Raw genomic sequence first — 250,550 nt, forward strand, 5'->3', positions numbered from 1 at the left:
GTTTTGCCAAATACAGCTAAGGTAATCTATTCCTGATGTAGAAAACCCTTAGTATTTCAAGAGATTGTTGCAAGGAAACAACACAACTACATAAAAAAAAGAAATAGAAATCTACCACATAAATCAAACGCAGACGAGTTACACTTTTCCCGATTGACAGAAATCGACAAAAATATGGTCAAGGATTTATATAGGAAGATATTCCAATGCTTCTTACAATATAACTTTTTGATTTATCTGATGAATTGATCGGTAAAATTGGAATGGACCAACTTCTCTGGTTTATTAGGCATCTGGAAGGATACAACTATTTTTTCAGCAAGAATAGTAGCAGGGTACATACTATTTCATGTGAACAAAATCATGATGTGATCTGAAGTTTGTGAACATTTTTAAGATTATATAGTGCATTGCACAACATGTAAGTCTGACCACTATAGTATTACCTGGGTTCAGTTGAACAGTTTAAGACCAATGTCACATAGAACACAACTAACACTAGCGGATATTGCACGTTCGAATCTCCACTGTTCGAAGTAAAAAAAACGTCTCACTTTTGATAAAAACAACAATTACAATTTATTCTTTTTTTATGTTTGTAGGAAAAACTCAAATTATAAAAAAACAGAACTGAATAACAAGAAGAAACCAACCACAATCCTCTTTTTAGTGTTAATTTAAAAAGAACAGACACAGATATGTTATATGATAGATGATTCAAGAATACAGTTTAGGTAAAGAAAATCTGTAAATGTGTATTCAGCTTACCTTATATTTGGTTTCTAGTATCTCCCATTGTAACAGACATCTTAAGTATAGTCTTTAGCTGCATACCAATGATATATATAAACGAAAAAAAATTCAAATCACTTATTTAGAAACACTGCCGATTTGAATTTACTCGGAAGTTCAGATAGTAGCTTAGCGTTCTGGCCAAACCTTCTCTTCCCATCAGTACTATCGAGCAGCGAGCCAGGATACCATGCAGGCTACAGAGATCACTGTTTTGGCAACATTCTTTCTTTGTCAGCAGGGTTTGTACTTTTTGCTTGCCTTCAGTAAGGACGATTATTTTTTTAAACGAAAATTTCTATACTAAAGTTCAACTCGTGTATTATTTGTGATGCTGATACGGAATATTTATCAACAAGGTCTGGGTACCGTCCGATCAACTTTTTTTTATATAAAAAAAGACGAGACGTTTTTTGACATACCCCTGGTTCAACAACTTTCTACTCAGACACTGGTGACGTTTTACAAAGTCTAAGTAGTAACTGCAAGCTCTTGTATACCGAATAAGTTGGGAAATGATATCCCATATGCAGGTGTAGTTGGTAAATTGCTACTAAGATGGGGGAAATTAATAATTTCAAAATTAAATTCGTCTCGTTTATTCAAATACCGTAAGGATTTTCTTATCCCATGCATATATTATCTTAGCCGTATTTGGCACAACTTTTAGAATTTTGGTTCTCAATGCTCTTCCACTTTGTACTTGTTTTGGCTTTCTAACTATTTTAATATGAGCCTCACTGATGAATCTTAGTAGACGAAACGCGCGTCTGGCGTATCAAATTATAAGCCTGGTACCTCTGATAATCATTAACACTACTGGGTCGATGCTACTGCTGAGGGACGTTTCGTCCCCGCGGGTATCACCAGCCCAGTAGTCTGTACTTCGGTATTGACATGAATAGCAATTATAAGGTATTTTTTTTTTTTATAAATTTACTGTGTGCCAATGTTTGAATTATTCAAATACTAAGGATTTTCTTATCCCATGCATATATTACCTTAGCCGTATTTGGCACAGATTTTTGGAATTTTGGGTCCTCAATGCTCTTCCACTTTGTACTTGTTTTGGCTTTCTTACTATTTTGAATTTGAGCGTCACTGATGGATCTTAATAGACGAAACGCGAGTATCGAATCATATGCCTGGCACCTTTGATAATCATTGCCATAGATTCTGGTACTGGTATGACCGTGTATGTTAAATTCAAAGTTTAAAAATGAGACGGATGAAGCCGGGTCTGTTTATTATCTAATTTCTAGATCCATGGGACATATTAATGGAAAATTTTGGATTGTTAATGGAAAGAGCATCATCAATATTTCTGAATGTGAAATTAAACGACCTTGCTTCTTTGGTCTTCTTGTTTTTGAAAACTGTCTGAAGGGACTCCAATCATATGAAAATAAAGAGAGGTCAGCAAGGAGAGGCACACAGTTTTTCCCCTAGGAATTAATGCCAACAATTTATTGAAAAAGTCCATCTCCAAATCCAACAATGTTGTGAATAAGAAACTCCAACATACTGATCACTTGTTGCTCTGTGTAGCATGTTTCGTATCATTAGTTCATCGATACAAACTGTTGCTTATAACGCCAAAGCTGCTATTGAACCAAACATTGAAGGTTTAACAGACGCCACCAAACATGCTTTGGTTGATCATTATGGAATATTTGTGTCACAAGTGATCATATGTTAAAACTAGTCATTGCCACACTCCCGTCTTATTGTCCTTCACTTTGCCATCTGTCAGCGAACGAGACTTATCACCGCATATATTCATACTTGTCACGAGTAACACGTCGAATGATGAGTTCATCCCAGGGTTTGTGCCGGGGTATAATGATGAGTTCATCACGGGGTTTGTGCCGGGGTAGAATGATGAGTTCATCCCAGGGTTTGTGCCGGGGTAGAACGATGAGTTCATCCCAGGGTTTGTGCCGGGGTAGAATGATGACTTCATCCCAGGGTTTGTGCCGGGGTAGAATGATGAGTTCATCACAGGATTTGTGCCGGGGTAGAATGAGGAGTTCATCCCAGGGTTTGTGCCGGGGTAGAATGATGAGTTCATCCCAGGGTTTGTGCCGGGGTAGAATGATGAGTTCATCCCAGGGTTTGTGCCAGGCTCAATCTTTAGTTTTTAGAGTTATTCATGTTTGCTTTTCTTTTGGTCACGATGTTGCGTTTTTCTTCGATTTGTGTTAGATATTGCCCCCTTATTATTGTGATGTTTATTTAAGTTTGGACAGGTGAAATTAGTTCTTATTTAGAAAGCACTACCTTTACCATTCAGAGGACAGCAGGTTTGAATTAGAACTATATAAGGCATGAATATTTACAAGCATGGGTGTTATTACGTGGACATATTCTTCTTATATTTTCTCTTGAATACTTTTTAATTATCTGTGGCCCTCTGTTTTCCGTCTTCATCCTTTATTTTTATAAGCCAGAATTCATTTACGAAGACACTTCTCAAAATAAAAGAACGCCCTTTCACTGCACGAATAATTCGCAGATGAATGCATGCCTATTTTAATTGTATCAATAAAAAAAGACCGGATAAAGACTATATCATAAAATTTGCGTCATATATCTTGACTTGCATTTAGAAAATGACCATATTGACAGGCCGAGACTTAACTTTACTATACTAAAGGTCTATAGAGGCGATCTCAATTTTCTTTTGAAAACTTTCCATTTCTGTGTAGCAACAATCCAGTAGCTCCTGTATGTGTGGTATACTTCTACCAGTAGGTATACAATATTCCAGAGCTTGCTTGCGCATGCTAATTTCATATATCGCGAGATCTATCTCTCTCTCTGTTCGTTTGCGTTTGTTTTTGTTGCACTTCAGTATTCCTATTGTTCCTTTGTTTTCCTCTTATATAATTGATGTGTTTCCCATGGGTTTATCTTGTCACCCGGATTTGTTTTCTCTCAATCGATTTATGACTTTTGAACACCGGTATACTACTGTTGCCTTTATATATATATTTGTCATCCTGGCAAGTGACATTTAACTTTATTTATATACATTGTGACATGTTAAAAATCCAATTCTTTGAACAAGACAAGAGGTAGTGCAAAAGATAAAAAAGTATCAAAGGCAGAATTTGCCCCTTCCATCATTCGATTATTAAATTTAATCTTTGAAAAATACAGAATCTGTATATGTTAATGGGGTTTATAACTTAAATACACCCTAGAATTAAAACCATGTGCGCACAGGGCATGCAAAGGCGAATTAACACCTGTGCATGTACACTCTATGAACGAGACCTCATAAATTTTTAAGGCCCCGTTCAAATGCACTTATAAGCACATGATTTCAATACATATGCAGAAATACATTTAGATGTATACACTTTGCATGTGAACGCATATATAGATGCATGCAAAGTTACAATGAGTGTTTGTAACTGTGTCGTCTAGGTTTCCGCACCATAATTTACATTCTACATCGAAATGCATGTACATTACTTAATTCGATGTTATCAACTTACTAGTCTAGAACCTTGTAGGAAATAAAACATAAATACAACCTAATTTTGAGATAAATGTGTCCTAGGACAACATACTATCAAATTTAGACTAAAACGCTGATATTAAATAGAACTTATGTAACAACTCCATGCCCATATACTGAAATTGAATTGCAGCAAAACATGCACATACCAAACTGCTGAGTGGATTCACTTTGCATAATTAATATTAACAATTGCTGTATTTAGTTATATGACAGTTGTTTTTTCACATGTTCTTTTATTTGATTGATTGATAGCGTTTGATATTGCCAGTTTTTATGGACTTGCTTCTTTTTGAATTTGTCTTGGAGTTCGATATTTTTGTTACACGTTTTTATCTAATATAGAAAAATAAAGACTGGAACCCACCAAAACCAAAGATATCTAAGGTGCTCCGGAAAAATCAACAGACCCTAGCTCTAAATCGGTAATGGCACAATCAAGAAAAGATGCGACGGGGTTATGGTTATTACAATATGAACAAATCAATTATCTGGGAAACAGATATTCCATAATGATCAACCAAGTCGCGCAGGCGTTGATAAAATCTACGAAGGGATGGCTTCAACTTCACCTCTTGGAAACCATGGTTAAATAGATTCCTTGTAAACAGAAACGCTCTATCAAGGAACCATGATAGGAAACTCATGTTATGCATATCGTATCAATTAGGAAATATATACTTCATTAGCAGGCGCTGCTTGAATGTTGCTTTTTAGAATTGAAAGTTTACAATAGGGAAGCGCTGAAGTAATTTCTTTTGCTGTGAAGTTTAGTTCTCAACCGAACCTCATTGAAATCAATGTATGAGGCAGATGTCAAGGATCTGATATATCCGTCATTCCAAGTTGGATGGAATAGATTTGTTCAACATATAGTCACCAACTTTTAGTTATTCAATGAGAGCATATCATCTATATAGCGGAACGTGAATGCTAGCTTCTTTTCATTCTCAATGTATGAAGTCTGTCTTATATGAATAAAGGAACAAGTCGTCAAGAGGAGCACAGTTGGCATCTTTGGGAAAGTGTACAACATTTTCAACTATGTTTATGAACTACTAGAACTATGTAGGTTTTCATTAATCAAAAGTGTTGGTACCTATTTTAATTTTTTTTCTATCTGGTATACTACTGTATAGTTCCTACATATTTGAATCAATCAAAACATATGAATAACAATTAGATATCATTGATTATTATAATGAAATACGTTTGATTTACATAATATTGATAGTTCTAACTTTTTTAGATTTTTGTCGCCGCGTGAAACCGCGGGATAAATCACTGACTCTTATAGTTCTTAAGAGAACAAACTGTGAAAATAAGTGGGAAAGGGCTTTATACTCAACAGAGAAAAAAAGAACAAAACCTGACATCCTTAATGAAATGAACAGTATACATATAATGATTTGTAGACTAAAATGAACAATATACCAAATGATTTGTAGACTTATTTTTCTACTTCATATGACAAGCAAATTTTTTTTTTGAATCTGCGATTCTCAGTTAACTTTCTAGGATTTATGGTGAAATGTCGGTAGAATCTAAATCGGGATATTTATACTTTTTTTTCAAGCAAAGACCGGGGTTGTAAAGATATAACGCCGAAGTGGATATCTGACAGCAGAATGGATCAATGAACGTCCAAGATATAAAAAAAAACTGTCACGAAAACTGCTACACTTCTAACATTTCAATAGAACATGATCGACTTTGTAATAGAGCTCCGCTTTTTTTTTTTTATTTTAGACACTGTATGGACCAAAGTCGATGAAAACGTCCTGCTGTGATAAATACAATTTAATGCAACCTTTTCCATTTTGGTTCGTTACTCATCTCTGGGCGTGCATGGTTGAGGGATGTAATCGTTTGATACGGAAAAGACTGAGGGAAAAGGTCATGTGACATTATAATAATCTGTTTAACATAAACCTCAGATATTAGGTTTCAGGTAAGTATAATTTTTAATGTGAAAACCCTGTCACATATGGCCGTTAATCTAGGCTGGTTTAATTTTTGTTCAAATTTTTTATTAATCCTGACAAAATATCAACACACATTTCATTTAAAGGATTTTAAACCAAAACCAACTTGACACTCAACAGTATTTTCAATTATCTACAATGAAAGCATCAAACAACTGGAACAAATGTCAACTGTTTCAATTATTCAATTCAACAAATTTAATCATTGTTTATCAACAATGTCAATCATCGTCCAGCACCTGCATTTCCGTACATATTTATATATATATGTGTTGTTCATGGTGTTCAAACTGCGTGTTTTCTTTTCTTTGTATGTATACTGCTATTGCTGCTTGTAAGCCCATTTAATGGAAATAAATTCTTCTATTTATAGCAACATTTCGAGTAATTCAATCGGAATAAACAGCCCATATTAGTATATTCGGACAGATAAAAGAGGAACGAAAGATACTACCAGAGCGACAGTCAAACTCATAAATCGAAAATAAACTGACAACGCCATGGCTAAAAATGAAAATGACTAGCAGACAAACAATAGTACACATAACACAACATATAAAACTTAAGAATAAGCAACACGAACCCAACCAAAAACTGGGGGTGATCTTAGGTGCTCCGGAAGGGTAAGCAGATCCTGCTCCACATGTGGCACCCGTCGTGTTACTCATGTTATAACAAATCCGGTAAATAGTCTAATTTGGTAGGTCACATTCATGAAAGGGAAGGGGATTGTAGTTACGACGTTAGGAACATATCCGATATATCTGTGAAACGGTTATTCAATAAAGGTCAACCAACTCGTGATGGCGTTCGTAAAATTTACGAAGGTATGATTTCAACTTCACCATTTGGAACTCTTGGTTTAATAGCTTCCATGTGAGCAGCAACCCTCTATCTAGAAAATCATGATAGGAAATACAAGCACGGGAATATCGTATCAATTGCTGGTGCTGCTGGAATGTTGCTACTTATAAATGGAAAGTTCACAATTGGAAAGCTGAAATCGTCTCATTTGTCGTAAAGTTTTGTTTTCAACCGACCCTCATTATCGATTTCTAGATGTAAGTCAAGATATGAAGCCGACTTAACTGTATCTGTTGTATCCTTTATCTCTAGTTCGATTGGATAGATGCATTCAACATAGTCACCAAATGTTGAATTATTTAGTGAGAGAACATCATCTATATAGCGGAAAGTAAAATTAAAGGATGTTGCTAACTTCTTATCTTTCTTCCTAGGAATTTCCCGTATGAAGTCAGCCTCATAATAATAAAGAAACAAGTCGGCAAGAAGATAGACACAATTGTTTCCCATTAGAATGCCGACAGTCTGTTGAAAAACACGTCCCCAGAACGTAACAAATATGTTGTCAATCAAGAAATAAATCATCTTGATAATGTCAGATTCAGAGATCTTTTTGTTATAATCAGAAGTAGGATTTATCCCTCCCTAAGACAAGATACTTGTATCTACGTTGGCCATTCTTTTTTATGAAACAAAGCAATAACAACTCTTTTAATTTGTCTTTTAGTTTGGAATGTGGAATATTGTGTAAAGTGTAGAAAAAAATTCAAATGTTTTAATACTATTGCAAGATGAAAGAGAGTTAGATTGTATGTACTCTAAGCTGAGACTCTAAAAGATCTTTTGAATTTTTTAGTATCCACATCTGATTCACGCCACCTCTAGAATAGGCAGTTTCACAATAACTTTGAAGCCCTACTTTGATTACTGATAAAATAGATGTTAATAATTTAGAAAGAGGTTTCGTAGAGCACTTGGAAGACCCAGCAATATACCGTTGTTTGTAATTGGTTTCAGCCCATCCATGGGAACTATACGGCAGGAGACTGCAGATGTAGCATATTTAACATTCGTGACAATTCCTGTCAAAATTAGAGATTCCTTCGTTTTTGGATTGAACAGATTTTAAAATATATTCGACGTGAATATTTGATACAAAATGTAACACATTCAGTTTAATATTGGGAGCTCTTTCTTTTACTGTCATTCATTTCCCTTAAGTGATTAAAAAAGATGATAAACAGAAATTAACATAACTTTTTTCACTGTCATTTGAAACAAATATAAGCTTCATACAACGTTTTGTCTATACAATACGAATACCAACAGCCCGTCAGTTAAACTAGATCAACGGTTCTTCAAAGAAAGTTTTAGCAAACAGAATTAAGTTTTGTTTATAAAAACTGTATTTTACTGGTTCTCCATTTTGATTTACAACAATCGCTTCAACATACTCAATTTCTCAGTGAAATTATATCTTCTCAAATCAAGAAACTAATCAAAGTGAATTGTAAATTATTCAATACGAAAACACAGGTTTGTGAAACTTTAATGATAGGTACGACAGCTAACTGTTGTCTGTGTTACACTGATGACTTATCCGTCATCATTATATGATCAGCTTGATAAAAATCACAGTTGTCATCATACAAAAGACATTTTCTGGCTTCGTTGATTCTTCTTTAATGTACGATCTGACTCATATTTGATCTAATCAAGAAAAGGAGAAAATCAAAGATATGGGAAAATGTTTAAAGCACGCCACAGTAATCACCCAGCTTGATTGATAGATATTTTCTCAGTCTGTATGAAACTAGCTTTACGAAAGACCAATCAGAAAATCCATTGCTCCACCCTTATGTTGCTGGCTACGTTCATAAACTTAAGCGTCTGTACTGATGAACAATCCACCTAAAGACAGAAGTTTTATTGTCTTGCTTGCAGAGAGCTTTGACTACAATCAGAAATATCCATCGACAAACATATTTATTTGATGGTTATCATACATGTGTGATTGTTTTCAGTGCATATGATACGTGTTTCTGGTTTAACCGTGTTGCGACCATATGCTGTGGAAGCCGAATTAACTAACTATTACAAGAGCTGCAATCTCATAAGTGCTGAGAGGTTAAAAAAATAAAAATAATTAAGATCAGCTACTATATGAAACTGAAAATTTGATACATAGACCTATCGATTCGATTTCAATCATGCCAGTGAAGAGATAATCAAAGGGTTAACGGCACCGTAGGGAACTCGTAGTCAACAACCACTGCATTCGATCCAGTAGTAATAATTATCTTTAGAATAACCTTTACAAGATTCTAATATTTGAAGAAAAAAATTGGAAATCTGTATTAAGAGAAAGTAAATTTCCTGTGTAACGTGAACAAAATTTATATGTTTAGCCCAGTTACAGAAACCTGGTCCTTATATGACCGCGTGTAATTACAGAAATCGATGAGAGTTCAACTCTAGAGTTCGTCTACAAGTCTCTAAGCAATAGAAAAGGAAAATTAATTTATTGCCAAGAGTTTTATGAGAAGTAATGCAAATCTCTCATTTCATTGTCAATTAAGGATACCATCTAATATAACAGAGAATAATCTCTCAGCTAATCAATCGCCATACCTTCGACACCAATTTATCTAACAATCAGATAGCGTTCAGACCAATTAACTTCACAGTGAACAACAAAAGGCATGTTCAGTCCAATGTCATACCACTGGGTACAAGTCTGACGCCGGATGAATTTCACTGGCGCTCAATTTTAATGCCAACTTAAATAAAGTCGTACATTCAATTTCTTCGTAGATTGCACTGCAGTCTGACACTTACACAATAAACAATACAGTTAAGAATGTATTACATGTCCTATTAGATCTAAAGCTAGAAAATGTCCATGCATGTACTTGCGTAAAGAAAACTCGTAATAATATTGGAGAAAATATATAACTAAAGTCAATCAAACTAGAAAGTATTTTAATCGAAATGATCACTAATAAAACTGACAGGTTGTTAAATGAAATATACTGAGAAATATCAGACTGATGGCTGAGAAGATAACCAACATTTGTGTATGCTTTAGCCAATCTACCGTCATTCGAATGTGACTAGAAACTAGGGAAATTTCAAATAATAGTTGTCAATTAAAGCCTTCTACTATGACATGAAACGTTTGGACACGCCAGAAATACGCGGTGCTTTTATATAATTTAAAATACTTATCATAGCATATAATTTTCTACCGTCAACTAGAAGTAATTTAAATCTATTTGGATTCGGGTGGTTACGCATGAAGTACTACGCAGACTCTGTTATCTTTTTAAGAGCTGTTTGAATCCATCTTTGCAATTAATAAGTTGTATTTAAGTACCCATGACGTACCATTAAGTCGGATCAAATAACCCCAATAAAATCTTTAAGGTAAACCAATTGTTACCTGGAGCAAATTTGTTCAAACACCTGTGCTTTGCCTGGATGGTTTTTCTCGCACCACAAAATGAAATAATTCAAATGTTCTGATTGGTTTATACATTTTCTTTACTGGCGTCTAAGGAAAAATGAATGACAAGTTAGTTTCTTTGTACAAAATTAATCTATTATCTATTTGGGCGTGTTTAATCATTTCATATTTCTGAATCCTTGGTCAACAATTACGTGGCGTATGATATATCATCGCCAGTTTCGTCCAACTGTTTTAAGTAACTCTTAAACCTTTATGCATTTAATATGCATATTTATTGTAATGACAAGCTTTGCTAAATCAATAAAAGAAGATCGCAAACTATCATATAGCCCTAATATCACCGATGACCTTACAGATCTCAAGCACACCATCAACGCCAGTGCAGTAATAGCAAATCTTTAAGTTTAGTCTCATTGTATTCACCCGACATCCAATTTTCAATTGAAGTATTTAGTCTTCCGGTAATTATCTTGTCGAGGGCCATTGATGATTCAAAAGTCAACATAACAATCCACTTTCACTCTCCAACGCTGGAGGTGAAAATGGTCATAAGAGGATTGGATAACCCGCCATCAACATCTAATTCAATATTGCCGTAAATCTTTCATGTTGGAAAGCCCTTAAGTGCTAGAAATATATTACATCTGCTAAAATCGATTCATGCAATAGAAGAAACACACTTCAGCTACAAATTTGAACTGTGAATTGTACTTCATCCTTTGGAATTGCCTCATCGATTTTCCCTGTCGGCTGCCAAACACTGAATTTTGAATTAGCGGCAAATGCAAGGTTATAATTTGATTTTCATGTCTGCATATAATAGGATTCTCTTCTTTCTCGACAATTTCCGCTCATGTTCTGACAAAACAATTGCTTTCCACAAAAGGATCAGAATGACTTCATTGAATGAAATAAGCGCGTTAATACGAAGTCATGTGACTTTCATACAAATCACTTCCTTTTATAGAGATATATAAACCAATATAGACGAATATATAATATAGAGACGAGAAAAAAGCAAACATGCTCGTTCTAAGCTCATTTGAAAGCAACCTACTCAAGGACTTAGAATCTAGATTGATAAACCATTACAGGTTAACCTCAGGATCAATCGATGTATGTAAATACAATATAACAAAGGAACTTACAGAAGAATATTCTATCAATCATTTTAAGCAAAACATACTACAGAAGTAACATATGTTTAAATAAGTTGAGTTAGGAAATATTTCTTGAATCTCAAAATCAACACGGCTAACAGAGCAACCAGACAATAAACAAATGTACACGAAACCTTTGCTCTGAACCTACAGTCCACTAGGGAAAAATGATGCCTTAACGCCAGGTTTTACACATGAATAATCAAATAGTAATGTCAATAAAGGATACAGGGTATCAAAAGCATAGTAATCGGCGTCCCTGAAATAACAATGTTTCGGTTAAAACAGTAACACTTAGGTTTTCTACCACCGTGCAGGCGTAGATAGCCAGATTAGTTTTTGGAGTTTTTTGTTTTTATAAGCCTGTTTTTTATGCGACTGTCATACAAGTGAGAGGTATAGCTAGCTTTATATAAAACCAGGTTTACTCGATCATTTTCTACTTAAGAAATGTACCAAGTGAGGAATATAACAGTTGTTGCATAGGCGGATACAGGCCCCCCTTAGGTCAGTCAGCGCCGCCCCCCCCCCCCCCCCCTGGGAAAGTTCTGGATCCGCCACTGTGTTGTCCACTCGTTTGATGTGTTTGAGATATTGATTTTGTCATTTAATAAGGAAAATTCTGTTTTGAATTTTCCTTGGTGTTCAGTATATTTGTGATTTTACTTTTTGTACAAATTCGAGTGTTCATTTCATACATCACCTTCATCAAATGACTACTGCATTTTTGTTTCACTGATAAATAAAATCAATATACATTGAATTGCAGACTAGATAGTTCTCAGCAGTTAAAAGATGTTTGAAATGTCACTTCCGACGATTTTTCTTTGAACAAAATCATTTGCTGGGAAATTGTAAAGGTAAATGTATTCTTTTAAAACTGTATTTGTAAATCAAGTCCCTGATTTATTGCCGTGCACGGGAAAGAGAGAGTGAGAGAGATTGTGGAAGGTGTATGAGTGCATGTTATATATTGTACTTAATGTTGTATTACTTTGAACAGTATACAAATATTTTTAAAGCATTTTTGAATATTTAGTTTCAAAAACGATTCGCCTACTTATTTCCATGAGAATGCCACTCATGGTTGTAATCTCCAGGCAGCACAATGACAACCATACGTAAACATAAAATTATCGACTCAAATTCACACTAATTTAAATTCATATCCGCGTTTAAGCACAAAAGAGGCTTTGAGATCATTAAAAATATCAAATTCCACATTCATTGTATAAAGCCCTCAAAATCACAAGGGCAAATTTAAAGCAACTGTCAGCTTATACAGTGAATATGGGTTTTTCACTGCTGAGTAACTATTGTTCGACAAAATTATTCAAAAGCAACACGCCCCAATTTCTGATTGTAACCATTTGGGGATTGATGATTTTTAGAAGCATTGCAGAATACAATTGGTCAAAATAAGCATCCAATCAGGTTGAGATCAAGTCTGTATCGGAAACTATCCATTGTAGAATCGAGAAAAGGCGTCTTCGTATATCGCTTCGATGGATTTATTATGTCTAAAACAGGCGTTGACATGTATTAGAATTACCCTTAATATAGAAACAAGTCATGCTAAGAAAGCGAAGTCTGGCCTGCTAATCCATTGAAGTTAGTGTCAATGAGTGACTTTCCAGGTCGATGGAGCGCTTTATGAAACTCAATTTGTTCATTATAATAGAAGCCATCAATTTACGGCGACACGTTTAAGTTTGAAAGTGCTACGATCATTAGGTGTGAAACATCTGTACCAGAATTTTAAATTATTTCCTTTCAACTAAAAACTATTTTATAGAATAGTCAGTGAAGTAGAGAATCATTGATTGAAGGTGGTAGTAAATCCTTGTTTAAGGCGAAAAAATGCAAGCATATTGGTGATTTTTCAATAGTCTTAAAATTATCTTTTCAGGCACGTCCCAAACTTTTTGCGAGTATGAAAGAATAATAAAATCTCCCTGGATACTGAAAAACCTTTCAGACGAATAAAAGCATGTTCCGATAAACATTTTAAATCAAAGTTTATTCGATGGTTGCATGCACCTCGTTTTTCCTAATATTTTCAAGATAATTTTTTTTTATCAACTTTTATCTGGAAAACAAGAACCTTTTTCGTTTACTGACGAACTCAATGCTTTTGAGAACATATTCGACCGACATCTGGAGATGTTTATTTTACCATTTTAATCATATTGAGGTAGATGGTAAACAACACTTCCAAATTAAATGTTGTTCGAAAGGAAACCTTCAGTTTGTTTTAGCAAAAGAACTTTAAGGCTGATCTGACGGCAGAATCTTTTTGATCCCTGGTTATTTCAATCCAAACAACTAACATATACAAACACACTCATCATAAATACCAGTATTCCTATTTTGTACGCCATACGCGCGTTTTGACTACAAAGACTCACTAGTGACGCTTGAATCAAAACAGTAAATAGGATTAAATAAAGTGCGAATTTGAAGAACATTGAGGACCAACAATTTTGACTTTTCCTCGGGTACAAAATCCTAAGTATTTCGAAAAGTAAAAATTTAGATAATTCTTATAGTAGTCCTACTTTATAGGGTGTCGGAGAGGAATTCAAGAATGACAATCAGTCATTCTGCTGCTAGAACCCCTGAGCATCAAACAAGAGGGATAAAATAAAAATAACAACACTTATGGTCAGATGCACATCATAATATATATACTAATATATATAACTTGTCTAAACATCAACCCAACAATGTTAGATCTGTAAATTTGCTTTCGCAAATTTTTTGTTCTTTCCTATATATATACTTGTTATTCAATTTTCAACAGTTGAATGGATATTAGCTGGCTATCAAGAAATTTGCTTAGGCCAATAATACTTTTTATTTTAAGTATTAGAATTCTCAAACTTACGACATACATATGAATTTATAATGTTACCATTGTGCTTATTTTTTTGTGAAAACTGTATATGGTTGTGGCATTTTTCTTGGACATAACAGACATTCTATATACGTATGGCAAGCATCATTACAACACTCTGGCTATTTTGTCATACATTTGTGAGGATAAATTGCCCAAGGTAATGCAAACAAAATATTTTAAATCGACAGCATTTGGTATCTATGACATAATCGTACTTTCATTAAACCGAACTTTCCCTTTATTCATTTATTTGTATCTTCTTGGTCGATTTATGAGATTCGAAAATCGTTAAACTTCTGTTGCTTCTCACTGTCATGCAAGTGAGAGATTTAGCTAGCTGTGAAACCAGGTTCAATCCACCATGTTGAAAATAACTATACCAAGTCAGTAATATGACAGTTGTTATTCATTCGTGTTTTGGCTTTTGATTTTGCCATTTGATTAGGCACTTTCTGTTTTGAATTTTCCTTGGAGTTCAGTATTTTTGTGATTTTACTTTTTGCCTTCACTTTAAGATAATCAGATACTTGACGATAAGGATTGTTAAACGACATACACATTAACCCGATCCTCTAAGTCGGACAGTTATCAATTTCATTTTGATAATTAAAAAAAGGCAAATGATCACAGAGGGACATTCAAACTCATAAATGTAAACAACGCTACGGCTTAAAAAGAAAAAGACCAACATACAAACATTAGTACAAAAAAACTCAGCAACATTGAAAACTAAGGACTGACTGAGCAACACAAACGCCATCAGTTGTATTTGGCACTACTTGTCTATATCTTTGGATTGCAAGGTTCTTCAACTTCATGTTTGATACGACATTTAAACTCTTTTTGATTCGAGCTCCACTGATGAATATCATGAAGACGAAATACGCATCTCGCGCTACAAATCAAAAGCACGGTATCTTCGACCCCCTCCTTGTCGATGTTTTAAAACGGCTATTTTAGGGGTCACGGTAATAAGCCCGGCAGTCACTAACCACGTTGAAGCAAACTGGTAGAATCAATGAGTCAATGACAGACTTCAGGAATCTTGGAAAAAATGTTTTGTACAACATCTCGGATATATGGGCCTCGAACGTCTTTGGACCCATAATCGCATACACAAACCAGTGTTGAACAGTAGCACCCACGTACAAGGAAACACACTACATGGGTAATGTATTGACTTGAATCGTTGATGGAGTAATTTAAAAGTTAAATCACTAAAATACTTAACTCCGAGGACATTTCAAACATCTGTAATCAAATGTCAAATTCAAAAGCTCAAACACATCAAACGATTACATAACAACTGTCATATTCCCGACTTGGTACTGGCATGTTTTTGTGTAGAAAATGGTAGATTAAACCTGGTTGTATTGTATAGCTAGCTGAACCTCTCACTTGTATAACAGTCACATAAAATTCCATTATATTGACAAAAAAGTTGGAAAAATTCAAAGAAAAGTTTTAAATCAAATTTGAAAAACACTTTATGAAAATTTACAGAATTTATAAATAAACTCATCATAGTTAATTTATACTTCTAAATCGGCACGTGAATAAATATATAACTGACATACAAATATCCGATCATATTTACCTTTATTGTGTTTTAAATGTTTTAAGCACTCAATGAAAAGTAAAAAGATAATTGAAAAGAAATCATAAGTTTGTACAGATCGAATATTTCATTTGCACTTGACAATATAAAGCAAATATTAAAAAAACGATTCTTGAGAGAACTTTGAAACTTATCGGCCATGGGTATAGGTCATGAAATAAACACTTCTCTCTTCAAATCTGTATCATAGATAATGAAAAAACGTGACACAATACAACACACCAAAGAACACTTACTAAAAGCAAAATAATGGCATTTTTCATATCGCATGTATTATCAGCCCTAGGTTCAATATCAGCCCAAGAGCCGCATTGTTCGAGGGCTGATAACACATGCGATATGAAAAATGAAATGTTATGATATTTTTATCATATGCTTCAACAATGGAGAAAAATAACAGATTCGTATATTGATCCTTTTACGAGGTTCCCACATAAAAGTCAGTCAAAGAGTGAAAAGTTCACGGACGTCGGACCCCAAATTTAGTACATTCAATATGAAATCTTTCTATCATATGCCTCAAAAGAGAAGAAAAACATTTTAATATGGACGAATCGACAAAAAGAAAATTAATTTCATCAATATATATAATGAACACTGTTTGGATAAGTCAACTTTGTTTTAAAGTAACTTTGTAAATTATGTTTGAAAGTTTTAAAAAAAATCATTTATTTAATAAATTAAAAAAAAAAAATTAAATTATTTTACCCACTATACTTTCCAGTATTTAAATAATTGTTTTGTACAATACTTTGTAATGCTTTTCACTGAAAATGTAGCATTGAGGTGATTTTTTCGGAATTTGCCGAGTATTACCATGCCATTAACGTTACGGAAAGGCATGTGATAAACTTTTCATATCAGCCCGCTAAGCACCAATTCGAAAAATATTGAATTTACGTTAATTCAATGCTATTATCATACAGTAAAAATCATGTTATTTAGATAATATTAAATATTTTTAAAACAACAGCACGCAAACTTTAAGGTAACCCAGGTGCTTTGGATCAGTAATTGAGCCCTTGGGCTGATATCGGTGTCTCGGGATGATACGACATATGATACGGATTTTGCCATGTATTATTCTATATATATCAGCAGTAGCACTTCTAAAAAGATTTAATTCCTACAGTATACCATCATGCAAAATACTGACTAATAAGAAACTCTGTAATGACCAACATGAACACACTAAATGTCATAGCATATTTTTGACATCATATCAAATGTTTACATCGGAAAAAAACTAAATAACAAAGAAATCTGACAGAAATAGCTTACTACGTTCCTGGAAACTATCGATACCAGATCTATATCAACCACAAGGATGAAAACATATTACTATTTACAAATTTATAGATATATTACAACAGATCCCTTAAAAGTTTCTAATATAAATATGTTTTAAACTAAAAATAGAAAAAAAAGCAATTGCAATGCGTAATTTGTATTTGTATATAATTTGGATGAAGAACATGAGATGTAAATGTGATATTGGAATTGTATTTGATTGCTAAGTTTTCAGAGTGTAATCAAGCAAATAATTTATTTACCTGCAATAAGATCGTTATTTGTAAGATTTGATCAAGGCACCCAAACAAAACCAAAATAAATCTAACACTTTTTGATATGTCAATATAATTATAATTTTCACCAAAGTGTTATTTAGGGATCATTTTAACGCCCTTACATTAATATGGTTTTTATTTGTACTGCCATTCCCCCTTTTGTGAATTTAACATTTAATGATAATAATCGTTACTTGACTGGGTAAATATATATATAAGTATAGTTGTACAATGTACTGACTTAGTGCAGTATTGTATATTTTCATTTATATCATCAAAATCATGCAGAAAACTGTGCATCAGTCATAGAGTCTTATAGGTAGACGAAACGCGCGTCTGGGGTATCAAATCATAAGCCTGGTACCTTTGGTAACTATTATAGACAGAAGTACAGTTGGGTTTCAAATGCAAATCAAAACACACAAGACTTTCGAGTTACTGAATATATTTTAACCAACTTAAAATTCAAATAAGAAGTCATTTCACGTTGAGTTTGCTTTCAGTAACTGTAAGTTTTCATTATACAGCAATATAAGATTGGAACTCTGAAAACGCATCACACAGTATAGCAGACTTGTATAAATTCTGAAACCAAATTTCAGAAATCCTTGTATTGTAGTTCCTGAGCAAAATGTGACCAAAATTTTCAATTTGGCCATCATGTGTTAAATCGTACAAGTGTTCGGTAAACAGGAAGTTGTCGAGTGTTGAATCTGAAAACGCATCACACAGTATATCAGACTTATATAAACCTTGAAACCAAAGTTCCTGAGAAAAATGTAACTAAAAATATTCATGGGACGGACGGACTGACGGATAGATGGATGGATGGACAGACAGAGATAAAACAGTATATCCCCCCTTTTCAAAGCAGGGGTATAATAACATTAAAAGTTGCAAGGAAATATTTGGTAATAATTGTGGTATTTCTAGCATGTTCTGGTTAGCAATAAGATTATGTGATTTACAAAAAAAAGTTTGTACATCAAAACATTTACTATAGTATGTTAGGTAATGATATTACTGCTGATTAATTGGGTATACAATGTTTAGAGGTGGAGGAGCAGAAGCTGATTACCTTTCTGAAGGACTTCAAGTCATCACTGCTCTTCAGAGGGGTTGGTTTTGGTTAAATCTTTTAATTGTCTTCTTTTATCAGAGTATATGGAAAAAATAAAATCACAAAAATACTGAACTCCAAGGAAAATTCAAAACGGAAAGGGCCTAATTAAATGGCAAAATCAAAAGCTAAAAAACACCAAATAGATAAAGGCAGATGTGGTGTGAGTGCCAATGAGACAACTCTCCATCCAAATAACAATTTAAAAAAGTAAACCATTATAGGTTAAAGTACGGCCTTCAACACGGAGCCTTGGCTCACACCGAACAACAAGCTATAAAGGGCCCTAAAATTACTAGTATAAAACCATTCAAACGGGAAAACCAACGGTCTAATCTATATAAACAAAACGAGAAACGAGAAACACGTATATATTACATAAACAAACGACAACTACTGTACATCAGATTCCTGACTTAGGACAGGTGCAAACATTTGCAGCGGGATTAAATGTTTTAATGGATCCAAACCTTCTCCCTTTTTCCGAAACAATAGCATAACATCACAACATAGAAAAACATACGATAAAATATCAATTGGCAGACTTAACTCAATCAAAAAACGTATGATTACACAATGAACGAATAAATTTGATCTGCGATATCTGAATACAAATGCACAGTTAAATAAATATTAGAGACAAACATTCATGACCAAAAAGCTGACATGGATAACAACTTCATATTCCTGACTTGTGGTAAGTAATAATTATCCAGAAATTTTCATGATCAGAGCGATAGAACATATGTTCTATGTTGATATGCTCAACAATGATAACGATATATGATTTTAATGCCACTTGACCTATCAAAGCCTAAATAAGACAGAACTTTACCTACATATCCCTGAACTTTCTATGAATTGGTTCAACAATCATTTTTATCAATTCTGTTACTATATATACTCTTAAGCACAAAAATATACTAATGCAGTTTTCTGAACTGTTTATAATCATATGATACTTGATTAAGAATTGAACACAAAAACTACTAGCCATAGTAGGTAAATAAGACATTGTTTAATTTCACATTGCGTTAAGACGTGTCGCGGTACTTGTCTATCCCAAATTCATGTATTTGGTTTTGATGTTATATTTTGTTATTCTCGTGGGATTTTGTCTGATGCTTGGTCCGTTTCTGTGGGTGTTACATTTTAGTGTTGTGTCGTTGTTCTCTTCTTATATTTAATGCGTTTCCCTCGGTTTTAGTTTGTTACCCCGATTTCGTTTTTTGTCCATCGATTTATGAGTTTTGAACAGCGGTATACTACTGTTGCCTTTATTCAAAATCGATGTCATCATGACAAAGGAAACAAAAATATTATTTTTCTTACAATAATAACTTAATATTCCTTTCAATATCAAAATGTCTTTATCTTAATAATCTGGTTCACTTACATCAAACCGATAACTGTTTACTTGTATCTCATTGACACAAAAAGACTGGGTCATCAAAAGTGTGTTCCTAAAGTTGTATATGGGCAAACCACTTTCTATTACACAATTTATAGAGATTTTTCCAGCCAAGGAGAAACATAGCATTCATCCTTTTACTTACAAGGTTTTTTTTTGCTTTTTCACTGACTATAAGCAAATGGTTCCAGGTATAGGCAAGCAGTTACTTGCTCCAGTAATTACCTGATAGTTCTGTGTTAACATGCATGATCATTGATATGGTCATAATTATAAATTTACTGTTTACAAAACTTATAATTTTTGAAATACTTTAGGCTTTTCTACCTCAGGAATAGATTACCTTAGCTGTATTTGGCAAAACTTTAAGAAGCTTTTGGTTCTTAATGCTTTCCACTTTGTACATGTTTGGATTTTTTATAACATTTTTTTTTATTCGAGCGTCAACGATGAGTCTTTTGAAGATGAAACTGGATTATGGTACAAATACAAATTTTTAATCCTGGTATCCATGATGAGTTTATTTATGCTGAGCGTCACCATAACATGGATATGTATAGATTATCTTACCAAAATTAAGTTCAATAACAGTGTTTAACAACTCAATCTTAAATATTATAAATATAAGTTAACAAATTTTGGGACAATTGTCACAAGATCATAGGTTTCATAAAACAAACTTGCATTTTAGATTTTTATAGTATCTTCAATTCCTTGAAATTGCAATTTTTCCTTCTCTTTTCTTTCAATTGTTCAACAACAACAGTAACGAATGCACACAAACAATCCTAACTATTCCATATTTTTGCTTTTTCCTTTTGATATTAAGCATTGATCTTTATACAAAAATGTGCAAATGTTAGTTGTTAATGAAATTTCTAATAAAAACAAAAATGACTTGAAAATAAATAGTTAGTTAAATATGTATTTTATTGGTCCTAAATGTGGATATAATTATGTATAATAACACTTTTTTGTAACAAAACTTGCATCCAAATACCTGATTTTTAATTTCATAAGGAAAACCTTTTAACATTTGTCTGTTTTTATAACACATAAATGAATACACATTTTGTCAATAATTGTAATAATAAATGCACACATATCCTGAATTTATAGTATATTTTGCTGTTAATGTTGACGTTTAGCTGAGATATGTATAGATAAATGTGAAAAAGCTAGTTAATGTTTTTTTTATTTATTGAAAACAAATACAATTCAAAAACTAATAAACTATGTTGTATATATACTTTATTGACTATGAATTCATTTATAATTATGTATAATAACACTTGTTTGTTACAAAATTTGCATCCAAATACCTGATTTTTAATTTCATAACAGAAAATCCTTTTTTAATATTTGTCCTTTTTAATAATCATATAAATATATTAAAATAAAAATATTCTTTAAAACAAAAAACAAAAAAACAGAAATTTATTTCAACATTGCAAATATTTGTTTAGTTTTCTTTCAGATTAAAAACACATTTTTACAGAGTATATTGATGCCACCATTATAATCAAAACAGCAGATGAATTATGTCCGATAGAACAATATTAAGAAGTTTTGTTGAATATGGTCAAACCAGTTCAAGGAGTTGCAGAGTAACATGACATGGTCACTACAGCTTCACTTTAATGGAACACAAGTACATATTGTGTACTTTTCATTATGCGTTTACCAAAATGAAATGAACAACAAAAAATCATCAAGACTTTTTTTTTCTGACCTTTTTTTTATATATATATCAAATTTGGGTTCCTTATTTTTCTTCTTCAAATATTTTCCAGACCCCCCCCCCTTTCTCACCCAACCCCACTCCCTTATTTTTTACACCAATAAAAGGTCAATGAATGTAAAATTTGAATTTTTGATCAATCAAATTTTTTTTGATAAAATCTATCCATAAGTGTCATTATAATCCATATATAGCATGAGAGTGAAAAGCAGGATAGGATAAATACATTACATATTGTGATTGGTTCAATGTTTACTATTTTTCTTCTTTTTTAAAATATACATGAACCTCAAAATGGTTTTTTAGCAAAATGAAAAATATAATTACTATACTTCTTACTTGCTTCATATTTTCATTACCAAATTTTGGGTACTATTTGTTTTTCACAAAATCAATTTTCAATACACCAAAGAGTATGCACCCAGGAGACAGATCTCTACAAGGAAGGAGGAATCATTGGTATTTGAATTCACCTTTCTGATTATGATTCAAAATGACATTAATTACTTTAAGATAACTGAGAATTGTTGCTAAGGCTATTAACAGCTTTATTTGGTAGTAAAAACTCCACAACTTCTCTCTAGAATGAGATTGTAGCCTGTTAATTAGCTATCTTTTAACAAGCAAAGATTGAAAAGATAATGTTACCATTAATGTTTGTGTGAGTAGATAAAAGCAAGGCACACACTAAAATGACAGATGTTCCATCTTTTGTCAAACATAGAAGTTTCGTGTACCATCAGTAACTCCTTTCTGTCCATCTTTTTTCTTTTAATTTTGATTTGATCTTATTTTACATTTCTACTGATTTGCAATTTTATTTCATTTTTCTAGTTGTTGTTTATACTTTCTTGTGGTTGGTATTGGTCTACAGTTGGTTTGTTGGTGTTTAGCTGTACTGCTATGATTCTTGTCATTTGGCTTTTATCTATATTCAGCCTTTGTTCTTTAAGACTTCTTTCCATTTGTTGGCAAAGTTAGAAATGTTTTCAATTCCAATACCTGAAAATATTAAATATGCTTCATAATTTGAAAGTGAAAGACTAAAGATTTTTCATTTTAATATTTTTCACTCATACATATTTGTCAAAATATTGAAGGGCAATTATTAAGGGGGAAGGATTCATGGATCAATTTAGGTCACTAAGGGCCAATGGCAAAGTCTTGATGGTGAGGGCATAGATGTATTACAGCTATGGTGGGGGTAAAGCTATTAAGCAGAAAATGATTTTAAGCTATTCAAACAGTTATTTTAATGTGTTTAAAAAAAGAATTATAAAATAACAAGAATGTGTCCATAGAACACGGATGCCCCACTCGCACTATCATTTTCTATGTTTAGTAGACCCTGAAATTGGGGTAAAAACTATAATTTTGCATTTAAATTCGAAAGATCATATCATAGGGAACATGTATACTAGGTTTCAAGTTGATTGGACTTCAACTTCATCAAAAACTACCTTGACCAAAAACTTTAACCTGAAATTTGCACTATCATTTTCTATGTTCAGTGAACCGTGAAATTGGGGTTAAAACTCTAATTTGGCATTTAAATTAGAAAGATCATATCATAGGGAACATGTATACTAAGTTTCAAGTTGATTGAACTTCAACTTCATCAAAAACTACCTTGACCAAAAACTTTAACCTAAATTTGCACTATCATTTTTCTATGTTCAGTGAACCGTGAAATTTGGGTTAAAACTCTAATTTGGCATTTAAATTCGAAAGATCATATCATAGGGAACATGTATACTAAGTTTCAAGTTGATTGGATTTCAACTTCATCAAAAACTACCTTGACCAAAAACTTTAACCTGAAATTTGCACTATCATTTTCTATGTTCAGTGAACCGTGAAATTGGGGTTAAAACTCTAATTTGGCATTTAAATTAGAAAGATCATATCATAGGGAACATGTATACTAAGTTTCAAGTTGATTGGATTTCAACTTCATCAAAAACTACCTTGACCAAAAACTTAAACCTGAACGAACGAACGGAAGGACAGACGAACGGAAGGAAGGACGGACGGACAGACGCACAGACCAGAAAACATAATGCCCCTCTACTATCGTAGGTGGGGCATAAACAGGCTGGTTATTTCTCTACAGAAATTGCCAAAATATCAAACACTTTCTATCATCTAAGACCACAACTAAGTCCAGATAATTAAAATCCAAAACGAATCCAGTGATGGGGTCCTAAAGGCTGGGGCATTCAAATACTCCAATCTTAATTGACTAGGATTATCAGTTTCCCTATCGATGGTCGTCGGTTTTCTCAGGGCACTCCCGTTCCCTCCACCAAAAAATAGTGGTTGCCACAAAATAGCCCATAACACGGTGCTTTAAAAGGGCGTTAAAATACAAAAAATCAAATCAAATGATTAACGATAATATTTGTCCACTTTCGATTAATATAATACTCAGTAACCCTGGCATTCATCTCCAGGGAATAAACATCATAGTCAATGGGGGTATTGTGGTATGTAATCTATTTTGGCGCCTAATTCATAACAAAGAACTATGATAAAGAACGGAAAAGGAAATGTCTGCAGAAATTTTAATAGTTGATGTTATTATAACTCCAGAAGAAAGCTAGGCCATTTTTATGCCTAAATGAATTTATCCAAGTTCATTTGGCCTCAATATATAAAAAACATGGCTGTGTCATTGCATTCCAATTATTTCCTTTTAATTCAAATAGTACAAAACCTAAAAGCGACAACACATTTGCTAGACTAACTATCTCAATAATGAAGATATCTATATCATAAATTGAGCATTAGAATATCATAATAAGTAAATCAATATTTCTAGGGTAAATCTATTGACAAGTTTTACCTGTTTAATTATCACTTTTGATACAAGGATGGCAAGTTACATTATAATGATAACAAACAGCCTGGTTTCTAATGACTTATAGTTCTCATCTAACAGATTTATTTGTTCATCAGCAAATAATTACAGTTTTTAATGATCAGAAGACTAATCATTTCAGGAACTGTTATACATTATGTCAAACATTGTGTTAAAAAAAACCACTTTAATTTTTAAAAGCTGAGTACTAGATAAAAGATTGATTAATAAGTGTTTAACGCCACTTTCAACACTAATGCTATTTTGTGGAAGTCAGATTTTATTGACGGAGCAAGCTATAGTGCCCACAGAATAACACAAACCTTTGTTAGGACTAGACAAAGGAAATTTAAGTTATACCTTAATTGAAAAGGGAATTAAAAAGTCCAGAAAGAGAACCTACTGTTCAAACCAAACTTCTTATTCTATATTCTACTCAAAGTGTTTCCTTTGTTTACAGGCAACAGTGAAACATATGCCAACCTGATCAAATGCTGTTATGAAATATTTTCAACATTTGATTTAATACTAGTGTTCAAGCAAATCAGACATATTCTTACCTTCCTTGGTACATTTATTGATCAGCTGTTTGACAATATCAGGCAAAGAAGTGGCCTTCAAATCCTGCTTAGTCATCACAGCCACCATGTTGCCACTGGCTATGTCACCTTGTCCAGCTAAATATCTCGCACAACTAAATATCTCATATAAACACCTGTAAAACAAAAATAATAATATCCCTGAACCCTCATACTTAACTTTAAAAAAAAAATAAAGGCTCATAGAAGTTAGGGGAAGTCACCTGGTACATAATTATATGCATATTATTGACCTATAATCCTGCAAGATTTTTAAAAGAGCATGCTTCTTAGCCAGTTAAAATGCTTTACAACAGAAAAAATCTTCTTTGAACTTTTTTAAATGAACTAAAAATAAACAAAGGTATGAAATACCCAAGGGCTAGGATGGGTATCCTTGATTTCTTAATTTATTTTTTGTCACCTCATTTTTCTCTATTCATTATATTCTAGCACCCCACTATCATTGATTCTTTTTATTACAGCACCCCATTATTTTCTATTATTTGAACTATTTTGATCTTTCCATTTATGTCTAATTAATGTTCAGGAAATATAAAACTGAAAATCTAAATTAGTTGTGATATCGTAGAAAACCACTTCTATGTGTTTTTGTGGAAATACACAGATTTTTTTCAATTTTCAAATAGTTCTTTGATCTGCAAATATGGAGGGCTTGTAAGTACCAACTTCTGTTTTTACCATATGTCTGATTTAATGAAAAAATCTTTAATATAAATATTTATATCATACTTTTAAGTGCTCTAAACTTTCAACAAATAGGTGTTAAAATATGCAATTTTTCATATTTTTGTGAAAAAATCAAATATTTGCAATCTTTCGACCATAAAATCACATTAAATATTTATAAATTCGACATTGCAGTCTAAAAATTGCACACACCTAACAATTATTTTTCACAAAAATCATGTTATTTTGTAATAATTGTATTTCTAGCCCAGATATATAGGACCTTAAGCACATCTCTTTTCATCTTTTTTGAGATAATTAATAAACAGAATCTTTAATCATATAAAAAAAGAAACATACATTCTTGATTGTTTACTTTATTAAGACAACATTTTAAATACCATGAAAGTTAAATATCAAAATAGTCTATTTGTTAATATTGTTCATATTATTTTGCTTTATAAAACTATAATAATTCCAAAAGGTCAAATATTTTTATCAAATAGCCTAAAGTCTGGGCTTGGGATAAATACTAAAATGTCAACCGTTGAATATCAATTTTTATTATCATACACCAAAGAGAAATTTAATCAGTAAAACTGAATCTAAATTGTTTCCAAGGTTTATAATGTGTGTTTGCCAAAATCTAAATTGTTTCTGAGGTTTGTCCAAATTCTAAATATTCCTACAGGGCTCTGCATAAAATAATAAAAAAAAAAATTGAATTAGCATATCTATAACCACAAATTTTTTTAGAATCAGCAACCAGCAATCCTTCTATATGAAGTATAATATACTGAAAGGAATAAAAACATAAATATGTTGCACACTATCTTTATGTTGCAAAATATTTTAAGTCCTCAACCTGATTTCTAATCTAAATTCTTATTCAGATGGTAAATGCAGCATATTTCAAGTTGAATAGATTTATGATAAAAGCAGGATCTGACTTATTATAACAGCACAGTCATTGTGTGTCAGGAAAATAATTATATCTAAAATAACTAAATTGTTTCAACACATTTTATAACTGATAAACTATTTAGAGAACATTCATTTATATCTAACTGGAGGCTCCTAGAAGCCTGAACTAAGAAGTAAAACTTCATTTTAGTCAATCAAGTGTAATTTATAGGTCAAAGCGACTGATTTATTTCTGGGAAGTAGCTATACCAGGCCCGTAGCCAGGAATTTCCAAGGGGGGGGGGGGGGGGGGGGGGGGGGGGGGGGGGGGGGAGGGGGGGGCGTTTGTTGGACTCATGAACTTGACTTTAACAGTCACAATTTGAACAAAACGTTGACTTTAACAGTGCTTATTTGATTTCCGAACTCCCATAGCTTTGGGTATGTATACTACCCATGTTGAATCATTCTATCAATTTATAAGACTGTAGGTCACTTGGTGTCTAATCTAGGAATTCATACATACATACTTAAAGTCTATTTCAATTAAAATTTAGAAAAAGGATTAAAGTGAAGTTATGTTTAGCAGACTCTGCTCCACTCTCATTAGCGCATTCAAATACCAAGTTATAACTTATCAAATTTATTGTAGTGTAAAAGAAAGGTCAAGATGCCTACTTTATATGTGTAAGGCTGCTAATCTCCTTTCAAATATTAATGTAAGTACAAGTAATGATGCTCAGAACTTGAAAGACAATGAACCATGAAATATAGGTCATGTGACCTTCAAATTATATCTCAGAGAAGCATCTGCACATTAATTCATATGGCTATATTTTTTATGAGTTTCTGATAACAAGCCTTTTAGACATTTAATGTATGCACATTAATTCATATGGCTATATTTTTATGAGTTTCTGATAACAAGCCTTTTAGACACTTAATGTAGCCAATATCCCTCAACTCTGTTGTAAAAAAATAAAAAAGAATTAAAACTTTTTTTCAGGCTAACACATGAAAAAGCTGTTTAATTGTTATCAATCTTTATTGTCTGTTTGTAGAATATGTTACACATGTTAAATAAATATTGCTACACAAACACAGACTATGAACAAATATTATATACATACATGGATGTACAGAGAAGGATACATTATATTAAAACTTGGCAGCCATAAATTGGCATTTTGACAAAGTAAAAATGTCAATTAACAGTTGTAACTGGTGATATTTTTAGCATTGAAATTATTTTGATCTACTTATAAGATGGTGTTTTCAGTAACATTTATTATTTTGATCTACTTATAAGATGGTGTTTTCAGTAACATTTATTATTTTAATCTATTTATAAGATGGTGTTTTCAGTAACATTATAGATAGTAACATGTTCTTTTCAGTATAGGCCTAGATTACATCCTAAAACCCCTCTACTAGCCTAAGCCAAAAGTTATAGGGTCGTTTAAATTGAGGAACCATACCAAGCCCATGATTTAAAGAGTTGAAACATTTAAATGAGTCTTTGGTAAGATACTCACATGTTTATTTTGAAGTGACAAATTATGATAATGCCATTTTCAGTTTTTCACTTTACTATTAGTGATCATTGTTTGTTTAACAAATACTGCTGTGTCATTTTGCTCGACTTGGACAAAACAAGCATTTTCTGGGTCAACCATTTTTGTTAGAAAAACTTCTGATGTCATTGAGAACAGTGCAAAATAACATGCTTTTTTTGCCATGGGCAGAAATAATCATATTTTTTTGTGGGTTGAAGAATGAGTAGAGCAATTTAGCTGTTATTGCATATTTTGACCAATTTTTTTGTAACAGAAATATGATAATTCATTTTTCACACAATTCTTGCCCTTCTGCAATTTTATTTTTCAATTACAGGCAGCAAATATATTTCAACATCTGCTTGTCAGTTATCACATTATAAAGGTCATGCTAATATAACCTTAACTGAGTTGTGGAACCAACATTTTTATAATGTACAAATATGACTACAACACCACAGGAAACTGATATTTTAGGCGCGTAGCTACGTTTACGTCAAAACGCCCAGGCGTACACTTGAATTTTGATAAAAAAAAATTATCTCCATTAGAAAGATCTGGTTTAAAGCACATCAGTGTTGTAGATCAATCTTCAATAGCTTGTTATTGCTTATAAAAGTGACAAAATCTACTTCCAATCAAATAGTACCGTATTATATATTTGTTTATTTTCTTTCGGTCAAAGTCTGAATCTCCTGGTAATTCTTCTTACTTTCCATTTGTTCAAAGAAATTCATAATCAGCTGAGATTCGATATGTGCTTTCAATTTTAGCCTAGCCTGCAACATTTATGAGTTTATGACGCGAAAAAAAAGAAATAGCGAACCTAGATTTCTTCAGCGGCGTCAACATTTAGGTTCAATATGTGGTTACTTTAATATCAATAATTTTGTCAAACCTTCATGAAGTTTTACGAAAGTTGGACAGCAGTTTTTTATTCTTAATAGAGTATCCAAAGCATAATGATGAATTTATATCTTTAATTTTACCGTATTTTACTGATAAAGGGAATTTTTTTTGCAGTTAAAGAGTAGATACAGTCTGTGTTACACTTCAATTACTTAGTCAAACCTTCATCGAATTTTATGAAACTTTGATAGAAGCTTTTTTTGTTATTAATGTCTGAAGAAACTTTTAGCAATTAACAGACGGTCTGTGGTTAATATTGTTTTTTACTAGACAATTTTGAAAACCTTCAGATATTGTATTGAAACTTTGGCAGAAGTTAATATTCCAGATCAAGAAAAAAACCATCTTAATAAATTTAATGTTTGATTGTTTTAAATCTTGTAATGAAATGAACTGATTGATGGATTCAATTTTTGAAGGGGTAATCTCAGACGAGAATCACGGTAATCCACGGACCCCTTTATCAATTTTAATAATGTACCTAAAAATCTATGCAAATTTATCATTTCATATCCATTTGCACAAATACAGGGGTTTTAGTCAAGTAATTGCTTTAGCCCACGGTTCCTTTAAAACATATTTTAAAGTAACTGGTCTGGATATTTTCTCTAACACCAATGACCATCAAATTCCAAATCAACAAAATGGGTTCATTAACATAAAAGATTAAAAACAATAGTCTCTAAAGTATGTTCAACTTGCTACATGCAGTTCGTTTTAATGATAGAAATTGGACTCTCCCTCCTCCTACCCACTACTATGAATAGGTTTTATAACCTGGATCTGTTTGGAGCTCTCAAACTCCTCGCTGAGGTTGGGGCGTACACTTAAAAATAGCCTAGCTACGCCACTGTATTTTATCAAAGAGCTTATCCACATATTTTGGCTGCCATGAACATTGTTTTTTTATTGTTTTGTAAAAATCTCTGTGATAACCCTTTCAGATCATGCTAATATAACCTAAACTTAATTGTGGAATCAACATTTTTATAATGTACCAAAAAGACAAACACCAAATGAGATTGTATTTTATTAAAGAGCTTATCCACATATTTTGGCTGCCATGAACATTTTTTTTTTTTATTGTTTTGTAAAAATCTCATGTGATAACCCTTTCAGATCATGCTAATATAACCTTAACTGAATTGTGGCATCAACATTTTTATAATGTACCAAATATACAGACACCACATGAGATCTTATTTTAGTAAAGAGCTTATCCACATATTTTAGCTGCCATGAACATTTATTTTATTGTTTTGTAAAAGTCTCTGATATTTTCTTCTCTGACCCTTACTTATCCTTACCATATTTCCTGGTTTTTCTTCTTTAGATTTTTAGGTGTATTTTCCTGAAGTTTCTCGTTACTTTTCTGTGCTCTGATGTATCTGTGGAAGATAATAAATTCACTTCACATTATTTTAAGAACAATTTCTTTGGAAGTGTGGGAAAAAAAAGAAACAACTAGACTTTTCATCACCAGTTTAAAAATATTCACTCAAATACTTCATGTCATTCTGTTCTTTTGACTAAACTTTGGTTTAAAAAATATTTTTCTAGTGGTATCTTTTTTAATTTCTCTCACTAAAATCTGCATAAAATTATGTAAATAGTCAGAATCATGAGTAAACCTTTTTAAAATTTAAATTCTTTAATCAATAAATCTTAATTAAATAAAACAATATTTAACATTAATATTAGATAGGTTTTTCTTCACTAGATGTTATTTTAATAACATATGTAAGAAAACTAAATATTTTTATACTTTTAATTTGTTTCAGGTTAAGAGGTACAGTATTATGACCCAAATGGTTGACAGGGTATAGAAATATATTCACTTTAATATCTCCCATCTGGCAGTAAAACCCAAGTCTAGAGGGCATATATTTTGGCTTTAAAGGATGTATGTATAATTATGTTGACTGGATATTTCTTTGAATTGAAAAGTAATAGCATAGCACACAACTCATTGTACTAATAGTAGAATATGAAATGTCAAAAAATGTATTGATAGGAAATAAAAATTTGAGAAACCAGTTAATTATGACCATCAAATCCAGAATTGATAGCAGCAACAGTGTGTTCTTTTTATGCAGTACATGTAACAGTTGTAAAAACATTTTTTGGGTTGCTTGGCTATGAAATCAGGCAAAGGGAAACTCTATTTCCACGTTTGTTAACCGGTATTTTAAAATCATTTTAACCTGACAAAATTTAAATCATTTAGGATACTTTCAGTTACTTTGTCTTGACCTTAAAACAATTATGGCTATTTTGTGCATTTTTCCTTTGATCTTTTTTTGTGATAATTTTTCATATCATGCTACTCGCTTGGGAAGGAAAATTTTCGCTTGGGAAGGAAAATTATCACTAGAAACTAAGGAGGCATGTGCCGTTGCTAATGAAATTGACATGAAATTGACAACATAGTCATAGGTAAAATAGTGATAAACAGATTATCATTGGTCATCTCAACTCAATTGCTTTTCTCTCACTGTACCAGCTCAAGCGAGAAAACCAATCTCATTGAAATGATCAACGATAATCTATAAATATAGCACATCCAATATTTGACCAAAACATGACTATGGCTTACCTGTTTCCCTTCCTGAATTCTGTTTCCAGCCATCTAATGGCCTCTCTTGCTCTAACAGACTCTTTCTTCATATAATCTAAAGTATCAATAACTGAAGAAGAAAATCAGTTCTTTTAGTTTTAACATTTTTTTTTGTCTGATTATGAACATAATGGATTGTCTAAGGAGAGTAAACTACTCCTTGGATGTATAACAACAATATTTTGTTTTAATTTATAATTGGATTCTGTCTATACTATAAGTCTATCAAGAACCATTTTTGTTTAATGTATACTCAACATTAGTGAAATTAGCATATCAAAAGCAGTAAAAAAGGCTTCAATTGATTAAACGATCTGAAAATTTTCAAATGCTTAATGGTAGGAAACTTAATTAGTATAAAGCAGGTGCTTGCTACCTGATGCGCTTCCATTGTTATTATAGGTGCATGCTCGTTTTATTCAAAACCATACTTTTTTTGTTAACCAGATATATTAATTCAAATTTGCCAGGAAATCATATGCTTCTTTATGATAATTTATAAAACAAAATCCTGAAAAGATTCAAGATTATATAGAAATGGTTTGATCATTTGCCATGATGTTGAAGGTCTTACAGCATTTGTGAAATGACAAAAGTGTTCTTCAACCATTAATGCTACCTTTGAGAACATATCAATTTATCATATCATTTCCCCAAAATATAGTATAAACTGGAATAAAGATTAGTCTGAAACTGATTACAGGTACTACAGGGACACTCACCTGCTAATGGTATTATAACTATTCCTTTATTAGTATGAGTCAGTTGTTTAACAAGTTGTAGAGAGTCACATAGTGAGGTAGTGTCAGGTATCAAGTAGGGAGGGAAATGTCCCTGGTCACTGTTGTCTAATGATCCCTCTAACTGTGTCACCTCAGCCTGAAACAAAACAAACAAGTTGTAGAGAGTCACATAGTGAGGTAGTGTCAGGTATCAAGTAGGGAGGGAAATGTCCCTGGTCACTGTTGTCTAATGATCCCTCTAACTGTGTCACCTCAGCCTGAAACAAAACAAACAAGTTGTAGAGAGTCACATAGTGAGGTAGTGTCCGGTATCAAGTAGGGAGGGAAATGTCCCTGGTCACTGTTGTCTAATGATCCCTCTAACTGTGTCACCTCAGCCTGAAACAAAACAAACAAGTTGTAGAGAGTCACATAGTGAGGTAGTGTCAGGTATCAAGTAGGGAGGGAAATGTCCCTGGTCACTGTTGTCTAATGATCCCTCTAACTGTGTCACCTCAGCCTGAAACAAAACAAACAAGTTGTAGAGAGTCACATAGTGAGGTAGTGTCCGGTATCAAGTAGGGAGGGAAATGTCCCTGGTCACTGTTGTCTAATGATCCCTCTAACTGTGTCACCTCAGCCTGAAACAAAACAAACAAGTTGTAGAGAGTCACATAGTGAGGTAGTGTCCGGTATCAAGTAGGGAGGGAAATGTCCCTGGTCACTGTTGTCTAATGATCCCTCTAACTGTGTCACCTCAGCCTGAAACAAAACAAACAAGTTGTAGAGAGTCACATAGTGAGGTAGTGTCAGGTATCAAGTAGGGAGGGAAATGTCCCTGGTCACTGTTGTCTAATGATCCCTCTAACTGTGTCACCTCAGCCTGAAACAAAACAAACAAGTTGTAGAGAGTCACATAGTGAGGTAGTGTCCGGTATCAAGTAGGGAGGGAAATGTCCCTGGTCACTGTTGTCTAATGATCCCTCTAACTGTGTCACCTCAGCCTGAAACAAAACAAACAAGTTTACTAAACTAGTATACGTTTTAGGTAAGAGGTCGGTTGTAGCCCACCTGGGTACATTATTTCTTGCTGTGTTGAAGAACAATAAGTGGCCTTGGGCGGTTTCCATTTTCAATTTTACTACATGATCTTGTTGTGAGGTTGCTGCATTAAACGATTACTTATAAAATATTATATGCTAGACCTGTTTATAAACAAGTCAAAATATGCTAAACAAGTGTTCCTTAAACAAGTAGAGTGGATTTTTTTCTAATTTTTAGACAAACATTGAATAACTGGCATTGGATAGTAAGAATAATTCTCTTCACTCTGCAATCAATTTGAAGCAATTGGATAAAACTTTTAAGCAATTGGCATTGTCAAAGAACAAAGATATTCAAATATGCAGAGTAAATAATTCAGAGCTTTGTCAATTCTAACAGTTTTCTGGTATGATTTTTTTTAACATTTGTCATTAAGAGACCTTTTACAGCTGACTATGATACAGGTTATGCTTATTTTTGAAGGCTGAACAGTGACCTATAGTTAGTTACTTCTACCGGGTATGTCATTTGGTCTCTGGTAGAGAGTTGTCTCATTGACAATCAAACCACATCTTAGTTTTATATCATACCTGTAGTTTTATATCATACCTGTAGTTTTATATCATACCTGTAGTCTTATATCATACCTGTAGTTTTATATCATACCTGTAGTTTTATGTCATACCTGTAGTTTTATATCATACCTGTAGTTTTATATCATACCTGTAGTTAGTTTTATATCATACCTGTAGTCTTATATCATACCTGTAGTTTTATATCATACCTGTAGTTTTATATCATACCTGTAGTTTTATGTCATACCTGTAGTTTTATGTCATACCTGTAGTCTTATATCATACCTGTAGTTTTATATCATACCTGTAGTTTTATATCATACCTGTAGTCTTAGCTGTGCCATATCTTTCATTAGCTGGTTTCTCCTACTCTCCGCCACAGCCTGCAATGACAAAATATAGTGGCATCATAATATCTTACTGGCATTTAAGAGAAAAAGTAGTGTACTAATTTATGACACAAAATTCATAATAGCAATTTGAAAACAGAAAATAAGCAAAGCATGTAAGACTCTGCATATGTTTAAAGCTAGTTTCTGTCACATGGTGTAAAAGATTTTGTTTCTTTGCTGACACCACAGTAAAACACTAAGTAACATTATGCTACTTGAATAAATGTAATTTAGTCTTATGTAAGGGGAGAACAACCTTTCTGATGTTGTAGAATATGTTTGTTTCTAATTATTATAGCATTCTGGTTTTTTTCCCATTCCCAGAGTAATTGTATTAACCAAGTGTTTCAATATTTGATAAGTCACACTATAGAAATCTTTTTATATTCAATGACAAACTATAATTAAATATCTTCTTAGATAACACACTGATGTCATTGTTAATTGGTACAAAGAGTTTTGTAAAAGTACGTCAGTATGCTCTCATTAATAGTCACAGGAAGAATGACACAAGTAAAAACATTGGCGATCAACACTATGAAAAAACCTGACAGGATATTTATAGCTCTACTACATTAAATCGACATTTTCATCTGATCAGCTGCTTCACTTGGTTAATCGACCATTGATACTATATTGATACATTCTGGTTTCCTGTTAAGTGTATTAGTATTGTACTGGTTGTCTGTTAAGTGTATTAGAATTGTACTAGATCTTCACCAACCAAAAATCTTTAGCTTTCTCTGTTTTTCAATTTAATGAAATAACACAAGGCTAATCGTTTTGTCAGCAAGATTAATATCTTAATGCAACTTGACCTATATGCATCATTATCTTTATAATTATTTTTTAATGAATTTTCTGGTTTTATCCTTAGTCACAGTCTTAACAACTGCCAAATTATGTGATCATGTAAGTGCTGGATGTGGGGTTTGAAGACTCTGAACGTAAAATGTATAGTTATGTTTGTTTATTGGTGTTTTACTGAACTGTCAGACAAATGACAAACAGTTTTTATTGGTGGAAGGACTGCTGGAGAACCTGGGGATACCAATCATTTGATTTTTTTGATTTTTGGTGTTTTAACACCACTTTTAAGCACTGCATTTAGGCTATTACATGGCAGCCAGTTTTTATTCGTGGAGGAAGCTGGAGTGCCTGGAGAAAACCACTGACACTCCTAGTCAATTAAGATTGGAGTAAAGTGCACCCGCAACCAAACTCACAATCTCAGTGTTGACTGGCTAGTGATTACAGTAGTAACAACTTAGACCACTGCCAAATCCATGAAAATAAAAGTTTTTTTTCAATTCACAAAAATTTGTATCCTTGAAAAATAAATGAATCCATGGTATAAGTTAACCTTATTATTAAACATAGAAAGATAACAATCCATGAAACCATTTCTTCTACAATCCTGTTATGTATTTTTAAATATCGAATAATTCAGTTTCCTAAGTTAACTTAATGTATTTAACTTAAATTAATGTATCTAGAAATAAGATGTATGCAGTAAATTCAGATTTCTGTGAAAATACTCCTAATCACAGAGAGGAACTAGTCGCCTACTATATTTGGGTGCAAAATACAAGTATTGTCAAGTACTTGATGTGAAAATTGTGCCCGCCTCATCCAATTTAGTATAACTTAACAACAGGAATTATTTCAATGAGGTCTGAATTGACTTCAAATTTCTAGTACATAAAACACTTAGGAGGAAATATTTAAAGACCAACATCAAACAAAAATATCATTATCTTAATGTTAAACTTATATTTTCATAAGTATCCCTGCAAATCAATTAGATGCAATAATTCTACATCGAAGACAGGTATCACACTATTTTAAATGGAAAGATTTTTAATTAAGTGGAAGTAAATCTTCAATTAATAGATAAAAAATCTGAAGGACATCACAAGCAGCTTTCAGACTTGGAAGATGAGAATCAAAACCACTACTTTGACATTCATTAATATATTTCATTTGTGAAAATTGAGTATAGATATTTCTTGGTTAAATTTACAAAAACAAAATGTGTCTTAACAACATGGCTGCTCCAACCTGCAGTCTTATTGTTAAACATACATTTGTGGGAATTTATATGGAAGACGTCAGGTGTACTAGAGATATACAAGTATGTTCTTGGGTTTTTAGTGGCAAAAGAAAATGAAACTATTCAATAGTTACATCAAGTACAGAGCAATGAGCTTGGTAGATAAAATAAACCCCATAAAAAATCCAACTATGTAACTTTTGCAACAAAACAAAACCTAGCACCTTCTGTACTAAATATACATTATAAGTAACACTTAGTGCTCATTCTTTCTACTTTCTAAAATCCTCTGCACACATCTTGGGAGGGCATAGAATCAAATTGTCAAATTGTTGATTGCAGCAAATCAATCAAACAGTAAACATAGAATAATGATAGCACATTCATACAGATAACTCTTGCACTTAAGGCATTGGTTTTACAGCACAATAAAGGTATACTTTAAATAATAGAATGGTTTATGGAATGGCCTATCCCATGTCAGGAACCTGTAAGTCAGTTTGTCATTGGTTGCTGTCTGTCACATTTGTTTTGGGCATAAAACAGGTCTTTGGTTTTCTCTTCAGAAATATTTCATATTTTGTCAAAAAAGAGTAATATAGCATGCTACATGTATATGATATAAGTTTTGCTCACTGTGAAGACTAGAGTGACCAATAGTTGTTGAAAACCTTGTCTTTTGGTCTATGATGGATAGCTGTGTCTTTGATAGTTATATCTCCATATCTTATTTTTAGATAAAAATGTGATATTGATAAAACTGACACAAATTACTTACAATGGGAAGATGTTCTAAACCAATTTGAAAAAAAATACCTTTATTTAAATGATTAAAATGCATCAAAGGAGCAGGAATTTTAATCCAATAAAAATTAAAGGTACGATGGTGTGATGAAAAATTCATAATAATGTATTGTCATCGTATCTGTTACTTAAATAACAATAAGAAACAAATATTCTGGGGATTCTAAAAATATATTTGCAATACTGGCCACCAACATGGCTCATAATAACAGAACCTTTTCGCATTTATGCAGTAAGCTGACAAGGGAGATAATACAGCAATAAAAATAAAACATAAGGATAGCATGGGAAAGTCCACAATCTCTTGGGTCCTATGTATTGTTAAAACTTAATCAAAATCAGATTTAATACTGTTTTTCTTTTCCATAAACGTAAAGAATATGCTATAATAGAGATAGCAAGACTTGGTTCCAGTTTAAATATCTATCCCTTGTTTTTTATAATGCCTATTATAACTCAGAAGAGTATCATTTGTCTGTGGTGCATCATTCTCAATGTCGAAATTAAATGTGTTTCTAACATAAACAAAGTACAACCATTTGTTACTTCCTTACATTCTGGTTTCAAGATGATTATGAAAGTTAATGCATGCTGAAACAATTGAGTACCTAATTGCACAGCTTTTTGCCAAGTATAATTGTTGGAATTTGCATCTGTGAATGATCATAATGTTTGTTCAACATTCAAACAGCCTTCAATTTAGAAGTAGTCTAAATGGCAGTCATATATAACACGTGCTTACATACTTTAAATACAGAATATATGGATGGTACTAATTCGCAGTCGTAAATACTCTACTTATAGCACTGATCTCAACTCTCAAGTACTCGCAAGACGTTCAATGTCTCCTCACAACATATGAGAACTGTATAAACAAACATTTGTTTTGCTCCATTTTTTTTTAACAATCATAGATGTAATTGGTATTACATCTATGGAACAATATTACCTTCCCTCTTTATTTAAGAAAATCGACCATAAAATTTATTGATTTAGAACATAAAGTTCATATTAGGAAAAGCATGGTATTCTCATTGTAGTGAGATCTAAATTTGAGAGATGTTTTATGTTACATGAAGGTGGTGTTAAACACCAACTTACAATCAATCAATAATATCAAAGGCTTTATTGTGTAATAGCATGACCTTTTAAAAATTTTTGTAGCACACAAAAACATATTAACAAAGAACAACGAAAATCTAATTAAAATGTGGTTTGGGAATAAAAACTAACAGCTCTAAATCTTTGTTAATGTAAATTCTTTATTTATCTATACTTTCATGATACATATATATTATAATTAGTGGTAACTTAATTTATCTATATGTAAATCATTAAATTATCCAAAAATTTATTCAATTATTGCACAATCTAACTAAGAAAAGTTTGTGTAAATTCAGAGAGGGTACTTGGACTGCCATCAAACTAAACAGTTGTTTTAAATGATGCATATAATATTTATGTATGGCTGTCTTTGATCTAAGAAGATGAAGTATATATTAGTCAATTAAGATAATGGATTCAACCATTGAATTATCAAAGAAATTTACTTATAATAATTAAGTGAAAACATTTGGCGAAAATTGACGATTTAACAATCACCTATGAAGCATTTAACATCCTGTAATTCAGGAACATGAGTTTCCCTGATTTAATTAAACCATTTTAAAGTGCTCCACATGTGCAAAGTTAACTAATTTTTATTTACATAATAGTGAAAGTGTGAGCAGGGAAAATAATTAGTGGAAAACCAAAATAACAAGGACATAGTTTCTGAATTAGCGAAACAAAAGTAGTATCTAACAGCTGAACCTTCATTAAAGGTGTAAAAGTCATTTCTACAGGAACTAATGATTTCAATGTATCACAATTCCTACAGCTTTTTCACATGTTGTTTCCTTCTTAATAATGAATTCATGAATTGAGGAAACACAATGTTCTAAGTTTAACTTATATTAATATTGGGATAGTTTTTATTTTTGCAAATGAAAAATTCTCTTGTGTTACTTTATCACTTAATATCTTTTTTACTTGAAAATTTGGTATTTTAAGGGGTTCTCATTGGGGGGTTCTAATCCCGGATCCAGCTTACTGTTTTGTCAGATTCCCGTATCCCAATTACACTATGTACGTAAGCAATTCTCATTTTTTTTGTAATTTCCCGTGTCCCGCTGGACTTCATTTCCCGTTTTCACGGCACAATAATTGGACTTTCACGTGTCAAGCTTACAAAAAATCGACAATCCCGCATCACGCTTAGACCCCAATGAGACCCACTTTTAATGCTGTATAATTTGAGGTAAAATTAAAACCAACAGAAAAAGTGACCCTCCTATTACATTTACTAAACAAAGACATATCTATAGTCTACATGTACTTATTCTATTTCTGACCATACACTGATTTTTTTTTATTACAAATCTGGACAATAACACAATTTACCTATCAACAAAGCTATATAAAGTTATTTTAGGTTACAATCTTGATGAATACACTGATTAACTTGACACAATATACCTCCTTAATTATGAATAATTACACATGTCTCCTGGTGAAGTTCTTTGTACTTTTACATGTCCTTACATTATATTACCAGTCAGACCTATCAAGGTCTCTACACCTATTAGACTGTAATAATACAACAAAGATTTACTTATTTTCCACTTGAGTTGTTATGGTGCCCTCCAGTCATACAGAGCTATGATGTTTACACTAATAACTCACACATTTACCACAATGTTCTATCATTAAATAAAAGTAAATACCATTTTTTTGTTATTGATCTGTTTGAACTGTTTATATACAATTAGTGGAACATTCCCTCTGGAAAAAATCTTTATAGCCTTTCTTTTTTTACCATGAAAATTATACCCTTAGAGCATATTGTAGTTCGAAATAAGACTATCTACTTGGCCTAACTAAATAACTGATATGCATACCAAATAATTCCAGCACTTTGTTTTATTTTTTAATAAAGTAAATAGATGTTCACACCAATTTTTATTTATTGTCTTTTCTGACTCCCCCTACCCCACTATCTACAGTATAGTGAAGCGTTTAAACCTGAAGTTAATGATATTTAAAAGTCCGCCCCATGGCTTCTTCTATTTGTTTAATTACTACAGCATTTACTGCACTACTTGGTGTTTCTTTTACCTAGCAATGCTATGCATTCTGATTTATGATTATGGCAACACCCTTGATATCTATTTAATTCCATTTCTATGTGGAATTTATCATGTAGGATCTTCTATTCCCCTTTATCTAGGATCTGTAAACCCAAAGCAGTTTAGAAATCAATTTAACTTCATATCATAAAGTTTAAAATATTTTGATGTGAATCACACATGGCATACAGCTCACAAACCTATAAACAACCCATCATTTTACCACAAAACCCAGCTGCCTTTTTATAAGCAATTATTACAAAAACCACTTCTATGATGAGTTCATAAAAATTATCAAAAAATTTCATTACTGACAGTTTATGTTTCAATTTCGATAGTTATCTCCCCTTTAATCAGACAAAGATAAGGGGAGACAACACAGTACACACAATTTGATAAGCAGGCCATCTGCAAAATATATCTGTTTGGTGTAATATTAAAAGTCATGATCCAAACTGTCAGAAAAATGGATGGTATCTGTTTAATTTTCAAATTACATTTAACATGTTTAAAAATAACTCAAACATGTACTGCATAAAAATTCTGAATCCTGCAGTGGGCATAAATGAAATACTCAAAGATGAATCACATACTTGAGTGATCTTTATACACAAGTTACACAAGTTAAAGGTGGTGGATCTAGAAATTTTTATAAGGGGGGCCCAACCAACCCTGAATACCAAATCATGTTCTGTTCTTTTTATTTACCTTTTCAAGGTTTTCTAAAATTTAGTTTTACCACACATAGTCTTGATATGCAAAAGTGGAGATTTATGCATGTACATATAAAACTTTTAACCCAACCCCATCTTGTTCCATGCAGTTTCAAGTTAAGCTATTGAATTCATGTGTTGTTCATTATCTTTTTTTGTTTGTTTATCGGGGAAGACAGCGGTTGGTTAAAATTCACATGAAAATGTCTTGGTAGTCTTGACTATATTAAAACACTTGTGTCTCTTCTTCACAATAGTTCACTCTACTTGTATATTTGCTTATTCAGATCCATGTCTGGTCTTAAACATGCAGAGGACATGGTGACACCCAGGTCAAACTGTGTAAAGATTGTTGGACATATTCTTTTTTCATGTCTGTTAACTCTGAATAAATTGTCATACACGTCCTTCACCTGGACACTTTGTAGCACTATTGTACTTCACATGTAAAGCTGTGTTTTTTCTGATTAAATTTTCATGTTTACTAATTGTTTACTTGAGAATTATGTGGTTTGATTTTTGTCATAAAGCAAATAATGTGTATGTTGAACATCACTCAGTAATAAAATGTTTGTATGTAGTACATCATCCAGATCCTTTAAACTTCTTGGTGGTCAGGAAAACTCAAAAAGTCAGATCTCTGAATAGTAAACTGATTAGTATTTCATCATGAACAAAAATCTCAACATTTACATGTTAAACAAACACATGAAACTGCCATGATAAGTGACAGACTGTAGTATATTTCTTAATTTTTAGCTTAAAAAAAAGCCAAATGTTGGTGCTTCCCTAGTAGTACTATAAATAAAAGGTCAGGAGTTGACCTAAATAAAAGGAGATGTGGATATATGTCAATGAGACAGCAATCCAACAAGATATGTTTTGTTGACATGACCCCTTTGCGCTGAGATCATAACATTGCAGCCCTTGACTGATACATAGTAGCCTGAATAATCCAATTTTTATAATCATTAAATCACTTCATTAGTGAAAGACAAACAATAGTAGATAGAGGGTGCTGAATTATTGAGATAAATACATAGTGGCATCATAAAAAATTATTATCAGAGATCACTGTAGATCCAAATTAATTCTTTACAACTCTCTAACTTTAATGGAATTTTTATATTCAAATAAATCAACTTTGAACATCAAAAGCTAATATAAAAATATCTAATATTAATTTCATATTCATAACTTCTCCCTATAGAGTTTTGAAATCCCTTGTGGTACATTCATAGCTCATTAATTTATCTCCCATCAATTATTATCTGACCAATCATCAGGTCTGTTATAATGTTTTATCAATCTTCCAATCAGCTGTTTGGTATTATAATCACTCCTGATACACAATCAGATAATACAGATTTGTGAAGATCTTGCCAGAACTGTGTAACAAACCATATCATTCTAATTAATTACCGCCTGGGGTTCAAACAAAACTAGTCAGGTAAAACAACTCTTGTGTGCTCTACATGTACTTTTGTAGGGTATTCATACATTAGTAAATAGAGCAAAAATAAATATTGTTTTCCCAATATCATTCCATTCCAAAAAAAAATTAGGACACATGCAAACATGTCCCTATTCAGCTTTGAAAAAAACATCTGTGGATGAGTTTTTAAGTCCTCTCATTTCAAAATCAAGGTATTTTGTTGCATGTGCAGATATGGCTATCTAAATTATCTGTGAAAAATTTCAGAAAACTTGTATCCAGTATCCTTTTCAGAATAAAAGAGGACTTTCAGAATAAAAGAGGACAACGGAAAATGAGGGACCCCCTCTGGAGAATCAAAGACTGAAAAAATCAGAAAAACAAAAAAATATAAGATTTTATTAGAGAGAGAAAATGAATACAAAACACTTCCCCTTACAACTCCTCACATATGTGTAAATGGTAAACAGAACAGGCTTGTTACAGTTTGCTATTCCAATAATCACAGAATGCCAGCAAACAAAAGCTAATTGTAAAAATCTACCTCACTACTGATTACATTCTAAGCCTATTAAACTGATATAGTCTGATCTGTTAATAACATTCCATTTTGGATCAGATAGTTTTTGCTAATGTTTTTGACACCTTGATACTTCTCTGTTGGCTGAGGCAATGTATACGAATTCCACATGGTTAACTTTATAACTATATCTTGTCTGTACAATGTAAAGAGACATTTTTTGTTTATCATTCCCAGTACATTAATTAAAAGAAAGTACTATTATATATCAGTAGCTGATATGAGTGACTACCAAGCAGAGTGATAGGTACTTCTGTTATAAGTGTACTTTCCTGTAAACAGCTGAGTCATCAATGTCCTCACTATATCATATAAATATATATCTCACAATCCATGGTATGCTTGTCAATCTTTCTCACTATCCACAGTATATGTCATGTGGTGCAAAAAGTTTAACTCTATTTGTATACTATATGAGATCTAGGAATAAGTTTGGTGGCATTACAGAATGAATTTTGACAAAAATGAGGTTTTGGTTCATAGATTGGTCCTATTAAAAGTTGAAGTAACTTAACTAATAACAAATTGGACGCTAGCTAAGTAACGCCTATGAGCTACAAGTAACACGGAAAAAAAAGAAATTGTGAAATGGGTTTAATCATCAAAGGTCAGTGGTAGAACAACCAAATCATTAAATATGCTCAATCTTAACAGATATAAGACGAAAATTGCTATACATTCTTTGTACAATAGTCTCTGCCAAGGATACAATTGTGTTCTGAGCTTTTTCGTAGAAAAAACACCAATGTGGAATAAACAAACTAACTAATGAACTGTATTGTACAGCAATGCCTGGCATTAAAAATTGGCTTCACCAAATTATCTTCAGAATTATCTTTAATTGTAATAGGGTAAAAGGTTGACTTATAATTATGTCAAATTAACAGTTTATTTTTAACTCATTGTAGATGACACTTAGCCAGACAGGATTATATAGCACATGTCTGTCCCCATGAGGTCAGCTATGAATATTTCAACAGATATCATTTCAGTCCTGCAGGGATATAATGTGGTGAAATAATTCCTTCCTTCATAGTCTGATTATATTTTTACTTGTATTTATTATTACATGACAAATATTTATGTATCACACGATGACAACTACAAATAAATAATGGTGGGTTGGTTTTAAGATCGTACTTATCTTCATTATTCCTGGTTCAGATACATTGCTTATCTCTATCATCACTCATTAAACACCCATCTAATTATCAAACAACCTGCCAAAATTCTCTTAATGACCTCCAGGGGCACCCACAGGGACACCCACAGGGCGCTGACAGACGTCTAATTACTGACCCTGGATGAATGATGACAAATTATTTATTAATTATCTGACCAATAACCTTCATTGATTAGTAACTGAAGAGAGATTCTCCCTGATGAGAGAGAGATTAGATATTTTGGCGGGGAAAACAATGAAACTATGACCAATGCAACTGTCATCATATATCCCTCTAGTGCACAATATTAAGTATATTATATTTAGGCAAAGGTGTCACATTGTACATTCTATGATTTAACAATTTAAATCTCTTTTTCATAATGGTCTGCAAAAAATGTGTTTGCTTTAGGTCATTGCACATACTGCTGCATAGTTTCCTTTTTTCATAATGTCACAGTACCAATTCAGATGAAAGCAAGACAATTTGACCTCATGATCGAAATTTTGACCTATAAAGAACTGACATCAAACAAATCACACAATGATTACAAAAAAATAATCAACCAGTTAGGGAAAGTAAATATCGGTTAAGAATTATAGAAAATTTATACATCCACAGGACAAATCAGGATACTGGTTAGATAACTTGGCCAGAAACATTGAATCTGAATGGACTGCAGTAACACAGGGCACATTAAAGCAGAATATTGCAGGATAATAAAACAGATTGAAATTTTGTGTGATAAGTACACTGAAATCTACGATAAAACAAAATCTCAATATTTCTTATTAACATTACAGAGGTTTTATATTTCAATCAGCATGAGGTCTCTCTCTGGGGAGTCAAATGATGCTAGCTCCTACAGTGTCAATTCCCATAGGATAAACAAATAACTATTCCTGTCAGAAAAATAAATGGAAGGCAAACAATTATTTACAGAAAGCAATCAAGTGATTATCTCAATAAATTATCTTGGAAAAATACTGCCCCAATAGGGACCTCAGTCAAGGGAAACTAATTACTTCTCCCTTAACTGATAACATAACAGATGTGGCTCCCTGGGGGCTCAGTTGGGATTTTGATTACATAAGAATATAGTATCACTCCTTGGGGAGGTTCAATTGACACTGTGTCCTAATCAGAAACTCAGAGTGGGTGGAGTCTATAGACAAGAGTGACAGGATAGATGAGACAATACTACAGAGAAAACTTTTATTGATCCTGGATTCTTTGGACAGTGAGCTAAAACAACCCCTGATCTTCCATCACTATAAAAAAACCCAATAAAAATGTAGTGGCCGTTCAAATATATAAACATGACATACAGACACATTACTGTTACTTGGACAAAACAGACCATTTTGGCCAATTTTTATTTAGTTTGCCTTGATTGCTCATTCAACACTGTATTCTATAAACACATTAAAATGTACTATTCTCACCATTGATCTGACCTTTTCAGCCCTTAAACAATATATAAACCATTACCATGCCAGGCTTTAATATACTGCTATTGTGTGTTTTTATTTGTTGTATGCCTGTACATAATTTATGCTAATGCCCCAAAACTAAACATCAAATGCAGTCAGTACACAAACCAATTAACTTAAATATCCTTGGTAATAGCTTTAAAACAGCAATGAAAATCTTAAAAACATTTTTCAATAGATAAAGAATGCAGCGACCTGGATAACAGATAAGATGGTTGGGTTGCCTTGGGGTGTTAAAATCCCTATACAACAAACAAACAAAAAAAGCTCAAGTAATTCTACTGCCTAAATAAAAAGCCACAGGTCACGCATGGATGGCTGTCTGATATTTCATATCATCTGGCAGATACATCTTGTAATACAAACACTGTTAGAAAAATCTTTAATCAGATAGTATCTTCTAACATTTCATTGGTCAACTAAGGTGGGAAATGGGTGTTACCTTTAAAACTTTGAAGGAGGAGACTAGAACTTTACTATTAACCAATGAAAACGAAGAACCCAGTAGTTAGCTGTGATTTGCCTATGCCTTTCAGCCAATAAGACAAGTTAAGGCTACAATGAGAAAAGCTGTGTACAGTATAAAAGTTCAAATGAGTATATTAGCAGTGTCTGTTTCTTATCAAATTGTGGCTTTATTGAAAAATGATAAATGTCTACATACACTTCATGGATATTAGTTTCAGTTCTAATCTGAACAAAGATAGAAAATAATTCTACACAATTTTACCAGCTGCTGAGTGTTTATATCTTTTGCATTACTACATGTAGACCACCAGGAACAAATAAACTATGCCAACAATCCTCAAGTATCATATTCACAAATCACAAATTCTCCAAATATGCTTTTAATCAATTTGATTATATGATAAAAAAGTAAAATGTTTTATATTTACAACTTGCAAAGAATTATATGCAAAGCTGTATAATGCAGTCAAGATACTGTGCTATATAACATCAGAATTACATACAAAGATGAACCAACTAATTCAAGATAGTGATAAGATTTGTGAATTATTATTTTTTAAGGGTCATATCTAAAAGTTATAAGGGGGAGGGTTCTAGTTGATTCCAAAGGGCAGTCTGTTTTCTATGTGTATATGGGTTTTAAAATATCCATTCACTTGGCGTCCGTCGTCCGTCGTCGTCCGTCGTCGTCGTTAACTTTTACAAAAATCTTCTCCTCTGAAACTACTGGGCCAAATCAAACCAAACTTGGCCACAATCATCATTGGGGTATCTAGTTTAAAAAATGTGTGGCGTGACCCGGTCAACCAACCAAGATGGCCGCCACGGCTAAAAATAGAACATAGGGGTAAAATGCAGTTTTTGGCTTATAACTCAAAAACCAAAGCATTTAGAGCAAATCTGACATGGGGTAAAAATGTTTATCAGGTCAAGATCTATCTGCCCTAAAATTTTCAGATGAATCGGTCAATCGGTTGTTGGGTTGCTGCCCCTGAATTGGTAATTTTGAAGAAATTTTGCTGTTTTTGGTTATTATCTTGAATATTATTATAGTTAGAGATAAACTGTAAACAGCAATAATGTTCAGCAAAGTAAGATCTACAAATAAGTCAACATGACCAAAATGGTCAGTTGACCCGTTTAGGAGTTATTGCCCTTTATAGTCAATTTTTAACCATTTTTCGTTAATTAAAGTAATCTTTTACAAAAATCTTCTCCTCTGAAACTACTTGGCCAAATTAATCCAAACTTGGCCACAATCATCTTTGGGGTATCTAGTTTAAAAAATGTGTGGCGTGACCTGGTCAACCAACCAAGATGGCCGCCACGGCTAAAAATAGAACAAAGGGGTAAAATGCAGTTTTTGGCTTATAACTCAAAAACCAAAGCATTTTGAGGAAATCTAACATGGGATAAAAATGTTTATCAGGTCAAGATCTATCTGCCCTAAAATTTTCAGATGAATCGGTCAATCGGTTGTTGGGTTGCTGCCCCTGAATTGGTAATTTTGAGGAAATTTTGCTGTTTTTGGTTATTATCTTGAATATTATTATAGTTAGAGATAAACTGTAAACAGCAATAATGTTCAGCAAAGTAAGGTCTACAAATAAGTCAACATGACCAAAATTGTCAGTTGACCCGTTTAGGAGTTATTGCCCTTTATAGTCAATTTTTAACCATTTTTCGTAAATTAAAGTAATCTTTTACAAAAATCTTCTCCTCTGAAACTACTTGGCCAAATTAATCCAAACTTGGCCACAATCATCTTTGGGGTATCTAGTTTAAAAAATGTGTGGCGTGACCTGGTCAACCAACCAAGATGGCCGCCACCGCTAAAAATAGAACATAGGGGTAAAATGCAGTTTTTGGCTTATAACTCAAAAACCAAAGCATTTTGAGGAAATCTGACAAGGGATAAAAATGTTTATCAGGTCAAGAACTATCTGCCCTGAAATTTTCAGATGAATTGGTCAATCGATTGTTGGGTTGCTGCCCCTGAATTGGTAATTTTGAGGAAATTTTGCTGTTTTTGGTTATTATCTTGAATATTATTATAGATAGAGATAAATTGTAAACAGCAATAATGTTCAGCAAAGTAAGATCTACAAATAAGTCAACATGACCAAAATGGTCAGTTGACCCCTTTAGGAGTTATTGCCCTTTATAGTCAATCTTTAACCATTTTTCATAAATCTAAGTAATCTTTTACAAAATCTCCACTGAAACTACTAGGCCACCATCATCTTTGGGGTATCTAGTTTGAAAAATGTGTCCGATGACCTGGCCATTCAACCAAGATGGCCGCCACGGCTAAAAATAGAACATAGGGGTAAAATGCAGTTTTTTGCTTATAACTATGAAACCAAAGCATCTAGAGCAAATCTGACAAGAAGTTAAATTGTTAATCATGTCAATATCTATCTGCCCTGAATTTTTCAGATGAATTGGACAACTGGTTGTTGGGTTGCTGCCCTCCAATTGGTAATTTTTAAAGAAATTTTGCCGTTTTTGGTTATCTTGAATACTATTATAGATAGCGATAAACTGTAAACAGCAAAAATGTTCAGCAAAGTAAGATCTACAAATAAGTCAACATGACCTAAATGGTCAATTGACCCCTTAAGGAGTTATTGCCCTTTATAGTCAATTTTTAACAATTTTCATTAATTTGGTAAATTTATGTAAATTTTTACCAAATATAGTTCTCTGTTACTAATGGGCAAAGTTCATGATAGATATAATTGTAAGAAGCAAAATCGTTCAGTAAAGTAAGAACTTCAAACACATCACCATCACCAAAATACAATTTTGTCATGAATCCATTTGTGTCCTTTGTTTAATATGCACATAGACCAAGGTGAGCGACACAGGCTCTTTAGAGCCTCTAGTTAATTATTGTCACAAATGCTATTAAAACAAATTCAGCACTGATTCAGCAGGCGACCACATTCTAGTACAGCGTAATCAACAATTTGTCAATCTACAAGAAAATCTATACTAAAAGTACAGTGTAAGTGGAATATAATATCTTTATTTGAATCAAAATGTATTGGTTTTATCAGTCAAGGGAACCTCATATATGTTGTAAAAGGTGCTGTGGCCTTAGTCAGACAACAGACAAAACCTACTTGTTCATACCTATATCTAAAATCTCTTGGCAGAGAACAGTAGGAGTGAAAACAGTATTTCAGGAACACAAAACACAGCTGTAAGAATACTGCACTATATACAGGTAGGTAAAAAATAATCAAAGAATTCCTCCATGTTTATCATACATGGTTGTAATGGAAATTAAAGAAACAAAGGACCAGACATTTGAAAGTCCTTAATCCCAATTACCATTTAGGGCCATTTCAATAAACATTTTTAAACTACCTTGGTGCTCTGCTCCTTAATATGTTATAATCGAGATGAACAAATCAAGAAAAAGGCGCAAGTCGTGCTGACCTTTTTAGGGCTGTATAGCCAGTCAAGGTCGTTAAAAACTTCCATTGTTTACCTCAACACTCAACTAATGGGACAACAGCAGTCAGTGGTAATTTCATTAGAATTTGGCAGTAAAATATTACATTTCTATCCCCTTATGTAAATATGACCCTCAAGTAATACCACAAATATGTCAGAAATTTTAATTTAATCTATTGCTAAATAAACCTGATAACCTGTTTCCAAAGATTGCTATGGACATTAAAATTTATAAAGAGCACCCTCAATTTCACAACTGATTATATTCTATTTCATTAACTGTCATGATAAGAATATGATTATCTACTTTTTATTTTAAAAGGAGGAGTTGTGTAGGCGGAGCTTATTCCTCTTTCTTAAAGGGTGCAACTACAGACATTTAACTATAAGTATTAATATAGGTACATGTACTACAAAAATATTCTCTCAAAATACTGATTGAGTCACCAACCCGATCATATAACAATTATTTATAACTTATTATTGAATATTCCATAAAAAATATCCTCAAAGTTTCCTGGTATTAGGATCATCTTCTCTTTACCTGTCTTCATGATTTGTTGGCAAATATACTGGTTACATTAATAGCTACCAGATACCAGAAAAAAACGGGAGAATTGAGATAATAAAGACATCAACATGATAAACAAGATGGTTCTCAATCTGTAGAAATGATTATTAACCTTATGATCAATCATGTGGAATACCTTCATTTCCCATACTCAATATTTATTTCATAACATTTATAATTATCAGGTTCGACATCAGAATGAGGTTCAATGGGTGGAACAGAGACAAAACTTGACAAATGACCTGTCACATGGTATAACATGTAACAAAAGTCCATCCAGGGGACATAACTGCTGTAAATGGGTATGTTTCCGATCTCCATAGTACCAGTTAGGCAGTAGGTAAACTAAAGGGAGCTAATTACTATAATAAGAATGATTTTATCTCTAACCGTAACTATTTGATGTAAAATTGCATTCTTATCAAGGTAATTTGATCTAATAGATTGTGACAGACTGATATTAAATGCATATAATTAGACTGTGTACTTTTCATGCTAAATGCATCAGAAATTACAAAGTAATTACTGGGTAATTCATTTCATCAAAGTAATTAATTATCAAACACTTTGTATAAGTTTGAAAGCATTCCAAATATTATCACCTACCCCTGCTAAAATTAATGTTGTAGAAAGGAAAAGATTTTTACATACATACAATATAAATCATAAGAGTTAGACATATTTCTTTAGCAGCATTTGGTTTTTTAAGTACTAGCCAGACCATCAAATTAAATCTATTGTAATGGATATTGATTGATGGATCGGAGTTCTTTATGCTACATGAGCACACATGGCTATATCATGATGACCATATTAACAAAGAAATCGGAGAAGATAATATTAATGGGGCTTGTATCAGTGATGACATTAACAAAAAGTCAGAAACCCATTACATTTGGTGGCAGAACATGTTATAACTAGGTTTGATTTCTTAAACCCATTGCATAGTGGTTTACAAATAAATATGTTCAATATAAAAAAATAAAATATGTTCAAACGATCTGTTGACTTTATATCTATAATCTACACATACAAATTGACAAATTCATACACATAAGTTTATCTGCCAATAAAATATCATACCAAAGACCATAAAACAACAAAACTTTAAAATATTGACACAATAGATTTGTTCAGATCAATACAGTGGTTTAAAGGGAGATAAGTAAGTGAATATTGTTTACCTGTGCTATATTTACTTACCTTCACACAATCACCTGTGTCAACATATCGTCAGGTAAATTGATAAGGTCATTTCAGTCTAATACTTAACACTATACTGTACAATAAAAGTCACAAAGCAGGGATTAAAACTCAGGTCAAAATGTCTGCAGGACTGGCCATTATTACTTTTTTTTTTATTATTAAGTCCTGACATATGCTACTCAATGGCATTCTTTATGTATTAAAAACAGGGTACTTTTCATTGACATATCCAGGAAAGGGTTCTGGAGTCTCCCCATTCTCCTTTGACTTTTTTGTAAATCACAGAAAATGAGGGGGGAACCAAACTCCTTCTAAATGTTGATCATCAAATATAAAAATCTAAAAGTAGTAATAGCTTAAAGTCTAAAAAGATAGCATTTAGCATTTTAGAAGTTATAGAAAGTTAATTCTTGGTCCTCTAAAATTCATTTTTTTTTTACCTTAACAGTCTTAACATATTCCATCTGGATCAAAACTGATTATTTGTTACATTTGAGGAAATCTTTATCACACAATTGACACCATACAAAATGCTTAAGTAACTAAGATACCATGCATTTATAAAAAGTTGAGAAAATTTGAGTGTTTGAAAAGCATTCTTTACTTCATAATTACATGACAAGACATGTGTCAGTATGACATGAATGCACCATCCTGAAGAATATAAGTTGAAGACAGGTCTGATTTGCATAAAATGATTCAATTAAAGGTGCTCTAACTCAATCAATTATGTCAGCTGAAACATGACAAAATTGATTTGATATGTCAATGAACTGCAAAATCTAGGCCAAAACCGAAATTTGGCATATATTTTTAAACATTAACACCATAATGAACATGCATACCAAGTTTCATGAAGATGTGACCAAAAATTTCAGGGTAAACTTCCTTAAACCAGTGCTTCAACCATGTACATAACACCAAACATGATTTGGTGAACTGCAACCCTAAATTGGAACATATTTTTTTCAAAAGTTCACATCATAATGAACATTTGATTTACATTTAAAGTTGATGTGACAACAACTTCACAGTAAATTATCTTAGAACTAATGCCAGACCTGATACAGAACCGCTGGACAAATGGACTGATGAAAGAACCAACAGAAGCACAGACCAGAAAACATAATGCCCCTCTAATATCGGGGGACAAATGGACTGATGAAAGAACCAACAGAAGCACAGACCAGAAAACATAATGCCCCTCTAATATCGGAGGTGGGAGATACAAAGAGAGAGTGGAAAACTCCACTAGATGGTAAACGAAGTTGCTGTATAACTCATTTATAACCCATTGTTGGACATCTTATTTAATACCAAAACTCTGGACAATACCTGTAGATGCATAACCCGAATAATTCGGTTGTTATATTTCTTTGATCTACGATTGCTGCATTAGTTGTAGGAGAGATAGAAAACAGGGAGGGACTGAATTATTTGGGATAGTAGATGAAATGAAAAAAGATCAGACCTTGGTTGTATTTTCAAAATGTCAGATACAGATAAATTTAAATGATCTTTTGACACCTTGGAATGCATTTTTTCCATTAATCTCGCAAGCTGTTATTATTTCCAATAATTGTTTGATTAAATACTTTTAAACGTTTTTATAAATAAATTATCAGGAAGTTAGAGCACTATGATAAATACTATTGATGCCAATAGGAAGAATTGTTCAAATCTTATTAAATAACTACCCTGCAGGTGAACTTTTTAACATATTTTTTAAATCTGAAGACTGATCTAAAGCATTTACTCTGCATAAAAGATTGATCTTGGTACGACCTTGCATGGATTTTCCCTGACAACCGTCAACCTTGTAATTTCTGATGATTAAACAAGTGTATTTCAGTTGTCAGGTTTATTTGGTTAATTAAGTGCTTCTTCAGAAATACACAACACAGTATGAAAAAATACCCTAGATCAAAAAAAGTAATAACCATAAAAAGACATGTTTTAACACATCTTTTACAGTAAATAATACTAACCTTTATACTTTAGGTTAGCTACATAACGATCTCCTCAAATAAAAATTTGGTTTGAATGTGTGAAACTAATGCTGAGTGTTTGATGTCCAGTATACATAAACACACTACCTGAGTGTTTCTAAAGAAAAATGCCTTTAAGTCAGTTGTTTATAATCAGCTTTTGATCTTCCCCTGTATTATCTGACCAAAATAACAAAAATAAAATAGGAATACCACTGAATCTCAGAAATGTGAAGGGATAAATCTTCTCAACTGATAAAATAATGTACTCTGTTTTCTCTGATGCTTAAGATGATCTTTTATAAGAATATTGTAACACCATAGGGGTCCTAAGTTAAAAGTGTAATTGCTTTCAGACATGGATGATCTTAGAAAAGTAAATAAAGCAAAATTAGAAAACAGTTAAAATATGTACCTATCTTAGTCTTGGAAAAGCAACATTTTTTTGTACAATTCTATATTTGCTGGGTATGTTAGGAATTTTCTAAAGAGAAAATCAACCTCTTGGCATTTATTTTGAGAAATAACTCTGCATAGAATAAAAATATCATCAAAAGTAAACAAAAACTTGTAGGTACTGATCTGTTGGCAAATATTATATCTTCTGAAATTATCAATCAAATATAAACATATGGCTGATTACAAGACACTAATCAGTAGTAAGTTCATAAATATAACGCCCTCTGTAAATTGTATTATCATCTGACATCTAATTACAGGTAATTTAATTAGGACAAATAACTTCATTAACTAATTATTAAGCTCCACCTTTTAGTGGGCCTGGCTTACATTCACAAGTAACCAATGAAGTTTGAGCAAACATACCTTGATAATTCAACTCTTATCAAAGTTCAATTTTGAAGAGATAAGTATAAACTGGAGAATATTGAATATGTTGTGTCAACTTCAACCTAGAATAAATATTGACCAAGTAAATATTGGAGGTTTAGTCTGTATTTTGTGTTGATAACTGTTCTGTGTATACAAGGACAGCCATTATTAAACAAAACAAACCTCCAAGGAAGGAAAATGACTCAAATCATTTAAATTACAATGTGTCTATTGTATCACTTCAGTTTTTATTGATCTAAATTTAAAGGTTGTCATATTAAAAATAAATATTGGTTCTGCATTATATTGGCTTTGAGAAAATATAGATTTATGGTAAAATAACATTATTAAAGACAAGAATGACTTGCAAAGCAAACATTGATTAAAATGCAGAATTTCACAAAATAACATGAAAATCTGAGGTGCCATATCGGAACACAGGGAAGTTCTCTTGAGAATTTTTAAAAACGTCACTTGTAATTTATTACTCTTCATAGCACAAAGGACAGATAACGTATGAGAAATCCATAGCACACAAATTATACAGACTTAAATATCTCATTTAATTCATATTCTACATAAAAGTCCTATATGTTCAATAAATAAGAATCATTTCAAATCAATTTTCTGAAAAAAATCCATCCTTGCATTACTAAGTAGAACCTAATGTTATAACCTATGACAAAAAGACACACACAAATCACAGTTGTGTCATAAACCATATCTAGTAACAAAACAATTCCCCAGACGTTTTTTTCTACCCACCTACATTAGTAGGTATTTCTCTATATATCATGACAGACAATAAAGAGAAATTAGCTGTTCTACAAGGACTAATAGAGCAAGGTTTACACATGAGACTATAACCACATTCTCACATAACCCAAGGTATCAAAGTCTGAACAACACATCACTAATAATGTCATGACAACTCCTACTTCTTAATGCTTTCTGACAGGGTAGATTATTCTTTTGGGAATCTGAAATAAACCTCAAGGACGATCCAATAGAACCAGAAACAAGGTGAACTTTCAATATTAATAGGTTAACACTCAGTACTGCTACTACCCCATATTTGTGCTAGATTTTTAATGTAGTGTCAATCTAACTTATAAAATGTCCGAAATCTGTGAGAAAAAGAGGTATGTGCTTTTCCTCAACCAGGAGACTGATTGAGATAAATGTTTCTCAGTATGCTTGAGCTTCTATTTTCATTGCTTCATTCTCATCTTTGCAATGTTTTATCATTTCATGATCATGTTTTTTTAAAAACATATAACCTTTTACAGCCACCTATTTTGAACCACATCTATTGGATTAAAAAGACAAAATAGTTCATAATCTGTTTGATGACTTATTCAAATATAGTACTTAGGATTATAAATATAGACGAACCACAGAATTATGTATAAGTACAATTTTGTAATAGACAAAACTTTGATATTAATAACATCTCCATAAATCTTGGTCAACAATATTGTAAAATATAGGGAATTGTGTCAATCTTGTAGAAGTCAAATTGACACCAAGTTCAAAAAGAACAGCTCTAGATATTTTAATCCTTAGACAGAGAATCCAAACTTATCTGCAGCCTTACTTAAAACTTATAAAAGACAGTTTCTTATGCAAGTGTGTGATGTTGCATGCTGTGGACGGCTTCCTTTGTTAGATTGTGATACCTCACGCCATCAACGGCTTCAACAAATCAGTTAATGATTAATGCATACCACATTACACATTTGACAAATAAAGACCAAAAATCAATACTTAAATTGTCATCGTTGTCAAATCAACATTTTTTAATCTAGTCTGATGTTTGAGCATCGACCGTTGGACAACACTTTGTATGATTCTTCCCTGATCCTGACTTCCTTTCCAATACTAATCAATGATGTGCCAGCTGCTCCCCACTGTATATCACTCTTGTCATTTCTCGTTAGATAATTATGTACAAGTAAGAGGATTAGATAGGCAAAGTTCAATTCAAATGTATCTTTTTTCGATACATCTCTATTCTATGGTTTTTTGTGTTAGAAAAAAATTTGATAAATATAAGCAGCTTAAAATGAATAGAGAAGGCAACATGCTAATCTAAAAGTCTGAACTTTTTTAATCATGAAACTTGATTGCTATGTCGTGTAAGCTACTTAAAGATCATATTGTTTTTGTTGAGTAAGTCAAAACCTCTTATATAAGACTATATTATATATGTCACATGTTCAAACAATGTTTTACGAAGTAAAAAAAATTAACTCTTAAAAATTTGATTACATTCTCTGCTTTCATCTGATGTCATTGTATTACAGTATGCAATTCCTCAAAAATCCTCTGATGTGAATTGCAAATTAAAACTGGATTATAAATAAAATATTCTTCAAGCAGATGAAAACTTATATGAAAACAAAAGTTAAATTAGTTCAGACATGCAAAACTACAGCTAATTATCCAGCAGTTATACAAGTGAACGAAACAAGACACCAAATAGGGAAACAATAAACCACAACTGATATCTCACTAAACATCATCCGGCAAAAAAATTGGAATAAAATTTCCCAAGACATTTGGCCAATATTATCAACTATATTATATGAGAAATTTCCCCCAAGGCATGTTGCCAATACTATTAGTTGTATTCTGATAAAAATGGTATCATGATCCCCCACGACAATTTCCTAATATTACTGTTATTGTTGTAAATCCTTGGAGATTCAAGTTTCATTTTCTGAATCTGTACACTTCAAAACAGGAGCCACTTTGATTAAATCTATTGACAAGCGATCTCTTCACTCTTTTCCCGTCAATCTTCAATCTAGCGGGGGTTTATCAAATTGCAGTAATTTATGGTCTACATTGGGCACTAGTGTTGACCCACACATTCTTCAGACAAAGTGTTCCATATATGGAGTATTTAAGTGAACAAAAGACCAAATGTTGACTTAATGTCTCAGTCAACATAGTTAACCATAACATAAATAGATAAAATTTGTTGAGTAAATAGCCTTGAATAACGTTAAACTTGAGAGATTAGCATACGGATCATATTGCTACGAAGGTCTCAAGAGTTTGGTCCCCTGCTTTGATTCATTTTTCATTTGTGTTTGTATGGTACAATTGAAAATAACTTGGCTGCTAGCATGACAAAAATGATTTACTCAGTGTAAAAGCCTGCCATGATTTGATGGTTAAGACTCTTATGTCTTGTGTAAATAGCCTAGGTTCCGTTACATTCCAGTACATAGTAAATCTGCTTAGCACTACGGACAAGTGTTTACTAGAGAAAAGAAAATAGCTTACAAATTGACGATGGCGTATTGAGAGAAAATCCGACTATCTGTGCTTTATCTCTACAACCTCCATAGCTATACTGTATATCAATATTAGTACAGTTGTTTGAACTAAAAGATGTCATCTTGAGAACCAAAATATCTCCCTGAAGAGTTGAGATATCGATCAAAATATTGACGAATTCCCTTCGTACAAATATAAATTATGAATTGAATATAAAAGATTACGTTGAAACTAAGGCTAGTGCTCTTGAAGCTTCAGTAATACCACTTGATAATTTAAACACTCCAACAGTATAGGAATATTGTGTGATATGTTTGTCTCTTAAGTAAATATTTGCAGGAAGATTTTTATTAAGACCTAAATCGATAAGATCTTGAAATTCTTTAGTTATCAATATGCAAACAGATTTAGGAACAATCCAATATTTTGACAAGAATTTAACATTTAGAAGATTATACAAGTGGGTTTCGTAACCATTCATTGTCTTCGGTAATATTCAATTGCAATTAAATAGGAAACCAAATTAACAGTGCGAGTCGTTCACGTTAATGGAAACTTTAGTCTATAATTATGTCTACTGCTACAAGAACTCAATTATCTTCAAAGTTTTTTTGTTTCCTTGCACAGTCTAATTTTCAGGAAATTTAAAGTTCTGTCTATTTGAGGAAACATTGTTAAAAACAAATTGCTCTTAACAATTCTCTTGAAATATGCTATTATAAATTATTTCCTTTATCAGGGAATATGACCAAATACCAAGAGACTTGATAATAATTCATCCTCTTTGTTTCCAAATAAAATTTGTATTTCTTCAATATCATCAAAAATTGTTAAAGATAACCAAATTATAAAAGAGCTAGTGAGGAATCCACTTGACAATTAGGCTACAGTAGAACTTGTGTGGATTCTGAAAATTTCATGTAACAATCAAATTAAAGGAGTTTGTGAGTAAAGTTTAAGTTCAAAACTGATAAAACAAAAACATGTTTTGAATAAAAAAAAGGAATAGTGGGAGCTAAGAACAAATAAAACAAAAAATACAGCCTTCAGTTTAGAATAAAGAAAATATTGGAAATACTATGCCTAACACAAACCAGTTGTTCTAACCTGACATTCTAATAAACCATAAGACTTGCATTTACTGCTGATCAAAAAGTAACAAAAAATCAGGAAAAAGTTTGATAAACTGATACACATAATCAACTGTGGATACAGAGATATGTCTCACTTTTTTGTTACTCTACTAGTAAAATGCAAAAGATGACATTAACATTGCAATACTTTGACGTGTAATTAAACTATGCAAAATATTCAAAGTCAATTAACCATAACTGAAGGTACAGGGCCAAACAATCTCTATAGAACTGAAGGTACAGGGCCAAACAATCTCTATAGAACTGAAGGTACAGGGCCAAACAATCTCTATAGAACTGAAGGTACAGGGCCAAACAATCTCTATAGAACTGAAGGTACAGGGCCAAACAATCTCTATAGAACTGAAGGTACAGGGTCAAACAATCTCTATGGAACTGAAGGTACAGGGCCAAACAATCTCTATGGAACTGAAGGTACAGGGCCAAACAATCTCTATAGAACTGAAGGTACAGGGCCAAACAATCTCTAACAAACAATCTATATGGAACTGAAGGTACAGGGCCAAACAATCTCTATAGAACTGAAGGTACAGGGCCAAACAATCTCTAACAAACAATCTCTATGGAACTGAAGGTACAGGGCCAAACAATCTCTATGGAACTGAAGGTACAGGGCCAAACAATCTCTATGGAACTGAAGGTACAGGGTCAAACAATCTATATGGAACTGAAGGTACAGGGCCAAACAATCTCTATAGAACTGAAGGTACAGGGCCAAACAATCTCTATGGAACTGAAGGTACAGGGCCAAACAATCTCTATAGAACTGAAGGTACAGGGCCAAACAATCTCTATAGAACTGAAGGTACAGGGCCAAACAATCTCTATAGAACTGAAGGTACAGGGTCAAACAATCTCTATGGAACTGAAGGTACAGGGCCAAACAATCTCTATAGAACTGAAGGTACAGGGCCAAACAATCTCTATGGAACTGAAGGTACAGGGCCAAACAATCTCTATGGAACTGAAGGTACAGGGCCAAACAATCTCTATAGAACTGAAGGTACAGGGCCAAACAATCTCTAACAAACAATCTCTATGGAACTGAAGGTACAGGGCCAAACAATCTCTAACAAACAATCTCTATGGAACTGAAGGTACAGGGTCAAACAATCTCTATGGAACTAAAGGTACAGGGCCAAACAATCTCCATAGAACTGAAGGTACAGGGCCAAACACTCTCTATGGAATTGAGATGTGCCAATGCTAATACAACTGCATACCAAATATCATAAACCTATCGCTAGTGGTTCCTCATAAACTGACCTAAACTAAAAATTGTTGACAACACTTCTGCCGATGCAGGAATCAGCATACCTATGTCTCTCTTTCAGCTTGGTCAGGGCAAGACATAAAAGCATTTAAAAAATGAAAGGACAAGCCACTATCATTGGAAATGATACTGCAAATGTTTTGAATGTTAATTTGAATACAATGACCACTTACCAATTATTATGTTCTAAAATAGATAACATACTTGAAATTGAAGTCTTTCATCATTCAACAATCAAACATTTTACCAAGTTTGATAAACTTGGTTGTCATCTCAAGCTCTATGTGCAATCATTTCCTTTTATTCTTCTTTAAATGACCTTGACCTTTGACCTTGAAATGAACAATCTTCATCATTTGAAAAATAAAGTTTTAAACTCTGATAAAGCCTTGGAGTGCTTTCAATTATATCTTATCCAAATATTCTGACTGCAAACACCAAGCAACCATTTGGTCCGAGTACACAGTTATCGTCCCTTGATTTTCGTTGTCCACGAATATAGTCCCTAGTGTGAACAGCGTGTTACTTGTCAATTTTTTGTATACCCCTTCCAAATTTTTTTCTTTATGTTTTATGCCTCAAGTAGCAAGAAGGGGGATAAAATTACACTGTAAACAAATTTGATTCATGAATTATAATGTAAAGTAGTGATTTGGTCCAGTTGAAAAAGGTCAAAAATTAGCATTTCGGAAGCTGTCAAAAGATTTCGAGACCCCCTTTACATAAAATTGTCCATATTCTAAGTTAGAGCTGATGAAGTTTTCTATAATTTTGATATAATTTGTCCCAAAAGTAGTACAACACACTGTAAAAATATTATTGAGAAAGCGCAGGTGGGATTTTTTTTATTTCCATTTATTGTCTAAAAGAAATGCACTACGAAATAACTGTGTACTCGGACCATTTAAAATAAAACTAAACAGTATGCTTTATGTCATAGAGACCTTTACCAGAAAGTTAGCTCATGTCATCTAAGACCAAAAAGTATGTAAGTTGGTCTATAGATAACATCGATACAGGAAGAACATTTAGGGATGCTGTTCACTTAAACTCCTTAAAAACAAATGGTATTTCTGATCCCACTCAACCTTAATCCCGTTCACATAATTTTCATCTAAAGATAACTATTTTCACAACGTCATACAGTGACAAACACTTTTATTATTTCCTGTAAAAAGGAAGGAAGATGAGAGATCTTTTTTATCTATCTTAAACACATGTATTGATTATTAAGTATGTAAAGTTCCGCTGTCAATTCGCTCTCATTTTAATCCGCATTTAAGTGTACTGTTTATATAAAGTGTTCTTAGAATCAAACAATTTCTGTCCAAACATGCAAATATAAGTTACAACACACTATATTTGATTGTGTGAAATATCTCATTAAAAGGAGTTACTGGCTAAACAGGGTCACTCTATTGCTTAATATTTTTAATGAAGAACATAGGCCAACATTTTTAAAATTATCTACCACATTATCATTCAGTATTGAAGAATTGAACTGATGAAGGTAAAATATAGAATATTGTTGATACAGAACATAAACCCTGTGAACACAGTCAATATATGGCTCTCTGCCAGTCTCTGGCTCCATTTAAAGTGAATATGATTCCCTCATTTAAAAAAAAAAAAAATTCATGGTTTGAGTTTTAACAGAGAATATGTGCTGATTTATACAGGGAAGCCTCCTCCACTCCAAAATAAAAAGAAAAGAAAAATATTGTAATAAATAGGTCAAATTACAATTTTTTCAAAATATGGTCCTCAAACTTCCAATCCAACCTCCCTCCCCCATATTAATTCTTTGGTCCTCGCCAGTAAATATGGAAACATGATTTCTGCCTTGATGGTGGATGCTATTCCTTGTTACAGTGGTAGATATATCAAAATCAATAACAATTACAACTTAAATATACATGCATAAAAGTTTATATATCGAATTTGATATGAATGCACAATTTACAAAATATAATTTTTTCCCAATTATACTCATGAATTAACAGTTTTTAAAGATTTATAATTACTAAGAAATGCTTAGAATATATGAAAAAGAATATTTCACATCATTAAATCCATTTGAATTTTTCAAGTATCTCATTTCCAGCTAATCAAGTGTGCGTTATCATACAGAAACAAATACACTTCAAATTGTACAGGTTTTACCCTGCAAAAAATAGCATACGGATATGGAAACTAAAATATATGTAATTTCCAACAAATCTTATTGTCATTGTAAAAAACTAGTTTTAAAGGCACCTGACATGAAGTGTTTAATGAGTACGGCTTGTTTCAATATTTATATTACGATACTCATGTGACACTCGAGCACAAAAATAGATTTGCCGATTATCAATAACTACTTGACCAGAAATGTGTTATAAAGATATCTTCAGTCAATATTGTCTATTGATAAATTACTTGAGACTATCGTTGTGTCAATAACAGGGTATGACTGTAAGGTATACATCAAATCCAAGTGTTTGTCACGATTTCTCCGGCCTCGGACTTCAGAGTACAGGACAAAGTAAAGTAGTCACATGCAAGCTAAATGTAAATAAGATCTGCATCACTGTGTAAAGTCCTCATTAGTTGGCTTAATTGTAGATAATCTCTAAACAAAACAAATAATCTCTAAACAAAACAAATATCTTGTTTATTGATTGGAAATTTTGATGCTTGAATATTCAGGAAGTGAAGAAAATAACACATATTTACAAAAATTTAAATGATGTGTTTTTAAAGTGTTTTTTGTTGGTTCCTATAGCCTAATGCCCTAACTACAAATGGACAAATAAATGGCATCTGTTTGACAAGGTCTTCATTGGTTCAATAATTCATTGTTTGCCATATTAATCAAAACATGCTATAACAAGATATACTCAATACAAAGCAGGTAAAACTTCTTTTACAAGGAAACTATCGATGTTATCATGAGACGTATTGTGAAGACCTATTTTGCTTTCTTATATTTGATCTTTATAGTTTGCTTGTTGTACTATAAAGTATGACAATATCGGATAACATGATGATATAATCCTTTGACAGCAACAAATTTAAACATAAAGTTTGGCAAAATTACTGAAGCTTGAAATGTAGGTCATAGTTAATAAGCAGCATTGCACTATTCAAAAAGCAAATATCAAATACGAGAACAAAAATGTATCATAAATGAATTATGATAAATTGACTTAATAATTTAATACCAAGGGGGTATGCAAAGATAGAAAATGGTGACATCTATTTTCCATGCTCTTTGGCCCATGGGCAGGAAGGGTTCTGATGGGGGAGGGGGGAGGGGGCAATAGACAATAATATAGAATACTGAGATGCAGTATCAGATACTAATAGCGGTTTCTAGGTTTCACAAAATGGCAAACCTCATTTACATAGTTTTCCAATTATCTGATCATCAAAGTAAAGTGGATATATTTAAACCACAAAAACCAATTTGTTTTAGATTGCATATATGTTAGTTTTTATTAATTTGTGTGAACCAATAAATTAAACCTGTAAATAATCAATATGTACAATTGTTAGCGCTATATCATCCATGGATTTATATTATTGGGAGTTTTAACAATGCTGTTTGATATTTAACTAGCTGTCTTCATTTAATAATATTTGATTAACAATATTATATTTAATGATAATTTGTTTTTCGTTGTGGATCAGACAGACAGACTGGTTTATTGATACCAATTAATTGATTACTGGTCTCTCTTTAAAATATTTGGATAAATGCAGTTGAAATTAGAATATAGATCTAAGTGATCCAATGATAAATAATATCTTCTACCAATCCTACGAACGATCCAATGATAAATAATAACTTCCACCAATCCTATGAACGATCCAATGGTAAATAATATCTTCTACCAATCCTACGAACGATCCAATGATAAATAATAACTTCTACCAATCCTACGAAAGATCCTATGATAAATAATATCTTCTACCAATCCTACGAACAATCCAATGATAAATAATATTCTCTACCAATCCTACGAACAATCCAATGAAAATAATAACTTCTACCAATCCTACGAACGATCCAATGATAAATAATAACTTCTACCAACCCTACGAACAATCCTATGATAAATAATATCTTCTATCAATAATCTGAACGATCCAATGATAAATAATAACTTCTACCAATCCTACGAACGATCCTATGATAAATAATAACTTCTACCAGCCCTATGAACGATCCAATGATAAATAATAACTTCTACCAATCCTACGAACAATCCTATGATAAATATTAACTTCTACCAATCCTATTAACGATACAATGATAAATAATAACTTCTACCAATCCTACGAACGATCCTATGATAAATAATAACTTCTACCAACCCTACGAACGACTCCATGATAAATAATATGTTCTACCAATCCTATTAATATACAATGATAAATATTAACTTCTACCAATCCTATTAACGATACAATGATAAATATTAACTTCTACCAATCCTACGAACGATCCAATGATAAATAATAACTTCTACCAACCCTACAAATGATCCAATGATAAATAATATCTTCTACCAATCCTACGAACGATCCAATGATAAATAATAAATTCTACCAACCTGACAAACAGACCTCTATTTAAAACTGTAGAGTTCCAAATCTTACCAAATACATTGGAACTTTTGCAGAAAACATATCACAACTTTAATATTTTGCACATCAGCAAAATAAAAAAATCTCTATGCTGAATTTTAGGCACAAAAAATGTTTTAATCTAATTCTTTCATTTATATGTGACATATACATTTATAGTTTGTTATCATTGTTTGAAAAAGCTGGGACACTATATGTCTCTTTAAAAAGGCATTCATTATTTTTTTTTTATCATTGTGTTACAGCAAAAACTTCCTTCTTTTAGAAGTTCAAGGTCAAACAAGTCATTATGTTTGATTGTTTGGTTTCTTGGTAGTTCACAGTTTTTGCATACAGTTTGACAATGTAAACATATTCAACATTAACAACCAACCCTTGTTTGATTCTTATCTAGAGAGTTGGAAAATAAACTTAATGCTACTCAATTTTTTTGAAATTTGTATGCCATATTTATTGATAGTTGCACAGACTTTTAAAAGTTTGTTTAAAACAATCTTCTCATTTAATGTTTAAAAATGTATATCAATCATACAAAACACTTGAAAATGTTTATACATGTACATGTAGAAATGAAAATTCTAATTATCTTTTTAAATGAGTCTTATATTCATCTCTTGAGCTCTTTTCATTTTCAAAAAATATCCTGTAGTTAAATATTTACTCTCATAGGCATTATTATTGGATGGAAACTTATTTTTTCAAAAATTTCAGTCAATATACAGGCACTGTGTTAATAGGCATTTGGTCCCTTATGAGTGACATTTTTAAGCTAAATTTGATGTAGGTTGAATATTTGGCTAAACAAAATATCATCTGGAATTCACAATTTTCGTCTACAGGTTTCGGCAGTGACCTCTACCTTCATCCTGTAATCATTTGATAGCCTTGATCATCCAAGCACTTCATAGCTATAATAATTGTACACATAATGCTTTAGTAATTCTGAAAACCATCTAAACAAAATTTTTTCAGAACTAGCAATAAGAGTTCTTAACTGAAGGTTTATTGTAAAAATCAAACATCTGCTCTGTAACTTATCAAATTTTAAATTGTTTGCATCAATTTATAAGATACACAAAGAGATCATACTATGGAAGAAATGTCTTCACAACTTTTACTATGTCATAATGAATCTGATCAACGTCAAGTTATCAATCAATCAATAATAACAGTTAAACTATAAAATTCTTGGGATCAGTATAAAAAGGTCATTAAATGTTTTTCAACAATAAACTTTACAATAATCTGACTAATTAAAATAGAGGTGAGAATGAGTTTTTCCACTTTAAACAACAACTGTGAGTTGATCTTGACATTTGTGTAATTATTAAAAAGGTTCAACTGTTAATAACACGTCCATATAAAAAGGTGTTAGTTAGTATCTCATGGTTAACATTTAAATTTAAAAAAACAACTGCTACCTCCACAGGTTAACATGTTATTGTTAGTGAAAATGTCACACTTTATTTTCAAAATACTTTTAGAACGAGGTTCACTTGTACTAGTACTATGATGTAAAAAGTAGATTAATTTTTAAGTCCAGCACACCAGTCTTCAGCTTATCTTCAATATAACCCAGCAGGCAACCAGTCTACTATTTCATCTGTTGTATTATCCAGCACTGAGCAGGAAAAAAGCAAAAGTTATAAGCCCTCCTTACTAGAACATATCAAGATATATCTGAAAACCTTCAGAACAGTAAATCTCTCAGAAGGCAGTACAGACATTTATAACCATCATTTTGCACATTACAAGTGAGATTTTTCTATCTATTCTTACCACTCTCTGCATGACAACTTTTTCATTTCCCGAGCTATGATTGGTTTGTGATGGTCCCACAAATACACCCTGAGCTTCTTCATAAGTAAACTGTATTGTGTCCAACTCAGACAGAAAATAACCAAATTGTCTGATACAACCAATCCTCAGAAAAGTCTAAAATGTTAAAGTAAAATAATCAAACATGTTAGTGAAACTCAATTTATTACTTCTTCAAAACCAATAAAAGAGAATTTGACATAAAGCATGCATGGTACAACAGAAAAAAATTTGTATTTGTCAGTAAAAAAAAAAAAGATATATTTCGGATGTATTTCCTTTTTATAGTTTAAACCTTTTCTTCTAGCTAAAAAACCTGAAATTCCTGGTCAAGAAAGATAAAAGCGATTTTGTATATTGTAAGTTATAGAAATACAAAAATGACATAACTTTTCTTTAGAAGTAATTCCGTTAGGTTATTTGTCTTTTCACAGCTATTGGACAAAGAGAAGTCACTCTAACAAATATTTCCTAATGTCCTAAAATTATCATTACCTTTACATTGATTACCACTTTTTCTAAGATTACAAAAACAGGGTATTATAACATGTAATAATCTCACAGTATATGACTACTCCTAGATAAGTAATAATTATCAGGTTTTCTGCATATCAATGTCACTAATTATTACATTGGTTGCAATGAATTACATTGATTTCCCAGTTAAATAAAAACTGATAATTTCACATGTGAAATAAACGTGGTTATTTCACTCTGACGTCATACAACAATAGGCATTGACAAGAGGTCGATAACGGCGGATAAAAACAAATTGTGAATGCGTAGAAAAAAGATAGTTCCTTACATGTTTTACATTAATTTCTTTAAAAAAAGCCATTTTCCAATGTAATAAAAAGAAAAACTATTTTAAGAATTCAAATATTGAAAATTTTTCAACTTGTGACCTAACAACACTGATAATTAACTCATGCGCTACACACATTTGTGAATTAATGTGTTGTTCGGTCACTCGTTGAATATTTTTATCTATTTGAATTCTTCCATTAGTTATTCTATAAATATCAACTCATGTAAGGAGTAGCTATTTGTTAATAATATCTATACACGGAAAACCAGAAATCTGATCATCTTATTTCTGTGATGTATTTGAAATTAAAACAAAAGCTTTTATTACAAACATCATACTAAATGCAGTGTTAGCCATTGATGAAATTGAATTACAGAAATCTGATTGGTTAGTATACCTCCTGAACTTCATTCAGCTGTCCTCTCCTTTTCACAGAGAATTCGATGTTGTTATGAACCTCTGCCAAGGGAGAAAACTGACACAGACTAACATCCTCCATTAGAGGTATCACTTGTTTCCAGTCACAATCTTGTACCACTTTGAGAACTTCTTTTAAGTCATCAATCCAACAATTATCTAAAATTACACATTAAACAAATAATATATGTTTTATCATTTACTCAAATCATTTTAATATGAATTATAAAATTGAATGTGAACTTGGTAAGATTCAAGAAAATCATACATGAATTAGAATCAACATTAAGTAAGAATTCTTTGTAGAGGGTCTACAAATCATAAGTCAGCAATCCATTGAAGGTTGCACTTTGTTACTACAGATGTTTTACAAACCACTCCTCTTTTTTGGAGAAATTTAATATTCTTAGATGTTTTGATTTGTTTAACTACTGGTTCCCAGAAATTATCTCTATGCTTCATCTTGTAGAGACACAACTGGAGAATGTTACTCTTAAAAATACACATGGACACAGATTTTCTGTAAAATCAGGACAATCAGAATCATTATTTATCCAATCCCATAAGAAAGAAGATTTAAAAACTGTCTGTAAAGTTTTGATGAAATTTTTGCCATGTAGTTTTAGAGTGAAAAAGTGATTTTCCAAAGGGTTTCAAAGAATTATGTACCATTACAATCATTAAATGTACATTTTTCTATAGACAGTTATTTGATCATCCATCTAACAATGTTTTAAAACAGTCAAATTTGTGGTTTCATCAGAGAAGATTATTACAATGGCCAATCAAAGGTTACTTCTGGCAGTCATGTTTTTTCACCAAATCAAAACAAAATGAGCATTTTTTATGAAGGATATTGAAGTAATAATGTAGAAAACTCCAAATATACTGCTGCAGGATATTTTTACCATATATATAGTTTTTAAAATTTATTCTTAATATGCAACTGTCAACAGGAAGAAGTTTATTATCCACTCGTACATGAAAATGCTCATTCTGCCCTGAAATAGGATCATTCTACACTAACACTTACCATTATCCACCAAGAGGTTTTCCTTTGGTAAAATATTCAGTAAAATTGACAATCTGTGCCACAGTGATTGGGAACTCTACAAAACAAAGATTTAAAATAAACTGTAACAGAATATTTTTAAATGTTTACATATAAAAACTGTGGACACATGCATTTTTCAGGACTGCATCTAATACAGACAATTTAGGATACGGTATGTTTAAAGTTTGAACAGATTTAAAATCCAAATAACATTTCCAATATTTCTTGATCTTGAGATCAATATCAGGTTCCAATTGAATTTCAAACATGTTATCCTTAAACTAAAATGAACCTACTTAATATGACTGACAAATCTCTGGTAAGACATCAATGTTTTTTATATTACCGTATGTTTTTATTATTCTTTATATCATTTTCCCGATAAAGATTATCTGTAAGAAACTATCTGTCTTTCTTTTTCTTTATATTATTTTGCCAATAAAGATTATCTATTAGAAACTATCTGCAACATGACACATAATAGACTAGATAACACTATGTTGACAGATTAAATCAATATGTAAATTACAAAACAATAGCTGTACATGATTCAAATACAAATATTTCAAATATTAACATTATATAACACAGCTATCAATGAATGATAAGAATTGTTAAACATCATTATACTGAGAGAGTGGTGTGCATTGTTTGTCAGATCAATACGTACTGACATCTAGGAATCTAGACATACGGACCACGAGAATGGGGACAGAATAGCCATAGGATGAGACATGGATCATGAGAATAGGGACAAAATAGCCAAAGTAGATACAATATTTAAGTAAAATGAAAGTAACATACCAATCAATATTTTTTACTGATTGAAATTAAATGTTATCAATCTAATAATGTAGTATGAGCTTTGAACAATGTCTTCATCAGAACTTATATTACTAAGAATTAGTACATTTTTGTAGTTTGATACATAAATAACAAGTATCTCTTTCCGATTTTGAACAGTTATGGTCTTACAGAATTTTGTTACTTGAATTTTGGATTGTACAAGCCATGTATTTCTCAGACTACCTTTTACATTGTTACACTAAATTTATTGGAGGTGTACTGATTGCTATTTTAGTGTTTATCTTTAATCTGAAATTGAGCTTTGAGATAGCTTTCCCATTAAACTGTGATTAATCTTAGAGTACTTTGTGTATATTGTCTTTCTGTTAGTTGTTCTTTTGCTTAGAACTGATCTAACGAGTCTAGCTCTTACTAATTAATTTTGACAGTTTGATATTAAGTTACAACACTATCCTAGTTTGTTGTTGGATGCTACATTAGAAAATTTGATCGTAAGCCAGTGACCATGTTCTAAAGCTTTATGGAAAAATTGTACCTTACAAATACTGCTAATGAAGGTGTTATAACAATTAAATAACTGTAAATTTTGAATTAATATGTGAATTTGTCATCATGAATTGTCAACAACAGACAAGCATGCAACACTAATTAATGCATTTGCAGATTTTGTAGAAAAATATCATGAACAAAAATTAATTTGCAAGTATGGATTACTGCAGCTTTCCCCATATACAGCATTTTTTGCCTAAAAAACACAAAAAAAATAATAATAATTCTTTGTGAATACCCAACATTACAATAATTCTTTCTGAATACTCAATAAATCAAATGGGGTCAGGATATTAAGTATAAATATTGATGATATCGTAAGAAAATAAATTGAAGGATTATGATTACATCAGTCAGAGGATCACTGTTAAAGCATTAAGACATTTTTATTTTGGTTTTATGTAGATTTGAGAAAGTTTATATTCTTTCTTTAAGATTAAACAAATCAAATCTATGGAATATTTATCTCTTTTGGGAAAATAAACTTATTGGTTTATGTGATCATGAAATCGATTGTCAAAGAAAAAAATAACATTTTTTCAACAATCTTCTTTCAAGCTCTAAAATAACACAGAAAAAAAACAATGAATATGTGGACTTCCTTGTCTTTTCTACTAGAACAGCTGTCGTAAATATACAAATACATTTGTACAAAGAAATAACAACTTTTGCCTCAGCATGACTAGATAACTATTGTTCATATAGATTATTTATTTGAAGTTTTTATCCATAAAAGACATCAATTCATTTCCTGCATAGGTCACCTGAAAATTTTAACCTGTTTTTTTTTATCAATAAAGAAATTAAGCTTCTGGATGATTTGTCTCTACCTTTTTGTCACACCGATCGCAGCACTCAGAAGATGATAATTATGAAATAATAACTGCTTCTTATTTCAAATTATGTTTGATCACATTGATGTTTTTACGCTACATTATGCCATGCAACCTTCATCCAAGGGTATATAAATACAAGAAAAATATTTATGAACGTTGAAATTTGAATACATATATTTTAATGTTAAAAGAAAGCCGTCCTCATTTCCTTTAAAAAAAATTATCAATGATCTTCCAAGAAATAAAACTTCCTGAGTAACAGTTTGAAAAGTTTAGTTATGAAAATTTATACAGGAAGACAGGAAGAATAGCTAATATACTTTAAGCCTGTCACTAAGTTTTAGAAGATATAATAAAAGTATTGAATTTGGAATCTAACAAGACGTTATAAAAATTAGAAGATGTGGTATGATTGCCAATGAAACAACTCTCCACAAGTGACCAAATGACACAGAAATTAACAACTAAAGGTCACCGTACAGCCTTCAACAATGAGTAAAACCAATAGCTTTATAGTCAGCTATACAAAGCACCAAAATGACAAATGTAAAACAATTCTAACAAGAAAACTAATGAAATGATTTAAATACAAAATAATGATTAAATTTAACAAAGGAACCACAGAATTAAAGGCTCCTGACTTGGGACAGCCATATACAGAATGTGGTGGGGTTAAACTAGATTGAAGGCACCCCAAGCCTCCCCTTAACCCTTGACAGTGGTGTAACAGTACAACATAAGAACAAACTATAAAAATATGTTTGTTTTTTTTATTGACAATTAAGAATTAACATAGGATCTTCATTCATTCAATTCTAATCTTGTTTCAAAATGCTCAAAAATTGATGATATTTCAAAGATGGATCAATATTGAATAAACACAAAACTAAATAATATCACTTTTTAATTTCAAATGTATTTTATCCTTACTACCTGTGTTTACCTGTGGTTATACCTGCCCAAATCAAATGATTTTATAGGCAAATGTAATGTTTGCCTTAAATTCATGTATAACTAACTTCTGAGAATTGTACTAATTTTGTACTATTTTACATTTTGATATCCATACATTGTTTAAATGATTAGTAAATTTTTTATAAAGCAATATTTATATTCAATATGAATACAAGAAGACAACAGTCTGCACTAATTGTCTGCAGTCCACAGTAAATGCCAACAACCTTAGATATTGGATTATCAACAATATCCATTTTCCCCAGTATTTGAATTCTAAAGTTAGGAACTTAATTGTTCTTTTTAAGTATATATGTTGTTCTCATCAATAATGATATAGGCAGAGATTTTGGTCATATCATAGGAAATATGTCTACTAAGTTTCAAGTTGATTGGACTTCAACTTCATCAAAAACTACCTTGACCAAAAACTTAAACCAAAAACTTTATCCTGAAGAGGGACAGTTGGACTGATGGACAAACAAACTGACAAAAGAACAGACACACAGATTGAAAAACATAATGCCCCCAGATAGAGCATAAAAAGGTAAACTTTTGATACTAAGTATTACTTAGAATTCCATTCACCTGATGGATACCACCACTGATGATGTTTCACTCCTAAGAGTATAAAGTGCCCTGTTTCTCATGAAAATTAACAATTCAGAAATAAATCTGATATTTTATTTGAATATCACTGGGGTCAATACTGCTGCAGTTCTGACAGTTAGTTCCTCAGGCTATCATATCTCTAGAAGTCAATGTTAGTAAATCAATGTTTCTAGTAGTCAATGTTTCTAGTAGCTAAAGAGAAGTAACTCCTTATATATTGAGTTAACATTGTACTTTAATGATTGCAGTGTATTTTTTTCAGTAGCCAGTTTAGAGATTTTTCTTCATATTTCAAACCAGAGACTAAAACTTTCAAATGTCATATATGAAGAAGCAATTTTGTAGTATATAGCACCAGCATGATGTAAAATGTAAATATAGATGGCCCAACTTTTTCAAGAAAGTTCAAAATGCATGACTATGAATGTAATCAACCTTCAATAAAAAAACAAACTTGTATCATATTTAACATAAGTTGTTTAACTCCAACTTCATTGCAATCAATTGTATATTTCAAGATGTGGATTTATTGTACAACATTAAAAGGCTTATCACCTTATAATAAATAAAACGCTTTGATGAGCGCAGCCTAATACGACTGCATCGGTTGAACCCTAAGAATTGGGCAAATTTGGACACAAAATTCAAGTTTGATACTGTCTAAAGTTGGATAATGATAAATTTTTTGACATAATATAGGTTTCTGACACATAATAAATGTGGTCAAAGATCTTACAAATCTATTGTACAATACTGTGCAATTGAAGATTTCTTCTTGAAACTTTTCAAAATTTCAAATTTTGGAGAAAAAAAAATTCCCCTTAAAAATTTGACACCTCCCTGCCCAATTTTTTGAAAATCCCCTTGAAGCAATAACCCCAAAACTCATTCCCAGCCTTTCCTTTGAAGTATGAAACCGTGAAGTACAATTTCAGAGTGATCCATTACTGAAACACAAGTTATTGTCTGGAAACTAGATAAAAGCTAGTTTTTGGCCCCTAATTCCTACATGTTTTCGGAAATAAACCCCAAACTCTATCCCAGGCTTCCTTTTGTGAAATGGAACCTTAAGTATAATGTCAGAAAGATTCATACACTAACACACAAGTTATTGTCTGGAAACTAGAAAATGCTTGTTTTTGAACCCTTTTTGGCCCTTAATTCCTAACCTGTTGGGCCCATAACCCCTAAAATTAATCACAATCTTTTACTTGTGGTATTAAACATTGTGGTACAATTTCAGAGCAATCGAAATACTAATACACAAGTTATTATCCTGAAACTAGAAAAAACGCTTCCTTTGGGTACCTTATTCCTAAACAATTTGCACCATCATCCCTTAAATCTATTCCAACCTTCCTTTTGTGGTAGTGTACCTTCTCAAAAAATTTCATAGAAATCCATTCACTTAAACTAAAGTTATTGTCTGGAAACTAATGTGTCTTCGGACGACAATATCACACCATTATACATTCCCAAAAAAATTTTTGCGGTCATTTAAAAACTGTGAATCATACAACATCAATACATTTATGTTAATATGTTTCTTTTTAACATATATAATAGTCAGGAATAGTGTGTATAAAATCAAGTATGGATATCACACACAATCTTCTTCTTTTACAAGAACTTTGTGTCTTTCTAAACTAGAGGCTCTCAAGAGCCTGTGTCGCTCACCTTGGTCTATGTGCATATTAAACAATGGACACAGATAAATTCATGACATAATTGTGTTTTGGTGATGGTGATGTTTATAGAATTTACTTTACTGAACATTCTTGTTGCTAACATTATCTCTATCTATAATGAACTTGGCCCAGTAATTACAGAGGAAAATATTTTCTAAAAATTTATGAAAAATGCTAAAAATTAACTATAAAGGGCAATAACTCCTTAAGGGGTCAATTGACTAATTTGGTTATGAAAAACTTATTTGTAGATCTTGTTTTGCTGAACATTATTGCTGTTTACAGTTTATCACTATCTATAATAATATTCAAGACAATAACAAAAAATGATGATTGTGGCCAAGTTTGTATTAATTTAACCCAGTAGTTTCCGAGGAGAAGATTTTTGTAAAAGATTACTAAAATTTACGAAAAATGGTTAAAATTTGACTATAAAGGTCAATAACTCCTAAAGGGGTCAACTGACCATTTCGTTCATGTTGACGTATTTGTAAATCTTACTTTGCTGAACATTATTGCTGTTTACAGTTTATCTCTATGTATAATAATATTCAAGATAATAACCAAAAACAGCAAAATTTCCTTAAAAATACCAATTCAGGGGCAGCAACCCAACAACAGGTTGTCCGATTCATCTGAAAATTTCAGGACAGATAGATCTTGACCTGATAAACACATTTATCCCGTGTCAGATTTGCTCTAAATGCTTTGGTTTTTGAGTTATAAGCCAAAAACTGCATTTTACCCCCATGTTCTATTTTAAGCCATGGTGGCCATCTTGGTTGGTTGGCCGGGTCACGCCACACATTTTTTAAACTAGATACCCCAATGATGATTGTGGCCAAGTTTGGTTTAATTTGGCCCAGTAGTTTCAGAGGAGAAGATTTTTGTAAAAGTTAACGACGACGGACGACGGACGCCGGACGCCAAGTGATGGGAAAAGCTCACTTGGCCCTTCGGGCCAGGTGAGCTAAAAATACATCTATATTTTTTTAGTCAAGGGTTTGGAAAAATTTGAAATCTTTTCTTCTGATGCCTTACAATACTACATGTAATACATGGTATACATATAATTTCATGCAATATCTATGGAACTCTTTATATTAAACAGATGATAAATATGTGTTGAATAAATAATTGGGTAAAAAAATTATTCATCAGTATTGTCAAGCAAGGTGGGACTGCCCAGCATTTATAATACTTGCTTACATGATACAACTCGACATAATAAAGAGTCTAGACCAAATAGCAATAATTTTTTATATAAAATATACTATGAAAGTCATCGATGAACAAACAAGTGGAAAAAACAGACAAAGGAAGGGACTTGCAGGTTGACAAGTCAAAGCAGTATACTATTCTACTTCCTACATGAGGTTATAAAAATTCAAAGGGGACTGTATCTAGTAGCTTACCTGAGCACAAGTAGAGATGACACCAGTATTACATCTCATCCAATCACTCATCACCTTGACAACAGGCAACAGTCCTTCCTGTTGTATAATATCTAGAGTGTACTGTAACTGACGGTGTTCATCCTCAGACCTGTTAATAGTTTTTTTTTATAGAATAACATCTTGTTAAACCTTTGGTATCTGAACAACAAATAAAAAGTAAAATATCTCTTACAACAAAAGAAGGAATTAAATTGTCATATTATAAATAGAATTTATCTTTTGACCTGACCTTTAAGATATGACCTCAAGTGATTTGTATTTGACCTAAAAACAAATGTTTGCTGGGGGTTGAGTAGGAATAATAAGGACTTAAAGGCCTTGATATATAAGCATACATTAGGCACTCACATCCATGATGTACATATATAAGCAACCAGCATATCAGTTTGAATGTGCAAATTATACATTATTCTCAATTATTTCCACTAATCCTGTTCCATATATTTTACCGAGACATTGTTAAAAACTAACCTTTCTACTGACTCTGTTTCACTGCTTTGTTCCTCTGTCTCTGTAGCAGACTGTTCTGTAAAGTAAACTTTGGACATGTAAAACAGACCAATCTCTACCATATTTACATAATTATGGTCTTATCAACATTGTTCAATACTGTAAAGTCAGAACATAAACATGCATTTATTATTACAAATCATTAATTATTGTAAAAATAAGAGATCAAATTGCAAAAATTTGTCAAGGAAAATCACTACTGAAATTATGAATGTGAGTTCGTATTATTGGGACTCTGATACTGTTGCTTTTTTTATGTATGAATAAAAACATGGCAATAAATTTTGAAGTTACAGTACTGTGAAAAGCAGTGTTTAATTCATAGCAATATGCACACATATTTCTGCAGTACGCTTAGACTTTTGGATTTCTATTTTTTTCTACTACAAGTAGCTATAAGATGTATTCACTAAATAGCAAGCTCTAATTAACCTTTAGAACATAAAGCTTGTTTCCACATATCAGAAAGCCTTGATTCCTAATCATTGAGAAAAATGGGAAATGTAACAAACATTTTATGGGATGGTACGAAGGGACAGATGGCAACAAAAACACATATTGATCAATTGAAATGCAGACAGTGGAAGGACAACATAGCATGAGTACAACAAGTTGAGCTAATACTACAACACAAACCTGCATCTGTAGGCATAATACTAGCTTCAGTGTCTGTTTCTATCACAAAGTTAGCCATCTTGCTGGTTATCTCTGCTACATGGTGGGCTTCAGATGTAGAGGCAAATCCTAAAATAATATATCTGACATGTTATTCCAAGAATATAGTGCATCTCTACTAGGACTGTTAAGTGCTCTTCTCAGGGCATTTTAGCATCATGGTGCATTATTTCTTAAATGTAATGCTATCTGAATTGATTTTCTTACACATTATGTAATGGATTTGATGCTATGATTTTTAGAAACAAGATAGTTTTTCAAATTTTCCTGTTTATCAGGATGCTAAATAAAATGTTTTGGGAGTACACTGTTAACTCGATAACTGTATTGAACTTTTAAGTAAACCTATGTAAAGGATAAAATCTTGAGTTTAAATCATGAACATGAACAATTATTGACCCTATGCAACTGAAACTATTACTTCTGTAAATAAATGGGAAATAACTCTGTAATTGTTTCTAATCCTTGAGAAGATAACTCTGTAATTGTTTATATGCCTTAAATGCATATCCTATTAATTACAAGCCTGATACCTTTGATAACTAATTACCCATTTACAATCAATCATTTTTTATATAACTATAATTGATATCTACTAATGGTTGAAGCCTACGTAACATACAGATGATCCATTTGTTAATCTGCAGGCTCTTGGTTATATGTATATCATTGTTACTTAACTTCATCACGACAGAAAGTGGGGATTTACAGAAATGGTGGTATTCCGATCCATCAACTGACTACTGGACTTAATGTAATTATGTTTATACAAACCTGGAGGTACAGAAACTTGTTTCCTGCCTTGTATCACATCTTTGCATGTTTCGTATTCCTCTATATCTTTCTCAAATGACGAATCAGCTAGGGAAGAAAATTTAAAATTCTGTCCAAGAAAACTCATTGAAGATGAAAACAATTCTGAAGAAAAATGAGCCAGGTTGTCACGGTCTACTGATTTTAGCCATGGGTTGACCTTGGAGCTAGCATCAGTTTTAGATGAAGGACGAGGAGATTTGCTGTCAGTATTCTGTGAGCTATCACTGGCATTACTTCTCTCCTCAATTGTCTGGAGTTTATTTTTTACCAAGATTTTCCCTTCATTAGAAATGCCAGGTTCTAGTTCTTGACTGTCCATGAGGTGATCAGACATGTCAGAGTCTGAATCGTTGGTAAAAAATCCCACAAATTCTTCTTCCTCTTCTGATTCTTCTGACATGAAATCTTCAGGTAAGTCATCACCACCTGAAATAGTAACAATAAAAACCCTGATCAATCATTTCAGCAAACCATGACTTGTCCATATTCAATTATTTTAAGCACAGAAAATACAGTAATTAGGTGAAAATATTTTTTTTCTAAATCACTTCAATTGTAAGTTCTGTGTGAAGACTATTGCTTTCGTGGGTACCAATTTCTGTGGAATTAGGAAACCTTAAACATTAGCAGATATTCTGTGGTTTTGCCGAAATCTGCATACAAGCCTAAGGGAATTTGTTATTGTTCGAACATTTGATATTGAGGTTCACCTGTATCCATGAAATTCATGAAAGTTGGTATCCATAGAATAATAATGAAGTAGTACATTTATCTTTTCGTATCAGCACTGAGGTTGCGAGTTTTAACCCGATGTTTTGGACTCCAATCTTAGTTGACAAAACATCTGTTTTCCTGACAAAGGTTTGTGATTCTCTCCAGGCACTCCATCAACAAAACCTTACTGCCACAATATAGTTAATTGTGCTGAAAGTGGTGTAAAAAAACCAACAATCAATCAATAGTAAAATCTAGTCAAAATTGTCATCGAAAGATATATGACATATCTGTTTGTACATTGTTTATCATATAACTTCACTGAGATCAGACATATCAGAAAGATCATAGTTATCACTACTATCATATACCTTCACTGAGGTCAGACATATCAGAAAGATCATAGCTATCACTACTATCCTATACCTTCACTGAGGTCAGACATATCAGAAAGATCATAGCTATCGCTACTATCCTATACCTTCACTGAGATCAGACATATCAGAAAGATCATAGCTATCACTACTATCCTATACCTTCACTGAGATCAGACATATCAGAAAGATCATAGCTATCGCTACTATCCTATACCTTCACTGAGATCAGACATATCAGAAAGATCATAGCTATCACTACTATCCTATACCTTCACTGAGATCAGACATATCAGAAAGATCATAGCTATCACTACTATCCTATACCTTCACTGAGGTCAGACATATCAGAAAGATCATAGATATCACTACTATCCTATACCTTCACTGAGGTCAGACATATCAGAAAGATCATAGCTATCACTACTATCCTATACCTTCACTGAGGTCAGACATATCAGAAAGATCATAGCTATCACTACTATCCTATACCTTCACTGAGGTCAGACATATCAGAAAGATCATAGTTATCACTACTATCATATACCTTCACTGAGATCAGACATATCAGAAAGATCATAGCTATCACTACTATCCTATACCTTCACTGAGGTCAGACATATCAGAAAGATCATAGTTATCACTACTATCCTATACCTTCACTGAGATCAGACATATCAGAAAGATCATAGCTATCACTACTATCCTATACCTTCACTGAGGTCAGACATATCAGAAAGATCATAGTTATCACTACTATCATATACCTTCACTGAGGTCAGACATATCAGAAAGATCATAGATATCACTACTATCCTATACCTTCACTGAGGTCAGACATATCAGAAAGATCATAGCTATCACTACTATCATATACCTTCACTGAGGTCAGACATATCAGAAAGATCATAGCTATCACTACTATCATATACCTTCACTGAGATCAGACATATCAGAAAGATTATAGCTATCACTACTATCATATACCTTCACTGAGATCAGACATATCAGAAAGATCATAGCTATCACTACTATCCTATACCTTCACTGAGATCAGACATATCAGAAAGATCATAGCTATCACTACTATCCTATACCTTCACTGAGATCAGACATATCAGAAAGATCATAGCTATCACTACTATCCTATACCTTCACTGAGGTCAGACATATCAGAAAGATCATAGCTATCACTACTATCCTATACCTTCACTGAGGTCAGACATATCAGAAAGATCATAGCTATCACTACTATCCTATACCTTCACTGAGATCAGACATATCAGAAAGATTATAGCTATCACTACTATCATATACCTGCACTGAGGTCAGACATATCAGAAAGATCATAGCTATCACTACTATCATATACCTTCACTGAGATCAGACATATCAGAAAGATCATAGCTATCACTACTATCCTATACCTTCACTGAGATCAGACATATCAGAAAGATCATAGCTATCACTACTATCCTATACCTTCACTGAGGTCAGACATATCAGAAAGATCATAGCTATCACTACTATCCTATACCTTCACTGAGGTCAGACATATCAGAAAGATCATAGCTATCACTACTATCCTATACCTTCACTGAGATCAGACATATCAGAAAGATCATAGCTATCACTACTATCCTATACCTTCACTGAGGTCAGACATATCAGAAAGATCATAGCTATCACTACTATCATATACCTTCACTGAGATCAGACATATCAGAAAGATCATAGTTATCACTACTATCCTATACCTTCACTGAGATCAGACATATCAGAAAGATCATAGTTATCACTACTATCCTATACCTTCACTGAGGTCAGACATATCAGAAAGATCATAGCTATCACTACTATCCTATACCTTCACTGAGGTCAGACATATCAGAAAGATCATAGCTATCACTACTATCATATACCTTCACTGAGGTCAGACATATCAGAAAGATTATAGCTATCACTACTATCATATACCTTCACTGAGGTCAGACATATCAGAAAGATCATAGCTATCGCTACTATCATGTACCTTCACTGAGGTCAGACATATCAGAAAGATCATAGCTATCACTACTATCCTATACCTTCACTGAGGTCAGACATATCAGAAAGATCATAGCTATCACTACTATCCTATACCTTCACTGAGATCAGACATATCAGAAAGATCATAGCTATCACTACTATCCTATACCTTCACTGAGATCAGACATATCAGAAAGATCATAGCTATCACTACTATCCTATACCTTCACTGAGGTCAGACATATCAGAAAGATCATAGCTATCACTACTATCCTATACCTTCACTGAGGTCAGACATATCAGAAAGATCATAGCTATCACTACTATCCTATACCTTCACTGAGGTCAGACATATCAGAAAGATCATAGCTATCACTACTATCCTATACCTTCACTGAGATCAGACATATCAGAAAGATCATAGCTATCACTACTATCCTATACCTTCACTGAGGTCAGACATATCAGAAAGATCATAGCTATCACTACTATCCTATACCTTCACTGAGATCAGACATATCAGAAAGATCATAGTTATCACTACTTTCCTATACCTTCACTGAGATCAGACATATCAGAAAGATCATAGCTATCACTACTATCCTATACCTTCACTGAGGTCAGACATATCAGAAAGATCATAGCTATCACTACTATCCTATACCTTCACTGAGGTCAGACATATCAGAAAGATCATAGCTATCACTACTATCATATACCTTCACTGAGATCAGACATATCAGAAAGATCATAGTTATCACTACTATCCTATACCTTCACTGAGATCAGACATATCAGAAAGATCATAGCTATCGCTACTATCATATACCTTCACTGAGGTCAGACATATCAGAAAGATCATAGCTATCACTACTATCATATAACTTCACTGAGATCAGACATATCAGAAAGATCATAGTTATCACTACTATCATATACCTTCACTGAGGTCAGACATATCAGAAAGATCATAGTTATCACTACTATCCTATACCTGCACTGAGATCAGACATATCAGAAAGATTATAGCTATCGCTACTATCATGTACCTGCACTGAGATCAGACATATAAAAAAGATCAGAACTATAACTACTATCATGTATAGTGCAGTCCGGTGTATCCGTGCACCTAAGACTTATGACATCACTTCATTCCAACAGATAAAACCAATAATTGGATAATATTGTATGAACACATTCATAACATACTTTTATTTCATAAAATTATCTGTTTGTATGGTTTTCACCCTCAAGATTTCGTGTTATTTGTGTCCAAAATTAGGGAAACCCTTGTTCTGAGAGTTCCTCCAATGTCCGGTGATTTGCTCATGCCTTCCAAAAATAGCTTATTTTGAATAAAGGGTAGATTTTATGCTACGAAATAGAGCTAAATTTGAACCAAGCACACTGCTAAGGATGCAGAGCAAAAAATATTTCAATCTGATATAAATTTGACTTAAATTAAACAAATTTTATCTGATGATGTATATTTTTTAATGGACATTGGCCAAATATTGTAAATCTCCGGATTGCAATTATTACTTAACTCTTGAACTTATCAATGTTATTCTTTTTTATTCCTTCCAAATGCTAAAACAATAACAAGAACAAATTTATTTGTGTTACGGTATTGGTATGACAAAATCAGCTAATGTGCAGTATCCCCGGCCGCGCAGACACCGGGAACTTCACTGTACCTTCACTGAGATCAGACATATCAGAAAGATCAGAGCTATCACTACTATCATTTCTAGCACGTCTACGTCTTCTTTTATAACTTTTTGGTCTTGACTGTCGAGATTTCTGAAAATATATTTAAAAGAATGTATAAATCAACAATTTGCTTTGTTAAAATGCTGTTAAGTAGCAGTCATAAAATACAATTGATATATTTGTGTCGATCTAAACTGATTGTTATGCAAAGGTTAAACAAATAAAATATTGCGCAAAATATGTTAATTTCAGACTTATTTTTGCATTTTATATAATATAGCTATACTGTAGATTCCTTTATGTCGATCTAAACTGATTGTTATGCAAAGGTTAAACAAATAAAATATTGCGCAAAATATGTTAATTTCAGACTTATTTTTGCATTTTATATAATATAGCTATACTGTAGATTCCTTTATTTTCTAGGATCCTAATTTTTTAAGGATAGAGGAAAACTTACATGTTCATAGATATTTAATTTCGTGGTTATGGATACAAGCCTATGGAAAAATTGGTTTTCATTGCACATTTAATTTTGTGGTTTACCTGTTCCCTTGAAATCCACGAAAAAATTGGTATCCAACGAATAATAATGAATCCACAGTATATTTTTTTCTTCTGATCAGTTCATTGAAAGTAATATTTGTTTATCCAAATCCAAAATGGTAACAGCCTTGTATTATGGGAAGAAGGATCTTGGGGGTTTTTTTTGGAATTCTCTGCCTAGCATGTGGCATTTTAACCCGAATAATTCAGTTGTTATATTCCGCTGATCTTCGAAGGCTACATTAATGCCTGAACGTCTTCCTCAATAAAGACCGTCAACTGGAAAATTCACACCGCTATGCAATATGGGAATTTTGATTTAAGTTGGTAGCTAAAGAAGAAGGAGTTCCGGATGTTAATTGATGTTAAATGATGTAAACTGATGTTAATTGATGTTAATTAATTATTATCGGATTTGTGTTAATTGAATACACGTGTTTGGTAAGACAACTACAAGACAGTTGCGCAGACTCATCATCCTGATCGCCGCTGATTGGCTCTCTCTCTCAGAGAGCAGGCGACGCGGCCAATGATCATAAGGAGTTCAAGCCCTCGTGTGGGAGAAAATCGGACACAGAAAGGGCTTGAATTATTCGAGTTAGTGGCATTTAGGATTAAAAGCAGAGACTGGTTGGCTTGCAGCCAGAAAAATGTGTGCATGTACTGGGGTGACATGTCTTTAATGGAACTTTTTAGTGAGAAAAGGCAACAGATCCGTCTAGTCTTAAGCAGCAGGGTATATTCATATCACATTATCGTGTAAAGGTTTTCAATTTTCATGTATAAAATTGAGAATGTAAATGGGGAATGTGTCAAAGAGTCAACAAGCGACCAAAAGTGCCACAAGTGGGATTTCAACACAGCTAGAAAATCCCAAACATGGAGGTCATTGAAGGTTAGGTATCAATCAATCCAAATACAACACATGTTGGGTTAATAAATCATAAACAAACCTTTTCTGATAGATCTTTATTGTCCTCTGTATCTTGTTGACTCAATTCTACTTTGTTTTCTCCATTTTTGTTAATGTGTTGATCTGGTTCTGGGTCAGAGGTCAAACCATTACAAAGGTTATCGTCAGACACATCATCATCTTAAAGAAAAGGATCAAGTATTAAATAAAAGGATCAAGTATTAAATAAAAGGATCAAGTATTAAATAAAAGGATCAAGTGTTAAATAAAAGGATCAAGATCAAGTATAAAATAAAAGGATCAAGTATTAAATTAAAGATTGAACTTTCTCCTCTAAAACTAAATAGGAAACTTTCACAGTTAGTATAATCATCTCTTATACTGTGAAAGTACTTTTATTCGTGGGGTACCAATTTTCGCGGTTTTCCTGAATTTATCCACAAATTTAAATGTCCAACGCAATAAAACAACCATTGTCCAAATCAAGATATCATGATATCATCGGTAGGTTTGACTATTGGCATGATCTAGAGAATATATTGTATAATGCCAAATCTGAGAATACTTTAAAAGCAGTCACTGAACTACAACCAAATGGAGGATTATACCCATTTAATCTTTAATAACCTAAACTGTGCAACTTTTGATCTTTTAATTCTCTTAAAAAATATTTTTGATCGATGAAAGTCAGATTTCCGTTGTTGATATGCTAGTATGATAAAGTGTTCATTTTATATCCTCATAGTTCTTGTACATATGGGAAATTATAATTTTATGCTGGGCTTGATTTTGATAAGAACTATTTGACAATTCAAGATACGTTTATAGCATTTGTTTATGTTACTGTTTTCTTTAGGTGACATGTTTATTGCCTAATTAGCACCTTTGATGGTCTTTAATCTGTTGATTACTTTATCATGGGTGAATTAGTGTTATCACTACGATTTACACGGGTCAGTGTTTACTTTGCAATTTCCTCAATCCAGACTATTTGTAACCTTCGTTTCTAAAGGCTTTAATTTTTCATTTCATTTTTTTGGTGGAAAACTAAAATCCACGAATTTAAAAACCCACAACATGTAAATTTTGCTCAAACCACGAAAATTGATACCCAGGAAATAAAGTAGTTTCACAGTATTCCAGAATAATTGCTAATCATTTCTAATATACAAATGCTTTTTTCACCAACAGATGTTGGTCTCCATGTGCCTTAGGGAAAAGGTTACAATACTGCCAGGGTTATTATTTTGTATTTGATTATTTTGATGCACCTTTATCTATGATAGCCTTCTTTTGTGTTACATTGCCATTTCTTTTGAAGGCTATAGAGAGAATACTTCATCCTAAAGTGTATGATCTTACAATTATACATTTAAAGCATTTTATCCTTGACATGATACCTTTTATGTACTCTTATTCTTGCACAATGTAAAAAGCCTCATTATAGTTTTGAAATGAGGAATATGGTATTTGACAACTATAAGCATTGACATAATCCCATGAATCAATACATTATTTTTTCATCCATAATTTTGTTTACATTTCAATCAATTATTTTAAGAGGATATCTATCATACACACGTGACCTTGAATGGGTAAACATTTTTGACACATGTTTTTATTTTAACTAGTACCATCCTAATGAAACTTCATCAAACATTGGTGTAGCATAAAACATCGTAGCATAAAACATTGTCCTCCAGTTTATAAACTAAAACAGTACTTTGACCTATAATGGTTTACTTCTACAATTGTGACTTGGATGGAGAGTTATCTCATTGGCACTTATACCATATCTTTTAATATTTATTATAAGGAATTGTTTTAACAAAACATTGAGTACCTTCCTGCTCTACTATGTGACCAAGTATTTTATTTGGGTTTTCCTTGTCATATAATGATGCCTGAAGTCTGATCACCACATGGTTAAGGATGTGTGAGAATAAGGCTAATAGGAAAGCTGTGGCTGCAGTTGTCTGTCCTGATCCTACAATGGAAAGAAAAATTAAATCAGTTATTATCTAAATGAAATTAAAAAACAAAAAACAAGAATGTGTCCAAAGTACACGATGCCCCACTAGCACTATCATTTTTCATGTTCAATGGACCGTGAAATTGGGTAAAAAACCTAATTTGGCATTAAAATTATAAAGGTCATACCATAGGGAACATGTGTACTAAGTTTCAAGTTGATTGGACTTCAACTTCATCAAAAACTACCTTAACCAAAAACTTTATCCTGAAGCGGGACAGACGGACTATGGACGAACAGACGGACGCACAGACCAGAAAACATAATGCCCCTCTACTATCATGGGTGGGGCATAAGTGGGGCATAAAAATCTTATCTTGAACAATTTATTTTTTCTTCAATATTTAAAACACTACTTTGATGTTCAGTTTAAAAACATATATAGTTAAAATATTCTAAAACTAAGTTAATGTCGAAGACTAAAATATCAAAGGACCATCATAATTAGTCTAAAAGATGTTTTATTGAATATAAAAGTTTTATCCAATCAAAAGGTTACAGTCAAAGCAATTTCCTTTCATGAGTAACTACTCTTATTCAAGTTAATTTCTACAGTTCTAAAGTAGATCTCAGTAACAAACCTTTTAGCTGAAGAAGATATACAGTAGACATACAAATAATAACTATTTTAAATACAATGTCATCATCCAGGAAATATGTATTCTCCTCTCTCTTGTCGTCTTCCGTATTCACCTCATAAAACATACATAGATTAAATTTCTGTAGAGTAGACTGGCACTTTTCTTGTAAATCAGCTGGTTTCATTCTAAAATATAAAACATACATAAATTAAACTTCTGTAGAGTAGATTGGCATTTTTCTTGTGAATCAGCTGGTTTCATTCTAAAATATAAAACATGCATAGACTAAATTTCTGTAAAGTAGATTGGCACTGTTCTTGTAAATCAGCTGGTTTCATTTTAAAGTATAAAACATGCATAAATTTCAATATAAAAATAATTCCACTATTCATGTACGTTTACTGGTTTCATTGTTAAATATAAAAGAGAGTAAATAGTACTAAGTCAGGGGTTTATTTCTTTTTTTTCGAAATATACTTAAGAAACATTAATTTTCGTTGGATTAATTTTGTGGTTTTGTCACTTTTCTTATAGTAAAGTTGACCATTCTTTTGTGTTTAGCATCTAGCTATATATATATAAAATACAAGAAAATACACACTGACACTATTTCAAAGTTAATAAACTTACTCTTTGCCAGTGGCATGAAATGCACCAATCAGCTGTAGAAACTGGATTAGAAACATCTTAGTGTCATGTACTCTGTAATGAAGAAAATTATAGAAGTTTTAAATTAAAAGGCATGAACTATTAAAGATATAAATCAAGAAGATTAATATGTTCTTATATATGTCATTGGCACTCAAGTTGTTCATGAGTTTCATAATATTTGCATGAGACAAACTATAGTGTGGACACGAAAAAATGAATGGACAGAAAGACATAATCAGAGATCTAAAAAAAAAAACATAGTAAATTATGTTTCCTTTACAGCAGAACAAGGACAAAAGAAGTATTTTTCTTCTTTCTGTGGAATATATTTGTAGGACTCTAAAGTGTGATGGTACTCTAAAGTGCGATGGTCCACACTAAAGTACGAAGGTGTCTCATGCTAAAGTCCCATGGTTGTTTGCTAAAGTACGATGATATAGCACACTAAAGTGCAATGCACCAATAGGGTAAGGTTCGAGGGATTTAAACCTTAAAGTACATGGATTTTTTAAAAATAGTCTTTTTGCAAATTAAAGTTAGTATGCTAGGGTATAACATATGTGATACATGTAGGCTTAATGATATACTGGACTGTAGGATAAAGTGATTGTTAATAGAATACAAACCACGAAATAATTGCTAACAAGAGGCTGTCACAACGACAGCAAACCGGATTTATTAATATTTATTTGTGTCCTGGCAATATCACAAGAACCATTACTGATGAATGGTGAAAGTGAAAATCGTCAATATCAAATTTGACCTCCATTTTGTCATCAGTATCAACATCTTAAAATTTGAAAAGCTTAGATTGAATGGTTCATGAGTAAATGCAACAACGTGAATGGAAACACCATTTCACAATCTTTCAAGAACCACAACTCCTGAACGGTAAAAGTCAAAATCATCATTATTGAACTTGACCTCTAATTTGCCATCAGTAACAACATATAAAAATTTCAAAAGCTTTGGTTGAATGGTTCATGAGAAAATGCACGGACACGACTGGAAACACCATTTTTCAATCTTTCAAGAACGATAACTCCTGAACGGTAAAAGTCAAAATCGTCATTATTGAACTTGACTTCTATTTTGTCATCAGTAACAACATATTAAAATTTGGGAAGCTTTGGTAAAACAGTTCATGCGTAAATGCATGGACACGGCTGGAAACACCATTTTTCAATCTTTCAAGAACCATAACTCCTGAACGGTTAAAGTCAAAATCGTCATTATTGAACTTGACCTCCATTTTGTCATCAGTAACAACATATTAAAATTTGGGAAGCTTAGGTAGAACAGTTCATGTGTAAATGCACGGACACGACTGGAAACTCCATTTTTCAATCTTTCAAGAACCATAACTCCTGAACGGTAAAAGTCAAAATCGCCATTATTGAACTTGACCTCCATTTTGTCATCAGTAACAACATATTAAAATTTGTGAAGCTTAGGTAGAACAGTTCATGCGTAAATGCACGAAAACGACTGGAAACTCCATTTTTCAATCTTTCAAGAACCATAACTCCTGAACGGTAAAAGTCAAAATCGCCATTATTGAACTTGACCTTCATTTAGTTGTCAGTAACAACATATTAAAATTTTAAAAGCTTTGGTTGAACGGTTCATGAGTTAATGCACGGACAACATTTGATTGCCGCCCGCCCGCCCGCCCGCCCGACCGACCGCCCGCCCGCCGTACATCCCCAAATCAATAACCGACATTTTTGTCACAAAAATCCGGTTAAAAAGATAATTAAGGTGTGACAAAATACTGTATTTCCTGTTAAATCATTTTTCAACAATTTCGTTCGTATTTAGAAAGATTTTGATAATTGGCGTAACTTGCCATCACACAGTTCATCAATATTCTACACACATGGTTTAAAAAAGATGTTGATCAAATATTCTTAATTTATCTGTAGCGGCATGTACATTTTTGGTTTGAAACATCATGATCCAACTGCATTTCTAACGTCGACATTTTCGCGGACCATCAGACTTTAGCGTATGGAAGCATTGCACTTTAGCATGACCATTGTTCTTTAGCGTCCCCATCACACTTTAGAATCCTACATATTCATTAATTCAATCCCCAAATTTCAAACATAGAAGCACATATGTCTTTCCTGATAATCCAGTTTTCTACAAGTAGGACTGCTGGTATAGTAAATTTACAATAAGTCATCTATTACAATGTTTGATGGGACTCCAGTTACAGTTTGTTTCACTCATTTGATAAGGCAATTAATGGAATAAAAAATAAAAACAACAATTTGTAGAAGAATAGATTCTTATTTATCTAATATTAAGACAGCTACTCATACATAATTAGAACTACATATAGACCCCTCCATGTTAATATGCTATAACAGATAAAGAAATGCAGTGTACCCTTAAAAATATTGATGTTGATTTCGTTTACACAAGAAATACAGTGGAAGTTTCGGAATATGACTGCAGATTGTTATAATAATGTCAGAAATTAGAAAAACAAAGACTTAAACCTACCTTTGAACTTCAGGTGGAAGTGATAAATTAGGTTGTAATTCTACTAATCGTTTATTGTTTTTTTCAAATAGTCTCTGTAAGTTTCCATCGGCTCCCTCAAATGGTTTTTCACACACCAAACTAAAACAAAAGGTAGAAAAGTAAAACATACGTTTATAAATATTTCATCATCTCAACTAAAACACATTTCATACTGCTAAACTCAGAATGTAATATGAAATTTTTGAAATATACAATAAAGTCTTTTTATATATAAAAACAAGAGGCTGTCACAACGACAGCAAACCGGATTTATTAACATTTATTTGTGTCCTGGCAATATCATAAGAACCATTACTGATGAATGTGAAAGTGAAAATCGTCATTATTTAACTTGACCTCCATTTTGGCATCAGTAACAACATATTAAAATTTGGGAAGCATTGGTAGAACAGCTCATGCGTAAATGCACGGAAAAGACTGGAAACTCCATTTTTCAATCTTTCAAGAACCATAACTCCTGAACGGCAAAAGTCAAAATCGCCATTATTGAACTTGACCTTCATTTAGTTGTCAGTAACAACATATTAAAATTTGAAAAGCTTTGGTTGAACAGTTCGGTTCCTGAGTTAATGCACTGACATGACTGGAAACTCCATTTTTCAATCTTTCAAGAACCATAACTCCTGAACGGTAAAAGTCAAACTCGCCATTATTGAACTTGACCTTCATTTAGTTGTCAGTAACAACATATTAAAATTTTTAAAGCTTTGGTTGAACAGTTCATGAGTTCATGCACGGACAACATTTGATTGCTGCCCGCCCGACCGCCCGCCCGCCGTACATCCCCAAATCAATAACCGACATTTTTGTCACAAAAATCCGGTTAATAACAAGTAGAAATGATGGATATTTCTATTTATAGTCCTCTCTTTAGTTTATATCACAATTCTGTTGCTATTTTATTCTTGTATCACACCTATGAGACGTGAGGCAATCTTATCAGCGCTGTCACAATGTCTGAGTGAAATTTTTCAACAAAATCAAAACAAGTGAGGGGACATTATCAAGCTTATTTTTGTCAAGTAATTCATAGTCTACATGGTCTATGGGAGGAGAAAAGACAGAAAATTGCATGATAACCAGATATTTGCATTTTTTGCATATATCATAAAATATCAGTCACTCCACACGATGTGAAGTTTTTTGCTTGTTCACTGCCCTCACTTGCCAAAAAGGTTCACATTGTGGCTCACTTTAAGTTTTTGTGTAAACAGGAAGCTGAAGAGCAATACATATGAAAAAGCCCATACTGTATAGCAAGCTAAAAACGATCCAAAAAAAAAGGGGAGAAAAAAAAAGTGAAACAATTCAAGAGAATACTACTGTATTTGCACTAAACATAGTAACAATTTTGTTTAGTGGTCAGCTGAAGCCTGCCTGTGGATGCAGGATTTTCACGCTGTGTTGAAGACCCATTGGTGACCTTTAATAGTTTTTTTTGCCTTTTAGTTGGGGGTGTTGTCTCTATGACACATTCCACATTTCCATTCACAATTTACTATAAATTCATTTGATATTCTTTTAATAAATCAAGCTAATTTAAAGAATTGAGTATTGTATCCAGAGACTGAAGTTCTTTCAATCAATTTTTGGTACATGTAATTCAAATTGACTTCAAATTCAAATATCAACTTATATGTAGTTGTCATAAGCCGAACATAAATTTACCACTGCACATAGTAATAATTACCATCGTATATAGTAATAAGATGCTTCCACATTGTAATATCTGGATCCACTAAGTGTTCCTAACTGGTTATGAGGTGTTCCTATAAAACAAAAATGATCACAATGTATTGCATCATAAACACAAAATAGTTATGTGACTTATTATAAAACAACAATGTGTCCACAGTACACGGATGCCCCACTCGCACTATCATTTTCTATGTTTAGTGGACCGTGAAATTGGAATAAATTCTCTAATTTGGCATTAAAATTAGAATGATCTTATCAAAGGGAACATGTATACTAAGTTTCAAGTTGATTTGACTTTTACTTTATCAAAAACTACCTTGACCAAAAACTTTAACCTGAAATTTGCACTCTCATTTTCTATGTTCAGTGAACCGTAAAATTGGGGTCAAAACTATAATTTGGCATTTAAATTAGAAAGATCATATCATAGGGCACATGTATACTAAGTTTCAAGTTGATTGGACTTCAACTTCGTCAAAAACTACCTTAACCAAAAACTTTAACCTGAAATTTGCACTATCATTTTCTATGTTCAGTGAACCGTAAAATTGGGGTCAAAACTATAATTTGGCATTTAAATTAGAAAGATCATATTATAGGGCACATGTATACTAAGTTTCAAGTTGATTGGACTTCAACTTCGTCAAAAACTACCTTGACCAAAAACTTTAACCTGAAATTTGCACTATCATTTTCTATGTTCAGTGAACCGTAAAATTGGGGTCAAAACTATAATTTGGCATTTAAATTAGAAAGATCATATCATAGGGCACATGTATACTAAGTTTCAATTTAATTGGACTTCAACTTCATCAAAAACTACCTTGACCAAAAACTTTAACCTGAAGCGGGACAGACGGACGAACGAACGGACGAACGAACGGACGAACGAACAGACGGAAGGACGCACAGACCAGAAAACATAATGCCCCTATACTATCGTAGGTGGGGCATAAAAATGTTAAATATGGATCACATCAAAAACGCATCTTATGATTCTAATCGTTTTTTTAATTTCGACTGGACAAAATAATTATACACTATGTTTTAAAGTATGGTTACTGGTACTTCAATTAGACAACTTAACTTCATGAATGGGACCCATCCTTTTAGTTGATTTAATAAATGAGAACTTAACTTAATGGATGGGACCCATCATTTTAGATGATTTAATAAATGTGAACTTAACTTAATGGATGGGACCCATCCTTTTATGTGATTTAATAAATGTGAACTGAACTTAATGGATGGTACCCATTCTTTTATGTGATTTAATAAATGTGAACTTAACTTAATGGATGGGACCCATCCTTTTGGGTGATTTAATAAATGTGATCATTCTTTTTACAAATTGTCACTTTGATAGACAATTAAATGAGTGGTCTCATTGGCACTCATACTACATCTTCTTTTTTCTATTCAAATAACAATACTCATTCTGAAATAAAGCATCATTTCTGTATCAATCCAAATCATTAGATATTTATTAGTTGATATAAAAATTCTTTGCTTACTGTATTCTTTCAAAGGAGTAGGTCCGGTAAGGACTCATTTTGGCCTCAAATTTCAGTTTCATCTGAAGAAAGATTTTGACCACTTTTTAAACACTTAAGTGTCTAATTCACTTGATTCAATTAGTTAACGTGAAAGATTTTAACTGATTAAGTCATTAAAAACGATCCGATTGAAGCTCAAATATGAAAAATCTCTCAAATATGCCAAAAAACGTCACTTTTCAGATTGTTTTTGTCAAAAATGAAAGTGGCCGCATCCGTGTTCATCCACAACCTTTATATATGTTATGTATTATCATAAAATACAACTTACATTGCAATATTAAGGATGAACACGAATGCGGCCACTTTCTTTTTACACGGAAACCGTCTAAAATTTAACTAAAGTGATAGAATTTTGAAGATTTCAGTAATTTAACACGACTTAATGGTGCTACAACCCGATATATGTGCATTGTATTGTCAAAAACAGCCCATATTTATGTAGCAGAAGCATTCAACTGTCCAATAAATAACTAAAAGTTTACATTTTAACAATTTTGTAAAACTGTTATATTTTTGGGCCAAAAATGGGCCTTACCGGACCTACTCCTTTAGGAATCCAAAAATAGATTTTTAAAATCACTATTTTCCATATAAAAATGCCTGTAAAACTGTTACTAGATGTCATTAAGTACATTTATAAATAAAATAAAAAAATAAAATAAATGGGGATTGTGACCATGGGACACAGATGATGCCCCCGCTTGCATATAAAGTTATCAAGGGACATAACTCAAGAAAGGTAAAAGTGACGCAACCAAAATTCAAATTGATCTGTGTTTTGTGGTAATAAGCATTGTGTATAAGTTTCATAACATTTTGTTGAGGCAAACTTAAGAAAAAGAAATGGAAATGAATAAATTTAGAAGTTTTACATTTGTAATGGGCATAACTCTAAAAGAATAAGAGTGACATCTCCAAAAGTCAATAAAAAGTATTGAATTAATACATTTTTCATATAGCATACTGTAAGGTAACATTTTAAGACTTTTTTAAAAGTAAATGTAAAATCAGTTTACAAAAGATCACAAGTGACATAAAAATATATTAAAATCGCTAAATAAAAATATGAAAAAAAAAAATAATTTATTTACAATTTCAATGTACTCATCTTAAAAGTTTGCATATTTTAACCAGATGCTCCGCAGGGCGTAGCTTTATACGACCGCAGAGGTTGAACCCTGAACGGTTGGGGCAAGTATGGACACAACATTCAAGCTGGATTCAGCTCTAAATTTGGATTGTGATTAAATAGTTGACACAGCATAGGTTTCTGACACAGAATGAATGTGTTCTAATGAACTTAAAATTTTTGTTTTCTCTTAGAGCAATTCACTATGCTGTTGAATATTAATCCTCTCAAAACAAGAATGTGTCCTCAGTACAAGAATGCCCCACTCGCACTATCATTTTCCATGTTCAGTGGACCGTGAAATTGGGGTAAAAACTCTAATTTGGCATTAAAATTAGAAAGATCATATCATAGGGGACATGTGTACTAAGTTTGAAGTCGATTGGACTTAAACTTCATCAAAAACTACCTTGACCAAAAACTTTAACCTGAAGCGGGACAGACGGACGGACGAACGGACGGACGAACGAACGGACAGACGGACGGACGGACGGATGCACAGACCAGAAAACATAATGCCCCTCTACTATCGTAGGTGGGGCATAAAAATGTTTGAAGAAATTTTCGTTTTTATTTATGAAATTTCAAATGAGAAAAATTGAACCCAATTTTTTTAATCACATCCCCCTTTCCCTTATTCCAAAACTAATCTCAATTAAAATTTCAAATGGAGTTTGCAACAATAACTACTCATTTAAATACATCATAAAATATTAAGATGTAAAAAAAACTGCTTGTTATCACTGAATGTTATTTATTATAATTTATCAGTTGGTAGTAAAAAGTGAATATACATTGTATATTGTATATAACAAAGATTTAAGTTGATTCTGGACAAAGAAAGATAATTCCAATTAAAAAAAAATCTTGCTATTGCACAATATTTTGCAATTAGATATTTCTTGCTTACTATTCTGGACAAAGAAAGATAACTCTAATTAAAAAAAAATTTGCTATTTCACAATATTGTGCAATTAGATATTTCTTGCCATTGCGCAATACTGTGCAATTGAAAAGACTTGCTATTGCACAACACTTAATATAATAATTTTAGATCCTGATTTGGACCAACTTGAAAACTGGGCCCATAATAAAAAATCTAAGTACATTTTTGGATTCAGCATATCAAAGAACCCCAAGATTTCAATTTTTGTTGAAATCAGACTAAGTTTAATTTTGGACCCTTTGGACTTTAGTGTAGACCAATTTGAAAACAGGACCAAAAATGAAGAATCTACATACACAGTTAGATTTGGTATATCAAAGAACCCCATTTATTCAATTTTTGATGAAATCAAACAAAGTTTAATTTTGGACCCCGATTTGGACCAACTTGAAAACTGGGCCAATAATCAAGAATCTAAGTACATTTTTAGATTCAGCATATCAAAGAACCTAACTGATTCATTTTTTGTCAAAATCAAACTAAGTTTAATTTTGGACCCTTTGGACCTTAATGTAGACCAATTTGAAAACGGGACCAAAAGTTAAGAATCTACATACACAGTCATGACAGTTAGATTCGGCATATCAAAGAACCCCAATTATTCAATTTTGATGAAATCAAACAAAGTTTAATTTTGGACCCTTTGGGCCCCTTATTCTGTTGGGACCAAAACTCCCAAAATCAATACCAACCTTCCTTTTATGGTCATAAACCTTGTGTTTAAATTTCATAGATTTCTATTTACTTATACTAACGTTATGGTGCGAAAACCAAGAAAAATGCTTATTTGGGTCCCTTTTTGGCCCCTAATTCCTAAACTGTTGGGACCTAAACTCCCAAAATCAATACCAACCTTCCTTTTGTAGTCATTAACATTGTGTTTAAATTTCATTGATTTCTATTTACTTAAACTAAAGTTATTGTGCGAAAACTAAGAATAATGCTTATTTGGGCCCTTTTTTGGCCCCTTATTCCTAAACTGTTGAAACCTAAACTCCCAAAATCAATCCCAACCGTTCTTTTGTGGTCATAAACCTTGTGTCAAAATTTCATAGATTTCTATTATCTTAAACTAAAGTTATAGTGCGAAAACCAAGAAAATGCTTATTTGGGCCCTTTTTGGCCCCTAATTCCTAAAATGTTGGGACCAAAACTCCCAAAATCAATACCAACCTTCCTTTTGTGGTCATAAACCTTGTGTTAAAATTTCATAGATTTCCATTCACTTTTACTAAAGTTAGAGTGCGAAAACTAAAAGTATTCGGACGCCGGACGACGACGACGACGACGACGACAACGCCAACGTGATAGCAATATACGACGAAAAATTTTTCAAATTTTGCGGTTGTATAAAAATGTAAAACAAAATAAATATCTATATGACATACCATTTTCTGGACAAAGGGCTATAGCCTGGTAGTAAAATCTTTCTGCTGACGACTTACTAAATCCTTTGTCAAAATCCTGTTGGTATCGTGCTGCAAAAATAAAGTAGGTAGATCATTATCAAACTAGTTTTATTCTTTAATAATAAACTATATGATGTATGTTTCATAAAATTCTGGCAAAAATTATACATTATATATTCTGTGAGTATTGCATGGCATATACATAGTCCCTTACCGGTTAAAAATTCATTGTGATAACTTGATTTTTAACTAGCCATGGTTTAAACTACATAAAAATATCAAGTTAAAATCTTTACGCATGACGAAAAAAACTTGAAAACTGATTTTTAAGTGAATTTTCTATGTCCAAAGACCACAACTCTCTACATAAGAATCAGAACAGAACAAAATTCCAACTTGATCTGTAACTTGTCATGATAAAACTGTATACTAATTATCAAATCAACATCTTCAAGAATGACAAACAAAACTACCACTAAATTCTTCCAACAATTTACAAAAGAAAAGGAAAAAAAAATGTCATTTGGACTTTTAATTTTGTTTTTAAATGAGTTATTTCCCTTTGAACAGAAATAAAGTATTTCATCCAAAATTTAATTCTAGGGAAAGGGCTCTAATTGAACAAAGAGAAAAGCTTAAAATCGTGAAAATGAACTTGACCTGTAACTTGTCATGATAAAGCAATAAACCAAATATCAAACCAATATCTTCAAGCACAAAGAAAAAAAGTCTGGAAAACTGATTTGCCGGACTAACAGATGCTATGATCAATTCACTCTATTTTGTGTTTCAAATAACAGTGATAAGCCTTGGAAGATTTAGTTATCAAGTCAATCCCATAAGGTTTTGATTGCAATTTTTACCTAAAAACTTACCAATATCACCAAGACAGACCAAACACCTATGACAAGCCATTATGGCCCAAGCTTGAACTGCTGGACCAAAGTCACGCTTTTTTACACTGTTAGAAAGTCCCATTTTTCTCATTACTGAAACAAACAAAATTTAAGAATTGTATAAGAATAATTGTTATAAAATCTAACATAATTTAATTCCTCATAGTAACAGTACAGGAAAGAGATTCTCAATTATAAATCACAGTGATCTATACAAACTCTCAATGATAATAAATTTGGTCTTTGATAGTCTTGTATGTTTTTTATTTTGAGTTCATTTATATGTTTTTTTAGTTTAGTTTTAAAGTCCATTTTCACTAAACTAGTACACATTTTTGAATATTGTTCTCTATTACTGACCATGCAAGACCCTGAATGAGTGGTCAAGGGCGTTAAACACCCCCTTGTGTAGAATATTGATCTATGTAGTTGTATATGGAAGGCCTTTCATTCATGGGATGAAATCTTTTGAGACAAATCAGAATCACAAACGACAAGGTTCATTAATGCTACAATATGATTTTTTCTGTATGACAGACATCATCGGATCAAATTCTTGTCAGTTTGGTTAATCAATGAATGTTATAAGTATTTGTTTTCATGTTGGTTCACAGTTTAAAATTTATTTTTAAAAATCTGTTATCATAATGCATTTCTTTTAAAGGTAGTTTGTTTACTTGAATTTATAGTTATTTTGAATAAAACAAATGGTGAAAATTCAGTATATCACAAAAATCATTTCTTCAACATTATTCTAAGTTGACAAACCTGTTTTCTGTTCTGGTACAAGATTAAAATCTAATATACCATTAAATTTGAGACCAAATTCTTGTTGCAATCTAAACAACAGATGGTAGTAGTACCCTGTTGCTGATGACAGATGTGTGCGGAATGCTGCTTCTAATGAACTACCCATTCTGATGTGCTGAAATGTATATAGGACAAACATATGTTATAGGGGAGCAACCATTTAACATCAAGGGGGGGTTGGATTATGGTTTTCTTGTCTGCAAGGTTTTTTTCACGTCCTGGACATGCCATTGCATGAACCATGCATCCAATAGACGGATCCTGTTAACACTTACTGAGTCATGTCATCATCAGAGTTATCCACAAGATATAGAAAGTTACTGAAGACTTGCAATAGTTACTGGAAATTTACTTTTGTTTACTTTCATAGCTATGTTTAATGTTAAGTCCTGAGAAGTACAAAATAGTTATGATCACATGACTTATGATTATTGGATAAACACAGAGACAATTGAAATCTGCTTACACCAGCATCTTTACCTTTTACCAGCAATAAAATGGTCATTCAAACATATGGTTTTCAATGCCTTTAACTGCATAATTGATTTTGAAGCCCAGGTTACCATGCCAGGACCAAAAGATTTTCAATTTTGACAGCCCCAAACAGTAACAAGAGGCTGTCACAACGACAGCAAACCGGATTTATTAATATTTATTTGTGTCCTGGCAATATCACAAGAACCATTACTGATGAATGGTGAAAGTGAAAATCGTCAATATCAAATTTGACCTCCATTTTGTCATCAGTATCAACATATTAAAATTTGAAAAGCTTAGATTGAATGGTTCATGAGTAAATGCAACAACTTGAATGGAAACGCCATTTTACAATCTTTCAAGAACCATAACTCCTGAACAGTAAAAGTCAAAATCGTCATTATTGAACTTGACCTCTATTTTGCCATCAGTAACAACATATAAAAATTTCAAAAGCTTTGGTTGAATGGTTCATGAGAAAATGCACGGACACGACTGGAAACACCATTTTTCAATCTTTCAAGAACCATAACTCCTGAACGGTAAAAGTCAAAATCGTCTTTATTGAAGTTGACCTCTATTTTGTCATCAGTAACAACATATTAAAATTTGGGAAGCTTTGGTAGAACAGTTCATGCGTAAATGCACGAGCACGACTGGAAACTCCTTTTTTAATCTTTCAAGAACCATAACTCCTGAACGGTAAAAGTCAAAATCGTCATTATTAAACTTGACCTCCATTTTGTCATCAGTAACAACAAATTAAAATTTGGGAAGCTTTGGTAGAACAGTTCATGCGTAAATGCACGGACACGACTGGAAACTTCATTTTTCAATCTTTCAAGAACCATAACTCCTGAACGGTACAAGTCAAAATCGCCATTATTGAACTTGACCTTCATTTAGTTGTCAGTAACAACATATTAAAATTTTAAAAGCTTTGGTTGAACGGTTCATGAGTTAATGCACGGACAACATTTGATTGCCGCCCGCCCGCCCGCCCGCCGTACATCCCCAAATCAATAACCGACATTTTTGTCACAAAAATCCAGTTAAAAATGTTTCCAGGTCAATGGGTTGACACAAAGAAGTCAAATGAAGACCCTCTAAAAGTCTGCCCCTTTGGTCTCATGCAACCAAAGATTAGCTGCATCACTGTACATGTACTTCTCAAATCATAAATATTAAAAGAAGACATAGTTTCTCTAGATTTTTTTTGAAGGTGTAAAACTTATATATAAAGTTTAATTAAATTAATTTTATAAAATTAACAAAACACATGATGTGCTTTTCTTTATTTGGCAAAGAATGGCATTTGTACAGAATTGATGCTGAAAATGGACAGTAATATATGCCAAACAGGTAAATTATCAGAGTAAAATTTAACATTTTGTATACATACTTTTCTGTTATGTTTCATCAGTTGTATTATTTCATAGAAGACCTTCCTCCATAAAACTTCCTCTGCCTTTCTCCCATAATCAGATGGGTTATAAAACATAAGTCTTTCACAATATTCTTTAAGTCTACAAAGAAATGCATTTCAGTATACAAAGGAACAATGATTAATTTAACACAGAGTTCTTTAATTTAAGCACCATGGTAATGTGAAGCTATATTGCTTGTATGTTGTGCTATCTTAAAAAAATTGTTTTGGATGTGGTATTATAATTTTCAAAAAAAAGTAGCTTAACATTTCTTAAAACTGACTCAAGTCTTATTTGCCTTGAAGTACAACTTTGAAATGAATAATACATATAAAAATATTTCCCGCCTCTAAACTGAAAAGTATTAGGGTACTGGGTAGGTAGATATTTCTTTATTCATTATTTCCTTTATTTAAGGAAGTTTGCTTGTCATTTTATGGGATTTTTTTTTAAATTTCACAATCCTCTGGTTTTATCCATTTGAAATCCTTAAAAAAATTGCCCATTGACCCCCATTTTTCTTTTCATAAATCTTTTACATGTATAATGATAAGCCATCTTTAAAAGTCTTATAAAATTTTAATTATTTTTTAATAGTTTTTGAGAAGTTAAACTTGTCAATGATAAAGCTATGAAAATGCGAGAGAGAATATTTTTCGGCCAAAATTTCAATGGCTAATATTTCGAAAAAACAAGCACATTGACCTATATATTTTTTTTGCTCTTTTGATTCCTTGATTAATCCCCAACCAATATAAACTAATGTTTTGAAAAGCTAATTATATTGAAACTAAAAAGTGAACTCCCTTAAATGAGATACAGGTAAATTGCAGAACCAGGATATACTCATAACCAATACCAAATGAGCATTACTGAACATTTTATAAGAGAAGAAAGTTAGATACATTATTCTTATCTGGTAATAGTCTGATTGACATTTGTTTATATTTAACAACATGAATAGGAATAGAAAACCTATTCAAACAACTTTCCTGTAAATACATGTAAAAAATAAGAGTATGAGATTGGGACAGTCGGGAGGCAAGACATTTTATTTTTTTGTAGCTTTATTACAAAGTATAACAGCATCAAGTGTATCTCATACTTATTAATTTTAAATGAGGATGAAAGGCAACTATATATAGATTACTTAAATAAGGTTAACAAAAACTTTAAAAGCCTCCCAAATAAATCAAAATTAATATGGTTAATGTCATCTGAGGATAATGTTATAATAAAAAAGTAAGTTTATTATTGTGTACTTTATTCAAAGAGAGAAAATTAATTCTAGATACAGTTTAGTCACCAGTAGTTTGCCCATCTATATTATATTGTAAAACTATAGATATTAATATCTTTTCTGCAGAAATTATTTGGTTGAAAAAGACTTGACTTTGTTTAATTGTTAAAAAATCAATGTAATCAATATGTAATCACTTGTATGAAATTGAACTTAATTGTACTGCTCAAAATATTGGGAGTCATAATTGACAATAAAAAAACTTTGTATTTGTATTGCATACTTATTGCGAAGTCCTACAGCATCTTGGTGGAACACTTCTCTGTATGCTTTCTTTTGTTTAGAAATTTCATCTAATCTTCTGATGGCCTCAAGTGCTGCTCTATTAAAATATAGAATAAGAAATTATTGATTTATTCTTGCATCCTTTTACATGCATACATTACAAGATGCTAATTTATAAAGCATAATTTACAATGCAGAGTCATCCCAAAATAATTTTCTGACTGGCCTACCCTCTTTGAAAGTCTCATGAAATGGGGGGTCCTGTCCCAGATTCTGCTTTTTTGAGTCTTAACCCTCTTGCTGCCGGAGGGACACATATGTCCACACTGGCAGTGCTGGAGGGACACATATGTCCATGGTTAAATTTATGAAAACTTCTCCTCAATATTGTTTCTCTCTACGGTAAAAAGACCGAAGATTAAACAGTGTTAAGCTTTTCTCCTATGGGTCTCAAATGTAATGGTCATTATGTTGCGACGTCATATAATGAATAACGTTGGTGTTTGGCATATTACGCCACAGACATCGAGCTGCCTTATTTTCCGACATATGAAATGCAACCTTGAAAAACGGTTGACAGCAAGAGGGTTAATCGCCTATCCTGCTTATCATTGTAATGAAAATGCTTGTAATTGGATGTTTCACCCGACTTCTTTTCCGTTTACAGACAAAATAATACCAATTTATACAACAGCAGAGAGAGGATCTATGTACTTATTTCATAAATATTGCACAATGTATTCAAATGAAGTCTCCATCCTATCAAAATTGAAATATTTTAATGAAAAAGAACCTAAACAAATTCTCAAATTAAAACAACTTAACAAGCAATGAAAAGTGGGCTTTCTGTGGGTTTATTAGGTATGTATGTTCTGTATCTTCCTCCTTTAGTAGGAGCACCACCATGGGTCATGGTGTAAAAAGGAAGACATTTAACACACTGTATAGGTACAGATTTAATGTGAGCATTTGCCTATCCAGTTTCCCAGCCTGGCCGTGATGAGTCTTACTACCAGAAAGTTAACCTTCCCCAAAACAATAAGTACAATGTAATAAAGCATACAAACATACCCACTCACCTGATTCGCTCATCCTCAAAAATATAAAATATGCATAATATAAAAAAACATTATATTCAAAATAATGGATAAGGTCACCCCGGATGCCGGACAAATGCCTAGACAACAAACAGGAAACCGCAGAGGACATTCTTGGAATCCAAACCGATACAGCTAAAGGTAGAGGAAAGCCGAAAATTCTACGATAAAGGATCTCGGAAAGAAACTACAGATCCATTAAGGGAACAACTAAAACCCTCAGATATCAAATAGATTGGTCTGATAGTTTCCCACATGGAAACTACTAATGGATCCCATCTGACTACATGTCCCCTGAGATTAATATAACACAGAGATTGGTCACTCTCCGTACTGGCCAGTCAAATTGTATTAAAACTTTGTCCACGGAGATGCGCGCGCATGCAGACTGATTAGACAAGAAGGATGATCTGCCATTGTTACAAATGAAGTGCAAAATAATTACAATTTTTTAACCTATGTGGCTTATTTAGGAGTTTTATATATCGGTAAGTATTACAATAAGATTAAAAAGTTAATTATTGTTTGTTTAAGTACACAATAGCTTTGTTTAGTGAATTTATAAGCGTAAATTTACAAATGAAAGCTGAAAATTACCGACATTGAGTTAAAATTCCGTTGGACTGACTCAATTTATTTTGCGCATTGGTTAAATTCAGATGAACAGTTGGTTTTCCATATAACATTAAAACTTTCTTTTGTATTTTTTCTTTGTACTGATGTATACTTTGTCATAATTTGATATACAATGTACCAGCATACTGCCAACTGTCCCCAATTGTGGGGGATTTACCTCATGAAGGTTCCAAAATGGCCGATGTAAATTTTGAGTCAATTTATGTTGTGCTTGGGTTTAATTCAGATAAATAGTTTGTTTTACAGATAGCATTAAAACTTTCTTTTGTATATTTTCTTTGTACAGTTGGCAGTATGCTGGTATACTTTGTAATAATATGATATACCAGCATACTGCCAACTGTCCCCATTTGTTGTGGATTTACCTCATGAAGGCTCCCAAATGAAAATTTTGAAAAAGGCAAGTTTGTCCACAATTTAAAACAAAACAATCAATTTACCATGCTTTAAATGCTTTAATCTTACCAACGTTGTAATAGACGCACAGCTCATTTTAGATCGGAGTCACTTAATATGTGCTTGTGGTTGCAGATGCAAATGCACTGACAATTGTTTTATGGTAGAATACATATCCAGAAAATTATGCTATGCTTTACATGCCAAGAGAAACGAACTCTTAAAGACCTTACCGTCTAGCAAGAGCAAGAGTCAAAGACTGTAGCCAACGTACACCCCACGGGGCGTACATTTATATTTTTATTTTTTATATTTTCAAACTTAAAGTGTGTATAGACATATATATTCATTGTGAAGTGCTCCTTTGAAGGAGGGATTTCCTAATACAGATACACATACATGGCTATTGGTTTGTAAAGAAGCCATAAAACAACATTAAAATAAGAGTTGAAGACCCTATTCATTTATAGTTTAGAAGCATAAATTAATAAGTTTTCCATGTTACTCATTATAATTTCCTTTATTGTAGGAATGCCTCCCCGAAAGAAATCCCGTTTGGGACGAAAGCATTCTAGCTGACAAGGAATTAATTTTGCAGTATTGATGATATTGTCAGATCCTATCAAATTGAATGTTCTTATTTTGAACAGGACACTGCTACCTATTTATACATTATACATGGCTAAATCAACGCCTCGTTGAGGCAGGGTGCTTTTGCTTTTCAGATTTCTCGCATGATAAATTGTCAACGAAAAAATGTTGTAGGGAAAATAAAGGGCATCGTTTTTAAACAATAAACATGTTTTGTCCTCCGACATTAATATTGTCCTTGGTGAAATAAGCAAAATCTTATAATTACTCGGATTGTTTTGCTTACAAAAGTTACACTAGCCGGAGCACCAATCTCAGATGTCTCATACAAACCTGAAAATATCTGCAGAAACCTTTCTCAACAACAAAATATAATCCAAATCATAAAATATACGATGTAAGGATAATAATATGAAAACAATTTGACATAACAATTTCAATGATGTTGAAGGATTCTCTCTGCACAAATTTGCACGTCCGCTCTCATCGGCATGCTCAACTATTACATCTACATAATACTTCTCAACTTCAATATGTTGAAGATTACAAGAAGGCACATACTAGGGAAACAAATTAAAAACTAAACATACATGTATTTACAATAATTGCAAAAATAGGTAAAAACTATGTTTGATAAATCTACTTGTTACCACTTAGATGGCGGATTCTGAAATTTAATGAAAACCCAGTTAATTGTAGGTATATGTACTTGAAACTATGTTTTATTTTCAACGTATTTCTTTTTTATTTGAGATCATTTGAGGTGCACCTGTAAACACGTTTCGCTTTATCAACATCTGGTTTTGTTTCCCCCGATTTTTCGCTCCCTTTCTTCATCTTTTCGGCAAAATTGTCCACCAAATCAGCATGTCATTACATTCTCGCATTTCTAATGCTAACTTTCAAGAGTTGGTGAAAGATCTTCCTGGTGGCACCGTTCGTTCGTTGCCATATTTTTTTCTATGGACCTCTTCGGACTTTTCTTTCAACCCTGTGTAAAGTCAAGAAAATTACAAAAGTTATCACCAATAAGAAAAATCTCACACAAAATCAACTAAAATATAGATGAATCCCAATTTATATTTTGAATGTAACAACGCACCAAAATGTTCGTAAAGAACATTAATTTTGTAACAGGGGGATTTTTTTTCACAGGAACTTGTTTAGCATATCAAAAAAATAACAACACATTTTGACATGTAAAACATCATTTGTATAAATACTTTTGATAAAAAGTGATACCAAGTATTGTTTTGGGTCATAAATAAAGGTTTTTAGAAATGATGAAGGGGAAGGTTTGAAATTTTTATATGTTTGGATGGGGCCCGTCTTGAATTTATTTTGTTAAGAATGGGAAAAATCAATAAAATCACATATTTACCTCACCAAAAGACAGTAATCGTATAATATTACTTCCCTTGACAATAAACTGTTTTACATGCATACAAATTTTTATAATTATTTAAAATGTACTGGATCAGTAGCAAACCAAGGTTTAAAGCGGGATTTTGTCACCTCACTCATCTTTTTCTGGATATATAATATACAGTTAAGACTGAGATGTAGTATCCAATGAGACAGTTCTCTACAAGAGACCAAATGACATGAAAATTAACTATTGGTCACCATATGTCTATCAACAATGAGCAAACCACAAACCGCACCGGTGCATTACGTTTGGGCGCATTACCATTACATTTGCTCGCAAAAATTATAACGTTTCCACGCAGCCTTTTCTTACATTTGCGCGTATTTATTTGACAGGTAAACTCGGGTAAACTCTTGAGTAATAATACTTTTAAATAATTTATAAATTTATTCAATCAAAAGTACACTCTCTCCGTTAGTCTAAGTCGACAAATTTTTTTATGTTGCAGCTGTTTTATGGACACACTCAGGACCAGATCTAAACGGTTTAGTTGAATCTTTGGAAAAGGAAAGTACAGTCACTGTTCTAATAGATTGGTTTGCTAATAACAAAATGAAAGCTAATCCGGATAAATTTCAGGCTATTGCCATTGGCAATAAATCTTTAAAAAAAGGGGGATATCTATTTCAATTTGGATGAGAATGAAATTTCATGTCACACTGAGGACAATAGATTATCAACTCAAGTTTAAAATACATATTTCTGAAATTTGTAAAAAAAAGAAGAGAAAGCATCAAAGCAGTTAAATGTACCAAAAAGAATTTGGAAACATCTATCTAAATTGGGAAGGTTAACTATTTATCATTCATATGTTATGTCTAATTTCAACTATTGTCCTGTGGTTTGGCTTTTTGTGGGGAGGGTAACACTAAAAAAATGAAAAATACAAGAACTTGCCTTGAGGTTCATCTTTGAAGACGTTTGTAGTGACCTATGAAACTCTTTTTTTTAAATCTGGTTTTCCTTCTTTAAGAATAAAACGTCTTTGTATGATGGCAATAGAAGCTTTTAGAATAGTACTCGAAAGAGTAACCAGTTTATCTCTATGATATTATTAATTTTTAAAATGTACATTACATTTTTAGAAAGCAACAGACGGTGAACGTACCTACACTCTCCAATGAGCTGCCTGACGCGATACGTGCGCAGTCGAACCTGAACCAGTTTAAAAAGTATGATCTGAAATGGCAATTCATGCAGATGTGGCTTCTGCAGATCTTAAAGCTTTTGATTTTTTTATGTTTTTCATGCAACTTTTAGAACTAGTGCATGTGCTTATAATCTACTAGTAGTTTAGTGCTTTACTGGTTCATGCAACTTTTAGTGCTTTACTGGTTCATGCAACTTTTAGAACTAGTGCATGTGCTTATAATCTACTAGTAGTTTAGTGCTTTACTGGTTTGTTTGCTTTTATGTATATATGAGCTTTTTTGCTTATGCAAATATAGAGAATAATACATGGCAAAATCCGTATCATATGCCGTATCTACCCGAGATACCAATATCAGCCAGAGGGCCTTTAGGCCCGAGGGATGATATTGATCGATGGTGATACGGCATGTGATACGGATTTTGCCATGTTTTATACGCTTTATCATACATTTCAACAGGAGAGGTGAGAGGTGAGAGGTTTGATTTTAATCAGACTGTATGTCGACAAAAAGCTCTACATATCTTATGTTTGTAATATTTCATGTAACCCAACTGAAAATTTACCTGTAAAATAAATACGCGCAAATGATATTAAAAGGTTTAAGCTGCGCCCAAACATAAAAAAATAATCTCAAAAGCGCAAACGTAATGCGCTCTACCGCATAGTCAGCTATAAAAGACCCCGAAATGACAAAGGTAAATAAAGGCAACAGTAGTATACCGCTGTTCAATAGTCATACATCGATTAAGTGAAAACAAACCCGGTAACATTTTTAACTAAAACCGAGGTAAGCACATCAACTAAAAGAGAAAACCAACGCAAACGAGAAAACTAATGGCTTAATTTATGCACAAACTAATGAATGAAAAACAAATAATATATATAATATATAAATATAAATAAGTACGTCTGAGTCAGTTATATATAGCAACAAACGACAACAACTAAATAATTATTATTATTTGTTTTTATGGTGATTTATTTGAAGACACTTTTACCTTTTCTGTCTGTATATTATTGTTGTCAATATAATGTGATTTTATGCGACTGTCATACAAGTGAGAGGTTTGGGTAGCTATAAAACCGGGTAGAATCCACCATTTTTTCAGAAATTCAAAATGTCTGTACCAATAGATATAAGAAAATATGATATGAGTGTCAATGAGCGGTCAGAATTTAAATATGAGTTGTTTGATGTGTTTGATTTTGACATTTGATTAGGGAATTCAGTTTTCAATTTTCCTCGTATTTCTTTTTTTTTGTGTATTTTACTTTCTGCAGGCTTGTAAATTGCATGAGATATGCCCATACAAAATGCGACGGGGTTGAATTGGTTATATGGCGCTAAACCACCCCTATAACTTGGGACAGTGGTGCAATAACACAAGAGGCGCTAAACCACCCCTATAACCTGGGACAGTGGTGCAATAACACAAGAGGCGCTAAACCACCCCTATAACCTGGGACAGTGGTGCAATAACACAAGAGGCGCTAAACCACCCCTATAATCTGGGACAGTGGTGCAATAACACAAGAGGCGCTAAACCACCCCTATAACCTGGGACAATGGTGCAATAACACAAGAACACTCATACAAACCTGATTAAGTGGCTGTAAAATTGGTTATAAATTTTTCATGCATTTATTAAATACAGAATTGGTCAATTGATTCAAGGTGATCCGGAAGGATAAGCATATCCGTAAATTCTGGCGAGTTTATCGATGACAAGTAAAATTTGTGGTTATTGCAGAGGAAGAAAAAGGAACGAGAAACGAGATGATGTCTCCTAGTGGAACAAATCCTTGGCCATCAGTGACACAGACTACTCCGTAACGGTTAACCAAATCATGATTACGTCCCTAAAGATGAGATTCAAATCTTATAAGTCGAAAACTTGGCCCAAAAAAACCCAACGAAAATGACGAAAAAAACGAACAAGTCCACAAAATACTACATATTAGAAAGATAACATTGCAAATCACTTTAAAATTATTTGGTAAAAAATTGAAGGAAAAAAATCGTCAATGAGATATATATCTCGCCTTTATGTAATTTTGATTGTGTTATGCAAATGTCAAAATTCAAATGAAAATACCTCAACATGTAAAGATAGTCCAATCTAAAACTCGCATAATCGTATATTGTAATACTTATAAGTTTCTTTTTTTTTGCGCAATCTAGCCAATACTTTTTTTCTTTTTTTCTTTCATTCTTGTATTTGTTATAGTGGTGCTTCTTGTTCATGACAGCAGACAATTAACATTGTGGTTAACTGATGTCGTATTCCAGTTTTGAGTTACCATGGTCATATAGTTTGCAAAAGATGTTTCCACAAATAGTGTTCGTATAATATAAAAAAAGAAGATTTTGTATGATTGCCAATGAGACAACTCTCCACAAGAGACCATATGACACAGAAAATTATCAACTATAGGTCACCGTCAACAATGAGCAAAGTCCATACCGAATAGTCAGCTATAAAGGCACCGAAATGACAAATGTAAAACAATTCAAACGAGAAAAATAACGGCCTAATATTAATATGTACAAAAAATGAACTAAAAACAAATATGTAACACATCAACAACCACTGAATAAGGGACGACATCAAAAGATCAATGTAAGATAAAAAACTTAATTCAAATAGTTTGGGGGTGGGGGGGGGGTTGAACTGCTGCAAGATTTGGTTATCCGACATTGATTTTTACATATATCTATATGGGTCAATCGATTTTTCCCAAATTAAGTTAAGAGGGGGGTGGGGGGGGGGGGGGGGGGTCAGTGAAAAAACTATGTGAATTAAGTTTTTTATCCTTCATTGAACTTTTGATGTTGTCCCTAATAGGCTCCTGACTTTGGACACGCACGTGCATTCATAGCATTGTACAAGTGACTTCTGGAAACATAAGCACGGTTGTGTTGAAGGTGACATCCCATTAGTCCGACAACCATTATGCCGACAGCCCACTATTCCGACAGCCCATTAATCCGGCAAAGCATCTGTTTTGTGTTTATGGGTTAATTTTCTCTAAAAAGACCAACTCCGTTCTCTTTAATATTTGTGGTTGTCCGTTTTGATTCCAATTATTCTTTCCATGCGGAATATTTGTCTCAGTATATTAGAGTTGATACACACGCTTATTGCAACTGCTCAGTCCTTTCCCTCGTCCCTCTATCGTTTTACGTGTCTGGGTATTTTATTTGTCTTTATATTTCATCGTTTGTGTGTCCACTGTCAGTCTGTGCTGTTCTAGTTCGTTGTTTGTTGGTGTCTTGATCTACCTTCTTTCACTTTGATTTTTTGGTTTTCTACAAAATAAGATGACAAATAGGACGAAATATGTGCTCTTACGAAAATAATATGACGGACATGAACATTTCGGCAACTTCTATTTAAATATTCATGAGGAAAAGTGATATCGGGCCAGTGACTGCATGTATATGTCATAGAAATATAGTCAACGCATTTTAATTTAAAGATTGTTTTAAAGAAGAAAAATATTTAGATATCATTAATTTTAAGAAAAGTAGTTCATATGTTAATAAAGAATCGGTGCTCACCCTTTACATTATGAATTGAAAATGCCAGATACTCCAAAAAATCGTATTGTACAGCTCATAAAGTTGAGGAAGAGCGTCATTTTTCAATCAAATGCTTACTACATAATAATTTGAGGGATGAACTCTTTCAGCATATTTCTAGCATTTGGCAGAACTTTAAAAAGTTAGATAAACATGACAAATTTTCGATGTCAACACAAGAAAACTTTACTATTATGGGAAAACTGATGATTTTATTGTTAGTTCTTTTCAATTGTGTATAATACACGTCTTGGTACTGACTGTGCTTTTGATATCAATCAACGAGTTAGTTTTATTTTCTATTTTGTTTTGGCTCCATTTGTAACTGAGGCTCATGGTGAAATAAAGATAATTATATCATTTTAGTATTGTAATGTCTTAATGTTGACCCAATCATTATACCATCGCTTTGAAAAAGGGGGGATACTGTTTTACCTCTGTCTGTACGTCCGTACATCCGTCAGTCGGTCCGTCAGTTCGTCCGTCCATCCCATAAGTATTTTCGTTGCATCTTTTTCATGAACTACATTACAAGGATTTCTGACTGAATTTGGTTTCAGGGTTTATTGAAGTCGGCTATAGTATATCGTGTGATGCGTTTTCGGATTCAGTACTCAAAAACTTCCTGTTTACCGAAATATTTGGGCGAGGGTAATATCATCAGTAGCTCACACCATCACTGGTTGTTCTTGCTCTTTATAGACCCTGTAATTTGGAAAATGAAATATTCTTTTCTATTCCGTCTATATACAGATTTCGAATTGAGTATATTATAGAAAGTATTCGAACTACTTTAGCCGTATGTAATATATACGGAGTTATTTCTTAAAAAGGTTATTACATAAACATAATGATTCAGACAGTGAGACAAATTTCATTTTACCCTGATACCTGACTAAATAAGTGTCGGACTTATGGGTTGTCGGAGCAATGGGTTGTCGGACTATTGGGTTGTCGGACAAATGGGCTGTCGGACTAATGGGCTGTAGGATTAATGGCGTGTAACCGTGTTGAACATGGATCGTATTGTATAAGAAAACCAGAAAGATAGCAAGTATCTGGTGCAAGTTGTATTTAAAAAAATTTTTAAATCAGGACAATTTTATGGGACTCATGGTTCTTCTCTGTTGGCAAGTATTAAAAAAAATTGACTAGGCTACCTGAGTTTTATTCAAAAGATGAAAAATAAATTTTCAAATCAAAGACTATGTTCAAAAGTTTAAAGATCAGGTTAATTGTTTATGTTATTCCAAAATGTATTTTTGCCAGATCTGATCCGTTCAAGCTGATACTTCAGGTGGTCTCGATTGTGAATAATTTCCATGATTTCGGGCAATGAAAAAAATCCTTTCCCGCCAAATAAACACGTGCAGTAACAACAGGGTATTTAAGTTGTTGACCATTACAGCCAAACGGATTTCGTACACAGGACAAGTCACAGGTAGGACCTAAAGGTAAAATAAATTCATATATATGAAAAAGATTCGCACACTATAAGCTATTAACAAAAGGGGTTTTCTACAGAACAGTCTTGCTACATGTTTAACCCCGCCACATTATTTATGTATGTGCCTGTCCCAAGTCAGGAGCCTGTAATTCAGTGGTTGTCGTTTGTTTATATGTGTTGCATATTTGTTTTTCGTTCATTTTTTTACATAAATAAGGCCGTTAGTTTTCTCGTTTGAATTGTTTTACATTGTCTTATCGGGGCCTTTTATAGCTGACTTTGCGGTATGGGTTTTGCACCGGTTGTTGAAGGCCATACGGTGACCTATAGTTGTTAATGTCTGTGTCATTTTGGTCTTTTGTGGATAGTTGTCTCATTGGCAATCATACCACATCTTCTTTTTTATATTGTATCATTTGAAAAATTTATTTAATTGTTTTTCCCCTTATGATTCAACTTTTTGAGCTTTCCAATTATCGTTTTAAAATAAAATGATCTAATGTATTAGAATATTTTGAGTACTGAAGATTAACTCACACCAAATTGTGTTGTCACTATTAGCAAGAATGTACCACCTTTAGTATTAAGGTTCATGTGGACCCTATGGCTAAAATGGCCGTATTTTCACCTCAAAATTTACTCTGAGTACAGACAAACCTGCGCATCTGTAAAACAATTCAGGCATAGCATGCCCTAGATAAATGAATTTTAAGTATGTTTTATGTTTTAGAAAAATTAAAACTTACTAGGATTTTGCCGTGCACTTTTTTTCATTCCTCCAGAAGGTGCCAAAATAAACTAAGTTGGGAAACAGGTTTGAGAACTTCCCCATAGGTAAAAATTAAAGTGAGCATTTTTAATTGACATGGACATTCGATGGACAATAGATACCTGACAATAGTTGGTTATTTAAACTGTGTACCTGAGTGGACCATATCAAGGTAAACTCAACTGTTTGTTAATTTTATCATCTTCTGCAGAGACGAAAAAAAGTGTACGGCAAAATCCAGTTAAGTTATGAATTTTCTAAATCATACAATGCATTTGAATTCTATTTATCTAGGGCATGCTATGCCTTAAACCTTTTCCAGATGCACAGGTTTGTCTGTACTCGGAGAAAATTTTGAGGTGAAAATACGGCCATTTTAGCCATAGGGTCCACATGAACCTTAAGTGCCCAAATGCCCTCTATGTTGATTTCATCAACGTTTTTGTTTATAAAACTGGTACTAGGTTCGTTTTGCATTTGTTGTACATGGAAATCTTGCAAGATGGGTAGTTTTCTTTTATCATCCATCATCAATTTATGAGTTCAGATGGACAATTTTTTAAAGTTTACAAATTCAAGCTTACATTACTTCTGTTTATCAGACTAATTCTTTATTCTAAGGTAATCCTTTGATGAAGAAAACGCATCTTACAAATGAAGTGATTTAAAAAAAAAAAAAAAAATAATATACTTAAAGAAATGTTTTCTTTCAAAAATACAGGTAAATCTTGTGTGAATTTTTAATTAACCTTGATTGTTATAAAAACAAATTAATTATCAAAACATCTATAGTACTTCGCATGTGGGAATAGAATGAATAGTGATTTTTAAAAAGTGGGAATAGGAGGAAGACACCCGCCTATGGTATTTGCATGACAAAACGGCTTTAGTTTTACTGTTTTTATGTTAACGAAACAAAGATTTATTGTCACATGCTTTATCATGCTGGTAGAAGTTGAAATGGCACAATTGGCAAAATGGCTAATTCAAGGAAGCCGCCATACTATTTCATTATGTGGCCGGTATTTTTTTGGCAGTGGCTTAAGTTATTTGATTCTTTTAGTTGACCGTGTACATTTTAGTAGTACTTTTCACAAGTAATTATGACCTATAGTCAATCGCATACATGTAGCTTCAAAATCAAAAATAGTTTTTAAATAATGCTTCCGCTTACATAATGCCAATAATAGAACAATTTCACTAGTTTATTGCTAGTACTGATAAAATAGCCATTCAAATTCATTCAAAGCTTTATTTATAGTCGGCATGTCATATAACAAATAAACATAAGCTCTCTGAGCTTTTATAACCGACAAACGCATACATTTACATAACAATAATACACAATACAAATATTAAAACATAAAAGACATAGAACATACATTTCATGCACATTTAGGTTGCACTATTAAATACTATATTATACACATGCATAAGCACTAAAAGCAAACATAAAAACTAAAGCACAGCATTCACAAATTATAAAAAGCTTAGCAAACATTCACAAGAAGCAGCACTATTATATTTCAAGCTATAACATAAAATATATAAAACTATGCACATGCATTGCAATGGCATGAGTTGCCATTCCATGAGTTTATTAGACTCTTGAATTGGGTAAAAGATGTTTCAGTTCTAAAGTGGTTTGGCAACTCATTCCATAGTTTGGCAGCAGAATATCTGAAAGATTTCAAGCCATACCTTGTTGTTCTTACGTCTGGTATTTCAGCTAAATTTTGGTATCTGAAAGAATATTTTGTTTTTTTAATATTTATAAGGTCATGGAGGTATACTGGATTTTCATGATTGAGTGTTCTAAAGACCTCTATTGCCATGGTTCTTAGGCGTCTTACTTTAAGTGATGGCATTTTTGATTTTAAAAGTAAGTCTTCATATGTGCTGTTGTGATCCTGGTAAATGAAGCGAAGTGCTCTTGTACTTTTTCAATTTTTTTAGTGTTGGCCTCGCTGCAGAAATGCCAGGACAATGAACAGAAATTAAAGTTTGACATGATAAAGGAGTGATATATTGTTAATTTTCCAAGTTTGTTTAAGTATTTGCCAAGTCTTTTTAATACATTTAGTTGTCTGGATGCTTTTTTGCAGATGTTTGATATATGCGTGTTGAAATTTAGTTCAAAGTCAATGGTGATGCCTAATAGTTTGACCTCTTTTTCACATTTTATTTTGTTACCTGCTAGATCAAATGTAATGTTTTTGCCCATTGTTTTTTTGCCAATTGCCAAAGCTTGAAATTTTTCAGGGTTTGCCTTCATTTGAATGGAAGAAAACCATTCTATTAGAGCCAAACTGTCTTTTTCAAGTGTGGAGATAACGGTGTCTATATCTCTATTTGCATAAGATAATGTGTTGTCATCAGCATAATTGTAGAGTGAACTGTTTGTGGTGAAGTGAAATATGTCATTAATGAAGATGTTAAACAGTATAGGACCTAGAATAGAACCTTGTGGTACTCCTTTGTATATGTTTTGCCAATTGCTCAGACTAGAGCCAACTCGAACACATTGTTTCCTGTTAGATAAGTAATTTTTAATGAGTTTTAATGAGGAAGTTGAAAGACCATATGCTTCAAGCTTAAGCAGTAGAAGATCGTGAGGGAGACAATCGAAAGCCTTAGATAGATCCATTAGAATTGAGCCAATAAACTTATTTTGATCAAGTGCCATTTTCCAGTCCTCTATAATCCTGAGTAGAGTAGTTTGACATCCATATTTTGGTCGAAATGCAGATAAGTATGGATGAAAGTGTGTATTGAAGTATTCAACTAGCTGGTTGTAAATTGCTCGTTCAAAAAATTTTGAAATTGCTGGAAGTATACTTACTGGTCTATAGTTGCCCACATCAAGTACATTGTTCTTTTTATGCAATGGTACAACTTGTGCCTCTTTTAATTTGTCTGGAAAAGTGGCTGATTTAATAGTCTTGTTTATCAATTCAGTTATTGGTTTTGTGATAACTGGTTGTGCTAGTTTTAGAACCTTAACTGATATGCCATCTATTCCTGTTGCCTTTTTTATGTTTAATTTTTTAAGTTGTTTATCTACAAATTCATTTGAGATGGCACTAAATTCTAGTTGTTGTGTGGCAGTTTTGTTTTCGTGTATTTTTTTAACACTTGGATGGTTATTATTAGCAGGTGTGTTGTTGCCAATATCTTTAGCCACATTTATAAAGAAGTCATTGAAGTGTTCTGCTACTTTCTTTTGATCACTTATTATGTTTTCTTCATCACATAGAATGATATTTTTTGTGAAGTTGCTACCTTTGTTTGTAATAAAAGGTTTAATAGTAGGCCAGAAATCAGATGTTTTTGGTCCGCCTATGCAGCGTTCGTAAAAATATGTTTTAATGGATTTTTTCTTTATTTTATTGACTAGATTTCTCTGTTGTCTATAGAGTTCCCAGGTATTACCTGATTTTTGTTTGTTATACCTGTTGTACAGTTGTCTTTTTTTGTATACTGCTTTTCGTAGCTCCTGGTTCATAAATGGTGCTGGTTGTTTACATTGTTTTCTTTTTTTCAATGGAGCATGTTGGTCTAAAACATTTACCACAGCCTTTTCAAAATCTGAATATGCTTGATTTATATCATCTTGATCTATTATTTTAGAAAATTCAATTTTTTCTAAGTCTGAAATAAAATTATCTTGATCTAAATTTTTAAAGCTTCTATAAGTTTTATATTCTGTGGTCTTATTTGAAATTTGACCCTTTATCTGTACACTGATCATATTGTGAACATCACTAATACCAGTATTAAAATTTCTTATATTCATACATAAACTAGATTTATTTGTCAGTACAACATCTATCAGACTTGGATTATTCCCCTTTGTATGACATGTAGGTTCATGGACCAGATTTGTTAAATCACAAACATCACAAGCATCTTTTAAAGTATTACTTTTCTCATTTACTAGCATATCATAATTGAGATCACCTAACATTAAAATATTATCATATTTTGTTGAAGCTTTGTCAAAGGTATCTATAAAGTCTTTGCTAAATTCTGAATTTGACATAGATGGTGGTCTATATAAGCCACCAATATATTCTATAGAAGTAGGCTATCTTGAAGTAGGCTAGCTTGAAGTAAGATAATTCAATCAGAGCCTGCAAAATAGCCACTGCCAATTATTAAATTTCTCTCTATACAAAGAACCGGCCAAAAAAAAATCACTATATTGCCGGTGCAACAAAATAGCCATTTCTACAAAAATTCATTTCATTTCTAGTACCATTTCTATCAATTTCTTCAATTATAAAACAGTGCCTGCTATTTGCAAAAAAAAATAACAAATCTCGAGGCGAAAATGCCTCACAAAGCGACACAGGAAATTCTGAATTTGTCTCGACGTATTCTTATCACAAATAACCCTCCAGAATATGTTGTAAATCTGTTTAACTATGCCGTTTTTAAAAATAAACATAGTTCAATTTAGTTGACAAATATTATGCAAGTTTATACAAACTTGAATCTATCACTGTTTTTTTTATTTCTTTTTTTTCCAGAACGTTATGCATTCTTTTGCTGTAGTAATCTTCTGCCTGTTTGCGGTAAGTGGTTATACACGATGAATACCATATTGATATCTGTCTCGGCCCATACGACGAAAGTAGCGGAAGGCGAAACATAGGTGTTGCTTTTAAGGCGGCGGCAATGTTTAAAAGCAGCGTCAACAATTGTTGACTTTTCTAAAATATCTACTACATATAACTTTTATAATATATCTAGGTCCAGCCATACCTTAAAATTTTTCTAGATGCATCGGTTTGTTTGGTGTAAACACGGCCGTAATTTTCACAAAGGTGATCGCAAACGTAACGTAAACGATTATAGATGAACCGCAATGAGCACTGTTGATGTCGTCATATTGTCTTTTTTCGAATGTTTGTTAAGAGAGTACAGCAAAACAAAGTGTATGTTCCTAGTTATCATTTACTGGTAGACTACTTTGGAGAAATTATTATAATTCAATTTGCTCCCATTCTGAATTTGCTTGAAATATTTTCCAACGAATATTAAGTGAACAGCCAGCAATAAATGAACATGAGGTGCATGAATGATCCAAATATCAATTATCATGTTAACACCTAGTGGTCAAGTACATAATGATTTGTGCAAGCTATTACTAGTCATAGAGGCTACTCCTCCGGTTGTACATACGACACCAACGGTCTTCTTATGTAGATACATACGACAGGAAAATAGAGGGGGGAGTAATTGGTTTTTTATATGTACATGTACGTGTCAAAATAAGACTAGATCTAATGTATTCATTTAAATGCATAGATTCGGGGTTCCAATTGCAGAATTTATAAATGCTCCCATTTCATATAAATGAGTGAAGAGCAAACAAATAAATTTATAGTTTATATATATATATATGTTCTATATTTAAGGTGTACTGCCATGCTATTCCACCCGGATACTTGTTAGAAGGTAAGTTTCAGTAAGACTGGTTTAGCGTGACAACGTTTACCCGAATACTAGTTCGAAGGTAAGTAGCAATGGAACTGGTATATCGTAACAACGTTTAGCATATATATAGAGTTTTGGTCATGTCTCCCAGTTTGACGATACTCCATGTATTGCGTTTCCTATCTCGATTCCTTTCATAGATGGTTGCTGTTTACAAAGAAGCTATTGGACCAAGGGTCCAAATGGTCAGTTAATTAAGTCTTCCCTTCGAAAAATTAACGGACGCAAGATTTGGTTAAACGTGCGGAGCATGAATTAATTGCCCACCCCTCCCACGATTGTTTGTGGTATTCGTGATGCTCAATCTTGAGTTTTATGTGATTCATGGACTTGTAGGTCTTTTCGTCGGTTGTTATTTTTAACATGGTATTGTATATTTTCTTCTTGTTATCTTTATTTGACATTCATATTTTCTCTCTGTTTACTCTTTGACTACACCCTGCAATTGTTTGTAGATGGATACTGATCATTATTTTAACAACAATTAATCTTTATAATCAAATACAAAACGTGACCATCTGTAACTAAAGTAGTTGTAGGAATATTCTACTTGCCGCTTCGATCAGGTTGATGATCCAAACGATAATTGATGCAGTTTTACTGTTTTAGTAACACACAGCTGTGGAAAGCTTAACGCAGACGGTTCATCAGACGGAGCAGGGGCTAACGTTACTGTTAAGACTGATTTGCATGCATTTGCAAAACTGACATGCAGTAATAACGGCAGTCCACTCACAGTAAAGATGGCGGAGATAAATGACTCTAATACTGCAGTAACGACAAACCTGTACTATGACGATGATTCCTCTGCAACCCTTGGTACAGATTGCTTCTTTTTCGTAAGTTGATTGAAATATTATGTTACAACATCCGCGATAGTTTCATAAGTGTGCTGTAGATATTAGTTTCGAGACTCAATGCAATAATGATAATGTTTATAATGCTTTTAATGGTTTAGCATCAATCATTGAAATGCTACTTTCTAAAGTGAGTTTCTCTCTTGTACCTAGAATCAATATGTTGGTATCTATGATGAGTTTATTTAATAGAATTTTAGATATTGTCCCTTAAAGACTTTTTTGGTTTAATGAGATTTCTTGTGAAGATTGTGATATATCAATTCTCATTGTTGACATTATAAGTGAAATGAGAAACTAGAATATCAATGTCCCAGACCTTATGAGTATTTAGACCATACGCATATACTCGCATGTTTGATCAAATATATATATACATGAACTCTTCCAGTGTCCAACTTGATGGTCAATTAAATTACTGTACAGAAATGCAATTTAACATGTTTTCAGATACACAAAATATTATACTCTACAGGCATTCTGATTCAGAACTTAATAGCAGATAAAATATGACAAATACAAGATATGGGTGCAGTTTCTTCATTTTTGTAATTTGAGTGGAGGAGCATTGATGTTACCCATGACCATCCGTCCGTAGGGTATCTGTAGTCCATCCGTAGTCCATGGGCTTATTCTCCATTCATTTAACGGTCGTTTTTATGCCAGTTCCTTTTATTCTTCATTTAAATTGCCCATTTTCTCTAAACTGTAACCCTCAAGTTAACAACATTGTTTATACCACGTTTATGTAAAAACAAAAAATGATGAATGGTTTGAAGTATATCAAATTGGAGACAAATTATACCAACAAATGATAATTGATTTATACTCTCCGTTTAATAATTTCCAACTTCAGATTTTGAGTGGCCATGCTTGTTTTCAGAAATATTAAATATTGTATAAGATTCAATAACAACTAGAACACACCCGCGAAATCGCGGTCATTCAGAGCGTAGTTTAAAGTATGTAAAGTGTTGTTGGAAGAATTTTGTAAAATATTGAATGACTGGAGAATTTCAGTAAAAGTATCATAAGTCATAGGTCATTATTTCCTGAAAATTACCAATTTTTGGTTTTCTATCAATTTCAATATGAATATACATTTAGTATGTTATGAACATTTAAGTAAGGAGCCTGTAAATCAGTGGTTGTCGTTTGTTTATGTGTTACATATTCGTTTTTCGTTCATTTTTTGTGCATAAATAAGGCCACTAGTTTTCTGGTTTGAATTGTTTTACATTGTCAGTTCGGGGCCTTTTAAAGCTGAGTATGGGCTTCGCTCGTTGTTGAAGGTCGTTTGGTGACCTATAGTTGTTAATTTCTGTGTCATATTGGTCTCTTGTGGAGAGTTGTCTCAACATGGCAATCATACCACATCTTCTTTTTTTTGTAATCAACGAATTTTGTAAAAGATTTAATGACTGGAGAATTTTAGAAAAGGTATCAAAAGTTCACATGAATATTTTTAGCGCTTATCTGTATATTATGAACATTCATTACAGTAACTATATAAATATAGTGTATTTACTTTCAATTCTAAGTTTACTAATCGATTCATGGTGGTCACTGGTATAGTATACACACGTGAGTATACAGACTCTTTCTATTTAATAAACTCTGTGACCGCCGTAGATAGTAAATTATAAGCTTACGAATCGATCCATGGTGGTCATTGATATAAATTCTAAGTTTACTAATCGATCCATGGTGGTCATTGATATGGTATACAGACTCTCTCTATTTAATAAACTCTGTGACCGCCGTAGATAGTAAACTTGAAAATGATAACAGATAGATATATGTATTGTATATTTTCTTCTTGTTATCTTTATTTGACATTCATATTTTCTCTCTGTTTACTCTTTGACTACACCCTGCAATTGTTTGTAGATGGATACTGATCATTATTTTAACAACAATTAATCTTTATAATCAAATACAAAACGTGGGTGCAGTTTCTTCATTTTTGTAATTTGAGTGGAGGAGCATTGATGTTACCCATGACCATCCGTCCGTAGGGTATCTGTAGTCCATCCGTAGTCCATGGGCTTATTCTCCATTCATTTAACGGTCGTTTTTATGCCAGTTCCTTTTATTCTTCATTTAAATTGCCCATTTTCTCTAAACTGTAACCCTCAAGTTAACAACATTGTTTATACCACGTTTATGTAAAAACAAAAAATGATGAATGGTTTGAAGTATATCAAATTGGAGACAAATTATACCAACAAATGATAATTGATTTATACTCTCCGTTTAATAATTTCCAACTTCAGATTTTGAGTGGCCATGCTTGTTTTCAGAAATATTAAATATTGTATAAGATTCAATAACAACTAGAACACACCCGCGAAATCGCGGTCATTCAGAGCGTAGTTTAAAGTATGTAAAGTGTTGTTGGAAGAATTTTGTAAAATATTGAATGACTGGAGAATTTCAGTAAAAGTATCATAAGTCATAGGTCATTATTTCCTGAAAATTACCAATTTTTGGTTTTCTATCAATTTCAATATGAATATACATTTAGTATGTTATGAACATTTAAGTAAGGAGCCTGTAAATCAGTGGTTGTCGTTTGTTTATGTGTTACATATTCGTTTTTCGTTCATTTTTTGTGCATAAATAAGGCCACTAGTTTTCTGGTTTGAATTGTTTTACATTGTCAGTTCGGGGCCTTTTAAAGCTGAGTATGGGCTTCGCTCGTTGTTGAAGGTCGTTTGGTGACCTATAGTTGTTAATTTCTGTGTCATATTGGTCTCTTGTGGAGAGTTGTCTCAACATGGCAATCATACCACATCTTCTTTTTTTTGTAATCAACGAATTTTGTAAAAGATTTAATGACTGGAGAATTTTAGAAAAGGTATCAGAAGTTCACATGAATATTTTTAGCGCTTATCTGTATATTATGAACATTCATTACAGTAACTATATAAATATAGTGTATTTACTTTCAATTCTAAGTTTACTAATCGATTCATGGTGGTCACTGGTATAGTATACACACGTGAGTATACAGACTCTTTCTATTTAATAAACTCTGTGACCGCCGTAGATAGTAAATTATAAGCTTACGAATCGATCCATGGTGGTCATTGATATAAATTCTAAGTTTACTAATCGATCCATGGTGGTCATTGATATGGTATACAGACTCTCTCTATTTAATAAACTCTGTGACCGCCGTAGATAGTAAACTTGAAAATGATAACAGATAGAATTCTGAAAATACACTTTATTCTTTGTATGTGTGTTCAAAGTATACAGAAAAACGCAAACCGGAAGTCTAATCTGACTTACAATTTCGTCCAAAGACGGGACAATATTCGGATGTCTTTTTTCTCTATTTTCTCCCAAAATAACTCAATCTGAATAATCATATGAATGGATGACAAATGCGACTATGCACTGTACCTATAGGACACAGAGGCGTGTTGAGTAATTTATTGTGGAAAGAAGAGAAGCGACACCCAAAATGAGGTCTTCTCGTTTAATAGTATAGATTATCAGTCCATATGATCAAAATAAGTGTAAGAGGAAATTAGGAAGCAAAACATTGTAGACTTTCTAAACTACAATTTTATCTCGCTACTTGCTCATCACCCAAACATTTTGTTAGAAGTTCAAAAATCTCGGCTTTATGTCGGTATCGGTAGGGTTTTAGATCTCTCATTGCATATTTAAGCAATAAAAACTTCGGACTTCAAATGTAAAAAAAACTTCGAACTTTTACAGAAACTTCAAAAGTCTGATTGTCTAACATGGGTAGATCCAGGGGCGGCGACTGGGGGCCCGGGCCCCCTTTCGTGGGAAAAAAATTGTTGATTATATTGGGAATCACTGATGCATGACTGGAGCGCCTCCCCCTTATGTCAGTAATCGCCCCCCGCCTTTATGACCTTATGAAAAATTCTGGATCCGCCACTGTCTAAAAGTGGTTTAAGTAAAGCCGGTATAGCTAACATCAAATTCCCTCGAAAAATCCTGTCACAAACAGTGGCTATAATCAGATGTCTTTTTTTTTTTATTTCACACATCCTTGAAACTGTTCTAACGTTGCCATGGAAATTAAGCTCGTGCAGTTATTGATGTTTCGTCAATTTTGGATGGTTTGTTTTTAAACACCACATGACTGTTTTCTGCATGCCAATCGATCAAAATGATGGATTTCTAATACAATATCTTTTTGTAATAAGATTATATAGTTGTAAAAATTTCAATTGCATGAACGATTTTCGATTGTTCAAATCAATTAACCAAGATCGGCATTGGAATGCATACGGGAGTGCTCAACATCGTTGCCGCTACTAATCTAAGATCATCTAAACGTACCTTGAAATATTAGAGCTAGACTTGCCGCTAAAAAGATTTAGATCGCCCCTAAAAACAGTATGCTATCCGGATATTCAGTTTAATCAACGATATTTTCTTATATGGGTCATTATAAAAAAAAGTGCAAATTTTGACGAGGTAATATTTTGAAAAATGATGTCATTGTTTAAATCATTTAAATGTGTCCGCTATTCTATAGTATGGTAGCAACGATATTCAGAAATATGCAATGGGAAAAATAAAGAGTTCCTTCAATTTTAACAATTTTAGGTCATCCTTTGATAGAATCGGGTCAATGGTGTTACCCGAATTTAAAGCATACATTTAGGTACTAAATATTATTGTTTAACACCAAACAACTGTTCCAATTTGTTGTTTGAATTTAAATTACGACTTATTGACATTATTCATATAGCTGTGCATTCTATTCAAACATAAATTTCAGAGACTCTTCAATATACATTGTCGTAAAAAAGTTGGCTGTCCTAATTGAATGCGAGTTCATGGTCTAGTGGCTAAGACCGATGGCTACAGTGCTGAAGGTCCCGATTTCGATTCTCACTCGGGTGCTAAAAATATCAGTACATCAAAAGGGTGATTTTCAACCTCTCGCACACATCTCTGGTACCCAGACCGGAGTTAAAACTAGAATGGGTACTTTGGGGGCCTCGGTTGGTCAAAGTTGTCCCCTACTTTGACCTGGAGATCAATCTTCTGATATCTCTCTGGTTTGTCTGTTTCCACCGAGTGGCCCGGTGGTTCTCTCCGAGTACTTCGGCTTCCTCCACCATAATAACAGACTTCCCGATGTCCTAGCACTCCCTTTGTGTTGGGTGGGGATTTATTGTCCTTGTAAATACACAGGTACAGTATTCGACAATCGATTGATTCGACATATTTTATTTTGTAGTATAATTATCTTGTCAACTGTACTCGATCGTATCAGTTTGTCGATTCAATCAATTGTTGTACCAAATTAACATACTTTATTCATGTCAGGATATATCAACTCAGTCAACTGTGCTTTTATTATGATAAATTTTATTCTTTTTCTAACTCTGCACGATCGTATCTATCGTATTCAATCGTTACGATTGTGCCACAGTTGATCAATATAATCAACTAAGTCAACTCTATTCTTTTTCAAACCCTACACGATCGTATCGATCGTATTTAATCGTTACGATTGTGCCACCTGTCCACAGTTGATCAATATAATCAACTCAGTCAACTCTATTCTTTTTCAAACCCTACACAATCGTATCGATCGTATCCAATCGTTACGATTGTGCCATAGTTGATCAATTTAATCAACTCTGTCAACTCTATTTTTTTTATATTTAAAACGTTGCCCGATCGTATCGATCGTATTCAATCGTTACGATTGTGCCACAGTTGATCAGTATAATCAACTCAGTCAACTCTATTTTTTTTTACATTTTGAACCTTGCACGATCGTATCGATAGTATTCTATCGTTACGATTGTGCCACAGTTGATCAATATAATCAACTCAGTCAACTCTATTTTTTTTTTACATTTTAAATGTTGCACAATCGTATCGATCGTATCCAATCGTTACGATTGTGCCATAGTTGATCAATTTAATCAACTCTGTCAACTCTATTTTTTTGACATTTTAAACGTTGCCCGATCGTATCGATCGTATTCAATCGTTACGATTGTGCCACAGTTGATCAGTATAATCAACTCAGTCAACTCTATTTTTTTTTACATTTTAAACCTTACACGATCGTATCGATAGTATTCTATCGTTACGATTGTGCCACAGTTGATCAATATAATCAACTCAGTCAACTCTATTTTTTTTTTACATTTTAAATGTTGCACAATCGTATCGATCGTGTTCAATCGTTACGATTGTGCAACAGTTAATCAATTCAATTAACTCAGTGAACTCTTTTTTCAAATTTTAAACATTGCACGATCGTATCGATCGTATTCAATCGTTACGATTGTGCCACAGTTGATCAATTTAATCAACTCTGTCAACTCTATTTTTTTTATATTTTAAACGTTGCACGATCGTATCGATCGTATCCAATCGTTACGATTGTGCCACAGTTGATCAATTTAATTAACTCTATATCTTTTTACATTTTAAACGTTGCACGATCGTATTCAATCGTTACGATTGTGCCACAGTTGACCAATTTAATCAACTCAGTCAACTTTCTTTTGTTAACGTTTAAAACGTTGCACGATCGTATCGATCGTATTCAATCGTTACGATTGTGCCACAGTTGATCAATGTAATCAACTCCGTCAACTCTATTTTCATATTTTAAACATGGCACGATCCTATCTATCGTATTCAATCATTACGATTGTTCCACAGTTGATCAATTTAATCAACTCAGTCATCTCTTTATTAAAATTATAAACTGATCACGAAAGTATAAATCGTATTCATTTAATACCATTATGCCACAGTTGATAAATATGGTCAACTCAGTCAACTCTGTATTTTAATAGATGTTCTTATAACCTTAGTCTAATACAATAACATACGCATGCGGCGCTAGCCGGCGTATTGACACAGCCTACGGTGATATAAGGCATATTGACACAGCCTACGGCGCAAGAAGGCATTTTTAATACAGTTTTACTTTAACTCTAATCTAAACCTTAACCTAAGTCTCATACAATAACATAGCCTACGGTGCCGCTCGGCGACATATATACATAGCCTACGGCACAAAAAAGCATATAACCCAAACCTAAGTATGACACAATAAAATAGCCTACGGCACTAGGTGTTATATTGTGTAATTTTCAATTCTCAGTACATGTGTTTTCCATTTTTGTAATCTCAGTGCGTCTTTAGGAAATCTCAGTGTGTAATTTTTTATTCTCTGTGTAATTTTTAATTCTCAGTGTGTAATATTTAATTCTCATTGTGTTTTTTCAAGTTTTTAAATCTCAGTGTGCTTTGTAGTAATTCTCAGTATGTGAATTGTTCAAAAATAGTTTAAACATAGTTTTGACGAGAACGGCTTGCCATAAACATACGCATACGGCGCTGGCGGCGTATTGACACAGCCTACGGCGTTAGAATGCATATTTAAGACAGTCTTACTATTACTCAACTTCAACCCTAACCTAAGTCTGATACAATAACATAGCCTACGGCGCTAGGCGGCATATTGGCACAATCTACGGCTCTAGAAGCCGTATGTATTACAGTTTTACTGTCACCCTTATTCTAACCCTAACCTTATTCTGACACAATAACATAGACTTCGGTGCAGGGCGATTTATTGACACAGCCTACGGACATCAACACAGTCTACGACGCTATAGATGGTTTATATTTGATACATTCTTACTATAACCCCAACTCTAACCCCAACCTGAGTATGACACAATAAAATAGTATACGCCCCTAAGTGTCATATTTACACAGTTTACGGCGCTAGAAGGCATTTTTATTACAGTCTTACTATAACCCTAAATCTAACCCTAACCTAGGTCTAACACAATAGCATAGCCTACGGTACCGCTCGGTGACATAAACAGTCTATGGCGGTAGAAGGCATATTTAATACAGTCTTACTATAATCTTACTTTAACCATAACCTACGCCTGATACAATAACATAGCCTACGGCGCTAGGCGGCATATTGACACAGCCTACGGCGCTAAAAGTCGTATGTATTAGTCTTACTGTCACCCAAACTCCAACCTGGGAACAGTATACAATAATACAATGTATATATGTTCCTACTCCAACCCTAACCTGAGTCTGACACAACAACATAGACTTCGGTGCTAATCGATAAATTGACACGGCCTACGGCGATAGAAGGCACATAAACAAAGTCTACGACGCTAGATGGCTTATATTTAATACAGCTATAAAAAAATGTATATGCGCAATTAAGCCAGCATATATTTACATACTACAGCACAAGCAGGAACATTGAAGTCTCTTTCCTCTAATATTCATTTAATAATAATTTAAAAAAAAAATCATGTTTGTTTACTCACTTCAGTTTCTTCATTTTAATGATCTATATATACTACTGTCATAAACTGGCTACTACAATACACATTTTTGTCACATTCATATTTTTATATCCTAAAACTGTTGCTATAAAACTTCTTCAAACTTGAATTAATGTTAAAAATGTTTTATCAGTGTTAAAAGTCTTTGAAACAGCAAATTCCTATGCTTCAACTTTTGTATATTTTTCAATTGTGTGTACAATTTATGTTCACTATATTAATATCTCCGTACCCATTCTTACATATATTATTTTCATAGAGTTTATCTCCATCAGTGCTGAAGTGGGAAATACAGTAATACAAATTATTTTGTTAAATCTTTATTAATAAAATTTATTAAGTTGTTACCATTAACAAATTGAGTTAATTGATTCCGCGTTCAATCGAGTCTTCCGGCATGAAAACACATTGAGTTGATTGATTCAACATTTGACGTTCAATCGTTATCGATCGTTACGATCGAGTCTTCATCAAAACACATTGAGTTGATTGATTCGACATTTGACGTTCAATCGTTATTGATCGTATCGATCGTTACGATCGAGTCTTCATCAAAACACATTGAGTTGATTGATTCGATATTTGACGTTCAATCGTTATCGATCGTTACGATCGAGTCTTCATCAAAATACATTGAGTTGATTGGTTCGACATATGACGTTCAATCGTTATCGATCGTATCGATCGTTACGATCGAGTCTTCATCAAAATACATTGAGTTGATTGATTCGACATATGACGTTCAATCGTTATCGATCGTTATGATCGAGTCTTTGTCATAACACGTATGTATTGATTTGAGTTGATTGAATCGACAAACAATGTTCAATCGTTATCGATCGTATCAATCGTTACGATCGAGTATCCATCATTAATAAATTGAGTTGATTGAATCTACAAACAAGGTTCAATCGTTATCGATCGTATCTATCATTAAAGATTTGTTGAATAAATCGATCGTTAATGTGTCTATTCAATTTATTCTTTTTAATTGAATTGAACTAAAACCTGAAGGAAAAATCAACTCTTGTCGAATCAATCGATTGTCGAATACTGTACCTTAATGGTAAAAATAATTGTCGTTTAAATGTACGTTAGTCCCATTAATCCCAATATGGAGTGTACATGAATGCCACTGTACCCTCGCTGCTTTCGAGGAGCTCTTCGGATATCGGAGGCATTTACTAGTACATACATACCTAATTATGGCCGTTGTGCGGGGCGTAACAAAATCATTTTTGTCTTACAAAACTATGTGATACAGGCTTGTTTTATGAGAACTTCAATGTTGTAATGACAAAATATATTTTTGTAGACAAAACTCATTTTTGTCATGTATGTATAATACTAAAATTACGAGGTCCAATTTGTTAGCCGTCATCACGTAAAAACGACGAATCAAAAAATTCAACTTTATATATAACTAATATAGCACAAAGGTGTAGATTAAAAATTACACCACTCCAGGCCCTTTTGTTTTCCACGTAATTAATATTGCCAATAATTAAGAAGTTCCGGGTCGAGTCCGATACCGATACCAATAGTATATTCACCTGTTTCCGATTACCTTATCTGTACGTTCATCATCTGACAGGCGCACCACCAAACGGTGTATTCAGGATTAATATGCTATATAGTATTACACGTGTCATAATTACAGGGTTGACACTACTTAATTGTCAAATTGTTACCTATTGTAGTATTTAAATCAGTTAGACTTTCTAAGATAACAATACGAATACTAAAAATCTGGACTAAAGTAAGGCGTATAGGTACAAATATACAATGCTGTTGATTAAAAAATACTCCATTCCAGGACCTTTTGTTTTCCAAATAATTAATATTATCAATAATTGATAAGTTCCAGTTCGACGGGTTCAAACAGAAAGATTTGAAAGCAGAGAAAACTGTGTCACATGATCTTATAATCAGCATGACTTTATCAGATGACAATACTAATACTAAAATAAAGCTTGCGCATAGTTATATACTTTAATTCAGTCACGGACCCGCGATATACGGGTGTGTTCTAGTGTAAATATAAACTTATTTGCATACAAAATTGACTTTGTTACCTGATATGGAAATTAAACAACAAAAGTCAATTTTGTGAGACGAAATTTAATGTGTACGCAATTAACATGTTGATTAAATAAACATCCTGTGATTTTGTAATTAAATTTTTTTGTGTAGACAAAATTGTTTTGTTACAGTGAAAATTTAACACAAAATTGACTTTTATGACAGAAGTCAATTTTGTGTCACTAAAGTCAATTTTGTGTCACTAAAGTCAATTTTGTGTCACTAAAGTCAATTTTGTCTACACAAAAATAAACACAAAATTCATTTTTGTAATTTTGTGTCACAAAGGTCAATTTTATCTACACAAAAATAAACAAAAAAATGAATTTTGTCATAACAGCATCCCTCTGACTCTGAACTTTATGTGGTTGAGATAGAAGTATTCTGGGGATTCGGGAACGCCACATTGATGGAAGATTACGAAACCTACACTATAACATGTACTACCAATGGAGCGGCTTCAATGAATCTAGCAAGCAAAAAGATTGATGACAAGTAAGATATTAACCATTTGATTTTATAGGGGCAAGGATTTTGGAAATGAACAGTCAGTGCCCATGACCGTTTGAGATGGAAATGAAATTCTTCACAACTAAATGCAGGACAATACGGAAAACTGAAGTTTTAAACAAATCCTCGCATGAATGATTTGCTAAACTGTACTTAACATCAGTGGAATACTTTGTCCTAATAAAATCTGAAAATAAAAATCCTACCAACCCCTAAGAATATCAAATGATTGTCCAATTAAGGTTTAACATGCAATAGACGAGAAATGTTTGTTACCTATTGCAATACATTTTGATAGGTAAAACTGCATGGATAAACTTGAGATGTATCCTTTTCATTATTCAAAACTGTTTTATTAATTCTGACGTAAAGAGTTATACAAGGTTTTGACAGTTATTTCTATGATTTAATTTTGGATGTCTTCTGCTGGACTTAATATTTTTAAAGGGAAACTAGTCAAATTCATGTTCACCGATTTGACTCTTATTCTCATTTGTTTTATAACCATGTAAAACATTTTCCCAAATTATTAGAAGTCTAAGATAAAATAAACAGGGCATAAGCTCGATAATATGAAGCTTCGTTTCGTGTCTAGTTCAGTTTGACTCCATCTAATTAACTATCGAGTTGACCACCCGAAAACAAATGATGCCCATATAAGCGATCTAAACATAAATTTTGGTATCAATAGATAGCCAAACTTATGAAATTGGAATCTTCTAGGTCCATTTAATTTCATTTCTAGATTAAAAATATATGTTCATCTTTTTAACCTGCATAAGAATGATATTTTTACGATCGAATCTGACAGTTAATCAAAATGAATGATTTACCTTTGTTTCGCTTTCAATAATGACAAGTCCTTTCTTTTAAATAAACTTGCATATAACATGTATACCGGTTGTTTTATATCTATGTCTGACTACATACCATCCTTCCATCTAAACTTTTATGTAATTCATTTTTCTTCTAGTCGAATTGTGTTAACTGATGGATTAGTGCATACACTTGGTAATAGGTATGTTGGTAGCTCAACCTTGAAACTAAAAAATGTTTTGGGACGAGATATAAATGCAACTAAAGTATCTATGGGAAAGAAAATTTACTTGGAGTTGTCAATTAGCGGTGGTAAGTTGAGCAATGTAATACAATTAAGGAAACTGATTGATTCGTCATATGTCTGTGTTTGGTTGTCTCCATTTTGATGCCCCACCTAGGTGCATTAAAAAATATTGAGAATGGAAATGAGGAATGTGTCGGAGACATCAATCCGATCACAGAGCAAATAACAGTTTAAGGCCACCAATGGGTCTCCAATGCAGCGAGAAAAACCCGCATCAGGGGGCGTGCTTCATCTGACCCCTAAACAAAATCTATACTGGTTCAGTGAAAATGGACGTCAAACTAAACTCCCAAATATAGAAAACGGAAACTAAAATTAAGAATCATACGACTAACAAAGGCCAGAGGCTTCTGTTTTGGGACAGGCGCAAAAATGCGGCGGGGTTATGTTTTTTAAGTCTGTTCGTCCGTCCGCTATCGGCTTTAAGTTAATATTTTTGGTCAAGAGTGTTTTTTTATGAAATTGATTGACCAATCAACTTGAAATTGTGAGTGGAGCATCTGTTTATTATGGACTAATTCTTGTTAATTTAAAAGTGCATGCTCTTTATTTTCTAATTATTAATATATTTTGTAAATTACTACTACAGCAGAGGCCGAACCCTGAACAGTTGGGGCAAGTATGGACACAACATTAAAGCCTGATACAGCTCTGAATTTGGATTGTGATCAAATAGTCAAAACAGAATAAGTTTCTGACACAGAATGAATGTAGTCTAAGAACTTAAAACATTTAATATTAAATTGGACTTTTACCTATTGTGGTCCTTTATCCAAAAATCTTAATACATGGTTTGAGGCACTTGTCGCAGAAAAAAATCCTATATATAGACTTAGGGGTCGACCATTTGATATTCTGGGGGAGGGGGCAGGAGGATTTGTTTTTGATCGGTTATTTATTTTTGTAATCTAAGAGGACAAATTATTCATTTTCTGCACTAGTGAAGCAAGATTTTTCATTTTCATTAAAGCAAGGGACTGATTATTCATTTTCACAACTGTATTTATGATATTCGAAAAACATACAATTTTCAAATGATTTTTTTATTATAAACAACATATTTGTGTTTCCTTTAAATTTTTATTTTGACATTATTTTTTTTTGCATGCCGAATGCTATAAATTTTTATTTTGACATATTTTTTTGCATGTTGAATTGATATGCACGCAGTTGCGTGTTGGCATATAGGGAGCTATGCGCCTAAATACAATTTAATTAAATATATTACATAACTTGGAATCCTCCCCCTTTATAAGTAGAGACAATCCATAACCTCAGAAATATTAATCTTAAATTTATATAAATGAAAAGTAAGCTTGCATAAATAAAATTCAACAATGTTTCTTAAAATTGGTAAAAGTGGTATAGTCATACCCCAACATGTTGACCATAGATAGACAAACAATTCACTTGCATTCGATTCGCATTTGAACTATGTGTTTGTTATAAATGTAAACCGTTTCAAATGTGAATTATACTAATTCAAATTAGTTAATGTCAATCCAATTCAAATTAGGTGTGAACTCCGTATGATTGTCAGGTAGTTTCAAACTGAAAGATACTTTTAAGGGAAGGGAAAGAAACGGATAAAACCATGTGTGTTACAAACACTGTTTATTCAAGTCAGAATCCTGGATCTCAATAGTACTTTCATAATGTCAAATAAAAACATGAATATGGTAGTTACATACAATGCTTCATGTATTTAATACGTATTAAATAACATTTATTTTAGTGATTGGTAATTCGGAAAAATCTGAAATTCAGGCGTAAATTGAGACAAACAATATCACTGAATGCAGTTTCTAGTCAAGTGACCAGCAAACATGGAAATTTACCTTTTGAATGAAAGGAGAACTCTTACATTGAAAATGAATGATGTAAATCTAGATTCTAATAATAGCCGAAGGGAGCTCACATTCACAACAGTTAAAGCATTGCTGAATTAGTGAACAAAGCATTTTTCTCATTAACTTGAAAATCCACCTATTTTTATAATGGAAAAAACCCGAATTTTAAGACATAAATTATAAAATTCCTGATAAAAAGCGGTGCTGAGCATGCATGTAATATGCTTGAAACATATTCAAAGAATAAAGTTTTATAACTTCCTAATGTCATTTCCAAAATTTATCAAAACCTAAATCTTACTGTGGATGTCAATTCTCCTGGATTGTTGAAAACTTGCATATTCATCAATATTTGATTTTGTGGTTTTAACAATCCAGACAGACAAATAGCAATAAGGTGTTTAGGAAAACATGACCTAAAACCTCCTTCATATAAGACAAAAATACATGGGAACTCATACTGAATGGTCGAATGTGTTCAATATGAAAATTGCAGTTAAAATGGTAAAATCACAAATCAGCCGTTACTGTAAATGGACTATGACTTTTGAGCAAATTTAAAAGTAGTCCGAGATTACTCTGACGTCCAACAGCTGTTTTGCCAGACAAGCTGGGGCCGTGGGACGTCAGAGCTCGTCCCATATCAAAAAGTGGATATTTGCCCACCCAAAATAGATGCGCTGCTTCGCCGCTTCTGATGCCGACTGACGGCCATGGCGTTATATAAATCGGGCACCAATCTGTTCATTTTTCATTTATCTCTTCATTTATGTAAGTTTCACCTACCTGCCAACCTTTATTTTTCCATATTTTAACAGTTTTCACAGTGACCCATCGATTTCGTCATTTTGCCTTTCATTTTCAAAGATAATCACGTGACCACGAGAAAACAGTGTTGATTTATGCAAATGACCATAATGTAACACCTCGTTCATTTACGACGCAAGTTATCTAAATGTCCGAGAGCTTCCGATTGTAACGTGGTCGGAACTAAATGCTTCATACCGATCTCCTGTAAAGGAAGTGAAAAATCGTGGTCGGCTACTAAATGTTAAACCTCGATCTCCTATAAAGGAGGTGAAAAAATATAAATATTTGCATATTTTGAGTCTCGAGACCACTTGACATTTGAAAAGTGAAAGTCAAAATGCCGAGATCGATGGGTCACTGTGAAAACTGTTAAAATATGGAAAAATAAAGGTTGGCAGGTGAAACTTACATAAATGAAGAGATAAATGAAAAATGAACAGATTGGTGCCCGATTTATATAATTCCATGGCCGTCAGTCGGCATCAGAAGCGATGAAGCAGCGAATCTATTTTGGTTGGGCAAATATCCACTTTTTGAACGGCCCCAGCTCGTCTGGCAAAACAGCCGTTGGACGTCAGAGTAATCTCGAACTAATTTAAAGGGAAATGACAGGGAAGGGGCCAAATAGTGTTCAAGGGGAGCAAATGCCCTTTCATTTGGTATGCAGGTTTCAAAAATAGAGGGAGAATAAGAGGGAAAGTTGAGTCATCTTATTAGACTTCAGTTAAATAATGACTTATGAAGTTATGTAGACTTACCCACTAATTTAAAAAAAAAATACTCAGAACTATGTCTAATTCACTTTGACTACTGATATGCAAAACTAAAAACAGAAAAATATATCATAAAATAGTGATTGAAAGATTCATAACACTTTGAAAGGATAATTCAGACACGTGTTACACGGGGAGCATGTTTGTTTACAAATAATAATGTCACGTGATCGCGCAGACCTCACATGTTGCATCGCCCTTACAATCCACTAATACATAACCCAATATCATGCAAACATGCAACGTGAATGTGATTGGTTATCAAATAATACAGAAATAATGCATGCACAGTTTATGAAGAAATTAGTTCATCAAATAGATCGATTTTCACTTTTGACACGAATAGGTCGGGTTGACATTTCTGTCATCGGGGATAACATTGAGATAAATGGGATAAAACTGACCGTCAAAAAGGTCTAGAGAAGCACATCAGTAGAACCTTAACCATAATAAGTAATACTTACCAAAATTTCTCTAATTAATAAACTATATAACTGAAATTTCACAAAGATAACGGTAAATAATTTTGATGGTGGTGGTGATGCTGGTTAAATTGGCGCGAAATAATATTCTTACTCCTATTGCTTTACGTAAAAAAAAATGTATAGAATTGAATTTGACTAAAGTTGAACATAAAAAAACGTGAATATGCAAAAGCCTGGTAATATATTAATGATAAAAGTGTGTATAAATTTCTGTAAACGAATTTACCCGTATACTTCACTAAGAATTACATTTGAGCGCAAGGAGATCTTTATTGTGAATCGGTTTATTTGTTTCCACATCTTTAAATCGGAATTATAGAACAAATGGAATGTTGTTAGCAGAATCAAAACAGAAATGATGAACACTGCAACATTTTCAGCAAAACATAAATAGGATGGAGAATCTGTGTATTCACATTATTTGTAAAACTCTCCCTATTCCTGTGAAGCGTGTGCTTTACATCGAGGCTTGTGCTTTAAATCGAGGCTTTCTATGCTTATCATCGACGCCACAGTACTTCAACCAATCAGACAACGTTTATTTGGGGCATTCGACCTGTTTTAACTCAAATTTTGGAATTTTTTAATCGAAATTATAGAAAAATGGAATGTTGTTAGTACATATAAAATAGAAAAAGATGAATACTATTAGTTAAAGCAAGTTTGGATGGGGTTCTGTGTATTTACATTGTTTGTACAACTCTCCTTACTGATGCCATATTTTGGAATTTCCGTGACCTAAATGGTTCGCGAAAATTAATATTTTTATATATAGTATAGTAACTACGTCAAGGTTGTGAACAGCAAAATTACAATGGGATATAAACCCCTTTTTATCCACTTGTAGGTAGTGAACAGGGATTAACACCTTACGACTGTTATGCAAGAAACAGCGATAGTTCAAAATCATACAAGATATTTAATGCAGGGTAAGTGATTTTTAATAAACCAGTTTTGTAATTGGAAGATTATTCCTGCTTATGTTAGATGTCATTCGAAATATATCTCTCAAAACAGCCTCTAATTTCATGAAAGGGCATGAAATTCATTTGATTTAAAACTTAAATTACACTTATAATTCTCAACAAGCATTTGCCTTTGTTTATTATTTTCAAAACTTTACGAAACAATAGTATTAAAAATAGGTGGGGGAAGGGGGCGGTATTGACTGAAAACTATTATATATTGATAAGAAATGCATGAAATATTTGTTTCTATAGGTGTGGGGATGGCATTGTATTTAAGAAATCGGCAGGTTTTACAGTTTCTGGAACAACAGCTAGAAGTCCATACTTCAAAGTGTTCAAGCTTATTGAAACTGACTCCGACGATACTGCTGTGAAGTACAGCTGTTCATTTACCACATGTAATAATACCTGTGATGGGGTGAGTAACTTTTATCAGACTTATCATCTCCTAAAAATACGTATATTCTAATTAAAGGAGCATAGGTTTACTTTTAGAAATTGTTATTTGGATGGAGAGTTGTCTCATTGGCACTCATACCTCATCTTCATATATCTATAAGCTATAATTTTGAACAAAAACAAATAACATATCAGTTTAGAGTAATTTGATATCGTGTCGTCATTGCCAATATCAACAATATCGACATCTGGGTACATTTTGGACATGATTGGCCCTTTTGACCTATAGCTCACTTTAAACATATACATATAAAAATAATACGTCATTTATTGATTGATCCATACAAAAAAGTGTTGTTTTTTTTTAAATTCCTCTAAATCTTATATTTTATCTTTAAAAGAGTTGTAGAGGATACATACACCAATCAACAGGGTTGTGAGATATTCTTCGTATACTTGTTTTCACTGATTACATTACAATTCTTCATCTCAATTCCATTTGAATCAAAACTTTGCAGTTCACCATTAGTATATATAAACCGATTTTTAAAATACATGGTTAAGAAGTTGATATTTATTTTCCAGACAAGCTGCAGTCTTACTTTTAGAAGTAAAAGATCTATAGACCAAGGTAAATTTTAGAAATAAGGTTTTTTTATTCATTGTTCAAACATGAAAAATGTGTGTGTTGCTTCCTTTAGAAAATAAGGGTAGATAGGTTTTTTTGACAGAAGTAATGCTGAATGCCATTTAAAACTGAGAATGAGATCTCTGAGGAATATAAAAAAAATGTGGACAGAAATTTATTACATTATTTTGTAAATTAAAAACGCTGAAGTCAATTAGTTTTTCGAATGATATAATTCAAATATCCGCTATAATGTTTTGCAGAATTAGATTTTGACAATTCCTTCATCAATATATTAAGTAAATAACTTTTATAACCTTCATACTGTCATTATTTTAGATCAAGACATGATGATGGCGGATTCAGAAAAATATCGCATTGAGCTACCAACTAAAAGTGATGAGAGTAAACCAGGGAAAGAGGGAAAAGATGCTGACACTAAGGAGCACGATCTCTCATCAGTGGCCTTATTCTGTGTGGCATTATTGGCAATATTATCACTCATTTTCTCTTTATATTCATGTATACGACAAGAACGATCTCGATCACAACGGGAATGTGTTCCAGGGTGCAAGTGTCCAAACAGTGAGATTTGTCCTTGTCCAGAATGTCCTAGACGGGTTTAGGACATTGTTAAATCAGTAATTAAACGGTTCTTGTGTATAATCTGTTTTGTTTTTATTTTTTGTCTTTACAAAATTAATCATGGATAGTTAGAGTATACTTTATAGGAAATTGAATGCAACATTCTATGTTGCTGTGAGATCTGACTTTGGTAAAACATTTCTTCTTAACAACAAAAACCGAAAACAATACAAATACACCTGTACATTTTATGACATCATGATTAAAGTTAACAGCAAAGAAAAACGGTCTTTTGAAAAATATTTTACTGTGATACTTCCATGTGAAATGTGATTGCTATAAATGTATATTATAATTATGAAATACAGATAAAAAAGGTAGAAATTACAAAAAGATTTGAAACAAAAACGAAAATTAAATACCCTACTGTATCATGGCTCAACGAACGGACTACAGTACTCAAAGCACAATAAAACAAAGAGCAACATAAACATCACTAAATACCGTTTGTGAAATTGGCATCAGTTCCTGTTCTATCATTAATGCACGATCGTGTCTCATTTTATGTGCAACCCAATGCATGAAGAAGATTTAACTGTGATGTCCTTTATTTAAAGTATAGCTCAATATATGCGGTCAGTCATTGAACCATGAATTATTTCACAAAATAGCAGAATGTGAAGTAAAAGGATCATACTGTGTTTGCATACTCTTTAAATTTGAGAAGACACTTTATTACTTCTACATCATGCAAATGGATGATTGTGTTTTTTAAATTACAGTTTGATCAAATCTGGGACATAATATTTCTACTAGAAATACTATTCCAAGATCAATTGGTGAATATTTTTATTTAGCCTCTTGTTTAATTAAAAGGTTAATTTGGTTTAAAAAAAAACCAACCTAGATGGGTCTATGAATACACACATTACATCAATCTTTAAAGACTTATATGTTGCAAACACCTGTCCTACCTCCACAATGAATATGTTCTTGTCCCCGCAGATAAAACCCCAAATAACATCGTTTTTGTGCGTAAATCACATTACATGAACTTAGTTGATAAATGAATAAGGTATTGACATTCACTTTGAACCTTAAACATTCAGCCCTAGCTACTTACACTAAGGAAGGAGTCCTGGATAATCATAGGTCTGTTCTATGTTCTTTTGGTATTTCAACCAATAATGAAGAACTGGATATCCCTTCACTGTATTGGATACACAAGTTACATAAGTGTCCTTACAAACAACGTCATGGTAAAATTGATGTCTTCCAAGTGCTGCACGAAACTTTTCTTAACTGATAAGAATAATTTTAACAGCATTCCAAGCCGGGCTTCAAAGTGAAACTTCATATTCTAGAGGTGGCGTTTATCAGATGTGGATATTTAAACTTTCCAAAGATCTGTACATTCAGTCGATCATATTTTAATAGTATTAAAGATTTGACCTTTCAATTCTATACAAATAAACAAATAGATAGCAGGATTGAAATTTTATATTTGCGTCAGACGTGCGTTTCGTTTACAAAAGACTCGTCAGTGACATTCGAATCAAAAAATGTTTTAAAAGCTAAATAAAGTACGAAGTTGAAGAGCAATTAGGACCAAAAGGTTTGCCAAATACAGCTAAGGTAATCTATCACTGATGGTTACTGTCTGAGGTAGTATTCCTCATTCAAAACTGAAAGACAAATTGAATGGGTCCTGCATTGTTTCATTAAAAGGATGGCCAATGTAGATTCAAATATCTTGTTTTGGGGAGGGATGAATTCTACTTGGTAAAAGATCGTTCTGATTCAAACAAAATAAAATCAGAATATTACACTATCAAAATGCTTCATTTCTTCATTGACAATATATTTGTTATGTTTAGAAGTGTTTTTTTCTCTCTCATAAAACAAGTTTGATGACTAGATTGAACGCATATATCCCATCGAACTTTAGAAAAAAGGATATACCCGACACAGTTAAGCCAGTCTCGTATGGAACGCCACAGCTGTCTTATGTGGAACTCTGTTATTACTTTATGTCGTAATATTATTTAATGGTATTCTCTATACTACAGACGACAGACACACAAATGACACCCTTTTCTGCCATTGACAGCACACCAACAACACCTTCTTTGTACACATGGCAGTAAAAGAAATAAAACTCGAACACAAATTCAAATTTGTCGACAGCCCGTCATACGTGATGGACGCCAGATATAATTGTATAATACATTTATAATCGTGACATATAAATCAGTAATCAATTTGCATTTTCATTTACCAATCATTTCATTATGTACAACCACAGGAAAATATTGTATACTGTACGTTTAATAAAATTACCCCTCATTGATGGCCAAGGCCGACCAGGAAAAACCGTATTACGGAAACCTGTGCCCGAATCAATGCTCGAGCCTATCTCAGGATAATGACGTAGGATCTCGTCATTTCATAAACAGTTTTCGAAAATCAAGATTTTTGTTATAATGTAATATGATGACTTGTGGTGGGGGAATAGTGTTGCAGGGTTGCTTCCCCTCAGTACAGATAGAACATATAAAGCCAGTCTTAATCAACTGAGCTAGAGAATCGATTCTTTGGCTCAGTGGGTTAACGCAGACGACCGAGGTTCGAATCCCGGTGGTGACGATATTAATTTGTAGAGTAGAAACATGCTCTCCGGTTACACAACAATCACTTTTCCATTATGCAGATATTTTGTTTTATGACGTCAAAATTTTACGGGAACCTGTGTGATATCCAGTAATGGCCGACAAATAGCTATAAGGTGTATATGAAAATTGCAGTTAAGATGGTAAAATCACAAATCAGTCGTTACTGTAAATGGACTAAAAGTATGACTTTTGAGCAAATTTAAAGGGAAATGACAGGAAAGGGGCCAAATAGTTTCCAAGGGGAGCAAATGCCCTTTAATTTGGTATGGAGGTTTCAAAAATAGAGGGAGAATTGGAGGGAAAGTTGAGTCATCTTTTTAGACTTCAGTTAAATAATGACTTATGAAGTTATGTAGACTTACCTTCTAATAAAGTGTGGGAAATCCTATGTGTGTTTCCAAACAACAGCTCTGTTTTAATGATGTTTTCCCGTATTTTTCACACCATTTTTACCTCTATTATGAAAATCTGCCCCCTATCCAATATGGCCGAACTAACCGTGAAGAGCCCTATTCTAAAAAAACACACACTTCTCAGAACTATGTCTAATTCACTTTGACTTACTGATATGCAAACCTAAAATTAAACAGAAAAATATATCATAAAATAGTGATTGAAAGATTCATGACACTTTGAAAGGATAATTCACACGTGTTACACGGGGAGCATGTTTGTTTACAAATAATAATGTCACGTGATCGCGCAGACCTCACATGTTGCATCGCCCTTACAATCCACTAATACATAACCCATTATCATGCAAACATGCAACGTGAATGTGATTGGTTATCAAATAATACAGAAATAATGCATGTTCAGTTTATGAAGAAATTAGTTCATCGATTTTCACTTTTGACACGAACAGGTCGGGTTGACATTTCTGTCATCGGGGATAATATTGAGGTAAATTGGATAAAACTGACCGTCAAAAAGGTCTAGAGAAGCACATCAGTAGAACCTTAACATTAATAAGTAAAACTTACCAAAATTTCTCTAATTAATAAACTATATAACTGAAATTTCACAAAGATAACGGTAAATAATTTTGATGATGGTGATCATGATGATGGTTAAATTGGCGCGAATTAATATTCTTACTCCTATTGCTTTAAGTAAAAAAAAATGTATAGAATTGAATTTGACTAAAGTTGAGCATAAAAAAACGTGAATATGCAAAAGCCTGGTAATATATTAATGATAAAGTGTGTATAAATTTCCGTAAACGAATTTACCCGTATACTTCACTAAGAATTACATTTGAGCGCAAGGAGATCTTTATCATGTTTATTTGTGAATTGGTTTATATAACGGAATTTTTTGCGTTGCTTTTTTAAATCATTGAGGCCATCTATTTTTATTACGGGTTTCCACATCTTTAAATCGGAATTATAGAAAAAATGGAATGTTGTTAGCAGAATCAAAACAGAAATGATGAACACTGCAACATTTTCAGCAAAACATAAATAGGATGGAAGATCTGTGTATTCACATTATTTGTAAAACTCTCCTTATTCCTGTGAAGCGTGTGCTTTACATCGAGGCTTTCTATGCTTATCATCGACGCCACAGTACTTCAACCAATCAGGCAACGTTTATTTGGGGCATTCGACCTATTTTAACTCAGATTTTGGAATTTTTTAATCGAAATTATAGAAAAATGGAATGTTGTTAGTACATATAAAATAGAAAAAGATGAATACTATAAGCTAAAGCAAGTTTAGATGGGGTTCTGTGTATTTACATTGTTTGTACAACTCTCCTTACTGATGCCATATTTTGGAATTTCCGTGACCTAAATGGTTCGCGAAAATTAATATTTTTATATATAGTATAGTAACAACAGATAAATATCATCATTTAGAAAAGTGTAGTTTACACGGTCAATACGACGGCTAGAAGTGAAGCTATCACAGAAAAAACACCTTATATATGACCACAACTCAGTCCTCTGAATGGGATAGATTTTCTTCGGCCTACCGAAAATTGACGATTCCCATATCGAGAATACAACATTTTCCCGCTATACTGATCGAAACGCGGGAAAATATTAGTATTCTCTATACTACAAACGACAGACACACAAATGACACCCTTTTCTGCCATTGACAGCACACCAACAATACCTTCTTTGTACACATGGCAGTAAAAGAAATAAAACTCCAACACAAATTCAAATTTGCCGACAGCCCGTCATACGTGATAGAAAACCAAAGAAAGGGGTAATCTATAGGCCTAATACCTTAGATATCTTCAAACGTTTCTCAGTGGAATCTACTATGTAACCGTCTTTACTAGAGTCAGACTTCCATCTACCGTGCTTCTTTAAGCATCTGTCACTAACATCGGCGTTCGCCGCCATCGTGGCCCCACCGGATCTGAATGAATGAAGACCTATGTTTCCCTCTTGACAAATTGTTCGAATTCTCTTAAGAATTGACTCTCTAGCCGCCGTGTAACTTAGCTTTTTATCTTTAGTAAAAGCGCTTGGACAATTCCAGTGCACCGTTACGATTCAAATATGATGTAATGGTATATAAAAACCTTGTAGCTGAGTACTATTGACAAAAACATGCTACATTTGAGAAAAATGACTAAAGATTTTCCCTATATCTGCCGTCGCCGTATTGGGATAGTCGTAATTCCAGTTACGATTATTTCTTTAATACCAGTGAATGAGGATCGGTTGAAAATAAAACCGTTTACGACAAAAGAGATGTTTTCATCTCCAACATTGTTAACTTTTTCATTTTTATGAAGCAAAATTTAAGTAGCGACCGCATATGTAGTATACATCTCCTTGTTGATATGATAATCCAGGGCTTGTTTTTACTATTATGATTCCTTGATAAACAGTTGCTGCTCGCAAGGAAGCTATTCAACTAAGAGTTCTGAGTGGTGTAGTTAATCTTCCCTTCGTAAATTTTACGGACGCTATGTAAAAGTTATCCCACGAGGACGCGGTGTGTCCGTGTAAGATCACCCCGATGGCCGGAGGCCAGAGGGTGATCTAACACTGACACACCAAGTCCGAATGGGATAACTATTTTACATCCCAGCTGTTTTAGATTAGACGAAAAATCATTTATAATTCATAAAATCTAGTTTGGAACGCAACACAACCATTATAATATACATTATATATTACTATATGATGTATACCCTTTATGACCTCCGAACACGATGAGTAGATATCAAACAATGTCAACTCGCCCCACTGCCCAATCGACCCACACTATATCGCCACTTTATAAATAAATCGCCCAACTCTTATTTACCGACTCGCCCCACTTTAAAAAAAGTGTAAAATCAAATTGAACAGTCAGTCTGACAACTCACTTATTAACGAAAAGGGTTTAAACCCAACTGAATAAAGGTCTGAAAACTCGCCCCACAAATAAAAATATCTTGCTTCCTTTAAGTATGTTAAATTACTGATGGTTCTTATCCAGTCGTCCTGGTGTCGTGGCTTGATATGCTAAAGGTTTTGAGTTCAAATCCCATCATATACACTGGAGTTTTTCTACGTGAATTTTGATAGTCTTTTCCGTATAATTAATTATAAGTCTTATAGTGGATTTGACATTCCCTCCATAATGTTACAGAACAAAGGAAAGCATGCATAACAAAGAAACTCAAACTAGGGTCACTGTGTATCATCGCCACCGGAAATTGGGTACTAACGAAGCGGAGAGAAATGGAAAAAAAAGTAAACAAGTTAAGAATTCATTCAATGTAAAGCATTTCTACTCATTTGATGAGGGTGCCGCTTAAGAAATGATTTTCTGATATATAATTCTTTAAATTATTAGGCCGATAAGTACAAAATTAATACAAGATTTTGTGTGATACTCCAAAACTTGCCACTTAGTACCGGAAAATTTCGAGGTCTATCGTCCTCTGTCGCCCCATTCTCAAGATATTGAACTGTTTTTCATTATTTTTCCAGACACGTTTTTAGATTATTATAGTGTGGCATCATATTTACTGAAATTTGTTGTCAAAAAGATGTATTTTAAAGAATATAGACCATAAAAAAATACAGTCTAGGGTACGGCAACTTGCTCGTGTTGACAAATTTACTGTATGGCAACTTGTTTTCAACTGTATGGCAACTTGCTGATTTTAGAATAGTTATTTACCGTCCTTTCAAAGAAAATAAAGTATTAAGTACAAATATCTAAGGTGGGAAAGGGGGGGTATCTTTTTATGTTAAACTGTTTTTGTCCCTTTCAAGGTTTAAATTTGTTTAAAACTGTTATTTGACTGATAAATTTTAAAAACTGTTAACTGTTTTCAACCCACTGTCTGTAATCTGTTTTGTTAAAATTTGCAATGTTGCCAGTTAAATGTTTATTTGAAATTGAGATTCCTGTTATCTGTTACTAAATACTTAAAGTGTTCACTGTTTTTGACATTATTTTCTCTGTTAACTGATCTTAGCTGTTATTTACAAGAATCACATTAAAATTTGCTGTCCATCTCTGTCTTTACATTGCTTCCGCAAAGTAGTGACACAAACAGCATATATGTAATTGTACATGTCTTTAAAAAATCTTTGAGTATGGTATAAATCCTTGATAAAATTGAGAATGGAAATGAGGAAAATGTCAAAGAAACAGAAGCCCGACAAAATAGAAGAAACAACCCAACGCAGCGAGAAAATTATGCACTAGGGTGGGTTGTCAATTCACAGATAGGAAAAAAGCTAAGAATTGACACTCATAATTTTTAAACACCCTCTTTCCCTTCCTTCCTAATAAATAAGGCTTAATATTTGAGTTATGCGAGTGTATATTTATGGAAAGAGAATCGTCCATAGATTTGATTTCCAATAGTAATAATGGTGAAATATAATCCCTTTTTTGTGTAACCATGGCAACAATCAGCATTTATTTGATACCAAATATTGCAAAATAGGGGGTTGAACATGTCACAAAAATCTCAAAAATTCAATTCCAATGAACAAATCCAATGCTATGCCCCTACAAATGGTGCAGAGGACAATATCAAGGTAGAATTCTATCAATTGCTGGAAGAAACCACCAGGAAATGTAGCTCCAAAGACACCACAATCTTAATGGGAGACCTAAATGCTAAGGTAGGAAGCGACAACACCGGTTATGAACAAGTGATGGGAAGACATGGGCTAGGAGAAATGAATGAGAATGGAGAGCTCTTTGCCAACCACTGTGCAAATTACAATATGGTCATCGGTGGAACAGTTTTCCCACACAAAAAATGTCATCTAGCAACATGGGTATCTCCAGACATGAACACTGAAAACCAAATAGATCATGTCTGCATCTCCAAGAAGTTTAGGAGAAGTTTACAAGATGTCCGAGTTAAAAGAGGAGCTGACACTGCCACTGACCACCACCTTATTGTAGCTAATGTCAAATTGAAGCTGAAGAAACATCAAAATGTTGAATCAACAGGAAAACGATTTAACGTATCAATGTTGGAAAACAAAACAAAGAAATCAGAATTCCAGATAGAGCTAAAAAATCGCTTCTCAATATTTCAGAATGCAGCAGAGGAAATAATTTCAATAGAAGATCACTGGCAAGAGATTAAAAATGCTTTCACGACAGCTTGCGAAACATCAGTTGGTTTAAAAAATAGGAAACATCAGGAATGGATAACGCCAGAAACACTTGTAAAAGTAGAAAAAAAGGAAAAATATAAAAAATATCCTGAACAACAGCAAAACAAGATCAGCAAAGCAATCAGCCTCAAGAGAGTATACTATAGCTAACAAGGATGTCAGGAACAGTGCAAGGAGAGATAAGAGGGCATTTGTAGACAAACTGACAGCAGAAGCAGAAGAAGCAGCCAGAGCAAACAACATCAAAGCTCTGTATGACAACATTAAACTGCTAACAGGGAAATACCAGAAAGGAAGTAGACCAGTCAAAAGCAAAGAAGGGAAAACACTCAACACACATGAAGAGCAAATGAAAAGATGGGTTGAGCATTTCAAGGATGTGCTAAACCAGGACCCACCTGTAAGAAAAGCTGACATCCCACCCTCGGAAGAGCTTTTGGCAGTAGACGGTAAAAGACCATCAACAGGAGAAATAAAGAAAGCCATAAAAATGCTAAAGAATAACAAAGCTCCAGGTCCTGACAACATACCTGCAGAAGCACTGAAAGCAGACATTGAAACATCAACTCAAATGCTATATGAGCTATTTGGAAAGATCAGGGAAGAAGAAGAGGTCCCGCTAGAATGGAAAGAAGGACACATGGTAAAGCTTCCAAAGAAGGGTAATTTAAGCATTTGTGACAACTATAGAGGAATAATGCTACTATCAGTTCCAGGGAAAGTTTTAAATAGAGTTATGTTAGACCGACTCAAAAATGCAATAGATGAAAAGCTTCGTGACAACCAAGCTGGATTTAGACAAAACCGATCATGTGCAGACCAAATAGCAACCTTACGTATCATCCTCGAACAATCACAAGAGTTCAATTCATCACTCTATTCTGTTTTTGTCGACTTTGCCAAAGCCTTTGACAGCTTAGATAGAGATGTGTTGTGGCAGTTGATGAGACACTATGGCATTCCTGAAAAATTTATTACCATCATCAGAAACACCTATACAGGAATGCAGAGTAAGGTTATACATGAAGGTCAATTAACAGAGGCCTTTGATATAACAACTGGGGTAAGACAAGGCTGTCTCCTTTCACCTATGCTATTCCTCCTGGCAGTTGATTGGATCATGAAGCAAGCCACAGATGGCAGACGAAATGGCATCCAATGGACCATGTTCACTCAGCTGGATGACCTAGACTTTGCCGATGACATTGCATTGCTATCCCACAACCACCAACAAATGCAGGACAAACTAGAGCAGGTTGAAAAGAGAGCAGCAGAAACGGGCCTTTCCATCAATCAAAACAAGACCAAAGTGTTAAAGTCAAACACAAATTCCCAAGCCAGTCTGATGGTTAACACCCAAGCATTAGAAGAAGTGGAATCCTTTACATACCTTGGAAGCGTAGTGGATAATCTTGGCGGCTCAGATAAAGATCAGAATTGGCAAAGCCAGAACTGCATTTAACATGATGGGATCAATCTGGAAAGCACGAAATATCACACTTAAGACCAAAATACGCTTGTTCAATTCAAACGTAAAAACCATTCTCTTATATGGAGCTGAGACTTGGAAAACAACAAAAATCCTGCTTCATAAACTTCAAGTCTTCATTAACAACTGCCTCAGGCGCATCCTTAACATCAGATGGCCTGAGAAGATATCAAACAAAGATCTTTGGGAAAAGACCAACCAATCCCCAGTTGATGAAGAGTTAAAAAAGAGAAAATGGCGATGGATAGGACACACACTGAGGAAGCCAAAAACTAACATTACAAGGCAAGCCTTACAGTGGAACCCACAAGGAAAGCGTAGCAGGGGCAGACCAAGATACACCTGGAGAAGGAATGTTGCAGCCGAGATGGAGAAAGAAGGGTAAAAGTGGCACGATCTGGAGAGGCTAGCAAAGAACAGAACAAGGTGGAGAAATATCGTTAGTGGCCTATGCTCCACCAAGGGGCAACAGGATTAAGCAAGTAAGCATGGCGGTACGGATAGGAACGTACGGACGGTCAAACTGAAAAATGGCTTATTATAAAACATGCTAAAAACAATCTAAATGTTCATATAAACCCACTAGGAAGGCTATATTATTATTCAACTAGCTAAAAATCAATTCAATTGTACAAAAACTTTCATATTTAGAAAATTCACCATGGCTATAATGCGATACTAAACTTGTAACTGTGTATTGGTATACCTGAAGCTGTCTCTTAAGTGAGCAATCATTTAACTAACTTATCCAGCTTATTATGGAATGTTTGATAAGTTATATTGACCCAGAGTACCTGGACGGAATTGTGAAAAATTAAGTACCTTTTCAATTTGAAATTCGTAAAATAACTGAACAGTGTGGCCTGGTAGAAGAGGCCGAAAAATGAGGACTTGGTTCTCAAATTGATGTAAAAATTTGCTAGTCTAAGACTTCAGAAATGTAAAGATGGACCAAGGCTTTTTTTTATATCAGCTCAGAGTTCTTAATTGGGACTTGGAGATGAAAGAGTGCTTCAACTCGTGACACCTTACATGTTACTTTTTGATTTATACACTGGTTTTGATGATTTAAAATAAAAATCAGTAAACCTTCGTAATACTTTTTAATAAAACCATGTAAGCAATGAGTCGTATGAATACCCTGACTGAGATGTAACCATAACTTATAAGAGCCCCCGCCATTAAAAAAATGATCACGCCCTATAGTATTCACTCATTCTATCTGTTTGTTACACTTTCCTACGTCATGACGATAACCCAAGTTTGCTACAACTGATTTACATAAAACATTTACTCAACAATATACATAACCAGAAGAAGCCTCCCTTTTGCTGTTTGAAGCATTTACAATTATTCATGACATAGTCCTTTTTCTTGGAGTCAATCACTCCGTCTGCTTTTCCATCCGTTCAAGTGTCTGTCCATGTGTCAATAAGGAAATATGGTACTTCAATGCGTGTGTATTCTGAAAATTAGTCAGCTTTATAAAAGATTCCTTATGGAGCTTGGCATTTCTGCGACTTTGTACAGTGGTTTTCAAACTTTTGAATACTTTGAAGATATGTACTTCCTCTTTTCATTGCTTTTGGGTTCGTTTGGAAAAAAGGGTAAATTAAAGTTGCTGTTAACTCTTATCAGCATTTAAAATTTGTTGTTAACTGTTTTTGCCTAAATCGAGGTGTTGTTAACATGTCAGTTAACGGACCCCCTTACCCCCCCCCCCTTACCCCCCCCCCCCCCATCTAATAATGCATTATATAAAATGCATTAGATCGAAATACCATTTGCTTGACAGCATTTAAGATGTATACAAATTATATATTTTCAAAAAGAAACTGACAAGAAAATTAATTCGAAATGCAATTCACGATTTGTTTCTCCTTACTTCGGTGGTTGTCGTTGCTTCATCTCTATCTTATTTGTTGTTTTCATAAATTGTTTTGTTATGAGTTAGCCCGTTACTTTTCTTGTTGAGTCCTTCCACATTTTTCGGTCAGTGCTTTTTATAGCAGACTATAAGGTACGAGTTTTCGTTGTTGAAGGCCATACGATAACATAAAATTGCTTACATACACTTTATTTTATCCTGATGGATAGTTATCTTATTTGCTATCATACCACATCTCCACTGTTTTTATCTAAAAAGAAAGCTAGCACCAACAAAAGATGAATGGATGGTTTATTTTATTGAACTTACAAAATTTCACCCTAACAACAATTAAGACAACAGTCGTTAGTAGTATAACGATATATGAATGTATTTAGGATAAAATGGTTGAAGAAAACTTTTTGTAAAAGCGGTTCGCAACGAGGCCTTCTGAACTGAATTAATGGCATATATTTAATAATATTTGATAAGTAAGACATTTTGTATATATGTAAGCCTGTAAAGCTTTGATATCAACAAAATATCGTCACTTGATCTTATCTAAACAGTGATTAATTTCCTCTTAAAATTATAATATACTACAAGACGCTGTACAGACAAAAGTTGTTATTTTGCAATTCGCCGTACAACAAACAAACAATGTTTTTGTCTATATTCTTTAAAAAACATGTTTTTGACAACAAATTTCAGAAAATATGATGCCACACTATAATAATCTAAAAACGTGTCTGGAAAAATAATGAAAAACAGTTAAATATCTTGAGAATGGGGCGACAGAGGACGATCGTCCTCGAAAATTTCCGGTACTAAGTGGCAAGTTTTGGAGTATTACACAAAATCTTGTATTAATTTTGTAATTATCGGCCTAATAATTTAAAGAATTATATATCAGAAAATCATTTCTTAAGCGGCACCCTCATCAAATGAGTAGAAATGCTTTAAATTGAATGAATTCTTAACTTGCTTACTTTTTTTTCTATTTCTCTCCGCTTCGTTAGTACCCAATTTCCGGTGGCGATGATACACAGTGAGGGTGATCTGGTAGGGATGATCCGGCTCAGATCACAGGGTTAGAACAAAGGAGCTGGGATGTACATGTAACACAAGTTGATTAACTGTTTATACAGTATCTGTTTAACAGATGACAGATACTTTTTATTTTTTGTAACTACAATCCCGAGCTTTTCCGCCCGAATGTGAACCACAGAATAAAACTTTTCACCGGGTTTGTACTTGCATGAACAACACGACGGGTGCCACATACAGTGCAGCATCTGCTTACCCTTCCTGGACACCTAAGATCGCCCCCTTTTTTTTTGGTAGGTCTCCTGTTGTTCAGTCTTCAGCTAACTATTTACAGACTTTGTCTTCAGGTCTTTTACTTTTTTTGCCATGGCGTTGTTAGTTTATTTTCGACTTATGAGTGAATGTCCCTTTGGTATCTTTCGCCTCTTTTTTGCAAGTATGAAGTAATTGCAACTTGTCATTAACAAAATGACCATCATTTGCATTAGTTTGCCTCTTTCATTGAGGTTGGAACAAATTCAAATGAACACGGTCATCTGGAACATGGAAAATGCGTCGTAGTGCAAAGTAGCAATGTTTGTTTTTAAATTGCAGTTTAAACTCATCCCTTGAAAAACGGACATTTAATTGAGATTTAGAAATAAAAATAGATTTTTTTCAAGAAGTAAAACCGAGCCAAGATTGAATATCTCGTTTGATTACATGCATAGCCATTAGGTTTGTATTGTCGTAGTTTATAATTTTTCATGTTGCAGCTATTTATAAAAATAAATATAGTAGTGAGCTTAAAGATATGTAATGCATATTTTTTTTCAAAACTGTTGCATAAGGGAAAATCATTTTGAATTGAAGACGAATTGACAGAAAATTACCGAAAAGGTGATAAATACTTTTATCTCTGCAACGTTATTTTGAGAAGAAACATACTGGACATGGAAAAGTTTGTTATAGTGAAATAGGGTCCACATTTTACCAACGACGTACTAAGGTTCACTGCCTGAGAAAAGGAAATACAAAAACAAAAAACCATATTTTTTTTTTGTCATTGGGGAATCAATTTTGAATATTATATCAGAACTTCAATGTCATTATTAGCTCGCCTTGCTCGATATGACCAAGTGAGCTTTTCTCATCACTTTGCGTGCGTCGTCATCTGTTAACTATTGCAAAATTCTTCTATGAAACTACTGGGCTTAAAGGAACCAAACTTGACCTAAATCATCCTTACGGTATCTAGTTTAAAAGATGTATGCGATGACCCTTCCTTTCAACCAAGATGGCCGCCATGGCTAAAAATAGAACTTTGGGGTAAAATGCAGTTTTTGCCTTATATCTATGAAACTAAAGCATTTAGAGCAAATCTGTCTTGAGGTAAAAATGTTCATCACTCAGCATACCGGTAATGGATCCATAACTTTAAATTTGACAGTGTCCGTGAAAAATAAGCGCCACATGATTTTAACCCCCATAACAATTACCAAAAATAGCAAGTAAACTACATGGGAACCTTCATGACAACTTTTCGTCATTCTCGACTAAGGGGGAACCATGAAGGCTTGGCCTTTGAATGGTTACAAACGGCAATTAATTAAAATATCGATACTTTTTTAATGAAAATTCAAATAAATATAATTTAAATAACTAATGTATCAGCCTTACATGGAGGGATGAAATACTTTCGACTTCGCTACACTGTATATATACAGCGTAGACACGGTTTGTCATTGACTCACCACGAGGTGTTTTGGAATTTTAAGGTTGTTTGGGACTTTCTGTTAACAATAAACGGTAGCACGTCATAGAAAATTAAGTGAGTAATCTATGTTTCAAATCTTATTACAAAAATGTCTGTGTTAAAGTCTGTGGATTTTCTACAAAATTCTTGGTTTTATTTTCACCAAATTATCTTTTTCTACTAAATGCAATTAAGCTATAAATAAAAGTGCTTTGCACAAAGTTACCCCTTGGTTCATGTACAAAATGGCCCATCTCTATTATTCATTATCTTTATCGTTTTGATGATACTAGTATTGCAGTTTGAAAATTTCGTAATTCACAGGCCACAGAAGGGGTGATAAATCTTCCGCCTCGTATAAATATAGGAACACGTCGACAGATGGGAATCAAGCGCTTAAAAGATGACTAGTTACTGTATAATTCTGTAAGAAGTTTGGATTTGTAGCAAATAGAAGATAGTGATGAACACAAGCAATCCTTTTGCCTGGCTACAGTCAAGACAACTACAGTTACAGAGAGCATGGCACTCATCCTACAACACATTCCTTGCATTAAATTTATTTATACTTTGTTGGAAAATCACAGATATATTCTTCTCTCAAGTTACAGCATTTGAAGGGATTATTCCTGCCATTAACGAGAAGATATACGATTATGTTTCATATATTACTACAGGACATTGTGCATTAATTATTTTCTTTACAATATGTCATAGCGGTTGGCTTAAAATGAACGTTGGTCAGAAGAACTAAATAGAACTACACGAACAATTGGGATTCTGTTACAAATGTTTTATTGTCTATAGTAGCAAGAATCATATCATAAACAATTTTATGTTCAAGCTTTTACTTTTTCTAGCTCCATTTTTTCTGTTCTTGACTGTTCTAGACATAACTGCTGATTGCCTTTGCGTTTAAGTTTTATACATCTACATAAAGATACAATAAGTAATACTACAGCTATTCCACCAATGACGCCTGCAGCTGTAGCGGTAATCTTCACGACCATATCTATCCCAACAAGTTCAGACTCATCTACCGTTGTTTGGTCCAACAAATTTCTCAAGCGTTCCAACTTATACTTAACCGTTCGAACTAAAAACAGGTTTTTGTTCTCTGCAAGAAAAGGGTAATTATATGTTTATATATACTGACTGGCTTTAAAAACGCAACACTCATTTTGTAGATTTTTTTCACCAAATAATGTTTGATCCTCATGCAACTACTATTCATGCTCATCATATGTCTTTTCCTTTCGAAAAATAAACATCTGACTTACCTGTGGTTATTGAACATACCAAATTTTTTAGATCGCACGAAATTTCAGAAAGAGAAATTTCGATTCAATAAAAGATTTTTTCCGTTTTTTTTCTTTGAGAAACAGTTCGTTCAATCTGTGGACACACTTTAATCATTTAAAAAATGTTGCATCTCCATATTGCCAAAACTCAGGAATGAAAAGCTGAATTAACTCATTAGAATTCTGCAAACAGGAAAACGTGAACGTGCTGCAACACAAAAAATTGACGTCAGAAACTCGTCTTACTGTCTTTCCGACAATGATACCGGTAGACTGGATTTGTTGAAGACCATCAAAGACTAGATCAACATGTAGTGACAATGCAACGTCAATAGAATTTGATTAGACAACGTCATTTGTGAGACAGATCTACGGCCGGAACGTCAACTGCTAACCAAATTGATGAATGAAATTTTGCACAGATTAATGCCATAAATAATTCCCATTAACTGAACTGGCAAAGAATCTACTGCAGAAAAACATTTAGAGCCTTAAAGTTTAAACCGCATAATTGACAAAACACATTGTAATGGGTGGATCAACGGCAAAATCAGAAGGTGCAAAACAGAAACCAAAACGTGCCGAACAGAAATGGTTGACCTTTCTGACTATCATTTTGGCGTTTGTTACAGGCAGTCATTGCTTTTGACGGTGACACGTTCATTGGTAAGGGGAAAACCAGGGTTTCAGTGTATACCAAAATATTTGAACATCGAAAATGACGTAATCAATTCAACTTTCGAACTGCATTTTTTTTTCAAACATTTAAGTAATGACAGAACTTTCTATTCATAAGTTTGTTTACAAAAAAATGCATAATTAAAAATGAAAATTGAAAAGAATAATCTAGTGTTGCGTTTCTAAAGCCGGTCAGTATACTTTGTCTTTCAGCTAAGAGCTTTCTTGTATGCTAGTCATCTTATCACAAGTAAATCATTGAAATTATAATTGTAAAGTCAAAAATGATGGATAAAGTTCAAGATTAACATTTAAAAATAAAACAAATACATTCCTTCCATCCATGCGAATAAAGGTCTACACAAAATATTTTTGGTAAATTGTGCATAAAACTTTGGCTTGTTGGCTTGTTGCTTCAGCCTTTCATTCAGTAATATTTTAGAAAATATAAAAAATATACAACTCAGACGGAACAAAAAAAATACATGTAATTTCATCACAGTTCGAATAGGAGTATGTATGTGACAAACAAGTTAAAGTAGCAAATACTATTTTCACTCAATGATATCATACACTTACTAATAGATCTCTTGTTTCTTATAGATATCATACACTTACTAATAGATCTCTTGTTTCTTATAGCACATGAAGACTGAAAAAGAAGCGAGTAAATATTTAAAATTGAGAATGGAAATGGGGAATGTGTCAAAGAGACAACAACCCGACCAAATAAAAAACAACAGCAGAGGGTCACCAGCAGGTCTTCAATGTAGCGAGAAATTCCCGCACCCGGAGGCGTCCTTCATTTCGTTTGCAATGCAAATAGAACTATGTGAGGAATGTTTATAAATCTCTATAGACAAGTTCGATTTTGTTATGTTGTCAAATTATATAAGTATTTAAAAAATTTCATATAAATACACGGATATTGCTCGTGATTTTAGTATGAACCTTCACGAGATATCCAGTACGGTTGCTTATATCAAAATACATAAAAGTCATTTGAACATATTTGTCTTATTGGCAATCATACCACATCTTCTTATTTTTTTTTAATTTAAAATAAGTACAGAATAAGTATTGACAAGATATCAAAGCAATAATTTTTAATTTACCCCAAAAATGTCTCTGAACAAGCAGAGAAATACAGAAATCAGTAATAGATATTGCATTAACATTTTGTAGTTTGTTATAACCACATCAATTGCCTTTAAAACAGTAGATACTGCAGAAAGAAAAACCTTAGCTGCCTACGTTACAAAATCGCATGCCTTTGAGAAAGAGTAAAAGTAATTAATCCATGTAACAGAACCAGTAAATTATGAAAACCATCAGTGTGTTTCAGTAGTTATTAAGAAGGTTTTTTGTGAGCCCTCAATATATTCCAACTGATGTAAGACACTTATAAAACAGCAATACTTTCACCATTACAAGTTGCTGTACAAGTAGAAAATGCACATTGCTAAGATACAGTAGCAGTATTAAGACTTACCCCATCACAAGCAGCTGTACAAGTAGAAAATGCACACTGATAAGATACACTAGCAGTATTAAGACTTACCCCATCACAAGCAGCTGTACAAGTAGAAAATGCACACTGATAAGATACACTAGCAGTATTAAGACTTACCCCATCACAAGTTGCTGTACAAGTAGAAAATGCACACTGATAAGATACACTAGCAGTATTAAGACTTACCCCATCACAAGTTGCTGTACAAGTAGAAAATGCACATTGGTAAGATACACTAGCAGTATTAAGAATTACCCCATCACAAGTTGCTGTACAAGTAGAAAATGCACACTGATAAGATACACTAGCAGTATTAAGACTTAACCCCATCACAAGCAGCTGTACAAGTAGAAAATGCACACTGATAAGATACACTATCAGTATTAAGACTTACCCCATCACAAGTTGCTGTACAAGTAGAAAATGCACACTGATAAGATACACTAACAGTATTAAGACTTACCCCATCACAAGCAGCTGTACAAGTAGAAAATGCACACTGATAAGATACAGTAGCAGTATTTCCCAACGCTTCTAATAGTCCGAACACTTTGAAATGTGGACTGGTAGCTGTCAAACCTTTTGTGGTAAATCCTACAGTTATTGGAAACATAATACCATCTCCACATCTAAAAATAGCAAATATTACCATTTGATACTATTCTGTTTTCGTGAACATGCCATTATTGTCATTATTAATTACCAGAAAAGCAAAACCTCGAGGTTTATTTAACAACAGTTGGTAAAGAAATATCATTCAATATTTTTTGCGATATTTACAAGCATCCTATAATTTGTACTTCCATCTACAGGATAGTCATTTTTTTTTTATATCGGAAAGTATAATATAAAATTGAGAATGGAAATGGGGAATGTGTAAAAGACACAACAACCCGACAAACTGAGACCAGAACGGTTCAGTCCAAGACGAACAATAGTTCTTCAACACAACAAGAAAATGTCTCACCCGGAGGCGGGTTTCAGCTGGCCCCTAGACAAAAATGTGTACTTGTACGGCAAAATTGGACGTCACTCTAAACTCGTATATATGCAATATATATATTCGTGCAACTTTCTTTCTGCTTAAGTTTTAAAACAATTCCACCAATCCCCTTTCCACACTCCGTGTATTACGATGTAAACCTACCCTGCACTCAATATTCTGTACGTTTGTGTATTATCACTGTTATAAGCTTCACACCAGTATGGCATTACTCCAAGCTTACCGCCACCTGAAGTTTTGGCAATAAAAGCTTAATATTGTTTAAAATTACAAGTACATGTTTCATAATTGTATTCATATATGAAAAAACATTTAATATCGATGTAGTTTACCGATTGTCACCTTATAGTAAACAATCAACAAAGAAGCATGGATATTGAGCACGTGTATAACGTGTACAATCAAATTCTAGTGTATTTCAGTGACAAATTCATGCGTATTGCGATCACCGGCATTTTAAGAGAAAGGTCACGCTAAGGTCACTTTGCATACGGAAAATATGTCAGAAGCATTAAAAAAAAGTACATAAGTTTTATAATAAAAGCTATCCATTTTATTATAAAAAACATAAACATCATTTTTTTTTAATTTGAGGTTTCATATAACTTTAAAATGCAAAGTGGTCCTATACATTTTACTAAACAGCTGTAAAGGCCCCGTGAAAAAAATATTAATTAAAAATATATTCGTAAAAAGTGTTCCGCTGATCACGTGTCTCGCCTGCAATTGCTACTGTCACTCAGTGCAAATGTGCAGTGATGACTGCCAAATATATCATTTAATTTCTCCCTAAAATATTAACAAAGTAAAACAGATGCGCATCTGGTGCAGAAAAATTGGTACCGTTAATGTTATTAACTCATAATTATAAAAAATCTTTCGTCGAAGTTGCATAAAAATCTAAGAAAGTTTGCCAAGGTAATTTCTTTCAAATAAATGTTCACCAAGGACTGTCAGTGGCGTAGCTAGGTTATTTTTACGTGTACGCCCGAACCTTGTTGAGGGGCCTGAAGGCCCAAGCGGATCCAGGTCAAAGAACCTGTTGGTAGTAGATTAGCGGGGCTGAAGCCTCCGGAAGTTTATGCGTTATCGAGAATGACATATTACCATTCCTGTCAATGAAAACTCATCAATAACAACATTCTTTAGATTAAAAATTGTTTCTTTTTGATGTTTTATCTATTCATTGTGTTTACTTTCAAATATGATTAAAGCCTTAGGGGGCCGTGGGGTAAAGCACTCAATCAACGAAAACACATTTTCATGTGCAAATGTCGTAAATGAGTTGTTCAGGTGAAATATTAAAATTTGTAAAGGGTTCTCTATGGAACCCTGGTTCTCGCCTGGGATTTCTCCAAGCGACAAATAATTTATCAGTCCATTACAAGATTTAAACAAATCAAATATTTTCATTAGATATTTTGTCTTGGTCAGGAATATTAATTTCTGCACAAGTTTCATGACAAACTACGGAGGTTTATAAATTTATCACGAAAATTAACTCATCATAGATACCAGCTTTGAAATTTTGTACTTGCGCCAGACGCTCGTATCGTCTACAAAGGACACATCAATGTCGCTCGAAACAAACGTGACAAAAATTCCAGATCGTCTGATTTATATTGCGTAAAGATATTAAAGTATGTCTGTCATTATAACAGTTACACGGAAAATTGAACGAAAAAAAGTTTGCTTCTGAATTAACCATAAAAAAAACTTCAATAAAGTTTCATTAAATTCGACGAATGTTTAACAAAGTAATTGACATGTAACACATTTTAATCTCAGACTGTAAATGCAAAATGAATTCCTTTTATCCATAAATTACGGGAAAACTCATCATAAAATAATTTTGTCATTATACTCTGGATACTCTATTGACCATCAACAGTTTTTGTCCAGCTACCGTAAAATTTTACAAAGGTTTGACAATTAAAGTTATTAATATCTTAAAACTTTAACAACATACTGAACCTAAATGTACATAGTTATAATATTGGCACCGCTGGCGAAATTTAGGATCGAAATGTCTCGCTTTTGCGACATAAATGGCAATGGCTCGACAAAAAATGAAAACCGAATATCGAATCTTAGCACATAATGAATTGCTTTAAAAAAAGAAAAGGAAAGTGAGTATAGAATTCACGGTATATTAAGACTTTGACAGAAAATGAACAAAAATATCATATGATAAAAATGTTTGTCTCTTTTATTCGCAATTACAAGCAATTGAAGAAAGACATAGAAGGTTGATGTACTATTATTTAATTCTTTTAATTTTATTGAGATGATTTTTTTTTGCCAAATTCAAGTGTACGCCCGGGCGTTTTGACGTAAACGTAGCTACGCGAATGCCTGTATTTAAAGGTGTTTGCCATGAAGTCCACAAATTAAAAAAAAACGCAAAAAAAAGTGAAAACAAATATTTCCACAATTTTGCTCTGGATACTGTTTTTGGTTATAAAAGGGCTGCAGTCAATGTTTCGTGAAATCCATTAAGTTTTGATACGTCCCGCTTCCGTGACTTTCGTCGCTGCTCGATAATAAACAAGAACCAAATATAACAAACACCCAACCACAACCACTAAATTACAGGCCCCTGCTTTGAAACAGAAAAAATAAAAAATGTGACCGAGTTAAACATGTTCTTGTGCGATCAATCTCCTGTAATCTGGCACATCCATGTAACATGTGACCGAGTTAATCGTGTTCTTGTGCGATCAATCTCCTGTAATCTGGCACATCCATGTAACAACCCAACATACTAACAACCAGTAAGGTCAGTAGGAAATCACTTGAAGGTCGACACGAAACAAACAAACAAAAAAGACAAAAGACTTCAGTTACCAATTTAGAGCAATATATGTTACTGGCAGCTTATCCAAAGACAGTTTCAACCATGTTTTCCAATATCAATGTATAAATCAGTACACATCCAACTAATTTAGTGTAAAACGTCATATACAGTCTGAACATTACAAGACCTTGTGCAATTGCACAAAAATATAACATCATCTTCGCTAGCAAAGGGTTACTTTCCAGTCCCCTCCTATCCACAGGAGGGAACTGGGTAGTACACCTGGGATAGCGAAGATGATATCATATCAACAAGATGAAGGCCAAAAATGTTCAAAACTATTTAGCAAAACATTTATTTTTCTGCTTTTAAAACATATTCAATGTTGTACCGAAAAAGACAATATTGATCAATATTCAAAGATGTACAAGTCGCATTTTTTACTTACTTCCATCGATCGATAGTTGTAACATTACTTTCTTTTGCATAGTTATTGTGTTCCCGGTTATTGGACGACCAAGAACATCCACTAAAACGAGGCTTGATAAACCAGAATATCCATCTCCTATGTGACCTTCCAAATCAGCTGTTATACGTATCCCACTAAAAATAGTTTGTTAAACGGATTTTTTTTTTATCTATATATAGAAAGAGTTCATATTTATTAGTGAATAAGATGTACTAGTATTGGTAGATTTACGATTAATACTATAAATGCTTAATTATAATGATGTAGGCCCACATTTCAATGAGATATGAATATACGACATAAAAGATGAGTAGATTTTTGACGTACATGCTAGCTTACAATACATGCACGGTAACAAACCGAAGGATGACATGTCATTCAGACTCCCTACCAGTCTGAAATGCCACGTGTGTGACGGAGAAGCAGTTTTAATTCTGGTTTGACCCACTTGTGGGTCGAATCAAATTGAATTACTTTCTACTGACTCTCAATTTTCAGGAGCCATTGATTCAAAGCAGATTGAAAGGACATTTCTTTTTTTAATTTGTAGATTTTTTGTTGCATCACATGCAGGTTTTTTTTATGAAGGTTTATCAAGCTTAGCACGAACAGTTTAAAATTTGAAGGAAAAAAAATGTATTTTTTATATAGTTTCACAGTGAGTAAGCTTACTTTATCACCCATTCTATGCTTGTGCGTACAAAATGACTTTTCTTATTTTGAACTGAGAAAAAAGGCACACAACCTGCTAGCATTACAATAATGTGTATATATGAACTGTTTTCTCGATTATATAAATATGAGCAATACGAATGAATATACTGGTTACAAACTTGTCGTCAATGGTTCTTTCAGGCACTGTGTTGTTAGTCGCTAGTCCTTCTGTACTACACGTAATGGTATAGGCTTCATATTCATGCATTAAAGAGTCATTCGAATATCCCCAGTATACATTCATTTCCACCACATACATGTTGGATTCGTTGTGGGATTGCTTTAGACAAAAATAATATATTAAATATCTTTATAAAGTGTTCAATGTCAAATCAGTGTTATAAATTCGTTGTTATTAATTAATGAAATAAACATTGAGTCTATGGTAGCAGCATTCTGACATTTACAGTGCTTAATGAAGAAAAAAAAAATCTTTCGGGTAGGCTATTATCAAGACTCAAAATTAGGGTATGTAGGGTTACTGGAACCACACTGTCACACATGTATTTTTTTTGGCCTAAATTTTAATTTTCAGATTCTGTTGTATATATTTCATATCCATGATTTATTTTTCTCTTCTTTTTCGAATAAAATTTCTGTGTCTATGTACAATGTAGCCATCATGACTAGGTACTAGATGATTGGTGAAATATAGATTTTGTCTATGTACAATGTAGCCATCATGACTAGGTACTAGATGATTGGTGATATATAGATTTTACCACAAGTTGTTAGACTAGTGCATGACTAATATATGTTTAGTTGTAGACGAAAATGTTTCACAAGTAACAGTAGTTGAAGTCAGTGTTATGGCATACATGTATATGTCAATAACTTAAATCAAAACATAAAATTTTAAATGTTCTTTGCTTACATCAGGTCCATCATGTACAGAGAAAAATATTACATAGATCGTTTTTATTACGTATAATTTAAATATAAAAAGAAGATGTGGTATGATTGCCAATGAGACAACTCTCCGCAAGTGACCAAAATGACACAGAAATTAAGAAAGTTCGCTCCTCAGTTTCAAAATAAAAAAAACTTTCCATAACACTAGTATAAATTGATAGGAGATTAATTGAGGAGTCAAAAAAGCAAAAAAAAAAATAGAGAGGTCAATGTGCTTGTTTTCGAGATATTAGCCATTAGAATTTTGGCAGGAAAATGTTCTCTCTTGATTTTTCATAGCTTTATCATTGACAAGTTAAAATTCTTAAAAAATAATAAGAAATAAATAAGATTGTATAAGACTTTTACAAATGTCTTATAATTATACATGTAAAAGATTTATAAAAAGAAAAATGGGGGTCAATGGGCAAAATTTTTTAAGGCATTCAAATGGATAAAACCAGAGGTTTTCGAAAATCTGACATGACAAGCGAACTTCCTTAACAACTATAGGAAACCGTACGGCATACAACAATGAGCAAAATCCATACCGTATAGTCCGCTATAAAAGGCCCCGAAATGACAATGTAAAACAATTCAAACGAGAAAACTCACGGCCTAATTTATGTTAAAGCCCTTTTTGAATAAACCCTTGTTATCTTTTCATAGTTAGTGGATGAATGAAAAAGCGTGTCAAAGTTAAATGTAAGAAAAGTCTTAGAGATAATTATTTCCCGCTAAGTTTTCAATGGCTTATATTGCGAAAACAAACACACCGGCGGACCCTTCATTTTTCTGCTTTTTTGTTTCCTTTATTTACATACTTTCAATTTTTATTTATAAATAACAGTCCTTAAAAAAGCTTGTTATTTTGAAACGATGTAGCGATCATCCTTAAATATATTTTATGCATGAAAATATACTTCAGAAATCAAGACGAAAAAAATTTAAAAACTAACAAAGAAGAAACAGTCTGTTCCTATTGTACCATTGCCGTCATTTGTATAATAGATATTAGCTGATAAAGTGTCTATGTTAGTTGGGTCCATTAGCCGGATATGATGCGTAACTGCATTTGCACATTTGATTTCGGCTATTACGTAAAGTTCGGTCTTGATGGTTACACCTGCTCCGCTAGCATCAAAATCCGCACCAGAAACGAGGGTTCCACAGGTATAAGAAACTAAAATGGACAACATTTATGGAGGATATTAGTACATTGAAATCATCAATCTCCATGCAAGTGTTCGCTTTCACCATAAAACGTATAGAACTCATTAGGTGTCAAAAGTTTTTAGATTTTAGATTGTACAACGACCCTCTATATTCAGAATTTATGTTTATGTTATACGAAAACTCATGGTAATTAATGTTTGTTTACTGCTGACTTCTGGGCCTACTATTGCCATTGTATTTTACAAATCGTGTATGGAGGAGAAACACCAATAAAAGTTGCTAGTATATATGTTACAGTGAATTCGTATAATCAGTGATTATGTAGAATCCCTGAAATTTTTAGGGATTATGTAGAATCACTGGCCAGTTTAGGGATTATATATAATCACTAAAATATTCAGGGATAATGTATAATCACTAGAAAAAACGTCAGGGATTATACATAATAACTGAAATGAAGAAAATGAACAAAAATGTCAAATAATGTGTGCTATCATATTAAAACAGCATTACACTGTACAAACATATATTGTGAAATGTTAAGCACAAAATATCAAAATGATAACTCTAGTTTGTTATATATGTAAGGCACAATATATTAAGATGTTAAACACAATATATTAAAATAATCATTTATAATATGCTTCACATCTGTTTTTACCACAATATCCACATATTAGAAAACATTTTCCTTCACATATCAGTCAGATTTTATGACCCGCCTAAGAGAAATAAAGTGTTCAGTAAAAACATCTGTAGGTACCCCAAGGAATTTGTAACATCGAACTGGTTCCAGCAAGATTTTATTTTTTTTGGCCAGGCGATATCCTTTTTCAGACTTTTGGTGAATAATTACCAATATGTTTTTTTGGAATTCCCTTTCCTTTTTTACTCTGTGGAATTGCTATGAGAATATTACACCAAATTTCAGCTTCCTCTAAAATTTTGTTCTAATTGTCAATCCTTAGTTTTTCTATAGATTTAGATGCGTATTTTCTCTCTGTTTGAATTTCTTGTTCATTTAAAAAAAAAAAACAGATGTTCAATAATCTTCTTCACCATTTGTTTTACATGTACCACAAATAACATGCTCTGTGGATTTACAAATAGAACATGAATATCCATTTGACGCTGGCTTTTAACTTGATAAACAAACATCACATATAAAGTTGTCGCTATAAAGGGAATCCTGATATTATTAATTTTGAAGTCTTCAACTTTATCTCAAACCCTGTGTTGGTTATATCTTTAAGATCATCCTCTGTGTTTAAAAGCAAAGTTATTTCTTGTGGCAATGAATATGAAAGTAAAATTGATAATTTGTCTATTATATATGTTTGCGGTTTTTTTTTATCAAACAAAGGATCCTTAAATTATTCATAAACCCTGAAATAATATTAGGGAATTTGTAGAATAATTATTAAAATGTTCAGTGATTATGTAAAATCACTGGTAATTTTCAGTGATTATATATAATTACTAATGATTTTAGTGATTCTACATATTGCCTGAAAAATCAGGGATTCTACATAATCCCTGATTATACAAATTCACTGTAACATATACATGTATATAGGGCAGCATTATTTAATATTAACATGTAGAAAACTTAATTCTCAATAAACCAGACTGTTAAGTTGACAAGAAAATTTGCCAAACATTTCAAAGATCTGTGTTGAAAGTGAAGTGCAAAAAGAATGTTTCAAATGGTCGTAAAGAATACAGCACTGTTTATTTACAAATGGTCGTAAAGAATACAGCACTGTTTATTGACAGTAAAGAATACAGCACTGTTTATTTACAAATGGTCGTAAAGAATACAGCACTGTTTATTGACAGTAAAGAATACAGCACTGTTTATTTACAAATGATCGTAAAGAACACAGCACTGTTTATTGACAGTAAAGAATACAGCACTGTTTATTTACAAATGATCGTAAAGAACACAGCACTGTTTATTGACAGTAAAGAATACAGCACTGTTTATTTACAAATGATCGTAAAGAATACAGCACTGTTTATTTACAGTAAAGAATACAGCACTGTTTATTTACAAATGGTCGTATAAAGAATACAGCACTGTTTATTTACAAATGGTCGTAAAGAATACAGCACTGTTTATTTACAAATGGTCGTAAAGAATACAGCACTGTTTATTTACAAATGGTCGTAAAGAATACAGCACTGTTTATTTACAAATGGTCGTAAAGAATACAGCACTGTTTATTTACAAATGGTCGTAAAGAATACAGCACTGTTTATTTACAAATGGTCGTAAAGAATACAGCACTGTTTATTTACAAATGGTCGTAAAGAATACAGCACTGTTTATTTACAAATGGTCGTGTCAAATGGTCGTATAAAGAATACAGCACTGTTTGTTTACAAATGGTCGAAAAGAATACAGCACTGTTTATTTACAAATAATTACATTAGATGTATGTTTCATTATAATACGTTATTCTGATTGGCCAACTGCACATCTCGTGCTATTCCTGAAACAATTGTATTAGACAATAACATTTATCATTCATGATGACACGAGGTCCCACAATAAAGTGCACAGGTAAATTAAATGAAAACTTGATAAAAATCGTGTTTTCAGGATTCTAGCTTAAAAAATGTAATTATAAGTATTGAATGCTTCCGCGCTTCATACAAAATGTACTTCGGTCAACGCTTTTACACCCCAATAAATTTACAAAAAGCAGCATTCAATTCTTAAATGGTCGTAAAGAATACAGCACTGTTTATTTACAAAGGTCGTGTACAAATGGTCGTACAAAAGACGACAATCAATTGATTAGTTAAATTGCTCTGAGACCTCTGATAGCTTTCCACTTTTGTACATAATTATTGCCTGTATATATTTTTGCAAGTTTTTTTTCGGTTCTCATCAGGGAAGCCTTGAAATTCTGCTTTGTAAGATATACGTACCATTGTAGACACATTTATAGCCTGTATATATTTAGAGGCAGACTATTGATTTTCATCCTATCTTGGGCAAGATATTTTGTTATTCGGTTCTCTGCAGGCTAAACACCCTCCTCTGAAGACTGCTTAGTAAGATATAAATATCGGAGGTTTGAACGACCTTGACTGGTCGCTTTGTAAGATATACATACCATTGTAGACCGAAGACTGCTTTGTAAGCTATACATACCATTGTAGACATAGTCGGATGGTGGAGAATTACTGTAAACCGTCTACAACAAAATTTCATCGCGCTGTAATTTGTATCAATGAAATGATCATTCAGAATTTAATTATATCATTTATTTTTCTTAAATCAATTGCGAATCTTAACAGATCGACAAAAAGAATTACAAAAATACCAAACATTTTCCTCATGGCTAAGTGCTGTTTAAAAAAAAGAAAGAAAAAAAACATGATCACCGTAAATCATTTTTAAGTTTTTTTTTTCACAATTTGCAGGACAACAGTTTATGATCTTTTATCTCGGTGACATAATGCTATTACAGAAAGAACATTCATTTGAATAAAGTGATTTAAGTGAGTGAATAAAAGTGAATAAGAGGAACAAAATATGAAGACAATAAAACACCATTCAAATTAAACGGAGATACCTCAATAACTGCTCTCCCTATCGTCAAAAGAGTTATGGGACATTTAACAAAAATTAAAACTCCGTAACTAAATAATCACATTGTATAAAAGGAAACATGCCTTTTTAATGTTGTTAAAAGCTGTTGAATCAAATATATTAACTATATGCCCCGGCTGTATTGTGAATGTAATTTCAAATTTAAAGAGACAGACATAATTTCATTTGCAGTGACTGATTATAACATCCTTGTCCTTTTATCTCAGATAAATAGTTGTCTCAGTGGCAGTCATATCACATCTCATCATATCAGTCGCAGTCATATCACATCTCATTATCATATCAGTGGCAGTCATATCACATCTCATTATCATATCAGTGGCAGTCATATCACATCTCCTTATCATATCAGTGGCAGTCACATCACATCTACTTATCATATCAGTGGCAGTGAGTCATATCACATCTCCTTATCATATCAGTGGCAGTCATATCACATCTCCTTATCATATCAGTGGCAGTCATATCACATCTCCTTATCATATCAGTGGCAGTCACATCACATCTACTTATCATATTAGTGGCAGTGAGTCATATCACATCTCCTTATCATATTAGTGGCAGTCATATCACATCTAATTATCATATATAAAACTTACCGAGAGAAGAGAACCAAAAACTAGAGCTATGATCATTTTGCTGAAAGTTGAAAAAAAATATAGTTTGTTCATGAAGCTATGAGGAATACCTAGAACTAAAAACAAACATATACATTTTGGTTATTTTATTGGTAGAATGAATGTACCTTCCATACAATCACAATATTTAATGCGCCTTTTCAAACAATTTTTGAATCATTAACATTAAAGTGTTGTTTTTACAAAAAAAAAATTATGTAGAGATGTTTTTACTGTAGGTGGTAGGGTCTTAATGGTTTTGATTGTGTGTTTTTTTTCTCTCGAATGAAGTCTACCGTTAACATGATGAACAGATTATTATGCACATTTCACTTTAGTTATACATTTGATTGACATAAATTGCTGCTATGGTCTCCGTTATAATAATATATCAAATATATTCTTTTAGCACATCCAGATGATTTGAGATAAATTAAAAAGTGCAAAAATACAAGATATGCCATAGAATAAAAAATCTGTTAAACATGAGCATAGCTTATTTTGTCTTTGGTAGGGGCGGGGCTGTTATCAGCTCTAAGTTTTAGTAGGGTTGCTAAGGAGCGTGCACTCCCTCCACTCTCTTATCGCAAAACTTACACACTCGTTCATATTGTAACAATTTTTCACTAACATCTCCTTTCCTCTGACCCTGAATCCGCCCCTTTGCGTGTTAAGCGTAATGTTTTATATGATTTCTGGTTTATATCTTTTTTTCTTCTTTTTGAATGTTTTTATCTGTCCTTGAATTTTCATTTCCCTCATTGGCATCTTCATTTCTCAAGGACAAAACCAGCACATGTCATAAATTTCAAAATTAATGTACACAGGCAAATTTCACTCACATCAATTTTACGTGAATTTAAATTCATGTGAATCTCACGTGAAATTCACCTCAATTTCACCTCAAACGAGCTTATACGTGAAACTCACGTGAAATCAGTTTTTGTGAGTTTCATGTGAATCTCGTGTGAAACTCATGTGAATTTCACATGAAAATCACGTTAATTCTTTTCATGTGAAATTCACATGAATTTTTAAAATAGAGCATTCTAAATTTTCAAATTTAATTAAAATCATGAAAAATATTATTTTTTATTGTTGTAAATTTCACGTGAAATTCATGTGAATCTCATTTCACGTGAAATTCACATGAAATTTTTACGTGAGTTTCATGTATCAGCTCAATTGAGGTGAATCTCACGAGAAATTTTTCATGTGAAATTCATGTGAGCAAATTTTGCCTGTGAATATAAGATCATTTTTCTTTGGAAAAAAGTTTCTACAAATAATATAAACATGTGCCATTTTCAACTAGGAACTGGTTTAAACAAAATATATTTTTTATCACTTGAATTCAATCCCTCATAAAAGGGGTAGTCACTAGATTCAGGGGTTATCTCCCATTTGAGAGGTTGAATATGTCGAAGAAAAAATGTATTTGCTATTTTCCACTTTTTCTTGTCTTTCTCTGACTCTTCCGCACTCAACCTATTCCAAGGGATCTCATAATCAGTCCTAGACTTACGACTCCCTTGCGTAATCCCAAGAACAAAATGGCAATGATAGTTAATTAACATACCTAGAATAAAACAAGTTTTTTCAAGATTTATTTTAGATGTTTATTAACAAAAAAATTATTTTGGCAAAGTCGATATAAAACTGAGGAAATTAATTTACTGTATTTCTGTTTGTTCATGATTTACAAACGCCGATACCAACTTACCTTTATGTGTGTTTTATTTGTTTATGTTACCTGTGACACTAAATGTTTGAATTAAATCCATGCACGTGCAATTGGAAATGGGTGTTCTCGACTGCGTAAAAATAAGAATACAGCGTAAAAAATACAAATAAAAGTTAAGCTTCAGGGACTTTTCATCGTCTTGAAAATAAGAAAATAACAAGACATTACAAACTGTTATTTAGAGCACTTTCTGAAATACGACCCCGTTATTCCCGTATGAATAAAAGAAATGTGGGTATACAATGGCAACCAATCGACGTCACTTCATAATCACTTCTAGAGGACAACATCAGATTTTAATCAGTAGACAGAAATCTGCACAAATATATCTAAATCAACCATATTCTACAAAGGTTCTAAATAAATATGAATCAATCAAACATTTACCATCAACAACAACAAATTGCCTAAAATGCTATAAGAGCAAATATTTTTTTGTTACAGTAAAGTCCCTTTTCTTTGTTTTGGGCCAGGAGGAGTTCTAGCAATAGCTGTCTATTATGTGATTTTTTTCTTCCTTAAATTAATGCCCGTCTCTGGAATTTTACGAAAAAGTGGAAAACAAGTATGAAAATTGTGTTATCAAGAACTGACATCCTCATCTACTGTTAGTGCCAAAAATTCTTTGTTGAATGAGCATCCTCAGTTACGCCCAGTTCAGACAAACAGTTTAAAAGCCATAAACGTTTTACATTTGTAAATACCAAGTGACATAAAAAGGACGGTTAGTCTGGACCTTTAGAGTACAACCAAGCTCTGACATGCAAATTCTGTGACGACTGATATTTTACGAAACCAATGAGTAGAAAACCCCGACAACCTTTACTTTCAGTGAGATACTTTCACAGGTTACTGTTAAAAATGTTTAAACCCTTTACTAGTATATAGATGCATTTGTATTCAACTGTCCTCAGTCAGTAGCCTGTTGTTCAGTGGCTGTCGTATTTTGGTCTGGGTCATATGCGTTTCTCCTTTTCGTTTTTTTTTTAAATATAGATCAAAGACCGCTAGTTTTCCTGTTTGAATTGTTTTAAGCTGGTAATTCTGATGTCTTTTATAGCTGACTGTTCGATGTGTGCCAAGGCTCCACGTAGAAGGTCGAACTTTAACCTATTTGTTATATATATAATTGTTAACTTTGTATGCATTGTGACTTGTGTGTAGAGGACTGTCACTCACACCACATCTTCTTATTTATATTGAAACGTGTATAACCCTCATTAGGAACGTGTATAACCCTCATTAGGTAAGTATGATCAAGTATACACTCTTGAGCACGAGTATAATGCTTCGAAGCCAAATATTTAAAACGTCTATGAATATCAACAGGTAGGGGAATAACAATGGTATATACATCTCCCAGTACTCATAACTCCGCGTTATAGCTATATAATAATTAAAAAAGTAATTATAGTAGAAGAAGAAGAAGAAGAAAGATGGAAGGTGGACATAAAATCACTTATAACTTGTACATTATCATATGGATTTGGGTGAAAAAAAGCATTGCTACATATAATTGAATTGATATTAAATGACTACACAGTACACCTTAGTTACAAAATTCAAAAGTATTCTTTATCATTCGTTTGAGCAGGCGATCTAGTGATTTATGGAATCGGGTATTGCACAACATCTTCTGACTCTCAAATCGATGACGACCTGTTTTAGAGGCATTTTAATGCTTCACATATCGAACGTTGAAGCTCAGGAACCGTTGCTGTGAATACAAGCATGTGTATTTCACTGCTTCAGTTCGACTCTTAGACAAAGAAATATCCCAGAAAGAAAGCGAGATTAAACCCACCATTTGGTTAGGAATATGACTATGCTAAAGTCAGGACTGTGTCAGTTGTTTTTCTGCCGTTTTTTTATTCAATGTTTTTTTTCAACAAGGATCTTTGTTTTATAAATATCTATTACTGCATAAAACTTAACGGAAATCAGTTGAGACAATCTAAACTTTATGACGACATAAAACTAATGCAGAACAGACAGACAGACTTTTATTTTTATAAGAAAACTAGTTGGTGTAGTATTATAAAATCATCAGACCCAATGGCATTGAACCATAAATCTTTTCACAAACAAAAATGAAGTGGAATATTATAAGTCATGTAAATCCAATCTTTTGATGTACCAATTACAATAATAAATCATTACTTGTTTAAAGAAAGATTTGATTGTTTTTTATGGACTTTTTGAAATAATGAATAAGTGGCAACAAATCTTTCGAGATCCTTTTCACGATCATCAAAATGCTGTACACGATCTTTCACGATCCATAATATCAATTTTATACAAATATTACAGTTTTTGCAAAGTTTCTGAATAAAAAAAAAATCATCAAAATAACGATAAGAACTAATCAAGCAGTACTGTTGAATGATATTTTTTAAGAAAAAGTATTTATGTACCGGTATTAAAAATTTGAAAAAAAATCATATTTGTTTACTTTTTTTTCTTTCAAAAATTTTGAAGATAAATCAGCCTTTTGTAGTTGTGTAAAAATGGTTTATTTTGTCCATAAAGTTTAATGTGTGGTCATATCATTCCAATTATATCGTGTGAATCAATGCATTTTTCACCAAAATTCATATTTAAAACTCTTGTACAAGTTATAAGTGAATTTTGGTCAAATTTGTGTACAAATTGTACAGGAACTTTTTGTACAAATTGTAATTCGTACAAAGTCAAAATTTGTACAATATTTTTGTACAAAATGATAACTTGTACACAACATATATATATTCACATCAAGGAACGTCAAGACAAAGGTCACAAACTTATGAAAATGAATCGTGTATTAACTACAATATCTGGGACTATTATACTAACGACCGTGATGTTGAGTATAATTACACTGGTTGGTGTAACGGCTTTCTGTCCCGTTGGTACAATGGGTATGATAGTCCCAGATTATACACTGAACCTTACTTTTCATGTCAACTTTGTTATAAAGCGATATTTATAGATTATCGTTATTTTACATATGGCTTAGTTGTTAATTTCATTGACAACGGGCACGTGCGCCCTTGGTTTCTAGTAATAATTTTCCAAATCACTTTACTGTGCTGAGAAAGGAAATAAACACTCAGTAAGATCAAAGTTTAATTGTTGAGGGGTAAATGATTGGGAAGTTAATGCCAGCCTACAAAATGGTAAAACATTATCGTGTTCATTTTGAAAGGGATATTGTGTTTAACTTTGAATTTAAGGGGGTACAAGGCTTAATAAATATTTAGATGCGTTATTATTCTGAATTTTATAAAACAATTGTAGTTCTCTTCTTTTATCTTTGTTCCTCTTAAGTTCCAAACCAACCTCTTTTAAGACTAATATATATTAGTTATCAAAGTTAATAATGACTTGACGGTCCAGCTTCTAAATATTTCCTTTACCTACGCACTCAATACATACTTAAACATAACTCGTTCCATAACTTTCCCCACACAGCTAATTAGAGATACATTTCTGTAATTAGATGGTTAAGATGAGTCTCCCTTTGTAGCTATTACATTTGTAATTTTCTAGCTGGTTGGGTATGCACATTGACTTAGTGACTTGTTGAATATAATTTGAAGAGGTAAGGCAACTTTATCTGGACAGGTCTTGAGCATCCTATGGCTTATCACTTCTGGTCCCGAGGCTTTATCAAGAATATTAATTATAAGTTCTTGTATAGTTACATTTAGGTCACAAACTTTATTGTCATCTTTAGTTTCAAATTGTGGTAAGTTGATATTTTCCTCATCTAATTTGGAGATTAAATTAAAGTACTAGTCTTGTTTAATAGCACACATTTTTCTTCGTCTTCAGATGCAAATTCGTCTATTTTTTTCTGTATTTATAATATTTTTTAGTGGGGGATGTTATTTGAACCATTGTTAGACATGATTAACATTTTCATAATTTTCATTTTTTTCATGTTATTAACCCTAATTCTCGTTTGCTTGTACTTCAAAATTACAGATTGTTTTTTAAATTTAAAAGTTTTTTTTCGTAATCGATCTCTAGTACGTATTTCTCTTCTAAGCTCGCTATTGAAACATGATAGTCGTTTTTTCGTATGGTCACTTGTTTGGTGGGTATGCATTCCCTCGCAATGCTGAAAAAGTGACAGCATATATTTCACATTTCATTAACATCATTGTCATCGGGAAGAAGTGCATACCAATCTGTTATATTAAAAAAAATATCCATTGTATAATTTTATTTCTAATAATGTTTGTATGATGATGAACATTATTATTACCTGTAAAATTCATAGACACGTTTTAACTTTACTTTTGAAGTTTATAAGGGAAAATTTGTTGGTATTCTGTTCTCCTTGTGAAGTTCAAGTTTGAAGGTAAATATATTAAATTTTGGGAAGGAGTTTTATTTGCCATTTGATTAAGGACCTTCCGTTTTGAATTTTCCTCGGAGTTCAGTATTTTTGTGATTTTACTTTTTGGATGAATAAAAAAAAGTGATGATATTAATCTTTATGTAAGTATAGAAATAAATTTTCCGGTTGTTTCAGAAAGAAAAAGGTTCATGAACGTATAAAATTGGCCTTTAAATTTTTACATTTTTAAAAAATCAGACCTAAAATGTATAAAACTTAACATATAATTAGTGTTAATATTTCTATAATACAAAATCACGTCTTTTTATCACCACATTATATATAAGTTATAAACCATTGATTATACAATCATGCATGTTAGAACGTCAATGTGGGTAACATATTTCCATTATTTAAACCAGTGTTTAGCATAGTTTGATTTGACCTCCATCCCTAATCCAGATTTTTTGTGTTATTAACCTCGGTACATTTTGATTACAAAACATTTCGGATCATAAGTTGCGGTCAAGGCTTTTCAAGAGATTTTAGGTCCGAAATGTGGATCTCCTATAACGTATTGTTTGACAAATATTTGAATTTCTTCTCAATTGTGAACTTTCCATTTCTATGTAGCAAAATTTCAATAGCGACTGCATATGAAGTATATATCTCCTTGTTAATACGATATTCATGGACTCGCGTTTCCTACCATGATTCTAATTGAAAGAGGGTTGCTGGAAAAGAAGAAAAAAAAGAATTCCAAGTGTTGAATTTAAAATCATCCTTTGAAAATTTTACGAACACCAGCACGAGATGGTTGACCAATATGTGTTCTATTTGTTTCATATATGACGACGAATATGATCCTATCATCGTATCCATAATCCCTTCCTCAAACTTATCACCAGGTTTGGACTTAGGTGCGCAACATGACGGGTACCACATGTAATGCAGGATCTGATAATCCTTCCGGAACACCTGAGATCAACCCCAAATTTTTATAGGGGTTTGTTTTGCGCAGTCTTTATATTTGTATGCTGTGATTTGTCTACTGGACGTGACTGTTTGTACGTGGTGAAACGCCACCAACTTTTGTTTTGAGAATAAAAGATAAAAAAATTCTTTTTCAGATAAAAAATGAAATTTGTAATTCTTGTAGTGTTCCTTGCACGGGTTGCAATCGCCAGTAACTCGTCTTGTCGGGTGACGTCACTGAAATATGAAGAACAATCAAAGTAAGTAAAATGTCAACAATCTAGTATCTCTGTTAATCCGAGTCAATTATCTTTATGTGTTAACTATTTCAATCGTGATGTTCGTATGCTGTCGTTCTCTGATTTTTCTGTAACAATCTTTGGGTATCTAAGCTGTCAGCATTCGAGAAGCCGGTACAAAGGTCATCTCCAACAGAGCACACTCCCACGTTCCTTTCATTAAGTGTGATCTAGGTGAACGTATTCTGAACTGTCCTCCCCTATTCTGGGGAAAAAGTTGGAGCGAGTCTCCACTATTGACGAATAAGTAAAACTCGTCCATGGTTTTGATTAAGCATTCGATCCTCTTCCTCTTATAACCAAAATGCAAAATGCGACGCAAGAAAGTTTTCGTTTTCAACACCCGTTCACCATGATCGTCTCCGGTCCGACCTCCTGCGGCAAGACGTTTTTCGTGAAGGAAGCATTGCGAAGATCCACGTGCAACCCGGTGCCGGAGAGGATCGTCTGGCTGTACCGACGATGGCAACCCCTCTACGACGAGATTCGAAAGACGGTGGTGCCCACCGTGGAATTCGTTCGCGGTATTCCGACCGAGTTGGAAGCCGATCACTTCTTCGATGCACGGACCAGAAACTTACTCGTGCTGGACGACCTGATGTCGACCTCGGCCAAAGACCGTCGCATCAACGACTTGATCACGGAAGGATCGCATCATCGGAACCTATCGGTGGTGGCTGTGAATCAGAACCTGTATTTCGGGAAGGATCCGACTCAGAGGAGAAACTGTCACTACCTGGTCCTCTTCGACAATCCAGTCGATCGCCAGCCCGTCGCCACGCTAGGTAGAAAGATGTATCCGAGTCAGAGACACCTCTTGATGCAAACGTTCCGAGAGGCCACGAGGAGACCCTTCGGATACCTTCTGGTGGATCTGAAGGCCGCTACACCCGAACACTTGAGATTACGTAGCGACGTCTTGGGCGGAGGCGAGGACGACGCCGAAGCCGAGGACGAAGACGTCGATTCCACCGGAAGCGAATCGAACACCATGGAATTCGGGGAAGAAGACGTCGGAAGCGAATCGGACCTGATGGCTTGCCGCGCATTCGGACTGGTATTTGCGCACGCCCGGGGACTCGAGATCCATCAAGAGAGGGACTGTGGCGAAGAACCATCCGCCAAACGATGCAGAACGGAAGACGACGGCGTGGAGGGAACCTACGGATACGAACTGGAGTGTTATCTCGAAGACCTGCCGGCGACCGTGTGTTGTGCCGATGAACTGCCGGATGAAGTCTCGAACAGGCCCCGCTGTTTCGTCGTCAACACGGACGACTGCGACGGCAAGGGCATTCACTGGGTGGCGTTCCACTTCCCGCGAGAGGGACCCGTCGAATTTTTCGATTCACTCGGACGTTCTCCGGAGTATTACCTTCGTCGCTTCAGAAACGTGCTCATCGCCAATGGACCTCAATACAGATTCAGTACGACTCAAGTGCAACCGGGATCATTCGATACGTGCGGACTCTATTGTGTACATTTCGTGAAGATGAGATATAGAAACATTAGCATGGAAGACATTGTGAAAGATTTTTCGTCAAGAGACTTGATGAGTAACGACGACAAACTGCTTGCATTGTACGAATGAATGTAATAAATATAAATGAAACTGACATCTGCGTTGGTATTTTTTCTATTTGCCCCGAATACGATACGATTAATCTGTGATTGATGTTCACATCATGAAGAGTTGCTTCCCTTTTTTGTATCAGAGTTCCTCGATACGATCACGTGACCTTGCCTCGTTGAATTGTCACTCCACGAGAGATATATATACAGAGTTGCTTCCCTTGTTTCGTACCAGAGTTAACGTTCCTCGATACGATCACGTGACCTGCTGTCCATATATGGTCATATATGTTTATTTTGATTTTTGAGTGAAAATAAAAGTTTTTTTCCAAATTTGGTCATCATTTCCATATATGATCATAGGGTATCTGGTCGGTTTCCATATTTGGTCATGTATTTTATTTTGATTTTTCAACGGAAATAAGGTTTTTACCAAATTTGGTCATGATTTACATATATGGTCATAGGTTGTTTTGTCGATTTCCATATATGGTCATGTATGTTTATTTTGAGTGAAAATAAGGTTCTTACCAAATTTGGTCATAATTTCCATATATGGTCATAGGGTATTGTGGTCGCTTTCCATATATGGAATTCATCATATGGTGGTCCAAGAGTCATAATCCGACATCTGGTGCTTCCGTTTTGATATATAGCTCTTCATACTAGAATTGGCAAAGATCTACGTGAGTCATACTGTTCATATGACGTCAGCGCCTTAGCGCCTTGCGTTTTTGTGGTTGCATAAAACATCATAACGAACAGAAAAAATACTTCTCGAATTTTCATACGTACATCATGGTATTGTCATGTAGTGAGTCATGTCCTGATCTTGCATCCTGATGATTCATGGTTGCGGCATGACCAAATATGACCTGCGTCCATCCGTCGTGATTCATCTTCCTTACTTCCGCTGACGTCATTAGGGCTACTATATGCCCATATATCATATTGGGGGCGGGGCATGCGCATATGACGTCAGCGCCCTAGCGCCCTGCGTTTTTGGGGGACTAAAACTGATCCGTCCCTACTACTTACATAAGTAATGTGGCGCGGGGTTAAACATGTTAGCGGGATCCCAACCCTCCCCTAACCTGGGACAGTGGTATAACAGTACAACATAAGAACGAACTATAAAAATCAGTTGAAAAAGGCTTAACTCATCAGATGGACAAAAATACAAGTGGACGTGGCCGGGTACTTGTAAGTCAAATTTATAAAAAAAATTATAGACAAAGGAGTTGAATTGTATTTTAGATACAATCTATTACAAAAATTGGCCCAACATTACCAGAATTGAACATAAACATGATTGGCATTTAACATAAACTTTCAACCTTGTCAAAGAATTTCAAATCTAAGCAATGAACAATATAATTTCATCCGATTTTAGTTCTACTAAATAGCAAATGGACATTGATACGTTCTTTTGGCTGATTATTTGGGCCTGACTGCTTACAAATTGAAATCTTTTGGGAATTGGACCAGATAGAAAATGCCAATTCAAAACATTACACTAACAGTTTAACAGTTTCATCATCTTAATATAGCCATTATTTTTTTCTAATTATATTAAATTTGTTTGTTATTTAGCATAACGGCAATACTTGAAAAACATGAAGCACTTCTTTTAATGTTCCTCGGCTTTGGAGGTCTATCAATCACTCTAGGGATGGTCCACTATGCAGTTCGCCGATATATCTATCGTGATGTACACAGCTTAGATACAGTGTTTGATGCCGGTGGAAAAGTGACCTTAGGTCTGACAGCTGTCACAGTAGCGTCGCAACTGTTATGGCCGTCTGACTTTCTACAAAGTGCTACAATTATGAGTAAGGTGAGAAATCTTCAAAGTTGAACAGTTTTAAAAATAGGATTGATACATAGAACGCAAGATACCACAAATATGCATTAAATAATATAAAATATCATTGAGGGCAAATTTCGCTGAAAAAAATAGACCCAACAATATATTTTCAGAATTTATGAAAAAGACTACAGTGACGAACAATAGTTTGAATAAAAAATCTCAGTACGAAATAAAAATTTGTTGCAGTATCTGCAGGATTGTATACGGATATAACAAATTGTCAACAAAATTAAACATTCTGTTACAAAGGTCAACAGGATTGAGATGCAAACTTGATTTGTAAGTCGTCAACTATCCTAAAAAATATCTCACTTATTACACTTGCATCAATTTCCATTATTTGACAACGATGCGTGAACAAAACAAACAGACACAAAAGGTAAAACTGTCAACAATAGGTTTACAGCAGTCAACATTGTGTTATAATCTTCATCACTATAAAATTAAACAAATATGTAAAAAGGCAGCACAGAAAGGCATATCAAATTTTAACAACCTCATTCATTACTTTTTTATTATACGATATTTTCCCACGTACGTTATCACCCAAAACGTTAGCATTGCAATAGAGTGTTTGCTGTATTTGTTGTCTGAATTACTGAAATTACCAAGAAAGTCAATATTTTTCTTGGTCAAGGATCTTCTTATGCGTTTCATGTTATAAAAAAAACTGTTAAAAATTTGTAAAAAACTATAAAAGGTTAAAGGGTAGAAAAAGTTGCAAACCTTCAAATCATTATCGAATCATTTATGTCACTGCAACAGTAGTTTATCGATGTTCAAATCATTATCGAATCATTTATGTCACTGCAACAGTAGTTTATCGATGTTCAAATCATTATCGAATCATTTATGTCACTGCAACAGTAGTTTATCGATGTTCAAATCATTATCGAATCATTTATGTCACTGCAACAGTAGTTTATCGATGTTCAAATCATTATCGAATCATTTATGTCACTGCAACAGTAGTTTATCGATGTTCAAATCATTATCGAATCATTTATGTCACTGCAACAGTAGTTTATCGATGTTCAAATCATTATCGAATCATTTATGTCACTGCAACAGTAGTTTATCGATGTTCAAATCATTATAGAATCATTTATGTCACTGCAACAGTAGTTTATCAATGTTCAAATCATTATCGAATCATTTATGTCACTGCAACAGTAGTTTATCGATGTTCAAATCTCATAAATCGATTAAGAAGAAAGAACTTCTATTATCTAAGAACTAGAAAATAAACTCACCATAGATACCAGGATTTGTTTTTGTATTTGCCCCATACGTGCGTTTCGTCTACAAAAGACTCATCAGTGATGCTCGAAAAAAAAGTTAAAAAGACCAAATAAAGTACGAAGTTGGAGAAGGGAATCATTTTATCAAAACATTTTGCAAGGTTTCGTTACAGTCATTTATGAATGTTATAATATTCCAGACAGGACTAGGAGGCTCATTATTTTATGCTATATCCATTGTGTTGGATATTCTAATGTTCCCTGTTCTATCTTTAACATTGAAGACTAGGGCACCAGGTGCTAAAACTTTCCTGCAGGTAAACAATTATTTATTTTTATCTTACTTTTCAATTAAATTCTATCAGATTAGTACATAATATTTTCCATATCAGATTTATTTTAAGTCGTATGCCATAATGTCAGCCTGTGGGTCGAGAATTGATACCAATGGTCTCCGAATTTGGATATCGACTGACCGATTAGATCGGATAGTAAAAACATATATACTTTCATCACATAATTCGAAAAATATAGACGTATTCATATATCATTTCCCAAAATATTAACATTTACTAAATACTGTATACTGATGTAAATCAGTAATGTAGGTCGATACTTAGTTAGTGTATCAGTAATGCAGGTCGATACTTAGTTATGATATCAGTAATGCAGCTCGATACTTAGTTATTATATCAGTTATGTAGGTCGATACTTAGTTATTATATCAGTAATGTAGGTCGATACTTAGTAATTATATCAGCAATGTAGGTCGATACTTAGTTATTATATCAGTAATGTAGGTCGATACTTAGTTATTATATCAGTAATGCAAGTCGATACTTAGTTATTATATCAGCACTGTATATTAGGTGTAAAAATCCAAGTTTATCCAGTTGAGGTCAAGTTTGATATATGATGATTTTATTTGCATGCAATGACAGTTATTTGAAAACAAAATTGAACAAAATTGAAACAGGAGATGACTTAATATCAAAAAGAGGGTAAATCATTTATAGGACAGGTCTGCTATCAAAAGAAAACACATTTGACAAAGGACAATGACAATATCTTTATAAAAAATATTCTTTAAGTCAATCTTAGAAATGAATGAAATATGTTGTAAATATGTCAATTAGGCACACACTACAAACAACATAGAACACAAATAATGACAGAGATGTTAACATAACGAACTAGAGATACAACAGATACAATTAAGTCTGCCTCGCATCTTGATTTACATCTGGAAATTGACAATGAGGTTCGGTTGAAAACAAAACTTTACGACAAGTAGCATCATTCCAGCAGCACCTGCATACGGGGTATATATCTCCCAATTGATACTATATTCCCGTGCTTGTATTTCATATCATGATTTTCTTGATAGAGGGTTGCTGCTCACAAGGAAACTATTAAACCAAGAGTTTCAAAAGGTGAAGTTGAAATCATCCCTTCGTAAATTTACGGGACCCAATCACGAGTTGGTTGACCGTTACGGAATAACCGTTTTACAGATGATATCGGATATGTTCCTTACGTCGTAACTACAATCCCCTTCCCTTTCATGAATGTGACCTACCGAATTAGACTATTCACCGATTTTGTTTTAACATGAGCAACACGAGGGGTGCCACATGTGGAGCAGGATCTGCTTACCCTTCTGGAGCACCTGAGATCACCCCTAGTTTTTGGTGGGGTTCGTGTTGCTTATTCTTTAGTTTTCTATGTTGTGTCATGTGTACTATTGTTTGTTTGTCTTTTTCATTTTTAGCTATGGCGTTGTCCGTTTATTTTCGATTTATGAGTTTGACTGTCCCTCTGGTATTTTTCGTCCCTCTCTTAAAAGAGAGGCGAAAGATACAAGAGGGACATCCAAACACATAAACCGAAAATAAACGGACAACGCCATGGCTAAAACAAGAAAATGATAAAAGTTTCCCGGAAACCGTTATGTGTTCATTTACTATCAATTTCTGCTTATTTGGAAAGAAATATTAGCATGTGGTCATTAGACTAATATTTTTATTTACTTCAGCCTAACGATGTTTTTTTTTGTGTTAATTTCAGATTATTTACGCACGCTTCGGAAAAGAAGCACACATTGTGTTTTGTTGTATTGCACTGTTTGCTAATTTAATTACAGTGATGGCGCTTATTTTATCAGCTAAAGCCGCCATTTACGTTCTAGTAAAGGATGTTTCGGATGAAATGATTCTTCTTTTGTTAGCTTTTCTTTTTGGTTCTTATTGTTTTATTGGCGGACTTGGTACTACCTTTTACATATCATATTTTAACACGGCTTTGACATTCGTCAGTGTTCTAGTGTTTATTGTACATGTAACATACAAAGAGACTGATAACATTTTCACAAAGAAGGAAAATATGTACGAGGCCATGAAATGTATACAAGCTCCAGATGGTAATTATGAAAACTCATTTATGACATTTCGTTCTCGAGGAGGTGTGATATACGGCGTAGTGTTGTTTCTAATGGCAACATCATTGAGTTTTTGTGACCAAGCTAACTGGCAAAGTCGAATTGCAGCCAAGCCCTTCCAGGGAGTTGCCGGATTTTTCATTGCTGCTTACCTCTGGTTTGCTATTCCATTAACGATTACCATTACATCAACAACAGTTTACATGTCCATGAGCTTTCAGAATGGAACTCATCTGTTGAGCACTTTGGATATAGATTCTGGTAAGTAAATAATTCCTTTTATGGCTTATTTAGTTTTCACGTGTATTCAAAGGTAAGCCTTGTAAATGGTGTCAAATATAATTAGTTTAGTTTATTAGAGAAAACTCAGCCGCAGAAGACTGCGTAACAGGAGCATATTTATATACACAATATTAATTACAACATAGTTCATAATACAAACAGAATACATTTTTAAATTATACATCTTCAGAAATAAGTTTGTGTTTATTACAGTTTTAAATTAGACAAACATCTTTTCTACCTTTTGAATAAAAATTGACAGCTTAGACAGCACATTACTATTACTATATTTAAGCATGCCAAGTACTTTTTTTTCATTTGGATATTTTAAATAATATGGAGGTATGAACTTCCCCCTTAAATCCTTAACTTCACAGTTGGTACATTTACATATATAGTGGTATACATCTCCAAGACCAGCTTTACAGAGTGGACAAATCCTATCATTTAACATAACATATGAATTACTCGGCTACAATACTGTTAATTAGACACTAGAACACAACCACGACAAAATATCTGGTCTGTGACTGACTTAAAGTTTCAAAGCATAATGTTTAGTAAGGATATTTAGTATTCGTATTGTCATTTGATAAGGTTATGCTGATTATAAGATGCACTGCTTTCAAATCTTTCTGTTTGAACCCGTGCTGGTTTTTTTTTATACTTATGGAAACTAAAGGTGACATATTCATATATATCTTTTTTGGTCAACGATTGAATTTAGTAATATCAATCAATCCATGTTTAATAATAAAGTTCATGTGTGAGTATGACCCGTGTATATATCAAATCCACGACAATCATTTCAAGGTAGCGTTTTATGACATTGAATCAATTCCAAAAATGTATCCTATATACACGGGCTATTACATTATATTCTTATACTTTTTTTAAATCCGGCTTTATGTATTGGCCTTAAATACAGCATGGTTTTTTTCTTTATTTGGAAATTATATTTGCAGCTTCCACCATCTTCCATTCCACCAATTTACTTTCAGTAACGTTCAGATTTATATGCATTACCAGTTTGATCATTTATTCTAATTTGCCGAAATTGAGGTTTAAGTTAAGCCAATTTCATAAAACTATGTATATTTGTGATTTTTTTAATACGGAAGGATTAATGTTTTACACGCTGAACACATTTAGGTTTCCGCTTTAGTAATTATGAACTATGCAACAAGTGGAAATATAGAGATTTTGATGAGAATCAATACCATTAACACAAAATTACATGCTTTAAAAGTAATATAAATCGCCTAACATGATTTTAATTTGTATAATTGTTTCATTGGGTTGCTGTCTTCTTGGTGTTACATAATATGCAATTTTATTGATTTAAAAATGCTAATTTTTTTCAACAAGCAAATGATACGTGTTCCAGAAAGACATATTTAGAAGCAACTTAATTGTGAACTTTCCCTTTCTATGTATCAACATTCCATCAGCGTCTGCATACGGTGTATATAAGGCATATGATACCATATATTAGGGCTTGTATTTTTTTATCTTGATTTCCTTGATAAAGGATTGCTTCTAACAATAAAGCTATTTAACCAATAGTTCCAAGTGGTGACATCACGAGTTAGTTGACCGTTATGGAATATCCGTTTCATAGATGATAGCGGATATGTTCCTAATGTCGTAACTACAATCATGTCCCCTTTCCCGACTTGTGATTTTGAATGTCCATCTTGTATCGATCTTTTCTATTTTAAGCCATAAACAGTAAAACCTGTAGGATTTACTTAGTATTTTCAATTACTTTATGATTGTTTTGTGACAATTTTAAGCAGTCTTGGTTTCTGCAAATATTTGGCGATTTTAACGATTGTGGCAGAAAAAAGTCTTTTTGTGCTTGATATTTTTCGCATTTACTTATTTCTAGGATATATTACTCCATATGTGATGGAATCTGTGATGGGTAAGACAGGAGCTTACATGTTGATTACCATGGTAACGATGGCATTAATGTCCACAGGTTCTGGTGAAGTAATGGCCGTGTCATCGATAATAGTTTATGATATTTATAAAGTTTACATCAATCCATACAGGTAATTTGTAATTCACAATTGGTAAAATTAAGGTTATATCCTTAACCAAGCTTTTTTATTTTGTAATTTGGTCACTTCAACTTTTTTCCTCCTTGTACATTTATTTGTTACGAAGAAGGATTATGTCATGTAATGTTGTCATTTTAATGTTATATTTAACATTGCCATAAACGCACGAGGTTTGGCTAGCCGCAAAACCAGGTTCAACACACCATTTTTTTCTGTACCAAGTCAGGAAAATGGCCATTGTTATATTATAGCTCGTTTCTGTGTGTTACATTTAAGTGTCGTGTTTCTGTTGTGTCGTAGTTCTCCTCTTTTATTTGATATGTTTCCCTCAGTTTTAGTTTGTAACCCGGATTTGTTTTTGATTTTTTTCTCAATCGATTTATGAATTTCGAACAGTGGTTTACTACTGTTGCCTTAATTTAGACGCCTTTTCCCAATCATTAAGCTTTGTAATTAGTGCTGATATTATATATGCTTCGGAATAAGGAATGGTCAATTACTTACGATTATTGCTTATTCATATATTATATTCCCTTCAGGATTTCTTTCGTTATCAATGGTGTACTAGCTAATGCAGCTTTTTTGGGGGGTAGTTTGTTCGCTTTCAAGTTCAAATGCCAGTTTTGTGGCTATACAGTACGTGTACGTTTTTTGAATATATTCATTTTAGGTCGAAATGTAATGCTGATAAAAAATTCGGAATATTTTGCCCTTGGAAATGTGCATTAATGAAAAATTGTCTCACATAATCATGATCTCTCATGCTTGAATTGTGATGGATGATAATCACTATAAACCTTTTTTCTGAACACATCAAATGCATTGTTAGTCTATAATTTGGAGTTTGAACTTGATTCACAGAACCTTGATAAATATGCACGCACACATTAGGTTTAAACTTTTTTTTTATTGTTTAGAGTGAATATGTATCAAGTTGGTATACATGTATTATGATTTTAATCCATACATTGTAATTCGTAAATAAAGGCAACAGTAGTATACTACTGTGTAAAAGTCATGAATCAATTGAGAGAAACCAAATCCGGATAACAAACTAAAACCGAGGAAAACACATCAATTATAAGAGGAAAACAACGAAATAACAGAACACTGAAGTGTAACAAAAAACAAACGACAATGCAACATACATAGAAACGAACTATTAGATAACAACTGCCATATTTGGTACAGGACATTTTAAGAAAAAATGGTGGGTTGACAGCAAAGAAACAAATATGTTATGAAAGCCATTAGCATACAAAAGGTGAAGCAGACGACGATATTCTTCATCTCTAACATTATTGTAAAACCAAAGAAGTGATGATCTTTATACGTACTTTGCTTGTACTAGATTTCAGAAGTTTTAAGACTGAAAATAAAAATGTTATAACTACAACCGGCAAATAGACTATGTTCTTTTGTCAATTCTATCAGAAGTCGTATACATATGCTTCTATACGAGTATGGTTATATTCACATTTTTTTCAACATTGGTAGGAAAGGTATTGAAATAACGCAGTGTCCATTATGCGGAAAAGAAAAGACTTATACAGATGGCACAGAAAACACAGACAAGATCTGTAAATGTCCTTCTGTATTTACATGTAAAGCTTGTGAAAAAGATGTCGTTATCAGACTGAAGGCTCAGCAATTTATGCATCCCTACGAATGTAGTGTCCATGGTAGTTAAGTATATTTTATAGTGTTACTAAAATATATCACAATTAAGAAAAGAATGGGTATCCAAGAACAAAGCAGAAGAGAAATATAATTACGCATCATACATCTTAAAAGAAGAAAGTAAACATTGGACATTTATTATAACAGTACGTAATATCTATATAATGTTTTACTGTGTTTGTAGCAATTTACCTTCCTATAGACACACCTGCCTCAAACCGGGTTATTTTATTGCTTATTATATCCCACATATTGATTTAAAAACATTGGTCAATTTGGCCAATACGGAGCCGCTACTGATTTACAAACATGTCAATTTGGTAGCTGCCCACGTGCTTTTAAGCTATTTCAAGAACCATTGAAATCATTCATTTATCGGGAAGGGTCAGCAGCACCAGATTGTGTAGTTTTATTTATTTATTTATTTTTATATTTTGACTTGTTTAGGTATCGACGATATGAGGACGAACTATTACGCTACAAAAGTTGGTGCATGATATGGGTAATAATAGGCATTGTTCCATATGGACTCATCATTTTTAACAGTGGTGTAAACTTAAACTGGGTTATTTTCACACTGCAGGGTGTTCTCAGCGCATTCCCCTTTCCACTTCTAATGGCTATTATGTGGTCAAAATGCACAGCAAAAGCAGTTATTACAGGTAAGTTTTTATGATAGGTAATATAACTGCTGATTTTGAGATTACAAATTTGTAGAATGCAATAACAGCCCAGTAGTCAACATTTAGGTGTTGGCATGAATATCAATAATATGGTCATTTTTATAAATTTCCTGTTTACAAAACTTTGAATTTAACGAAAAACTAAGGATTTTCTTATCCCAGGCATAGATTACCTTAGCCGTATTTGGCACAACTTTTTGGAATTTTAGATCCTCAATGCTCTTCAACTTTGTACTTGTTTGGCTTTATAAATATTTTGATATGAGCGTCACTTATGAGTCTTATGTAGACGAAACGCGCGTCTGGCGTACTAAATTATAATCCTGGTACCTTTGATAACTATTTACACCACTGGGTCGATGCCGCTGCTGGTGGACGTTTCGTTCCCGAGGGTATCACCAGCCCAGTAGTCAACATTTAGGTGTTGGCATGAATATCAATAATATGGTCATTTTTATAAATTTCCTGTTTACAAAACTTTGAATTTTACGAAAAACTAAGGATTTTCTTATCCCAGGCATAGATTACCTTAGCCGTATTTGGCACAACGTTTTGGAATTTTAGATCCTCAATGCTCTTCAACTTTGTACTTGTTTGGCTTTATAAATATTTTGATATGAGCGTCACTGATGAGTCTTATGTAGACGAAACGCGCGTCTGGCGTACTTAATTATAATCCTGGTACCTTTGATAACTATTTACACCACTGGGTCGATGCCGCTGCTGGTGGACGTTTCGTTCCCGAGAGTATCACCAGCCCAGTAGTCAACATTTAGGTGTTGGCATGAATATCAATAATATGGTCATTTTTATAAATTTCCTGTTTACAAAACTTTGAATTTTACGAAAAACTAAGGATTTTCTTATCCCAGGCATAGATTACATTAGCCGTATTTGGCACAACTTTTTCGAATTTTAGATCCTCAATGCTCTTCAACTTTGTACTTGTTTGGCTTTATAAATATTTTGATATGAGCGTCACTGGTGAGTCTTGTGTAAACGAAGCGCGCGTCTGGCGTACTAAATTATAATCCTGGTACCTTTGATAACTGTTATGACAAATTTAATCAGAAAGTATTCTGATACAAGCAATATATATAAGAAGATATGAGACAACTCAATCCAAGTCACAATTTGTAAAAGTAAACCATTATAGGTCATAGTACGGTCTTCAAACATAAAGCCTTTGCTCACACCGAACAGCAAGCTATAAAGGACCCCAAATATGAGTGTTATTCCAGTCAAACGGGAAACCCAACGGTCAACTAGCCACATAAACAAACGACAACCGCCGAACGTCAGATTCCTGAATAAAGACAGGTGCAAATAAATGCAGCATGTTGAAACGTTTTAATAGGTACTAACCTTCACCCTTACCTGAAAAAAAGTGTATCATCACAACATAAAAAGAAACACTATGATAAGTCAATTGAAATGTCTTAACTCAACCAAAAACATATTAACAAAATACACTGAACCCTTATATTAAAACTATTACACAATGCACATAAAAAATTAATTAGATAAGGAGTGAGATGTTAAATAATTTCGGAAAGACAACCATAACCTTTAACACCATGCCGCCAAATACAATAATGTATACAGGTAAATGAAAATAATTTTGTTGTAAGGTATACAGTATTGGATAACGGAAATATGTTTTACAAAGTAAATAGTAATTGATAACGAAAATATGTTTTACAAAATAAATAATTGTACAAGATGAAAATGTATGGTTATACCAAACACTTATCAAAGCTGGTATATATTAAAAGTAGAAAGACGAGTTATAACACTAAATAAGTAAACACCAATAAACAAAAAAGCATTACAAATTGTATCAACAGGTCAAATTTACACGATTTGATACGATTTGAGAGTACTCTGAGAAAGCTAGTAAAAAGCCAAAAATTATTAATTATAGGAAATCATGCATCTGAGACTAAAATAAAGTAAAACACATCCCAAGGATTTAGTATTGTCACGCCATGGATAGTCAAAGTAATTTATCAAATCCCTGACTTAATAATTAACCAGTGATGCATTGATTACGTTCGTTAAAATCTATGACATCACTACACGGGATAAAAAACGAGTTGGTATATCTAAACACTTGTATGTTATGATTTCATGATTACATTCGACTTAAGGTATTTAAAATGATGATTAAAAAGGTTTGGGTTTTCATCACCTTATGGTCATTTTCGCATATATATATATATACGTTTAGTTTATCTAAAAATCGCATTTTGGTTGTTGACGAATAGAGTATGTGAACATAGTTATAATACATTTGGTAATGTAAAATTCGAATAAATGTATTTATTTTAGGAAGTATAATGGGAGTATTTGCGTATGTTGCTGGAGTACTAACTGTAGCCGGGTTAGTGTATGAAGGAGGGTTAGGTAACTTTCTAACCAATACTTCTTCAGACTACAGCCTATTAGGGGGGATAACTTCTGCTGTTATCATGAGTGTCAGTTCTACAATAATCATATCGCTCTGCACACATAATATCAAGACAAAACATGATGCTGAAAGGATTTGGGATAAAACGCTATCAATTGACAATCCACTTAATCCTTGGAGGAACGTGTACGGAGAAGAACTTGCCAATATAAATGTTCCCGAAGATATTAAAGTAAATACAACTCATATGACCAAAATTTTCAGAAGCACACGGTTACTGGCAGTAGTAGGTGGTTTGATAAGTTTTGTTATATTCGGAGTTGTCATTCCTGCCAATGTTTTATCATTAGAAGTATTGACTTTTGATCAGTTTTCATCATGGACGTTTGCCTGTCAGATCTGGGTAATGATTGCTGCTACGTTTGCTATAGTGGTGCCTCCTGTCGAGGAAATAGTGCAGATAGTAAGGTACTATAACAGGAACAAGTCAAACGAGTTACTTAATAAGGAAGAATATACGCTATCTGGAAGTACAGAAAGCTTGGCAGATACCGAACATTGATGTTTTATCGGTACAAAAATAAAAAAAATTAGGAGATAGTGTAGTGTAGTGTAATGTTAGAGATATCTCTGTTTGTATGTTCATGAAAGTCTATGAAAAGCTGAAGGACGCCTCCGGGTGCGGAAATTTCTCGCTGCATTGAAGACCTGTTGGTGACCTTCTGCTGTTGTGTTCTCTATGGTCGGGTTGTTGTCTCTTTGACACATTCCCCATTTCCATTCACAATTTTACTACATAGAATGAAAGAGTAACCCAACATTTGAACCATTTTACAACTCGTTTGTTTCTTGTCAGATTGAATAATCGAATCTGTGTGAAATTGCATTTGGTCTTACAGAGTGTACAAAATTAAGCATTTAAAAATGAGTGGATCAGTTACTTTAGTATTGTGGTAAATTAAATGATTTTCTCATTTTCAAGGAAGTGGAAGTGTTAAAATGGGCGAAGACGCCAATATGAAATTGAACAACACTAACAGAAAAATCGAAAAACAGCCCCCACAACACTACCAGAAAAATCAATGTAAACTAATATCGAACAAGAGGGCTCCGGAATGGATTAGCAATTTCTATTCCACAAATGACACCTGTCGCGTTAGCCAATTTTATGCACGTGTTTCTGTAGAGGATATCCAAATTTGCATACTGTAATCGACATTGTTTTCAAACCAGCATTTCCGATCATTCTTTAACTCCCAACCCGCAATGATAATTTTGTTCAGACAAAACTGAGGGGGAGGGGGGTGACAATGAAATTTTTATTTTGCTATCTTTAACTCCTTTGCGGTTAAATTGTAAAGAAATTGTAAATATAAACAGATTTGCATAGAGTAAAGAACAAAAAGCGCAAGACATGATCGCCCTTTGTAAGTTTAAATTAAAATAAAATAATTAAATGAAGGTTACGTACATTAAATAAAAGTCTTTAAATTGAATCCCTACAAAATCTCGAGGTCTTTTGTCGTGCTTCTAAAGATTTGCAAAAGAAAATGGATAAAGGTAACAGTAGTATATCGCTGTTCAAAAGTCATATATCGATTTAGAGAAAATAATCATTTGGGGTTACAAACTTAAACCGAGCCCACCAACTATTATAAGAAATCATCGGAACGATTGAAATATTGAACTGCATCAAAAACAAACGCCAATATACATAGAAACGGATTATTTGATAATAACTGGCATATTCCCGTCTTGGTACAGGACATTTTAAGAAAATTTAAGGGTTGAACATGGTTTTACGGCTAGCCAAACCTCTCGCTTAAATGGCAATGTTTAACATATAGCTTAAATGACAACACGTCGTAACAGGAACATAGCATAAACAAATGCAAGAACTTTTATCACAGAGAAACGCATAGATAGATAATGTGATAGTATATAACAACATGTAAACCGATATTAACGACAGCACAGGACATTACAAACAGTGTCGTATATATAATCTTGAATTCATACAATTATTTGGAACGAGATCCATGAGCTCACAATTATTTTCACAATAATAGTCCAAAAAATTATCATGATTATGACGGTTTTGAAAAACTATTATAAATTAATGTTGTGACGATGTCATATATATGGAACGCCGTAACTGCCTTATGGTACTTCATTCTTTATCATGATGAGTTTTTTCTTTATTATGATAAGTTTTTTCTCTATTATGATGAGGTTTTTCTTTATTATGATGAGCTTTTTCTTTATTATGATGAACTTTTTCTCTATTACAATGAGCTTTTTCTTTATTATGATGAGCTTTTTCTTTATTATGATGAGCTTTTTCTTTATTACGATGAGCTTTTTCTCTATTATGATGAGCTTTTTCTTTATTATGATGAGCTTTTTCACTATTATGATGAGCTGTTAGAAGGGAATCATGGGAAATTAAGAGAATTAAGATCAAACAAAAAGAAAAATGGCAGAATCAGAAATGTTGTGAAAGTTCTTTGGAAAGTTGGCTTGCTCCATGTGCGGGAAATGTTTGATAAAGAAATTTTTTTCAGTATGCTTTCAAATCATGAACTGGAATATCTAGGAGCTACCTTTTAGCGTATATGATGACACTGCAAATGGAATGCATCAAGTATGGAAACATTAAACCTGTGAAAACTGATAGTTTGGGTGGCAATCCAAAATACCATGTCGACAAAAATATACTAGAATCGTTGTTGGATTGTGACTTCAAGATATCGGTCATTTGAAATCTCTAACAACTATCAGAGAGAACAATATATTGACGGGTGGCTCATTTTGGAGATTTTTCTGACATTGAAGATGACAACCATGACAGTATACTTTCCGGCATTGTCGTTGACTTTTCTTGTTGTGGCAAACGCATGTTGCATGAAATACTGTAAGGAAAAGCAATTAAAGTACAAAGATTGAGGTTAAGAGATGCCATTCTTAGAATATACTTCGCTGGTACCCAAGAGAGAAAAAACGGTCGACTGCACAGACGTGTATATAACGTTACGGCATCGAACTACTTCTGGCACATAGACACTAACCATAAATTATTAAGATGGAGATTCATTATACTGGGTGGAGTTGATGGGTTCAGTAGGCTTATTATGTTTCTACATTGTCGTGACAACACTTCTGCCACCGTATTGAGTAGCTTCCTCTCTGGAGTAGGTTTTTTGTATAGGTTCTATCTGCAGTGGCGAATCCAGAAATTTTCATAAGTCGGTCCCACTGACTGCCTAAGAGGGGGCCCGCTCCGGTCATGCTTCAGTGATTCCTTATATAATCAACCACATTTTTTCCAGAAAAAAGGGAGGCCTGGGCCTCCTGGCCCCCTTTAAATCCGCCTCTGGTCAGATAAGGGACTAGAAAATTTATCTGTGGCGGATTTCATGTTGACAAAAACATGGTGACGACAGTATGATTACAGACCCAAGCACGCACAATCAGAGAATAGAGATTGTGAAGGGACGTTAACGAGGGTGTTTTGTGCTATTCTATCCTTTTGGAAGACCAGGAATTCCCGATCAACTAAATGAGCTGCATCTAATAGCCCTGCACTACATTTACATGGATAAAATTAACAGAAGACTTGATATTTGGACTCAAGCTTGGACAAGCCATAGAATGAGAACAACAAAATCATCTCCTGTCAATATTTGGATCGCCGGTCAAATACAGAATCCAGTTGGTACACAACTCAGTGAACGAGATTTAGTTGATTATGGATTAGGACAAACATTGATGCGTCTAATCTTATGGACGATGGAAGGCCATTTTTTGTTTTTGAGCCAATAAACATTGCAATTAATGACCAACGAATAATGAGAGCAGATTTCAATAGGACAGGTACCAACTTTGGCATCGATGACTTTGTGAATTGAAACTCATCTGGTACACCTATATAAAAAAAGAAAATGTTGTATGATTGCCAATGAGACAACTCTCCACAAGAGACCAAAATGACACAGAAATTAACAACTATAGGTCACCTTACGGTCTTCAACAATAAGCAAATCCAATACCACATAGTCCGCTATAAAAGGCCCCGAAATGACAATGTAAAACAATTCAGACGAGAAAACTAACGACCTAATTTATATACAAACAAGAATGTGTCCCAAGTACACGGATGCCCCATCCGCACTATCATTTTCTATGTTCAATGGACCCTGAAAATGGGATACAATATCTAATTTGGCATTAAAATTAGAAAGATCATAGGAAACATGTTTACTAAGTTTAAAGTTGATTGGACTTCAACTTCATCAAAAAGTACCTCGACCAAAAACTTTAACCTGAAGCGGGACAGACGAACGAACAAACGGGCGGACGAACGAACGGACGGACGCACAGACAAGAAACATAATGCCCATAAATGGGGCATAAAATAAGGGGAAAACAAATATGTAACACATAAACAAACGACAACAACTGAATTACTGGCTCCTGATTTGGGACAGACATAAACATACAGAATGTGGCGGTGTTAAACGTGTTAGTGGGATCCCAACCCTCCTCCTAACCTGGGACAGTGGTACAACATAAGAACGAACTATAAAAATAAGTTGAAAAGGCTTAACTCAACAGATGGATAAACATACAAATACTACAAATACAGGCGGACATCCTAACAACAAAAAGACAAAAAACTAAAAAATAAATTTATGCATCCAAGACTAAATTATCAATTAGTACACCTCAAACATCCAATGGCTTTAGTGCAACGACGTCAATAAAAAGTCGGAGAATAACCTGACCTTGTGTTATGCTAAGATAAGGAGTCGACATATTGCAGATCCATGAATGTGTATATGTATAAAAAAAAAAATATTTAGTTTGCTTTAAATTTTACTGATAACAAAATCAATATCAATACCTATAAAACAATATTCAATGATCTAATTACAGTGCTAAATTGGTAACCTTTTAGAATGAGTTTATTTAAAGAATAAATTAGTTTACCAGGATCGTTTCAAAATTTCCGGGCACGACAAACAACATTTCTGTAAAAATAAGGATGTATCCCGTTTGAAATAAGTTTTAAGGTACAACCAAACTTTAAAACCTAATATATCTATTATATATGAAAGAATTGAGTAAAGGTTTAAAGTATTTGTGGTAACGAAGTCCCTAACTTGTGCATAGTCGCGAAGAGCATGGTTGGCATCAGAAGTGAGAAGCAGTGTCATCATATGTGACCCGCCATAACATTTGCAGGCTTATGGAGGTAGAACGTCATTGTTAGAAAAATTATAAACAAGATAAATATCGAGATTCAATGAAATACGTATTTGTGAAGAAGAGATAAACACTTTCCTTGGCTTCTTTTTTGCTGACGCCGAACTATACATCATATATAAGTTTTGAAGAAGTTTTACTTTATCGTTTGAAGTGAAAAATATTTGAATCTACATTTTAAATTGATACAAAAAAATCAAATTTCTGCTCTATAGATTTCTTTCATACATGAAATCTGAAATATATCCCTAACAAATGCACCGTATAAAAGGCATTTAAGGGAACACCTACTTATAAACTGTTACGCGTCGCATACTAAGTATAGAGACATGCATAATAAATCTAAATTAAAAAAAAGGAATTCTTAAAGCTTAATTTGACAAATTTTAAACTAACTTCATTTCAACAAGTATAAATTACATGTTCTAAAATAGAGCTAAGAATTGTTTGTATTGTAGTAAATTTAAGTCTTTGAAATTTTATTCAAATACTCAATTGAACATTACTAAGAGCCAATAAATACAATAATTTTGTATTTTATAAATTAGTGCCTTCAATAAATAAAAGCCGTCATAGAACAGTTTCATTTTCATACCGATATTCGAAATGACTCGTTTCATTGCTATTACAACAAATATGTCAAATTCACATGACAGAGAGTTTTGTTTCGGAATATTCTAGATAAATATACAAAAAGCAAATTTTAGACAATGTACCCTCCTAAGCCTGGAAGTGGCTAGCCACATATAGCTAACGGCGTTTTTCTCACAATGACGTTCTACCTCCATAAGCCTGGATATGTCGTGGCTGGTCACAATTATGCGCTGGAATGGTAACTCCTAGATATTCCAGTTCATGTTTTGAAAGCATGCTGACAATATTTGGAGTTATTTTTTCTTTATCGAACATTTCCCGCACATGGAGCAAGCCAATTTTCCGAAGAACTTTCAAGATTTCTGATTGTGCCATTTTCTTTTTGTTTGATCTTAATTCTCTTAATTTCCCATGATTCCCTTCTGACAGCTCATCATAATAAGGCAGTTACGGCGTTCCATACATATACGTGACAAAGGACATCAAGGTATTGTCAGACACATTTGGGCGAGGTAGAATCGGACACATTAAAGCAACAAAAATAATCGGACATGTCTGACAGAAATTTACACGTTCGGGGGAGGGGGTAGGACATATTTGAGAGTGTTGCATATATTCTAAATTTAGTTGTTACAAGAGTATTTTCAATAACTGAAGTCAAACTAGTGTAAATTTGTTATAACAGAGAATGTAGCTCAGCAGACAGTACTTTAATACTGGCGCCACCAATTCGGATATTGTGTTATTTCAAATATTCAAGAAAATATCATCCTCATGCAAAGGTTTCCTGCCTGACCTGGCTTTGGGTATACGTTTTGTCCTTTTATCTTATAAGTTTCAATTTTTATATAATTTATGAATTATTCCATATTTTGGCCTCGATCGATTTGCCGTCAAAATGCGCATCTGATGCAGAAAAAATTGTATAAATGTTATTTATTTAGAAAAGAAAAAAAATGTTTAAAATTGATAAACAATGTTTATAAAGATTAGCGAAATTTACCTTATTATATCCCACGCAACGAAGTTGTGGAGTGTATAATGTTATTCACCCGTTCGTCTGTCCGTCAGTCCTGTTCTTGTCATCGCAACTCCTCTGAGAATTTGTTGAATATCCAAGTGAACTTGAGATTAAAAATACTACTGAAACTAGAAGGTCTGCTACTGTTTGTGGTATCTTGTGCTGCCGTTAATGGAAGCTGTTCGTTGTTATTCTGCGGTTAACATGTTGTTATTTACTATCATATCATCTATTTATGCGTTTCTGTTCTTGCGTTTGTTGTACAGTGTTTCTGTCAAGTAGTGTTGTCATTTTAAAAATATTTTTCTACATTTCCATATAAACTAACCCGAAAACAATGTGCAACTCATATTTTTTTTTTAATGGAATGTACCAAGTCAGGAATATGGCAGTTGTTATTAAATGTCCGTTTCTATATATGTTGGCGTTTTTGGGGTTTTTTTTGCAGCTCAGTTGTTTTGTTGTTTTCCCCTCGGTTTTAGTAGTAATCTGGATTAGTTTTCTCTCAATTAAAGTATGACTTGAACAGTGGTTTACTACTGTTGCATTTATTCATATCTTGAACTTATCCTCAATATTGAGACAGCTGGACGACTTCTAGCTATAGTCTATTACAAATAGTAAAATAACAAACAAAAAATGACATCAACGGATAATCCAAAATGGAGTCCTTTATCATGTGGCAAAATCAAAAGCTCAAAGACATCAAACGAATGGATACTAACTTTCTTATCTGACTTTGTGCAGTAATTATCTCATGTTATAAATGGCGTGTTAAAGCTAACTAAACTTCTGCCCTATATGAAAGTCGCATAGTGTTACCATCATATTGACAAAATGTGTGAGCAGAACAAAATAAATAGACATAAGAGTTAAAAATGTCAAATGTGGGTACATCCGTTAAAATTGTTTTATAATCTTAATCACTATAAAACAAATAACTAGGTCAACGGAGAAAAACATGTTGGCGAAACTATAGACAAAGTGCATAAGGAAAAATATAAGACAAGAATATAAAAACATTACAATAGCACAATTACACAATAGCGGTGTTATATAGTTGTCTGTCTATTACTAGTATTTGACATTCTGATTTTCATTTGTTTATAATTTGTTCCGTTGCTGTATCATTGTCTCGTATACCCCCTCATTTGTTGTCTTTCTTTGTTTGTTTTAAGTTAAGTGTGTATGTTGATATCCTGATGTCTTTTGTGATTATTTTTTGTTCGGTTGCTGTAACATTGTTTCATTTACCCACCAACTTTTTTCTGAAGAAAAGAAAAGACCTTTTTTTCCTGCATTTTTTAAACATAGTTTTTGTTCAACGGATTGTATATAATATGAAAATTTCCAATGTTAGATTTGTGAAACCAAAGAAATAAATGTGAATTTAAAATGTGTATGCACCGTTGATAAGTGCTCGAGCATATAGTGTTATCAGTGTTCGTCTTTTCATGCTCCTGAAATAAGATAGATGTCCTAATCTTTTCCGAAATGCCTGGAGAAATTGATCTGATTTTTTTGTTACATTACATTCTGATTTACACTGATACGGCTTTAATAAACGAAACGCGCGTTTGGCAAAAAGGTATAATGTCAATCCTGGTATTTATGATGAGTTTATTTACAACTTCTGGGTCTATGTCACTACTGATGGAGATTTTTTCCCAAAGGCATCACCAGCCGAGTAGTCGGCACTTCTGTGTTGACTTCAATTATCATTATTATGGTAATAATTCTAAAATACTGTTTATGAAACTTTGAATTATTGAAATACTAAGGCTTTTCTACCTCAGGAATAGATTACCTTAGCTGTATTTGGCAACACTTTTAAGAATATTTTATCTTCCAAGCTCTTCAACTTATCTGGCCTTTTAAACTTTTTTTTTCGAGCGTCACTGATGAGCTTTTGTATACGAAACGTGCGTTTGGCACTAAAACAAACTGTCAATCCTGGAACCTTTGATGACTTTATTTACAAACACTTGGTCGATGCCACTGCCGGTGGAGTTTTATTCCCCGAAGGTATTACCACTAATGAGTCTTTTGTAGACGAAACGCACAAAGACAAAATGTTAAACCTGGTATTTATAATTAGTTTATTTACAGACGGATTTGTGTCTGTTCCCGCTAATTCTGAAATGTCTAAGAAATTGGTCTCATTAGTGATTACTGCACTATAGCTCAACATGCAGACTTCTTATACGTTCTGGTATTTCACATCCAATTTAAATGAAAATATTATTTATAAAGCACAAAAATGTCAGTATTCACCTCAGAAACTAACAAAACCTTTATATAGACTTATTAAGAAGGGATATAGTTACGATAATGTTGTCAGGTCACTAAAGACTGCATATTTTGACGTTAATATTGATTCACTTATAGGGACTTTGCATCGTAACTAATCACATTTATTTAAAAACCAGTTGTTGGCAAGACAGCGCTTAGGTTCTTCTCATATATGTTATGATTGTATGATCCTAAACCCCTCACGGGAAGGATTGTGCCTGATATTCATATGATGAAGACATAATCTTTCAATCAGTTTAATTGAAATCTGGAGCTGGCATGTCAGTTAACTGCTAGTAGTCTATTGTTATTTATGTATTATTGTCATTTTGATTATTTTCTTTGGTTACATCTTCTGACATCAGACTCGGACTTCCCTTGAACTGAATTTTAATGTGCGTATTGTTATGTGTTTACTTTTCTACATTGGCTAGAGGTATAGGGGGATTCAATTAGTTTTGTCTCAATGATTGATCACAGCATGTTGTAGATTTTTGTTTTTAAGTTTTAATATGCAAATATTATGCAAATTTATGATAATGCACTTTTAATGATTTCATTTATGAAAACTTTATAGAGCAGATAATGTTAGATTTTAAACACGTTAAAAGTTTGTTAGTAAATCTATGCAGAATGAAATAATTTCAAATTCAAACAAAAACAAAAAACTAAATAGTTTACCTTCTCGACAAATAATTTGAAACAACCATCAAATACCAGAGGAAATTGAAGGAACTATATATATTATATATATAACAGTCTTTTATATGTAAGTTTATGTTTTACTTTAAGTTTATATATATTTCCAGTCTACGACTTATGAGGTAAAATGTATTGTAAATTTGACATGCTGGCATAACAACGACTTATTTGGACTTATATGATAAATGTTTAATATTGTTTCTGATATTTCTGTTCACTTTTTATATATAATTTTCGAGGATTTGAACTCTGATATATTCATCAACATAAACACATCGTCATGTAATTCTTACAATGTTCTTGTCAACTTTTGATAAAAATTGAGATATTTATATATTTGAGATCCATATTCGATGGTTTATCTACCTATACAACTAGAAGAGAAATTTCTACATTTTGCAATTTTTTGTCAGAACTATTCTAGTTGGACATCGAAAGTAATGAAAAATAATCTTGTAATGTTTTATGGCCACTATTTTTCAGATATTACTTCTGTATAATAATTGTAATCAAAATTTTCTTAGTCATTACTATGCTTACTTTATTTAAATTATTTCAACTCAATCGTTGAGTAGTACTCAGTAAATCAAGCATTACAGAATATTGGATATTACAAAATTAAAAACAAAACCATGGTGTATCTCCAATACAAATATTGGAAATGCACTTTTAAAATATTTAATTTCATAACGTTTGCAGAATATTTTTAAATTTTACAACTTAATATTGTACTTTCCTTTGGAATGTTCTTTCATGACATTTTAAGAACTGCACTTAAACTGAAATTAGTAGTGGTTTGTATTTTTCGCTAGGACATTTAATGATTGGTATACTCCATATTCAATTTGTGCATAACTTAAGGTAAGCTTTAGTACCCTTTATTACTTACACGAGTAATTTTTATAGATATTTTGAATAACTTTTCATAAAAAAAAATTGTTAATTTCAAAGATCATCAAGACTTTAACGTTGGTATGTTTACAAGATGCCTTAAGTAACGTTCATAGAAAACAGAGATTTTTCTCAGATTACTTTATACCTCCATAAGCCATAAATTGTCATGGCGGGTCACAAATAATAGTAAACAGATTTCTACTTCGCCATAAATTGTCTCCCAATTATGTCTCTAGTTAACCAACTTTGAACTGAAACGGCAATTTTGATCCGAATAGCTCTAATATGGCAATAAATAATAATTAGCTCAGTAATTTTTTTAGAATTATCTACTCCACAAAATTTAGAGAGACATTCAATCGTCGTCTCATCTCATCGCGAAATTGTCTTCGTATAAACATACTATGCGGACTCTTACTCTTATTATTACTTGAGTAAGCGTTTCATTTTTTATGATTTGAAGTAGCGCATTTTTATTTTATTGAATGATAATTTAACTTGTAATCCAAGTAGAAATGAAATAATGCAATTCTATTATTGAAATGAAGTCCCTCATCCAGACCCTAACGTATTGTTATTCTTTTTGATTTTTTCGAGGTACGTGTCCGATGGTATTCAAACTATAACACTTCTGAGGAACTAAAATTGAAGTAAGATACCGATTGACATTAACATCTATCTTAACGTCATCTTTTTCACCTGGAGCATTACAATTTTAAATTTAATGTAAACAGACATACATTAAGATAGAATGATGTTGCTTTGTATGAACTAGAACATCTATGGCATTCCAGACACTAGCAAAGAATAACGTTATAAAGATCAATCTCGATATTTATGCTTGTTGATTCTCATATTTTGTAATTCTGTAAAAAGATTATATTTTTCTCTCTGTATTATCAATAGAAATATTTTGCCATGTTTTTTTTATTTTCATTTAATTTCAAGTTTTTTGTGTAACAAAGCGTTCACCTTTAATTTTCAACGCGATATATATGTTGGATTGTACAGGTATATCAACTCAAGATGTTTATCTGGATCTTTCAATCATTTTTATACAGGTAAGTGCGTTTTATCAACTACCAAACATTTTATTTTTAAACGAACAAAAGATTAAAAAAAATGAGGTGAAGAGCTTTATTTTCAATTTGTTAACAAGATATCCATATTGTTGAATAGTAAAATATTGTTCACTTTTAGATGAAAAAATGAAATTGGTTATTCTTCTTGTGTTCTTGGCACGGACCGCCATTGCCAGTAACTCGACTTGCCGTCTGACGTCACTCATCCAAGAAAAACAATCGAAGTAAGTAAATTGTTAGCACTTCATCGTCTCTATTAGTTCTAGTGTATCTATTGTCTAATCTGTATACACTCCTATTTATAATTGTGTTATAGCTGAAAAGAATTTTATGTCTTTAACAATTCAAATGATAGTAAACAGATAACTCTATCAATCCGTATGCTATACAATAAAAAAGTCAATAATTTTACCAGCTCTTCCATGTAGTACGCCAGGCGCTCGTTTCAGCTTCCCTAGACTTATCAGTGATGCTCAAATCAAAACAGTTGGAAGGCCAATGTAATACAAAGTGCAAGGGAATTGGAACCACAATCTTCTAAATAAGTTTTGCTTTGAATTTTTTTTGGGCATTTAAAAAGAGTAGATATAAAGAAAATTAGTGTATCTGTGATTTGTCAGCACCAACGTATTGCCTTTTAAGATGGTGATACCCCGATGACAAAACGTCCAACAGCAGTGGTTTACATATCAAATTAAAAAAAATATATGTTGGCGTATGCTATAGAATAAATTAGTGCAGTGGTGCCATATCTGTTTGCAAAACAAACATAATTTTGGAAAAGAAGTAATGGGTATAATGCTATTCCTGATAAATGATAGTGTCGTGCAAGCCGTTAATTGTTGTTGATAAACATTAGAAGAAATTTGTAAAAAAAAGTTATATGACCAAAGATGACCTACAACAATAGCCAAATATGAGCTGAACTTTACTTTAAGGAGTTGGAAACTTGAAAAATGATGTCAGTTCCGAAGCCCTGACTACAGAGCTAATGATACCATCGACAGTCGACAAGTAGCAGTATCGATACAGTGCTAGAAAATAGATACACTTCATAATCTGTATGTGTATGAAGCGCTTTCCTTGTTTTAATTCTATCAACGGTACCAATTTTACTGCTGTAAACTGCTGTTTACCATTCTAGAATCCCTTCAATTATTCTGTAACTGACTTAGCTTTTATATTTTGAGATTAGGCATCAGTACTGATTGCAATTGCAATATAAAAAATCACCATAGGCGACAATGATAGCCTTGTTCGTGATACAGACTATAGGAAACTGATTTGTTTGAACGAAATCGTGCTAGAATTAAATAAAAAAAATATTCAGACAAAAATAAATGTTTCCTTTGCTTTTCTTAATGTGATTTGTAAGTATATCTCCCTTGCCTATCAATTTTGAACTTAAATACACTTTTCTCATTCTAGCGTTGAAACTCAGTTCCGTTAGAGTTGAGGAAAATATATTGTTTTGTCTTTAGTATAATGCAGAGTACTCGAAATCTCTAATAATAATAAAAAAAATAGCGGATGCCATATCATGATTTACCAAACTCATAATTATAGAATACCATGTAATGTTCATAAAATGACACCGCTCATAAAATCTTATGGCGTATTGTAACCTAAAGTTTTGATGTAATCGCCTATCACATTTTCCAATGAGCGTAATTTGTCAGGTCCAACAAAGCAAAACTTCTTATCTTTTAAAAAGTTATAAAAGCTTACAATTATAGATCACTGTTATTACTCTCAGTGTTGCCGACGTTTGTTCCGAATATATTAAGTATCTGCTAAGTCTCAGTTTATCATACAGTTGTAACGTCAAATCTATTCATGATTACTATTTTTTGGCAGTTTCAAAGTTGATTTTTTTTTCAGCATCACGCCTGTTCTGGAAAAACATGAAGCACTTCTTTTAATGTTCCTCGGCTTTGGAGGTCTATCAATCACTCTAGGGATAGTCCACTATGCAGTTCGCCGATATGTCTATCGTGATGCACACAGCTTAGATACAGTTTTTGATGCCGGTGGAAAGGTGACCTTGGGTCTTACAGCTGTCACAGTGACCTCACAAATGTTATGGCCGGCTGACTTTTTACAAAGTGCTACGATCATGAGTAAGGTAAGATTAACACCACGAAATGTGTTTATGTTCCGGACTATATGAGTATTTGGACAATACGCGTATGGTCGTGAACATATGTATACCGGACCATATGAATATTTAGACCAAATAGGTATTTTTAGAATAAATTCTAGCTTTCGCAGGAAAAAGCACCTCATTCTTCGAACCTAAAACAGCTCAATAAGGGCAACTGTAGTATACCGCTGTTCATAAGTCATAAATCGAGTGAGAGAATACAAATCCGAATTACAAACTAAAACCGGGAGAAACTCATCAATTATAACAGGAAAACAAAGGAATAACAGGAACACCCTAGTGCATAAAAAAACTAACGCCAACATACATAGAAACGAACTATTTGATCATAACTGAAATTTTACCGGATCTAGTTTTATAGCTAGCCAGACATTCCGCTTATATGACCATGTTAACGAACCATATTAGTATGGTACTCGTTTTGGTTATTAAAGGGCCAGACAATAGGAGTAGTATTCAGACAATATAGGTTTTGTTGAACAAATCTCGGCACAATAAAGGCCACAGTAGTATACCACTGTTCAAAAGTCATAAATCGATTAAGAGAAAACACATCTATGTTAAGGTTAAGTATAAAGGTCAGTATTCAAAAGTAAGTGTAGGTTGCAGTTTTCATTTGGCTAAAGTCAGGATGGAAATTGGTTAGTGCAAAAGTTAAGGTTAAAGTCACATACAATAAGGGTTTCAGTTAGTTAAAATAAAGGATGAAGGTATGTTGTATCATCATCCAAACAATAACAAAACAAAAACTCATTCTTATCCAAACAGAATATCAACTGTAAGTAAACATTACATGTGTACTTAACCATAAAACAGCGGTATACTACTGTTACCTGTATTTACCAAGTAGTTATAAGCTTTCTTATCCCTATTATAAACCATTAATTACCTTAACCATTTTCAAGAGAAATCTAACACAATTCGATTACTTAACGAATGACCATTTAGGTATTCGTAACAACAATTTATGTTTAATATTTCAGTACGGACTAGGAGGCTCATTATTTTTTGCAGTAGCCATTGTGTTGGATATCTTAATGTTCCCAGTTCTTTCATTGACACTTAAGACCAGGGCACCAGGAGCTAAAACGTTTCTACAGGTATGTTTATTCCTTCTTATTAGTATTGTGTTTGCAAATGTGAACAATCATTGGGTGAAATTAATAAAAAAAATGCTATTGTCATTCTGTTGAATTTGTGGACTCTACTGTATATATGATTGAAGAAAATGAAAGACAAATAGAGTCCAACAAACGGATTTCAACAACAGACAAATGTAAATAAAAATGTCGAAACTCCAAATCACCATGTCTATATTTGAGATCTACAAAGGCGGTCACCAATACCAAGAAAAATTGATACATAACTTAGGACAATTCAATTCTTTTGGATATCTTTGAGCTATTCGTGTTTTATATGACACGAATGAAAATATTAGGCATAAGACACAGCTATATCACAAAGATGTAAAAGAGAAAGTTCCAGATATCAAGTCAAAATCAAAAATATTCCAATAAAAACAAAACTCTATTAATTTCGTGCTCTTTTGGATTTAACTTAATCAAGAAATGTTCAAATCCAAACATTTTAATAAAGATAATTGTCCAAACAAAACAGTAATCTACAGAGGTCTCAACATAATGACAGAATCCTTGTGTAAACTTCCATTGAGAAATCAACAATGGCAACAACGCTATCAAGTTGCCTTTGACTTATACGTGCTGACTAAAACTAGATTTTACAGATCAACATAACGTGTTGTTTTTTTTTTGTCAATTTCAGATTATCTGCGCACGCTTTGGAAAAGGAGCACACATCGTGTTTTGCTGTATTGCGCTGTTTGCTAATTTAATAACAGTGATGGCGCTTATTTTAGCAGCTAAAGCCGCTATTAATGTTCTGGTAAAGGATGTTTCGGATGAAATGATTCTTCTTTTGATGGCTTTCCTATTCGGTTCTTATTGTCTTATTGGCGGACTTGGTACTACCTTCTACATATCATATTTTAACACGGCTTTGACATTCGTCAGTGTACTAGTGTTTATTGTACATGTAACATACAAAGAGACTGATAACATTTTTACAAAGAAGGAAAATATGTACGAGGCAATGAAATGTATACAAGCTCCAGATGGTAATTATGCAAACTCATTTATGACATTTCGTTCTCGAGGAGGTGTGATATACGGCGTAGTGTTGTTTCTAATGGCAACATCATTGAGTTTTTGTGACCAAGCTCACTGGCAAAGTCGAATTGCAGCTAAGCCTGCTCAGGGTGTTGCGGGGTTTTTCATTGCTGCCTACATATGGTTCGCTATTCCATTGACAATAACCATTACATCATCTTCTGTATACATGTCCATGAGCTATCAGAATGGCACTCATCTGTTGAGTGCTTTTGATGTAGATTCAGGTGAGTAAATAGTTATATTGAATTTAAATGTATAATTATCTATTATCTAAACTGTAATGCATGTACCTGATGTCAAACATCTAGAAGAAGGACTCATCAACACTCTTTCAATTGTTGTTCGTTTACAACGTCGATATATTTAGGCAAAAAGTTTACCGATGTTCAAAACTGATAAATCGATTAAGACAATACAATTCACTGTAATAAACCAAAACGAGAGAATCGCATTAACTTGAAAAGGGACCTGTAGCATCGAAAAGGTGAGTGTCTTCTGTTATGCGTACATCAACCGTCATGCGACTCCACAATCAGTCAAAATGTCACAATAGGGAATCCATACATGTATATATATTTTGGTCTTTTGGAAAATGTTGTTTGTGTTGTTTTTAGACCCTTCTACAACGAAATTTGTTATACATGCACACGTATAAAAATTGCGGTTTTTATCCAACGCAATCATAGGTTTGAACGTAGTTTTCAATTTAGACTCGTTTATATTTTTTTGTTTGGGCTTGTATCATATTTTCCCTCCAGTTGATATGATCCGTTCATCCTATATTGAGTCTTAAAATTCAAGAGATTATCTAAAAATGAGGGTACTTTATCTAAAAATGAGGGTACTTTTTATGTGGCCTTCCAAATACCGTTTCGATCCCTAACATCACTGAAGAGACATTTATTGTCGAAATCCGGATCTGGTGTACTAAAAAAATATTGACACCGTATGTTTGTGACATAACATCGTGGCCACGAGTTAAAATGTTTTATTTTTCTGTTTAGTATTAAATTTATATTAAGATCCATTTTGTTACATCTTGTGATCAATTTTATTTGGCAATCGCCAATGGCAGTCAGCACGGTTAAAGAACATCAGTTGTTCGACCTGTTAGTCAAATGCGCTTTGTTTAAATATACTTTTTCACTTTTTTGGTCTTTTGGAAAATGTTGTTTGTGCTGTTTTTAGACCCTTCTACAACGAAATTTGTTTTACATGCACACGTATAAAAATTGCGGTTTTTATCCAACGCGATCATAGGTTTGAACGAAGTTTTCAATTTAGACTTGTTTATATATATATATATATTATATCATGTACTGTAGTACGCCGCTAGATTAAAACTGACGTGGAAAGGTAACACATGCCCACCGAAAGCTCTTTTAATTGAGAGCCCAGGTGGTCGTGTGGTCTAGCGGGACGGCTGCAGTGCAGGCGATTTGGTGTCACGATATCACAGTAGCATGGGTTCGAATCCCGGCGAAAGCAAATTTACAGATCTAACATTGTTGGGTTGATGTTTAGACGAGTTGTATATATATATATAAAGGAAGCATAGCAGATGTATTTCACTAGAGGAATTTGTTAGTTATGTAAATGACGTAAAACAAATTGTGTCGTCAAGGATGTATTAGAAATGAAGCAACACAAGAACTTACATATTCATCCTTAAGGAAGAATTTCTGCTCGTTTTTCAGTTATATTACAGTTAGTGTATTCCTAAGAACAAATATGTTGGAATAAGAATAATTGCTTCGGTTACAAGTTTGAAAAACGAGATTTAAACATAAACATGACCTTGGAGGAATTTACTTTTTACTGGATTTTGAAAAATATGACAATCCTGCGGACCAATATGATTTGGGTCCAGGGTGACAAGTTTAATAGCAGAATTTTTATACGTTTTTTAACTAATGATGTAAAAGTTGGACATAGATAAATCAACACATTTCTCTTGTCTCATATTTCATTATTTTTTAGGCTTTATTACTCCATTTGTGATGGAATCTGTGATGGGTAAGACAGGGGCTTACATGTTGATTACCATGGTAACGATGGCATTAATGTCCACAGGTTCAGGGGAAGTAATGGCCGTGTCATCGATAATGGTTTATGATATTTATAAAGTTTACATCAGTCCATACAGGTAATTTGAAACGAATGGGATATGTTCATATCTTTGAACAAGCTTTTTCATTGTTTTAGTTTAGCCACGTTGACTTTTTCTTCTCCTCAGCCAATGTATTGCAAAAAGAACTTGAAAATTATTTGGTCGACCTTTGCGTTCCTTAGTTTTGATTTAATCCTCGTTACTATGTTTCTGGATTAAGGACCGACAATGGCATGGCATACAACTTAAACTATTACGACGAGAATCTAATGAAGAGACATGGAAATGAGATATTTTTTTTTAAATTCATGACATGGAGAAGTTTTTTTTTTAATTTTTACTTTAGAAGGGTTATTATTCGTTTGATGTTACTTGATTTATTTCACTTGACTGGGCGGAGTTTAATTAGTTGGGTCATCAAAGACCAGTCCATGTATAGACAGGTGTTATGGGATAAACTCATCAAAGAAGTGTCCAGTTATGGTCATTTATCCGGTTTAAATATGTCAACATTATATGTGTATTCGCAAAATAAACAATGATACATGGCCGCTGATTTTTTTGTAAAGCAAAGATTAAAAACATGTAAAATTTGTCACATTTTGGAATTTGTGGATATGAAGCAAATCTATGACGACACCAGTTGCACAATATGCATATGTTGTTATTTGAGAAAGGAAAAAAAGGGTCTAAATATTTATTTTTTCATATATATTTCATTTATAACTCACGTTTAAAATAATTCTCATAATCTGAACAGTTTTAAACAGAATAATACAATAGCCGATACTTAAAAATACACTTCTTTTGCACATATAAATGCTATAAATCTTAAACTATTTTATTCGTCCCATATCGTACACTCTGTTTTTTTGTATATATGTTTGGTAACAATGTTAGGGGTGACTTGAAATTATAACGGCAATCATCCTTATCACACACATCTTCGAATAGAGTGCCCTTATGCAAATTGAAACGTAAGCTCCGCCCGATCATTTGAAATAGCATTGGTAATATCTTCTACATTAAACACTTAGGCTTATCACGATCAACAAATGAAATTTGAAGTCTGACTGCTACTTCGCATCTTTTGAAAACAAACAACCATTCAAAAAGGAGTTGGTTAACAATAGGACCAATTTCTACAAAACCTACTCAAAGGTAACATCGCCCGAAACAAAAGCTCATTACCAGTATTTGCTAAAACCATTTGGAGTTGCTGGTCCTCAGTGATCTTAAGAGTCATTCTCTGTAAAAACCAAAGATATTCAAGGGACTGTTTACACCAATGTCACAGATTTTCGATATCTTTTCAATATTAAGCCCATATGATGCCCTGATAACAAAAATAACTTTCATTTTTGTTTTTGGGGTTTATTTTGCTATGGTTACAGGTCCCATATATATAAGCCCAGAAACAGAGTAGCAAAATCTCAAAATGCATCATTTTTCAACTTTCATTATTTTTAACAAATATACATTTTTAGCCTAAATCATAGGTATACTGAACAAGTAAAGAGCTGAAATAACACATTAAAGTAAACAGACATTGTCTTGAACCAATTCAAAACATTAAAACTTGTATCTGAAAAGTGCTGATTTTGCATTTTTTCAAACTGCTGAAAAAGGCATTTTTTAGTGAATTTCAAAATGATTTTATTTTTTATCCCAACGTCAGATATATTTGTTATGCCCCCAAAATGATCTTCATATATCACTCTTTCACCAAGAAAAAAATTGGCTGTGTGTTTTTTGTTGTTTAAAAAAAAAAATTGTTCAAAATTTTCTGAAATTTGGCAAAACTTGAAATTGCATTGTGCAGATTAAAAGAAAGTAAGTGGTTATATTCGTCAATTTCAAAATTTTTCTTATTTAACTTTGTAAAACCATACTGATAAGGAATTGTTTTGATACACAACTTATATTATTCAAAATGAATATCAATAACAGTTGCTATGGAAACACATTACAAAGAACATTGCAGTTGGCTTCAGACCACAATTAATTCCCTTTTTCCATGGCCTTTGAATATAGTTCCCAATTATTATATGGGGTATTTCTTTCTAAGTATTCTGGCTACTGTTTTCTTTGAAATGTTTAATATTTAATTGGTCCTATCAGTTGCATATATATATTGAAAAAGTAAAACATTTGAAAAAAAACAAATTGTTTAAAGTGAAAGTAGTGATTTGGTCACAATGAAAGTAAGGTAAAATTCACAATGGAAAATCCCTTATCGAATGGCAAAATCAAAAGCTAAAACATGTCAAAAGAATGAATAACAGCTCTCATATTCCTGAGTTGGTACAAACCTTTTTAATGTAGAAAATGGTGGATTATACCTGGTTTATAGCTAGTTAAACCACTCACTTGTATATCAGTTGGATACATTTCTAGAGGTTACAGGTAAAACATGCAACTTGAGATGCGACTATGACAAAATAATTGGCATTAACAAAAGAGATTAACAGAAAACTTGAAATCAGTTTTATTTTGCAGCTAGATGTCACATAATATTTATTCTCAGATATGTCTGGAAGCATCTGATAAACTTGATTATACAACATGGTCTGTGTCTAGAATGACAGTATTTTTTTGTGGTGCTAAGATTCAGCCTTTTTCAATGAATCAACAAAAGAACAAAATGAACCTTTTGGTAATGCTTGAGGTTTCTGTTCCTGGTTATTAGAACTCAATTACATTGTCAGTGAATGAAGGACATCTTCTGTATTTTGTGGAAAAACAGTTGTAATAATGTTCTTCATTATTTCAAGTAATCTATTACAATAAACAGATTTGGAACTTTTAGAATATATATTCTTGGAACTCATTTCTTCTTCTGAAAAACACCTCATTCTAACTGCTTGTAAAACTCATTAACATGGTGAAATTCATAATCTGGAAACTGCTGGATTTTTTCTAAATAAAAGAAAGTATTTTATTTTAAAAACTTAATCAAATATTAGATATAAGCAATTTTTACTAGTTTAAATAATTTTTTCCTAATGATTGATGCTTACACAAAATTCAAAAGATAGTTTTGTGTCTTTCATGGTTAACTTTTGAGTGCATTATTTATGCACATTTTATACATCATTTACAGGACTATTATGGCATACTGTTGTCCGTTTGTCTATCCGTCATCAACATGTCAGACATGAACTCAATAAACTGCTGCGCCATGAGTGTATGATACGCCCTTTGTCTTAAGTGTAAGTTTTATGCAATAATCATCAACAGCGCGACAGGTGCAAAATAACCCTTTTATACCAGAAAACTCAATAACTCTAAAATATAAACATTTTGAATCATCACCAAAAAGTAAACAGATCTGTAGATTAACATAACTAAGAAGTTTGTACAGTTTTAAGCAATCATCATAAATCATTTTTGAGATACGGCGGGACATGTGAAAAAAAACACACCCCTTTTTTAGTTACAAAGTCCTGTAACTCAAAAAGGTTTAATCTTATTTTTACCAAAACGTATACAGATCATTTTGACCATTATAAGTAACAACTACATTATGTTTCATGAAATTTGGAAAAGTCCTTCTAATGTTATGGTGCGATATGTTTACGCTGGACAGATAGACGGAGGACATTTGTACACCATAATAGGTCTTGGGCATATAATTTCTTTTTAACCAATTTGCATAGCCAGAACCAGGCTTAATACAGCTCTGAATTTGGATTGTGATTAAACATTTGACAATTAAGCTAAAATGGTTCAATATCCAAACTCTAAATAGATTCAACATGTCAAAGAACCCCAAGATTTCAATTTTTGTTGAAATCAAACAAAGTTTAATTTTGAAACTTGATGTGGACCAACTTGAAAACTGGGCCCATAATCAAAAATCTAAACACATGTTTAGATTCAGCATATATAAGAACCCCAAGAATTCAATATTTGTTAAAATCAAACTAAGTTTAATTTTGGACCCTTTGGAACTTAATGTAGACCAATTTGAAAATGGGACCCAAAATCAAAAATCTAAATACACAGTTTGATTGAGCATATCAAAGAACCCCAGGAATTCAATGGTTTGATGAAATTAAACAGTTTTGGAACCTTTAAACCTCAATATGGACAAATTTGATAACAGGGCCCAAAAATCACAATACATGGTTAAATTCAGCATGAACCCCTTACATTATTTTTTTGTAAAAATCAAAATAAGTCTAATTTTGGACCCTTTGGACCTTAATGTAGACCTATTTTAAAACGGGACCCAAAATTAAAAATTAAATATACAGTTAAATTGGGCTTATCAATTAATCTAAGAATTAAATTTTTGATAAAATCAAACTAAGTTTAATTTTAGACCCTTGGTACCTTATTAGTGTAGATCAATTTGAAAACGGGACCCACTATTAAAAATCTAAATAGACAGTTAGATTTGACATATCAAAGAACCCCAATAATTCAATTTTTGATAAAATCAAACAAAGTTAAATTTTGGACCCTCAATGGACCCATTTAAAAAAAGGGACCCAAAATCCCTAAACTTAATACATGTTTAGATTCAGCACATGAAAGAAGCCCCGAAATACAAGAATAAAATCGCATTGAAATGGGTCAAAAAATAAGCAATTTATAAAAAGTTATAGAAAAGTAATGTTTCTGAGTCATGTTTCTCCCTATTGCATAGATATTTCTAATTAAAAGAAAAATTTGGCTCTAATTTTGGCCAATTGATGTTATAATCACTTGTAAGCATTAACATTTTGGTATTAAGTTTAGATTCCCAAATGTTTTTGACTGGAACTGGACAACAGATTTTTTATCAGATAAATACTCCCCTCCCCCCCCCCCCCCTTTGCCAAAAAAAAAGGGCGATTCTATATATAGCTAGTTTGAAGGGGTTTGGTAAAACGTTTAAACACAATTTTAAAATATTGATTGAGAAACTGTTGTTGTTGATTTACAAGGCAAAACACTTTTTAATCTGTCTGTCTAAATAATACCTGTGATAAAAATTCCATGCTACTTTTAGAAGTGATGCTGTTTCATTCACTTAAATTCTTGCCTGTGTTACATCACTCTGAAAAATATAAGGTTTCTGATGACATCATGTTGAATTGCTATTTCCCCTGGTTAATTCTAAGGAATATGTCAAATAAATCTGGCTTTGAAAAGATAAAAAAAAAAAAAATGAGGAACATTTGTAACTTACTACAATATAACTCAGTTATGGGCACATAAAATATTGACTCTGACATTTTTGAGTGATCATAGCTGACCTATACTGTTTACTTCTATGTTCTTTGATCTCTAGTAGAGATAATTTTCATTGGCAATAATTCAGCAAAAATATATTTTTATTTTTGCCAGTAATAGTTTCTAGGGGTTCAATTCTATGCAATCACTTTATGATTATTTTTTATATAATATTTGCTTTCTGTACACCTTTTCATTAACAGTCTGCATTGATAAAATTTCTTTAAAGAATAAAATTGAGAAAGGAAGATTTATAACAATGATTACACAACCTCAGGAATAATGGATGTCAGCACTTCTGATTGTGACAAATTTTACCTTTTAACTGATGAGTTATGGAACTTTGTTAATTGGAAAATATCGCTCATGTTAGATGTCTTGTTACTTGTGTTTTATATTTGTATATTGGCTGTCTTATATTGTTTATATACTCTGTATGTACTGTATATGAATTCCAAGTAGTGAGACTATAATAAAATATTGAATCTGAATCTGTCTTGATGTAAGTTAGCATTGCTCAACAATTGCATAAAATACAAAGTTGATTATAGTTCTTAGTATAAATAGAATCTTCTTTAAAGAATAATAATTATTTACACAACAATTAAATTGATTCAGCTTATATAAATGGAGAATAAAAATAAGAATCAGCAATATAAACAGCAAATAAGGTTTGTAATTTTTGTTAAAATGATTAGTTTTTCATAGACAAAAAAATTTATTATGATACGGTTAAGTATAATTTTTTAAATAAATTTAAATAGGTGCAATTTGTGAAAAGGACAAGACTCTCTAATATATATTTTTCTAGCCTACCTGTCTCTATCCGTGTTTGTGAAGACTTTGTATGACAAATATGTACCTGTATATCATAGTATTATTGCTAAACACATGCTGAACCTTTGGTGAAGAAACAAGGATTACTTTTAAACAATATATTATTATTACCTCATTTCACCTTCAAGTACTGCATCATTGACATCTATTCTTATTTTCTTCAGAAACAAAGTACAACATGCTGGAAAAAATGATAGAAATTATTTATAAAACTACAGTTAAACATTGAAACAAGTTCTGTGTTAATCTATACATGTATTGCTGTTCAAGATTTATTACAGCTAATTTCCTAATGCTTACAAAGTAAAACTTTGATTTTCTTGCTTGCTTTGTTTGTATAATTGTTTATACAAGCTTTATAAATAAGAATGACATCTTTAAACAATTTATATTGGCATTGTTAAACCTATATATCATATTTGAATTTAATTGGGTGTTATCCTTATGAGTGTACAATATACAAACAAAGCAAGCAGGCTAACCAAAATTTTATTCTACATGCATTAAGAAATTAGCTGTAATATTGCATACCAATTATTCATATGTTAAAGTAAAAGGTAATAAACCAGACACAGATTTTATTTGCAACAGAGTACTCATCTGTTTTCTATCATTATACAATTTTTTTTTCAATATATTTTTTTTGGGGAAGCCGGTTATTTACAGTTTCAAACCATTGTTAAAAGATACTCATTATTTAGGATGTTTTAAAAACCTGATCAAATCTCAGAGATGGGGAGGAGGGATATAGAATTCACATTTAATCTTGGGGGAGGGGGTGGGGAGCTTGATATTAAATGCAAATCAAATATTTATATTCACAACAATGGTGTTATGAAAATAGGAGTTTTAAAGTTTTGACAATTTTACAGCTAAAGTACTGTTTTGAAATCAATAACAAATAATTCATAAATTGTAAAAATAATAGATTAAACCATGAACACATCATTTAAGAAGCTTAATAGGGTTTACCAAACAAAGAATATTTAATATAAGCAAATTATTGAATTAAAAAATAAATATGAACATAATAATTGGAGATACATTTTGTAAATAAGCACACATAATTGATCATAATTAAAATAGAGAATAATGGGATGCAAAAGTAAGAAGAATAACTGTGGAAAACAAAATAAGGTAATACAATCAGAGGCGGATTTAGGGGAAGCCCAGGGGGCCGCCCCCCCCCTTTTTAGGAAAAAAAATAGTTGCTTGTCTAGGGAATCACTGAAGCTTGACTGAAGCGGGCCCCACTCTTAGGTCAGTCAGTGGGCCCCACTCTGGATCTGCCACTGACAAGATAGATTATAAATCTCAGAATGAAGGACAAACATTAAAAAGAAATCAAATTACTACAGAAATCTACATTTTGATTATAAAATCATTTTCCTTAGAATTGTACAGAATAAGTATTTGTTTTAGAAAATGTGTAAAAAGTAAATAATACATAAAAATTAGAGGACCCCAATTCTTACACTCATGAAAGTCATGAAAGGAGGTACATTGTAAATTATATATCTGTTTTGAAACTAAATAAATGTTTGTATTGTCTTAGTAATTGAGAATGTTTAACAAATAATCAATGATGAATGATAATTATGAAAATCTAAATATTACATAAACTAATCCAAACTATAAAAGGGGGAAAGGGGGGGGGGGGGGGGCATGACAATTTCATTTTATTTTCATTACTCACATTCTTGTCTAGTTAATAAGATGAATAAAATCCTTTTCCCTCGGTCCACTACTTGCTAGTTTAAGGCTAGTTCTGTAAGGTAACGACTTGAGTCCAGAATCCTTAATGTGGTCAATATCTGGATGAAAACTTTTTGTTGGCATAACATGCGACGTGCACAATTTGAATTGTTTTTTCTTCTTCATTTAATTGAAATACAATATTGATGTGAAGATCTAGAGCTACTGATGGTTTAAGACCATTCTCAGAAAAAATAGCAAACATTTGGTACATGTATGTACTGCCTGTTTTTCACTGTTTCAGTGTTTGGCAAGAGGTTCATCAAATGAGTTTATCACAATCCACAAACTTTAGAGAGAAATTGCACTCCATAGTACTATCTACCTTGAAATATCTTATTTTTACCAACATTATAATGGTTTTATCAGTGTCTGCATTTCGTCTGCACTTTATTTTGGGCATTAATCCTTGTACTTCCTGTTGTTTCTTTGTGTTTTCAATGAAGAAGAACAATAAAGGGGAGATAATTCATAGACACATAGTTGATTTTTTCAAGTTTTCAATCCACATTTTTTTTCTTAAATCAAAAAACACATCCCTGAATTTTTTTTAATTTTTAAATGGGGGGTTTATCTTTATGATTTTGACAATCTTTTCAAAAAACTATCTTGGAAATTTTTTCAAAGCTTCAATGAATTTTGGTGAAATCTGGTTTTCATTTAGATGTCAGAATCACCCCCTTCTCCAATAGAAAATAAGCATATGTACGCAATTGTCAGCCAAATATGTAATATATTTTTAAAAAGACAAAGGTAACAGCTTTGAGATGTGATAAGTGTCTGCATCAATTACTGTCAGGATAACGGGAAAATAAGCATTGATATTTAGGAATTTTTTTAGAATTTTCATTGAAAAAAAAGCCCAAAATCAAAATGGCCGCCATTTCCATAGTAACAAAGCCCAAAATCAATTTTTAAAGTGTTAGTTGTTAAGTATATTAGTTATGTAGTATGTGTACAAAGAATGGTAAAAATCTGTGACATAGGTGTGAACACTAATTTTGGTCCTTACAGAGAATGGCTCTTAAGTCTTTAATCTTAACGTTTTTGATTCGAGCCTCACTGAAACGTATTTTATATACGAAGGTCGCTCCTTGTGTACAAAATTATAACCCCGGTATCTTGGATGAGTTTTTTCTATGGTGAATAATGAAACCAGCGAAAAGATATGCATGGTTTGTTCAATCGAGAAAGAAAATGTTTTTACTTCATACTTTATCTTCAAAACGAACATAAAAATTTGCATGTTCAAAAAATGCATTTTTGCTAGTTTTATCATTAAATGGAAATGTGACGACTACAGCAGGATGTTATTTTGTTGAAATTGATATGTCAGATTATTGTTAGATCCGCAAATTACAGTAACCTTTTAATTTGAAAATTGGTAGGAGAGGTATTGATATAACACAGTGTCCATTATGTGGGAAAGAAAGGAAGCATACAGACGACACAGGAAACTCAGCAGACCAGATCTGTAAATGTCCATCTGTTACTACATGTAAAGATTGTGAAAATGATGGCATGGTCAGACTAAAAGCTCAGCATTTTTTGCATCCTTACGAATGTAGTGTTCATGGCCGGTAAGTTTGTGATGAAAATATAATAATGACCTTTGTATATGCTAGTTTATCATATAATGAGAAAATGTGGTTCGTCAGTCTAAAAACTAAGCAGCAAACTCTTCAGCGAATAGATGCCGATACATTCAATGAATTGTTTCATTATGTTTTAGAGATATTTCTAAATTCTTTGCAACCATTTTAAGTCCTGTAAACACACTCCGCCGCCGGTACATATATATATAGGAAAGATCTGATGAAAAAAAAATCTACTTTTTTATTTGCAGTTATTTCCCTTTATCTTTTTTCTACAGGGAGACGGATTAATATAAGGGAAACCTTGTTTCCGAATCCTTTTGTAATATGTTATCACTGTATTTATATGTGTATGCCATGTACATGATTTTTTGAAATAAAAATATGTTTAAAGTAAACCTGTTCGTCCTAATTCATATTGTCTCAAGTGTCCGGGATTTGATCATAAGTTCATATGATAGTGCCTGTATTAAGTAAGTCCATATGATAATGCCTGTATTAAGTGAGTTTTGTTTTTCAATTACTTGTGAAGGGCAATTTCTATGGATGAAAGTTCTAATTGTTCAAGATATGATGTTTTGATTGTTTAATTCTTTATTCATTTAGATATCGGCGATATGAAGACGAACTATTACACTACAAAAACTGGTGCATGATATGGGTAACAATTGGAATTGTGCCATATGGACTCCTTATTGTTAACCTCGGTGTGAATTTGAACTGGGCTGTTTTCACGCTGCAGGGTGTATATAGTGCATTTCTTTGTCCATTACTTATGACAATTGTATGGTCAAAGTGTACAGCAAAAGCAATCATTACAGGTAAAGTTTATAACAGACCTTGAATATTTTTTTCTTTTTTAATTAGGATGACTGCTTTTCAGAATTGATGACATTTCTTGACACATTTAAAACAGCGTGTACCAAAAACTAGCAAAGACAACTTACGATAAGACTGAACTCACAGGATTATGAAAAATGGTAATACACGTAATTGTTTTATTGTTATCACTTTAATGCATTGTGGGTAGTCTATTTATACCAGGGCCGCGTTCAATATCGTAGCTGCTACGTAGTGCTACGTAGATTTTGACTATTGAACGCGTAGCTATAGACTAGCTGCTACATAGATATTGATAGCAGCTACGTAGCGGCTAACAATATTTATGTTACAGCTAGTCTAAAGCTACACGTTCAATAGCACTACGTAGCTGCTACGATATTGAACGCAGCCCAGGTCTCGCTCCTGTTGAAAGTCATGCGCTTCCTTTTGAGTTTTTTTTTATGATTTGGTGTCATCTTCTTAATGAGTAGGTGATATTTAAACATCGATAAACTAGTGTTGCCACTAAATTACGGCTTCTTGTATCCCCTTTTATCTGATTGCATTTGATAAGTATACACTAATATAAAATGATTTCAAGGTGATGGAATTATGTAGAATGTAAGATTTGTATATTTATTTTAGGTAGTATAATGGGAGTATTAGCATATGTTGCTGGAGTACTAATTGTAGCGGAGTTAGTGTATGAAGGAGGGTTGGGTAACTTTCTAACCAATACTTCCTCAGACTACAGTTTATTAGGGGGAATAACTTCTGCGGTAATCATGAGTGTTAGCTGTACAATAATCATATCACTATGTACACATACTATCAAGACACAAAAGGACGCAGACAGGGTTTGGGATAAAACGCTATCCATTGACAATCCTCTGAATCCTTGGAGGAACGTTTATAAAAAAGAACTTGCCAATATAGATGTTTCAGAAGATACAAAAGTAAATACAACTCATATGACCAAAATCTTCAGAAGTGCGAGAATTCTGGCAATAGTGGGAGGTTTGATAAGTTTTGTTATATTCGGAGTTGTCATTCCTGCCAACGTTTTATCATTAGAAGTATTGACTTATCATCAGTTTTCATCATGGTCGTTTGCCTGTCAGATATGGGTAATGATTGCTGCTGCGTTTGCTATAGTGGTGCCTCCTATTGAGGAAATAGTTCAGATTGTAAGATACTATGCCAGAAACAAGTCAAAAGAATCTGTTAGCCAAGAGAAGTATGTGCTAACTAGCAAATAATGGCCAGTTATAGCATTTTGAGAGTAACTGTAATGAAAAATAATAAATATGGTAGTTAGTTTAGTGAATATAATTAATATGGTAGTTATTGAAGTGAGAATATTGCTTATAGTTTGCCAAACAGACCAAAAAAACAAAAAAAATAACACTGCATGAGCAATGGACCATGAAAATAAGGTCAAGGTCAAATAAAACCTGCGAGACTGACATGTGTATGATAAAATATTTCCATACACCAAAAATTGTAGACCTATTGCATATAATATTAGAAGAAAAAAAACAGAACTCAAAACCTGAACTTTGACCACTGAACCATGCAGTGATATTGTTGGCTTTTTTCAAAACTACCTCTACCCTTTTTTATTGAGAAAATATGCGTCGTTTTTTGTCAAATTGGGAAGTTTATAATAACCATGAATTCGACTGGAACTTCAATTTGCAGACCCCCTTTCAAGAGGAAAACCTTCATTTGAAATAAGACCCCTTATTATCAGTGATCATGGTGATAAACATAAATAGACCCTCAAATCTGCACATATAGTCATTTGAGGCATGAAAAATGTTTAAATGAGTTTTTTAAGTTTGTATTCATGCACAATTACTACTGAGACTGCACTGTTTGAGAAAAAGTTGTCTTTTGGGGAATAATTTTAAGCTATTTTTTTTCAAATTGGGATTCTTCTCCAGGGGAAAAAGCCTTTATTCTCCGATAATTTAAGGCAACCAATATCACTGCCATGATATGGTCAAGATCACATGACACCTGCCAATTGGACATTTATACCTTAGCATCATTCCATACACCAAATATAGTAGACCTATTGCATACAGTATAAGACAAGAGTGCAAACGCTGAAATGTCTCGCCTTCTTTGCTAATCATTGATATTATGTTGATAGTCCTATGTAGAAAGATTTATTACAACTGTCACATAAACTGAACATAAACCAAGAAAACTTAACACTAAGCAATGAACCGTGAAAATGAAGTCAATGTCAAATCAAACCTGACCAGCTGACATATAGATCATAAAATATTTCCATACACCAAATATAGTTGACCTATTGCATATAGTATTAGAAAAAAAAACTCAAGAACTTAACTTTGACCACTGAACCATGAAAATGACGTCAAGGTCAGATGACACCTGCCAGCTAGACATGTTCACCTAACAATTATTCCATACACCAAGTATAGTAGACATATTGCATAAAGTGAAAGAAAACCAGATTAAAACACAAAAACTTAACTTTGACCACTGAACCATGAAAATTTCTGAATATAGTAGACCTAATTGCTTATAGTATCTGAGATATGGACTTGACCACCAAACCTTAACCTAGTTATGCTAGGTACGCAAATACCAAATACAGTTATCCTATTAGAGAGAATTTAACATTACAAAAAATCTTACTGACTTTTGTTTTTCAAGAAGTCACAGAACTATGAAAATGAGGTCAAGTACATTGGACACGTGACTGACGGAAACTTAGTATCAACATGGACACAATATTCACGCTTGATCGAGGTCTGAATTTGGATTGTAATTAAAAAATTTGACACATAATAGGTTTCTGACCAAGAATAACTAGTCAAAGAACTTCAAATTGGTTACTAGTATATGATTTGAATTGATATTTTTTTTTTCTTTTGTGCAATACTCTATGATGTTGGGAATTGCCCCCCCCCCCCTCAAAAAAATAATGTATTCTGTTTTTCTGGTTTGAGCAATACACTGCTATTGAAATATACCCCCCCCCAAAAAAAAAATATATTTGACGATTATTTTTTTTTCTTTCTGAAATCTGAAAAATTTACCTCCCTTCCTCCAACTTTTTTCACCTCTCCCCTTTCCCTTATTAAAAAAAAAAATATCTTTCCCTCAAAATATGGTCAGTATTTCAATTCAAATTTCTAATGGAGTTTGCAACCATAATTACCCATTTCAATACATCATAAAAGTTTTAAAATATAAAAAGACATACATAGTCATGACTAAAATTAATATCAACTAGTATCTCAATTGTTTGTAAAACAATTGAAAGGTCTTTCCTGTAAAAGTGATGTTTTCGTAATGTACTTTGTATGACCTTTCGTTTGATATACGACAAGCATACCTTCTGAAACTTTTCGCTTTTTACACTTAATGACCTCATCCGCCTACATTTTTGAGATCGGAAGTATGATATATGTACCACAGGGTAGATGAGCTTTCATTTGATATGCGACAACGCCATGTTCTAGAAAGTTAGATTTTTGCACTTAATAATTCCATCCAACTAATTTTTGGAGGTCGGGAATTTGATATTTCAAATGTACACATCATGACCTTTCATTTGATATACAACAACCCTATCGTAAAAGAAAATTTATTTTTTGCACTCAATGACCCCATCCAACCAATTTTTGGGGGACGTCAATTTGAAATTTGAAATGTACGCTTTATGTTCTTTCATTTGATTTACGACAACCTTACCATCCGAGAAATTTGAATTTTTGCACTAAATGACCCCACCCTTCCACCTGAAAAGAGGTTTAAATTTATCATTTTTAAGAAGAGTTTATTGAGACCTTCAATTTGATATATCAGATGACCCAATTTAAGTGCCAAAAATGATGAAATATCAACGATATAAATAGAAGTTATGAAACTTACAAAGTCAATGCAAAACATGAAAATTTCAAAATGATTTTTGGTGTTTTTTTCCATGGAATGTTTTTGGTATATAGTCAAACATATAACTATGTTAATCTCTTCAATTTCTTAAACATAAGTGGCAAGATGTTGTTGATTCAGAAATACATGCCGCCGCTCGCAAAATTTCAAACTGCATTATCTCTAAAACGACAATAGATATCTCAAATCTGTTAAATGGTAAATGATCTGCAGTTAAAGGACAACATTATAGAAAAAGAATTGGGACAATTTCAAAGTTCACCAAGGTCACAATTAATCATCAAATATATGATGCAATACCAAACTTGAGAACCGGAAGTCGTTGAAACATGGGACTATCACCATTCAACTCAGGACCACTTGACCTTTCAAATATCACAAGGTCAAGGTCATAGTATCATGTTAAGGTCAAGGTGAAATTTCATCATGACCTGACATTGACCTCAAATTGAAGGTCTTGAATTACTGATCATCTTTGCAGTTTATAGTAGGTTGATATCTGTTACCTTTAAAAAGATATACACAAAATACTATACTTTTAAGAATCATCCCGTTGTAACTTTTGAACAGACGGTCGGACATTTTTGGGCTTATTATATAAAATGTAGAGCTTGTCGAGAGGAACATTTTATACGCTGTATGTATGCAGCAAAGTTTCATCAATTCCTAATATGTAAGCCTGAAATTGCAGCGTAATTTTATTTTGCACTCTGACCTTTGACCTTGGGTGCATATTAAAGGTCACATGAATTAAAGATTATTGTTGAAGGTCCAAAGTCTATACGACTTCCGGTTCTGGATTTCTAAAATTGTACACAATTTTTCAAGGGGAATAACTCCTGATAAGGGTTAATAACAAAATGATTGTATATGTTTATTAACATTGCCATCTGTTCCTGTACATGTTGCCGTTTTCAAATCAATTCTATCTCTAATACTTTTTGAGAAAAATGCAGAGGAAAGAAACTGCTGCAAGGGGATATAACTCTCATAGGGGACGATGCAATCCTATTCAACCTCATTTGGTAATACATCATGATGAGATCTACCTATTGTCCAAATAAGGTAATGATATCTTGAAAAACAACGAGAGGGGGCCATGTTGAAAAAAACTAATAAAAGGGAGATAACTTATAAAGGGGATTATGAAATCCTTAACAGGGTCATCTGGTTATACCTCATGATGAGGTTTATCGATGGTCCATGTTTGGTCTTGATAACTTCAAAAGAAACATGGGGAGGCCATGCCAAAAAAATGTTGGAAGAAAAAAAAGAAAAAACTTTAGAAAAACAATAAGGTCTTTCCTCACGTAGGGGAAAGACCTTAATTAATAGTAACTGCTAAAATTAATTTACAGCTTATCACCATAATTGCTTACCACATAATTTACAAGCAGTTTAAGGGAGGTAATCAAACATTTTTGTTAAATTGATTTGGATTTGGACACCTCCTACCCTGCTTTTAAATTGTCTCAATTGTCCTTAACCTGAATAACCCTCGTGTTCCCCTGAATTCCGAAATGGTTTGAGCCATAACCCCCAAAGTCAGAGATTCATACAACACTAGTTATTGTCTGGAAACTACAAAGATGCTTATTTGGGCTCCATTTAGGCCCTTAATTCAATCCCAACCTTCCTATAGCAGTTATAAACCTTGTGTTAAAATTTTATTGATTTCTATTTACTAATAATAAAGTTATTATCTGGAAACCATCAGTCTTCGGACGACGACAACGTGATAACAATATGCGAACAAATTTTATGTTATTTTTGCGGTCTTAAAACTCAACTTTAACCAATCAACCATGAAAATGAGGTCAAGGTCAGATCACACCTGCCAGTTGGACATGGACACCTTACAATCCTTCCATACACCAAATATACAAGATCTTTTGCTTATAGTATCAGATTTGGACTTTATATTGTTCACTGAAATGAGGTAAAGAAAGTGAAAACCGGTACGAGGACCTTGCAAGGTACGCACATACTAAATATAGTTTTCCTATTACTCATAGTTAAATATAGAGAAATTAAACGGAACCATGAAAATGAGGTCGAGGGCAATTAACACGAGACAGACAGAAACTTTCTAACATATGGCATCTATATACAAAGTCCGAAGTTTCCACCTTCTATAATATAAACCTTTAAAGAAGTTAGTTAACGTTGCTGCCAGATCAATATCCCCATATAGAGCGTTTAGCGACAAAAATAAATGTTCTATCACAAGTAGTTCCCATTAAACCAGCTAAAGCAGTAAACTTCCGAATTGTTGATGCACCTCCAGGTAGGCAATATTTGTCCAGGCTTTCTGTCGGAGGCTCAACATAAATTGGTTCGTTGAGCGCAGCCTGATACGACCACAAAGGTTGAACCTTGAACAGTGGTGGAATTTTGGACACAATATTCAAGCCCGATTCTGTCTGAATTTGGATTGTGATCAAATTTTTGTCATAGTATAGGTTTCTGACAAATCTATTGCACAACACTGTGCAATTAAAGATTCTTCTTGAAAATTTAAAAAAAATTGAAAAAAAATTAGTACCCCCCAAACTTTTTTAATCCCCTCTCTGGGCAATTACCCCCACACTCAAACCCAGCCTTTTCTTTGCAGTATGGGATTTTATAGTACGATTTCAGATAGATCCATATTCTTAAACACAAGTTATTGTCCAGAAACTACAAAAATGCTTGTTTTTGCGGGAATTGGGCAATTACCCCCAAACTCATTCCCAGCCTTCCTTTTGTGATATGGAACCTTGTGGTACAATCAATGTAAGAGAGATCCATACACTTACACACAAGTTATTGTCCAGAAACTACAAAAATGCTAGTTTTTTGGCCCTTATTACCTTAACTGTTTGCACCAGAACCCACAAAATGAATCCAAACCTTTTACTTGTGGTACAATTTCAGAGCAATTGAAATATATTTTAATGACCAAAGCAGTTAAAATCCTTCACAAACTTGTTGATTTAAAAGAAATAGACACGCAAGATTTTGACCAATTTTTAAATACTTACAGGTCTATTTCTTTTAATAGTACACGGATGCCCCACTCGCATAATCATTTTCTATGTTCAGTGGACCGTGAAATTGGGGTCAAAAGTCTAATTTGGCAATTAAACTAGAAAGATCATATCATAAGGAACATGTGTAATAAGTTTCAAGTTGATTGGACTTCAACTTAACCAAAAACTACCTTGACCAAAAACTTTAACCTGAAACTTGCACTATCCCTTTCTATGTTCAGTGGACCGTGAAATTGGGGTCAAAAGTCTAATTTGGCAATTAAATTAGAAAGATCATATCATAGGGAACATGTTTACTAAGTTTGAAGATGATTGGACTTCAACTTAATCAAAAACTACCTTGACCAAAAACTTTAACCGGAACAAACGGACGGACGCAGACCAGAAAACATAATGCCCCCTACTATCGTAGATGGGGCATAAAAACAAATACATAACAAAGCAACAAAGGACCACTGAATTGCAGATTGTGAGGTCTTGTTGGGATATTCACTCATATGTACTACCTTAATACCCATTCGAACACAAATAGATATCTGAATATTGTTTTAAAGTCATTTTAAATATTGATCTACTTAAATCATTACAATTCACATTCCTACAATGACATAACCATTATTTTAGCATTGCAGTATTGTTATTCTATTTATGACCTGTAAACTTAATCCATTGGATGTATTATTTCTAAAGATTGATATTTCAAATACATTATTTTTATTTTATCAGTTCAGTCACTTCTTATTGGCCTTGAACATCTTTCTGAAACTTGTGTACTCCTAGTGTCTTGTGATATGATTTTTTTCTGCTTTGTATCAATCTGAGGAGTTCTGCCAATTTTCTTAGTTTGGTTTTATGTTTTACTGTTTCACAACTGTCCCAGGCATTGGGAAGTGTTTGGAAACAGTAAACATTCTATAGGTGCAGGCAGATCCAAGAGGAAGGATGGGTCTGGACCCCCCCCTTTTTATGGACCAATCAATGCATTTGAATGGGGACATGTAGTTTCAACCCCCCCCCCCCTTTTTTAAAATGACTGGATCAGCCCCTGTGGTGCTTACCCGAGTTGGGAGTCAAATAAAATGGCCGTCATTTATTGCTGTATAACAAGTTTTTTTGATTTTGTCTGTTTATAAATCAGTTTCCATGTTCAAATGGTTTCACATTCGTCACTTCAATGCATTTTACAGCTTAGATACTATGTGATACAGTGACCTATAATTGTAGACTTCCACTTAATCTGGTCCCTGATGAGGTCTCATTGGCAAGTATACCACCCTTCTTATCTTGATTTATACTTTAATATAAGTTTTTTACATGTTATATAAACACATCATCACTTGCATTTAGAACTCTTCTTTTTTTCAATTTGTTCTTCTGTAGGCAGACAAGTAGACCATATACATCATGCCCAAATCCCTATGTAGAAGTCTAAAGGCTAATGTGTACCAGAAAATTTTTGAACTATTTTGAAATTGTAAGTCACTGAACACTTCTTTCAAAATTTTCTCATATATCAGTATTTATGAAGCCAATGGGTCTTACTACATGGTGATCTGAAGAGTATGGATATAGACAATAATAACAACTTTATGTTGTACAAGACTATATATTGAAAACTATGATTCACAGAATAATTCATGTAGGCTCAAATACATGTCACCCAATGTTAAAAGCAGTTTACTTTATAAGATGTTTATTTCCATTACTTTTCTTTTGAATATATATATGACTGTACATTGTTCTGTCCATTGTAATTAATTTAGTCATTCAATAGGAGAGTAATTTGTATAAATGACTTGTCACTTGTTTTCCAATCCTTACATTGCTAGGATGCTGAAATACGGAGCGATAACATGGACCCAGCTTGGCTGGATCAAAAATAACACTTAACAACCTTTTATTCTTCTTTTTCTTAGCTTATTTTATTGAGGATGTTCTTTCTTCCTTTCAGATTTATTATTTCAATCATGTGTATAGCACTAGTTTTTTTTTCTGTATCCAGCTTGTGTGTTTCACCTTAAAAATATAACTTAAAACAGAACCAATAAATAAATATTTTTTTTGCAATTCAATAGTTCAAATAAAATTTTCACTGATCAACTTTTCATGATGAAATAGCACTTTAAGATCACTCTTTTTACATTTTGTCAAGATAATTGTCCAGGGCGGGGATGCCTTCTTTCATTCCTTTACGTTTTCTTGTAACAGTGACAACTTCTCCTGGTTTGGAAGTACTGTCAAATGGGTCTCCTGGCATGACTGCCCAATGATCAAACACACACTGTGGGAAAGCTTGACCACCAGTTGATGATCTCAAGTCACCAGTAAAACCTGAAAAAACAATCATAATTTATAAAATAGACAGTCAAAGAATATAAAGGTTTTAAATATTTTAGCTACAAAATTTTCAATAAAACAGGTGTGGCTTTCCTAGGAATGATGATATTCAAATGACAAACTAAAAACTTGGTCTATGTATGATAACAAAAGTCATACTAAACATAAACTGTTTACAAAACAAAAGAGCATCCAATTGTATAACTTGTACAGTTGACTATAATATTGTCTAATTGTCTCATATTTATTGAGGTGAAATTCCTTGAAGTCAAAGTTTTAATATTATAATAATCTATGGTCACAATGAAATATAGACAAAAATATTCTTTAATTTTTGGCACTCAGCACACACAAAAACCCATGTTTATTCAGTGTAAAAAATGTTCTTAATAGTTTATTAAAACAAGTCATTTTGATTACTATGAACAATTACTGGTCAAGGATGCTAAAAGTCGCATTGCATGCATTTAATCATTATTATGGTGGCGTTTAGTTCATGAATAATCAATATAGACACTTTCTTTTGGTACCTCATTTATAAAATATAAAGAAGAATGAAATGAATTACATCAGTTTAAAGTTGTCTGATTGGGAGTGAAAAAATCTTTGTATTGTGCTACCTTAATAGTCAAGATTTATGATTCTTACCAAATGATTCATTTACTGGAAGATAAGACTTGACAATAAACTGTGGTGTATTACCAATCTGTTGATTATCAAATACCTGACCACGACGCTTGTTGAGACAACTGTAAATACCACCAACTGCCTGTTCTGGACACTGTAAATAAACAATATATGGAGTAACACATGCTCTTGGTTTTAAAGAAATCACATCATTCTTAATAGTCAACAAAAACATGAATCTTGAACCAAAACTATTAAATAAACCACAAAACTTTCCTTCAGTTAATAAGGTATGTTAAAAAACATTCTTAAAATTTCACATTAATGAATCTTCTTTATGTTTTAATACATCTACCAATTTGTTAATGAAACACTGTTCATACCTGAATTTCTACCAAGAAAACTGGTTCCATAATTTTTGGTTTAGCTGTCAGCTGACATGCATACAATACTCTTCTTGTTGTTGGGATGATTTGTCCACCACCTCTGTGGATGGCATCAGCGTGAAGTGTTACATCATGAATGTTATAACGAACACCTCTTACATTTTCTTCACACAATACACCCTAGAAATAATGAATGAGCAAATTTCAAATTGATTGTGATAAATTCTAATTCAAGCTTTTCAACAATATACTCAAGAGAAACAGTAAGTTTGTAAGCCATTTTAAATATGAAACATATGAACAATAATGTTCTATTGCCATGTCAGTCATTTTGGTTGGCAGACAGTATTATTGGACAAATTCTCAAACGGGGTCTCTAATAGCAGACTTTGCAGTATTGGCTTTGCTCATTGTTGAAGGCATTACAGTGACCTATAATCACTTATTTCTGCGCCGTTTGGACTTTCGTGAAGAGTGTTCTCAATTGGCAATCAAACCACATCTTTTTCATAGTTACTCCAATCACAATGGTTGGCAAGTTTAGATCCAATTTGCTCATTGTTTTGGGAGAAGATTTTTGTAAAAGTTTAATGACAATTACTGCCAAGTGATGAGAATAACTCCAGGAGAGCTAAAAATGTCCAACTGGCTCAGTTTTTTATTGTTCAAAATTCAAACTGTTGTAATATCCTTTATTTTCAATCAGGTACAAAAATCTTTATATTCCAGTGATTTAATTTCAGTACATACCTCTTTGGTTGCCCACTGGAATCCAGCAATAGCACTGTCTTTAATTTCATTCAGATACTGTACTCCCTTTGTTACATCCATCAACAAATTAGGACCAGTTCCTTCAGGTCCAAAACACCAGATCTTCCTGGCTTCTCCAACATCAAAGTCAAACTTGTCTGCCATGTACCTTCCTCTCTCTTTAATCTCTTGACGTGGAGCAATGTCACCCTAATCAATAATATAAACACATCATCAGTTTCCACAACTTAAGTACACTCAGACAAGATGATATACTGAACATAAATGATGAAAATAATAAGATTTTACTCGAATTTACACATTATCTGTCGGCGATTTTTCTGTATAAAGCTAGCGGTTGAACAAAATGAACATAGCTGTCATGAATAATAATGATGAAAATAAGTTTTAAGATCGTTTATTTGGAGACTTTGTTGAAAAGGTTTGCAAAGTTATTTTTCAGAATACAGAACTATTTTCTTTCCAGTGGAAGGTCAGTCAGGCATTGCTAGCAACCTATCCAATTAAAAATAGGAAGGTCGCAGACCTTGGACTACCGCTAATTTGAACCCCCATTCCCAAATTTAACAGAAATGAAAATTCGTCTTCTAATTTGAAATTGCCGCCAACAGTATGAATAGTTGAACTTATATAATAGACTACTGATGTAGTTGTATTAGTATTAATGACAAATATGTAGAAAAAAAAATTTGTAGATCTTACTTTGCCGAACATTATTGCTGTTTACAGTTAATCTCTACCTATAATAATATTCAAGATAATAACCAAAAACAGCAAAATTTCCTTAAAATTACCATTTCAGGGGCAGCAACCCAACAACGGAATGTCTGATTCATCTGAAAATTTCACGGCAGATAGATCTTGACCTGATGAACAATTTTACCCCATGTCAGATTTGCTCTAAATGCTTTGGTTTTTGAGTTATAAGCCAAAAACTGCATTTTACCCCTATGTTCTATTTTTAGCCATGGCGGCCATCTTGGTTGGTTGGGCGAGGCACCGGACACATTTTTTAAACTAGATACCCCAATGATTATTATGACCAACTTTGGTTGAATTTGGCCCAGTAGTTTCAGAGGAGAAGATTTTTCTAAAAGATTACTAAGATTTACGAAAAATGGTTAAAAATTGACTATAAAGGGCAATAACTCCTAAAGTGGTCAACTGACCATTTTGGTCATGGCCACTTATTTGTAGATCTTACTTTGCTGAACATTATTGCTGTTTACAGTTTATCTCTATCTATAATAATATTCAAGATAATAACCAACCAGATGCTCCGCAGGGCGTAGCTTTATACGACCGCAGAGGTTGAACTCTGAACGGTTAGGTCAAGTATGGACACAACATTCAAGCTGGATTCAGCTCTAAATTTGGATTGTGATTAAATAGTTGACACAGCATAGGTTTCTGACACAGAATGAATGTGTTCTAATGAACTTAAAATTTTTGTTTCTCTTAGAGCAATTCACTATGCTGTTGAATATTAATCCTCTCAAAAAAATGTTTGAAGAAATTTTCTTTTTTATTTATGAAATTTCAAATGAGAAAAATTGAACCCAATTTTTTTAATCACATCCCCCTTTCCCTTATTCCAAAACTAATCTCAATTAAAATTTCTAATGGAGTTTGCAACAATAACTACTCATTTAAATACATCATAAAATATTAAGATGTAAAAAAACTGCTTGTTATCACTGAATGGTAAAGATTATTTTAATTTATCAGTTGGTAGTAAAAAGTGAATATACATTGTATATTGTATATAACAAAGATTTAAGTTGATTCTGGACAAAGAAAGATAACTCCAATTAAAAAAAAATCTTGCTATTGCACAATATTTTGCAATTAGATATTTCTTGCTTACTATTCTGGACAAAGAATGATAACTCTAATTAAAAAAAAATTTGCTATTTCACAATATTGTGCAATTAGATATTTCTTGCCATTGCGCAATACTGTGCAATTGAAAAGACTTGCTATTGCACAATACTTAATATAATAATTTTAGATCCTGATTTGGACCAACTTGAAAACTGGGCCCATAATAAAAAATCTAAGTACATTTTTGGATTCAGCATATCAAAGAACTTCAAGATTTCAATTTTTGTTAAAATCAGACTAAGTTTAATTTTGGACCCTTTGGACTTTAGTGTAGACCAATTTGAAAACAGGACCAAAAATGAAGAATCTACATACACAGTTAGATTTGGTATATCAAAGAACCCCATTTATTCAATTTTTGATGAAATCAAACAAAGTTTAATTTTGGACCCCGATTTGGACCAACTTGAAAACTGGGCCAATAATCAAGAATCTAAGTACATTTTTAGATTCAGCATATCAAAGAACCTAACTGATTCATTTTTTGTCAAAATCAAACTAAGTTTAATTTTGGACCCTTTGGACCTTAATGTAGACCAATTTGAAAACGGGACCAAAAGTTAAGAATCTACATACACAGTCATGACAGTTAGATTCAGCATATCAAAGAACCCCAATTATTCAATTTTGATGAAATCAAACAAAAGTTTAATTTTGGACCCTTTGGGCCCCTTATTATGTTGGGACCAAAACTCCCAAAATCAAACCCAACCTTTCTTTTATGGTCATAAACCTTGTGTTTAAATTTCATAGATTTCTATTTACTTATACAAACGTTATGGTGCGAAAACCAAGAAAAATGCTTATTTGGGTCCCTTTTTGGCCCATAATTCCTAAACTGTTGGGACCTAAACTCCCAAAATCAATACCAACCTTCCTTTTGTAGTCATTAACATTGTGTTTAAATTTCATTGATTTCTATTTACTTAAACTAATGTTATTGTGCGAAAACCAAGAATAATGCTTATTTGGGCCCTTTTTTGGCCCCTAATTCCTAAACTGTTGAGACCAAAACTCCCAAAATCAATCCCAACCGTTCTTTTGTGGTCATAAACCTTGTGTCAAAATTTCATAGATTTCTATTAACTTAAACTAAAGTTATAGTGCGAAAACCAAGAAAATGCTTATTTGGGCCCTTTTTGGCCCCTAATTCCTAAAATGTTGGGACCAAAACTCCCAAAATCAATACCAACCTTCCTTTTATGGTCATAAACCTTGTGTTAAAATTTCATAGATTTCCATTCACTTTTACTAAAGTTAGAGTGCGAAAACTAAAAGTATTCGGACGCCGGAGACGACGACGACGTGATAGCAATATACGACGAAAATTTTTTCAAAATTTGCGGTCGTATAAAAACAGCAAAATTTCCTTAAAATTACCATTTCAGGGGCAGCAACCCAACAATGAAATGTCCAATTCATCTGAAAATTTCAGGGAAGATAGATCTTGACCTGATAAACAATTTTACCCCCCATGTCAGATTTGCTCTAAATGGTTTGGTTTTTGAGTTATAAGCCAAAAACTGCATTTTACCCCTATGTTCTATTTTTAGCCATGGCGGCCATCTTGGTTGGTTGGCCGGGTCACCGGACACATTTTTTAAACTAGATACCCCGATGATGATTGTGGCCAAGTTTGGTTAAATTTGGCCCAGTAGTTTCAGAGGAGAAGATTTTTGTAAAAGTTAACGACAACAGACAACGACGGACACCAAGTGATGAGAAAAGCTCACTTGGGGGCCAGGTGAGCTAAAAAGTGTTGATCAGTTATATCATGAAACTTACATTGTCAATGGCTTCAGCACAGCCTTCTGGTAAAGGAGCTGCTCTCATGAACAACCTGTTGTGTTTGTTTGGTGATTTAGAAAGACAAGTCAGACTTGACTCTTCTGAAACTGTTTCTCTGTATGATACAACTGGGTCTGATTTCTTGAGGGGAATACAGGCATGATCTTCCTCCAAATCCTTCAAGCAAATTTCTAAATGCAACTCTCCTGCTCCAGCAATAATATGTTCACCAGTTTCTTCAATAATACACTAAAAGTAAATAAATATAAGATAAGAAATTATCATTAGACAATAGAATGGTTATTATCTGCATCTTAATACATGTCTGTATCTGTGATATTTGTTTTCTGTAAATTAAATTTTGTTCCAACATCCATTACTGTTAAGCATCAATCTTTAATGGACTTAGGGTGACAATGTAAATGTACATGTCATTTACAGAAGTGCAACTAATACTAAAACCCAAAATATCATTTACAATACATACCTGTACCATAGGATCAGATTTAGCTAAACGTTTCAATCCTTCTACCAATTTTGGCAAATCTGAAGGGTTTTTGCATTCAACTGCTACTCTTACTACAGGACTGACACTGAATTTCATTGTTCTAAAGTTGTGAGCTTCTTTGTAGGTGGAGAGAGTTCCAGTTTTAATCAAGTATTGATCTACACCAACCAATCCACATATATTACCGCATGGTACATCTTCAATTGGTTCTGTGTAACGCCCCATCATAAGAATAGTTCTGAAATCATTTTTTTTTGGAATATAACACCAAAGTCATCATCAAGAATAAATCTTTGTATATGCATATTATATGTATCTAATTAATTAGAACAATTAAAACAAGTGAAAATGTGAGCAATAAACTTTGGGATACACCTGCCCAAATATGCATTTGTTGTTGAGTGATGAATCGAAACACATCATACAGTATAGGGGACTGAAATGAACCCCTATACCAAATTTCAGAAATCCTTCTGATGTAGATTTTAGTTCTTGAGAATGATGGGACAAATGGATGGAGGTAAAACAGTACATCCCAACTTTTTAAAAGCAGGAGTATAACAAATGACCCATAAAACCAAGAATGACTATGCAATACCAATAAATAAATGACCAATTGTGCTTTGCATCAAAATTTCACAACATATAGAAACATTTTTATATGACAGATGTCAAATATTCTCACCTTTGAATATTTTTCTCGTATAGATCTTCTTTCTTGCCAGGAGTAAAGTTGGGACCCATGATTCTGCATTTGATACCAGTTTTTACTGTACCAGCAAACACACGACCGAAGGCAAAGAATCTACCTTTGTCAGATGTGGGTACCATCTTGGAGATGTACATCATCAGCTCTCCTTGAGGATCGCATGTTTTGATGGCTGAAAAAATAAGCAATTTTTCTCAACATAGGTTCATCATAAGTTGAGATATATAAAAGTTCTCTTTCTGTTGTCAGTGGTTTAAGCAGAAATTTGAAGCATAGGTTTTCAACATATTCTACTTGTAGATAGTACAGATATATTATAAACCAGTAGAATTTTTTTTTTTAAACAGAACGTGTATATTAGTGTAAACAAGACACAGAATTATCAGCCTATATAATAAAGGCATGAGTAGCATTATTCATCACTGAAAGAATAGATGATGAAGAGGTGAAAAAAATATAATGAAATTGTCTTTAATCCCATTTAAATCAGTGTTCTATGGTCAATAACAAAGTTTTATGATTCAATGATTTGGTAAAGGCATGAACAAGTAGCATGGTTAATGCTATATTTTCCCACGCTTTAAGAAGGGGTAAAACACTGAGAAGACATGTTTGATCTGTTAGAGCTGTTATTTTTAATGCTGAATAAAAGTTTGGCTGTTTTGCTTGCTTTCTTTTTTGTATTAAAGTTTGCTCAAGAATTGTAAATAAGATTGACAAACTGCGAACAATACAAGCAGGCAGAGTTAAACCTGTTATAGGTCGTGTCAAATCAAATTTAAATAAAATGTATACAAGTTTAACTCTATTTTAAATTGTTTTCTCAAAGCACTTTCGATTTTGAGGAGTAAAAATAAAATACCTATATTATTTTTTTAAATTTTGGGCAAATGAGTTTGTTTTCTTCAAAAGTTGCAAAGATTTCCTGCTATATGATATTACCTGTGGCACAAGGATCGTCTTGTGGACCTTCATACAACATTTCACATCTGTATTTTTGTGCGGTTACAGGGGATGGTAAATGAATGACTATCATCTGTAACAATGCATCACCAGCTGGCAACCATTTCCTCATCACAATCTACAATCAAACAGACCATAAAGGTTCAAATTGAAATTGATCATTTTACTAGTTTCCATGTTTAATTTTGAAATAGACTGTAGTATATACCAGAAATCTTTAGAGCAAAGCAGGGACTAAACTTTACTGTTTTTGTCTAGGGACCAGCTGGGCCCCCAAGATATTTTTTTCAAGGGGCCCAGTAGAAATTTTAGGAGCCCAACCAATCTTTATACAAAAAGACTAAATGAAAATAAAACTGAAAATAACTTTTTATATACTTACTAACAGTGTTCCAGCTTGAAACTCAGGGCAGAAGGGTGATAGTGCTCCTAAGTAAGGAGTTTTATAAATAAAACAGGTGAGATGGGAGAGGATTATATTATTTTGATGCAACAATACAATGCATATATTGCAGAAGCTTAGAACTGTTACTTTTTTTCTCCATAATTGTTAAAATTAAAAGCATTTTATAAGTGCCCCTATGTAAGGAGGATCATAAATACAAGAAGTAAAACAGGAAGTACAGTCTTGTTTATGGTCATGGTATGAAACAAAACAGTTTTTTTAATAAAGCTTATAATATTTAAATTATTGCCACCAGAAATGTATTATAAGATTTGACAATATTTATTTTAGGTTATTTCCTGCCAAAATTGTCTCCCTTTAATTTTTTTCAACTTCCTGTTGACCTGACAATATGGCTGTTTTTTTTTTAATAAATACTATCTCAATCCAAGCCATCCTCTAATAGTGTTGATCAAAATATATTTTGCAATAAGTTTAAATTGAAGATTGGATATCAAACTTAATATTGGGATATTTATTTACAAGACTTTGCGTTTCGTTTTTACATTAAGTATTTTTTTGTAAATAGCGATTCAGGGACAAGTTACTGTCTAACACAGGCTTGTAATGACTCCGAGGACAATTAGAAAACATCCCTTTCGCGATGCTTATTGAACAGTTCAGAAGAAAACACTATTCAATAATGAAATCATGTAAAACCAGGTGCTCCGCAGGGCGCAGCTTTATACGACCGCAGAGGTCGAACCCTGAACAGTTGGGGCAAGTATGGACAAAACATTCAAGCATGATACAGCTCTGAATTTGGATTGTGATCAAATTTTTGACATTACATGGGTTTTTTTTACACAAAACAAATGCCAAGATTTTACAAATCAATTAAAGATTTCTTCTTCAAACTTTTTAAATCTAAAATTAAATAGTTGACACAGCATAGGTTTCTGACACAGAATGAATGTGGTCTAATGAACTTAAAAGGTTTTTTTTGCCTTTGAGCAAATCACTATGCTGTTGAATATTAATCCTCTCAAAAAAATGTTTGAAGAAATTTTCTTTTTATTTATGAAATCTGAAATGAGAAAAATTTAACCCCCCCCCCCTTTTTTTTCACATCCCCGTTTCCCTTTTTCAAAACTGATATCAATTCAAATTTCTAATGGAGTTTGCAACAATAACTACTCATTTAAATACATCATAAAATATTAAGATGTAAAAAAACTGCTTGTTATCACTGAATGGTAAAGATTATTTAAATTTATCAGTTGGTAGTAAAAAGTGTATATACATTGTATATTGTATATAACAAAGATTTAAGTTGATTCTGGACAAAGAAAGATAACTCCAATTAAAAAAAATTCTTGCTATTGCACAAATAGGATATTTCTTGCTTACTATTCTGGACAAAGAAAGATAACTCTAATTAAAAAAAAATTTGCTATTTCACAATATTGTGCAATTAGATATTTCTTGCCATTGCACAATACTGTGCAATTGAAAAGACTTGCTATTGCACAATACTTAATATAATAATTTTAGATCCTGATTTGGACCAACTTGAAAACTGGGCCCATAATCAAAAATCTAAGTACATGTTTAGATTCAGCATATCAAAGAGGCCCAAGAATTCAATTTTTGTTAAAATCAAACTTAGTTTAATTTTGGACCCTTTGGACTTTAATGTAGAATTTGAAATTTGAAAACAGGACCAAAAATGAAGAATCTACATACACAGTTAGATTTGGCATATCAAAGAACCCCAAGGATTCAATTTTTGATGAAATCAAACAAAGTTTAATTTTGGACCCTTTGGACCTTAATGTAGACCAATTTGAAAACTGGACCAAAAAAACTTCAATAATCAAGAATCTAAGTACATTTTTAGATTCAACATATCAAAGAACCCAACCGATTCATTTTTTGTCAAAATCAAACTAAGTTTAATTTTGGACCCTTTGAACCTTAATGTAGACCAATTTGAAAATGGGACCAAAAGTTGAGAATCTACATATACAGTTAGATTCGGCATATCAAAGAACCCCAATTATTCAATTTTGATGAAATCAAACAAAGTTTAATTTTGGACCCTTTGGGCCCCTTTTTCCTAAACTGTTGGGACCAAAACTCCCAAAATCAATACCAACCTTCCTTTTATGGTCATAAGCCTTGTGTTTAAATTTCATAGATTTGTATTTACTTATACTAACATTATAGTGCGAAAACCAAGAAAAATGCTTATTTGGGTCCCTTTTTGGCCCCTAATTCCTAATCTGTTGGGTCCTAAACTCCCAAAATAAATACCAACCTTCCTTTTGTGGTCATAAACATTGTGTTTAAATTTCATAGATTTCCATTTACTTAACCTAAGGTTATTGTGCAAAAACCAAGAAAAATGCTTATTTGGGCCCTTTATTGGCCCCTTATTCCTAAACTATTGAAACCAAAACTCCCAAAATCAATCCCAATCTTTCTTTTGTGGTCATAAACCTTGTGTCAAAATTTCATAGATTTCTATTAACTTAAACTAAAGTTATGGTGCGAAAACCAAGAAAATGCTTATTTGGGCCCTTTTTGGGCCCTTATTCCTAAAATGTTGGGACCAAAACTCCCAAAATCAATACCAACCTTCCTTTTATGGTCATAAACCTTGTGTTAAAATTTCATAGATTTCTATTCACTTTTACTAAAGTTAGAGTGCGAAAACTAAAAGTATTCGGACGCCGGACGACGACGACGACGACGACGACGCAGACGCCAACGTGATAGCAATATACGACGAAAATTTTTTCAAAATTTGCGGTCGTATAAAAATTAGCAGAGTTAAGAAAACATGCTGATTGAAGGAGGTATATGACATATCGTCACTTCGGATTAAAAACATAGCTGTTCGACTGGGTTAGGTTATTAGAAAAAACCTACTGGTTTTCGGAAATATTCTATATTACTACATCGCTTTGAAAAGACAAAACAGGTTTCCTTTTGGGAACAGTCTTCGTTAATATCGCGGGGGAAAGGGTACAAATGGGATTTACTTCAATTTTTTTTTACAGTCGCAAGCTGGGCAACCAGGATGACTAAATATATTCGCCCAACCGAAAATCTGGTCGCCACGGGCGACTGGGCGAGCGTTAAGTTTAGTCCCTGCAAAGGACAACATGTGAAAACTAGACATCATTGAGATAGGACACATCTGTGTTGGCCCCACTGTTAATAACATGAGGTACTTTTTTGTTAAGCTTATATGAAGCACTTTTTGTAATTAAGTTATGACAGTCTTTATGCTGAGTGATTTTATCCTGTGTTTTTTTTCCCAGTTAGTGTGATTTTCAACAATTTAATTGACTGATAAATATCTTTTATCAGTGTTCCAGCTAGGATTTCAAAAGGGCAGGGTGCCAATCCTGAACAAGAATGTGTCCACAGTACACGGATGCCCCACTCGCAATATCATTTTCTATGTTTAGTGGACCGTGAAATTGGAATAAATTCTCCAATTTGGCATTAAAATTAGAATGATCTTATCAAAGGGAACATGTATACTAAGTTTCAAGTTGATTGGACTTCTACTTTATCAAAAACTACCTTGACCAAAAACTTTAACCTGAAATTTGCACTATCATTTTCTATGTTCAGTGAACCGTAAAATTGGGGTCAAAAGTCTAATTTGGCATTTAAATTAGAAAGATCATATCATAGGGCACATGTACATGTATACTAAGTTTCAAGTTGATTGGACTTCAACTTCATCAAAATCTACCTTGACCAAAAACTTTAACCTGAAGTGGGACAGACGGACGAACGAACGGACGGACGCACAGACCAGAAAACATAATGCCCCTCTACTATCGTAGGTGGGGCATAAAAAGGGCATTTGACACGTGATATGATAATATGAAAAGGACATGTTTTAATAAAGATATTTATCAATCACTGTGTTTATTCGTTGAATCACTGGTTATACAAAAACAACATCATAAGCCCATATAGAACTCCATCTTTCTACTTTTTAGGCTGAAAAACTTGTCAAGCAGCTTGTCACACAAGTTTTTAGATCATTGCTTGGCACAGTTGAGCTTTATATGCAGTATGTTTTGAAAGGTGACCTGCTTCATTCTATGGTCTGCCACACTTTACCAGTTTCACCTTCCTACCTCTGCTGTGCTTAATGGCAATACAGCACAAAACAGCTGTGCTCAGTAAATGAACAATGTTAGGATATAGCAACAGTGAAAATTTGTATTAAAAATAAATACAGAAAAAGATGACCAAGGCACCCTACCAACACTGCTACTAAGACCCTCTTTAACTTAAATTCCCATAACTCATAATACCTAAACATATATATTCTTAAGTAAAAAGTATGTAGACATATTTTAGAATATGTGAAGTGGGTTACTCAATGCTAGGAAAAAATCAGATTGCGTTATCTTTCTTTATTTGGGTGTGCTCCTTCTTTGGAGGAATACGTAGAAGATATGATCAACAATATGGCGGCTGATTTTGTTATTTTCGTATAAAAATGAGGGCAGTCAATGACAAATGTGTTGATTTGCTATTTATTTCATGGAAAACAAGTAACACAATGTCTGTGCACAACGAGTTGATTATGGTTTTCAACTTTGTCATTATGTTTTCTTCATGAAACTACGGTAAACATTGCAAATTGTGCCCAAGTTGTCATATGTACATGTACATTTCTTCAAAGATAATTGCCGACTGATCGATTCTATTTGAATGAATTAATGTTGATGATCATTAATGACCCATCCGATATACAGATTACCTATAACAACAGATTATGACACCAGTTGTAACTGTTGATTAGCTTGGGGTCCTAAACAAAGTCATAAACTTTTCGCCAGGTAAATTTAGTAATTAGCAATCATATCAATACGAACAAAATATACAATCGATCTTCAAATAAGGCAGGGCGCCCTGGAAACTGTAAAAAGGGCACAGGGCGGGCGCTGCGCCCTCTGAAAACAGCCTAGCTGGAACACTGTTTATAGTATAAAAGTGAAATGACTGAATAGTGTGAATTCATTGTTGACCACTAGGGCAAATTCTGGATTAATAATTTATATTATGACTTAATATTTTAATATATTCACACACACCTTAAGAAGACCCTTTTCTTGGTTATCTTTTTCCTCTGCAGTCAATTTGACGCCCATTTTTTCTGCTAGAGCTATTGCTTCTTCTTTTGGCTTCTTCATGCATGTATCAAATACTTGGAAAATAGGAGATAGACAGAATTTGACAAATCCACGATCACCTGAACTTGGTTCTTTGTCCCATTTTTTTTCTTTATTGTTGTAGAAATTGTCACCCCACAATCTCTTCATCAGTTTGTCCTCAGCAATGCCAAATTTCTTTGTGTACATAGCAGCAAAGTCTTTCAAAGTGAAAGCCCAACCATGTAAACCGGCTCCAAAGCCTACGGTTCCCTTTTTAGGATCAACCTGCAATTAAGTTCAAAAAAGTCTATTCATTTATTCTGATTTCATACATCAGTCAAATAAATACTGAAACACAGTGACTTCTCAAATTTTTGTAAAGGATTCTGCACCCAAAGTAAAAGTATATCCATTCTCAGTCTTATATGAGGATTGTACATGATCTTGAAAAAACTTCTTTAAATTTTCTAAACAATTAAACTATATATGGACTATGTCCCCCTATGATCTGCCATATGCAAGAGGAGTGACACTTTAGAATTGACAAACAGGTATGTTCAAGTACAACTTGAAATTGTTGTACTGTTTGTACAACACATGTCCTATGATGCCTTGTCTAATTCTAAGAAATTATTAATCAAACAATTTGTATGTTTTGTTTTTGTTTTTTTTTAAATAAAAGGGAGTGTAAAATATGAAACACAAATTTAGACCTCTACCAGTGAAAAACAAAATTAAAGACTTATTTATGTCTATAAAGCTCCGACTGATTATAATTAGCCACACAATTAACCTACCGCTAAATCACCCATGGGATTTCCTTCAATGTCATATGTTGCAATGATGACATTAATGTTCTCAATAATTCTCTGGAAAGTTTGGTACAGAGGTTCAGCTTCAATCTGAAGTGTCAACAAGGCCAAGTCCATCTTGTTCATGAACAGGACTGGTTTAATTCTTTCTCCAATTGCTTGTCTAAGTACGGTTTCAGTCTGTACACATACACCTGAAATAAGATGCGGATTTCCAGTAAAAAATTGTACCCAAAGTTTCAAAAGAGTTGAGAATGGGTATTTGAGTGAAATAATTCAGGATGACCAACATTGTAAATACAAACATATGTCTTCTTGCCTTCACAGAGGGGAAATGGCTGTGTTGTCCCATCAATCTGACAAAACACACAATCAGAACTTATGTGTAAACTTTAACCAGTAGAGAAGCAATATTGGGTTGTAGATTATATTTAGTTCCATAAATGACGATCATGCACACTTACCAGACACACAATCTACAACAACAAGAGCTCCGTCAGTTACTCTTAAAGCTGCTGTTACTTCAGATGAGAAATCAACGTGGCCAGGTGAATCAATCAAGTTGATTAAGAAATCATTTCTGTTATCAGGATCTTTTTGCTGGGTGATGTACTGCAAATCACTCTTTTTCAGTTCATAGTAAAGAGAAATTGCGCTGCAAGTCAAACAAATTTATAATTAATATTTGCTGTTGAGTTTACACAAGTAGGTACATAAACACATTATCATACTTAAAATAGAAACACAAGAGTGCTTTATGTGTTAAGATCCAATCTTTTACAGCTTTCAGAATAACAGGGTTTTTTTTGGTAAGGAAGATAGTCTAGAATTAAAGTTCAGAAGATATTAGTAAAATGTGCAAAAATTTCTGTTCAAGTTTCAGCGGTTTCTTTGACCTTCAATCATCGGCACTTTGTTAATATCAAATAAATGGCAAAAAAAGATATTACTGAGGAGAACATCTTTCCAAAATGTTTCGGTCTACTTATACCATAGGCAATTTGACAGACTGATTAAAAATAAGTAGGAGGTCTTGTTCTATATAAATGGTAAGTTAATGCCTTTTAATCATGCATAAATCTGGACTTATTCATTTAGCAGGAAAAAAAACATTTAAAACCTTTTTTTCAACATACAGTATAAACTAATTATACAATTAATAACTCCATAAATATGAATTTACCAATATTTAGCCACTTTTTTTTACTAACTTTCCTTTTATTTACAAACCTATATCACATATTTTATTGATAGTATCTCTTTATAATGCTTCGATTATAATTTTGATTATAATTTTTTTTAAATATCTAATATAATTACGTTGATTTAATGGTGATACATCTTTCTTGTTCATCTTTCCTGGTATCTGTGAATCTTGTTTCACCTGCTCTTGAAGAGGCAATAATACCAGCTTTGCTTACAAGGGAATCCGTCAGTGTTGATTTGCCATGGTCGACGTGAGCAATGACAGACATGTTTCTTATGTTATTTTTCCGATCCATGATCTCACGGATCTGATCTATTGTAAAGTTCACCTGACAAGAAATACAATTTAAACTTGATTAATGAAGAATAAGCACAGGTGAAGTAAATTTTAAGAAGTTTAAAACAAACAATATTCCAGTGAACAGCGATATATCATCCCCAGGCTGTTCAAAAGTTACAACACTGCGACACAAGTTCAATTACTTTGGCACCGTACACCAAAAATAAAATTACCATCTGATCAACAGCAAGGTTAGTACGGTAACAGTAAACAGACATATCCTCGTCTAATGGGTTTTGTACTATAAAAAATGCATCAAGACATCGGAATTTCCATTTAGAAATTATGAATATTTAATAGCTATATATAGTACAACATTAAGGATTTTATTATTTTGAAACTCTATCCACAATAGAGTACTGTAAATGAAAGGGTATAGAAGGGACGTCATTGATACATGTACATGTATAAAAGATTATGTCAGCAAGTCCCATTTGACAAGAATGACAACAGGAAAGATTTTCATACAATTCCATGCAAATCAGATCTTAATCCAATCATATATTATCGCATATTGCGTATATTGCATAACTGACCAGATTTGAACCGGCAAAGTTCAACATGTGGTACTTGACAGATTTAATTCAGCATTTGTTATTGTTTGAATTTACAATTATAAAATCGGATGACAAAGTTATAAACACATCAAAATTTTAAATTTGTGTCAATTCATCTTATAAATATGTATATAAACGATTCAAATTTATTTATTTCGACGTCACAAAATCGACATACGTCATTACATGGGAATGGTGAAATGTCTGGAGCACTTAAAAAAGTAGTTTTATTCAAATAATGTTGAAAAGTGGCTCGTTATATTTTACTAGGAGCAAGAAAAATATTTAAAGAACACAATAAAATATAATCTAAAACTCGATGTGTCTTACCATTTTGGATCGAGTCTTGGTAGACGAGCACTATAAGTTTCACTGCTGTCTCCAATGGATGACTCGACGGAAGAGGATGTGTGGAATATCACGTGATAAATTTTCTGAAATATCTTGAAATGATAATCGAGTTATGTCCCTTAGATCATAAATATAAAAAAAAACATGGGCTCATTATACTAACGTTATAATTGAATTTGTCCCAGAAAAAAACACACTCTAATTAATTCACTCTGGATTTTTAACATATACATTTTATATAATAACTTAAACTGTGTATAGATAGATAGATATATTTTATTTCCAATAGTGGACCCATTACGGGCATAATCAGTACATTGATTTTTTATCACACAATTGCAATAGACAATAAAAATAAAATAAAAATAGAAATACGTTTGACAAAAGAACATGAAATATAAATTGAGTTAATAATACATGTAGTCACATATCGAAACCTGTATGTTTAGTAATTATTGACCATGCACCACAAGCAGCATCACATCCATTATAGAAAAAAAAAAACAAAAAAAAACTTTGAGTTAAGTCAGTCCTTCCTCGTGGCTGATGCATATTGTTGTTCATATGCAGGAGTCACCAAGGGCAGGTGCTTAAAGGACACTCAAGCCTCTTCACAGAAATCTGAAAAATTTAAACATTTTACAACATAAGAATAAACTAATACTTAAAAAAGACTTATTACCATATTATAGTCCTCCTTGTGGCTGAAGCACATAAATAAGATTAATATGTAGTTATCCAAATACAGGAGCCACCAAGGGCAGGTGCTTAAAGGACATACGGTAGTAATATATTGTGTAAAATTTCTGTGTAAAAATATTTGGATTTGGATGCAACCTCTAGTACAACCTGTCCCAATGCTCTCAGAGAAAAAAGAGAATACGCAAAATATACAAACAATGGTATGAATCATGGGTATTTTTCATTTTGTTTTATAAAATCACACATTTCATACAAGATATCCTTGTTATCAGTACTCATTAACCAAATAAACTGGTCTTTAATTGTCAACATATCAAAATTAGCACAATATTTCCTAGCACAGAGTATTAATTTATTTCTCTCATTATTTAATGAGGTACAATTAAGAAGAAAATGTAACTCATCTCAGTCAATTTCAGAACTTGAGCATCTGGGACAAGTTCTATCGTGTCGAGGAATACCCTGATACCTTCCCTTTTCAATCTTTAGGGGGTGTGCTGAAACACCCAGCCTTGTCAGATTTTTTCTAATATTAACATGTTAAGAAATAATTCATGAGAGCTACAGAGGCGGATTTAGGGGGGGGCACAAGGGGCCCGGGCCCCCTCCTTTTTGGGAAAAAATTTGGTGGCTTATATAGGGAATCACTGAAGTGTGACTGAAGCGGGCCCCCTCTTAGAGCAGTCAGTGGGCCCCCACTTATGAAAATTTCTAGATCCGCCACTGAGCTTGAATATATCGTGATTTTACCATGGGTAAAATATTTGTCATAAAGGGCCAACCCGTGGTAAAATCACGATATATTCAAGCTCCCATGAATTATTTCGATTATAATAGGACAAATACGACAATTATTTTGGATCGAAGCGCTCTAGGTAAAGGCAAATATTTGCCGTTTCCATAAATAAACGCACTTATTAAACTATTACTATAAGACGTGTCACGGTACTTTTCTATCCCAAATTCATGTATTTGGTTTTGATGTTATATTGGTTATTCTCAACGGATTTTGTCTAATGCTTAGTCCGTTGCTGTGTGTGTTACATTTTAATGTTGTGTCATTGTTCTCCTCTAATATTTAATGCGTTTCCCTCAGTTTTAGTTTGTTTCTCTCGATTTTGTTTTTTGTCCATAGATTTATGAGTTTTGAACAGCGGTATACTACTGTTGCCTTTTTTTTATATTCATTTGATTAAATTTACTGTATGCAATAGCATAAATTGTTTTATATAATAAGGATGTTCTCATCAAAAGCAGAAAACCCTAGCCGTATTTGGTACAACCTTTTTCAACTTTTGATCCTCAGAGCTGTATAACTTTGTACCCCCTTTTTTTGACTTTCGAACTTTTATATCTGGGCGTCACTGGTAAGTCTTGTGTGGACGAGGCGCGTTTTTGACGTATTGAATTTTAAACCGGATGCCTTTTGTTATCTATTATTCATGTGTTTCTTTGCCTAATACGTTCTCCTATTTATTTGTATTGTAGTCCTGTATTATTATGTTGTCATTTTAATGTTATATTTAACAATGCCATCAAAGTGGGAGGTTTGGCATGCCACAAAACCATGTTCAACCCACCATTTTTTTCTTTAAAAATGTCCTGTACCAAGTCAGGAAAATGGCCATTGTTATATCATAGTTCGTTTCTGTGTGTGTAACATTTTTACGTTGTGTTTCCGTTGTGTCGTTTGTTTTCTCCTATATTTGAGTGTGAATTCACATTACTATAAGACGTGTCACGGTACTTTTCTATCCCAAATTCATGTATTTGGTTTTGATGTTATATTGGTTATTCTCATCGGATTTTGTCTAATGCTTAGTCCGTGGCTGTGTGTGTTACATTTTAATGTTGTGTCGTTGTTCTCCTCTAATATTTAATGCGTTTTCCTCAGTTTTAGTTTGTTATCCCCGATTTTGTTTTTTGTCCATAGATTTATGAGTTTTGAACAGCGGTATACTACTGTTGCCTTTATTTATCAAATTGGCGTAAAAGAACGGAGCAAACTTAATAAGTGACATGATTTAAACTGTTTACGTATTAAGGTAACACGATACCGAATGACGTTACGCCACGAGTTATCGTCCCTGACGTTATCGAATAACGTTCACACATACAAGCCAATGCAGCAGGCTCTGCAATCACAAAGTGATTACATAATAAAGAAAAAATATTTTTGATAATCATAACTATGTGACATTTTTAACGGTTACTTTTTCTAGATGCAGAGTGCCGAGAGTTTTGATGCAATACATAACGGTTAACTTTTCGACATAGATTGTTTTATCGTTTTCCGGCAATTCTTCTGCTCATGTTAATTGTTAACCTTTAAAAATGTATTACTTTACTTTTACTTTTAATTCATATTCTGTTTCTTTAATATTTTAGCATCTGCACGATTTATCTATATATGTTCTTATGCAAAATAGACTGAGTTTTATCACTTTATTTTACTGAGGGGGGGCAAGGGGGGTCCCCATAACAGCAAAACAGTGAATTGATTTGGTGAAAAACAGATAACAAGGAATTGAAAAGGGATAATAACAGATAACAGTAAATGAAATATGAAAATAAATCTGCCCAGGACCAATCCAGTAGATGACTCGTAGATCTATAGTATATAACTTTTGAAAATAGTGCAGCCAGTGACACTTTATTATCAATTTGATTTTTAGATTTTTTTCTTCTGAAAAGCAATATATATACTTTAGTTTACAAGTAATAAAAAAAATATTGTATCACAATTATTTTTTTTATTTAATGGCCTCATGATAAGACTTACTTATAAAATACAAAAATACCCAGATCAGTGGAGACAGGACATGTAACTGAAACACGCATGCCAGTTATGGTTCTTCTGATAATAGAAATTGCCTCAAGTGACAATTCTGATAGTATAATAGGATTTGAACCTAGTGAAAATTTGGATGACACCAAGTGAAACACCAATCATGCATCTTATGTGAAATTATAGAATATGGAAAATTTGGGTACAGCATTGAAGAAGCTGTAGGATTTTAAAAAGGGTATTTGTCGAAAAAATAAACTGAAGACACATCTTTATTTGCATCAATGGTTTCAGAGCTTCAATTTTCGCCATGTGAAGCAGTTAAAAATATGGTGGTCAGGGTTCTCTTTCATGTAAATGAAAAGAGAGGGAGTAGCACTTATAATATAAATGCTAAAAGAAAAAGATGTTGTATAATTTCAAAAGCCATAATTCAAACCCATACCACTTAGTAATGTAAAACAATTCAAAGGAGAAAACTAACTTCCTAATTTATCCACAAAATAGTGAACGAGAAACTTAGTAACACAGTAACAAACTACAACCACTGAATCCAGGCTCCTGACTTGGAAGTAGTCACATACAGAATGTGATTGCGTCAACGTTAGCATGCTAGTTGGTGTCCAATCCTCCCCTAATCAGGGACAGTGGTGTAATAGTACAACATAAAGATTATTATGTGGTCATTGAATAAAAAAAATCTATAGGGTGTCCAAATGCCTTTTTTATAACAAAATCCATACTATAAGTTATTGTACTACAAGTAATAAGTGAATTATAATTTGTACAAAATGCTACATGTTCACAGGCAATGGAATTTATTACAAAGTATAATAATAATATATACTGGATTGGTCCTGGGTCCAATTGATTTTAATATGTTTATGTGATGTATGTTACTGAAATTCTTCTGCAAATACAGGGCCACCTGATATTACCAGTAGAAATACCCCTATAGATATACATTGTAAGAAAATGTGGTAAGCGTGCCAATGAGACTATTATCCATTCAAATCACAATTTTTAATTATCTTCAAATTCTACGGAAGATTGACTGTCAAAATGCTAACATTCCAATTTTCAATAACAGTTAACAGCAAATACATTCTCACAATAACAGATAACAAAATAGATAATAGTCCTATAACAGCTAACAAAGAATAAGACAATAACAGCTAACAGTAAATATATTTTCAGAATAACAGATAACAAAGAATTAAAATGCCCCATAACAGCATAACAGTTAAACCCCTTGCCCCCCCTCTTTACTCTTAGTTTATTTTTGCAATAAAAACTTTTTCATGATGCACGCCGTATCCCAATGAAATTTTGTTTTGAAAATAGAAATCTTGTCTATAAAAACTTAGGATGATGTGTAAAAAAACGGGGAATTGTACAACTATTAATTGGTGTTAAAATGGTCGTCAAAAACACCGCTCGGGCAAAATGGAAAAAGGAAATTTATCTGGATGAGAATACGGATAGAAAAAGGCAAAAAAGCACAATACAAGCAGACTTTGAAACTCATACAGAAAATAGTTTGTTAGTATGGAATGTAGAAAAGTGGTTTAACTTGGTTATTTTGCCGAATATCATTTCCTGTGTTCCAAGTGTAAACATTCTCATTGGCTGTACAGAGTAAATCTGATATAGTTTCGGAAACATTTTAAAAACAAGAATGTGTCCTCAGTACACGAATGCCCCACTCGCACTATCATTTTCCATGTTCAGTGGACCGTGAAATTGGGGTAAAAACTCTAATTTGGCATTAAAATTAGAAAGATCATATCATAGGGAACATGTGTACTAAGTTTGAAGTCGATTGGACTTCAACTTCATCAAAAACTACCTTGACCAAAAACTTTAACCTGAAGCGGGACAGACGGACGAACGGACAGACATCGACAAAGTTTACGAATATTTACGCAAACAGAAATATCTACGTTTCCGCTTGCTAAGTATGGAAGTGGGGTAACATGAAACTTTATTTGTGAAAGTACAAGTACAAATAAAACAAAAAAATATATGGAACATGTCATTTGTACAAAGAATGATAAATAGAGACATGGGATTTGCAATTTATGAGATAGCAAGATCTGGACATTTAACGACATCAGTTTTGGATGAATTAAATTGATAATTTACTTATAGTTTGTTGGTAATCATACCACATCTCCTTAAATTAAATTTAAGTTTTTTGACTTGTTATACCTTTATCATGTTATTTAGGATGTTTTTTTAATCTTTTAAATTATAATCACCATTGAGTAACATGCTGCCATGTTGATTGTTGAATGAAAGCCAATTATTTTGAATAAAATTATTCTATAACTTCCAGAGATACAATCAATTAAACATATGTGAAATAAATCTATAAATCTGTAGAATGCACACAAAGAGTTAAACAAAGATTACGTGATTTGGTTGTAATTCGGACTTTAATGAAATTTTGCATTCATTTAAACTCTTTTGGAATACTTTCAAAACATCTGCGATTTGATTTAATACAGTTTGGTTCAATCGTGTCAAAATATCTTCGAAACATCACTGATAAATTATTCACTTACAAGTGAATAATTTGAACTCAATCAAATCCGTATTCGTGTGACCTTCAATTTAACTATAAGTAGATATTGGTTACGCATGAATAAATCATGTTCAGCCTTTAAGGAAAATGATGTCGATATTGAAAGTGAAAGCAAGGTGAACAATTTCGTTTTCCGATTCGATCCAAGTAACAAACTGTTATATCAGTAAAAACAATTTAACAATTATTTAAGTTATTTTCGACATGGAAAATTCAATTGCACGTGGTCGCAATCTATTTATATTTATGTTTATATTTAAATTGGGCTTTGTGTGACCGTCGACAATTTTCGGGGTCATCTCGATGGTTAATTAGGTGGCGTCTAGACAAAAATACACAAGAAATGGTAATATTTATTATTGACACCGACCGCATGCATGGTTAATTGTTTATTTCAGACTAATTGTAATTTAAAAATACATTGTGTTATAATAAATCAAATATGAGAATTTGATTCAAATCCGTGACCCCAGACACATGTTCATGTGACTCCCTATTCATAAACTTATGATCTATCTAATGTTTTTCTTCGTTATTTTAAGATTTGAATTAAATCGTACTGTTTGATTTATCCATAACATTTAGTGTCAAGACAATCAGACCACACTGTCCATCCCAATTGCTAAGGGCGAACAACAATCTACAAAACACAACATGGTTAACTCAAGACTATATCAATTGAAAAAGGCGTTAAAAAAATGACATTCCGGCAGGCTACAAATCCAAAACTGCCCATCGATTTTTTTTATTCATCTCTCAAACTTAAAGTCATAATAAACGAGTGACTGGTGAAAAATAATGTTATTCCAATTCTTGAACCAATGCATACAAACATTATAAACTTAGTCTTCTGTGTACGATTTTAACATTTTTTCGCATACATTTCGTATAATCGTTATTTATCTTTCAATCGGTCAATAAGATTTTATGAACATAAGTTTTATAATGAAAACTATCCATTGAGTTATAAAAAACATATGCATTATTTTTTTTAATTTGAGGTTAGGCAAGAAAAAAATCATTCAAGGTAAAAGAATACGTTTCCTTTCAATACAAAATCCTGGGTTTCGAGAAATCGCTTTTTATTAAAAAAAAAGCACATTTACGGCGATTTTTTTTTCTTG

General features: G+C 32.9%; 7 protein-coding genes and 1 long non-coding RNA gene across 11 annotated transcripts; 3 read left to right on the forward strand and 5 right to left on the reverse strand.

Moving 5' to 3' along the window:
* Positions 1-21,263: 21,263 nt before the first annotated feature.
* LOC139518876 (nonsense-mediated mRNA decay factor SMG5-like) lies at positions 21,264-105,977 on the reverse strand. 2 transcript variants are annotated; one of them, XM_071310528.1, is made up of 26 exons: positions 105,695-105,977; positions 102,204-102,302; positions 100,656-100,779; positions 98,735-98,891; positions 97,946-98,059; positions 97,050-97,139; positions 92,020-92,098; positions 90,288-90,407; positions 87,756-87,827; positions 87,126-87,310; positions 86,356-86,499; positions 84,553-84,692; positions 83,038-83,143; positions 78,183-78,650; positions 77,370-77,477; positions 76,695-76,749; positions 76,182-76,311; positions 69,300-69,375; positions 68,247-68,425; positions 67,003-67,158; positions 34,871-34,930; positions 32,929-33,085; positions 32,186-32,276; positions 30,897-30,977; positions 25,514-25,668; positions 21,264-23,095 (listed from the first exon to the last, which is right to left on the reverse strand). In XM_071310528.1, exons 1-26 carry the CDS (start codon positions 105,760-105,762, stop codon positions 23,028-23,030), a joined length of 3,282 nt encoding a protein of 1,093 aa, XP_071166629.1. In that variant the 5' UTR covers positions 105,763-105,977; the 3' UTR covers positions 21,264-23,027. The 2 variants fall into 2 exon arrangements, with proteins under 2 accessions (XP_071166629.1, XP_071166630.1); XM_071310529.1 differs by lacking the exons at positions 21,264-23,095; positions 25,514-25,668; positions 30,897-30,977; positions 32,186-32,276; positions 32,929-33,085 and adding an exon at positions 33,716-33,932 and having other exon boundaries at positions 105,695-105,910.
* A 6,456-nt stretch (positions 105,978-112,433) lies between these two features.
* On the forward strand, positions 112,434-138,316 carry LOC139518842 (uncharacterized). 2 transcript variants are annotated; one of them, XM_071310461.1, is made up of 10 exons: positions 112,434-112,544; positions 117,839-117,883; positions 118,730-118,769; positions 119,418-119,647; positions 130,445-130,599; positions 131,588-131,742; positions 136,503-136,584; positions 136,876-137,041; positions 137,608-137,653; positions 137,990-138,316. In XM_071310461.1, the coding sequence occupies exons 2-10, from the start codon at positions 117,845-117,847 to the stop codon at positions 138,274-138,276; spliced, it is 1,200 nt and encodes a 399-aa protein (XP_071166562.1). In that variant the 5' UTR covers positions 112,434-112,544; positions 117,839-117,844; the 3' UTR covers positions 138,277-138,316. The 2 variants fall into 2 exon arrangements, with proteins under 2 accessions (XP_071166562.1, XP_071166563.1); XM_071310462.1 differs by having other exon boundaries at positions 112,441-112,531.
* A 15,112-nt stretch (positions 138,317-153,428) lies between these two features.
* LOC139518843 (vitelline envelope sperm lysin receptor-like) lies at positions 153,429-168,982 on the reverse strand. Its single transcript, XM_071310463.1, has 10 exons — positions 168,960-168,982; positions 167,417-167,456; positions 166,356-166,398; positions 162,976-163,199; positions 161,245-161,405; positions 160,391-160,545; positions 157,290-157,374; positions 156,606-156,771; positions 155,209-155,281; positions 153,429-153,767 (listed from the first exon to the last, which is right to left on the reverse strand). Exons 2-10 carry the CDS (start codon positions 167,450-167,452, stop codon positions 153,490-153,492), a joined length of 1,221 nt encoding a protein of 406 aa, XP_071166564.1. The 5' UTR covers positions 167,453-167,456; positions 168,960-168,982; the 3' UTR covers positions 153,429-153,489.
* Positions 168,983-174,628: 5,646 nt separating this feature from the next.
* LOC139518645 (uncharacterized) lies at positions 174,629-189,751 on the forward strand. The gene is made up of 8 exons (XM_071310121.1): positions 174,629-174,740; positions 177,945-178,188; positions 179,663-179,779; positions 181,530-182,160; positions 184,073-184,238; positions 185,745-185,929; positions 186,200-186,589; positions 188,942-189,751. The coding sequence occupies exons 1-8, from the start codon at positions 174,643-174,645 to the stop codon at positions 189,580-189,582; spliced, it is 2,472 nt and encodes an 823-aa protein (XP_071166222.1). The 5' UTR covers positions 174,629-174,642; the 3' UTR covers positions 189,583-189,751.
* Positions 189,752-191,190: 1,439 nt separating this feature from the next.
* Positions 191,191-195,254, reverse strand: LOC139518646 (calcium-binding and coiled-coil domain-containing protein 2-like). The gene is made up of 2 exons (XM_071310122.1): positions 195,068-195,254; positions 191,191-191,441 (listed from the first exon to the last, which is right to left on the reverse strand). The coding sequence occupies exons 1-2, from the start codon at positions 195,252-195,254 to the stop codon at positions 191,191-191,193; spliced, it is 438 nt and encodes a 145-aa protein (XP_071166223.1).
* Positions 195,255-198,834: 3,580 nt separating this feature from the next.
* Positions 198,835-218,887, forward strand: LOC139518844 (uncharacterized). Of its 2 annotated transcripts, none has more exons than XM_071310465.1 (9): positions 198,835-198,961; positions 200,989-201,094; positions 202,752-202,995; positions 204,018-204,134; positions 204,817-205,447; positions 207,204-207,369; positions 216,537-216,728; positions 217,350-217,564; positions 218,211-218,887. In XM_071310465.1, exons 2-9 carry the CDS (start codon positions 200,997-200,999, stop codon positions 218,822-218,824), a joined length of 2,277 nt encoding a protein of 758 aa, XP_071166566.1. In that variant the 5' UTR covers positions 198,835-198,961; positions 200,989-200,996; the 3' UTR covers positions 218,825-218,887. The 2 variants fall into 2 exon arrangements, with proteins under 2 accessions (XP_071166566.1, XP_071166565.1); XM_071310464.1 differs by lacking the exon at positions 198,835-198,961 and adding an exon at positions 200,773-200,849.
* LOC139518845 (uncharacterized) lies at positions 212,304-215,552 on the reverse strand. The gene is made up of 3 exons (XR_011663470.1): positions 215,090-215,552; positions 213,505-213,574; positions 212,304-212,380 (listed from the first exon to the last, which is right to left on the reverse strand). It is a non-coding gene; the product is annotated as an uncharacterized lncRNA (long non-coding RNA).
* A 7,541-nt stretch (positions 218,888-226,428) lies between the features above and the next one.
* LOC139518877 (elongation factor 2-like) lies at positions 226,429-243,444 on the reverse strand. The gene is made up of 13 exons (XM_071310530.1): positions 243,329-243,444; positions 242,216-242,430; positions 241,360-241,550; positions 240,881-241,089; positions 240,024-240,368; positions 234,486-234,624; positions 233,520-233,715; positions 232,814-233,072; positions 232,324-232,575; positions 228,634-228,843; positions 227,881-228,063; positions 227,519-227,651; positions 226,429-226,864 (listed from the first exon to the last, which is right to left on the reverse strand). Exons 1-13 carry the CDS (start codon positions 243,329-243,331, stop codon positions 226,671-226,673), a joined length of 2,529 nt encoding a protein of 842 aa, XP_071166631.1. The 5' UTR covers positions 243,332-243,444; the 3' UTR covers positions 226,429-226,670.
* Between the last annotated feature and the right edge of the window lie 7,106 nt (positions 243,445-250,550).

Source organism: Mytilus edulis, chromosome 4 (genome assembly GCF_963676685.1).
Source record: "Mytilus edulis chromosome 4, xbMytEdul2.2, whole genome shotgun sequence".
In the NCBI taxonomy this organism is placed as follows: domain Eukaryota; kingdom Metazoa; phylum Mollusca; class Bivalvia; order Mytilida; family Mytilidae; genus Mytilus; species Mytilus edulis.

Bases quoted from the DNA above. Each gene is read 5' to 3' on its own strand.
- LOC139518844 (XM_071310465.1), top strand. From the start codon at position 200,997: ATGAAATTGGTTATTCTTCTTGTGTTCTTGGCACGGACCGCCATTGCC. The intron at 204,135-204,816 runs GTATGTTTATTC...TGTCAATTTCAG, and splicing joins GAGCTAAAACGTTTCTACAG to ATTATCTGCGCACGCTTTGG. The intron at 216,729-217,349 runs GTAAGTTTGTGA...TTATTCATTTAG, and splicing joins GAATGTAGTGTTCATGGCCG to ATATCGGCGATATGAAGACG.
- LOC139518842 (XM_071310461.1), top strand. From the start codon at position 117,845: ATGCATTCTTTTGCTGTAGTAATCTTCTGCCTGTTTGCG. The intron at 117,884-118,729 runs GTAAGTGGTTAT...TCTATATTTAAG, and splicing joins TAATCTTCTGCCTGTTTGCG to GTGTACTGCCATGCTATTCC. The intron at 137,042-137,607 runs GTGAGTAACTTT...TTTATTTTCCAG, and splicing joins GTAATAATACCTGTGATGGG to ACAAGCTGCAGTCTTACTTT.
- LOC139518843 (XM_071310463.1), bottom strand. From the start codon at position 167,452: ATGATCATAGCTCTAGTTTTTGGTTCTCTTCTCTCG. The intron at 157,375-160,390 runs GTAAGTAAAAAA...CCAAAACTTCAG, and splicing joins ACAACTATCGATCGATGGAA to GTGGCGGTAAGCTTGGAGTA. The intron at 153,768-155,208 runs GTAAGTGTATGA...CTTTTCTTGCAG, and splicing joins AAGAAACAAGAGATCTATTA to AGAACAAAAACCTGTTTTTA.
- LOC139518876 (XM_071310528.1), bottom strand. From the start codon at position 105,762: ATGAAGAAAGGGAGCGAAAAATCGGGGGAAACAAAACCAGATGTTGAT. The intron at 92,099-97,049 runs GTATGTCATATA...TTTGTTTTATAG, and splicing joins AGCCCTTTGTCCAGAAAATG to GAACACCTCATAACCAGTTA. The intron at 76,312-76,694 runs GTTAGTTTTTAA...AACTATTAACAG, and splicing joins GAAACAGAGTCAGTAGAAAG to GTCTGAGGATGAACACCGTC.
- LOC139518877 (XM_071310530.1), bottom strand. The intron at 240,369-240,880 runs GTAGGTTAATTG...ACTTAATTGCAG, and splicing joins ATCCCATGGGTGATTTAGCG to GTTGATCCTAAAAAGGGAAC. The intron at 233,716-234,485 runs GTAATATCATAT...TTATTTTTTCAG, and splicing joins AGACGATCCTTGTGCCACAG to CCATCAAAACATGCGATCCT.
- LOC139518646 (XM_071310122.1), bottom strand. From the start codon at position 195,254: ATGGCACAATCAGAAATCTTGAAAGTTCTTCGGAAAATTGGCTTGCTC. The intron at 191,442-195,067 runs GTAGAACGTCAT...CCCTTCTAACAG, and splicing joins ACATATCCAGGCTTATGGAG to CTCATCATAATAGTGAAAAA.
- LOC139518645 (XM_071310121.1), top strand. From the start codon at position 174,643: ATGAAATTTGTAATTCTTGTAGTGTTCCTTGCACGGGTTGCAATCGCC. The intron at 185,930-186,199 runs GTAGTTAAGTAT...AAAACATTGGTC, and splicing joins CTACGAATGTAGTGTCCATG to AATTTGGCCAATACGGAGCC. The intron at 186,590-188,941 runs GTAAGTTTTTAT...TATTTATTTTAG, and splicing joins AGCAAAAGCAGTTATTACAG to GAAGTATAATGGGAGTATTT.